Here is a 283,563-nt window from a genome sequence, read left to right as displayed (position 1 = left end):
TAGGCCCAAACAGTAGAAAATAGGAAGACGGTACAAATACACAGGTGAAAATTCAAATTCACTGCACAAAACCAACACCGTTCATTTGTACAGCTATGAATTACTCCAAGAGACTCCTGCAGGAAGACAAGGGCATGTAGCCAACAGTGAACACCCCTTAAAACTTGAGACATAAAGGTCACAGCTGTCCACTGAAGGAGGCCCACATCCTTAAGCTACCGTTCTAGATGCCTTGTGCAAGGAAGGCTGTTAGTTATGAACTAACCACAGACTGTCGTTTGCTTGAAGTAGAGAGAGGCAGGGACCTAAAGTATTACTGAAAGCCAATTTGGCAGAGAGAACTGCTGGAAAGAGGCCATGCATTATTCGACATGATATTTCCAGCATCCAATTCTAGATTCCTCATGATATGAATATAGCCCCAAATATTATTCATAACATTCTTTCTACCTTTTACCTTTACCACAGTTAGTTTAAAATCAAGCTAAGTCTGCTCGGTGAGGGAAAATCCGGTCAGTCAGAGCCAGGTTATATGCAAGGTTACAGATTCTTTGCGTTAGGCAGCTTTGTGGCTGTCCAACTTGACACTATTTCATGCCAAAGCACGAACCAGTTCACTTTTACCCAAGTGCAGATGGGCAGTGATTGCAAAGTCAAGTGCCAACAGGAACTGACTGACAGCGTGGGAACAAGCTGTGGGAGTGAGGGGCAATGCAGGGTTGCCAACTCTGCGATTTGACTCCCCATCTGTAAATCAGGTTGAAGCATCTCTTTCAAGGGTTAGTCAAACGGGTACAATGAGACCCAGAACCTGGAGGTGATCGTGCAGTAGGCATTTGACAATGGTCCTCTAGCTACTCTCTCTGCAGCTACTTAACACCTGTCCTTCATTGGCTGAAGTTGTACGGGGAAAAGTTTGCCCAAAGTAAGTTTAACACTAACTGTTCCCTAGTAATTATAATCCTGATAACAGGTCAAATTGTGAGTGCTCTCATGAGTACACCTAGCACTCAAGAGGCAGGGGGATCGCTGTGAGTTCAGGGCCAGTCTGGTCTACATACTGAGTTCTAGGCCAGGCAGGGCTACACACTAAGACTTCTGTCTCAAAAAGTTCTGTAATTCTCTTAAAATGTCTTTAAAAAGTAATACACTTGCTTCTTGAATCTCTTAAAATTAGAGGCCAAAGTACATATTCTAAACGTTTTAAAAGCTTAGAGATTTAGAGAACAGAACTGTATGTTCCCTGTAGCATTTATACCCATAAAGAATTGCTTTCTAGGGGCTGGAGAGCTGGCTCAGTGGTTAAGAGCACTTGCTGCTCTTCCAGAGGACCAAGGTTTAGTTCCAGTGCCCATATCAGGCAAGCCCCGACTCCCCATAACTCCATCTCCAGCACGTTCGGCAGTCTCTTTTGAGATATACACATAATTAAAGATAAAATATTACCAAAAAAAGCAAAAACCCAAAACAAAAAAGCTGAGTGGTGGCAGCACCATACCTTTAATCTCAGCATTAGGGAGGAGAGATGGGTGAATCTCTGAGTTCAAGGCCAGTCTGGTCTACATACAAAGAGTTCCAGGACAGTCAGAGCTTCACAGAGAAGCAACCTCCCCACCACCACCCCACCCCCCCAGCACACATACACACACAGACAAACTCTCTCACATACACTCTCTCTCAAACAGAAAGGAAAAAAATGTTTAAACACCAGAATTCCTCTACATAACCCACGAGGGCGGTTCATTACTGGTCATTGCTGCTTCCTTATTTGCCAATGGTTCTCAACCTTCCTAACCTGTGACCCTTTAACATAGATCCTCATGGTATGACCCCCCCCCCACCTTCAAGTTACTTTTGTTGCTACTTTGTAACTGTACTTTTACTACTGTTACGAGTTGTAAGGTAAACATCTGTTTTCTGATGGTCTTAGGTGATCCCTGGACGGGTTGTTTGACCCCCAAAGGGGCTGTGACTCACAGGTGGAGAATTGCTGTTCTAGTGAGCGTGGAGCTTGCCAGGAAGCCCAGGCTGACCTCAGCTACGGGTAGGTGAGCCTCCTGCCTCTGCCACCAAAGTGCTGGGATCATAAGTGTAGGATATCTTGTGCACTTCCGTTTTTTTTTTTTTTTTTTAAAATCAAGTTACTTCTTACTTAGACATTAAATGTCCTAACAGTATCTAAGAGAATGCTCTAAGCTATAGTATTCCTGAAGGGTTGTGTGCCAAAGTAAACACAAACTTTGAACCACTAAAAAAGATGGAACATGGACCGTTAGCTGACCCCTCAATACTCTAGACAGGTCTACAAATACACTCAACACAGAACAGACAAGTCATCCTTATTTGAGGCATCAGCCAACTGCTGACTGCTTAGCAGACGTTAAACTTCCATTCTTGGTTTCACCTACCATTCCCGAGCGAGCTTCTTGTATGCCTTTTTAATGTCAGCCTGGCTGGCTGTGCGACTGACCCCTAGGACTCTGTATGGGTCAAAATCCAACGCAGACAGGCTTTGCAGGATCAGAACCAGAACTACCAAGAATTGCCAGGAAACGCCCAACCTTTTCAATTCCATCTCTCTTCCTTCCCAGAGCTGAAATGATTAAGAGGTAGTTTTAAGTTCAAGAGACAGGAACCTGAAGGGTCATGTTTTTTGTTTTTTTTTTTTTTGGGGGGGGGGAATAAAGATGTTCAGATGAGAACTAAACAGATTTTTAAAAGGAGAATGTGTCAATCTAGTTGACCCCATCTTAAAAAAAATACAACCACTATTTTTGAATATCACATAGAACTATTATAAATTAAAGAACTATTATAAATTAAAAAAAGACAAGCCATAATAGATTAGAAAAAGCCCTTTTAAAATGACTGAAAACGAACGCTCTGAAATAAGCGGTGACTATGAGAATATATTTAGTATATCCAGGAGACGACATCTCAAATGCACCATTTCATCTACCATAGTAACAAACTTAAAATAATTGGCTTCAGAGTGGCTGAGAACATGTCAAACCAGCTTGCAAATTTATCATGATTTATCATGTACTAAATTACATTCTGGGATCATTGTGGCAATCCTGGGCACTAAATAGATATGAAAGTAAAACACCTTAAAAAATAACTGTGCAGTAGTATTCAGAAGCCTGCTATTATTATTAATTTTCTTTTTTTTACCACATTCATTCAAACAAGAAAATGAGAAGCAGTACTTTAATCCAGTGAGCAGTTTGGTTATTGACCACGGAAACTTCAGATATGAAGAAGTGGTTAAAAGAAAGCATTTCGTTTTCCATCTAAAGAGGACAGGAAAGACTTGGAAGAATAGGCATGGCTTTAAAATGTTTTAACTACAACTCAGCTGAGGGGCTGGATTCAGTGTGGGTTTTGGAATAATCCTGGCTGGTTGGTAAGGAGATAGCATGGACCCAGAGACACGTGCCGGCACACACAGGGTGCTAGAGCTTTTATACCACATACACCGTTTCCATGGGTCACATCTTGACCACACAGTGTTAAATAAGGTTCAGTGGCTGACACCTTACTCAGGGGGGTGGATTTTGACAAGTGCAAGACATAAACCCTGCTTGGGAGTCTGTAAAGACAGTTGACTACTGTTTAGAACAGCACACATGCTAAGAAAAAATCCACAAGCAAGCCAGTTTCTCTTTTAAGACAACCTGTTCTGAGGCTAAGCTTACCCAGATGGGGGATCAGATTGCAGGGGGAAGTGGGTTGTGCACCACCATTCTAGGACCTAAACCTGTGTTCTTGCTGACAGGTTGTGACTGAACAGCACCTAGCCGGATCTTCACGGGCAGGGGTGGGCTACAATAAAGTGGGTAAGGGGTTTACTAAGCAGAATACACAAGCAGGATGGGTGAAGTGTCTGCGGGAGTGGGTGAGGTGGGGACAATTTTTGGCTGACATTCTCCAGCTCCAGGGGGCTGACCACAGAAGAGGGGACGCGCTGGCCAACAGGTAGCCCTCGGCATCCCCGAAACGCAGGCGGCGGAGGCTCCCCAGATGCTCCGCAGGACCAAGTCCCGACTCCGCGGCCACCCGGGTCGCGACCTTCTGGGAGGCGGCCCCCTCCCCCGCCGCCCCGGTTCCTGTCGGCTCCCGGGTCCCCCCGGGCCCAGCGCGGGCTGAGGTCGCGGAGGATCTGACGGGAGATCCCCAGCCTGCAGGGCCCCGCCGTGTTCGCGCGTCACGCCGAGAAGGAGTTACCGGGAAAGGGCACCGGCCCAACCGGCCGCAGCGTCCGTGCTCCAGTGAATCCGCCGGGGCCGGCGCTTCCAGTCCACACCAGAGCACCTGGGGAGGGGAAAGAGGCGGGGCCCAGGCCCGGGGCAGTCACGTGTCACTTAAAGACACCGCGCCTGCAATGAGCGCACAGATGGGGGTTTAGGCCGCACACTCGGCGAATCTATTTTGGCCCTGACGTTCTCCGTAGGCACATCGATCGGGCGCGGTTGCTATAGGAACGGAGAGCGCTCTCTGGCTGGGTCTGAAAGCTTGATCTTGACCAGCGAGGCCAGAGCGTGCCTTCTAGCGAGGCGGAGTCGCTATGCATCACGGGATACCAGGAAGACCTCCGGGAACCGGGGAGGGGTTTCCACTGGTTGCCAGAAGATGGCCCACATCTAGCAACTGTTGCTAGGACGGGGACGCAGTCGCTGGTCCCAGTTCACTTTGACCCTATTCATAGAATCCTAAAGCGTCAGAGTTTGAGCCGACCTTAGGGATTCTACTTAGTTCAACCTCGTCATATACTGAAGTTCGGAGAGGGCCAAAGACTTGCCCAAAGCTTAGAATCCAAGACTCCAAATTCTGTATATCAACCCAAGAAAGTTCTAGACTGGGATTTAGACAAGAACTAGGGGAAGAGGGCGTGGTGAAATAAGGCTGACTTTTATTTTTTTATTTTTTTATTTTTTTGCGCCCGCGACCAAGGGCTCTTGGGGATATATTTTCTATTCCATGCCTCGTGTTGAGTGAGTTCTTACGTAATTGGTTGCTTTTTATCACTTACCTAGCATACTGTTTTTGTTGTTCGTTTTTGAGACAGGGTCTCACTGTGTAACCCTCGCTGGCCTGGAACTTGTTAGGTGAACCAGGGTGGCCTCATACTCACTAGATCTGCCTGCCTCTGTCTCCCAAAAGAGTGCTGGGATTAAAAGCCTGCACTACCATGCCCGGCTCTATTTTTTATACATTTATTCTAACTCTTTCAGGAATGTAAGCTCCTGTAGGTAGAGTCTCTTTTTTTTGTTCAGAAATTTATCACTTGGTTTGTACAAGCTGCCAGTAAGTAATTGAATAGTTGGTTGCAAAATAAATAAAAAAACGAAGCTAAAACCTGTCACTATCCTCACCGCCTCCAACCTGCGCCAGTGTGGGTAATAAAGTGAAGGACCTCATGCATGCTAGGCAAGCATTCTATCACTGAACTCTACTAGCCGTCCATGCCTAAGGCTTTGCTGCTCGAGTGACCATGGTCACTATACATGGTATATACATATATATACATATGTATATATACACATATGTATACACACATACATATTATATACATATATACAAGTGTATATATATGTATATACCATGTATAGTGACCAACCATGGTCACTATATACATATATGTGTGTGTATACACACACACACATACACATACACACACACACACACACATATATATATATATATATATATATATATATATATATATATATATATAATACATAGTTGTTTTGGATTGAGCTTCTGCACTAACACCGGCAGACTAATGTGCACTAACTCATGTTTATTTTTACCAAGCTGAAACTAGGTTATTTAACCATCTGAGAAATCCGGTGACAGAGATAACTGCCAAATTCCCAAACCAAACAGTTTTAGCCAATATGGCGACTCTCCTTTGCTTTGAGGCAACTAATCCCCTTTGAGTTTCTTGTTTCTGCTCTCCCCAGATTTCCTGTTTGTAAATTCACCTCAGCTGTTCATCCTGAAAGTTCATCCTATTTTATGGAAGGAAGTATTGCCTGATGCCAAAATCGGGAAGCAAGTGTAATATCATCTCTTGACATATTCCAAGGTGGATTCTTGGCTTAGGGTCTATTCTAGTTTGGGTTTGAATCTCAGATGCCTCTGTTGGGGGTCAAGCTGTGAGATCCCTGACACATGTCCACAGCTGTCTATATCCCAGTCAGGAATATGGGAGGAATAATAACATAAGGCTAGCAGAGAGAATAGCGTAAGTGGTTAGCACAATGCCCAATTACTTTTAATTTTTTAATTGTTTATTTAGTGTATGTATGAGTATTCTGTCTCATGCACACTAGAAAAGGAAATCAGATCCCATTATAGATGGTTGGGAGTCACCATATATGGTGGCTGGGAACTGAACTTAGGACCTCTGAAAGAGCAGCCAGTGCTTTTAACCACTGAGCCATCTCTTCAGCCCCGTTCGATTACTTTTAAGTCGTGGAAATGAATGGTACAAAATTGAGAGAACAGAGGAATAGATTCCTGGCAGTTTCTCTGAAGGAGGTGCTGAGGAGAGAAAAAGAGCGAGATGGAAATCTGTGTGTGTTTAGTCCAATGAAGCACGATAGCGCGAAACAACAGGCGGCGAAAGGTTTTACTAGCCGCAGCTGAGGGGCGTTAGAAGAAAGCCATGGCCGGCAAGGGACTTTAAAGATGTAGGACAGACGGCTAGACACGGTTTCCTTCCCTTTCCTCTCGTGATCCTTTGAGTATCTGTAGAAGGAGGGTCACTGTGAATTTTGGTAGCGGAGTCGCCGCTCGAGGGGAAAAGGTACAACCACCGCTAAGCAGAACCAGCAAACGGGTGCAAGGTAGCAAGGGGACCACAAGGCTTGAAGCCCTAAAGAGGTCCTGGGAGGAAGAGTGGGATGTGAAGGCGGCACGGAAAGTCACGTGGGTCGCATGAGGGGCGGAGCAATGTTACGTTTAGCTGTTAGAGGAGGGGCGAGGGAGCGGGGGGCGGGTCAAAGAGCTGGGCAAAGGAGGGGCTTGACGGAATAGCGCTGCAGGGAAAGGAGTGGGGGTGGGGCCTGAGTGCGGGACTAGAGGAGGAATGGAATAGCTAGATGGGGGCGGGTCCTGGAGGCGGGGACAAAGGAAAGAGCAGTGGAGTGGGAGGGCGGGTCTCGGGGCGGGGCTAAGGCCCTCGATAGGGCGGAGTGCTGGTCTATGAGGCGAGGAGGGGTCGGTATTAGGGGGAGAAGCATTCTCTTGTGAGGCGTGTCTTAGCGGGTGAGAAGTGACTGGGCGGGGCTTGAGTGCAGCGCCAGCGGGCGGGGCGAAGCCCGGACATCTTAGGGCGTGGCGAAGGGGCGGGGCCTGATAGTGCGGGGGGTGAGGGAGGTGGGGGGGCTGACGATGAGGTGAGCGGCCGTGCGAGCTGAGGTAGCTGCGGAGGTGGAGCTGAGTGAGCACGAGGGATGGCCTTGGGACGGGGCGGAGCCGAGTAGACCCGGTGACCGCTGGCCGGAGCGGGATCCCTTGAGGAGCTATGTGGGGGCGGGGCGTGGGCGCCGGGGCGGGACCCGAGGGCCGGAAGCGGACGGAACCTGGGGTCCCGCTATCGGCTTGCCATGGACGAGGCGGACCGGCAGCTCCTGCGGCGATGCCGGGTACGCCTAGTGAGTGAGCTGCAAGTCGCCGAGCTCTGGGATGCTCTGCTGAGTCGAGAGCTCTTCACGCGCGACATGATCGAGGATATTCAGGTGCGCCCCGCCCCCTTGTGTCCGCCGCTTTTCCCGCGGCGCAGGTAGGGACTGGGACGTCGCGGAGGGGTTCTCCGAAGCCACTACGGAGCTCCCGCCCTTTTCTCCCTCTTTGCATCCTGTGCACCCCACGCCCTGGGAAACCATGATGTGGGAACTCCATTTTTAAAACCTTCCATAATCCAGCTCTCTTAGTCCTCCAGAAGAATAAATAGAAGAACCCAAGCACTTCTTTTGTGGAGTGTTTGCTGAAGCGATCTGTAACCTGCACCCTGTTAGTACTTGTATTATTTTTCCTTCTCTAATATAAGGGTCCTCCTCGACACCCACTTTAGTCTTATAATGGTTCATTGCACTAGTCACTTGCCTTCTTTGAGCCTCAGTTTCCTGGGCTATGAAATGGAACAGTGGTCATCCTGTTCTAGGACGCGTGAGATAACCGATGTGAAGCACTTCTTTGCGGGGACACAGCACCAGGACCCATCTCTGGGTTTTGGCTGGGCCTTTATTAAGTGCATGCTTTATAAAGAAGTTTAGAAAAGAAGAAGGGATTTGATGTAGGTAACAGAGAAGAATAAAATCAAACATTTAATTTTCTTAAAAAATATACACATTAGCATCTCTGTTCCAGTTGATGTCTCTACACAGGTCTGAAAAGGGGATATTTCTTTTCTGAAGGATATGAGTGGCAGGCCCTGGGGCACTGTCTAGAAGGCTATCTCCAGCAGCTGTATTGGAACCTGGCCTGGTCCAGTGAAGGAGAATAGAAGAAAGTGGTATAGGGTCATGTGGTTAACTGCCAAATAATAACAAAAGTAGTCTCAGGAACACTTTCGGAGGTGTCCATACTGATCAACGAAAGTGGTTTGAAGGGAAAGTCCTAGCCTTACAGAAGGCGTATTAAGGTGGATCAGAACCTGAACTGCCCAGGGAGGCACCAGCGGCCTCTGTCTTGTTCCCTTCTCCAGCTAGGTGTGGTCAGAGCAGTGTCTGACCTAGTGTTGGCAGTGGCAGACTGTTTGAAAGGATAGGTTTGTTCCAGGGGTGCTGGACTCAGCTGGAATCCCAGGACGCAGGAGGTAGAGGCAGGAGGATCAGGTGTTCAAGGGTATCCTTGGCTACATGCAGAGTTTGAGATGGAGTCTTTAGAAACCAAAACCAAGGGCTGAGAGCTGCCTCAGTGGTTAAGACCATTGGTTTCCGTTTTCAGCACCCACTTGGTGGCTCACAACTACAACTCCAGTTTCAGGGGATCTGAGACCCTCTTCTGGCCTTAGGCACTAGGCACACACACTAGGCACATACACACCCAGATATACTCACATATACATACATACATACATACATACATACATACATACAAGTAAATATCTAAAAGTAAAACCAAAGCAAGAAGCCAGATATATAGCTTAGTTGGTACAGTGGATGTCTAGCATGCATGGATCCCGGAGACCCATCCCCAGCACCACGTAAACCAGCAGGCCTGATGACTCTGGAGGCAGGAGAGTCAGAAGTTCAAAGGTCAGCCTCAGCTCTGTAGGAAGTTGAAGGCCAGTCTTGGTTACTTGAGAACTTTTCCTCCCCGACACAAAACAAACTTTTTTTTCCCCTCAAAAACGGAGATGCTGGAGATCTTGCTTTCTATATTCAATCCTCTTATTTTAATATTAGAAACAGTATTACACAGAATGTTATATAGAATTAACATTAGGAACTTTCAAGTACCTCGTGTAAACTACTGACCACCATTTTGCTACTTTGAGGAGGGCTAATTAGCACTTAGTGCAGCACCTGACATACACACAGTGGGTGTCATACACACAGTGGGTATCATACACACAGTGGGTGTCTTGAAGTACTGCATAGACAAGCAAAGACTGCAGAGGGACATGAACTCAGCACACTGCTGGATTAGTTTCTGCCCACCTACCACAGGATCAGAACTGCCCAGGGAGGCACCAGCAGCCTCTCTTATTCCCTTCTCCAGCTAAGCGTGGTCTGAACAGTATCTGACTGAGTAGTGCTGGCAGTGGCAGACTGAGAGGCTTGTGCCAGGGGTGATAGCACACACCTGCAATCCCAGCACTCAGGAGGTAGAGGCTAAGTGAGAAATGGCAGGTTAGGGTGAGAGCCACATGGATGTCCCTAATAATGGGTGTCTGGTTTTCTATCCAAACAGCGGGCAGGCTCTGGGTCTCGGCGGGATCAGGCCAGGCAGCTGGTCACAGATCTTGAGACCCGAGGGAGGCAGGCCCTTCCTCTCTTCATCTCCTGCTTAGAGGACACAGGCCAAAGCACCCTGGCTTCATTCTTGCAAAGCAGTCGGCAAGCAGCCAAGCAGGATCCAGAGGCTGTTAAAGCCCTAGACTACCTGGTGCCTGTGGTCCTGGGACCAATGGGACTCAAATCAAAGGAGCAGAGAATAGTCAAGTTGGACCCATCGCAGCCTGCCTTGGGAAACCTCACCCCAGTGGTACTGGGACCGGAAGAGCTCTGGCCTGCTCGGCTCAGGCCAGAGGTTCTCAGACCAGAAACACCCAGGCCAGTGGACATTGGTTCAGGTGGCGCTCCCGATGTCTGTGAGTATCAAGAGAACGTTTGGTGGGTGGGTGCAGTGAGGGTATTGGGGTGTGACTTTGGGTACAGCTCTGGTTGAGATTCAGAATTTAAGTGTAGTATTTGTCTTAATGAATGCACATAGGGGATGAGTGGACTATTCCGGTCAGTCTAGGAGTGCGAGAGTGGGGGGTGGGGAAACTCGTGCGGCAGTGGAGGCACGGCGAGGCCTACCACGCCAGCTGGTCCCACAAACACGAGAAGGTCCGAGGTTCCAGAGGCTGGAAGCTTTGGCGACGGCAGGCCCCAATGACAAGTCCAAAGGGATTCCAAAGCTTTATTGTTAATGGTAAATGTGGATGGTCTGGGTGCACCCCCCCAGTTAAGCCAGAGTGGGCTTGGCTTAAATAGGGAATGGGAAGAAGGGAAGGTCTGGGAGGGAATAACTTAATTAGCTACGCCCTCTAGCCTTTAGATAACTCATGAATATGGAAATCTCTCGGGGCTGAAGCCTGTTAGTCACGCCCTCTACCCGTAGCTGTAGCTGGTGATGCAAAACCGCTCTGGGAGGGGCTACTCTGAGCCAAACTGCAAGGCGCAGGTTTATGGGGATGTAGGCCTCATGGAAGAGTCTGGAATCTGGGGATGTGGGGAGATACGTAACGTCCCTCACAGGCCATGGTCACCTGTTGGGTCTCCGGCTATCTCAAACCCAGTGCTCTACCAGGGAGACCAAATCATCCCTTCATGGCCCTACATAGGAGATGTAATTTTGGCAGCCTGTCTGAAGAGCAAGATCTGATTTGGATGCTCAGTGTTTCCAGAAGGGGCTGTTGCTCAGGGTTTGCCTTTGGCTTCTGGTAGGTGTCTGAAATTACCTACGCCAGACAGGAGGTGTGGGGAAGCTGGTAGTCAGGACTCGGCCCTGCACACATATGTATTGCACAAAGCAGACCCCTACCTCCCGAAGTTCTGCAGAGCAGATACTGTTAGACTCAACGCTGTCAGCAAGGAAGCAGAGCCCCCCCCCCCCCCAGGAAAGTGAAATGGTCTGCCTAAGATGACTAGGCAACAGAATGTAGGGAAATGCAACATGCCAGCTCTGTGCGTGTGTGCATAGGGCGCCACCACCTACACTGTCACATTATAGGACATTCTAGAGTCCTAGGAGACCTTGTCTCTGTTCAGTCTGTACCCACTCCTGCAACTGAGGGGACTGCTGTTCTCTTCTCCTTGACATCTGTCACTTTTTTTCTGTCTTTGTACATCATTAAAAATGGAACCCTACCGTAGGAGCCCTGCTGAGTTTGGTGTATTTCACCCATCATGTCTGCGTTTCATTCATGGTGTGGTACAGACCACAGGTCGCTCTTTTTCACTGGTTGCTGGTAGTTGTTCCTATTCCAAATAACCTGGAATTCCAGACTTGGCAGGGCAGAGAAACACAAGACACAAAGCTGGAGCAGCAATGTGGACAGAGGCCGTGGAGGGACGCTTGCTCTCTGTGGTTTACCCAGCCTGCTTTCTCACTCAACTCAGAACCACCTCCCTGAGTGGCACTGACCACAAGGGGCTGGGCCCTGCCCTGTCAGTCACCACAGCCTTGCCTACAGGCCAGTCTCATGGAAGTTTCTCAACTCTTGTATTAAGCTGATGTAAAACTAGCCCAGACCCTGTCACTTTTGAAGTCCATTAAAGCAGAGAATTGTGAAGTTCTGAAGGTGCAGTTGACTGAGGTAAAAGGACAAGGACTGGTTCTGGAATAGTTTCTGTGTGTAGTCACCTTGTGACAGGAAACAGACAATACAAGGGACCCATTGCCCATCTCCCTTTGGGGAATGTCAGTTGGAGACATTAGGAATAGCAGCAGTTTGGCCTGGAAACTTGCTGCTCTTTTGTAAGGTTTATTTTCTTTAAGAGTGTGTGTGTGTGTGTGTGTGTGTGTGTGTGTGTGTGTGTGTGTGTGTACTGCATGCATGCCTGGTACCCACAGAGGCTACAATAGGGTGCCATATCTCCTGGAACTGGACTTAAGGATGATTGTGAACTGTGATGTGTTTGCTGGGATTTGAACCTGGATCCTCCGCAAGAACAGCTAAGTGCTCTTACCTGCTGAGCCACTTCTCTATCCTTCACCCCACCTCCCTTACTCCTTTCTGCTGTGGAGTTTTGTATGAATGGAATCATGTGCTCTGTATTTTAGTGGCTGGCTTGTTTGCTTTAACATAGCCTCTTGCTCTCCAGGTTACCCAGGGCATTGTGGGTAGCTGGCTCCTCTTCAGGATATCCCCCAGAGTGGCTGAATCTCAGCTTGAGGCTTTTGAATAAGACCTTAGTGAATATTCTTAATGAATATATTGGAGTGAATATTACTCCTTTCAAGGGTGTAAGTGTATGTTTAACATTGTTGGCAACTCTTAAGAGACTTCTCCATACTTGTGGTGTCATGTGACTCTCCTGTTCCAAAGACCCCACTTCTCTATTATGGGAGCTGCCCTCACAGATCCTTGGCTTTTCCCAGGTGCACCTCAATACCCACATTTCTTCTCCTGTTTTCCCAGGTGCTCCAGGGACGATCAGAGGACATGCAGATATGGTGAGTCCTCACTGATTAGGGTTTGTCTCTCCCCGAAGCCTGGCCAGGGAGTGCGGTTACAGTCACCACTCTCCATGGCTCCTGACCCCAGCCAGTACACTCTGTCCTGTCCCACCCATCTGTCTCTGTAAACTCAGAGCTCGAACCTAAAGAAAGGCTTACAGCCTCTGGGGTGTCCACTCCGGGGCAAGCCACTCAGGCTGTTCTCCTTATGTATGTAGTCTGTGGCTCCCATGTGCTGCCATAGTCCTGTGCTGGGAACAAGGGGACAAGACCATTCAGCAGGCGGAGCCCTGTGCTAGGAGAAAAGTCAGGCAGAGGAATAGTTAAATAGAGTGATCAGACCCTTGGGCTGAAACAGGCTGTGGAAGAGGAAGTTCAAAGGCCCTGAGCCTGGGAGAGAGCTGCCTCAGGAGCTCAGAGGCTGGCCCTGGCCTGAGACGGCTCCAGTAGAGCCTACCCCAAGACCCTTAGCTGAGCCCTGGCCTGGTACCACCAAGTTGCATACTGTTTAAAATCCCTCTGGGCAAATGTGTCTGGGTTGGTTGGGCTTTTGTTTGTTTGTTTGTTTGCTTATTTTTCTCTTTGGGGGAAATGGGGAAGACTCGAAACAAAGTTTCTCTGTGTAGCTCTGGTTTCCCAGGAACTCACTCTGTAGACCAGGCTGTCCTCGAACTCACAGAGATTCCCCCTGCTTCTGCCTCTGGAGTGCTGGGAGCGAAGGTGTGTGTCACCATCCCCAGCTCTTTGTTTGGTATTTTAAAGGAATTATTATTTTTATGTATATGACTGTTCTGCCTACATGTGTCTGTACATCACGTGTGTGTAGTGCCCATAAGCCAGAAGAGGGTGTCGCATCTCCCAGAACTGGAGTTGCAGAAGACTGAGAGCCACCATGTGGTGCTGGAGAGTGAACTGAGGACCTCGGCGAGAGTAGCCGGTCCTCTTAATTGCTCTCCCTGCCCCCTCTCCCCTTTTTTGTATTTTTGAAACTAGAGTTTATTATTTAGCCCAAGATATTCTAGAACTCAGTATAAAGCCCCGATTTCACTTTGAACTCCTGAATCTTTTTTCCAACTTCCCTGGATTATGGGGTTTTCGGTGTTGGGGGGTCGGTTTGTTTTGTTCCTTTGAGACACAGTCTGTCTGTGTAGACTAGGCCTGAACACAGAGGTCCACCCTGTGCAATTCAAGTGTTGCCATTAACTGTACGTACATGCCGCCATGCCTGGCTGGGCTTCTCTATATGGGAGCCACCTAGCTGGGTTATGATTTTCCATCCCCAAATCCTAAGATGGCATTCAGTTCACTCAGGTAGGCGGTACACACCTGTCCCTTGTCTAACTGCTCCTGTGGGTTTTCTCACTGGAATGTTGGGTGGGGTCCACACTGCTCCCTCCATGGAAAGGAAGACCCTTGGTGTGTGCTGGCTCTCCAGACTTGACCACTTAAGTGAGCTCCAGGAGTCCTTGCCTCTCCTGAGAGGTGCACCGATGACACTGGAAACCTGCTATCACCCAGGCATACACCCTGGATTCGGATCCCTGTGGTCACTGCCTCATTATCAACAATGTGAACTTCTGCCCTTCCTCGGGGCTCAGCACACGCACCGGCTCCAGCGTGGACTGTGAGAAGCTTCAGCGCCGCTTCCGCTGGCTGCGCTTCATGGTGGAGGTGAAGAAGGACCTGACTGCCAAGGTATAATCACTGTCCCCCGAGGGACAGTCCCCAGAGAAGCCTCTGTGTCCATAGAGGTGACATGGCAACTGGTTCAAGCATCAGATTGGGGGGAGGGGGTAGAAGGATGTCTGAGGACTGGCTTTCTTAATGCCGGCCACTTGACCTCTTATGCCTCGGTTTCCCAGTTTAGGCGCAAGAGTAATTGTCCCCACAGAGTTATCGTGGGGTTTAATGGCCAGTGACTAAGCATTGTACCTTTTCCTTCAAATGGTGCCAGTATGTTGACTGTGTCTGTCCCAGCTTCAGCATTGGGAGCAGAGTGCTGTGTTGTGGTCTTTGGCTGGATCCTGCAAGGCAGCTCTCCATTGGTGCCCCTGCCTTAACTGTAGCTTTCCCTTGTAGAAAATGGTCACAGCTTTGATGGAGATGGCACACCGTGACCACCGTGCCCTGGACTGCTTTGTGGTGGTCATCCTTTCTCATGGCTGCCAGGTAGGAGGCCTCTCTCCTCCAGATTCTTGACAGGCTCTGCAGTAGCCCCGCTCCTTCTGTGTCCCTGGACCCCTTAGCTTTGGAGAGGAAGTGGTGAGGCCTTTGCCCCTCCTGTTGTGTCTTCAGGGCTCTGTGGTCTTCTGAGGAGTTGCCTTTGTGGGTGGGAGGTGGATGGGGAAGTCCTGTCCAAGATGGAGAAAGAAGCAAGCCCTGTCTACGCAGCTCTCCTCTCCAGTTCAGAAACCACATGCAGCTATCCTGGTTCTCCACGTCTGCTGTGTTCCATGGAGAATGTCTAGCTCCTTTCCTATCGGGTAGGGACACAGGACACTGGGATCCGTCTGGTGCTTGGCCACTAATGCATTGTGCCTAGGCCCCTGCTCCCATCCAGGCCTCAGATCCTTCATGTTTTAAGTTGAGGGGTTGAGGGCCAGTGAGACGGCTCAAAGGAGAAAGGTACTTGCTGCCAAGCCTGGCAACTTGGAACCCACGTGGAGTTGGGAGAGAGCTGACTCCTCCTACAGAATTGTTCTCCGACCCCCCGGCATGCACATGGGCACCCGTTTGCACAGACACACAATAACAACAACAAGAAGATAAATGCTGTGCTGTGTTTAGCTGCTTCAGAGGGTGTGGAGGACCAGAAGGCTGACTCTGGAGGGCTAGGCGAGGCCTGGGAACCATCGTTTTGTACAAGTCTGTGGGTGACGCCGACACTGGTGGTGTGGGAACAGCAGTCGAGACACAGCTGATCTTCACTCTCAAGCTTCTTGGCCCCCATAGTTAAGTGCGTCTAGGGCCCCTGGAATAGATGCTGACCAGCTTGCTCCTTCTTGGTTAATCCAGCGTCCCTGCTAGGGCCTCCTGAATGTGGGCCTCTCCACACAAAGCCTTGGCACAGGCCTCTGGATTTCTACCTAGAGTCTTCTGTAACTGACGTGTTTTTGTAACCAAGATGCCTTGTGCTCTAGGCCAGCCACCTCCAGTTCCCAGGTGCCGTCTATGGGACAGATGGATGCTCCGTGTCCATCGAGAAGATTGTGAACATCTTCAATGGCACCGGCTGCCCCAGTCTGGGAGGGAAGCCCAAGCTGTTCTTCATTCAGGCCTGCGGTGGTGGTGAGTGGACTCGCGTTTCCTGTGAGCACAGCTGGCAGGGAAGGACCCACTGCCTCTTCCCTTCCGTAGCCCCTCACTGCGTCCATGGGGTTCTCCACACACATCACTGGTATACATCCTGTAGGACTTTGTCCTTGCTGCCACAGACCTAGCACCGTCTGAGGAGTTGGGTGCTGTGACGTCACAGGTTTGTGTGTCCTTGATATCTTCAGTCCCAGACTTTCAGTAAAAACAGCAGGGCAGGGGAGATCACTCCACCTGTAAAGTGCTTGCCATGAAAGTGTGGAGCTCTTGAGTCTGAGCCAGGCACAGTGGTGCCCACCTATAATCCCAGAGCTAGGGAAGTAGAGATAATGGTGCACACACACACACACATACACACACACACACACACACACACACACACACACACAGCAAATGAGAGAGTAAAAAGACCCTTCCGTTTGCCTTGGCACCATCCTCTGACCTCTGACATCTAGTTAAGACCCCATTTCTACTGTCCCAGGAAAAGTGCACCGAGCCTCAAGGAGAAACTAAAGAATTTCACTCCTGGAACTCTCAGGAGCCCAGGGATGTGAGGGACTTTCAGGTTTTTTCTTTATGCTTGGTGTCTTACTCTATTTTCTGTCTCCATAACAGAACACTACAGGCTAGGGAATACGTAAAGGAGGGAGTTTATTACCTCATGATCTGGAAGCTGAAAATTCAGAACCATGGTGCTGGCTCTGGTGAGGGTTTGTCCAATTCTTGTCGAGTTTCAGTGTGGTGGGCAGCTTCACGTGACAAGACAGTACCTGTGCTAGCTGCTCCTCCTCCCCCACCCGCACCCATGATTTTTAAGAGACACCACCTTTGAATTTGAACTTCTGTACTTACAAGTACATGCCTGGGTAGCACCTTTATTTGATACCTCTGACTTACAAGGGTTTGGTGGTGCATACATCATCATCATCATTGTTATTAATTTTATTTATTTATATACCAAATGTTTGTGCCCCCACAAAGATTTATTTATTTATTTTGCATATAGGAGAGCTCTAGCTGCATGTAAACCTGCATACCAGAAGAGGGCAGCAGATCCCACTATGGATGGTTGTGAGCCCACATGTGGTTGCTGGGAATTGAATTCAGGACCTCTAGAAGAACAGACAGTGCTCTTAACCACTGAGCCATCTCTCCAGCCCACACCTTTAATCCTAGCACTCAGAAAGCAGAGACAAGTGGATCCCAGTGAGTTCAAGGCCAGCCTGGTCTACATAACCACAGCCTATCTCAGAAATAAATCAATAAAATAAAGTAAGCCTCTTTCTGACTTTACTATTACATGCTTTTGTTTTATTTTGTTTTCAAAGCCTGGAACCTGCTGTTCTTACAAAGTATAAATAAACAAGCAAACAAACAAATAAATCTAGGCAACTGAGAGCTGGTTCAGTGGTTAAGTACTGTTGCTGCTCTTATAGAGAAAGGACCAGAGTTTGCTGTCCAGCACCTACAACTGCTTGCACCTTTAGGCCCAGGGCATGATTCTCTTTTCTGACGCCGCTTCCCCCCAACCCCCATATGTTCACACATTCACATAAACATATCCACAGAAATAAAACTTTATATATTTTTTTCACCCTCATGCAACTGAGATTAAAGGATAAAAACGTTTTGAATTTTTTTTTTTTTTAAATCTAGAATTAGTGCAGTCAACTGTAATCACAACATTTGGGAGGTGGAGGCAGAAGAATCAGGAGTTCAAGGCCACCCTCAGCTACATGGTGAATTTAAGGCTAGTGTGGTCTATATAAGATCCTGTCTTTAAGGGGAAAAAAAGTCCTCATTCTTTACGAGGCTAAAACAGGGAGACTATTTGAGTCTAGTAGTTTGAAAAAAACCTGAGCAACAGGGAGTATGCATACGTGTACACACACACACACACACGCCTAAGAACAAAACAAATGAATATTGTTTTTAGTGTATTAGGAACTCTGGCATCCTGTCCAGGAATCTCTTCTATCCCAGACCCTGGTGTCCTGGACATCTGTAAGGCATATCACTGCTGTGTCCCTGAACCTGAGTTTGTGAAGTGGGTACTGTGAACCAGGGTGTTGTCTGGCTGGCCCGAGGGACTTGGCACACCCCATTGTCCTGTAACAGGTTCTGTGGATGCTCGGCTGCATTCTGTGTTTGGGATCATCTAGGGGATCAGGCCTTTGACATTCAAGAAGTGTTTATTAGGCACCTATTGTATATACCAGGTGCTAGAAATAGAAGAGAGAGTGTCTGACCCCTAGACTTTATATATTTAACATGAACATTGTTAAGTCACTGCAGAATTCGTGCTTTTAAGCTGGCAATGAAGGATTCAGGATGTGTCATTAAATCCTGGATTGGTCACTAACTCCTTGCATAGTCCTGGACTTCCTCTTTAGAAGTCTCAGTGAATTGGGGGGGGGGGGGTCATACTCAAACATGTGCAGTGCCTGGCTCCTTTAAATAACTGAAAGCCGCCAGGCGGTGGTGGTGCGTGCCTCTGATCTTAGTACTCTGGAGGCAGAGGCAGGCAGATCTCTCTGAGTTTGAGGCCGGTCTGGTCTACAGAAGTTCTAGGACAGCCAAGGCTACACAGAGAAACCCTGTCTTGAAAACCCAAAACAACCCTACTACCCCCAGGGCTCAGGGGTACCCCACCCTTTCCCTTCTTGTTGCCAATGTTCTTTGGTGTAATATTGAGAGCAGGGAGGAAGTAGCTGTGCCCTCTGGCCACGGAGATACCCTCTTGTTTACCCTATTTCTGCTCTAGAGTGTTCTGAGGTGATGCTCCTACCCTGATCCCTGAAAGATGTAGAGGGAACAAGGAGCAGAGCTGAGTGGGTTGCAGGTCCCAGGACAGCGGCTGTTTGTTTGTCCTCGCCTCTCCCAATCCCTACCCCAACCCTCATTTTCAGTAGGAAGTAGGATTTTGGTCCCACACATATGAATGGTGTTACTCTTAAGACTTCTTAGCAGGGTCATCAAGGCTTTTGATGACCAGAACCTGCCACTGTGCCTGCCCATGCTTTCCTCAGCACAGCCTTCCCAGAGTGCTCCAGGCTCCTGGTTGTTTATTGATTGATTTACTGATTTGTATATTTTGAGTCGTGACCCTGGCTGTCCTGGGACTATGTAGACCAGATTGCCCTCAAACTCACAGACATCTGCCTACCTCCACGATGGGATTAAAGGTGTGTAGCACACACCTGGCTGTTTGAGTTTTCAGTCTTATGTATATGGGTATTTATTTTCATGTATAGATGTTTATGGACCACATGGGTACAGGCGTCTGTGAAGCCCAGAGAGGGCACGAGATCACCTGGAACTGCAGTTAGAAATGGCTGTGAGTTGCCATATGGATGGTGGTCAGAACATGGGTTCTCTTGCAAGAGCACCCAGCGTGTTCACCTGCTGAGCCATCTCTCCAACCCCAGCTCTTCCTGTTCTTCGGATTATTGCTGCTGCCTCCAGGGAGTCTTCCCTACTGCCCGCTTCCTTGACAAGGCTACTCCCAGCACTTGAGAAGCAGAAGCAGGAGGGTCTCTGTGAGTTCCAGGCTAGGTAGTGAGTCCCAGCACAGCCAGAGCTAGAGAGGAGAGAGAGAGAGAGACAGAGACAGAGAGAGAGACAGAGACAGAGACAGACAGACACAGACAGACACAGACAGACACAGAAAGAAAGACTGAGAGAGACCAAAAAAATAGTTTCAGGCTAACCTGGGCTATATGAGATCCTTTGTACCCCTCCTAAATTGTTCCCCCTTGTGGAATTCTAGTCTCTTTGTCTAGCTCTGTCCTCAGCAGGAAGTATGACCTGCTGTTTAATGCTGTGGCCACCTGGTGGTGTCATGTCACCTACAAACAGAAACAGTGACTTCTCTGCTTTGGCCTGGCTGGGTACCCTGTTCACACACATGCAAATGCCAGCCCAGGGTTTGGGTGGCTCTACTGTTTTCAAAGTCACCACTTGTATTTAAAAGGCAACATGTTACCTACCCTTTGTTAGATGGTGGCATAGAACCAGGCTTTGAAAATATCGCCCAGAGCCAGTAACAGGTGTGGTGTTGTCAGTGTGTCATACGGTGTGACACTCTTGGCCAGAGCCCAGTGTGGCTCAGACAGGCCCCGCTGTCAGTGCTGGGAGGAAGTCCTCTTCAGAATTTCAGAGTGTATGTGGAGAAGGCAGAAAGCAGCCAGTTAGCCACAGCAGCTGAGGGCTTGCATGCTGAGGAGACATTCTGCCTCCTGCTGTATGTTGTTATGGGGGAGCAGCCTTGCTTGTAGACAGGTTTGTCCTCACCTGTGGCTTGGCTTTCACATGCAGTTTGCAGACAGAGGATGACACATGAATAGACATGCAGTTGGTGTCTCTGACTCGTTCTTCTGCTTTCCCACGTCACTTCCCCACAATGGCCGTTTGGGTGATAATCACATTTCAGCTCACACTACGCAGGGCTCTGTAGAGAGCCTTGGGCTGCAGTGCGTTATTGTCTTAGGAAATTGCGGGTTTAAGAGGTATACACATTGACACAGATTTTGTTAGCCGTGACACGTGTATGTATACACACACACATAAAACTTAGCATGTACGTTCATACTTGTGTATGTTCGTGGAGGTCAGAGAACAAATTTTAGTCAGTTCTCTTCTTCCACCCTGTTGGGATCCAGATGTGGGAGCAAGTGCTGGTGCCTACTGAGCCATTTTGTCAGGGACCCCCTATTTGGTTAGTTTGGATTCTCTGTTTTGAGGTAACATCAAATAATTAGGGTAGCTCAAAAAATACAAATGATTGGGCCTGTTAGCACAGATCCGTAGTCTCAGCTATTGAGGAAGCCAAGGCAGGGTGATCAGAGTTCAAGGCCAGGGCCTGAAGAGATATGTCTGTGGCTAAGAGTGCACACTGTTGTAGAGGACTCTGTTCAGATCCCCCGCACATGCGCTGGGCAGCTTCCTGTTCCTTGTACACACTTTGGGCAGCTTCCTGTAACTGTAGGTCCAGGAGATCCAACACCCTCTTCTGGTCACTGTGAGTAACTGTGCACATACCCCACCTCCACACGAAACTAAAAGTACATACTGTGGTTATGCTTCTAATCCCAGCACTTGGGGGAGCAGAGGCAGGTGGATCTCTTGTGAGTTCGAGGCCAGCCTGGTCTACATTGTGAGTTCCAGGACAGCCAGAGCTGCGTAAATGAGACCCTATTTCAAAACAAGCGTGTTCTGTCATATGTAGTTTCTGTTTATTTCCTGTGTGGCAGAGCTCACATGCGAAGCTTTCCAGTCCAGGCCTTTCCCTTTTCAGGAGAAGCACCCTGTGCTGCAGTGACATTAGTGATGTGGGTGACTCTTTTTCACTTCCCGCAGAGCAGAAAGACCATGGCTTTGAGGTGGCCTACACTTCCTCTCAAGGCAGGGCCTTCGACAGTGACTCTGAGACAGATGCTGTCCCATATCAGGAAGGCCCAAGGAACTTGGACCAGCTGGATGCCGTGTCCAGTCTGCCGACCCCTAGTGACATCCTCGTGTCCTACTCAACTTTCCCAGGTGAGCTCGTCCGAGCACCCACCCCAGCCCAGGGCAGCTATGCCCTGAGGTCTTGTTTCTGCCAGGCACAGCCTGCGGGGTCCTCAGCAGGTCCTTCACCTCTCCCTGGCGCCCCCTCAGGGTGAAGTAGACAAGGCCTCAGATTGGCATACAGATTAAGAACAGCAATCCTAGCTGGGCCTTTAATCCCAGCACTTGGGAGGCAGAGGCAGGCGGATTTCTGAGTTCGAGGCCAGCCTGGTCTACAGAGTGAGTTCCAGGACAGCCAGGGCTACACAGAGAAACCCTGTCTCAAAAGAAAAAAAAAAAAAAAAGAAAAGGAAAGAAGAGAAAAGAAAAAAAGAGCAGTAATCCTAATTGAAAACACACTAGGGAGGGGGCTCCCTCAGCACAGTGCCTGGCATGCAGTGGTAAGGTGCACTCTTCATCCTTCTTGAGACCCCTGACTTCTCAGAACCTTGATTTCCGTGCTGAGAAAACGAGAGCCACAGCCAGTCAAGCAGGGAGCCAGGGAGGCGGGGCCACCCTCGCCACGTGCCAGTGAGCCACAGTCTGGATCTGGCAGCAGCCTGCACACTCCACCAAGGACTATGCCCTTCTGCTCGGCGGTAGCAGAGTTCAGCCTTCCTCTTCTTGCAGGTTTTGTCTCCTGGAGGGACAAGAAGAGTGGCTCCTGGTACATCGAGACCTTGGATGGAGTCCTGGAGCAGTGGGCTCACTCTGAAGACCTGTTGTCCCTTCTTCTCAGGGTGAGCACTTCTTCCTGAGGGCAGAGAGGCCTGGAGAACGGGGGCAGCAGGCCCTAGCCAGAAGCAAAGACTAACGGGCCCTGACAGAGAACCAGGGAGTACTTTGCCTCTCAAATGAAGAACGCGACCATGGTGGTGCCGTTGGTCCTGTTTGCAAAGTGCCATCTTCCCCGTCTACTTAGAGGCAGACACCCAGACAGACACCCAGGTCCCAGATGACAGTGGTCTTAAATGCCATGTGGGGTGGGTCAGTGGCAAAAGCTTGGTTCCCTGGAGCCTGGCCATTTGCCTTTCCGTGGACCCCATGGCAGTCCCGCACACTCTCTTTTTAGATAGGGTCTTATGTAGCCCAGGCTGGCTTAGAACTTGCTATGTAGTGGGCAGTGACCTTGAACTTTTGATTCTCCTGTCTCTACTTCCTGGGTGCTGGGGATTACAGGTGTTGACCACCATACCCAATTTATGCCGTGCTGGGGGCCGGTGGAGCTACATCCCCAACCCCATGTTATCGTCTTTTGACCAGCAAGCATTGTAATTGGCCCCTACCTGCATGCCTTAGTGAGAATGAATAGGGAGGGGCATAACAGCCCCTCCCCTTTCAGGGCACAACAGCCCCTCCCCTTTCAGGGCATTTGCTCCCCATGGGGACCCTGAGAGTTTCCACTGGTTTGCTCAAAATACACATGTTGGGGCTATAGGGGGTCACTTCTGGTCCTGAGATGGGATCCTACAGGACAGTGGACAGCCAGGGCCAAGCAGGACACAGGTGGTCTCTGGGTCATCTTCTCCCATCTTTCTTGCCCCTAATCTTTCAGTCTGATTAGAACTGTGAAGTTTTGTATTAGAAAACTTGACCAGGCAGTGGTGGCACACTCCTTAATCCCAGCACTTGGGAGTCAGAGGCAGGATGATCTCTTGGGTCTGAGGCCATCCTAGTCTACAGTGTGAGTTTCAGGACAGCCAGGGCTACACAGAGAAAACCTGTCTCAAAAAATCAAAACAAAACCAAAACAAACAAACAAAAAAAAAACCCTTGAATTTTCCATTCTTTTACAGTAGCTAAGGTGTTTGATCGATAGCCCACCTCAGGAAGTTGTAGGTGGAGTCGCCTTCAGATGGCCTCTTCAGTGGCCCTCTCCTTAGGGCCCCTTCTCAGCCTTTGCCTCAGCCAAGGACACCGCACCCACAGATTACCCCTTGTGCTTCTGTTTTGCAGGTCGCTAATGCTGTTTCTGAGAAAGGGGTTTATAAGCAGATTCCTGGCTGTTTTAACTTCCTCCGGAAAAAGCTGTTTTTTAAAACTTCATGAGGCTGGGGGCTGCTCTCTGCCTCATTCTTCTCCCTCGAACCTTCATGGCCTGGAGGTGGCCAAGACCGGAAGTGTCCTGCGAAGCAAGGGTTTTGTAACTGGGGCAGGCTGCTCTTTCCCTTTTCTGGTGCAGACAGGCTCCTAGCAGCTTCCAGGTTGGAGGGAGATGTGGAACAGTTCGGGGAGAGGAACGGAGCACTGTGGATGCCCCCTGGCCGCTTCATCTGTGGTTAGGGACTGTGGCCTGGGGCTGCCAGGCCTCTCTAGAACAGGGCTTCTCTGCGTATGTACTACTGACATGTGGGGTTGCATAATCCTGTCATGGGACTGCCCGTGTGTTGTAGAGTTTTTTAAGCCATCTCTGGTCTCCACTTGCCAGCTGCCAGGAGCACCTTTCCTGAGTTCTGCCAACCAGAAATGTCTTCAGACATATGTGCCCTGGGGGACATTACAGCACCCCCTCTGGAGGGACATCACCCACAGGGGTCTGTGGCTGCAGATACGCCAGCATCTTTCCTTCCCAGACCCACAGTCCAGCTGGCCCAGTGTGAATACCTGGATCTGGGCTGCATCTCGTTGAAGTTTCCAGAAGGGTTAAATCTTCTCGAGCACATTATGTATTCTTAAACAATAAATCTCAGGCAAAAGGACTGTCTTTGCCTGTATCCTCCCCACCCCCGCTCTGTTCTTCCTACAAAGGAGACTTGCCTTTTCCTGAGCATTTCTCTGTGTCTTCCAAGGTCCCCGTCCAAGCACAGGAGGTGACTGAGGTGGGAGCCAGGAGTCCCCACAGACCAAGTTTCATGTCTGAAGGATCTTGGTTACCCTAGTGAGGACACTTGGGCAGAACTCGACTGCTGCGAGTCTCCCCCAGTCTTCCTTGCTAAGTGAGCCTGGTCCCCGGGTGGCATGGTGGCAGTGACTGGGCAGTAGTGAAGTGCTGGCCCTCTCTGGAGAAGGTCCCACCTTGTCTTTAAAGCTGTTCTGACTTTCACTTAGTTTTCTTTCTGTTTCCATCTGGTCTTTGCTTTGTGAAAATCCACTTGTGTTTAGATGGTAGGGGTGCCAAGCCTTGTTTGTTTATTTTTTGAGCTGGGGGTCTGACTTTGTAGCCCAGGCTGGCCTCAAAATCTCCATCCCACTGCCTCCCGAGGACGGGGATTATAGCTTGTCCCACCACCTCAGGCTCCTCCTGCAAGGGTGTTGCTTTCAGGGCCCTGAGGTTAGGGTGTCGGGTTAATAAGACAGACTCATCCAGGATATGATCCATAAGTCGCTTTATTACTATTTCCTTTATGTGGCATTTCCAAGGTGACAGCCGCAGAGATGTCCTTGGTTAGTTCCTTGCAATCACCTGCAGGACACACAGGAGAGTGAGGAGGTTAACCTGGCTGAGCATTGAGTTCAGTGACTCAGGGCCAAGGGGTATGGTCACAGTTTTCCCCTCCTGTCAAGAAGGGTCTTAGCCCAGAGTCCTGCTTGGGCGTCAGACCAGGAAGCCAGGAATCACTAATGATTACTTGCCAAATTTATAGATAGGTGTGTTTTTTTGGGGGGGGGGGATGTAATTTGTTTCTTTATTTTTTCTGAGACTGGGTCTCTGCGTAGCCCTGGCTGTCCCGGAACTGGCCATGTAGACAAGACTGGCCCCAAAGTGACCCGCCTGCCTTTGCCTCTGAGTACTGGTATTAAAAGTGTGTCCCACTACACAGGCCAATTTGTCTCTTACTTACTATTTGAGGCACCAACGTAGTGTATGAGGTGAGGCTATCACTTGTTTTCCAAGACCGATTAGCAGGATCAGATACTTTTTGGGGGTGTGTCATTTTGGTGCTGGGATGGAGCCCAGGCTCGCACATACTGTGCACCTGTTCTAACACAGAGCTACACAAAAACCCTTTTTTTTTTTTTTTTTTTTGTTTGTTTTGTTTTGTTTTTGTTGTTGTTGTTTTTTGACAAGGATTTTTCATAACTCAAGATGGCTTCAAAGTTGCTATGTAGCCAAGGATGGCCTTAAATTCCTGACCCTCCCACCTGCACCCGTGCTTGGGTTCCTTGGTTTCTGGCATCTGTATGCTATCTATAGCCCATCAGAGCTTCAGGTTTCTGTAGCACAGGCACGCAGATCAGCGTACAAGGATCTGTCTCCGAGGTTGCTCACTGCAGCAGCGTGGGCATTAAAAACAGAACCGAGAGCCAGGTGGCGGTAGGCACGCACTTTAATCCCAGCACTCAGGAGGCAGAGGCAGGTGGAGCTTTGTGAGTTCAAGGCTAGCCTGGTCTACAGAGGGCGTTTCAGGGCAGCCAGAGCTACCAAGAAACCCGGTTTTCAAAAATAAAAGCAAAACAAAAACCAGAACCCCCCCCACCAGAACCCGGATTACAGGTCTCTCATGATGCTTGTGAAGACCCCTCATAGTTCAAAATGACAGATGACAGCTGAGTTCATTAAACAAGTAAAATGTGATTGTGGCTTTTGGTTAGAAGACAATCTATGTATGTGGTTGTGGGATTTTCTTTGTTCTGAGGCTAGGACTTGCTATATGTAGCCTAGGCTGGGCTTCTTACCACCATGCTTGGCTACATTTGGTTGGTTGGTTGGTTAGTTTTAAGACTGGGTCTCATGTAGGCCAGGCTTGCCTTAAAACAATCCTCCTGCCTCTGGCCATTCATTACACGTCTGCACCACCTTGTCTGGCAACGCAGGGTTTTTTGTTTTGTTTTGCATTTTTGGCTGATATGCCCACAAGGCCCAGATGAGCACAGAGCATATAATTCACAGTGATTGCCTCTGTGGAGTGGGAGCAAAGGTTCCAGCCAGGGGATCTTCCTTACGTACGTGGTATGCTCCTATGTTCCTTTTATAAGCAATATTTTTAATAAAGAAATGTGTTCCTTTCTGAACAAAACAATAAAGCTGCAATCTCTGAAGGCTCCCGTGTTGGCATTTTTCAGCGGACATTTGCTGATAATGCTGGGGTTGCTTGTGCCTTTGGTTGGCCGCTTGCTGGCCTCGGCTCATCACCTAAGGCTGTCTAGGCAGGTGTGTTCTGAGGCACACCCTCAGGGTTGCAGCTGTTTGTGTCTACACACACACACACACACACATACGCACACAGAGCCTTGGGCTGGGACCATGGGAGGCTCCCATTGTCCTCTCTGCAGCTTCTCCAGGGACAGCTGGCGGCTCAGCAATCAACCCCTGCCCAGTGTTCTACCATGCTGGCTGCTCTCCCCAGAATGTAGGGGCTCTGCCCAGGTACCCAGCAAGGTTTGCTTTTCCCTTTTGGTCTTCCTGACTCCTACGCCCAGCCATCTGCCTTGCTGTGCCTGCCTGTGGCTGGGAACAGCAGGTGCTGGGACAACAGGGCACACGCTTTAGGTCCCAAGGTGCTGTCAGGCTCAGCTGTGCACTAACTAATGCAGCAGCTGGGACCACAAAAGATCGGAGGATCTGGCTGAGACAAAGCCCAGAAGCATCTTCCCACCCAGTCACCGAGGCTCCTTTGAAATGCTCTAAGCTGGCTTTCGATTTCTTTCTGTCAAAATTTAGTCATGGCTCCCGTCCCCAGTTCACAATCAAACGAAAATGGAAAACAAAAAACAACAGTAACAAAAACTTCCAAAACCCAACCCTTCTCTTGATTTTCCATTTTTCTCTAACTTACCAAAAAAAAAAAAAAAAAAAAAAAGCATTTACTTGCTGTGTGTGCATGTGTGTGCCACAGCACACCCAGGGATTAAACTCAGGTCATCAATCAGGCCTGGCGGCAAGCCCCTTTATCCCACTGATCCATTTCTGAGCTCTGACAAGCTTTCTTGGGAGCTCTAGGGCTGAGTCTAGTCGTGGGCCGAACAGACCCAGCAGACCAAGAACTGAAGCAGGCAGGTGAGCGCGGGCACACTTGGAAGCTCCCTCAGGCTGCCTCTGACAGCCGGCTCCCTCAGGCCCATGCTCATAGCTGCCAGTTCATATTTGGTTTTCCAAGTATCTAATTCAATTTAAGGTTCCCTGCACACTGAACTGGGGATAACGAGCCGCTGCCACCTGCACCACCACCCTTGCTGTTCTGTGGGACAGCTGGCAGTACCTGCTGAGGAGGCTGGCTCAGCTCAAGTCCCATTTTACAGAAAAGCAAACCAAGGAAGGTGGATTAAAATACACCCTATGGGCGGAGTCCTCCCCCTTCCTAGTATCCCCTCTCCAGACTCCCTGTTTCCTCCATCCTCACCCAGGACCCCTTGACTGCCAATTTCCTGCTGTTTCTGGCTGCCTCCCTGACCGCTGCCTGTATCATCAGCTGCTCTGGCCGGCCAGCAAGCCTGTGGGTTCTTCCTGGTTCTGCCTCTCCAGCACTAAGATCACAAGCACTGGCTACCATGCTTGGCTTTTCATGTGGGTCCTGGGGATTGAACTCCGGTCCTTGTATTTGCAAGGGCAGGCACTTTACTGCGGAACATTGCTTCTCTTATTCTTTTAATAATTTGTGATTAGCATAGTAAATGGGAAATTGAGCTTCCAGGAGAGGATTCTCTGGGGACACACATGCGCATAAGATTAACTTGGTCCCATTTGCCTGGGAGTGGCCCGACCTTTGTCCTGGGGCAGTCAGATGGCCCCTTCATCTTACGGGGTGGGGGGAGCACTCTTCAGGGGAATTAAGTGCTAAAAACTAAGATTGTAGGAGTCTCAACCTGGGCGTGGGATTTGCAGATAAATATCACCATCAGCAATGGAGAGTGGGGACTGGGCTTTTAAGATCCACTTGCTGATCCTGGGAAACACCCCCCTACCCCCGCCCCTGCTTGCCTCATGGTAGGCTGTGCTCTCAGGGATGGCGGTTTCTTACCGTGTTGATCCAGTCAATGTAGTTGGAGACCCTGGTGAAGACAGATGGCTTGCGGGGGTAGTTGCAGCCCAGAGAAGAGCCGAAGCTCACGATGCCGTGCACCTGCCACTGGCCATTAGATGCCTTGCAATTCAGTGGTCCGCCGGAGTCCCCCTGAGGAAGCCAGAGTTAGGCATGAAGGGAGGAAGAGGGTGCCCAGAGTATGACGTCACCGTCCTCTGAAGCCAGCCTTATGGTCACAGGTGGTGGTACCTTATCTATAGGAGCTGGTATTTAATTTTGGATCCAGAGCCTCTCAATGTGCCTCTCCTGCTGCAGCTTCATAAATGCTGCCATTACAGGTGTGGAGTATCATGTTGGTTTCGCTCACCATTTATTTATTTATTTAAAAAAAAAAACAAGGTCTTGCCATGTAGCGCAGGGTGTGCTAAAATGTGCAACAGTCACCCTGCCTCATCCTCCCTAGTGCTGGGGCGGTCCATATGTTCCCCAAGTTGGCAGCTATGCCCTTTCTATGCCTCTTCTTGTTTGAAAGCGTGAAGACCTGAGTTCAGATCCCCAGTGTGCATGGACAGAGCCAAATGTGGCTGTGGGGGTCGGCACGGAGACAGGAGCTTGTTAGCCATGTATACAAAACGGGGGGGGGGGGCAGGGAGGGGGCATGAGAAGGAGAAGCATCGCTGCTCTGAACCCATCAGGCCAACACGAGTTTCTCTGGCTCACCAGAGAAGGTTCAGAGGCTGGGACTTGCCCGAGAGAGACCGTGGAGTGTGTGGGTGTGTGTCTATAGTCAAGGCACTGACTGTGTCTGAAGGTGTGGGGGCTCCCTTCTCCCTCTGTCTTCCTCTGCAGAATCTGCCTGTACCAAGTCCTTCGGTTCCTGACGCTGTCTTTAAGAAGACTTCTGTAGCAGCTACCCAAGGGGCCACCTTGGGCCATTACTGTGGGATGACGGTAATGAGAGACCTGGATGAGAGCCAAGGAAGACTCAAGACTTCCTAGCACTTAGGCAAAGAGAATGCTACAGTGCAATGGTACTTGTAACATCTTTTCTGGGGACAAGGAGAAGGAAACATTCCAGAACATTCCTTCCAAGGCTCCTACCCAGGAAGGAGGGAGAAGATGGACCCTAGGCCACCTCCCTACCTCCACCTCCCCCCTACATCACATCCTCGCCGTGTTTCGCTGTAGACTGGGACACCCGATTGGGGACACTCACATTGCAGCTGGAAGTCACACCGTCGCCACCAGCGCACACCATGCTGGTTTTCACGGTGCTTCCCCACCAGGTAGCCTTGGAGCAGGTGGCAAAGTCCACAACCAGCAGGCGGCCCTGCTGCAGCACGTCAGGAGTGGCCCCGTTGGCTGAATGAGACCACAGAGAGAAGGCATGAGGGGGCAAAGAGACTCCCAAATCAATAGGAAACAAGGGGAGCACCCGGGATGTGCTTGCCAAGAAAGCGTGAAGACCTGAGTTCAGATCCCCAGTGCGCGTGGAAGAGCCAAGTGTGGCTGTGGGGGTGTGGATCGAGACGAGCTTGCTAGTCATGTATACAAAACGGGGCGGGGGGGGGGGGGTATGAGAGGGAGAAGTGTCGCAGCCGTGTCCTCTGTCCACCCCTTCCTTTCTGTTCCAGGTTACATTCTCCTACCCACAAGGTTGCTACAGGTGGCCATGCTAGTTTGCATCGTGTCCTCAGTTGATTGGTTGGTGTTCAGGCTACTGGTGATTGGTTCAGGGTGAGCATCTGACTCAACCTAAAGCCAATGAGCGAGCTCCTTCCTCCAGGATTCTGGCATAGGCAGTGGCTGCCGTTTTCTTTTGTGTGGAGAAGGATGAGGCAGAAAAGACACTCTGAAGGAGAGCTTCTGGTTTCTCACAGGCTGCAAACTCCTTGATCTAGAATGTTCCTGACATCTAGCTATGTGTCTATCCTTCACCAAAGACCTTACACTTTACAAATGAGGAAATAGGTTTTACAAAGGGCCCAACATGAGCAAAGTGTGTATATCCGAGAAGCTTGGGCTACCTCCCTGACCCTCTCTTCCAATTCCCTTGTTTGCTATTGGGCCTCATTGCTCTCTACAGAGAAGAAAATGACCGCCACTGCAAACAGCTCTTTGTCTGGGACAGCATCTTCTCTAGTCCCAATTCTCATTGGCTTAGCTTGAGTCAGGTGCTCATCCCTGAGCCAATCACCAGTTACCAGAGCTCTTTGTCTGCGACAGCATCTTCTCTAGTCCCAATTTCTATTGGTTTAGCTTGGAGTCAGGTGCTCATCCCTGAGCCAATCACCAGTTACCAGAGCTCTTTGTCTGCGACAGCATCTTCTCTAGTCCCAATTTCTATTGGTTTAGCTTGGAGTCAGGTGCTCATCCCTGAGCCAATCACCAGTGATCAGAACACTAACCAATCAAATGAGAGGACACAGTAGAGCCAAACCTGGCCCAGTTTTAGGCAGCGAGAAGAGGATCTGATGAGGGCCTTGGGGATTTCCTGGCACTCCAAAAGTCCTCGGTCACGTAGTACATGTTACTCTGAGCTCTGGCATGAAAGACACGTGGTCAACGTGCAGTGGCTACTGGGCACTGTAGTTACGAGTCATAGGTGCTTCCATAGTCTGTCTTCTCTCGCCTTCTCTGTACCTTGTCAATATAGCCGATACCCCACTCCCTCCTGCTGCTGTTCTATGCCCCATTTTACAGATAAGGAAGCCACCGTAGGGGCGCAGTAATGTGCCTGAATTACACAGCTAATAAAGCGGAGATTTGAACCCAGGCATATTTACCAGTCTCTACTAGCCTGCCCCTCTAAGGCAGCCAAACACCCTAGGGACAGAGGTCCTCCCTTCCCTGCCAGGCTGTGTGGGTCACTTGCTTGCTTTCACTTACTCTGCAGCCGGCCCCAGCCTGTGACATAGCAGGGGTAGTTGTTCGGGAGAATGGTGCCAGCGGGTGGGAGGCAAGCCGTCTGGATCTTGCTGGTCAGGGACACTGGGCTGGCCAGTTTCAGCAGGGCAATGTCATTCCTGGGTTAGGAAAAGAAGGTAGAGCAGCAAGCGTGTTGACTATTCCTGCCTACCTTTGTCATCTCCCATGAATGATCTCAGGCTGACCCCGCAGGCAAGGTCGCAGGATCTCCTATGGCCTTTTCGTCTCCCTCCTCTGATAACTCCACCGTTCCCACCTCCAGCCCAGCAGCTATGGGGGAGGGGGTGACTCACCTCTAGGAGGGGAGTCCTCCTTCCATTCCAAACAGAAGAGGCAGATGAGGAGTGGGTTGACCCTTCTGTGTGCTGCCACCAACCCTATCCCTGAGAGCATCAGACAAGACAGAACATACCCATTGGCGACATTTTGGGGGTTCCACTTCTGGTGGACCACAAGCTTGGAGACCTGAACAGCCACGGAACCAGATTCCGAGGTGGAGAGGCTGTGTCGTCCCAGCAACACACGGTAGGTCTTAGAGTTGCTGTGAGGGGCAGAGGGAGAAGTCAGTGACCTCTTCCCCACTCCACAACCCCAGTCTCTGTAAGCAAGGACACCCCAGTGCAGAGTGCTAGCAAGGAAACAATCCCTTGTTCAGAACCATCACTGGTTTTCCCAGCAAGGCAGGTGCTAGGCTGCTTCTTTCTCTACATCCTACTGGCACAGGGCTTCAGTGCCTGCCGAGTATGGACAGGGACCCGACAACCCTGAACCACTAATAGACTTGCGTCTGCGCTTCAAGCAGACATGTGCGGATTTTGTCCAGGCTTCTTTACAGTGCATGGGTCAGTCCACTTGGGGATCTGTGCTCCAGGGCTAAGTGCCACTCCATGACACCGGGAGCAGTGAGGCGAGCAGGGAATAATGGTGTTCAGTTACCTGATGCAATGGGCAGCCGTCAGAACCCAGTTGTTGGCCACCAGGGAGCCTCCACAAGTGTGACTCCACCTTCCAGCAGAAAGGATCTGCAGGGAGACCTGGGGTAGGGAAGAACAGGTGCTTGGGTGGGAGAAACTGGTTTCTCAGTTCTCCAGTGGTTTGACAACAGGCCGAGGTAGGCAAGGTGGGCAGGACACTCAAACCAGGTCCCATACTTAAGGGGATATCCTTAGACCTCAACCATCGGGATAAAAACATTTTCCTTCCTGCCTCACAGGGTCTGTTGGTAAATAGCCAAAGACGATACAGAGCCTCTGGTCCTCCTCCCTTTACCTCCTGTGTGCTGGGGCTACCGATGTGTGCCACTAAACTCAGTTCAGATAAACTTGAGTGCTTTACAGAAAACAATTAAGGCAGTGCTTGGGAGGTGGAGGCAGAGAGATAAAGGACCATTTTGGCTAAGTAGCAACCGGGTAAGGACAGCCTGGGCTATATGAAACCCTGTCTCAAAGCAACAGGGTTTGCTAACAAATCTAACATAAATCTGCGATGAACAAAATATTAAAAATTTCACGCCGGGTGGTGGTGGCGCACGCCTTTAATCCCAGCATTTGGGAGGCAGAGGCAGGCAGATTTCTGAGTTCGAGGCCAGCCTGGTCTATAGAGTGAGTTCCAGGACAGCCAGGGCTACACAGAGAAACCCTGTCTCGAAAAACCAAAAAAAAAAAAAAAAAAAAAGGAGGGCATGATATGTCTGTAATCCCAATACTCGGAACGCTGGCTGAGACAGGAGGATAAAGAATTCCAGGCCAGCCTGGGCTACCTAGTGAGCCTGCACTTAGTCCAACCCTCAACCTGTGTTTTCTTAACAGTCTTGCTATGTAGCCCAGGCTGACCTTTAACCCCGGCCCCCACACACATCTTCCTAATCCACCTCCCAGGAGCTGAGATTGCAGGTGTGAGCCACCATGGCCGCTCACCCATATTTTCTCAGTGCATGGCAGCCAGAAAAACCCTTTCTCTCTCTCTCTCTCTCTCTCTCTCTCTCTCTCTCTCTCTCTCTCTCTCTCTTTTGGTTTTTTTTTTGTTTTGTTTTTTTTCTTCGAGACAGAGTTTCTCTGTATAGCCTTGGCTGACCTGGAACTCACTTTGTAGACCAGGCTGGCCTCGAACTAAGAAATCCGCCTGCCTCTGCCTCCCAAGTGCTGGGATTAAAGGCGTGCGCCACACACAGCCCGGCAGAAAAACCCTTTCTTAAGGTAAGTCTGATGAAAACTATTCTCTGCCCAGACCATCCAGAGGTTCCTCTCCCATAACGTAATGAGGTCCTACACCCTCCCTTTGACCTTTCAGGCATTCACTTCCGCTCTGTGCCCGACACGCTGACCTCCGTCAAGCTTTATTCGGGTAGGCTGACCCTCTGCTGTCTTGGGGTCTTTGCGTTTACAGTCTATTAGCATAACCTTCCCAACTTCCGACTGGTCTCTTCCTGGATGCCACCACCTCCGTGAAGTTTCTATGACAACCCCATCCGACACAGTGCACACACAAGCACACGAATGCTGTCCTGGCAAGTTTTATGTCAACTTGATACAAGTTAGCATCATTTGGGAAGAGGGTACCTTAACTGAGAAAAGACCCCCAATAAGCAAGCTTATGGTGCGTGTTCTTGATTGATGATTGATGGCTGGTGTAGGCGGGCCCAGCTCACTTGTGGGCGGAGCTATTTTGGGGCTCATCATAAGAAAGCAGGCTATAAGGAAGCTATAAGGAACAAGACAGTAAGCAGCACTCTGGGTTCAATCCCTAGTACTGCCTGACCCCCGAAAATGTTTAAAATAGGCACAATAAAGACACTGAGAATTCAGTGAGTAGCTCTGACAACAGGAGTTCAGTCCCCAGGACCGTGTAGACCTGCACAGAAGGAGAGGACCGACTCCTTCAAGTTGTCCTCTGACATCTACATGAGAGTGGTGGCATACATGAACCCCTCTTCTGCAAATAAATGTAATAAAAGAAAGAAAACAAAGAAAGGTCCTCAAAAGGGTGCTGCTCCGGTCTAAAGCATACGAAAACCTCCCTAGATATAGAAACACTTTTTCCCGGGGCAGAAATTGGGCAGGGTTTGAGCCATTGATTTGGGTTCTGAAGGGTAACCAGGCAAGTTTATTTGGGAATGAGATGGCTCAGCGGTTAAGAGCACTGACTGCTCTTCCAGAGGTCCTGAGTTCAATTCCCAGCAACCGTATGGTGGCTCATAACCATCTGTAATGGGATCTGATGCCCTCTTCTGGTGTGGCTGAAGACAGTGACAGTGTATTCACATATATAAAATAAATAAATCTTTAGAAAAGAGCGAGAGCGAGAGAGAGAGAGAGAGAGAGAGAGAGAGAGAGAGAGAGAAGAAATAGCTCCCTACAGTATGAAGGGAACTTGAAAATCTGTTGTCTTAAAAATAAATTCCAGAACAGCTAGGACTACACAGAGAAACCCTCTCTTGAAAAAAAAAACAAAAAATAAAATAAAACAAATATTTTTGAGATGTATCATATAGTCCAAGCTGGTCTCAAATTCTTTATATAATCACAGCTGACCCCAAACTCCTGCTCGTCTTGCCTTTGCCTCCCGAGCGCTAGGATGGCATTCATGCACCACCATGTCCCAAATGCTATTCGGTGCTGCGAATCAAACCCAGGGCTTCCTGCAAATACCAACTGGGCACCTGTACTCAACCCCTGAATCAGATTTGAATCTTGACTTTTTCCAAGCTCAAGGGGGTGACTTCAGGCTGTTTTACAACCATTCAGAGTCCCAGTTCCTTTATTAGAAAAATAGGGAGCACTTGACCAGTGCTCTCGGGCATCACTGATAATTCCAATAGAACAACACTCCAAACTTCCAATACTGTATCGGTCACCATGTGGCACAGCACACATCCATTAGAGGTGGGCATGTGCGGAATTTCCCACCACTCCTGTGACCCCACAGGGCACAGTTTCTTGTTTATCATGCCCATTTTACATTCGAGCAAACAAAGACAGTCTTGTGCAGCAATCCCAACAGGACTTTTAACTAGATCTAGTGGGGCCTGTGGCCAGAGTTTATAACTATCCCACACGCACAGTCAGTGCTTAGTCTGGGAATGGTGGCACACGCCTTTAATCCCAGCACTCGGGTGGATCTCTGAGTTTGGGTCCAGCTTGCTCTATACTGTGTGTTTCAGAATAGCTAGAGCTACATAGTGAGACCCCCATCTAAATAAGTAAATAAACAAACAAACAAACAAACAAACTTCCTGGTTTATATTTTATGTGTATGTGTGTTTGGCTTCATGTATATATGTGTTCCATGTGCATCGTCTAGTGCCTGAGAAGGCCAGAAACATGGCACTGGATCTCCTGGAACTGGAGTTCTAAATTGTTGTAAACTGGTTTGTGGGTGCTGGGAACAGAATTCAGGTCCTCTGAAAGAGCAGCAAGTGTTCTTAGCTGTTGAACTTTCTCTCCAGTCCCCAGGAAAGCTAGTTTAAAACACACAAGCTTCTGACATTTAAAAAAAGTCATTTAAAAATAAGCCAATTTGGTAGTGGTTCATGTCTTTAATCCCAGCACTTGGGAGGCGGAGGAAAGGGACTCTCTGTGAGTTCGAGGCCAGCCTGGTCTACACAGAGAGTTCCAGGACAGGCAGAGCTACACAGGGAAACTCTGTACCGCCAAACCAAAAAACAGTTTTGATTGTTTTGACAGCAAGACCCTGTCTCAAAACAATCAATACAACAAAAGTCCTTTACTACAGTCAACTTTGTAACTACGAAATTCAAATTATGTCAGGTAAGAGAATTTTTTTTTCTTTTCTTTTTGTTTTTCAAGATAGGATTTTTTTTTTCTGTGCAGCCCTGGCTGTCCTGGAACTCACTCTGTAGACCAATCTTCCTGCCTCTGTCTCCCAAGGGCTGGGATTTAAGGCAACACCAGTAAGAGATTTTTAAATATATCAATTGTAAAGGTTGCCTACATCCTATGAAAGACCTAGTAATTTTGCCTGCGTTGAATTTCAGTTTTGATATGACAATGATTAGATCAATGTAAGGAACTGATTATTGTCGTTGGTAACAGTATAACTAAGAACTTGTTTGCAAGCCAGGCATCGTGGCACACCTTTAATCCCAGCACTCCAGAGATAACGGCAGGAGAATCTCTGAGTTCAAGGCCAGCTAGGTCTACCAAGTGGGTCCAGGACAACAAGGGATGGTTACACTGAGAAACTTTATCTTAAAAAACAGAAATCAAAACAAAAACCTAACTGCCCCCCCCCAACAACAGCAAAAAGATTAATTTGCATAAATAGCTCTGACTGGTCTCTTCAAGCACAGAGCATTTGCATAGTAGAGATGACTGACTTATGGAGTAACCATTGAGCATCTAACTTTAAATCAGCAGGCATCGAAAACGTGTCTCAGAGTGGTGCCCCCCCCCCACCATTTTTGAAGTCTCCTGGAGAAGTAACCTTTCCCTCAGCCCCCAAATTGGCCAAGGTTGTAGGAATGTATCCTACCAGTGAAGTTGTCTTTGCTGCCCTCTGTTTCCACCAAGCCTCACCTTTGCTTGCACAATAGACCCACCGGTGTGGCAATAGACTCACCTGCCAGGGCCAGCTGTTGGGTGTGGCCTGTTGGCCCCCAACTACCCTGCTCACATCATCCTGGACCTCATAAGTGGGGTACCCGCAGCTGAGAGCTGTGAATAGAGGATTGAGAGAGTGATGTGTTGGTTGGGAACGGTATTTGTGGACATAGCCGAACCCCAACAGGAAACCCTTGCTTTGGAATAATCTTCGAGGTCCATGAGTCCTGTCCTTCACCCCACTTCCTAGCTCGCTTTTGAATTTGTTAGGCAACTGAAGCTGGCTTTAAATTCTCCACTCTCTTTTCTTAGGCTCCTGAGGCTGACGCAAGGAGTATGTCACCATGCCCTGCTCCATGTGTCCTATAACTGAGGGACGGGAGAGGGGACAACTGATCAAGGGAAGGGCAGGAGGGTCCAGTTCCTAGCTTCACCAGACAGAGGTTACCTCCAGCCACCAAGGCAGATAGCAGCAGTGTCCTGATCATGGTGTGTCCGTGGACGTCTGTAGGTCTGGCTCTGGCTAAGCTTCATTTTTATGAGTGGCCTTATCGGCCAGAGAAGAAGAAGGAGTTTGCAAGGTGGAGATTTTCCCAAAGCCCAGTGGAATAAAAGGCTGGAGTCCAATTTTTTTTTCCATTTCCTTGTCATCTTGGAAGTACATTGAGAAACATGCCAAAGATTGGTACTAAGCTTGGCCTTGCCAGCACACACCTGGAACCCCAGCTCTGGGGAAGGAGAGGCAGGGTGATGAGGAGTTAAGATCATCCATGGCTACCTAGAGTGCTCGGGGCCAGCCTGGGCTATGCAAGATTGTTTCACCAACCCCTGCCCCAAAACAACTATAACAACAATCACCACGAAAGAAATGTAAATTTTATTTGATTTCAAGAGACTGCAATCCATGTTAGGGGAGGGAGAAAGATAACGCTTTTTCTTGGGGGTGCTTTTTCCAAAGAAAACATTAGACCAGGTTGTGAAGCATCCAGTTTGAGGCTAGCCTGGTCTACAAAGTGGGTTTTAGGATAGCCAGGACTTCACAGAGAAACCCTGTGTAGGGTTTCAAGCAAGCAAGCAAACAAACAAACAAGGAAAGAAGGAAGGAAAGAAAGAAGGAAGGAAGGAAGGAAGGAAGGAAGGAAGGAAGGAGGGAGGGAGGGAGGGAGGGAGGGAAGGAAGGAGAGAGAGGGAGGAGAGGGAGAGAGAAGCAACTTCTTAAATCTACCATAAAGGTTAAAAGCATCCATTTATGGACGCTGGTTGATGCTTGTTGTCTTGGTCAGTTGGGATCAATTGGATCCAGTGACATAATCCCTTGTAAAACCGAGCTAAAGACTTCAGCAACATGCTCCATTCCATCCTCTATGTGATGCTTTCTGTCCTGTTCAATAAAGACAATCAAAACCCTTTGTGAGGGACAGTCAGTCACCCAACAAGAGACACACAGGCACAGAACACACAGAGGAGACACACACAGGGACAGATGCAGACACAGGGACAGACAGATTACAAGACAGCCTCCAGGCAGATTACAAGACAGCCTCCAGACAAGATTACAAGACAGCCTCCAGGCAGGCACAGGTTCAGAGTTATACAGTAGACAGACGGGACAGAAGCCTCCGAGAGTGTGAAATAGAGAATTCAAATCTGGACTCTATCTTAGTGAAGTGAGGAGACACTATCTCAAAAAGAAAAAGGAGAGAGGAAAGAGGGAGAGAAGGAAGGAAGGAGGAAGGAAAGAAGGAAGGAAGGAAGGAAGGAAGGAAGGAAGGAAGGAAGGAAGGAAGGAAGGAATGAATGAATTCAGGTACAGTTCTGGGACTGCTGTGGGGTAGGGAAGCTCAGGGCAAGAGTTTCGCAGAGATGAGGGTGTTGGGGTGCAGGATCCTATTGAACTAGAAGTCAGAGGGTGTTCTTGTTCTAGCTTGACCCCTAAAAACCCTGGAATAAGTAGAACCTTTGCTTATGGTCACACAGGTCATGAAAGCAGCCATTTTGGAAGTGTCAACAAGGGTCATGAAAGCAGCCATGTTGGAAGCAGCCATGTTGGAAACAGCCATGTTGGAAGTGTCAATGTCAGTTTCCCTTAAAAGTCAAGGTGCAGGTGGCACTCTTCTCGGGGTGTTGGCTTTGCTATCAAAATAAGTTTTCTCTAGATGAAGTCACTGAGAAAACAGCAGTTTGGCACTTGCTTCTGTGACCTTGGGCAAAGCAGACAGGCTCTTTGCCTGAGGGTTGTTTACCTACAAAATGGAAGGAATATATGCGCAATCTCTCTGTCTCTCAAATCGAACCTGGGGACTTACACATGCTAGGCAGGTGCCCCATTCCTGAGCTCTGTCTCCAGCCCCCTATCCATAACCCTTGAGCCATCTCTCCAGCCGGAAATCATCATTTCATGGTTGTCAGGCAAGCACTCTGCCAACTGAACTGCATGCCCTCCCCATCAGCTGTTTTACTTGGTGTCTTATTGTAGGGGCCTTCAGAGAATCCTCGGCCCCACCCCTTAGATCCCAATCCCAGTTTCGATAGCCAAAGACAACTGTCCTGTCCTCATTGCTACAAGCACCCTGGGGAACAAGCCACCCGTCTGCGGATTTCTTCCCATTTTGTGGTTTGTAGCCTCGGATTATTTCAGGAGAACTTAAGGGAAATCTTCCCAACAAGCTGATTCGGCTTGCCACTGGTCACATGACCTCCCTGGTGGGGAAGGGGATGTAGTGTAGGGACTGGTGGGGACTGCAGTACAAGCTCCATCCTTGTCTTAACAGGGAGGCTTCATCCAGACCACTTTCCCAGGACTAAGGCTGGGCAGCACATGGATCCAATCGAGGCTTCTGTGCCAAGAGGGAACAGCACAGCAGCCCCCATCCCCCTAAGCCCCACTACTCAACTCTGGCACTTTTGGATACCGTGACTGTCTAGCAAGTTCTGAACTGGCTTGTGTGACCTTGAGCCCCTGCAGGTGGAGCAGAGCCGCAGATGTAAGCTTCTCATGACACACTCAGAGCAGTTCTTCTGAGAAGCCAGCCACCTGGCTGCAGCACCCGGGCTCAGCAAGGGCATGTCCATGTGGGCTGGTTGGGGGTCCCAGCCTGGCCTTGTGGCTGGAACCAGCAACTTTGGATCAAACTGAAAGTTGGAAAGTTAGAACTCCCGTAAGGACCTCTGGTCTCCGGATTCAGCATCTGCAGCACATAACCTCGGGTGAGATATTGTTTTGGCACTAGAGCATGTGACATCTTACATTCATTACTGACAGCACCAAAGCCAATGTTGTTGACCCTGGCAGAGACTCTGGAGTCTCAGAAGGGGAACTGGGTAAACAGTGTGTGTGCGTGTGCATGTGTGTGTGTGTGTGTGTGTGTGTGTGTGTGCTCGTACATGTGTATATGCATGTCTCTCTGTATGTGTATATGTTTGTGTTTAGGTGTATGTATATGTTTGTCAATATATGTATGTCTCTGTCTATATGTATGTTTAAGTATGTCTTTGTATATGAACATGTGTATGTGTATCAGTATATGTGTGTGTGAGTATATACATGTATATGAATGTCTATCTCTGTGTATGAGTGTGTATATATATATGCATTGAAATATATGTGAATTTAAGTATAGGTGTTTGTTTTTCTGTGTGTATGCATGTATATGTGTGTACATATGCTGTAGATGTGTATATGTATATTTGTGCATGGGTATATGAGTGTTTATGTGTGTTTGTGTTTATATGCATGTCTGCCTATATTCATGTATGTGTACATGCAGGTCTGTATCTGTGTATCTGTATGTTTGTATGTTCAAATGTGTTTGAGTATATATGTACATATATATGCATAGCATGTACACATGTGTGTGTCTATGTATGAATACATATTAGTGTGTATATGAAAGTTTGAGTGTACATAAGTATACATGTGTTTGAATATATATATATATATATATGTGTGTGTGTGTGTATGCACTTGTATATATCTGTGTGTATGTGTGCAAGTGCATGCTTATGTATCTGTATGATCTGTGTGCTAAGTGTGCATGCATTTGTCTCTGTGTGTATGCATGGATGTATTTAGTTGGGTGTGTGGCTGTGTTTAGATGTGTGTGTGTGTATATTCGCATGTGTGTGTGAGGCAGGGTCTCATGTAGCTCAGGTTAGCCTCAAACTCACTATAGGAAGGGTAAGATGGCTTAGTGTGTAAAGCATTTGCTGTGTAAAGCCGGAAGGGGGGAAAACCAGCTCCTGAAAGTTGTCCTCTTATGTCTCCATGTGGCATGTATGCACCCCCTCATGCTGTAATGCACAATAACTATTTTTTAAAATTTTATTTATTTATAAAATATATTTATTTATATGAGCACACTGTCACTGTCTTCAGACACACCAGAAGAGGGCATCAGATCTCATTACAGATGGTTGTGAGCCACCATGTGGTGGCTGGAAATTGAACTCAGGACCCCTGAAAGAACAGTCAGTGCTCTCAACTGCTGAGCCATCTCTCCAGCCCCACAATAACTATTTTTAAAATTCACTGTATAACCAAGGATCCAGTGGTTAGGTAGAGCACACACGTGTCATCCCGGCTCTTGGGAGGTGTTCATTCTTTCTCTTCCTTTTTACATAAAGGTCTCACTCTGTAGCCCAGAACCTGCCTCAGCCTCCCAATGATCACTTTTTCTCTGTGGACTTTAAGCCCATTTGTCTGTCTCTCTGCCCATGTCTGTCTATCTACCTACCTATCTATCATCTATCTGTCTCCGGGTTTCCTGCTGTTCCCTGTCACCTACACCCTTCCCTGGCTACTAGAGCACTTCTGTACATGAAAGGGTTTGTGTGACCTTAGGATCCTGTTGGAATAATGTGGCGATCTAGGGCACAGCTGTGGAGTTAGACTTTAAATCATGGTGCCCTGTTCCTCCTGGCTGTGTGGTCTGGAGGTGGTGGGGAGGGATTAAGTCTCTCAGAATCTAAGGTTCTCTTCTAGAAGGGATAGCGGCCAGGGTTCTCTGTGGCTGAGGAAAGCTGGAATTGGGTGGTTCTCGGTGGCATGTGTGAGTCAGAGTAATTGCTACTCTTACCCAGTGGCAGCACCATGGGTACTGGGCTCTCTGAAGCCAGAGCCAGTCAACCCTCAACGCAGTGAATTCCTAGAAAGAAGCTGTGTCTGGCTAACTGGTGGAGACAGCAGTGACATGGAGCTGTGGGAATGACGTAGGTCCAGAGCCTAATTAACTTTATCTTGCGTAATCGTTAGCCCACTAAATACCACTCCTGTTCCCAGCTCTGTGTCAAAACAAACTTCCTGCTGCTACCCAGACATGACAAACTGATAAAAAAACAGTTTGGAATGTATTAACTTAACAAAACCCTGCTTTTCTACCCAAAATAAAGTGTTGTTGGGTAGCCCCAGGAGCACTGTGGAGGAATCCTCCCTTCTCATAACCTGCTTACCTGATGTCACCACCATCATATTTGAATGGTAGCTTCATTTGTGGCTTTCTTTGTTATGTTACTAAAAAAAGGTCATAAAATTGCTACCTCATTGGAGTATTATTACCATATATTTCAGGAGACCGAAATCTGCATTCCTGGGTCACTGTCGCTCAAATTTGGTTCCAGAATAAACCGTGCATTTTATTCCCTTGAGGTGAGATCTGTTTCTCTCATCAACACCACGAAGAAAAAGAAAACGGGAGTGGGGGGTGGGGTGGGGGAGAAGCTGGGCATGGTAGTGCACACCTTTAACCCCTGAGAGGCAGAGGCAGGCAGATTTCTGTGAGTTCAAGGCCAGCCTGGTTCATAGTGAGGTCTAGGACAGCCAGAGGTACAGAATAGAGACTCTCTCTCTCTCTCTCTCTCTCTCTCTGTCTCTCTCTTTCACACACACACACACACACACACACACACACACACGAGCACAGGAGGAGGGATAGTTAAAGCCAGAGTTCGAATCCTCCTCCCTTCCAATCATGAGTTTGTGGTCTCTCAGATCAAGTCCCCCAATATTGCCCTCCTCCCACTGGTCCCAGAGAGTCCTTCACGACCCTCCTTTATCCCTGAGTCCTACAGGGTCCTTCTGACAGGAGTTGCTTTGGCTATGGTAAAAGGAACACCACCACGTCAATTTTTCATCTTACAGCTCTGGAGACAAGGAGTCCAATGTTTTCTGCAGGGCTGTTATTGTGTCAGCAGGGCTGGCTTCCTTTGCAAGCACCAGAAGAATCCCTCTGGATCCTTTTCAGCTCCTGGTGACTGCCTGAATCTCTTGTCTTATGGACCCTCCTCCCTGTTCCTGTCTCCCTGACTCCCTGACCCTGACCCCCCACGGCGGGGGGGGGGGGAGTCTCATCCTTCACCTTTATATCTCTCGTGTGATTCTCTTGTCTCCTCCTTCTGGGGACCCCACTGATTGCAGCCCAGTATCTCTGCCTGTGGTCCATCTTGACTGTCAACTTGACTATATTGAGGGTCACCTAAGAAATTTTGAAAGCACATCTTGCCGGGCAGTGGTGGTGCACGCCTTTAATCCCAGAACTTGGGAGGCAGAGGCAGGCGGATTTCTGAGTTCGAGGCCAGCCTGGTCTACAGAGTGAGTTCCAGGACAGCCAGGGCTACACAGAGAAACCCTGTCTCAAAACAAAAAACAAAAAACAAAAAACAAAAAACAAAAAACAAAAAACCACATCTTCGGGTGTGTTTGTGACCTTTCTGGAAAGAGTTTGGCCAGGAGGATTCTGGTCTTATTCACAGTTTCATTTTGCTATGGATTCAACATTTCAGTGAGTGATTAGGAAGAAGAGGGGGACTGGAGGGCGGAGCCTGGCTGGAGTAAGTAGGTCTTGGGGGAGGGGTGTGTTCTTAGGGTTGTGTCTTTTTTATCCCTTTCCTGTTACTGTTTTCTCTGCTTCACACCCCCATGGTATCTGCTGCCCAGCTGCCGTTCAGGCTCTGCCTCCCTGCCCATAGTGGTCCTTCGAGACCCGCAACTCCTGAGAAGGGAAGCAGAGCAGGACAGCCAGGAGCAGAAGAGATCACAAGTTGCTGTGAGCACAGCAAGCGCAGACTTCAGTGAGACAGTTCATTTAATGGGGGGAGCAAAAGCTACTTAAACCATTATGGGGTGGGTAGGGGCTTTCAAGGCGAGCCCAATCATTGGCTGGGGCCAGGTGATGGGGACACCTCATTTGCATAAGGAGGAATTCCAGTTGCTGCTGGACAGGACCTTATAAGGGGAGAGGAAGTTTGACGTGGCTACTGGTGGGCAAAGGAGGGGCTTCAGGGTTACATCCCTGGCCTCACACCCAGCCATGCCCTTCTGCCATAAAGCTCTGAAGTCATAAAGAAAGTAACCTTTTCCCCAGTTTAAGCTGTTTCCACCAGGTCAAAGTGATGCTGAAACTTAAACACAGGTGGAGCACCCCATGTCAAGACTCTAAATCAAATCTGAAAATTCCCCGTAGCCCTGCGCCGGGAAGTTCCATGCTCATAGGTTCTGGGGATCATGATGGGAACTTTTCAGGGATCATGATTCATTTAACCCAGGTCTTGTAAGCAGCACCCTCCACGGCCTCTGCATCAGCTGCTACATCCAGGTTCCTGCCCTGACTTCCTCTGATGACGAATTGTGATGTGGAAGGAAGTATGAGCCACCCTTTCCTCCCCGCATTGCTTTCTGGTCATGGTGAGTCCTCTCAGTAATAGAAACTCTAAGACAAGATGGGACCATCATAGTGGCGGCGTTGCTGTGACAGATCTGACCAGGTTTTGAGGAGAACTGAGGAAGAACTTTGGAACTTTTGGGCTGAAAAAGCTGTTGGGTGTTGAGAGCTCAGTGGGAAGTTCTGTGGGAGCTCAGAAGAAGTCAAGCAAACAATAGAGATGGCTTGTGAAGTTTCAGAAGGGAGATCAAAGGCTCTATCGGGGCCAATAGCTATTTTGAGTTAAGATTCTGTGGTTCTGGTTAGCTGGGGCTGACAAATCAGTTGTGATTAGCAAGATACTGTTATTACTAAAGTGAAAGCTTTGCTTTGCTGGCATACACGGTGCTGGTTGGCTAAAGCTGAGAAACTAGTGGTGATTAAGACAAGGCTAAGATTGTTGAGGTAAAAGTCTAACCCTTGAGAGCTACTACACAGAAGCTGTGTTCCAGGCATGGTCAAGGTTGTACCTCACATTGGCAGTCCAACTCGGTAGGGTAAGAGTCACCGTGCAGTGATGCTGGTTTTGAAGGTTTGAAGGGGTCATGGAGAACAGCTGAGGGTTGGGCACCGAGTGGCTGGGTTAGAGTCCCTTAAGGGAGTCCAGGCGAGACTATTGGAGAAAGCACAGCCTAATTGTAGCAGAAGACCCCAGCGTATTGGAGATGCCAGTACCATGGGATGATCACCAAGAATAGCAGCATCAGTGGAGTGGAGCCAGCTAGAGCCTAGAAGACAAGCTATGTGTGTTACAGAGGGCAGGGCTGGAGAAGGGATCCAAGCCCTTTGGAAGATTCCAGAAGACACTGAGTGGATCCAAGACATTGGATCCTGAGTTATTTACAATTGAAGTTTGATTTTGCTTTGATTTTATTGTTACTGTACCCTGGTTCTTCCCTCTTTTATTTTTTTTTTCAGAATATTTTTCTTTTTTATTGAATATTTTATCTTTCTCCCTCTGGATTCCCTGCCCCCAGGTGCTTAATTCTTTAAGCAAAAAAAAAAAAAAAAAAAAAAAAAAAAAAAATTTAATTTATTTTTGATGTTATAGGAGCCATCAGTTGAGAGACTGAATTTTAAAAGAGATTCAAGGATTTGAAAGAGACTTAGGATTTTTTTTTTTTTTTTTTTTAAATAGACTGAATTTCAAAGTGTTTGGATTTGTAAGGACAGTGGGACTTTTAAGACTTGGAATGTTTTTCATTGTGATGTTCGTATTAATGTGTGCTCTTGGGGACGAACAAGGAAGGAAATATGGCTTAACAAGTATGTTTGTGTGTCGAGTTGGACAAGGGGTCGGCTGGGCTGGCTAGTTGATGTCAACTTGACACAAGGTTGACATCAGAGAAGAGGAAACCTCAATTTAGAAAATTAACAATTGCCGGGAGGTGGTGGCGCACGCCTTTAATCCCAGCACTTGGGAGGCAGAGGCAGGCAGATTTCTGAGTTCGAGGCCAGCCTGGTCTACAGAGTGACTTCCAGGACAGCCAGGGCTACACAGAGAAACCCTGTCTTGAAAAACCAAAAAAAAAAAAAAAAAAAAAAAAAAAAAAAAATCACTAATTATAATTACTAATGATAAAGACACTTGCCTTAAAAGTCTCTACGGCCTGGCCTGGGGTATCTGTTTCCAGTGCTTGGAGATCCAGGAACCCCCAGAAGACATAAATTAATGGACTCAGGCATTCATGGAAAGAGATTTATTGCTGGTGGGAGATAGGCCGAGAGATTTCTGGAACCGGCTCTTCACAGTTGTATTTTCTGGAGAAGCAGAAGCCTGTGTGAGTGACCCTGGGACATGCTACCTTCTGGGGCAGCACAAAGTTCTCTGCAGGGTAATAGGTTCCCAGGAGACGCATGGCGGGGGCCTGGTGTCTGCCCAAAGGCTCTAGGGTCCCCCAGCTCTTCAGAGCATAGTGCTTGTGGACTCAGAATACACCCTATACCTCCTGCCTCTGTCCCCAGGTCCTTAAGCCTTTATGCGGCCACCCATATGCCCCCCGCTGTGAGCCGCCCCTCCCCCCATTCCTAACTCAAGACCTGCTCCGAGAAGGATTCAGCCAGGGTCTCTCCGTGAATGGAAGAGTGAACTTGAATGTGGGCCCTAGTGACCAGTGATTACATCCAGAAAGGGGCCAGTGAAGGGGAGGCTGCAGGAGGAGGTGGGCTCAGAGGCCCAGGGACAGGCGCAGGGGACACCTACCTCATCGATCCAGTCATTATAGGCAGACACTCGGGTGAAGACCACTGGTTTCTTTTGTACATTGCAGCCTTGACTGGAACCGAAGCTCACGATGCCATGCACCTGCCATGAGCCATCTTCCGCTTGGCAGTTCAGTGGGCCGCCAGAGTCTCCCTGCAGCAGAACAGTAGGCCTCAGCTCCAATCCACCCCCAGAGACTGGCTTTGGCTGCTGCGAGGATGTGAGCTGGGCCCTCTGACTCCATACCTACTATTATTCAGGCCTCAGGCTAGCTGTGAGGATTCTGACAGAGAAAGAGTAGGGATAACTTTGGCCTCATCTTGTAAAGCCCTGAGGTGTCAGCTAGCTCTTGGTTTGCTGTGATCTGGGATGATGCTAATATACTCTGCCTCAGTTTCCCTCACTGTTCAGGGATTGTGTAAGTTGCTGTGTTCTGCCCAGAGAGTCAAGGAGGCTAGGAACCCTGAAGAGGCCTGAGAAGGAAGGGAGGCTGGTGTGCTTCAGAATGGACATTTTCTGGGTGTTTTATGGTTCTGGTCTTACTCTGATCTGAGTCCCTGTCTCCTCCGACTGGAGCCTTTAGGAACATGTATGGAACATGAAGGAAGCCATTTTGTTCTGTTAGACACATTCACAATGGTTCTGTGAAGTAGTTACTATGACTTCATTTTTGATGTGTATCTGTACATGCCTGTGTGTATGTAGGCGTGCATGAATGTGTGCTTGTGGGAGTGAAGCTGTGCATGCATGTGTATGTGTAAATGAAGATATGCATGCATGTGTGTTTTTGGATGAAGGTATATGTGTATGTATGTGTGTGTGTATGGAGGTATGTGTGTATGTGTGTGTGAGGATGAAGGTATGTGTGCATGTGTGTCTGCGTGTGAGGATGAAGGTGTGTATTTGTGTGTGTGTGTGTGTGTGTGTGTGTGTGTGTGTGTGTATTCAGGTATTTGTGCAGTGTGCATGCAGATATATGTGTATATATGTAAAACCAGAAGGCACTCTCTGGCCTGCAGCTGGCCAGTTGGGCTAGACGCACTGGCCGGTGAGCCCCGGGAATTCTCTGGTCTCTACCTCCCTAGCACTGGGATTCAGGTGCACCACCGTGCTTGGCATTCCCATAACGTGGCTTCTGGGGATCGAGTTCAGCTCCTTACACTTGTAAGACAAACTCTATCAACTCAATTATCTCTCCAGCCCTAGCCTCAGGGGTTTATTGTTTTCATTTTCATTTTGTGAGTGTGTGTACACACACACACCCACATGTGCACGCATCCACGCGACAGTGCATGTATGGAGATCACAGGACAACTGTGAGAGCTGATTCTCTCCTTCCACCATGTGGGTTCTGGGGACCAAACTCAGGTCACCAGCCTTGGTGGAAAGGGCCTTTACCCCCTCTCCCCCCACCCCAATTGCTGGCACTGAGACTTGAACTTGAATCACTCATGTCCAGCCCTCTGCCTCTCCCCATGCACTGGGGGGTGAGCAGAGAGGGGTGGGCTGCACAATCCCAGGGCCCGGCTTCTGGGAGAGGAGGGGTGTGATTTGCTCCACCCTAACCCTGCTCTGCCCACCTCCCTGCTGCCCCCTGATGTGGGGTCAGGACACTCACATTACAGGCAGAGATGACACCATCACCCCCAGCGCACACCATCGTCTTCCGGACCTTGATGAACCACCAGTCCAGCCTGGAGCACGTGGCATGGCTCACTATGGGCTGCAGGCCCTGCTGGAGCACTTCGGCAATGGGACCGTTGGCTGGGGAGAGAGCAGCCATGCAGGGAGTCAGCCTGTGCCCTCCGCTCAGCCCTGGCTCTGGCCTCCAGCCAGCAGGAGACAGAGTGTATGGAAGGCCGAGGAAACCGTCAGTGTGCCCTTCATTGGGATGGCTCAAGTCTTTGGGTCACACACAGTCCCTTGGGGACTATGTGCCTTTAGTTTGGAGTCTTAATTTTTCTTCCCCTTTCTGTTTTACTGTTGGAAGGATCGAACCCAGGCCTCTGAGCAGGATAGGCAAGCACCCTACCACTGAACCTTCTTTTAACTTTTTATTTTGTGGCAGGGGCTCCCTGTGTTGCCCAGGCTGGTCTCCAATTCACTCTGTACTGAGGCAGGTTGACCTGTGACCTTTCTGCCTCAGTTGGGATCTTGGGGGCTTGTCAGCTCATTTCCTTCCCTCATTCCATCTTTAGGGGATATATCTAAAGGCTTTCCTCCTGCAGGATGTCTTGAGAGCTAACCTCTGCTATCTCCAAGCCTTCTTAATAGTTCTAACTCCCGTTCAACTATCTAGTTCAGCTGGCATCTTCTTGGGCATCTGTCTGCCATGACATGGAGCCTCCTACCCCTAAGGGGACAGCGTTAGTTAGTTGGTTAGTTAGTTTTGAGCCTCCTACCCCTAAGGGGACAACATTAGTTAGCTAGCTAGTTAGTTAGTTAATTATTTTGATACAGGTTCTCATGTAGCCCAGGTTAGCCTCAAACTCCCTATGTAGTAACCTTGAACTCCTGATTCTCCGGTTTCCACCTTCCACGCTCTGGATCACAGGCCTGCCTTTTGTTTTTAGCTTATTCCCATGGCTGGGGCAAATGAGCACATTCCTTTTCTAACCCCTGACGTGTTCTAGCCTATTTAATCCCCGTGTCAGCTGTCACATTTACTTGTGACATGCTTGTCACATGGCCTGAACTAAATAATAAATACTAGCTCTTAGGATGACAAAGCTTTAAAGTCTGTGGAAACATCAGGCGGGAGGGAGAACGTGGGAGGGAGACATGCTGATGGACAACGGCACCTCCTCCAGGAAGCCTCGGGGATTTCCCAGCGCTGGCTATACTCACTCCAGAGGCGACCCCAGCCAGTGACATAGCAGGGATAGTCCTGAGGCAGCAAGGAACCTTGCTCTGGGAGGCAGGCCAACTGGATGGTGTCACTCAGCTCCACAGGCTCAGCCAACTTGATGATGGCAATATCGTTCCTGGAATGCAAAGTGGAGGTGTGGCAAGTGGGCCATACTTTGGTGGCCAGGGATCTATTGACAGCTAGGTCGCAAAGTTGAGGGGGGACGACTCTGGAGGACAAATGGCTTGTGTGTGTCTGTGTGTGTGTCTCTGTGTGTGGTCTATCCCTCACCACCTTATTCCTGGACATCGTCTCTCATCAGGTGAAACTGCCAGCCAGCAATCCCTAGTGATCCTTACGTCTCCACCTCCCACAGCACTGGGGTTACCTCACCCAGCTTCTCATGTGGGCACTGGGGATCTGAACTTGGGACCTCTGGTTCGCACAGTGTGCTGTCTAATTTTATGTCCGTTTGACACAAGTGAGGATCATGTGGGAAGAAGGCATCATAGCTGAGAAAAAAATGCTTTGGTAGGATTGGCCTGTAGGCCAGGCTGTGGGGCGTTCCCTTGATTGATGATTGACAAGGGAGGACCCAGCCCATTGTGGGCGGGGCCGTCCCTGGGCTGGCGGTCCTGGTGAGTAGCCACGAGGAGCAAGCCAGTAAGCAGCATTTCTCCATGGCATCCACATCAGTTCCTGCCTCTGCGTTCCTGACCTGCTTGAGTTCTTGCTCCATTTCCCTCAGTGATGGGCGGTAACGTGGAAGTCTAAGATAAAACAAACCTTGCCGGGTACTGGTGGCACACACCTTTAATCCCAGCACTCTGGAGGCAGAGGCAGGTTTTGAAAAAAACAAAAATGAAAAAACAAAAGGTAAATCCTTTTCTTGCCAAGTTGTTTTTGGCATGATATTTACCATGGCTTCAGAAACCCCAAGACACACAACAAGTGCTCTTAGCCGTGCAGCCACCTTTCCAATCCTAAATGACCTTCCAGTAGGTGCACCTGTCCCCTAAGATGTGGCTTCTTCCTCACAGGCCAGCTCATGACAGCTCAACAGAGAGAAATCTTCAGAACCACTGTAGGTTATGACCCCCTGTGGGCAAGCTGCAGCTGGTCCAACGTGATGACAAAGGCATGTGCAGATTCATTTAAGTACTCTCTGTCTCTGTCTGTCTCTGTCTCTCTGTCTCTGTCTCTGTCTCTGTCTCTCTCTCTCTCTCTCTCTCTCTCTCTCTCTCTCCTCTCTTTAGCTTTGGTTTTTTGAGATAGCATTTTTTCTGTGTACCCCTGGCTGTTCTGGAGCCCACTCTATAGACCACACTGGCTTCGAACTCAGAGATCCACCTGCCTTTGCCTCCCTAGTTCTGGACTTAAAGGTGTGCACCACCACTACTATCTGGCTGTTATATTGTGTTGTGTTGTGTTGTTTTGAGACAGAATCTCTTCAACTAGCTCTGACCATTCTGGAACTTGTGCAGATCTAACTGCTGGCCTTGAATTTCCAAAGACCCTCCTGCCTCTGCAGGGATTAGAACAGTGTGCCACCAAAGTCCACATGGGGTATATTTCTTCTCGGAGCTTCAGTTCTCTGTCCAGGGCTGTTGTAACACTTAGAGGAAAGGTGGCATCTCACATGCCTGCTGCAATCTGGGCATGCGCTCAACACTCCGTATAGGTGGCTCTTGGCTCAGCCTCTGGCTGAGTGAATTTTGGAAAGTATGGTGTGGGGCCAGGGGCATAGAGATACCTGTGTACTTAACCGTTATCCTTGGTCAGTGTGAAGGACTGGGTGGTGTCATCTGTGTTCCTGCGGACTGGGCGTGCCAAGTGCTGGGGCCAGACTCTGTGGCTCCGCTGTCTTGGGGACCCTCCTCCCATGCTGCCCCAGGGCTGGCACTCACCACAACAGGAGGGGGTTCCACTTCTCATGGACGTGGATGGTGTCCACCTCAGCATACACGGAGCCTTCCTCATCCTCCACTGTCAGATTATACTTTCCCAGGGCCACACGGTAGGTAAAGGATTTGCTAGAAGTGAGAAGGGAGGGTCGTCAAATGGCCTCAGGCAGGGCCAATAGGGAATTGACAGTTTTAGAGACCTGGTCCTCTTGTGACAGTAGGGCTTTGTGGGAAAGGGGGAGTCTGTTCTCATTGACTCTGTGCAAGCTTGGAGAAGGACCACAGCTTAGAGCAAGGGACTTGGGTCAGGTCAGGCCTTGCTGCTCTAGACTGGCAGACTAAAGGAGAAGACGAGACTATTGCTACTGACTCAGGCTTCCACATGGCTGTAGGCACCTGAGTGACATCTGCTTGGCTCTGTCCTCCCTAGTACAAGATCCTCCTGCCCTAAGATGGCAGGCAAGCGCCATCATACTTGTCTTCCCCTGACTGTTGAGGTGCTAACCCACACCCCTGAAGCCCCTCCCACAGCTCTGCCTCTTTCCAGTCAAACTGTGGTCCTTGCATATACATCCGACTCCCCTCATCCCCCACGCCCACTCCCCCACCTGTCCTCACACTTTGCTCACAGTAGGCCAACCTCAGTTCTCAGAGGCTCCCCCTTCAGGCTCATCCTGGAATCCCACAGATCAGTGACAGGCCCTTTTATGTCTTTGCCCTTTTTAGAGAGATCTTCTCTTTCTTTCTGTCTCTCTCTTTCTCTTTCCTTTTTTTCCTCCCTCACTTCCTCCTTCCCTCTTTACCCTGCCGCTTTCCTTCTTGCTTCTTTTTAGCCCAGGCTGGCCTCAAATGCGTAGCCAAAGATAGCCTTCAAACCTCTGATCTCCCTTCCTCCACTTCTCAAGTGACAGGGTTACAGGTGTGTATTAGCACACCTGTTTTTATGTGGCATTAAGGTGTGTGTGTGTGTGTGTGTGTGTGTCTACCCAGGACTTTATGCATGCTAAGAAAAAACTCTACCAACCAAGCTATACCCCAAGCTTCCTTATTTTATGATTTTAGTCCCCCCCCCTCCTTCCTTTCCTCCCTCCCTGTCTCCCTCCCTCCCTCCCAGTTCTGGGCTATCTTCTTCTAATTTGAACTAGAATCACCTTGTACCCTCCTGATTCTTCCAGCCTCATTTTTATTTGATAAGTTACTTGTTCATACGCCGCTCTGCCTTCTGCTAGAATAGCCCAGGAGGCTAGTTTTTGTCTTCTTTGCCGTTTCTTGAACACACAGTAGGTGCACAAGAAAGGTTTTCTACTGAATAAACGAACAAGCGAGTTGGCAGGGAGAACAGCTAACAGAGTCCAGTGCCTGGACTGTTGGTTGGCTCCTCGCTGGTCTGCAGGTGTCACCCCCGACTCACTTGATGCAGTGGGCGGCAGTGAGGACATGGCTGGTGGTGATGAGACTACCTCCACAGGTGTGCCTCCATGTGTCATCCCTGAGGTACTGAAGAGAAACCTGCAGAAGGACCACACATCAGCCCTCCGGGGATGCCAAACCCTGCCCCTCCAACCACTGCATCTGCTTCACAGCATGCTTACCTGCCAAGGCCAGCTATGGGGGACAGCATCCTCTCCTCCTACCACCCTGGTTGACAGGTTGGGTGGGAAAGTGGGGTCTCCACAGCTGGAGGCTGGGGAGAGAGGGGAGTGCAGGTGAGCAGGCTGGCCCTCTGAGAAGGGGAAGATGAGAATGCTCCGGTTTGGTGGTTGGTATCCCACTTGGTGACTCAGGAGAGTCCACTTGGCTCTCAGGGCCTCAGTTTCCCTTTGTGTGTGTGTGTTTGTGTGTGTGTGTGCATGATGTGGGAAGAATGACCTTAACCTGGGAGTCTCCCGAGAACTGAGCCACTTGACACATTTAAAGAGACACACAGAAGAAGTGAGAGGAACAGGCAGCGATTGGTCTCCCAAGGGACTGAGGATATCTTCTGTGGGTCACAGTGCAGTGTGTGATGGAAGGATGCTCACTGTGGACCACACAGAGTCCCACACTGCCACATCTCAGATGTTGTGTGGATGGGTTAAGAGCCCATGCTCTGAGGTAGGTCTGATGGAGCCGGCATTCTGGCTGTTAGGCAGCATGTGGTCCTCTGGCAGCATCACTGGACCTCCGAGACCCGGCTGTTGACAGACCCAGCATATGTAGGGTCCAGCTTACTCCTGCTTCTAGAGAGCCTTTAGGATTCCCGATCAAGAGCTTTCACTTGTCAAAAACAAAACAAACCCCATCGCACCCTCAGTTTGTAATCTGGGAGAATGTCACCAAAATGGAAAAGTGAAAACCCCCCAGGGGTGGGGGTGGGGGACACAGGTGAGAAACACAGGCCCAGTGGCTCCCTAGAGTAAACCCAGAGTGAAGCGCCTACTGTGGGCCTTGCCCAGGGTCTCCTGTCTGAACCTCATACCCTGGAGGAAACTCTCCATCTCCTCTCTGGGACCTACCAATCTGGAAGAGGCTTAACTGACACACACATGCTCAGTGGGTGAATCCACACAGGACCCCAAAAGTGCCTTTTTGGGGGAGCAGAGGACACCCCGAGGCCAGCTTGATCTTACAGCCAGCTGGATGCAGCTGGTCCCCACACCCAAGCTTACCGCAGGCCAGGATGGCAGCGAGGACTGTAATTCCCAACATGGCTCAGGTGTTGAGGACTGGCTGATGTGGACAGGGTGGGCATTTATAGGCATCGGAGACAGGAGGTGAGGCCGCAGGGGTCAAGGCTGAGCTAAATCTGGGGACAAACCTGTCTTGACAAGGCCCTTTCCTAACCTTGGTAATTACTGTTTAATTTGGGTAGGCCATGTGGTTGGCTAGAAGCATGGGGTTTCCAAGGTGGAGTGAATTCACCCAACCTCCCTCTTCGGTCAGAGCGTGTGAAACTCAACTCCAGTAACGTGAAGAGTTCCTGATGCCCCTTCAAGAATATTGGCAAGAATGATTTATGTTGGATTTACTAGGACAAGGAAGTAGGCTCAAGATAAATACAGCTGAGGAATGTGTTCTTTGTATCTTGATCGTCTTAAGTCCCTGAATATACAGCAATCATGGGACCTTTGTTTACGCCTTGACTACTTTACCCTTAAGGTAGAACTGACCCTATTTTTTGCATGTACTGAGAATGGTGTAAAAGCAGACTGGGAAAAAAAAAAAATAAACCCATTTCAGCATTTGCTGGGGTCATAGTATAACGTTGTCTAATTGTCTTTTTTTTTTTTTTTTTTCTTTAATCCTTGCTCCCTCCCTCCCTCCCTCGAGACCCTGATGACTGACTGAGCTGCCTTGGTCAATGTAAAGATGGTTTTACGTGTATGAGTGTTTGCCAACATGTATCTCTGTATACCACATGTAAACCTGCTGCCCTGGGAGGCCAGAAGAGATCAGATCTGAACTGCAGTTACAGAGGGTTCTAAGCGGGTGTGTGGATGCTGGGGACCAAACCTGGGTCCTCTGTCAAGACAGCAAACTCTTTTAACTGCAGAGCCACCTCCATCTCCACTTCTTGATGATTTTAAAGAAGTCAAAGTATTCTCCTGGGCCTCTCAAGGTACCAGGGCTTTGGCACCAGCCTCAAGTGTATTTAACGTGACTGTGAGCGTTTCTTCAGAGCAGGGGCAAGAGCTGCCTCGGCACTTCTGTCCCTGGCTCTGGCACAGAGTGGCTAGGCAGGGGTGCCGTTAGCCTTTGCCCACACTGTGATGTTAGGTGGGTTGACTTCCTTTCTAGTCGTGATAATAAAAACTGCAAAGGCTGTCAGAGACAGTTGGTGGACATCTGTGTGGGGTGGGGTAGGGTGGGAGTGTGGATTTTCTGTGACTGACGGTCAGGGCTTGATGCTGTCTTTACTTGCTTATACATATGTGTTTTATTTGTGTGTACCACTGGCTATCTATCTATCTATATAATTCATATATATATATATATATATATATATATATATATGAATGAATTAACGACCCCATTAATTAAACACCTGCTACGTGTATGCCCTGCTGGAGCGCTGTAAGAGATGAGATCTATTCTAGGTGGGAGCTGGATAGGGTGCGGGTATGAAGGTTTCTTCTCCGCTGATTCCACGTTCAGAATAAACTGGAGGCACCGAGAATGTCACAGCCCTCCACTCAGTCCCACGGCAGGTAGCCCTCATTTCCAGGGCCCACAGTGTGACTCTCGGGACCTGAGAGCTCTCAGAGCCAGCAGCTGTAATGGAAAAGTAACCACAAAAGATGTGGGGGGGTGGTGGGATGCGACCAGCTGAGGCTCAAGGCCTCCACAGAGAAGCAATGCTACAGTTTGGGGGGAGGGAGTGGGGCAAGAGCCTGAGAAAGAAACAGGTGTTAGCCACGGGGGACTGGGTTCTGGCGGCTTTGACAAGACGTGGTGGCAGCCACTGCCTCTATTCATTAAAGCAGGGAGGGTGGAGAGCTGGCGAAGTTTTTCCTCAAATACCACAGAGAAGAATTGTAGCCTTGGAGTTTGGGGGTTCACTGAAGAGCTTCAGATCAGTGAGGTAGAGTGGTTAGTTCAGTGATGGGGTTGACTGTGGTGGTGTACACCTTTAGTACCAGCACTGGAGAGATGGAGACAGAGTTCGAGGCTAGCCTGGTCTACACAGAGATTTCAGGCCAAGCAGGGCTACATGGTGAGACCCTTTTAAGGGTCCCTGAGGGATCTGGGAGAGCAATGAAGATTTGAGTGGCTTGTATCTGGTAGAGGATTAATGGGAAGATGGAGGTCCAGGGAGGTTTTTAAATTTTTTTTAAACCTTTAAATTACATGTAGTTATTTACGTGTGTGTGTGTGTGTGTGTGTGTGTGTGTGTGTGTGTGTGTACATGCCATGGTGTACATGTGGAGGACAGAGGGCAGCTTGGTGGAGTTGGTGCTCTCCTTTCACCCTCATGTCACATCCTGATCGTCCCATCGCTGTCTCCTCAGCGTCGGCCTTACAGACACGTGCCACCAGACCATGCTCTGGGGATGGTTTCTGGAGCAGTTTCTCCTGGGAACTGGGTCACTTGAAGCCACCTCATTTCTCCGCTGGCTTTCTCGGCAGGGCTCTGAGTGGGTGGGGTCTTGGCAGGCTAAGGTTGAGGTCCCCAGTAGCTGAGGCTCTGGCACCCGAAAGTCAGCCTGTTGGTCTTGGATTCGGAGGGCTCTCTGCCCACGCTCATCGCCAGGGCAGCTGCGGCTTGAATGGAAGCTGATTCCTTTCAATCTCGTTCCCCTTCCCGAGTCTGCCCGACTAGCACGGTGGTTCTCACGGCCCTTCCACGGGGTCAAACGACTCTTTTTACAAGGGTTGCATATCAGATATCCCACATAGCAGATACTTACATTAGGATTCATAACGGTCGGAGAATAGGTACGGAGTAGCGACGAAATAATTTTCTGGTTGGGGGGGGTGTCACCACATCGTGAGGAACTGCATTAAAGAGTCGCAGCACACAGAACCACTGGAAGAGCCAGTTAAGTTAGAGAATCCCTAGTGGATGAAGGTAGAGAGAAAAGCACTAGAAAAACCACAGTTGCTAAACACGCAGGATTCCCAATCGAATCTGACACAGCAGCTTCGCCGTTGACTGTGTCGCGGTTTGGAGTGACCCTCGCAAAAAGGTACTGAAGGGAGATGCACGGCTTAAAACGTTATTAGTGGTGGGTGGCAGTATGTCAGGCATTGAGTAGCACATGAGGAGTGGTGTATCAGGATACATGCCCACAGAACATTGCCCTTCCCAGGCAGGGTTAAGGACCATCTGATGCTGCAGTTCCACTCATGGCCGCACGGGGGCAGCAGCATCCAGACTAATCAGAAACTTCCCCTACTGGGCTTAGGCTGTAACCACGAGTCTAGAAAGACCTGGAGCTCCCCCCAGTTCAGTGGAGCAGATGAAGACTGGGAAGCCATGGGCCCCATACAGGCAGCTGCCGATCCCACCATTGCAGCCGCTCCAGCACTCCAGGGACATTGAGGATGGTGCGTATCTGTGTGAGAGCTGGGGTTGGGGGTGGGGCTCACTGATGCTGAACCTCTGTGCCGGTAAAGCCGATTTGGTTACACAGATTTGGTTACAGTTTCTATAGACAGGGTCTGGGGCCAGGCCGACCTGGTTTCAACTCTCCTTCCTCTCACCTCAGCCAGGATTCAAGGCCAGGATGACAGGTGTGCATCACATCTGTTCTGGCCATCATTTGGCCGGACTCTGTGAAACCTCAAGGCAGGTGGCCTTATGATGAAAGCTCGCGTGGTGGGTTAGCAGAGTCCTGCTGCCCCGATCTGTGTGCCCGCAGACCTTTCGGTCTGCCTATTCTTATCATTAAAAGGGACTAAAAGCCAGTGCTCCTTCAGCGAGCTCCTTTAAGGATGAAATGAATTTAATATAGGTAGTGCTGAGATCAGTAGTGTTTTACAGATGCTAAAGGGCAGACCTCTCCTGCAGAAGTGCCCTCCTCCTCCCCAGGCTCTTGATGTGACGGCCCAGATCCAGAGACCTTACCCTTATCCTGTCCGCCTGTGTCTCCAGTTAGTCATCAAAAACCACACACACATAAGAATATAGAATTTTATCTCATTTTAGTTAAAAAAAATAATCGTACCACCGAATGAAGAAGTAGCCTTTTTTCTTTTTTGGGGTGTGGGGGATGGAGGACGTGTTGAGAGGGGGGAACCAAAAATAAAATGCAAACAGCCAAAAGTAAAGGGAATTTATATTCATCTGTATAGACATATCCACTAAGGCAAACTCAAGCCAGGGCCGCGGCTGCTGGGCTGGGCTGGGCTCGGTCCCTCCAATTCTCATAGGTTCTAAGACCGAAAAAATAAAACCTTTGCAAGTCCCACGGGGGTCCCGGGGACTCTTGAGGCATTGTAGTAAAATAAAGAGTTATCGAGTTTCACAAGTAGTGACACGCTGAACATTGCATAAACGGTGGCCCTGGTGGCCGTTCACTTAGACTGGGTGACGTCACAGTTTCACAGCACAGCAACGGACACGCACATACACACACACACACGTGAGCAAGCACATGGAGCTATGGAGAAACGGCACGGGTTTCACTGTGGCCTGTCTGGTGATGGGCTTGGGGGGGGGGAGTCCCCATGGGATCTACAGGTGGGCACGACAGGCTGGTGCCATCACCGGTGACAAACCCAAGGAAGGATATGTGAAAGGGGTGCCGGCCCCGTGTCCTATTGCCAGTGCACACAAACACATCAGGCACTCCTTGGGGTGGGGTGGGGGGTCAAGGCAGAGTGCTGAGGTCCACCCTGAAAAAGCCAATCCCTTAGGGACACCACCCCTCTCTCCACAACCCCTTGGGACCCTCAGCTTGCTGCGGGAGTAGGGTGTCAGAGGGTGACACTTCTGGCCCTCCCCACAGAACCCTATCACTCATATCCTCAAGGCATGCCTGGCAGAGTGTAGCCTGTGAGGTAGATTCACACAGTGGCCTTCAACCTGCCTGGCTGGGCCCCATTTAAATCAGGTTAGAGTGTTAGGGCCTGTATCTCCTCACTAACATAAGAGTCCCCGGATCTCCTCACTAATATAGGAGTCCCTCCACTTCCAGCAGAGATGAGGCCTGCTCTGAAAGGAAGAATCCTGGGGAGGGTCTCGCTCTCTGCTAGACCATAGCAGGGCAGCCTATAGTTCAGGGTAGGTGGGTGGGTGGAGAAAGTAGCTGGTACCAAAGGCAGGGGCGTGAATGGGCTGGGGTTGGCCTAGAGCAGGCAGCAGGGTGGCCAGAGAACAAGACACGTAGGGATGGCCAGAGAGGATGCTGGTGGCTGGCGTCACAGCCGCATGAAGTGCGGGAGGGAGGGAGCAGGGCCTGGACCAAACACTGAGGAGACTCCTGAACAAGAGCCGGTCACATAGAGTTTGCGTTTTAGTAGTGGTCCGGGCACAGAGACCAGGAGCTGGGAGCTAGTCTCTCACAGGTCCCCTGTACCCACCCGTGCCCCCAGACTGCACACGGGGCGGGGCCAGGGCTTGGCCTTGGTGCTGGCTACTTGAATGTGGACTGCAGCTCCTTAAAGGCCGCTTTCCGCTGCTTCACCTCCTCAGCCTGCTTCTTCCGTTCTTCTTGCTCAGCTCTAATCTCTTCCTCAAAGCGGCTGGACACGTTGATGGCCTGCACCTGAGGGTGAGGGTGACGGTGACATATCAGGGGGCGGGGTCTCCACATCAGCTCCCCGGGGAGTTGCTCTCTTTCTGGCCCTTGTGAGCCATAGTCATCTCTCTGCCTCAGTTTCTCCATAGAGAACCTGGCACACAGAAACTGACCACAGGGCTTTCTGGGGGCGACGGGGGTGGGGGGTGGGGGGAGACAGAGCCCAGCTGGTAAACTGCTTGCCTAGCATGGGCGACATCCTGGCTTCAAGTTATCCTTCAGAAAACCAGGTATGGTGCTGAACACTTGTGATTCTAGCTCTGGGGAGACAATCGGAAGGATCAGAAGTTCAAGGCCAGCCTGGGTTATAGAGACCATTTCTCTCAGAGAGTAAGAGAGAGGAGAGAGACACACAGAGATAATACGGGGGGGGAGGGGAGGGAGAGGCAGGCAGACACACAGAGACAGAGAAAATATTCACTGGGCAGTATGACGCCCTTGACATCCTGTCCTAGGTCAGACACAGGTCTGCTGATAAACTCTGTTGATCTCTACCAAAGGTTGAAAGAGAGAAGGGAAGGCGGGGCAGCCTTGGTCAGCGAAGGTCTCAGTTCCCACAGAAAGGAGAAATAAGAAAAGGAGAGACCCTGGACGGGCAGAACTCAGGACCAAATGCGTCCCCCCCACCAGCCCCAGTCTATACATGTGCTGAGGGAAGAGGTTGTACTTGCAGATGGTCCAAGGGCCCACAGTTTCCTCCAGGCTAGTGCTGGCAAGGGTGGGGCCTCCCGGGAACCTCATGGCCCTGCACACCTCACAAAATGCCACCTCCACCTCTCCTCTGCAGCCTCAGGAGGGACAGGGAGGGACTGTGCCAGTCCTGTCTCAGCTGTGCCATTGCACAGCTGGGCCGTGCAGTCCCTGGCTCCTCACCTTGGCCTCGAAGAAGCTCTTGGCACCCTTAACACCTTCTGTGGAGACATCAATCTCGGAAAGGCGGGCCAAGACGTGCAAGCCGCTGTCTTCCTGCAACTCCCCTGCTGCTGCCTTGCGGAAGATCAGAAGGAACTGCGGAGAGAGGGCACAGCGGTCAGCTAGGGATAACGGGAACAAAGTCCCAGGCCACACCCAAGCTTCAGCTCAGATCCCTCTGCAGAAAGGCTCACCTGCAGGACCGGAAGTCAAGATAGGCTGGGCTCTGGGCCCTGTCTTCCTGGTCTGTCCTGCCAGGACCCTGGGTTAAAGAGTTCCCACCCGTGGCTTCAGCCTGACTCTACTTGCCACCCTCTGTCCCTCAACACAAATATGCAGTATATTCACAAAGCCCCAGAGGGACCACGCTCCCATTCCAAAATGTGAATACACTGTTGCTATCTTCAGACACCAGAAGAGGGCATCACATTCCATTACAGATGGTTGTGAGCCACCATGTGGTTGCTGGGAATTGAACTCAGGACCTCTGGAAGAGCAGTCCGTGCTCTTAACCACTGAGCCATCTCTCCAGTCAGAACCATGGCTATTTTGCTTTGATCCTCAGTCCCTCCAGCCATCCCCTAAACGGGCTGGTCTGTAGCTTCCCCCTCAGAGAATGTGAAGCTACCTAGCACTGTGCCTGGTCCCCTCAGCAGAACCTGAGGCCTTCCTTTCCTCTCAGCCAAGTACTGTGTAATCCTGTTTCAGCCACTTCCCCTTCTAATCTCCAGGCCCTCAGATCACACGGCCTTTCTCACAACTCAGTGGAGTGCATAAGAATCATTTAAAATAGCTGATCGTGATGGCTGACACTCGTAACCCCAGCACTCGGGAGGCTGAGGCAGGAGGACACCTGCCAAGAATGCCTTGCAATCCTCACATGGCCAGCCAGTGCTGAGGTGTGGCCCGGCTGGGCGTGGCCTGGGGGTGGGCTCACCTCCCGGAAGCTGAGTTTGCTATCAAAATCCTCATCCACCTCCTGGATCATACTCTTCAGGCCCAGGTGCGTCTGCGGGGCCCCCAGTTTCTCCATCATGAGTTTCAGCTCCATTAAGTCGATGAAGCCGTCCCTGCCGGCGTCATACCTGTGGACACAGAGACACAGAGAGGCTTAAGGCTATCCCGACATAGCTTGTGTCTGACTATGCAGAGAGGCCACAAGCCTGGGGTACAGGAAGTGGTCAGCATCTTCCCATCAGAGCTGGAAGGGACCTGACCACGTGGTCTGGCTGCATCCTGTAGTTTAAACAAGACTGATTCTCACACAAACCCCAGGCGTGGGGGAGGAAAGCACAGCCTCCTGTACTGAGTGTGCGTGAACAAGCAGATGTTCTCACATCATGCCCGTGGATCCTGCTCTCTCTGGTCCAGGCACCAAGGGAGGGGGTGTCTCAGTCTCACCTCAGCCCGATCTGTGGGTTCAGTTAGGTGAGAGGGCTTGTGGGCTGGGGCTGAGACACTCTTTACTATGGGGGCTGCCCTTAGAATGTGAAATGTTCACAGAAGCAGCTCCCCTGGGCTGTGACAGCCAAATGTCTCCCAAACCCTGCTAACTGGTGTGTGTGTGAGTGTGTGAGTGAGTGTGTGCACGCACACGTGCGCACAAGATCATTCCCAGAGTCCAGAAGATAGCATAGATGTGGAAGATGGTCTCAATGGGTTTTTTGTTTGTTTGTTTGGTTTTTGTTTTGACTGTCTCACTTGGCAGCCCCAGTTGTCTTACAAGTCACTATGTAGCCCAGGTTGGCCTCAGAGCAATCCTCCTTCCTGGCTCCACACGTTGGGACGGTTGGTGTGCAGCGGTTGGTGTGCAGCTCCTCTGTTTACTTTTTGTGGTACATGCTCCAACAGAGCCATATCCCTTCATGGGGTGGGGGGCAGCACCCTTCACTCGGGGATCTTAACTTCCTGATCCAGATTCCAGGAAAGAGAGTAAAAAGCACCTACTAGGTGCTCAGACTGTTGAGTGAGTGACTTGGGAATGAATTCTGAACCAAGGGTCTCAGCAGCCTCTTTGAAGCACTGTGTCTGGGACTCAGATGCAGAGGCAGGGCCACGGTCACAGCGGGGCGGCGGACCTGGGTGTGTTCAGGGAACAGGCTGTTCTGGGAGCCAGCAGGGAGTGGAGGGGTGGGGCGGGGGGCCGTGCTGGGCAGCCTGGCACAGAACCAGTTGATAGCCAGGGCTCTGTTTCGGCCCTTCCCTTCTTTCCTCATCCACCAACAGCCTGGCAGAGACTGGGATGGGTGAGAACAGGGTCTAAATGTTCCTTTCCTATGTCACCACGCGTTGTGAGTGGCCAGAGGCCACCTCCAACCCATTTTCTAGCTGGTAAGGTGCTGACCACACCACCAAGTCTTCTTGTCAGGGAGACACACACCTGCTCTGGTTGTCTCCTGGGACACAAGCCTGGGGAAAGTGTCCTCAGGATGACACGAAGGCTTTTCTGCCTGAGGACATGCAAGGGTTCAGTTACAGACACTGGATGCCCTTCTGTCTCTTTGGCTTTCCCTTTGCCACACCTGACTCAGACATCTAACACCCCCCAGCATTGAGAATGGTCTATTCTTTAACACTCTTACTAACCAGAGGCTCAGAGAGGCTAATTGACCTACCCAAGGTCACACAGCAGTAAGGAAAGAGCTGGGCTGTCAGGCTGTGCCCTGCCTCCTTCTGGGTCCTGTGGCCACCTGCAGATCGGTGTCTGCCAGCAGTGCCAAATCGAGCATTTGTGAGATGGGTATAAATAGTTGGTGTATGAGTGACTCAGGCCTTGGAAGTAATGAAGCAGAGAAGATGGGACTTGGGACCATGTGCTCCCCCTACAGAATAAGAGGGCTGGGTGGGGACAGGCAGGCTAGTGGGCCCTGAGGACAGAGGGACTGCTGGGGTGGGGGCAAGTGTGAGAGGAAGTGGTACATACCAGTTAGCAGGCAGGGTTGTCAAGGCCCAGCCTCCATCAGCAGCAGGAAGAGCCCAAGGTGACTGACTGGGCGCTCTCCTGTGAAGGCAGTGTGTCTACAGGAGGTGAAGGGCTGGTCACCTGCTACACTCCTTTGCCAACGGGACACCTAATGAGTGGCTTGACAAGACACAAGGATGCCTCCTCTGTGTCCCTTGAGACCACAAAGTCCCTTACTTTCTGAGCACGGACCTCAGTGAAGTTCAGAGGTGGCATGTCACAGTTCTCATGTCACACTACCTGGGCTCCCCCTCAGCACAACAGAGAATGCCTAACCTTTAAGAGGCATCTGGTAACATCTGGACACATTTTTGCTTGTCTTATGTGGGAGTCATGGATACTACAGAACAGACATCAGGGGAGCTGCCTACAGCCTCCAGTACGGTCTCCTACAAGGAGAATGGTCTGATCTTAGTACCTTTTTTGAGGTTATGTTAAAATATCCTGACAACAACAACAACAACAAAAACAGGTTGGAGAGAAAGGGGTCTTTTAGCTCCCAATTCTAGGTTACAGCCATGATGGCTGGGGAAGTTCAGGCAGGAGCTTGAAGCAACTGGTCACATCACAGCCACCCACCACCAGCAGAGCGAATGAACCGAGAGCTATCGGGCCAGCTCGTCCTGGTTAGCTCTAATTGTCAACCTGATACAGTCTAGAGTCATCTGAGAAGGGAATCTCAATTGAGGGTTTGCCCAGATCAGATTGGCCTGCAGGTCTATCTGTGAAGGATTACCTGGATGGTTCACTGATGTAGGAGAGCCCAGTCCCCTGTGGGTAGCGCCATTCCCTAGGCTGTAAAGGGAAGTTAGGTGAGCATGAACCAGAAACAGCAAGCAGCATTCCTCCATTTCTACCTCTAGTTCCTAGGAGCTCCTGCCCTGACTCCTCCCACAATGACTCCTCCCATTGAAGTCTAAGCCAAATAAATCCCCTTTCTCCCCAGCTTGCTTTTGGTTCAAGGGCTTTATTACAGTACAGGAAGGAAACCAGAATAATACTCTTATATAATTAAAAACCCAACCCCAGGGAATGGTACTGCCCACTCTTAAGCTGGGCCTTTCCACAAAATTAGCATAATCCAGCCCATACAGACATGCCCACAGGCCAGCCTGAGCCAGACAATCCCTCACTGAGATTCCATCTCCAGGGATCCTAGATTGTGTCAAGTTGACACCACAACTAACCATCACGGGTCCTAACCGTCACCGGAGCGCGGTTGAGAAACGCAGAATGTCATGGTGCCTCCTGGTTGTTGGGAGACTTGCTTAGCTCACATCATAAATGCCAAGCCCACAGCAGAGGCCACACAGTAAGCAGCTCTGCCTGGCAGTTATCACCACTCTGGTGAGATTTAGTTATCTTGCCAAGTAGCCACTGCGTGCCAGGCACTTTATAAGATCGGTAACCATAGTGGGTCAGGATTGGGGAGGACCACTGAAGAGGGTACTAGCCTGGGACCCCAGCTTGAGAGCCAAATGTCCCTTGTTTTTCTGTGACCCCGGTTGGACCTACACTCAAGGATCTGTGCTTCTTTTAAAGCCAGAACAACTCTCTCATACTAAATAGAAGCACACGTCATGCCCAAACTTGGATGCCACGTTGGGTTGTGGATTCCCTGGTTTCTGGCAGCTTCAGGCTGGGCCAGGCCATGCCTCAAACCGCAGCCTATATCAATCAAAGGTCAATCAATTACCAGGACTAGGCTCCAACCCAGGCCTACTCCAGTCCCCAGGGGACGATGCAGGGGCTTGGCTACAGTTCCAAAAACTATCCATCACCATGCCAGGTGACACAGAGCCGAAAGAAGCCTGGTGCAGGGTGGGAGGTGGCCCTGGAGGAGGTGACCATTCCCCTAAAGATGTACATAGGTGACTTGGCTGCATGTTCACATTTGTATCCAAATTCCAATTCTGCCTCTGTTGGTTGGGTGGCCCCGCTTTCACCATCTCTACCATGCAGATTAAAGAACCCACTCTGAAAGTGAGGCAAAGATTGCTAGATGATTCAAATCGACACAGGGGCAGACACACAGTAGGTGCTTAATACCTTAAAACCCGCCACTTTGTCATTAAGATCATGCACCAGATGCTACACTGAGCACTTCACATCCTTGCTATGAAAACGGCAGTGATGTTGGGTTAATAAAAGCCACCCTGGAGCCACAAAGCACAGCTGCTCAATCACAAGGACCAGGTTTGGTTCTCAGCCCCCAGGCCAGCCAGCTCACAAGCCCCTGTAATTCCAGCGCCACAGGATCTGACGCCCTCTTCTGGCCTTCCTTGGTACTGCACCACATAATGCAGACGTATATAATTAGGTGCCTGCACATACACAGAGCACTAAATTATAAAAGAAAAAGAAAAAAAAAAAAAAAAAAAAAAAAGAAAAACTAAAAGAAAACAAAACAAAAATCCCTGCTATGCTGGAGCTGGGGTGTGATGACACTTACTAATAATCTCAGTACTTGGAAGACTGGGGCAGGAGGATTGCAGTGAGTTTGAGGTCAGGTAGGTTTACATAAGAGAGTTCAGGTCCAGCTAGGGCTGTCTCACAAACCAACCAACCCATGCTGGCTTCTCCAAGGGTTCTAGGCCTGATAGTTCAGAACTGGGAGGAGGGGCTTATGGCATAGTGACCCCTGAGGGGTGGGGTATCAGTCTGGATAGAGGACCAAGGAGTTCCTCAGTATTCCCCTCCTCTGAGACTTACTTACCCCCTTCTAGGCCTGACTTAAAGATCCGGCACCTCAGGGGGTCTGGCTAAGCTGAAGGAGACTGGAGCCTTAAGATGCACAGCTCCTGGTCTCCTGCTTTCCTCCCTGTAAGGAGGTAAAGTGGGGACTGTCCCCACACCTCTAAGCAGGTGACAGCTGTGTGGGAGGCTGCAGAGGCCCTCTTATCCTGCTGACTTCTTCCTGAGCTGGAACCGAGGCTCCAGGAATCTCAGAGGTTCCAGGGAAAGAAAGGTTGGAACTCAGGGTTCATCCGCCTACCCTGGCCCACCAGCTTATGGAGGAAAATAGGGGCCCTGAGTGGGGAGTGATAAGCCCAGGGTCACACAGCCGGCAGGATTCTACTATCTGGACTCTTCCCATCTCTCTGGCTCCCTCTTCCTCAGGGGCCACTGGGGTTGGGTCTGATGCTCCACTAGGGGCTCTTGGGTCTGGCTCAGGAAAGCCAATGTCACCAAGCCAATGTCACCAAGCTCTATCAACAAAACTCCCAGGCTTTGGAGCTCAGTACCTTTCCTTGGCATTGGAGGGAGGCTGCTGCGGGCTGGCACCCAGCCCACATTCCAGCCTCCCTCCCGGTGCCACAGTTCGCAGCAGGGGAGGACTCAGCAGCTGCTGCTGCCCTGGACGTGACAAAAATCCCTCCGTCACCCTCTCACCCTCGCTACAGCTGCCACCCAGGCTGACCCTGTCTTTAGGTCTGAATGTGATCCCATATAGCCGCTTCCCCCAGCTCCGTCTGTCCCCTCCCTCCGTTCCGATAACCCCGAGTCACAAGAGTGGCATTCTCCATCCAGATATCCCTTTTCAACAGACAAAGAGACCGAGACAGAAAGAAAGTGCACTGGTCAAGGTCAACATGGGTGCAAGTGGGGTCCAACTGTGATAAAAACCACACTATCTCCTGCTGCCTCCAGACGATTGCTTGGAGAGCCCCGGGGCTGGAAGGGATAGTGCAGTGGCAGTCACTTCAGCCAGCTCTCCCTCCGTAAGGACCAAACTCCCAATGTGTTTTTTCCCTATTTGGTGTCTTAAATACCTCTGAGGACAGAGGGCCCACTGTTCCCCAAGGTAGGCAGTGCTTGCTCCCCTCCAGCCCCATCCCTGCTGTGCTGGCTGAGGCGAAGTCATTACCACAGCTGTTGCCCCAGCACAGGGAAGGGGTACAGACAACCAACTACATTCTGTCCCTTCTGGCACCCAGCCAGGCCTGTGCTGCTGGTTCCAAATGGCCACAGGAGGGTAGACCGCTGAAGGGGTGCTGGGTTCAGGGGCCCCTGGTTTACATGCTCCCTTGTTACCACAGATACCTGTTTTCTAGATTATGAATAGAAAATGGTCACCACACAGTAGGTGCTTCAGACTTATTCTATTATTATCATTAAGCAGCTGTATTTTGGGGTCTCCCCCATCCTGCGTAGGGGAGGTCTCAGTGGCCTCCCGAGCCTCTATATCCTAAGACATGGGAGGGCATTTTTGAGGGTAGGTAACTTCTGGAGGGCAGGTGACTTCCAACTCTGCTAGCTGTTCTGGCCAGCCTAGGCCTGCTTGCCTGTCTTCATGGGATGTGCAAGTGGGTCCCAGTAATGACAGCTCAGCAGGGCCAGCGTGGCAGGTCCCCATCCCCCCTCCACTGCCTGACTCAGAGGAAAAACCAGGCACTCACCACTTCTCCTTTGGGCAGAATCTGACCCTGATCACCTGTCCTAAATCAGGGGTTTAGGGACGGACAGAGCAGTGTGCGGTGCTCTCGGGGGGGGCCCCCTCCCCAGTTTTCCAGAGGGCCCAACGAGAGCTACTGACTTGCTTGGGGGCTGTCAAGGCTCAGGGTTGTCTTAACTTCAAGTGTGACACCGCCCACCGGCTGAGCCACGGTGGTAATGTGGGAGCGGCTTGCCTTTGCTCTATTTCCCGCCCACCCTTAATAATCACGTATGATACCGACTATGGATATAACCCAGTGCTGTTCCCCACTCCTGACTCCATTCATAGTACTCCTTAGGCGCTCACTCAAAGTCACCTGCCTACAGTCACCAGGAAGGGAAATGGAAGTGAGAGACTGGCCTTGTACTTTCTTTGTCCCTTTCTTTCATTGGTACTGGGGATTAACCCCAGGGCCTCATGCATGCAGAGGTCTCCCCGGGGTTGTCCAAGCTGGTCTCAAACCCACTTTGCAGCACAGGCTGGCCTTGAGTTTTTCTATCCCCCTGCCTCAGCCACCTGAGCAGCTGGGATGTCAGGCCAGCGCCACCAGGCTTGGGAAGGACTTGTGTGAAGTGGGGACCTTGTGGAGATGCTTTTTCTGACGGCTCCCAGTTACAAGTGATGTGAAGACCGGAGGGCCACAAGGGGGAGGAACAGGGTAGGGAGACAGATCCCCCCCCATGAGGTGATTGTCTCTGCTTCTCACTAGCTCTGGACCTTAATCTTCTGAGACTCAGTCTCCCTACTTGTAATGAGGCTGGTGGGAATCTAGCAGGATGTTTAAAAAGTATTAGGAAGGCAGCCAGCAGGGCTGGAGAGATGGCTTGGTGCTTAAGGGCACTGGCTGCTCTTGCAGAGGACCTGGGTTCAATTCCCATCACCCATATGGAAGCTTCCACTTGGTATAACTCCAGTTCGGGGGATCCAACAGCTTCCAAAGGCAAAACACACACATTTAATAATAATAATAATAATAATAATAATAATAATAATAATAATAACAACAACTATTATTATTATTATTAGTAGAAGCTTCCTAAGAAGAGAGCAGGGTTCTGGTACCCAGTGGGTCAACAGTTGCCCCATTCATCAGCCAGATGGCTGAATCTAGGAAGGACTTCCTGCCTAGCACAGTCAGGCTGGTCCCAGCTAGCCACACCTGCCTGGCCCTGCAGCCTCCTCTGTTCCTGCAAAGCGGAAGTCCTGCTTTGCAACAAGGCTGCTGGGCAGCCAGAAGGAACTCAGCGACTGCAGGCTGTAGGGATGTCCTTGCAGGAGGCTGCAAAGTGACTAACTCCTCAGCCCAGCTGCCCTTGCAGCTGCTCCAACCTGCCTCTGGACGTCCTGATGACTCCTGGGCCAGGACTCTTCCGGCTGAAGCCAGACCTGGACCTCCGACACCTCTGGGAAGGCTTGGGAATAGGGGCAGTGGGAGGTGTAAAACACCCCCAACCAGAAAGTCCCCAGAAGGGGGAGGGGAGGTGACTCAGATGCAGAGGGGAAGTGGGTGGAAAAGAGAAGAGGCCCATTGTTGGGAACCCTCCCTCCCTGGGGTGTGAGGCACAACCCACACCAAGTTAGGCTCTGGCTTCTACCAACAAGGATCAGACTTCCACCCGATAGCCATGTAGATCTAATCATGCACGTAGGCAAGTGACTCACCTCTTTGAGCCTTGAGGACTAAATTTGACCTCTAAGTGACAGAGGTAAGTTCCCCTGGGACTCTCTAGTAAGGACACCACCCACCCAGGCTGCTGTGGGAATGTGTGGCAGTAGGTCTTTCCTAACAGTAGAAATACAGACGCCTCCCATTACTGGCCCTGTGGACCCACCAAAGACCTCCCAAAGACTGTAGGTTCTGTGAGGCCTTCAGCTGGATTTGCTAGCCGCTGGGTGGCAGGCAGCACCCTTGTCTCCTAAGACCATCTATGACCCCAGACCCCAGGCCAAACCTGGGACAGTTTTCTCACACACAATTGTCAGGTAGGGGAGACACGGAGGCTCAGAAGCCCGGCTGGGTGGCAAGGGCCTGTGTTTCAGTTTACTGTCGCTGCAAGGGGTGCTGTTAGCTCTTTTTCTTTCACCACCTGCCTGCCACGTAATTAAGCGATAATGAATTCATCTCTCTATTTTTGTTATTTATCAAAGCAATATGTAGCTGTCAATCAGAGCGTCTGTTGGGCAAGAGGAAAGTAGTGACGTGCTGAATCCCTGTCATTCTGGCCCAAAGCAAAGAAAGGGCTGTTGCCAGCCTAACAGCCTGGCAGCTCTGTTGGGGGGACGTGGAGGCAGCCAGAGGCTCCTTCTGAGCTACCTCAGGGCCAGCACTGATGGCTCCCACCAGGGCCAGGGCATACATATGTTTTACTTGGGACTATGATGACAATAACTTAGTAAGTACTGATTCTGTGCCAAGTACTAGGTTACGCACTTGACAGCACCATCAGGTGAGGAAAGAGACCCAGAAAGGGTTAAGGAATGTGCCCTAGGTCCACAGGCCTGTCAACCAGGAAGGGAAGAGAGAGGAGGCCCAGTGGCTTCAGGATCCTTCCCTGCCTGATGCAAGGGGTCATGAGATGAAGTGGGTGGGGAGGAGGCAGGGCAGAGGGGTAGGGCCAGTGCCGGGCCAGACAGGACAAGGAACTAGGGCACCTTCCTCAGATTCCACAGCTTGTTCACAATTATGTGGCTGCCTGCCTCTCAGGCAGGTGTCAGCTTACAGAACCTTCCAGAGTTCTCCCTGGGCTGTTGTCCGCTCAGCGCTAGCCATCCCTGAAATTCTGTGGATCTGTCCCATGCCTTTTTGTCTTGGAAACTTCTAGAAAACAACTCTGGCTGAGTGGGCAGAGAGAGGGGAGGAGGCTGGGTGTGTGTGAGAGGGGAGGGATATAGTTTGAGGCTACGGGGGTGGGGTGAAGAGGGTGGGGTACAGGCTCTAAGACACAGGGCCTCTATGCTTGACACCAGGTGGAACTCAGTACGTGTCCTCTCTAGGCCCCACCTTGAGAAAAACCCATGATCCCGAGCAGGTCACTTCTCCCTTCTAGGTCTCAGTTTTCCTGTCTGTAAAATGGGGGAGAGGGGCTGGAGCCAGCTGGCAGTGCAGTAGATGGCAGAGCCTGCTGTTCCCTCTAGTTCTCCCTTGAACACTGTCCTCAGGTGGTTTCCGCTTGTCCACATTGAATGGATGGACCAAAAGACTGTGCAGTAGCTCTGAAGAACATCAGTACTCAAGAATCCTTAGACACAAGGCTAGAACATACGTGTCTAAGAATCATCATACACAGCCTGTTCCTCTAGCACAGGGGTAGACTGAGGTCCAGGGACGACAAGCAGGTGAGGCAGGAAGCCTGGGCTCCTAGCTGTGGCTGCCGAGGAAAAGAAAAGCCAGCTCCACTTTCCAGAGGCACCAGTGCCACTCCTCCCTGCCCTCTGCTCTCAACAGAGCCCTGGCTGAGATCCTGGGACCTGCTGGGCCCCAGGAGGCAGCAGCCACTTGCACAGTGGAAGCAGATCTTGTATTTTGTGCTCTGAGAAGCCGTCTGGGGCTGTTCCCAGCCGGGACTCAGCTGGGCTGGGCTCATCGGGCACAGTGAGGCCTTGTTTCCCTGAATACAACATCAGCAGCTTTGTGCCCCAGCCAGGGACCCTGGCGAGTGGCACTTCCTTCTCTTGAGGTCCAGCTTTCTGGCCCCTTCCTGCCCTGTCACCCCTCCCAACACCCCAGCACGCAGTGCTAGTGCCAAGAGGTAGGTAAGTAGCTCCGAGGAGTCCAGCACCCTCTCATGTCCACAAAAGCACCTCTCAATTAAACTGCTCCCCCCAAAACAGCCTGTGTAAAACTGAGGACAAGCACAGCTTTCAGACCATTCTCCCCACGGGTTCCCCACAAATCAAACTGGTATCTCCTGAGCTTGCTCTTAGGTGGGGATCTGGGTTCCCTAAAACAACACCATGGTTTGGGGGATAAGAATACAACTCAAGGATAAGGAAGGAGGAAATGTGAAATGGGCTGGTGGTGGATGCAGGGGGGAAGGTCACACATACACACACACACACACACACACACCCCCCACACAGAGAGAACACACACACACAGAGAAAGAGGTGTCGGGATATGTTTCCAGACACTGACACAGGTATCTGTGAGAGACAGTTCTGAAGGGAAGGCCTCGGCTTTCGAGGCTACCGGTCTGAGTTCAAATCCTGATCCTATCATTTTGTAGCTGTAAATTCCTGGGTCACGGGGCTGCTGGGAGGCATGTATGGGCTTCATTGCCCCAGCCCTATCTCTGCAGAGATCTATGACACGTGAACGCCCTCTGGGACCATCCCACAGGGTGAATCAACCTGGAAGTCACAGTTGCCCTAAGGTTCAAAAGCAAGTTGTGTGGATTCCTGCTGTCCTGGCCTGGTCAGTCAGTGCAGACTGAAGCCAGAGGGTATCCTCTCGCCCGGGAACCTCTATGTAGACATTTAGGGGGTGCATTATAGTGGCACCACTAGTCATCCGTGGCTGGGAACTAAAGTCCTCTCTCCCTATGAGGACTGGCTGCGGATGTGGAAGGAAGTGGGTTGTGGGACATGGGAAAACCTTCTTTGGACCCTGGATGGAGGGAACGCCCCCTTCCCTGGCTTCCCGATTGGTGTCTGGGCACTGTCAGCTTGGTGTGGCGGGGGCTCTCAATCCTTTACCTGCCCTCTGTCTTTTGCTTTGGGATGTCCTGTGTACCCCACCCACAACTCAGCTTCAGTGGTTTGGTCCTCTCTGGGATCCACTCCAGCCTGGTACCTGGAGGACCAGTTCCTTTCCAGGAATCACAGGCGGCTCAGTAGGAAGTAGGGACACCGGTCCTATGGAGGGGAACTTGCACCTTCTCCACCCCCGTAGGTACTCTTCCCCCGCCCCCCATATTGCTTGATTTTGTGGGGTGTGGAATGGCTGAGCCCACAGGTCTAGGGGACATCCTTATCTGGTAAGGGTACAGCTTGGACTCACAGGAACTAGAGGGTAGGAGTTGGAGACCCTAGTCAGGGCACACAGCAAGGGGTTCCCTTTCTGCCCTGGGAGAGTCGGGCCACCAGGGATTGTGGGAAGGTAGAACTGTTGCTGGGAGGAGGGCTGCCTTCTGATAAAGGGCAGGCAAGGCATCACTGCAGGGCCCTTTAATGAAGGGGTTCGGGGTTGGGGGAGGGCAGGGAGGTGGACTCACAGTATATGGAGAGGGGCTCAGCCCCAGGGGACTCTGTCCTGATGATAGGGTTGTTAACGTGTTTGTAGACTGGGGGACAGGGACAGAGGAGCCCTTCCCTAGCAAGACCACAGTGTTAAGGAATTGGGGCCTGGCCAACAGAGTGGGCAGGAATGGAAAGGACTGGAGAGTTTTCACAGTACGTAAACATAGAATAACTGAGGTGTGTGTGTTGGGGTGGGGGGCGTCCGTCTCAACCTAGAACTAGAGAGACCAGGGCTAAGTAAGCAGAAGAAATTAAAGGACCCTAGTAAAAGGCATATGTTTGGCATGGGTGCCGGGAATGTCCCTTTAAGAGGCAATAGGGGTGCCTTATCTCGGTGGGGGTAGGGAGTCCAGTAGTTGGGACGATAGAGGAAGGGAAGCCAACGGCCCTTTCTCGGTGTGTGTGGGTGTAGGGTGGTAGGTGCATTAACAGTGGGAAGGGGGTCGGTACCCTGTGTGGTGGTGGTGGGGGCTCGCTGGGGACCTGCGATTATCTGGAAGGAACCTCGGGGAGGCCCCAACCCGCGTGAGGTATCCCGAGGGCAGCATCACCAGCAGGAAGGGGTCACATGCCAGGACCAGAAAAGAGGGGTTCCCCGGATCCACTTGCGTGCTGGGGTAGTGGGTTTGGAAGCCTCGTGGCTCTCTGGAGGGGGCAGCAGAGTTCCCCACCCTGGTGAGTCGAGGTCCTGGGGGAGCCTCGCTGGGGGTACTGGAGGTTCGGGCCCGAGGCCGGGTCTAGGGTGGTGGGGAAGCGGGCGCGAGGGCACTCACTGCTTGAACATCTTCTCCATGTCTTTGATCTGCTTCCTGGAGAACTCCTTGAACTCGGTGTAGGGGTTGAAGACGCGGCGGCTGGGCGACTGCGGCTCGCCGATGCCCTGGTTGAGGTCCGCGCGCCGCAGCAGCTTGGCGCTCAGCTCGTCGTCCGCGCTGCCCAACGCCTGGGCAGTCTCGTCGGGAGCCTCGGCCGCCGCCGCCGCCGCCCCGTTGAGCCCCGGCTGCTCCGTCGCCTCGCCGCCTTCTCCCTCCATCTGCAGCCTCCGGCTCAGCTTGCTGGCCAGCTCGTCCGTGGCCATGGTGGCCCGCGTACCGCTGCCTCGGCCGGGCCCCTGCTCTGCGCCGTGCTACCAGCCCCGCTCTTCCTCTTCCTGACACTCCCCGCCGCCAGGCGCCGCCCTGAAGGTGGGACTTAGGGGACCGCCCGCCCCCGGGCTGGCTCCCGCCGCCTGTGCAGCGTGCCCGGTCCCTCTCAATCCCCGGGGAGGGGGGTCAGGTGCATTCTGCCCCCTAACTCTTCATCATTATCCCCCTCCCGCCCCCCAGTGAAAAACCATCAACATCTCTCTGATGACCTCGGGGGGACCGCTGAGTCCCGCGAGCCCTCTGGAAGGAACCTGGGAAGGGGGTGTCCCAACCCTGAGGGAGGGTAGGAGGGGTCGGCTCGCAGGAGGTGGCTGTGGGTTCAGGGACTGGAGAGGGGCGCGGCTTCCAACCCCTTCTCTGAAAGGGGTTTGTGTCTCTGGCACCCTGTCGGTTGCCATGGAGACCACTGGTGGTGAACCGCTGGGCGTTCTTGATAAGGTTGCAGGAGTCTGAAGAAGGTGGACCGGAGTCTAGTTGAGATTGTCTCCAGGGCCATAGTGACTGACATCATTCAAAAGTGGAGTGGCTGCTACGAGGGAGATGGCACCCTACCAGTCCTCAAAGGTCCCCAAAGAACTGGGAAAGGGGAAGGGGCTCGTCCTCTTAGCCGATGATTCCGCACAATAGCTGCTTGATAGCTGCTTGATCCAGTTGATGCCTGGGGCTTCACCTCAGAGGGATTTCAGAGAGATCTCGATGTTGCCTCTTTGATGGGGATCCCAGAGGGGTGACCTCCTCCCCAAAGGCTCAGGAAAGGGGGCTGGAAAGAAGGACTTCAGAGAGAATTTGTGTCTGTCTTCTAGTCTGTCACTTCAAGAAACAAAGCTGGGCTGAGGAGAAGGCTCAGTTATTAAGAGTGGTTATTACTCTTGTGGAGGACTGTCATCCATGTAGGGTGGGGGAAGGGAAGGGCAAGCCGCGAAAGGCCTGTAACTCCAGCATCAGGGATCCAAGACCCTCTTCTGGCTTGCTTATGGGCCTGCACTCAAGTGCGTATACCCCTCCCCCACATTCACACAATTAAAACTAAAGTAAATCTTTGAGCAGCGCATGGTGGTGTGTGTAGCCTTTAGTCCTAACACTCAGGAGACAGAGGCTGGCCAGTCTCTATGGGTTCAGTCAGCCTGGTCTACATCAGGAGTTCCAGGCTAGCCAGGGCTGCAGAGTGAGACCCCCCTCCTCGATAGATAGATAGATAGATAGATAGATAGATGATAGATAGATAGATAGATAAGAAAACTCTTAAAACTACAACGCTATGGTGCTCGCTCCAGCGTCAACTTCAGGGGCACTAGCCACAATGCTGATTCCAAAGCCCCACCTAGACTGACAGACCTGTCCTTTGTCACTGGGGTCCAAAAAGCTGCTTTTTACAAGGGGTAAGCCTTACTCTTAGGAGTCAAGAGTCTCCAGCACAGAGGGGTGTGTATTCTCTAAGCTGTTAGGACAATGCTGGGGACCCAGATACTGCCCACTCCCAGAGGACAGGCTAAAAGGTGAAAACAGAGGGTACCCGAGAAGCTGCTGGCTGCCACAGGATGATGCTCAGAGGAAGACATCAGACCAGTATTTTGGATGTGTTCGAAACCATTGTTGGAGGAAAAGGTATTTGAAAGAGTAAAATGGATTCAGAAGAAATCCATACTTTGGAAGGTGCAACAGTTTGATTGGCTTTTGGTAAGGTTGCTGAGTCTGAAAAAGATGCAAAGTTTAGAAATTTGTGATTCCTTAGAGACCAAGGCAGTTACACGTTGTCAGTATGGGGTAGTTTAGTTCAGCTGCTTGTGAAAGGAACACAGTTTACTTATTTCATAGGGACCAAGAACAGGGGAGGGGCACACAGAGATTCCAACATTTAAATTACATCTGTACATGTCCTGGTTTGTCAAAGTGAGTAGGTGACTTTCAAAACTCTGGTGATCTTCAGTTTACCCAAACTTATGACTTTATTTTAGACAGATGCCGGTAGCCCAGGCTAGCTTCATCCTCCCTGTGTAGGTGAGGATGACGAGTTTCTGATATTTCAGTTTTCTAAGTGCTGGGAGAACAAGATCTGTGTCCTTGGATGCTGTTTGTACGACGTTAGAGACTGAACTCAGGACTTTGAGCATGCTAGCCCAAAGGCTTTTACTGTCTGACCTATATCCCCAGTCCCATTTCCTGTTTTGTTTTTGAGACAAGAGTCTCCCTTTTCAGTCTAAGGACTTGAACTTGCTATGTGGTCTAGGCAGACTTCAAACTGGAGATTCTCCTGCTTCAGCTTCTCCGGTGCTGTAATCACAGCTATGTGCTGCATTCTGGGTGAATTTATGACATCTAATAGTTCTGCGGTTTCGCATCTACCTGACTTCACCGTGATGAGAGTATCTGATGGGTGTGCTGTCTTGAGAAGTAATTCATATGAGATGATCCTGGGCTGGTCCGAAGGTAGCGAGTTAACTCAACTGATTGTTTACAGTCAGTTACAGATGGCACTCCTGTTCTACACATTCCCCCCTTCTCACTACTGCACTTGACTAGTCTAAAAAAAAAAAAAAGAGATGAATCTGGGGTTCGAGTTTGAATTCTTTGAAGGATGTGTGTGTGTGTGTGTGTGTGTGTGTGTGTTAAGCTCTAGTTAACATCCTACTTACCTTGCATAGGTAAAATCCTGGGGGCAGGAGGAGGCTGAACACCCTGATGCACAGGTAACCGGATTTCTCCCTTATCTGCTACATCGTGAGAAAAGGATCATCACTGGAGCCTTGCTGCTTCAGCTTAGGACACCCTCCAGGGTGAGCAACTCCCCAATTAATTTTAAAATTTATATTAAATTATTATTATTATTAACTTGGGGCATGTGTTAGTGATGGTCAGAAGACAACTCTTAGCAGTTGGTTCTCTCCTGGTACCTAGGGATGACACTCAGTTAAGCACTTTTACCTGCTGAAATATCTCAACAGGTGTTTGGAGGGGTTTGTTTGTTTAGAGACTAAAGTCTCACTCTGTAACCCAGGCTGGTCAAGATCTCACTAGATAGCTCAGGCTGGCCTATACCTGTCAACAATCTTCCGGTTTCAGCTCCCTGAGTATTGAGATTAAGGCATGGACCATTATACTCAGCTTGGAAGTTTCTGCAAATTACTCTTGGGTTACCTATCTGTGTGTACGCACATACATATGAAGACCAGAGGTTGTTAGCTGTCGTTTCTCAAGCACTGTTCACCTTGTGTTTTCAGATAGAATTTCTCAGGAGCCTGGAAGTTGTGGAGTAGCAGACTCTTCACAAACATGATGGGGGTTGAACTCACGTCCTTGCATGGCAAACACATTACCGATCAACCTATCTCCCAGCCCTAGGTGAACTTCCTCATACTTCCGAGGCTCTGTGACTCATGAGGCAGGTGCTCACAGCCCTGCCTGTCTCAGAGGCAGTGGGCTGTGGTCCTGCCTAGAGGGCTGGTTGCTAAAACCAGAACCAGAGATGCAGGTTGGAGACTATGTTTCATTTGATTTTTTTCTTCCTTCTTCGGAGTCATTGGATTTCAGGGAAACTTTGTTTCTCTTTTAGAAACTAAAGCAACGGTGAGGGCGATTTTATAGGCTCTTACGGAAGGCAAGACTGGAGATAACTTCCAGGAAATACCTGGAGAGTTTATTAGGAGAGTTACTTTACAATAACCGTGAGTTCTGTATGGTGAGCATGGAATCCGGCAACAGGGAAGATCTATTCTGGTGGCACATTCTAGCATTTGGTCATGAAGAAACAATGATCTTCAGGAAAAAAAAATAGTCACCCCCATAGCAAAGGATTTCTACGGAGGCTGAGGCGAGTGAGAGCCAACTCTGAAGCTCTTGCAAGTGGCGAGGGAGCTAAGCAGACTTAGTCATCCATCGTTGACGTGTCTCTTTTCTGCCTCCCACATTTACTTGTATAACTGTCTTCTAGGGAAGGGTGAAGTCTTATTAAGAAAACAACAGCAGTTTGAAAAAGAGAAGGGATGAGCTACGAGATGGCTCAGTGGGTTAGAACTGTCGCTATGTAAGCGTGAGGACCTGAGTTCGAATCCCAAGCATCCACACTTTAAAAAAAAAAATATCTAGCAAGGTGTAGTGGCGCATGCCTCTAATCTCAGCATTTGAGGGGCAGAGGCAGGCAGATCTCTGAGTTCAAGGCCAGCCTGGCTACAGAGTGAGTTGATCCAGGACAGGGCTACACACAGAAACCCTGTCTTAAAAATAGCCTGAGGTCCTAGCACTGTGGCTGGTGGAGGCAGGAGAATTACTGGAGTTTGCTTCCAGCCTAGCTCAAAGATCAGCGAGAGACCATTTCTCAAGGACATATGGTAGCATGTTAGAATGGGCCAATCAATGTCTTCTATGTGAGTGCATGGGTGCACCTCTGACACACATGCAAGCTTGTGCCCGAGTACAGGAGGAAGACAAGAAAGGGTTGGGGAGAGCTCTAGGTTGACCAGACAGGGCATGGCCACTGGGGGCACATTCCAGAGTCTGACAGAACTGGGTGGTCTCTTCAAGCCTTGAGATTCTGGGGGATCAAGAAAGGGATTAGTGAGGCCTTTAGAGATAACACTGGGTCAGAGCATTTGGCCTAGAGCATGCGCCTACACTCAGAGATGCCAGGATGCTAATTAATCATCATAAAGATCCACAGTCATCAGGAAGCCCCAGATAGATGGAGAAAGATGCAGGGTCAAGATGCAGATGTCAAGGTCCAGGGATACCATAAACACTCACTTGGGGCGACAGGGTGACTGTGGGGGAAGGGGTCATAATCTCTCTCTTCAGTCTCTTACAGCGTCTGGAGGACCATTCAGTGGGTGCAGTATCAGCTAGGAACTCCGAGGCCCTGCTGTCTGGAGCAAGAGGAGCACTTGCAAACGTTTGCAAGCCAAGTCGAGGGCTCTCTTCTGGAGTTATCTTGGAGATTTATGAGTTGACTTGAGAACCTAGGTAGCATTTCATATTACTTGCATGTGGGCTGGGGGTGTAGCTCAGTGCCTACGTCCCTGTGTTTGATCTTCAATATTCTAAGATTCAGTCGAATAGGCCCAAATGGGTTGTGGTTGTTTTTAACTATATACACATGTGTGCATGTGCATCATGTATGTATATGTGTGTATGCATGTAAGTATGTATGAGCATGTATGTGTGTTGGTGGTTGTGCTGGGTTGAATTTTTGTCAACTTGACATAAACATATCTGGAAAGAAGGAGCCTCAACTGGGAAGTTGCCTCTGTGAACCAAACTCCTGGAAAGAAGTGGTGTCTTCAGAGGCTGATTGCTTGATTAGAACTGCAGTACTGTGGCGAGATTGGAGTGTTGCAAAGTTCCAAAGACTAGTTAGTTACTTCACCTTGGGCTCGTTCTAGCCTTCAGGAACAGCCATTCCATAGGCCCACCCCCAACCTACCCCCACCCCGCCCCACTAATGTCCTGTGACTAATAAACCAAAAACTTTGGGAATCTAATAACTTAACAGACTACCAGCTTTCACCAATCCAAGTGCTAAGAATGTCATCAGACAGCATCTTGAGCCTATAGCAGAGCTTCCCCACTCTCACGGTACCCGCCTCTCTGATATACCCACCGATGTATTTTAAACTTGCCTTTATTTGTGACTTTCTTTGTTCTTCAAAGCTGTATAAACTTTATAATAACACTTCCAGGCTGGAATATAGACTTTGGGGATACCTAGATCTGGCCTCAGGAGACAGAGGCAAGTAGATCTCTGAGTTTGAGACCAGCCTGGTCTACACAGAGAATTGATGGGGGATGTGGGAGAGGCCAGCCCACTGCCTCAGATCCTGCCTCTGGGTTCCTGCCTTTAGTTTTTTCCTTGACTTCCTTCTTGAGGGCTGGTGATCAGGACAAGGAGGACAAATTCCCCCCCCCCCCCCAATAGAAAGCAGATCAGAACAGTGGCGGTGGAGGACGGGCCACGATGTGGCTTGGGACGCCAGAGGACAACTGTAGGAGTCAGTTCTCGATGTCTGCCGCATCCGTCCAACCTAGGGACAGAACTGAAGTTATGGCTTTGGCAGCAAATCCCTTTGCCAGAAGAACCACCTTACCAACCTCCAGAAGCTGTTTAAAGTCATAGGCAAGTTAACGGCTCAGAGTCTGCAGCCATTCCCTCTGAATTGACCGGTTCCATGCAGGAAGGAGGAGGAGGCAGGACCCAGAAAGTAAACAAACCTCCTGAGTCCGGGAAAGAGGTTACACAGGACTCCTCCCTGAGGGCTTGGAGGCCATAAACAACCCGCTGAGGAAAAGGGGATTCCAACCTGCACATTTGCCTCCAGGCGCCCTTGCCCTCCAGGAGTCTTTCCTGAGTCCCTACCTGTGTAGGGGTGAGTCCTCCAGGTTCCTGTAAACCACCCCTCACCCACACTCCTGTAACTCCCGTAGACTCATAAGTTCCTGGATGGACTTAGAGTAATGGCTTCTTCAGATTGTCATCGGTTCCTGTCTGGGTGAGTAGATGTTTGTTCACGCAACAGTTAGTCATTCTAAATCCATTAAGACGATGTGTGTATGTCTGTAGGGAACAGATACCTTAAGCCCAGCCCTTCTGGCACTGACATGCCCTTCTGGGCTCCTTCCAGAGATGGTACTAACATGGGCATAAGACTGTGAATTTTGTTCTGGCAGCAGATACTTTGGGAAAACAGTGTACTGCAGCTTGCAGCTAATCAAGACAGATTGGTGACGCGTGCTGGATTCTGGGTGTGGCCCGGCATCCTTTCCTGTTCTAGGCTAACCAGGAGACTGATGTCGAGCAAAAGTGGCTGTGTTGGACAGTGAGAACCACTGGGGCCCACAGAGTAAACCAGGAAGGTTACAGCTCTCCCGGCTATGCTATGCTTACCCATCATGAACTGTTGATAAAGCAGCTGATGCCCTGCCCCCAACCAGACTTCCCTGGCTGCCTCTGTAGCCCTCAGCTTAGTAGCTAGCCTAGCTAGCAGTGAATGCAGGGGACATGTTTGTTGAGCGAATCCATGATGGTCTGTGAAATCATGAGAAGGCTGGTGACACATTGGCTATTTTCTCAATGTCCCCTCCAGAGCATCCGGTGGCCCACTTTTAGGTCTGAAGGTCACAGCCAAGAAACAGAAGCCGCCGAAGTGACACCTCTGAACCCACATGACTCGACACAAAGCTCACAGGAACGCAGAACACAAGCTTCTCAAGTGTCTGTCCCCTGTTGTCTCTGAGGGAGTGACACTGGCATCAGATAGGGGTTCAGCCAGTGTGACACCCTGGCCTTTGGGTTATCGCTGTAACCTGGAGGTAATAATAGATAGAAGGTTCTGGAAGGCACTGCGTGTGGCCACAGCAGGGGATCCTGAGAATGCAGGACACTGTAGAGTTAACACACAGTGGACCAAAGCACCCACAGGTGAAGTTAGGTGAAAGGGGTGCCTGGGACAAGTTATACACCCAAGAGATTAGCGGAGGAAGCTGGTGACTCAGCAGATACCAGGAAGCCCAGGAGCTGTGGGGCTGAAGGCATCATTCCTTCAGGCTCCATTGGGGTTTTTTTTTGGGGGGGGGGCAGAGCTGCTCTTCCAGGCCACCAGGCAGAGCTTCTGGGCAGGTGACTCACCAAGAGCAAAGGCAAAATGGAAGATGGTTACAGTCCATGCTTAAGATCTCCCTGGGATGAGGTTGGAGGAATATGGTCTATGGCGTGGTCCCCATAGAGTCCCATGGCTTCTCTATACACCCCAGGCTGGCCTTGAACCTGCTATAGAGCCTAGGTTGGCCTGAACCTCTGATGAGCTTTTTGACTCAGCCTCCCCTATCCTGGGATTACAACCTCATGCCACCCATCCCTGGCTTTCCTGGAACTCTTTTTTTTTTTTTTTTTTTTTTTTTAAGGAAAGTCCCTAAGTAGTTTATTGTCTCCAAGACTGCAGTGTGAATTCCTCTCCCAGAGAAGGGTCTTTCAAAGGCAGAGGACTATCATCCAGGTGCAGGCCGCTCACTTGTCATTTTTGTACATGGCTGGATTCTTTCTTTTGGACTGCTCAAACTCTTTGTTGCCCCACGTGTACATCAAGTTGAACGTGGTGCCGCTTGTAGCGCCAAGAGAGGGTCATTGCCACACACGGCTTTTCGAAAGAACGCCCAGCAGTAGGCCCTGACGAAGCCAAAAGAGCATGTGGTCACCAAAGCAAGCAATACCCCCAAATCAATGATTCCAACTTCCTTCAGTTAAAGAATAGGTGAGAGGGCTGGAGTGATGGCTCAGCAGTTAAGAGCACTGATTGATCTTCCAGAGGACTCAAGTTCGATTCTCAGCACCCACATGGTTGCTCACGACCATCTGTAACTCCTGTACAGGGGATCTGACGCCCTCTTCTGGGCTCCACAGGCATTTGCATGCACAGATAAATGAAGCAAACACATAAACTTTAAAAGCAGTAGATTATAATGTGAAGGTCAAAGTCACAGGAGCTAGCACAATGTCACCTCCTGGCCCATAGCATGATCTGTTGCCTGACTGAAGACTAATTGTGTCCCTGAAAATGTGACTTGCCAGTCACAAGGAAAGCCACTCCTCCTGATGATGATAAGACACCCCCCCTCCCCAGTTAGACAGAAACAAAGACTTCTGCTTCGGAATCTTGGGGTCTTAGGGAGGGAAGCTGTTTATGCCGAAGGTAAAATGAAACTCAAGACAAGCAACCAGCTCATGTATCTGTCACGGGATGGAGGCATGGCTATGGATTCATGGGTACAAAGGGGTAAAGAAAAATGTTTAGGGAAAAAAAAAAAAGCAGCCACATGAAGGTCACGAGTTGGCCCAAAATAACTGGAGACACTGAGAGGACAGATGCAAACAGTACATCTTGATGGAAACCAGGCCAGCTCGATAAGCTGCAGTAGTCTTTCCTCACTGACTGGCCCCATGCAGGAGAAAGAGGACCAGGATTAGCATCTGCAGGTTTTGGGTTTCCTCCCATCTTGTCTGTTTTGCTTTCCCCTCTAAGCCCTGCCCCCCCACCCCCCCACCCCAGAAACCACAGTTCTAACTAGAAGCATGCTTTGGAATGAAGATCTGGAAGCTATTTTTTTCTCCACCCAGACAGCTCAAGACGCTGGCTTCTGCCACAGCAGGCACTGGTAACGCTGTGAAGTTGTGAGGGAAAGTCCCTTAGCTTCAGAGTCACGATTCTGAGCTTCCACGTGCGCTCGGGCCAGCATCAGCAAGGCACAAGATAATAATTGTCGGAGCTTCTTGGGGGGGGCAGGGGAGGAGGTCGGAGGGGCTCAAGGCGATTTGTTTGAGTTGGCTGCAGCCCACCCTCTCATGTATCTAAGGTCAGGTTGCTGGTGTGCCTCAGAGCCACTGTGTGCGAGAGGAAGAAAAACCACTCCTGGGCTGTCCAAGCGTCTTCTGTGCCGCTAACCTTCTATTCCACTTCCTAACTCATCAACTCCTTTAAATAACTACCTTCCAGGGTTTCTCCTGTGTGCAGCCAAGGAATCTGTCTGTGTGTGTGTGTGTGTGTGTGTGTGTGTGTGTGTGTGTACATGTGAATGTTTGTGAGTCTGTATCTGTGTGCACCTGTGTATAGAGATCTGTATTCAACCTCAGGTGTGAGTCTCTTGTTTCTTGAGACAAGGTCTCTTACTGGCTCCTAGAATTCACCGATTAGGCTATCCTGACTGGCTAGGGAACCCGAGGGCTCTGCCTTTCCCCCCCATCCCTCCAGTGCTGGGATTAGAAGTATACACCCAGCTTTTTTATGTAGGTTCTGGGGACAGAATGAAGGTCCTCATTGTTGCATAGAAAGCACTTTAGAAACGGAACCACCTACCCAACAGAACCACCAGGGCATCTTAAATAATAGGAGGGGGTCCCAGTGAGAGCCCAAGGCAGGTCGTAGGGGCAGCTGGCCTTTAGAAGGGAAAACTAGGACCCAGAGTGACCAAGAAGCAAGGTAGCAGTCCCTTGCTCTCAGCTGAGAATGTGTTCAGCCTCAAATACCAGAAGCATGGTCTGAAGGATTGTGACTAGTTGGAGGCCCTCCTCGACTGGCTCTGGGTTTGTCTACAGGACTAATGTACCAGAGGCAGGTAGAGACTAGGAAGCCACACACTGGGGCTTGCTCTTAACAGCTGTTCCTTGCACCCTGTGGCCATCACCTTGTCTGGCCTCTAAGGATGATGGGAGAGCACTCTGGGCTGCCAAAGGCTTGGCCAAGGGCCTCCCTAGAGTGAGTTTCACAATCTCACTGTTCATCAAGGGTGATATGCTTCTCTCTGCAGTGGTGGATGGTTCTTTGAGGTGTGGGTATTCAGCAGCCTCAGCCTCTGCCTCTGCCCACTCACTGCCGTGAGTGATTAGTGGTATCACTCACGGTTGAGAGCCACTACCCTGACCCACTGGTCTGTCAGGAACCAGACATGTAAACAAGGCCACCTGTAATCATCCAAGGTGGACAGGACAGACAACCTACCTTGATCTGTGCACTCATGAGACATAATATTTGTTGTTTTATGTCACCAGTTGTGGGTGGTTTGTACCACAGTAGATATACACCTGACTGTGCTGGCTTTAGTGTGTGGGGACAGGCAGTCCGGGAGGAGGCAACCCTCTGGCTTAGCGCTCATGGATACCACTGGGTCCCATCAAATGGTCTTCTGTTCTACTCTATTGTCATTGAAAGGTGGCTTTTGTCCTTTTGTTTCAGAAGTGAAGCCCTTCCAGGACTCAGGCTTCTGTGCTAGTGTCTGACTCTGTACAGTACATTCTAGCTGCAAGGGAGGAGAGAAAACCAAGACATTGAGCTTTTAGCCTACATTGCAGAGGAAGGAGATGACTACGCAGTGACTAAACAGAAACGGTATCTGCTCCCCAGTGTCTTCTATGTGTATTGTCCCCGTGCCATCTCTCTAGGCTTCTATGGCTCCTTGTATCTGTCTGTCTGCCTGTCTGCCTGCCCGCCTGCCTGCCTGCCTGCCTGCCTGTCTGTCTGTCTGTCTGCCTGCCTGTCTGTCTGCCTGCCTGCCTGCCTGCCTGCCTGTCTGCCTGTCTGCCTGTCTGCCTGTCTGCCTGTCTGCCTGTCTGCCTGTCTGCCTGTCTGCCTGTCTGCCTGTCTGCCTGTCTGCCTGTCTGCCTGTCTGCCTGTCTGCCTGTCTGCCTGTCTGCCTGTCTGCCTGTCTGCCTGTCTGCCTGTCTGCCTGTCTGCCTGTCTGCCTGTCTGCCTGTCTGCCTGCCTGCCTGCCTGCCTGTCTGCCTGTCTGTCTCGGTATCTATCTATCTATCTATCTATCTATCTATCTATCTATCTATCTATCCATCCATACACACATATGAGTGTATATAGGTATATATACATACATATACATCATACACATATGCATATGCGCACACACACACACACACACACACACACACACACACACACATATATATGACTTTCCCTTCTGGAGGACCGACCTTCCTTCCTTCCTTCCTTCCTTCCTTCCTTCCTTCCTTCCTTCCTTCCTTCCTTCTTGTTTCTCTCTGTCTGTCTGTCTGTCTCTCTCTCTGTCTCTCTCTCTCTCTCTCTCTCTCTCTGAGCACAAGTGGGAACAGGGCTGGCCCTGGGACTGCATTGTCCTCCAGCTCCAGCCCGTGAGTGAGCTGAAGGGCATCTCAGGATTCACTCCCAGATGCCAAGGCTGGAGGTGCTGGTGGGCTCAGCTTGAACTGGGAGGGAATCACATTGGTTGTAGCCAGTGTTCAAGGATGTAGCAAATCGGATGCAGGGTTGCTGCTCGGGGTACAACAGGTGTCAGGAAGTAAGGTCAGTTAGAAAGGTGAGAAAAGAAATATTAACATGTCTCTCTCCACTCCCCCTCTTCCTCCTCCCCTCCTCCCCTCCTCCCCTCCTCCCCTCCCCCTCTCCTCCTCTCTCTCTCTCTCTCTCTCTCTCTCTCTCTCTCTCTCTCTCTCTCTCCCTCTCTTTTGTGCTGGAGAAGGAACACAGAGCCTTGTATAGACAATGACTCTACTACAGAGCCACATCTCAGTGACCAAAACTTTTTTTTTTTTTTTTTGAGACAAGGTCTTCCCATACAGCTCAGTCAGCAAGCCCACCTGTCTCTGTCCCCTCCCATCACTGTGGTTGCCAGTAAGCAAACAGATACACCTGGATTTTTTATGTGGGTGCTGGGATTTGAACTCAGGTCCTCATGTTTGAGCACTGATCCATCTCCCCAGTCTCCCCCTTGTTGTGACAGAATCTCATGTAGCCCAGGCTAGCCCCAAACGTGCTATGTACTTGAGGATGACCTTGAACTCCTGCCCACCTTCCCTACCTCTGGAGTGCTGCAGTCAGACATGGCTCAGTCACGTTCTTCATGAAACAAATTTTGAGATTTTTTCAAGAGCTTTTTAAAAAAGCCTTAAAAAAAAAAAATATTGCCAGGTGGTGGTGGCATATGCCTTTAATCCCAACATTTCTGGAGGCAGAGGCAGGCAGAGTTTGAGGCCAGCCTGGTCTACATAGTGAGTTCTAGGACAGTCGGGACTACACAAAGAAACCATGTCTCAAAATAAATAAATAAATAAAGGTTTTCATTTTTTTTGTTGTTGTTCTGTGTGTGCAGTTTCCTGTGGAGGCCAACAGAGAGCGTCAGATCCCCTAGAACTGGAGTTAACTGATGGCTATGAGCTGTGTTGCGGGTGCTAGGAATTGAACCCTGATTCTCTAAAATGTGACTTCTTTTAACCACAGGGCAGTCTCTCCGGCCTCCCAGGAGCCTTCTCAAGGTCAAGTGAAGGTCACCTTTTTTACTTTGGCTATGCCTCTTGTGGAGTAACACATAACAAGGTTTTCTCCTCTGTTCCCCACATTTTAACAAGCACAAAGAATACATTTGGTTTTATAATACAGGACATTTGGCCTATTGTCAATTTGACACAACGTAGAATCACCTGGGAAGAGAGCCTCAAAGAGGGATCATCTACATAGACTCAGTCTCTGGGCATAGCTATGGGGCATTGTCTTAACTGATGTTAACTGATGTGGAAAGACTCAGCCCACTGTAGGCGGCACCATTCCCTAGGCCTGGGTACCTGAGCTGTAGGAGAGTAGAGAAGTCGAGCTGAGCACAAGCAAGTGAGTACGCACATGCTCATCTCTCTCTGTGGGTGTGATGAGACTAGCTATTTGAAGTTCCTTCTCTGACTTATGATGGGCTGTGAGCATCACACTGGTAAAATAAATGAAAAAAAAAAAAAAAAAACCTTTTTGTCCCCTAGGTTGCTCTTCATCTAGATATTTTATCACAGCAACAGAAATGAAATTAGAATAGAATACGAAAATATTTTTATTGAGGTTTTTAAAAACTAATAATAAACCAGTTTACGTTGTGCCTCCCAGCTCCTTCTTCACCTAGGTGAGGCTGGCTGCCTGGCCAGGACAGAGTGTCAGTGATGAGAGGTAGGTAAGTGGAGAGAAGGCAGGACACAAGAGGAGACTTGAGGGTCGCTGGGAACATCATGGGAATGACGTGCACGTGCTTTGGTGACTGAGTCCTTGGTCTATCCTGTAGCCAGTGGCTGGGTAGCCTAGGGTCATCTTGATCCAGCAGGATAGACAGTGTGACAGAATTAGAAACCAGGCTTTCAGCCTGGCATCATGGTACACACTCTTACCCACAGCTCTTCAGAGGCAGAGGCAGGCAGATCTCTGAGCTTGGGGACAGCCTGGTCTAGAGAGCAAGTTCCAGGATAGCCAGGCTACACAGAGAAATCGTGTCTCGAAAAAACAAACAAAATAAAAACAAAAACCAACCAACCAAACAAAATGAAACCAGCCTTCCAAGCCCAGTTTACTGAGTGACTGATGGCAGGCCAGCCAACCTCTCTGGAGTTCAGCATCCTGATCTGGGAAATAGAGCAACGCGGGGCTTGGGGAAAAGGATTGAGAAATGTTTTAAGAACTACAAAGGGCCACAGAAATGTTGGTCAGGATTACAGAAGTGACGAGATTGATTGACATTATAAATTTATTATGATAAATTCAGATATAAACTCATTATACTGTGGCCAAGTGCTTCAAACATCCCCATTGCCTGGGGCTCCAGCTTTGTGTCTTTGGAGCTCCTTGGAGGAGCCAGTGCTTGGGTACATCATAACCCACATGTGAACGACTGTATTCACAAGCCTGAGGAGTCTGGGTTGTAGACATATTCTTTATATATGTGCATATATATACATTTATAGATAATTCTTAAAAATCTTCTTCTCACACACTCCAAAATACATCTGTGGAAAATATTAATCTAGAATTCAAAGCATCCAAGCATCCATCTTCAACAGGTTACAAAATGTCCCTCAGTATCTGTTCCTGGAGAGTCATACGGACTCAGGATCACGTGAAGCCCTAGGATCGTGTGTTTTCTAGTTCTTTCCGCCAGGTTTAATGAATGAGAGGCTCTGGTTAGACTTGCATGTCTCCTTCTTTGTCTCTCTCTCTTGGCCTGTCTTCAGGGTGGCTTTCTTGGCTCCAGCCTTCAGTGAATAGAAAAGAATACACACAATTTGTTAATGCAGTCAGAGCCTCCAATGCCCTATGCAATTTAACAACAACAACAAAAAAGATTTATTTTTAATTACGTGTGCATGCGTGTCTGTATGTGTATGAGCACATGCGTGTGCAGGTGCCTGGAGAGGCCAGAGGTGTCAGGTTCCCCTGGGAGCTGGTGTCACAGGCAGCTGTGAGATGCTTGGCACGGATGCTGGGAATCAAACCCAGGCCTCTGTCAGAGTGGTGCAAGCTCTTAACCGGTGATCACCGATTCCAGCTCCCTGTACAGCTTTTGATTGTGAACTAAAATGTAATATATATATATACTAAATATATATACTAAATATACTAAATATATATACTAAAATGTAATATATATATATATATATATATATATGTGTGTGTGTGTGTGTGTGTACATACATATATGTGTGTGTGTATGTGTGTGTGTGTGTAGCTATGAGCAGAGGGTATAATGCTTAGTCATTGCCATGCTCCTCAGGGAAGAGCCTCACGCTCTGACGCACCCTTCTCAGCACATGGGATTGCTTTCCTTTTCTCCTCAGTTTACATCAGATGTTTGACACTGGGGTCTGTGTGCTAGGAGCTGCTCCCTGGAGCACAGTCTCCTACACCTCCAGTGGTGTTTCTCCCTCTGAGCTGTGACAGGTCTGGAGGAGGCGTGTCCTGTGGCTCTGATGGCTTGGCAGGAGAACATGGCAGACTCTCCAGGATGTCCCCACTCTTCTCTGAGTCCTCTTCCCTTAGATAGCAGGGGACGCCATAGTGGCCACAGGCCTGATGCTGCTCCAGATCACAGCTGGGCTTCTTGATTGATGATCTCTCCCAGGATTTGGGGTTTATGGGCTCCAAGGTTTTTCACTTGCTTCCTGTCACGACTGGGAAGAGGGGGTCTGAAGAGATGTGGTGGATGACAGTGTGCATGACGACATGCTCCCGTGTGTGCGTGTGTGTGTGTGTGTGTGTGTGTGTGCGTGTCAACAGCATCCAGTACTCTTCCTTGGTTTTTCCAAGAGGCCCATACGTCAGCCCTTGAGCTTCTGTCTAACAGGGTATATGCTTCCTTCCTACTGTCTCCTACACATATTTGATTCAAACCATCAAGATTCACGTACACCCAAGTCAAGATGGAGCCTGTTGATGAGGTGAATTTCAACTGTCATTATACAACACCCCCCCCACCACAACATACACCCCATTTTCTTCATCTGCCACATGGAGACCAAGCTGTGGGTTCTGTCTTTTTCAGAGACCGATGGAGTCATTCTGGGAAGGTTTTTGTTTGTTTTTTGTTTTAAACTATTTATTTATTTTATGTCTATGAGTACACTGCAGCTGTCTTCAGACACACCAGAAGAAGGCATCAGATCCCATTACAGATGGCTGTGAGCCACCATGTGGTTGCTGGGAATTGAACTCAGGACCTCTGGAAGAGCAGTCGGTGCTCTTAACTACTGAGACATATCTCCAGCCCTCTGGGAAGGTTTTTGAAAAATACATTTTATTTATTTATTTGGGTGTGTACGTGCATGTATGTATGTGACATGATATGCATTATGGTCAGGTGACAACTTGCAGGGATGTTATTTCTACCTTGTGAGTCCTGGGGACTAAACTCAGGACCTGAGGCTTGGTACTGAGTGCCGTAACATGCAGAACTACCTCACAGGTCTCTGGAGGTAGAGAAGCCACCTCGTAAACAGTTTGCTTTAGGACAGCTTTGAAATTGCACTTGAGAGGCCCAAACTGGTGGCAGATGGTAGCCTTAAGTGTTTGTTTTAAGTACTTTTATTATTTGATCTTATGAGTGTTTTGCTTTCGTGCATGCATGTGCACCACATGCATGTCTGATGGCGAATCTGGGGTTGCAGACGTGTGCTACCTACCATCCCCGGCCCTTGAATGTGTTCTGAGAGTCTACATTCAGAATCTGTTCAGGGGAAGAGAGCCTGAGATTAGTATGGCAGGCCACTCAGCCACTATTGACCTGACAGCCAGGGAGGAAGAAAACAGGCAGCAACCAAGATTGTCTTCCTGCTGAGAGGTCTTTCCTTCATGCTTCTTTTTCTGAAATTTTCAGTAAAATTGCCACCTTCAGATGGTTCCCAAATGTCCCCTGCCCCAACCTGTTGTGGCACCAGAGCCAGAAAGCTCTGCTCATTAAAAATAGAGTCCCAGGTCCAGGTGGTGCCACCCCCATGTCTGCCATGAGCGTGGGAAGAAGGGACTTTTTGTTATCTATTTGGCTTGACAAGGGAAGGCAGCTGTGGCCATTGATCCAGGAAGAAGAGGTAGACTTTGGACACACTAATATGAACAGGAAGGGGAGGAGCCCTGGCACAGCCCAGCCTGAGATGGCCTCCAGACAGACAGCACCCAGAGTTCAGTTTGACATCTTTGGGATTACAGAACACACCCTAAGGGACAGAAGCCAGTCTACGACAGTACAGCAAAGGTGGAAATTATATATTGGGCTGGCTTTTTCTGGCAAACCACAAGGCCCAGCCCATTCCCAAGCAGCCACGGGTGCCTTAGCTGTCTCCCCACAGACCTCTGTTGTCACAGACTGGGAGGGACCCCCTTGGAAGAGGCTCTGGAGCTCTGCCTGCTGACTTTCGCCTTTGGAGTACTTTGACCAAAGCAACTATTAGCACTGTGTTTGCTTAACAGCAAAACGGTTCCAAGGCTAAGCCAGGAAGGCGTGTTTTTATGAGTGTTCTGGTTTAGCTCCCTTGTCATTCCTTCATTCATTATTATCCCTGGTTAACATGGTGGGTGTCTTTCCCCACCCCTCTCACATATATAAAAATGTTGTGTATGGTATCCATGTACACATATATGTATTATGCATGTATACACACACACATATACACGCAAACACACACATACATACACTTGGCTGTGCTAAGGAAGTTTGCATTTTAGATCTTTAGAACAGGGATGCCTAACCTGTGCAGATACATGTGTCCATGTATGCATGTGTCTGTATATGTGTATGTGTGTGTGTGTGTGGTGTACATGCATGCATGCATGTATATTAAACTCATATGTGTGTGTGTGTGAGATTCACAAATAAAGAAGTCATGCCTGCCCCTTTGGAGGTGGCATTGTCCCTTCAGGGATGTACAATTAACCCCCATGCCTGTGTCACCTGCCATATTCTAGGCTCTCAGCTCATGTCTGTCACATGAGGTGGAACCTCGTGGCTCACGCTTCCTACCTCATGTTTAGCAGTAGGCAATCAGCAAGCCTTTAGGAGATCTTTTAGGACATAGGAAACTAGAAAAATGTTCACTTTGGCATACATCTCACAAACAATGACCAAAGACTGCTGGCACCAAGGGAAAGAAAACCGGCCTGTGGCATTTTTTTTGGAGGGCAGAAGACCAAGGCCGTGGGGCCCTGATAAGAAGAGGCACTTCCAATGAGGAACCCATGAGTGGGCAAGCCTAGAGGAGACTTCACTGCCTCTGTCCCTTTCTGGGGCATGCTGACTCTATCTCTTCCAGGATTCCAGGCATTCTAAGGAGGGGACCCAGCAACAATTTGCAAGAAGTCTGGAACAAGGCTGTCTGCGCCATGTTGTCCTAGACCCCAAACTTTGTATTGATGCCTTGATGGATGGAAATGGAACCACTGCATTCCCAGAAGAAGTGTGCTTTGCCCCCTTCTCTGAAGCCCAGAGGACACCTGACATCCCAGGATCTTCATGTCAGAGAGACTTCACGTTCCCAGCACACCCGGACCCTCTAGATATCTCTGTCCCCTTACAACCTGAGGCCGTTCTTAGACAAAACCTAGCTGCATCTCCCTCCTGTTTATGGATGAATGACAAGCCTCTTCATAGTAATACTTTAGAGCAGGGAAAGATCTCAGATCTAAGGGGCCCAAACCCAGGGTACTCTGCTTTCCCAATATCCACCTCTGTTTAGTTTAGGGGAAAAAGATGTTAAGGTAGAGACTTTTGATCTTTAAAAATATTCTTGATTGTGTCGGGCGGTGGTGGCGCACGCCTTTAATCCCAGCACTTGGGAGGCAGAGGCAGGCGGATTTCTGAGTTGGAGGCCAGCCTGTTCTACAGAGTGAGTTCCAGGACAGCCAGAGCTACACAGAGAAACCCTGTCTCAAAAAAATAACAACAAAACAATATTCTTGATTGACCAAGCGTGGTGACGCATGCCTCTCCTAGGGAGACAGAGGCAGGTGGATCTCTGTAAATTCAAGGCTAACCTGGTATACACATAGTGAGTTCTAAGCCAGCAGAGGTTATGTGGTGAGACCCTGTCTCAAAAAAAAGAAAAAGTTCCTTCTATGGAATGTCTGTTTTTTTTTTTTCCAATGATAATTGAGTTGTTTCAGAATAATGTATCTTTCATGGACCCAAGGTACAATAAGAAGATGGAAGTTCTGAGGATCTGATGGGGATGAGAAAATCTCATCCCGGGGTCTGAAGCCTCTTACCAGCTGAGATGTAAGAATTCTAGCACGTCCTTTCGTGTATAGTTCAAAGCCCGAGTGTGTTTGACCCTGCGTAGGGTCTCATGCTTGCCCCAGACACTGCCGGAGACTCTCAAAGAAAACAATTCTATTAACAGCAGAATATCCTGCCCTCCTCCTTATCCTTATCCTTTCCCCTTATCAACTGGAATCCTTCTTCTCATTGTCTCTTAGGGACCACCCCGAGATAAAACTGTCAACTCAAACCCCACCCCAAATCTTATGTATGCCTATCATAAACCATAGGGAGGAGTCATAACTCTCCTTGAGGAGATGCAGGCACTTGGCTATGTCTGATGTTCTTCTGAGCACCTGTTTCTCCCAGCCCTCGTGCTAAAGTCTGTATGAAAATATCGTGAGTAAAATCTAAAACCTCCAACTCTGCTTTATAAACTGGCCTGTCCCGAAATGCGTTTCGTCACTGATGCCATGAGTCCTGGTTTAGCCTGAGTCGTGATCCCTGAAGCCGCACGGAAGCTCCTCAGGCTACTGAGGGTGCTGGGCACTGTACCTCCTTCATCTGTGCCCCACAAATACTGACAGATTTATCTCCTTTCTCTCGTGCAGAGGAAGTGCATCTAGCCCCAGGCTTCCACAAGCTCGCCCCTGCTTTCAGAAAAGCAGAGTGTGGATTGGGGCAATTCCAGGAAGGGCTGGATCACAGCTGTGATGCTTCAGTATGTTTAAAATGTCATACATAGTCTTGATTCTCAGCTCTTAAGAAAAGAGTATTTTAGGTGATGTTCCCTCAGAATATGAGAGAAATGCTTACCGGAACTGTGGTAATTGTACATCCTGACAGACAGTGAGGAACACCCAATATCTCCTACCTGTGCTGGGCTCCATGTACGTCTCCCCATTAACTGTGGGGCTGGAGACTCACAGTCTCTGATCCCCAGGCCCCTCCTCTGGCTAGGATGACCCTTGCCCTGGAAGTGAATGAACTGTCATGCCATGCTACCAAATGCATGGTTCCCAGCAGGTGTGAGGAAGTGCTAGCACCCTGTTTCCCCTCTCTCTGGCTCACCTGGAGGCTTGAGTTCTGCATCTTGCTCTTGATCGTCTCTACAAACAAGCGTCTCTAACACAGAAAGGATAGCGACAACATTTAGTTTAGACCTGTGCTGCCTTCTGCGCCCAAGAGGGGTGGGTTCTTTTCTATGTAAGATTCACTTATTTGGAAGGTTGGGCTCTTTTGGGGGTGGGGCAGGGAGTGACATATAGGCTTGCAGTAGGAGGAGATGCTGTTTTTGGGGTTCAAAGGCTACTGCTTTGTCGGTCAGGTTTGGAGTCTAACTAGGAGACTGGCAGGCTGAAGGCTCTCTCAGAAGGCAAAATGGCTTCTGCTGGCAGGAGGGCCTTGCAGTATGGGAGGGCAGAAGGTGTAGGTGTCCCCACTGTACAGGTATAAGGAAACCACAGTTGCTACCCTGCTCCTCAGGTATTGCCTGTCAGGAAGCCACCCACACCCCAGTCTGGCATGCTGTTCTATTCAGAACTGTTGACCCCACTGTCTTCCAGACCCTACACCGTAGGGGTAGTTCCCAGAAGAAAGACCCTTCAGAAGTATAGAGGGTACCAGGGTGACAGACGGAGCTGCAGCCTACTGTTTAGAAGTCAGCAGGGAAACCGAGGGGCTGCTCTGAAAACCTATGTGTTACAGAAACTCATGCCTTCAGAGCTCTGGGTGTAAGAAAAGGAGGGTACATCCGGTGAGCTCTGAACCAGGAGCCTGAGTCCTTCCTCAGGGGTCTGGGAGGTGGTGGTTCATGGACTGTGGGTCTTGTGTTCTTGTCTCCCAAGTTTCTCACAGAAACTAGAAATCCAGCATACTGAGATGTTACTTGAAAAGTAAAACTTAAACAAAAACAAACAAACAAACACACACACACCACCACTGAGAGCTCAGACCGATGAGCCGCTTGCCAGGGCCAGTGCGGGCCCATCTGTGGGCAGCTGTTCCTGACAGCTGCTTCTGGACCTCCCCCCTTGGCACCAAAACTGGTTTTCTGTCAATACTCATTGGTGGGCTGCCAGGGAAACGGTGCCCAAGTCCATTCAAACTTCATAATGAGAGCACATCTCTATGAAAATGTATTTCCATCCAATATTTGGGACATACTTAGACTAAATTACTATGTTGTTTATCTGAAATTCAAAAGGCAGAGGGCGTGGCTCAGTAGCAGAGTGATTTCCCAGGAGGCAAGGGGCCGTAGGTTCCATCCTCCAACAAGGAGGAACAACAAACCCCCACGAAATTCAGATGTACCTGAGTGTCCGATTTCACTTTTCCCTCCTGCTGGCAACCCCACCTGGCTCTCCCTGATACCCACGAAGGGAAGGAAGGAGGGAGAGATGGGGGGAGGAAGGGAGGGATGGAGGGATGGAGGGAAGCAGTCTCCTGGGAAAAAGAGAGTGAATGTTCCCCAGTCTCTTCCAACCTCTCAAAACAACTGTCCCCGGAACTCTTTGAGGCCTGAATTTAGCTGACAGTTGCCCTCTGGGTATTTTGTACTTAGAAGGCCTGGAGCTTGCAGCTGTTCACTGTTTATCTCGGGGCTGGAGAGATGGCTGGGAGGAGGAGGAGGAGGAGGAGGAGGACTCTGCTCTTCAAAGCACTGGAGCTCAGTTCCCAGCATCCACCACACTGGAGGCTTATGACCAACAGTCTGTAACTCCAACCCCAGAATGTCCCAATATTCCATGCCCACCTTTCTCGGACTTCTGAGGGTGCGTGTACACACACACACACACACACACACACACACACACACACACACACACGTTGCAAACCTGGTTTAGAGGGACTAGGCTTGTATCATCTGGAGTCTTAGGTATTATAATGCAGAGATTAAAAACCTCCCTTAAACTTTTTTTTAAGTCCTGGGGATGGAACCCAGGGTTTTTCACATGCTAGGCAGGGGCTCTACCACTGACCTGCAGCCCCAGGCCTTTGTTTACCTTCCTCTTTCCCTGTCTCCCCCCCCCCAACCCTCCCAGCCCAGCAGCAAACTCCTTTACCCAATCCAATCCAAATCCTATGAGTATGCCGGCATAGAAGATACATGAAGTGAAGCTACTCTGGTTAACACGGGGCTGGGAGTGCCAAGTAATCTCTTTCATGGGACCCAAGGACTCTGAGGAGCGCTGCTCAGGGCTCCATTTGTGAATGAAGGCCAAGTGTGGTGGATAGCTGAGCCCTGAAGGGAGGCAGAATCAGGGAGCTGGACTCGCAGGGTGTGAGGACATGGAGATCTGCCCACAGGTGTGACTCAGTGGGCACGCTGTGCTGCTTTCCACCAAGGCTGCTCCTGGGGATGTGGCACATCCTGTCACATGAGGTCCCCCTGGGGAAATGCTCTGGATGATCCCTGTTCTGAGAACACTGGGCACAGCTCGTGCACTGTATTTGGAGGACTCGGTGAACCGGGGACCAAGTTGGATCTCTGTTTCCAACAGAGTGCCAGGGTGCCAGGCGGTCCCAAGTCAGATGAACGTCTCCCACATGTGGGGGATGAAAACTGCTATAGTCAGGAATTTTGGCCTCCATTCACTGACCCATGTACTCCATCTTTAGGAAAGAAGTCTTGGGGTTCCCCACTCCCTCCCTTTTATCTTTTCTCCAAATTCTAAACCATTTAGTGTCTGAGATGTTTCATTTCACCGGCCAAAAGTGCCCCGGGACTTCCTTCGCTCTGGAACCCTGAGTTAGAGACATATGTGCCTGTCTCCTAGGTCCTTTGTCCAAAGTGCCAGGAGGCAGCGGGCAGGGTGAGGCTGAGAGGGATGGCAGGGAGGGGTTACCAGTGTCCCTGGGCAGCATGGGGTGCTATTCATTGTCCACAGCTCTCACCCTTGCAGGAACAGGCTACTTTGCCTGATTGATCTGGCCTCTTCCTACCTGCTTCTCATTATCTTTGAAGGGGCAGCTGAAGGATGTGTTTCTCTGCTCCTGATCCTCTACTCGATCCTGAGTGAAGAAGCCAGGTGAGGGAGAGAGGGTTTAGTCCACCCTTATCTGTTCCAGTCTGGGGCATAGCTATGGGGGCTTCTGGGAGATACTACGGTTCATTGCCCCACGTTTCAGAAGCGGCCTGACGGAGGCTGGAACCCGTTTTCTCTACACTTTTCATTCATTCACTATACCACTCGCCCTGTATTTATTTCTTCAGCCTTCCGTCCCTGTGGCTCCCTGTCCATTCCCACCTGACATAGCTGGTGACTTCTTTAAAACATTGCTTATTACATTTATTTATTTATTGTCTGTGGGAACCATGAGCTCATGTGGAGGACAGAGGACAATCCATTCTCTTCTTCCTTCTTCTATATGGGTCCTGGGAATTGAACTTATGCAGCTAAAGCTTGGCAGCAAGTGCCTTTACCCAGGGAGCCAATCTCGTCTGCCCATTGTCTACTGGTTTCTGCTCTTTGGCCACAGTGGGACAGAGGTGAAGAAGAGCCAGACAGCACTGGGCCCAAGGCAATCTTAGAAAACAGCGAGTTAAACAGAATAAGGATGTCAGTGATGGCCAAAGGCATCACAGGGTGTCTGTCCATCCTTGCTCCTGTTGAACTGAACCCTATGGGCCAGGCTGTTTTTATTCTCATCCCCAAGACAAGGGATTTAAGTCAATGGCATAGGAGGGGTTGGGGGTTCCAGCCTAGCTGAGACCACTCCTGAAAGCAGCGGCCAAACCTCTGGGCAGGGATTTGACAGGCTGGAGCCTGGAAGGGGGTGAGGTTTGCTCCCCTGGCTGAAGAAGCCACTGATAACAGCTGTTCTCACACTTCCAGCCCTGATGAAGCCCCGGGAAAGGGCTCCCAGGCTTCTCCGAGGGCAGCTCCCGAGTGTTTAAAAGCTTTCTATTGGAAATTCCCATCTGAGCCATTCACGGAAAGTATCTGCTCTTTCTTGGCTGCAGCCCCAGCTGCATTCACCAACTAGAAAAGAATGCTGGACAAAAGAGCTGCCAGCTTCGTGTGAGCAGGAAACAGCCTGGGGGGGGTTTTGCTGGGCTCTTGGCTGTGTGTGTGTGTGTGTGTGGGGGAGGCACCAGTGATCTGAAAGAGACCCTCTGAAAGAGACCCAGGGCCAGCCCCGACTGCCTGGAGTTGCCTTTCTCCAATAGCACTGAGTTTTGGGAGTGCTGCCATCATTTGAAATGTACCCCTCCTCCACTATCCTGCAAAGTGGGTCCTGTTTGTCACTGACATTGTTGAGAAGCCAAGGGTGCCACCTATTAAGGGTCAGAGATGGGCACAAACCCTACTGTTTGACTCTAAAGCCGACCTCTTAATTCTTAGAGAGGTGCTTTTTCTAGGAATGTGGAAACTGGACAGGGCTGAGCACAGCACTGTCATGGTCCTTTGGTCCCATGAACAAAGAGCCCTGAAGTCCCAGGCTCTGTGTGTGTGTCCAACACTGAGAGTTTCCTTGCTTTTGACCTTGCTTTTGACCACACAACTGAAGGTGCTAGTGGTGTACCGAGAGGTAAGGCCTTGTTGGGAAGACAAATAGTGAATGTTCTCCCTCATGTGTGCTTCCTAGGTTTTCTGCAGACATAGATTATAAAATCGTGTATGTACCTATGACTTGAGAGTAGAAGCAAAAATGTCTAGGGGACCAAAGGGGTTCGAGGGGTTGACACAAGGGTGTACAGGCATGGGTGGGTGGGCGCATGATGTTAACATACACATGCATGAGGGCGTCCTCACACGACCCCGTGCTGTGTGCGTGTGAGCCCTACACACCGATGAAAAGGCAAGGAAAGAAACAAGAGTGTTAGCTTGGAGGCATGGCTTTTGATTCTGGAAAGTTCTGTATTGTGAAGAGGCACTCAAACATTAAAACTACATTAATGTGTGTGTGTGTGTGTGTGTGTGTGTGTGTGTGTGTCTGTCTGTCTGTCTGTCTGTCTGTCTGTTGTAAAGGAGAATGGTTCAAAAGTCTCAGATGGGAAACATCCCTGCCCAGGGCCTCAACCAGTCCATCTTTACAATATTACAGAGGAAACTTTGAAAAACTGTTAAGCCTCCTTGATAAAAAAAAAATAGATAAACATAAAAATTTTCCTTTAAGGTCCCTTCCTTTGAAATCAGGCTTTTACTTTTATAGACCAGGATGGCCTCAAACTCTCAGAGATGAATCTGCCTCTGGCTCCCGAGTGATGGATGAAGGGCGCGTACTGCCACATTCCACCCAACACCCCCCCACCCCACTTTTTAAAAAAATGGAAATACACTCCTAGAATAGACAGATGATTTACAATTTCCTTTTCCCTAGAAAACAGGGGTTTCTGACAGTATGGAGAGTTACAGGCCTCGTGTGAAAGCCACAGCCCTGGACCGAGACCCTCACCACCATGGTAATGGAGGTGGGAGGGGCCTAGAGTGGAGAAGTTACAGGGACTGTGGAGTGGAGGGCTTGGTGGGAGCTCCGTTGCTTCTGCTGGTGGGCTGCCAGGCATTGCGACCCTTTGTCAGTCTCAGCTCTTCTCTGAGCCTGTCGGCCCTGGATGAGCCCTGTGCAAGCCATGGAACGCAGCAGCAGGTGCAGTGTGGCGTAAGCTCACCCAGTCAGCAGACATACACGTGTGAGCCTTAGTGGAGCGTGACATCTATCAGCGCAGGGTGGCCATGCTGCGGCGCCATCTATCTCTCCATACTGTAAAGCCTGGGGATCTGCAAGGCCCCAGCCCTCGCTCTGCCAGGACCCCCTGCTGCAGGCAAACTGGGCTGTTTTGGGGTCACCCCCTCCCACACCCCCACGCCTGTGCAGGATGTCATCTGGTGCCAACAGGCTGGCCGGCTGCATTGTGTATGAATGAGGCAGCTCGTGAATAATGCATGTGACATTGATTATGCAAATCCTCAGGTCCTACACTTTTAGCCAGCACACACAATAGGCTGCTGGGGGCCCTCTGAGGTCCTGTTCTATGGTTTTGTGTCTGTTCTTGGGGACTTGGGCTGACAAATCCCAGAGGGCACCTTGGGAAAAAGTGAGTGCCCTGGCAAGTCCAATCACCTATCTGCTTAGCTGTCCTTGGTGTGATGGCTCAGTGCAAAAGTGCCCCCCCCCCTTCCCCACACCCCGTTTCTGCCTGAGGTAGCCCATGGCACACATATGTGGTGGCTTGTGATGTTTAATTCAGAGGGATGGGTGTAAGCAGCCATGTTTGAGGACTCTTTCATTGCTGAGGTTAAGATGGGCTTCTACAATGACCGACCCTCCCCCAGTGGTGCTTCCTGGATGGGGAGGGGCATCCTTTTTTTATAGCTGTGCTCCTCAGAGCTCAAACACACACACACACACACACACACACACACACACACACTCACACACTCACACACACGGAGTCACAGATGTGCCTTTGCAAACACGGACACACTGTCACAGTTATGCAAATACATATTCAAACGTGTCCCCTGTCCTGCGTATCTGAACACTCAGGCACTAAGAGTCACATACATGCAAGCACTCACGGGCACACACATACATGTGTGCATACATAAACACGAAGCCCCAAAGTCAAAAGAGATAATAATTACAAGGGGATCCTTGGGACCAGCCCAGGAATCAGGGGAGAGACACCTGGGGCTGTGATGCAGCCCGGTTCACTAGCTACTGTGTGAACCTAGGCAAACCTCTCAGCTCTGTTTCACTGGGCTCATCTCATGTGGCTCAGGGGGTCCCCAGACCTGGCTATGAACTCTTAGCCTTCCTCTTTTTACCTCCTGAGCGCTGGGCTCACAGGCATGCAGCAACACACACAGTTTATGCAGTGCTGGTGATCTCACCCAGGGCTTTGCGCATGCCAGGCACGCATTGGATCAAATGAGCTACGTCCCTAAGCCCAGGTCTCTCAACCCACTCAGGCTCCGTTTCCTCATCTGTTAAAAAAATGTCAGGATTATGGTCTGCAACAGGCAGGCCTCTTTAAGGCATTATTAGTAAATGACCACATCTGTGTAGCACAGGCCAAGCCCTGGGCCTGACCTATGGAGGGCCATGAAGAGATGGCGGTATCCATTCATTTCCTCATCAGCCTGGTCGGAGCCTGAGGTCTGTATTGTCTTGGGTGGGGCAGGGGCTGCCGAGATGGCTCAGTGGGTTACGGCGCCTACTGCCAAGCCCGACAACCTGGGTTCGATCCCCAAAACCACATGGCGGAAGAACTGATTCCTGAAAATTGTCCTCTGACCTCCACACGCATGTTGTAGAGCACATGCGTGCCCACACGTGGACAGACGAGGAAATAAGCAGATGTGATTACAAGCAATAAGATGGACACTGGGCTTCACTGACTTAAGAGCATGTTTAAGATCTCGAAGCAGGTGGTAGAGTTCTGAGCCTGACTAGGTCTGCTGGTCACAGAAGCTACTCTGCCACTGCCTGCATTTGGGGAGAGGGTTCCTCCTGGGACTCACATATCATTTTTTTTTTTTTTTTGAAACAGGGTCTCTCTACATATCTCTGGCTGGCCTGGAACTCATAGCGATCTTCCTGTCTCTGCCTCCCAAGTGCTGGGACTAAAGGCATGCGCCACCACTGCCCAGTTGTCCCACCTAAGGGGCCAAGCGGCTCACCTTCTGCTGCTTGAAGGCCCTGTTGAGTCTCTTTTCCTGGCTCAGCTGCTGCTCTGTGCGCTCCAGGGCCTCTTTCAGCAGGGCCTTTTCCTCGGCCTCTTTGTGGACATCATCCTCCAGCTTTGCTACCTGCGTCTGGTACATCTGAACGGACACTTTGCTATGCCTGGGTGCACGGAGAGACAGAGTCCCTTGCCCCCTCACCGTCCCCATTCACTTTTCAAGACCCCAACCTCTCTAGATGCTTCCCTATGGGCTTGACTTATGAGACGGTGACAGAGACTCGGGGAGCAGAGGGCAGAACACATTAAACGCGCCCAGCATTGGGTAGTTCAGAAGTGTTGCTGGCCTTTCCTGGTGCTCCAAGGGTGTGGGTGGGGCCCTGCAAGACTGGGGGAAATGATGGACCCTCAAAGTCACACAAGTGCTTGTGTGTGTGTCTGTGTCTGTGTGTGTGCCCTCGTTTGTTTGTGCGAATGTAAGCGCGCTTGTGTGGAGGCCAGAGGACACCCTCAGGGATGCGTCCTTGCCTTTCACCTTGTTTCAGGCGAGATCTCTGTTGTTTCTCTGCCTTGTGTGTCAGAACAGTGAATCCTTCTGTCTCTGCCCCCCATCTACCCATAGGAGCACTGGAATTACGGATGCACTGGAATTACGGATGCACTGTAATTACGGATGCACCTACTACTGCCTGTCTCTGGATTCAGACTCAGCTCCTAACACTTGTGAGACATGTGCTTCTATCTATCAAATCATACCCAGTCTTTTGTTATTTTGAGACAGGGCTGGATGTTGCCCAGGCTGGTTTGGAACTTACTATGAAGTCAAGGATGACCTTGAACCTGTGATCCTTCAGTGAGTGCTGGGATTATAGATATGAATGGCCTGGCCAACTCCTATGCACTGCTGGGGATGGGACCCAGGGCTTCGTGCCTGCTAGGCAAGTGCTCTACTGTCTGACCCGCGTCCCACCTCACAAGTCAAGGTCCTAATAGGTGTAGCCTGCATGTTGAGAACAGACAGGCTAGAGAGACATGGTCCTCCAGTTGGTGTTTTCTCCTGGACAGCCTCCCTCCAGGAGGCCATGTCTCCCATCAGGTGGTTTCACTTAATCTGCATCAAGCCCTCTGTCCAGTCCCAGCCCAGCAGCTGTCCAAGCTTAGCCAGGGGGTGGGGGTGGTACCTGAGCTGCTCCAGTTCCCGCTCATATCCCTTCAGAAGCTCCTCTTTCCTCTGAAGCCGGGTCTTGAGCTGAGTGATCTTATCAAACACCAGGTCCAGGTCCTTCTGTCGGAGGTGGTTGACCTTCTCCCGCTCTTTGGGTGAGAGGTGCTTCAGGGACGTGTGGCCGGACATGTCCTTTATGTTCATCAGGCTGCCGAGCGTCTTGACCATGTCCGTGTACTGCAAGGACATGGGTTTGTTGGTAAGAGCAGCGTTGGGGGCTGCACGTGGCCATCGGGATGCCGGTGTCTGAGTCTAGCTCATTCTTTGCAGCCGTGGGAAGCAAACGAGTGTGCTGGAAGTGACTGCCGTTGGGCTTTTCAGCCCCCCTCCTACCCCCACCCCCATCCCCACCCCCACAGCCATGTACGATAGGTCCTTTCCAGAATGAATGGAAAATGACAACAGAAATTAATACTCATTCCAACGAAGGAACTTCCCGGGAATTGGGCTTGTATGCTGGTTCCTGACCCGTGCTGGGTAGCAGCCGGGTCTTGCCGAGTTATTAGAACAAGTCAATATGGCTTAGAGGCTGACAGTAAAGGATCCTGTGGTTAGCGGTCAGTGCTGGGCAGAAAGGAGGGGAAGGGGAGGGGACGCCGCGTCCACACACCAGCTTCTCACTGAGGTCCAGGGCTTCTGCAGCATCTGTCTTCACGGACTTCTCCATGGCCAAGGTGGAGGCCGAGTTGAAAGGGCCGTTCTGAGGCTGAAATAAAAGAGAAATGAACAGCTAGCTCTCTCGGCCCTCTGTTGTCGGGCCACGGGGAAGCTGGGACCCTGTGTGACCATGGACGATGATGCGTTCCGTGGGTTTCTCCTCTCTGTTCCTGACCACCTAGTCTGAACTCTCCGTTGTTTATCTGCCACTCCTCCTCTGATGTCTTCCTTCTAGAACACGATCTCTCAGCTGGGCTACGTTGGCACTCCCCCCACTCCCAGGCTGTTCAGTGATGTATCTGCTCTCTGAAGAGCGCAAGTGCTATTGGCTTCTGAAGGGAGGATGCTGAGGGTGCCACTGAACAAGACAGTCCCCAATCAAAGTGGCCGGGAGTCACCTGAGCCCAAATATTCTGTGTGTGTGGAGGGGGGTGTCAAAGGCCAACCTTAGGTGCCATTGTTTAGGAGCTCTCTGTCTTCCTTCTTTTTCTTTCGGCAGTGTCTCTCACCAGGTCTTGAGACGCTTGCTGATCCCCAGAAATCCTTCTCTTTACTTCCCCAGCATGGGGCGTACAAGTGCACACTACACACACTTTCTTTCTTTCTTTCTTTCTTTCTTTCTTTCTTTCTTTCTTTCTTTTTTTTTTGAGACAGGGTTTCACTGTGTACCTCTGGCTGGTCTGGACTCACTAGGTAGACCAGGCTGGCCTGGAAATGGCAGAGATCCATCTGTCTCTGCCTCAAAAGAGCTGGGATTAGAGATGTGTGGTCATCGTCATGCTTGCTCCTCCCCCTTTTTTGAATGTGGGTTCTGGGGAATCAGTCTGAAGCCGTCATGGTTATGTGGCAATGACTTTACCAATTAAGGTATCCCAGCCGCTGACACCAAATATTAATGTGCTGATATTGAGAGGCCCTGTGCCAAGCGACGAGGTCCATGGAGACGGGGACCTTGTTGCTGCCTGTATACTCCACTCCTAGCGTGGGACTGGTCACATGGTGGCCCGAGATGTGCCCGAGGAATGAACAAATGAATGCTACACAGGAACAACATGTTCTCCTTTTGTTAGAAGAAACTCATTTTCGCACAGTAGAAATGGAGTTCTTCAGAAAATGTGGCCAGATGTTCTCTGGGTCAGGGAGGCTGCCTGGAGCATTTCCCGAGACGATGCAGGCCCAGCCTTTCAGCTGTGCACTTGTTACGTCCTGCACCAGCCAGTTGGCCTCTGACAGAAAGCCGGGAACAGCAATCAGTCGAAGCAGAAAACAGAGAAGCATGGGTGACCGTAATATACCTCGTCAGGACCCAGGTGGACTTTCGTCCTCAGTAGGTGCATTGTGGGCATCTTGGTTGGCCCTCGGCATCTTCAGGTGCTGCTCTGTGACCCCCTGAAGGCTAAAGCAGAACTAAAAACCCTGACCATAAAACCAGAAACCTTTGAGAATAACCGATTGGTAAGAGCGGACACAGTTATACATTGAGACAAGAAAAGGTATGTGTGTGTTTGTGTGTGTGTGTTTGTGTGTGTGTGTGCATGTGTGTGGTGCACATGCATGTGTTGTGTGTGTACATGTGTGTACACATGGATGATGTACATGTGTATTTACAGGTGTGTGTAACCCATGTGGTGGCCAGAGGAGGTCAGCAGTCCTATCCTGTCACATTTTGCCTCATTCCCTTGAGACAGGATCCCCCACTGAACCTGGGGCTGGGCTGGCAACCAGCAAGCCCTGGTGATTCTCCGTCTCCATCTCTTATGGGCTTAGAGGTGGGTGTGAGGCCACACCCTGCTTTTTCCATGAATACTGGAGATTTGAACTCAGGTCCTCATGTTTGAAGAGCAAGTGTTTCTACCCACTGAGCCGTCTCCCTGGTTCTGACAAAAGGGTCTCTGAAAATAACAGTAAGTTGACCAGAGTCCTCTGCCACCCTCTCCAGGATTCCCCTTTTTATCCTGGCAGGGTGCTAGAGGAAGACAGCCAGGGACGGAGTACAGGCTCACTCCTTCCTTATCTCTGTGACCTTGGATGAGGTGCTTAGCGTCTGAAGCCCTACTTCTTCATCTGTAAAACAAGGACACTGGAAATCTACAGGCCAGCTGCTGCAAGGTGAAGGCTCAGCTCAACGCCCGACTCCCCTTATAATTTTACTTGCTTCCAACTTTGAAGGATGGAGGGTTGGGAGGTTCCCTGCTGTGTGTCAGCAATGGTGGGGTGGGATGTGGTGTCGGTGATGTGGGGTGGGGTGGGGTGTGGGTGTGGGTGGGTCATCACACAAAGGGAAGACCAGTCTGGGAAGCAGAGCCAGGCCATGAGATCCAGCTGACCTCCCATCTGGAGACTGTCCGGCCACACCCAACCCTGGAGAACAGGTGTATGGTTTTAGTAAGAAAACCAGTTCATTTCAAAGACCTTCCTCTCCAAGGACGGTAAATGTCCAGAAAGATTATTAGACAGGACATTGGTTCAGATAGGATAACTTGCTTGTTCCTTCTAGAAGCTCCTGTGTGCTTTATTCCCAGCCGTGTGAACCAGCAGGTAGCCAGGGAGCCCTGTGACTGACACTGACCTCAGTCTATCAAACACTTGGTCTCACATCCATTAGGTTACAAGGTCACCTTCCATGTCACCATCAGTCAGTCCTGAGAATCTTGGCATGAAGTCCCACTTTTCCCTAGGGTAGCGTTATATAGAAGCCACAGCTACCTGTCATTCAGCCTGAACTCTGAGTCAGGCACTGGGGGAAGCATTTGTAAAGTTATCTTGGTTTCTGTTGTCTTTGTTGAGGGTCGTAAGTAGCCCCTGCAGGCCTAAAAATTGCCATGTAGTGAAGACCTGCACTCCCGATCCCCCTGCCTCCACCCCTCAGGCCTGGGATTACAGGTGTGTGTCGCCACAGCTGGCTGTCCTTTCAGGTGGGGGACACTCAGCACTCAGGCTGGGCTTCCTCACAGGGCTCGCCTCTGGCCCTCTCACCTCAGGGCTCGTACACTTGTGTGTGTTTTCATCTTTCAGTTTACAGGCTTTGGCAAACTCCTGGTATATGCTCTTTTTCTGTAGGATATAAGGTCTCACAGGAGAAGAAGGGGCCCTGTGCACTTCAGTGACCGACCTGGCCCCAACTCAAAGCGACTCAAAGCAACGGCATACTGCACTGTGCAGATGGAAGGCCGCTGTCGGTGCCAGTATCCACTGACTCGCTGGCCGGTGCGTGTGGACAGACACCTGCTTATCAGGGAGGTCCTGGCCTCGAACCTCTGGCACACTGTCTCAAGGCTCAGCTCACGCCAGCCCTAATGCCCACCCTCTCCTGTCAGTCACTTCAAAGATAAGTGATTTTTGATTACCGGTCGGATCTCTACTCTTGTGAAAGTTGTCAAATCAGGCTTTGCGTCTAATAATATTTTCTGGACATTTTTTTCCATCCGGAGGGTCTTGAGCTCTAGGAATGATTCACTCACATGGTCCTTATGATCTATAAAAGATATAACGCATTCTCAGGCAGACAGCATCTCACATCATCGCTGTAGCTACGGTTTACAGGACACTTACCATGGGACCGTTCTGATCCTCACAACCTCCCAGGGATAGTGGTGAGAAAACTAAGGCCCAGAGAGGTTAAGTGACCTGCCCAAGGCCACACAGTGAGTGTGAGGCTTTGGCCATCATTGCAGAGGCCTCCATAGTGAACATCACCAGAGGCCTTCCAGCCATAGAGGTGACAATGACACATTTACCAGGACACCCCAGCACCCAGTGTCTTTCTCAGCCATCAGCTGCCCATTTTGAGCCAGCTGCAGTCCTTTTGAATGGGGTGCTCTAAGAGGACCTCCCTACTGCATCCTCAGTGTAGTTAGACCACGACAAGGTGACAGGGAAATAAGAAGACAGTAGTGAGTCTTTATGTCCTGTTTATATACTGTCAGGGCCTGCACTTGACCCATCACTGTGTTATAATGTCCTGATTATTAGATGGTGGGGTATCTTGGCCAACCAGCCAATCTCCAATGTGCACACCAGGCTCTGGGTCCCCCCGAGCTGGGACAAGGGGGGCAGAGAACTTACTGGAGAAGTTAGCCTTTTCCAGTTCTCGGATTCGTGTTCGGAGTTCCGACAAGGCCTTTTTCTGCCGCTGGATGATTTCCTCGTGTCGAGACCCTTTGCACTTGACCCCCAGGTCACTGAAGGACTGCTCCTGGGGACAGGGTAGCATACACAGCAGCTCCATAAGGGTCCAGGTATTTCCCTTAGATTCCCAGTGACTTAAACAACTCCTGCTTAGCAGAGACCCTGTCATTCAGCACTTCTGGAAAATATCACAAGAGCTTCAGCAGAGAGGGCATTTAAATTTTTCATCGCAGATATCAAGTCCTATGTCGGAGGACCTCCGGTTCTCCTACCCACTTAGCACCGCTATAAACAAACCATCTCTGTTCTCCTCTGAAGCCTTTATTTCTTCTTCTAATAGACTTTCATGCCTGGGTCTTCATTTCCTGCCCCCTTTTAAGACAGGGTCTCTCTATACAGCCCTGGCTGTCCTGGAACTCACTGTGTAGACCAGGTTGTCTGTCTCAAACTCAGAGATTCCCTCAGCCTCTGCCTCCTGAGTGCTGGGATTCAAAGTGTGTGACACCACGCCCAGTTTTAGATCTCCATTTGTTAACAATCTCACCTTTTTTCTGAATAGTAACTTTTAGAAAAGACTTTGTTTAGTGTGTGTGTGTGTGTGTGTGTGTGTGTGTGTGTGTGCCCCGAGAGTAGGTGTCTGCGGAGGCCAGAGGAGGGCGTCGGATCCCAGGGAAGTGGAGTTAGAGGTACCTGATGCAGCTGCTCAGAGTTCTGTGCAAGAGCCACAGGTGAACTTAACTGCTGAGCCGTCTCTCCAGCACCCCCGGTTCTGCTTCTAGGGGGGCATTTTTACTTCTTTTTCTCCTCTCCCCCTTCTGTGGTGCTGAGGGTGGACCCGTGTCTCCTGTATAACTAAACTCTTGCTTTGTTGCTCAGCTCTATTCTCAGCTCCAGAAGAACATTTGAGAAGAGACCTCATGAGGTTCCTTTTACACTGGTGACGGGGATGGTTTTCTCGTGTCTGGGGGTAGTAGACACCCTGGCACTTGGTTGGTCTGGAGAGAGAGAGTCCTCTGAGACTCTAGGATCTCTAGAGTGGCAGATCCAATAGAACCTTCTGTGACATGAATGTCCCATGCCTGCCGTATATGGTAAGATGGCTGCTGGCTACATGAGGACCCCACAGGACTGTTAGAGACTAGAGTGGGGTCTGCTCAGGGCACAGACAAGGATGGTCTGGAAAGGTCATGCTCTTTTTTAAGACAAATTCAGAAGAATTTAGGATTATTTTTCTCTTTAAAAAAATTAAGGAGTAATGCAGAGTGCATGCCTAGCATGCACAAAGTTCCTGTCCCTGGGCTCCGTCCCCAGCACTGTATAACACAAGTCAAGTCCTGTGCGGTGGAAGTGGGAGGATTGGAAGTTCAAGGTCCTTCCTGGCTACATTGTGAGTTCAAGGCCAGCCTAGGTTACATGAGATCTTGTCTCAGTTCTCTAGTAAGTCATTCACTCATTCATTTATTCACTCACTCATTCCACACCTTGGGAGTGCCAACTTGCTCTAGGTTCTGGGCACTATCAATGAGTGACACTGTCAAATCCTTGCTGTCCTGGATTTCCTATCCCAATACAAGGAGATAGTGGAGAAGGTAAACTGGGAGAGACACGGTGGGCAGTGACAGATGATCAGTGGATAATTAAGAGGGGACTGGGATGGGGTACAGTGAGTGGGGATGGGGTGCAGTGAGTGGGGATGGGGTGCAGTGAGTGGGGATGGGGTACTGAGAGTGGGGATGGGGTGCAGTGAGTAGGGATGGGGTGCAGTGAGTGGGGATGGGGTGCAGTGAGTGGGGATGGGGTACTGAGAGTGGGGATGGGGTGCAGTGAGTGGGGATGGGGTACTGAGAGTAGGGATGGAGTGCAGTGAGTAGGGATGGAGTGCAGTGAGTAGGGATGGGGTACAGTGTGTAGGGATGGGGTGCAGTGAGTGGGGATGGGGTGCAGTGAGTGGGGATGGGGTACAGTGAGTGGGGGTGGGGTGCAGTGAGTGGGGATGGGGTGCAGTGAGTGGGGATGGGGTGCAGTGAGTGGGGATAGGGTGCAGTGAATGGGGATGGGGTGCAGTGTGTAGGGATGGGGTGCAGTGAGTGGGGATGGGGTGCAGTGAGTGGGGATGGGGTGCAGTGAGTGGGGATGGGGTGCAGTGAGTGGGGATGGGGTGCAGTGAGTGGGGATGGGGTGCAGTGAGTGGGGATGGGGTGCAGTGAGTGGGGATGGGGTGCAGTGAGTGGGGATGGGGTGCAGTGAGTGGGGATGCGGTGCAGTGAGTGGTTTTCAGTTGTCAGACAGTTGCTAGGGGGAGACCTCATCCAACCTGGCAAGAATGGGAAGAAACCGACAATCTGTCTCATTTATAACTACTTTTAAAATAGCAACTTTTGGATCGTTTTAGGTTGCGGATATAGATACCGGAGGCAACACACATAGCATGAGGTGAACAGAAATTATTGAAATTTTATATAGCTAAGGCATCTTGGTCTTTCTTTCTTTTCTTTTTAAATGTTTTTTCCCCTTTTCAATTATTCTTTGAGACAGGATCTCAGGCAGCCCAGGTGTCCGTCAGAGTTTCTGTGTAGCCAAAGATGACCTTGAACTTCTGGTTCTCCCGTCTCCAACTCCTGAGTGCTGGGATTTCAGGTGAGTACTGCCATGCCTAGGCTGTGTGGTGTTGCAGCATTAATACAGTGTATCACAGTGTAACAGCTTTGTGAGCGCAATAGGCTCTACCCACTGAGCTACAAACCCAGCCCTGTGTTTATCAGTCCATCACTACCTACCCATATTCTCATTCATATTCATTGACACCCCCTTCCCCTATGCTAGATGCAGGTGCCTCCATCAAGGACCCCAGGCTAAGCTCTCTCGAGGAGCTGAACTTGGCACAGCCAATGGATGATGGACAGCTTGGCATTAGAACCCTAGCTTCAGTGACTGAGAAATCCAACCACAGACAGAGCGGGGGTGGGGGAGGGGGAAGATAATCATCTGCTCTTCCTTTGCTGATGTTGGCGACTCTTTGAGGCCCATAGGATGATGAGTTCTGGGCCCTGTGCTTGTCACACTGGCTCTCCCAGGGTTCAAGGCCTACAGTCGCCTTCAAGGGGCTCAGCACCACAGGCTGAGGCCCTCTTGGGACCTGTCCCCTCCCTTTGTCATTTCGGTCACTCAGACCTTCATGACTCTGCTCCAAATCTCCCCCTGTGGAGGACTCTGACCAACAGTTCTGAGCGAACCCTCTTCCTACCAGGATGCTCTTAGCCAGTATTCTGGTCAGTATTTTGTCTCTGGACACAAGCAATGGTTAATCTAGAAAGAGCAAGCCTCAACTGATGGGGGGGGGGGAGGAATGCCTCCATCAGATTGGTCTGTGGGGTTCCTTTTTTTCCTGATTAATGATTGATATGGGAGGACTCCACCCCCTGTGGATAGGGCTAACCTGGAGCAGGTGGGTCCTGGGGCTATATAAAAAAGCAGGGCAGCTGGGTGGTGGTGGCACACGCCTTTAATCCCAGCACTTGGGAGGCAGAGGCAGGCGGATTTCTGAGTTCGAGGCCAGCCTGGTCTACAGAGTGAGTTCCAGGACAGCCAGAAACCCTGTCTCGAAAAAACAAAACAAAACAAACAAACAAACAAAACAAAAAACAAAAACAAAAACAAAAAAAAAGAAAAAAAGAAAAAAAAGAAAGAAAAAGCAGGGCAAGCAAGCCAGGAAAAGTAAGCCAGTAAGCAGCACTCTTCCATGGCCTCTGTTTCAGTCCTAGCCTAGAGGTTCTGGCCTTGAGCTCCTGCCCTGATTTCCTTCAGTGATGGACTGTAAGCTGTAAGATGAAATGAACCCTCTCCTCCTCAAGATGTTTTTGATCAGCCTGTTGATCACACTAATAGCAAGCAAGCGGGGACAGTCCTAAGTCCTGCCATGACAGCTCCACAAACCACTTGACCCCACCTCTGTCTCCTCCCTTCGTGCACACAGGCTCCATGAGGGCCAAGCATGCTCCCTGCGGAGACTGATCCTCTCAGGACAGTGTTCAAGGTGTGCAAAATCTGGAAGGAGCGAGAAGCCTGTCCCAGCTCAGGGCTGCCAGGTGAGTGAGCAGACCCAACTACTCTGGTGTATTGCCTTGAAGCCGGTCCACCTCAGGGCTTGGTTCTGTTAATCATCTGTTGGAGGACATCTGTTTGTCCTGGTAGGAGCCACCTGAACGTTCCCTCTGTCTGGACAGAAGCAGACAGGAGAAGCTGATCTGGGGCAGGACAAGCTCAGCAGCCAGGCCGGACTCTCTTAGTCTTTCGTGCACTGGGAGAGGAAGTACCACGTGACCCTTCCTCATGTCCCTCTGGGAACTCTCTTACTGAGAGAGGACTCGGATTCTTTCTCATACAACTCTTGAGCCCTCTGACCCTCTCTGGCTTTGGAAACAGGAAGTAGCCTGGATGAGGACCACTGTTCCAAGTGCCTTTTTTCTTGCACCCTCCCTCCCCCATCTGCTTCAACTGTGAGATAGAAACTAAAACTAACCATTCAAACATCCATCAGACACAGGCAGGGTACAGGGGAGGATTGGTATGTGTGGGGTCCCCGTGTGCCTTTCCCTGTCTTTAGCACAAGGCCTGGTATACAGCAAGTGCTCAATAGTGTGACCTGTGTGTCAGGTCCTGCTTTGTGGGCTTAGGATTCCAACAGGAGTGATTGGCATCTCCTACCCAGCTGAGCTTCCAGCCACCTGGGTCATTGCACTTCTCCTCCTGGTTGCCCTGAGCAACGGGGAGCACTTCATTTAAGTGCTCTGGACAGCACTCAGTGCCAGGGATGGCTGGCTGGATCTCAAGCCCTTTCATCTCGGCTGCCGGAAGCCCTGGCTCACTTGTTGTCTGGCAGGGACAGTGTCTTTGTTGACATATTTGGCTTTGTTTCTTCTGCAGATGCTTCCCAAAAGCATCTGGTTTCCCAAAGTGAAAGGAAAAGATGGTCTGAACTCTAGGAAACTGAGACCTCAAGGAACCACTACACCCCACAGTCAGCCTGCTAGGAGTGATGGCTAAGGCCCAGCACCAGGCATGGCACAGAGTAAGAGCATCGGCCTTGAGGACTACCCGACGAACCACTCGGGCTTCCCACTGGATGAGCATCTGGGACTTCCAGGCAGTCACACAGGGAGACCTTATCAAGTGACCGACATGGTATGGGGGCGATGTGGGGGTCACATTAACTGCATGGCTCTCCGGGAAGGTCATTTGGTTCTGTTCCACACAGTCTAGGAAGCCCCTCAGCCCCAGCCATTTCATAGTCAAACTCGAGAAACACGTAGAAACATGGCAGCCATACTAATCACAGCAGCAGGTTAAGGGAGACACAGCTATGTAGACAGAACATCTTGTGTCACCTGTCAGTTAAAAAGTCTATATGGCCTTTTGCTTAGGCAGGAAATAGAAGGTGGGACATCCAGGAGGCAGAAAGGATTCTGGGAAAGAGTAAGATCTGCCCAGAAAGACGTGAGGATGGACCCATGGTACCTGAGCACAGGTAACCAGCCACGTGGTGGAATGTAGGTTAAGATAATTGGGTTGTTTTAGTTATGATCTAGTCAGAGAAGAGCCTAGGTATATGGCCAAAGTATTTGTAAATACATTTTGAATCTGAGTCTTATTTCTGGGAGCATGGTGCTGAGAGGAAAAACCAAGCTTAACCTTTACACAGCTGAAATCTTCATCATGTGGGGGACCGGATGGATAACATGGACACAGACTGGAACTCTAAGCACTTATAGGAACAAAGTGGACTTTTACAGACTTAGTTGGGAAAGATGCCATTGGGTGGAGTTGGTGGACTGGGGCGACGGCTCAGTGGTTAAGAGCATTTGTTCAAGCACTTGTGCGAGCATTAGGGAATTCAGATTCCCAGCACCCATTTTAAAAAGCTAAGCATGGTTGTACCCCAGAGCTGGTGGGGAAGGAGGTCTCTAGGCTCAGGGAGGGACTCTATCTCATGGGCGATGAGACAGATATAGACAGATATCCAATGGCCTACACACACACACACACACACACACACACACACACCACACACAAGAGAGAGACAGAGACAGAAACAGAGAGATAAACAAATTAAATAATTAACAATTACCTACCAGATGAAGGCTTGTATAGGTTGTGTGTTTGTGAGTAACGCATAAATAAAATATATTTCCCAACAAGTCTTCGAAGTGGGACTGTCATTCTCAGAGTGGGGAACTGGTGCACAGTGACCTCCCTAGGGTCACAGGCTTTCTACGTGGAGGGAATTGGGATTCAAACCCAGGCCAGCTTGATCCAAGGTGGATAGCCAGCCACTGGCCATTCGTGATTGCAGGAAGACTGTTTCCATCGTTGATAGTGTGGCCCTGGACATTGATCATGGGGGCAGACCTCTGTTTTACTTTGTTATTTACCATGGACAGCAATACTCTTAGGAAAGAAAGCCCTTAGCCCCTGGGGCTGTTGGAGCTGCCTGGAGCCCCATTCACAGACACTGACCTCTTGGATGCTGGAGAAGGAATCTGGGTGGGCTGGTTCTATCTGCAATGAGATGTCACACTTCTGGCTCAGATTCCTAGGCTTCTGCTCCGTACTCAGTTGGGGTCTGGGTTTCTCTTGGGAAGCCCTGGGGCAGAGAGGGGCATCATGGGTATCAGGCAGCTCAGGGGTCAGGGACCTTTGCATCCCTCTGTAAACCTGGAAGTCAAACTATCGTTCACAGGTGTCTGAGTTCTTTCAGACTTCCTGCGTTTAAGCCGAGCCCTGGTTACCTGGGAGAGTGCGCGTTCCAGAGCAAAGAACGGCTCTGTTTTAATTAATGAATCTAGGAAGCAATGAAACATTATCCGTCCGCTTCAGCCAGCATTTACTGAGCCCTCTCTGTGCCAGATGTCACACGGACCCCTTCCCACACCTGAGCGCCTCCCTGAGGACCTTCAGTTCCCTGTCCTTCTTCTCCACCAGGCCGGTCGTCTGCGCCACCTTAGCCTTGAGCAAGCTCAGCTCACCGTTCTGCTGCCGCACCAGGGCCACCTGCCGCTCCAGCTCGGTCTTCTGCTTCTCGCTTAGCTCCCCTGGGAGCGACAGGAAGTTAGTGAGTGTTGTTCCACCTCAGATCTCTGCCGTGGGCTATCTGACAAACCTCTGGGATCCATGAGGCAGCTCTGCCCAGGGTTCTCAGGGGCTCTAGTGCTCCCCAGGGACTCTGCCAGGTCCTCTGCATGTGACAGTGAGTGGCATAGTAAGTCCCCTGCTAGTGCCTCACGACAGTGTTAATCCAGTAGACACCATCAGGGCCCCTGCCGCCTACCCACGCCCCCACTGCCTACCAACACCCTCCATCCCATCCACATCTCCCACCACCTCCCACGTACCCCACTGCCTATCACCCATGCTCCCACCGCCTACCCATACCCCCTACTGCTACCCATGCCCTCCTACCACCCCCTACCCCTATCCCCAACCGCCTACCCACACCCCCGTCTTTTAGGACATACCGGCTAATGTTCAACTACCTACTTCTGAGTCTTTTTGTTTATATTTTGTTCTCATATATCCTAGGCTGGTCTCCAACTCTTTATATAGCCAGAGATGACTTTAGACTTCTGCTCGTCCTGCCTCCACCTTCTCAGCACTGGGACTACAGGAGTGTGATGAACCCCAGGCTTACTTTCATTTAGTGCTGGGGCCTGAAGCCAGGGCCTCAGGCAGGCTAGGCAGGCTCTCCCGACTGAGCCTCATATCCAGCTGCTTCTGTATCACCCACAGCTGCAGCAGACAGCTGTCCCCGCTCCTACCTCTCTTGGCCACCCCCTATACTTCATTTGTCCTTCCTATGGCACAGGCCCCACTTCATTGCCTGATGGCATTTCCTGGGGCTGGGTTTGTTCCGGTTTTAGGGTCCACTGTTGGGATGACTCATGCTAAGACCCTTGCTTTAAAACTTCAGTTGCGGGCTACAGGGGGATTATTGTTGGCAGCCCCACTTCACAGATGTGGACACTGAGGCTGGGGGGGGGGAGGGAGGAGGGAGGGAGAGTCTTGTCTACTGTCTAGGACCTAATGGTGATCAGGTTCTGGAACTGGGTTTGACTCTTTGAAGACACCATAATTTATTACTCTTCTTCCTTCTGGAAAACCATGGGTTTAGCCTCAAGGAGCAAACAGTCCTGAGGGTTTGGGTGTGTCAGAGGCTGAAGATGGGTGAGACAGTCTCCCTCTCTCCCTTTCCTCCCTCCCTTTCTTCCTCCTCTACCTTTCTCTCTTCCCTCCCTCCCTTTCTTCCTGGATTCCCTCCCTCCCTTCCTTCCCTCATTTCCTCCTTCCCTTTCTTCTCTTTCTTCTCTTTCTTTCTCTCTCTCTCTTTCTTTCTTTCTTTCTTTCTTTCTTTCTTTCTTCCCTCCCTCCCCTCTGTTCCTCCCCCTCCCTCCCTCCCTCCCTGCCTGCCTTCCTTCCTTCCTTCCTTCCTTCCTTCCTTCCTTCCTTCCTTCTCCTGCCCCCTTCTACTTCTGGAATCTAGCTTTGTTACCTCCTAAGTCTTGGACGTTTTTGTCCTGCCAGAGGCTGGGCATGGGAAAGAGAAGAAAGCCAAAAGAAGCAAGAGGAAGGATGGGGGAAAACACAAGAAGAGGGAGACAGAAGCAAGGAGAGACTAAGCTGTGTGGCGGTACAGGAGGGTGCACTGGGCTTTCTCACCCCCACCCTGAGTGGCCATCACCAAAGAAGGTGTGTGGTCTTTTTGCATGAGGAAGAGGAAGCTTTCAGAGGCCCCTCCAAACTGCACCTAGGCTCCTGCTTCTAGCCCAGAGGGGGAGCCCCCTCCCCCCCCATGCCTCTGGGGGGGGGTGGAGATACTCAGATGACATTGACATTTAAGGTCCACCAAGTCTGTGTGATCCCCCGGGGGACAGGGGCTGCAAGCACAGAAGAAAGCAGGTCTGGGAGAGGCTTTGAGTCCAAGGCTGCTGATTCTGGGCCTTCACTTCCTGCCTGGGGGGGCGGGGTCAGGATGTCAAGTGACCCAGGAAATCACACCAACCTCTTAGGTCTGACATCCGGCTGTGAGCCTCCCCGAGGTCTGTCCTCAGTTTCATGATGATCTCCTGCTGGGACAGGATTTCCTTCTGAGCCATTAGTAAGTCATCTCTGTAAGAGAAGAAAAGAAAGGAAACCCAGTCAGCTATGCTCAACTTCATTGGTGACTCCTGAGGATCAGATAGGAAGACCCTGAGAAAAAAGCTCAAAATGCCCAGGGATGGATCCAGGGACCCCAGCCCAGGCAGGGGACAGGATGGCTGCAAACACTCAAAGACAACCTCAATTTCATGCACTTGTGCTTAGCACACTGAGGAAGAGCCACGGGGTTTGGTTGGGGGTGGGGTTTGAGGTCCACTGAGGTCTAGCATGGGTCTCAGCTGGTCCTGCATGGGACCGCTTACAGGTCACACAGCAGGGATAGAGAAGGCTAAGCAACAGGGGGAACACCGATCTGATCTGGCCGATCTGATCTGATCTGATCTGGCCGTGTTGCTGCTTCTCCAACCCCTGCGACTGGCTCGGTACTCACATCAGGTGGTCGCATGCTATTTCTTTGGCGCTGCTGTCCAGCAGGGGTTCTTCTGTGAGCTCTTGGGACACTTCCTCCTTTTGAGCTGCAGAAGGATGTGTTAACATCATCACAATTGGAATGCGGTGGACTTCCCCTTTGCCCTCCCCTGTGAACACACCTGTGTCCCTCACAGCTCCCTGAGCTTTCGAAACCCTGAGATTCCTTCCACGTGTGGCGCGATAAGCTGAGGCTGTCTCTCTGTGCAAAGCCTGGGTGTCATTTGTACTTAGCACAATTTGAGGAAGAGCCAGGGCTTTGGTTGGGCGGGGCTGAGGTCCTCTGAGGGTCTCAGTTGGTCCTGCAAGGGACCTGCCAATACCACGGCAGCGACTGATAGGTTGGCATTTGATCCGCATTGTTAGGTTTAAGATGGTGGAGACTTGATCTCATGATTACAGCAGTGAGTGGACGGGTCATCTGAGACCATGGAGATGAGGATCCAGGATGCCAGAGGCTTTATAAGAGGGACAGAGACCAGACACGTTCATGCCCCTTGTGTCTTGTCTTCTACCTTCTCCCATTAAAACAAACAAATAAGACCAAAAACAAAACAAACAAACAAACAAAAAACCAGTCCCATGTAGCCCAGGCTGACCCCACGCTCACTGTGTAGCTGAGGATGACTCTGAACTTCCAATCCTCCTGCCTCCACCTCCCACGTGCTGGGGTTCCAGGCGTGCACCACCAGATCACAGTTCCGTGGTGACAGATTGGACCCAGGGCTTCCTGCATGGAAGTCCTCTACCAACTGAGGCACATGCCTAACCTTGCACACCCATTTTCTCTTGACATGTGACACCTTGGGCTTCCTCAGGACTCTGCTGGCCATTGCCGTAAGCACCCCCACCCTTTCAACGTTCACAGGGCTGGGCGTCCACTGGGTCAGCAACAACAAAAAAATGGGCTAAATATGACTCTTCCTGGCTACTGGGTGACATTTACAGACCAGGAAGCATTGTGGGAATGAGGGACCTGGTAGCAATGGCCCAGCAGAGCTTCAAGAGGTGCAGCCTCGCCGAAGGGTCACACTACTTGCCCTTCTCTCTTTCTAGACAAACGCCTTAAGAGAATCCATGTCTCCTGGCTTCCCGGCTTCCTCGCTCCCTCCTTAGCCCATTGCTTTCCAATTCTCGCTCGCTCGCTCGCTCGCTCGCTCGTGTATTCACTCAGCAAACACTTATTTAATGCCCGCTTTATGGCAGACAATTATCTGAGGGTGGAAATGACAAAGACGTTGCCACTCTTGGGTCCCATTGAGCGCACTCACTCTTACCTGGACTCTGGGTTAGGAGACAGAGCCTGCTCTGTGCCCTTGTGGTGGGGCTCTCCTTATCCCAAGTCACTGTTAGGGCATTAACTTGGTTACACACAGGGATATTGGTGGCTTGTCTACCATGGATCTCTGGTGCCTAGGGGAGGCTGTGGCAAGAGAGGACTGAAGGAATGATGTGATGCATGAAGCAAGCCTGAGCTAACCTCCATGCCCAGTGGAGGCTAGCTCCCAGCTGGGGGATCTTCGGTGACGTCTTGGCTATGAGATGGAGGCCTGTAGTGGAGGTCAGGGAGGAGGCTAAGCCCTGGCCCCAAGCTAAGCTTACCCAGCGCCAAACATCAACAGTGCTGATGCAGAGACCTGCTCCCCACCCCTCCCCCGCCATGCAGGCCTCTGCTTCCAGAATTTTCCACCCAGAGTTTACTGCCTGTCATGAATGACCTAGGTCATTTCAGGTGAGTGAGTGGCATTGCTCTGATTGCTGATTTTAGCCGGTTTGGGCTTTGGTAGGAGGCTGATCCTGGCAGCCGGGAGAACTGTTAAGTGAGGTCACAGTGGCCAGTGGCGATTGTCATTTTTGAAGTGGAAATGACAACCTTCACTAATAGCCCCGGCAGCCGTGAGCCTCGCTGGCTCACTGGCTTGCTACAAAGGATGTCCTAACTCATTGTCGTAACTTTGGCTCTGCTGGGCCTCCAAAGATGTCTAGTGCCGTGTGCAATGAGGAGCAGAGGGGCCGACGGAGAACACGGGGGAGGGGGGGCTTTTAGACGGGGGCCAGCCTGGGGCCATGCAGGAGTGGCTAGGTTCGGAGTTTCGACCGCAACCCCAGCCTTACCTGGATCGTTGTCTTTCAGTGTTGCGATCTCCCCTTCTATTTTCTGGTAGTACTGAGTCACTTGGGAGAGCCTCTCCTCTAGGCTCACGATGGTCTGCGAGTGCTGTTTGATCTGTTCTTTGTACTCTGAGATTTCCTCCTCGAAGCCGTGCTTCTGGGATTCCCGCTCATCCTGCAGGGCCTTCATCGACTGCTGCTGCAGCTGTAGCCGATTGTCTGCCATGATCTGGGGAAACGTTGGTAGCGATCTAACCTCGGCAGCCAGAGTCGATGGCCACAGTCTGCCTCCTTGGCACACACAGGTGCGAAACGGCATCCTACCTCAGAGCCTCTGCAAGCCCTGGTCCTGCTGGCACCCTCCTCCCTCCCCACTGCATGGATGATCCATTGTCTTCCAGGTCTTGGCTCTAACTAACATCGCCTCCTTGGAAGAACCTTCTCATACACGTGTTCGTGGAAGAGTCTCAGACAACTTCTGTTGTTCGTTTTCTAGTCCCCGAGACCTTTACCCACATCTGGAGTTTTTCTGAGCTTTGCTCGCTCTTTTACTGCGAGGCCCACGGCACCGAGACCCAGATGTTTGGTGGAGGGTGGGAGTTGTGTGTGCTGGAGAGACCGCCCTGCGGTTAAGAGCAGCGGATGCTCTTCCAGAGACTTGGATTCAATTCCCAGCACCACATGGTGGCTCACAACCATCTGTAACACCAGTTCCAGGGGATCTGGTGCCCTCTTCTGGCCTCCATGGGAACCAGGCACACAGACATACGTGCAGGCAAAGCACCTACATATAAAATAAAAATAAATGTATCTTAAAAAAACTAATAAATGGACAAAGAGTTGGATGAGAAAAAAGCAAATTGATTTGTATTTGTGTGTGTGTGTGCGCACACATGCGTGCACGCACATGTGTGTCTGTGTGTATGTGCCCTGTGTGTGGAGGTCAGAGGGTGACCTTGGATGTCATTGCTCAGGGGCCATCACCTCTTTTATTGAGACAGATGTTCTTCCTGACCATGTAGGCTAGGCTGGCTGGCAGTGAGCCCCAGGGGTCGGCTAGGTTCTGATTTCCCGGTGCTGAGCAAGCACCATAATTCATATTAACTAAAAATTCCAACAAAGGCTCTCAGACAGAAAACCGGACACTACCTGTGACCACCCTCTACTTTCTGAGCTCTTTTTGACATCTCCACCCTAGGCCCCTCCAGTCCCTCCTACGTCTCCAGCCCTGCCTTCCTCCACTCCTGTTCTCTCTCCTAGCACCGTGCAGCAGTGAAGATGGTTTGCAGTCTCTCCAGATCCCCAGAGTCATTTTATGTTATTTAGAGACAGGGTCCTCATCACGTTGCCCTGCTGTTCTTGAACTCACTTTGCCGCCCAGGCAGACCCTGAATGTATGTCTCCCTTCACTCAGCCTCCAGATTAGCCAGGATGACAAGCCTGGACCACCAGGTCCTGCAAGGTGCAATTTCTCAAACAGGGGTGATTTTTGCCTCTAAGGGACATTTGATAGTGTCTGATTCACCCAGGGGTGGGTTGGGCGTGGGTGGGTGGAGACAATGCTACTTATTGTTGGCAAAGCACAGGTCAGTCCCTGAGAAGGAAGGTATCTGTCAGCAGCCCGAAGCTGGGTGGGCCTGGTCTCAGCCCTCCCCCACCCTCCTAATTCTCCTGAAACTGTTAGGTTTCCCCACAGGTCAGTCTGGCGGGGATACTTTCTCAACTGAAGTTCCTTTTTCCCAAATGTCTCTGGCTTTTGTCGACTTGACATAGCATTGGCCAGCACAGGCTGTTCTCGCCCATGGGGGCAGGGCGGGGGGAGGAGCTCACCGGTTTTTTCAGATCAACCCACCATTTTCGTCTTCGTTGTTTCTAGTTCCTCTAACGTTTCCTTTAACTTCTGGGCGAGCTTGTCCGCTCTCTGACTCTCGGTTGCCTTCATCTGCTGAGCGTCCTCCGCCATTGCCAGCGCACCCTTTAATTTACTATTTAAGGTGTCTTCTCTCTGCCCCTTTAATTCTATCTCCTGGACGAACAGCAAACACCAAATTAACAAGGTCAACATTTACTCTAAGGCCCCTTATCCCAGGTGCCTGCAGAGAGGACACCAGTTTGCTGGTGCTTCTTAAGTCTAAAGCCCGAGGATTTTCTGGAAGGTTCCAGTTACTGCAGAACTCTCCTTGGTCTTCAGTGGAGATCTGTCTCCTTGTGATTTCCGGACTCTGAGCCTCATTCTGTCACCCGGACAGAAGTTTTATTTCTATTTTATGAGACAGCCCTTTAAACACCCGAGGAGGGCTGTCGTGTTTCTCTCTGCGAATCTATTTTCCAGGATAAATGTGCTTAACTCATTCGCCCTTTAGCACCTGTCCTGTCCTGGAGACATTCTGCTCCCCTGCGCCCCAGGTCCCTGGCCAGACTGGATCCCAGTTGCCAACTCCTTGGCATAGTTCATGCCTCCCTCAAAACCCCTCCATCCATCTTTGTCGTAAATCCTACTGTCCCCTAGGAGACCCTCCTCCAAGGACTCCTGTCAGGCCCGATGCCGGGTCCCAAACTTTTTTTTTTAAACATAGATGTGTTTGTGCTTCTGGGGGTGTACATATATGAACAGGTGTGTGTGCGTGTGCGTGTGTGTCTGTCTGTCTGTCTGTCTGTCGGTCTGCATGAATAAGAGTAGGTGCCCAAAGCCAGAGTCTTTGAATCCCTCCAGGGCTAGAGTTACAGGAGGTTGTGCATAGCCCGACATGTATGTTGGTAATCGAACCTAGGTTCTCTGCAAGAACAGCATGTGCTCCTAACTGCTGAGCCATCTTTCCCGCTCCCATGCCTGGCATTTTAAATGTGGTTTCTGGGGATTGAACTCAGGTCAGGATGCTTGCCCGGCAAGCACTTTACTGACTGAGCTACAGCCGCAGCCCCATGAGATGCAGTCTTGAGGCAGTCCTGGGTGCTCCCACAAACTGCTGTTGCTGGTGAAGATCAGTCTACCTTTTCTAGAAGGCCACGGCGGAACAGAGACTGTGAGTGACGATGTTTACATCCTGGGGTCCAGCACCTGCACTTGCAGATTTATCCTAAGGATGGGTCACTGAACGCACAGTTGTTCAGCTTTTACTTGTTTGCTTATTATTTATTTATTTATTTATTTAGAGACAGGGTTTCTCTACTTAGCCCTGGCTATCCTAGAACTCACTCTGTAGACCAGGTTGGCCTTGAACTCACAGAGATCTGCCTGCCTCTGCCTCCTGAGTGCTGGGATTAAAGGCATTTGTTTGTTTTTTAATGACAAAGTCTCAATAGCCCAGGCTAGCTTTAAACTCATGAGCCTCTGCCTCTGCCTCCTGCATGTTGGGGTCACAGCACATGCTGCCAATCATCTATACTCAGAATAAGTGGGAAATGACCCCAAGCCTGACAGAGGGAAGGGCCAGCAACCCATGGTCCATCCTACACAGGGAAGACCGGGGGCATTCTTCAGTGGCAGGCTGTGGAAGAGGGTTCAGGGACACGGAGACATTTGAGAAATACATAATGTATCAAAATAGTTCTCGAAACAGTAAGCACTGTGCCACTATCTTGGTAACGAGTCGGCCTCACCCACGTTCCTAACAGCAGCACAAAGGCATCCCAGACAGAATCACATCAGAATGTCATTGGTGATGGGGCTTTTTGGCAGATATGGGGTCGATGTCAAGGCTCTTCTGAGTGATTTTCTGTGTTTGTCAAATATTCCAGAAGGAGTGGGGCTCCTTCCTTAATCAGAAAAGAAAACATAATATTTGGAAAACCAAAAATACAGGCGCTGGTGTTCCCAGGCTGTCCCTGTCCCTCACTGGGGTCTTTGTGTCCAAGGTTTTGCCTCAGATTTGACATCATCAGTGTTGAGGGACAAGTGACCTTGCCTAAGAGGATGCAGATACAGAGCCACTTGTCACACGATGCTCAGTGGACGCCTCCAGATGTCCCTGATGATTCACCACAGAGTGCACTTGTGTCTGTACTATGCCATGAAGCTGGCCTGTGTGAGGTGGCCTGCTGGCAGCCATCTTTGTTCCATACCCATAGGTCTTTGCTCCGTATCCATGGATACTGCAGAGACCCACCTTTTGGCCATCTTTGCCTCATGCTCACAGGTCTAGAGAAGACTCACTGTCAGCCATCTTTGCTCTATGCTCACAGAGCCAGAGTTATTTTTCTTCTTTATTCTCTCTCTTATCTGTTTTGCCTGTGTGGATAAACATCAACTTTTTGTTGTTATTTGTTTTTGTTTATCAAGACAGTGTTTTTCTGTGTAGTCCTGACTTGTCCTGGAACTCACTCTGTAGACAAGGCTGGTCTCGAACTTAGAGATCTATCTGCCTTTGTCTCTCAAATACTAAAGGTGTGCACCACCATGCCCAGCTTGACATCAACCTTTTGATTACTCTGTTGTGAATATGAATAAAATTGTGTGCAAATAAACCACTTAGGTCTGATGGTCCCCCCCCACCCCCCCACAATATGGTCACACGTAGTGCTCAGGATTGAGTCTTGAATCCCCACAGTGGCTGAAGACGACCTTGAAGTCCTGGTTCTCCTGCATCTAATGTCCAAGTGCTAGGATTAAAGGCATGTGCCATCGAGGCAGGTTTATGTGATACTGGGGACAGAAGTCAGGACTTCCGGTATGCTAGGCAAGATCTCTGCCAACTAACCGAGCTGAGTGTCCGCAGCCGTGGTTCTGAAACCGGCTCGTCTGGCAGCCTTGAGGTCTCTCTTTTCTGTGTATCTGCTAATTATCTTCCTTTGAAAAACATCTACTCAGGGGGCTGCAGAGATGGCTCAGTGGCTAAGAGCACTGGCTGCTCTCCCAGAGGGCCTGGGGTTGGTTCCCAGCATGCACATGGTGGCTCACAACCATCTGTACCTCCAGTGATGCGCTCTCCTGGCTTCTGCTGACACCAAACACACATGCAAGTAAAACATTCAAATATATATATATATATATATATATATATATATATATATATATATATGAAAGAAAAAAATGTGTATTCAGGTGTGGTATTCGTCTATAATTCCAGCTACTTGAAAGGCTGAGAGGCAGGATGACAAGAGTTGAAACAAGCCTGGGTTACATAGTTCAAGCTCAATTTGGACCAATGAATAAGACTTCATTTTAAAAATAAAACAAACAAACAAAACGGTTGGCTATAGCTCAGTGGAAAAGCAGCCGGCCAGCATGTGTGAGGCCCTGGGCCCCATTCTCCAGCACCATAAAGCAAAACAGGCCAGTCTGTCAGGTACCTGGTGAGTGTTTGGGCCATTGGTTGCCTTTTCATTGAGCCATTTGAATTCCTCAGATGGTTTAGAGATTAACCAGTTCTCTGGCCTGTGTCTCCAAAGTATTTCCTGCCCAGTCTAGGGGTTGCATCTGCTCACTGTTCCTCTGTCTGGAGGAAGCCTTTAACTTGTCCATTTTTGTTTTTGTTTCCTGGGGTTTGAGGGATTGCATACAGAATCCCTGCCAGAGTCACACAGGCTCTGCAGTCTGTTTTCTTTTCTGTCCCGGTGGATGGTGGATCCCCTCAGGGTGGGGTGTTACTGCTCTTTCTGATGTGTGTGGTGCCGCCAGCCAGCTCTGAGGTCTCCCAGCTACTTACTGGGTTTGGTGTCCTGATTTAAGAGTGTTTCTTGTTGCTGTAGAATTCTTTTTATGACAGCCCTTGGTGGAATGCTCTGAGGGGTTGGCACCTGGAAAGGGCTTTGTCTCTGTGAGTTGGCTTGACATCTATTTACCTGTGGACTTGAACCCGGGGCCTTGCACATGCTAGGCAAGTGATGTGTCTTTGGACTCTAGCTTCAGGTCTCATTTTACTTTTTTATTTTGAGACAGGGCTTTACCAAGTTTCTAAGCCGACCCTGCTTAGACTGGTCTTGAACTACTTCAGTCTCCTGAGTAGCTGGGATTACAGGCTTACACTGATAGACCTGCTCTGGTGGCTGTATTTTTATATACTGACTAGACAGCCAGCAGGTTTTTCCTTGCCTCTGTAACTGCTGGAATAAAACTGTAGTTTATTTATTGATTCATGATAAACTTTTAAAAAAAATTTTGTTTTGTGTGCATAGGTATTTTGCCTGCCAATATGGCTGTACACTGCTTGTGTGCCTGGTGCCTGTGATATATATGTCTTACTTCTAGTTTGTCTTCTCTAAACAATTTAAACTCTCTTCTTCTTCCCCCCTCCCAATAACTTATCCACTCACCCTTGTCACTTACTGACTTATTCCCACCCCTTGCTGATTCATTTTACGGCATTCCAAGTTGCACCCGGGAAACAGGTAAAGAGACAGCTAGCTTCCTTGCTCGGGCCTCATCTGCACTCCAGGCCCTCACACGGGAGTGTGGCAGTCCTGAGTTCCCGGGTCTTGACTTACTTTGTTGGACTCCGCCTCTTCTGGACACTCATCTGTCTGTTAAGGCCTCCCATCAAAGTGGGGTCAGAGCATCTGTGTAATGCCAAGAGCTTGGGCAACACTTTCTCATTAGGTGGTCACGTTCAAAATGCTCCAGAGTTATTTTGGGCAGCTTGTGAAAAATCCAGATTCTGGATCCACCCTATAGCCAGGGCTCTCAAAACACACGCATGTCAATGTGTGTCTGTGTCTAAAGAAAACCCCGCAAAATGGATGCGTGGAGAGTCAGACGACCTTCTTAGTCCATCAAGCCCTGAAGAGCCTTCTGACACATATTTCCATATTTAAATTTAACTCACAGTTGCAAGGTTGGGTGTTGCCCATCTACTTTGACTGAGATACTGGCCAAGGTGTATGTGCCTGTGTACGCAAATGTGTGTGTGTGTCTGTGTGTGTACATGTGTATGTGTCCCTTCCATGATGGGGTCCCAGGATGAGCAAATGGCACTGCAGTTTGTGAGACTGTGTGTAGCCACTTCCTCTTTTCCTACCATGTCAGAATCGTGGGTCTTAACAGGAACGCATATAAGTGTAATGGAAGAAGTGGGTGAAAATGAAGGGTTTAGGAGTCCTGGGTTCAGATCCTGCCACTGCACTTCTGAGCCAGGAGCTAGTAACAGCCACAGGAACAGCTGAGACACGTGTACTGTGTGTAGGTCTGTCTGTCTGTGCGCTGTGGTCAGCCGCTGTGCCTCTCTGAATGAGATCGACTGTGTTTCCTAAGTGGGAGCACCAATCTGGGAGCACCAAGCCACAGAGGTGGTAAGCAGCTTTTTAAAAGCCCCACAGCCACAAGGGAGCAGAAGGATCTGAAGCCTGGCTGCAGGGCCCGACAGGTCTGCAGGAACAACGATTCTCTCATCTCTGTGACTCATACCTCTTTTTGCTTGGTCAGGCGATTCTCCAGGTCCTGTATTTTCTTCTTCTCCTTCTCTAGAGTGTCTCTCATTTTGAGTCTCTCATACATATTGTTCTCTGAGATCTGGAAGTCAAGGAGGGGTTTGGGGGTGAGTGCAAAAGAAAACGGTGTGGTGGGTTGGTTAAGAATGGCCCCCATAGGCTCATATAGGTGTTGGCCTTATTGGAGAAACTCTGTCACTGGGGGTGGGCTTTGAGGTCTCAAAAGACCAATCTCTTGTTCTCTGCCTTTTGGTCAGGAAGTAGCTGTCAGCTACTGCTCCAGCACCATGAGTGCTGCTGTGTTTCCTCCATGCGCCTGCTGTGCTCCCACAGTCCTCCTGCTGTGCTCCAGCCATGCCCCTTTCAAGCTCCCACCATGCCCCCATCATGTTCCCACCATGTTCCCACCATGGTCCTGTCATGATTCCACCATGGTCCCGTGGTACTCCCACTATGGTCCTGCCATGCTCCCGCCATGGTCCCACCATGCCCCCACCATGCTCCCACCATGCTCCCTCAGTGCTCCTGCCATGGTCCCACCATGGTCCTGCCATTCCCCCACCATACTCTCCCAATTGAATGCTTTCTTTTATAGGAGTTGCCTTGGTCATGGTGTCTCTTCACTGCAGTAGGACAGTGACTAAGACAGAGGACAAACTAGCTGCAAGGGGAAGCCAAGGTGAGTCACCATCAAGACCAGTGACTCAGAGGTTTGGGACAAGAACTCAAGGATCAAGGTGCCTGCCAGGGTGTGGGGTGAGAGAAAGAGAGGATCTGATGAGTCCGGGGAGCAGGGAGCCACGTGTCTCAGTCGCAGGAGCATGAAGCTGGGAGGGGCTCCTTGTTCCTGGTTTCCTGGCTAGCATCAGGAAACGGCCTGGACACGGAGTGTTCAGTGCCGTCACTGGGCACTGAGCCCCTGTCTAACCTGGTAGGTGCTGGCACCAGGACAGGTTCACCCTGGGAAGTCCCTGGCTTTTTGGGGGAGGTGGGGCAGAGTGCTTAGAACGTGTTTCCTGCTCCCGCTGGCTCAACTCCTGGTAGCTTCAGAGAAGAGCTATGTATTTTACAGACAGCAACCTTTGTCCCACAATATGAGATCATTTCAAGTCCCATTGTTCAGGGGTCTGAGCTCCAGGGATTGAATGGCAAGTGTTGGCGACTTCCCGCAGAGGTGCAGCAGCATGACCTTGGACTGCAGGGCTGCTGGGCACGCCTGGCTGCAAGTCCTCCAGGAGGGACCTGGTTGCTCCTACCTCCTTCTGCTGGGTCAGCTGATTCTCCAGGTCTTGTGCCTTCCTCCTTTCCGCCTCCAGGACCTCCCGCATTTTTCTTTTCTCTTGAGCCACACTGTTCTCCAAGACCTGAAAGGCACAGTCAATAATATCAACCCCAACACTAAGGCTGACACTTAGGATGGGCAGCCGTGTCACCCCAGAATGACCTCATCCCCAGGCACCCCTATGGGGAGCTGCTGCTGAGGGCCTCTTCATTTTTTATTTGGTTTATAGACAAGGAGACCAGGAGCCAGAAAAGGTGAGGGCTCAGGGCTGTGATGTCTGTCAACAGGAAGGCTGAGGTCCTGAACAGAGCAAACATGCAGGCTGAGTAGAGAGGCTCTGGGAGGGGACCAGGGTCTAAGGGAGAAGAGTCTCATTGATGAAGGACCTTCCAACTAGTGAACAAATTTCTGAAGGAGAATTGGTTTTGGGAGGCTGGAGGGGTGGAGATGAATTAGCCGGTCACTAGAATTCTTCTAGCATCTAGAAGGTTCAGGGTGAGCCTTCTGGGGATGTCCTGGGACAAGGGAAGAGCTCTGGGTTAGCACTCTGCTGTCCCTAGCCGTGGAATTTCATCTGGTCCATCCATGTCTTGCTGCCGTTACTCAGTTAACGGACACAACGGTGGGTTCTACCCCTCCGAGGACAGAAACTGTGGTCCGGGCACAGTAGCTAAAATCCCAAGAGAAGCCACTCTAGCATTCACAGGGCCTCCCTTCTGCACCCAGCAGGGCACCAGGTATTTGGAGCTTGCAACAAGCTTTCCACTAGAGTCCATAAAGAGAGAGGATTAGCCTTCGGAAGGCAGTTAACCCACAAGAGACGGAGAGGTGCCACATCTCTCCCACTTTTGAGATAGTTTTCTGTGGTTCACATCTGTGATCCCAACACGTGGGAGGTGGAGAAGGGAGGGTCCGGAGGTCAAAGGTTATATATAATTGACTATGTAGTGATGGTGGGGCCAACCTAGGCTAACAGATCCTCTGTCAAAACAAAACAGACACCCCAAGAAACAAACAAACAAAAAAGCTCAGGGGAGGTGGCTCAATTCTTTCTGGAAAGAAACTACAGTCAGGTCCTGTGACCCTCTGAAGGACTGTGTAAGCCCGGGCCCCTCTGCATGGTGCTTCAAAAAAAAATTTTTTTTTTAAAGGCAAGGGTATTTCTGAGTAGCCCCGGCTGGCCTATAACTGCATGTAGACCATGCTGGCCTCAGACTCACAGAGATCCACCTCACCACACCCAGCCCAGACACTTACATTTTTCTGACCCACCCCCATCATCTTGCCAGTCCTTGTTGATGCCTGGATGGCACCTGACTGAAGTGACTCCATGGAGACCACACATACACACACACACACACCACATACATACACATATACATGCCACACACACACATACCACATAGACATACATACACACCACATACACACATACCACATACACACATAAACATACACACATACCACATACACACATGCCATATACACACATGCCACATACACACACATGCAAGATACACACATACCACATACAGATATATACACACCACACACACACACACACACACACACACACACACGCCACATACACACATACCACATATGCCATATACACATACCATATACACCACATACATACATATACCACATACACACACATACCACATACATACACATATACATGCTACATACACACATACCACATAGACATATATACACAGCACATACACACATACCCCATACACACATACCACATACACACACATGCCAAATATACATATACACACATACCTCATACACCATATACACATACCACATATACCACATACATACACATACCACATACACACACTTGCCAAATATACATATACACACATACCTCATACACCATATACACATACCACATACACCACATACATACACATACCACATACACACACATACCACATACACATGCACCACATACACACACTCTACACAGCACACACACACACACACACACACACCATATGCCACATTCCACATACACACACAGCACATACCATATGCACACACCATATACACATACATACCACATATACACCACATACACACATATACACAGCACACACACACACACATACCACACATACCACACACACACAAATATACATACACACCACACACACACCACATACACACACACAGAGCGCATACACACACATACCACATACACAACACACACACACACCCGCCTCCTCACCTTGCCTGGAGACATAACTCAAGGGCAAACCTTGGCAACAGTGTTGACAGAGTGCTGAGGAACAGCTAAGGAGAAGCCGCTTTAAACATCTCCCAGGCCTCATCAGATTGTGCAGGTGGAGTTGCATGTAGGGAGATACTTTCTCCCCCCACTGGGGGAGGGACAAGCACTACACTTTGAGGAGGGAGGGTAGTCAGGAAGTAAGGGCTGTGCCCAAGTTCAGGGAGACCTGGCTGTAATGGTGTTGGTGACGGCTACCACAGATCAGTGTCATTTCCAGGTCAAATGCTGGCTTGTGCATGGTGTCTGCCCTTCATGGCCTGCTCCCAAGAAGGGAGGTATGGATAGACTCGAACTTGCCTTTTGTGTGGCTATGAAGCCTGCACCCTTCAGGGATTAAGAAAGCATGTGTGCAAAGGGCCAGGCATCTGAGACTGACTGCAGCTAAATGCAAACTGATAACAGAGCTTTCCTGGGGACCAGAGTTCCAGCACATCCACAGGAACACACACAGCATCTTTAAAGAAGGGTAGGGAAACCCTTCCCCAGGCTTCCGTGGCTAGAGGGGATGGCATTTGTTTCTGGCCACTGTACTTTAGGAAGAAGGCAGGTGGTGAACCACAAACTCTCAAAACAAAAGCTGTCAAAGCTTATGAGAGTTGGACACCCACCCAAACCGACATGGGCTTGTGTGGGCCAACTCTCAAAGGACTACCCTAACTGCTGATGCTGGCATAGACTCCAGTCTCTCCCTCCCCAGGCTGCCAAAGCAGAAATGAGGGATGGAGTTTTTGACTTTCCAAGAGAGGACTGAAGTCTAGATTTACAAGTGCATTTTATGGATCCAAACTAAAACATCCTGGGTATACTATATCCGTAAGCCCTTTCATCCACTCAGCTACAGGTGACTTCTGGAACACAGAGCAGGCTCCGATCCTGCTGTGCGTGGTGGCAGGAGACTGGCTGGGAAGGGTATCAGAGCAGGTGCCTGCTTTTTATACATCTGGACTGCTATGTGGTAGAGGAAGCCCGAGACGGGCTGGTGACAGCCATCTTTTGGCCAGAAAGAGCTTGATTCACTCCAACCTAAGACAGACACTCTGCTGGGACTGAAGGTGACTTCTGGGGGTTGATCCTGAAGATGGGGTGTTCTCTCAAGATCCCATCATCCCCAGCCTCCTCACTGAGTTGACCTCAGTGTTGGGGTGATGGGCAGAAGCCACCACCCTGGCTGGTCACATGTACATTGTTTCCCCCCAACTGGTTGGCAAGGCATTCTATATCTCCATGGCTGTCTTTGAAATCCTCTGTGTTTCTCCCAATTGCAGAGTCCGGGCCAGGGCAAACAGCACAGGACAGTGCCCCCCTCACCCCACCCCACCTGCCGCTGTCTCCTGCAGTCCCTTCAAGCCAGCCTCCCCCAGCTGGACGTACCTCCTTTTGACTAGCCAAGTGGTTCTCCAGCTCACGGACTCGCGTTTGCGCCGTCTCCAGGGCCTCCTCCGATTTGTTTTTCTCCTGGGTGGTGCTCTCTTCCAAAGCCTGCAAGCCAACAGCCGTCGTTGAGTCCACCTGTTGCCATGGCAGGAAGTGGCCTCTCCCTGGGCCCTGTGTGGTTTGCTTTTCCATCTTTGGCATGCCTCACGCGGGCCAGGGCAGAGGGGCCAGTGGTTCTGCGTGCACTGAAGAAACAGATCTCTGTGACAACCTCTGCAGGATCCTGACAACTGTAGGCCTTGATTGACAGTCCAGGCCAACTCAGCTCCCCTCTCTGAACTGTTTACCTTCTTCTGGTAGGCCAAGCAACTCTCTATCTCTTGAACTTTCGTCTGTTCTCCTCTCTAAAGCCTCCTATGCTCTGTTTTTCTCTTGAGCAATAGTCGTCTCCAGGGCCTACAAGTCAAGTGGACTCAGCCTGGTGCTTCAGACCTTACCACATCCTAAAGAGAACGTGGGAATTGGTCTATGCACTGGAGTATGGGGTCTGGGGTGGGGCGGGGGATCAGGTGAGAACTCTGGATGGAGCCTTTCTAGCTATGGGGCCTGGCAGCTGAGATTCTGTACATGGAAGCCTCAGTTTCCCTATCTGTACATTGGGCTGATGTGAGGAAGAAATGATGAAATGATCTATGTGAGATTCTTGACACAGTGCCAGTGGCCAGCCTCCTCCGCTCCCCCCGACCCCCAGAGGAAGAAACAGGCTTAGTTTAGAGATACTGGGAAATCTGGGTTATTGACTCTGAAGTCTGTGTTCTAAACCAACATAACAGGGATCTCCTGCTGGCCCTGGGTTGATGGATAAAGAAGAAGGCTTCCTGGTGGCAGGGACTGAAGATGGATGACTTTAGGATCGATGTTAGCAAATGGCCCGTAGACACTGCCTGCCCTGCTGCTTTGTAAATAAAGCTTTATTGGGACACTCCATGCTCTCTGTTGATGTGTGGTCTCCGGCTGCTTTTTTACAAGAGCAGAGTCTGTGAACACAGACTGCAAAGAGAAGCCGGAAAAACATTTATCATCTGGCTCTGTGAAGCAAGTTTGCTGACATTGGTCTACAGCAGTAAGAAGCGGGTGCACAAATTAAGAAGCTGCTGTCCAGGGTCCATAATAAAAAGGAGGGAGGGTGGCGTGCCGGATCGATGAAGGAGCCTGAGTTAAGACACCTGTTATTTTTTAGAGACAGTGAGATGTGGGGTGTTAGGGTGCAGCAGGGAGGGCCACTTAAAAGCCAGGACAGTGCTGGGAAGGTGGCTCAATGGGTCGGCACAGCGTTCACCTTGCAAGCACAAGGACCTGACCTGATGCCCCAGGTGTGGGGCCAGAAAGTCGGCACAGGAAGCAAATGTGCAAGCGAGAAGACCAGAGTTCAGGTCCCCAGTGCCCCTGTGAAGCTGTGTGGGTGTGGCAGTTTGCCATAATTACAGGTCTCTAAAAGCTGAGAAGTGGGAAACCTGAGGCAAGCTGAGGAGTTAGCTGTATCTGTGAGCTCTGGGCTCCGCTGAGCAACCCTTCCTCAATCAGGTGGGGTGCAATCACGGAAGACTCTTGGACTTCAACACACAAATGCAGAAGCACACGTGCTTTTAGATTTCCATACATGTTTGCAGTGGCACACATATGTACACCTCCATTATGCATATGAACATTAATAACCATAATAGACACGCATAAAAAGAGAGCTAGGCAAGGTGGTATGTACTTTTAACCTCAGTATGGGGAGGACACGGGGTAGACTCCTGGGGTTTACTGGCCAGATAGTTTAGCCTACTTGGCAGGTTCTAAGCCAGTGAGAGATCTTGTCTCAAAAACCAAGGAGGGGTTGGTAGGATGCCTCAGTGGGCAAGATGCTTGTTTACCAAGTCCAGCAACCTGAGCTCCCTATCAGAGAGCCACAGGGTGGAAGGAGAGAACTGATTTCTGAAAGTTGTTCTATGACCTTCATGTACCACAACATGAGTGTATACACACACGTCTGCGCACACACATGCACACACACGCACACACACGTGCACTCAGACACACACAGACACACGCACACAGACACACGCACACACGCATGCATGTGCACACGCACACATGCATGCATGTGCACATGCATACACACACGCACACACAAAGACACATACAGGCACTCACACACACGCATGCACGAACACACGCACACATCATGAATGAGGCCCACAAAGTTTTTTTTTTCAAATGAATCTCAAGGGCTAAGCTGGATGGGAGTCAGGATGGCAATCTGTCTGGGCTGATTGTCCAGTTTGTCTGAGTGTGGATGTCCCTCTGTCTATCTGGTATTCTGAGGTTCCTATGTTAAACACAGGATGTTCAAACCATCACTTTAAAGGCCACCTTCCAGGAATCATTTCAGAAGGTGTAAGAGGGAGGCCTAGGCTGGTGACCCTGGGCTGGGGTTCGGCACCATGCAGGCTGAAGCATCACACCCCCCAAATGGAAACAACCAACCCCTGAGTCAAACAGCAGACACTGGAATGGGAAGGGTTGGTGTTAGGTGGGGATGTCAGTCAGGACGAGAGAGCAAGAGGTGGAGAGCTGGGGAAATTTTGAAGGTTTTAGGGTCTTTCTGGATTTGACCCTTTCTGTGGAAATAAAGGTTTGTTTGGTTGGTTTGGTTTATTCACCACCAAGTTCTCTAGCACTTACAACCGAGATTTCAGCTCCTGTGGTTTGGGACTGGAATGCAGGCTCCCTGTGATGAATGTATTTGGTCCCTACCTGTGCTGCCATCTTAGGACATGCTGGAAATTTTAGGATGCAGGTTTTAGTAGCAGAAAGTTGGTCAGCAGGGCATCCTGTCTTGGGTTACACTGGTCCCTGCACACCCATGTCTATTATTGGACTATCCTTAGACTTTCTCTCTCTCTCTCTCTCTCTCTCTCTCTCTCTCTCTCTCTCTCTCACACACACACACACACACACACACACACATAGGTGTGACAGAGATGGACTGTCCTAGTTGGGGTTCACTGAACTGGCACCAACACGAGATGGTGACACAGTACAAGGCCTTGTCCTTCACCGTGGAGACAGGGGATGCTTGGGAGAGTTGGGGTCTGGCAGGTGGGGGCAGGAAGAAGGGTATGATGTGCATGCCCCTCCATAACTGCTCTGATTGTGCCTATCAGCTATGGCTGTGCTTTGGAATGTTACAGAGCCCAGAGTCTGGGTACACTCCCACCTTCGACCCCAGAGTCTGAAAGACAAAGGGTGGCCCAGCAGCTCACAAACCACTGACTTAGGAGAAGAGCAAAGAAAGGTATGGCAGGTCCCTAAGTGTCACACAAGGCAGTGATAAGAACTGGCTTTAGAAATACATTTCCTGTCTTCTCCACAGAGTCTGGTTGGTGGGTGCTGGGTGTGGGCCCAGGCATTCTGCTTTTTACACGCCTGTTTATTAGCATATGTTAATTATGCACAACTGTTGCCATGTTTGATCTGTTGCTATGGTGGCCTCTGGGAGGAGAGAATCCTCCCATTCACAAAAGTGATACTGTGTGACCTTGCTCCTTAATTTAAACCGATTGGTCGAATAAAGATGGGCAGACAAGAAGTAGGAGAGGTAGGTGGGCTTTCAGTTCCCAGGCTCAGGGTCCGTCCGAGGCTGGACCACAAGGAGAAGAGAGAAGGTAGAAAGAGGAGAGATGCCATGGGGTAGCCATGGAAATGTGGCCGTGAAGGCTGGCCAGTTGGAGTTGAGAGCTGCCCAGATGGATCATGGGAAGTTACAACTTGGGGTTATTGATGGGGAAGTAGATTTTGGCAGTTTATGTAGGAATTAGGTTAACCTTAATTTTTAGTTAAAGTTAATTTTTAACTGCCCCAGGACACATCCTGGGAGGAGCACATTTCTTTGTCTGAGGACACCTGCTGCATTACCCTGCTGGATTAACATTCAGAGGAAGAAGGGATTAACATTCCTCAGACCACAGGGAAGGGAACCCACCTGCAGGTGAGAAAGGCACAGAGCATGTAGACAGACTAACCCTTGACACTTACAGACAAGGGAGGTCCTTGCCACCTTATTTTTCAAAGACCAATCAGTTTAAAAGTCACACTGCTCCACCAATCATATTGTGCCTAGTCACTGTTTCTCTAGTCCACCCCTTAAGCTGTATAAAAACTGCTCTTAACCTCAGCTCGGGGTTCTTCTTGCCTGCATGCGAGAGAACCCCAGTGCACTGGATTATTATTGTTATCATTAAACCTCGTGTTGTTGCAGCGAATCCCGTCCATGTGAGTTTTGGGGGAGCGCGTTCTCTGGTTTTGGATCATTAGGTCCAACACTTACATGGTAGGTATTGGTCCAGCTCCAGTGCATTAAAGGCTCATTATAAATATAAAGGTTTTGTGTCTTTTATCTGAGAATGGAATGCTCAAAGGCAGGGTAGAACACCCCGACTAAGATTAAATATTTACACCGGGCAGTGGTGGCGCATACCTTTAATCTCAGCACTTGGGAGGCGGAGGCAGGCAGATTTCTGAGTTCGAGGCCAGCCTGATCTACAAGAGTGAGTTCCAGGACAGCCAGAGAGCTACACAGAGAAACCCTGTTTTGAAAAACTAACCAAAAAAAAAAAAAAAAAAGATTAAATATTTACTACAACACACAACAATGGGTTTCGTTATGACATTAAAACACATGTATCTAGTGTATTTTGGTTGTATGCACCCCCACTACCATCTCTCCCCCAGTCTCTCTGATCCCCTTCCTCTTCTCAAGTATTCCCCACGGTGGTTCAGACTTTCCCTCTCTTCTTCTCTCTCACCACCTTTTCCTCATTCTCTTCTCTTCTGTGTCTCTCTCTTCATCTCTCATTCTTTCTGTGACTCAATCTGTTCTGTCAGGGTGGTCATTTTGCCAGTGAAGAAACACTCTCTCTCTCTCTCTCTCTCTCTCTCTCTCTCTCTCTCTCTCTCTCTCTCCCCTCTCTCTTCCCTCCCTCTCTCTTTGCCTCCCTCTCTTTCCCTCCCCCCACATCACTCATTAGCTTCTTATGGACCCTCAGGAAGGGGCAGGACCTTGTGTGCTCCCCACCGCTCCCCGACAGGATGTTTACAGGCCCAGCCTTACACTGGCCTTGGGAAGGTGATCATAGCTGTGAATTATAGCTTGTGACACCGATTATTTTTGATACAGAATCTGATCAGAGTTGCTTTCCTCGGGATATCTCTGGGAAAGCCCTGGGTACCCTAACACTGTGTCTGGGATGCAGATCTAGGGTGTCATGAGCCTCTAGTGGGGATGTCAGAACTGTGAAGCAGACTCTGCACCTCAAGCAGGCCCTCAGATCACACAGACCCCTTAGCAGGCGAGGCTCTGCGGCGGACAGAGTTTTCTACTTGGCCTGGATTCTAGGAGGGTGAGCACTGATTTGGGCTAATTTGTTCTCCCAGATTTATATCTAGAGAAAGAAAAGGGCCGATGTGACCGGAAATGAGTTTTGCTTACACTTGGCCATTGATAAACCAGGATCTGCAGGAATGGTGCCCATTTGTATAGTTAACTGCAGTATGAGACAAATAAAGTAGCACTTCCTGAAATGTCAACACGCCTGCTGTAGAGTGAAAAATTATAAAGGCCATTTTATGAAATATGTGTAGATTTCTTTGCCCTTAGACCTGGGCAGAAAAATGCAGGTCCCAGAACTCGGAACTGAAAATAAGATTTCAGGCCTTCACTACCCTGGGGCACATTCCAGGTGAAGGACATTGCCCCTGAATCAGAGGACACTTGCTGGATTACATTCCTCAAGCCTCAGGTAGCAGGCCCACCTGTGGGTGTGGGGGGGCCCCCCAAAGCAGGAAGACACATTCCTGACCATAAAAAATACAAGCCACCTAGGTGGGGCTGTGACTGGAGGAAGTGAGAAATATTTTGTAATGATGGTATAGGGGACAGTGACTTGGTAAGACTACATTTTTGAGAAAAATGATTGTACTGAGTAATTTCCATGGCTATTAACCTTTCAGGGTGGGTTTCTCTGGAATGTTTCACTATTCTTATGTTATGTATCCTTGGCAACCCCCCACTCCCTCCCCACTCCCCTGGTTTGTGGTTTTCCTCTTTAAAAGACCCCTTAACCCATCACTTGAGGCCAAACCTTGCTCTTGAGAGAGAGAGCTTGTGGTTTGACCGCCAGCCAACTTCCCTAATAAAGCCATCCAGGTATGGTTTCTTGTGATCTTTGGGTGGTCGTGATTTCCTGAGACTTGAGGAAGGGTCTCCTGAGTATGGGGGTCTTCACTGCCTTTTCTAGTTGATGGTTCTGTGTTTTCTTCTTTTTAAAGTTTTATTTATTTATTTATTGTACTTATATGTATGGGTGTTTTGCCTGCATGTACGTATGCCAATATATCATCTGTGTGCAGTGTCCGCAGAGGTCAGAAGAGGGTGTCAGATCACCTGGAACCGGAGTTACAGATGGTTCTGAGCTGCCGCACGGGTGCCAGGAGCAAACCCCAGCCAATGCTCTTAACCACTGAGCCATCTCTCCCCAGACCATTGCTGGGAATTAGAGCCAAATTATTCACCCTGTGTAATTCATTTAGAGCCAGTCCACCAATCTGGAAGCTGGGGAGGTTACTGTTCTGCCCAAACCCCCAGTGGCCCATGGAAATACCTCACTTCCCAGGCTCAAAGAGACTGTCATGGACCTACCACCTTACCGCCTTCTCTTCTGTCAGCTGCTGGATTCTGGCTTTCAGCTTCTCTTCTTCTTCCAGCTTCTCTGTCAGCTTCTCTTTCTCAGCCAGGTGCTCCTGCCGTAGAGACTGCTGAGTTTCCCGAATAGCGTTCAACTGGGCCTACATAGGTAGAAAAGCCAACTGAAGCTCACAAGGGGAGAGAGTGGGGAATTTTTTTTTTTAAAGATTTATTTATTTATTTTATATATGTGGGTACACTGTCACTGTCTCACACACACCAGAAGAGGGCATCGGATCCCATTACAGATGGTTGTGAGCCACCATGTGGTTGCTGGGAATTGAACTCAGGACCTCTGGAAGAGCAGTCAGTGCTCTTAACCGCTGAGCCATCTCTCCAGCCCAAGAGTGAGGAATTATTTAGCCACTTCCTTACGCATTGCTTATCTTCCAGGGAGCAAAGGGTTTCTATAAAAGTTCCTTGAAGCATGGCTGAACCATACTCAGTGTAGAGACGTGAGAACTGAGAAAGCAGAGGGAATTCTGAGGCATCACACTCCTGGTTCTACATAGAAATCCCTGCTCTAGCTAAGTCTTCATGTCTCCCCATCCCAAACATGACATGTAGCATGGATGCGTAGGCATGTGTGTGTCATGGCGCTCGCTCGTGTGGAGGTGAGTGGATGACTGGGCGGAGTCAGTGATATCCTTCCTCTATTTGGGTCCCAGGGACCAAACTCAGGTCGACAGGCCCATCTGCTGAGCCACCTCTTTGGGAGGTTTTGGAGGAAATCAAGCCCTGTGGTTATCCCGGGAGGTCAGGTAGGGGATGGGGCCCTGCCTGTTTTTGTCTATTCCTTTGTAGACCATCTCAGAGGCTGGGCTCAAACCCTTTGTGTAAACAGAAAATCCTGAAGCTGGCAGGAGGGTGGCCGCTGACTTACAGGGAAACAAATTCAAATTCACAGTTTGGGGGAGAAAAGAATCAAGAGAGTCACCCGAAGTTCCTGGGACTGGCTCATAATTTTCTTGTAATGTTCCAGAAGGTAAATCAGACACAGAGAGAACCCTTAAAAAGAGGGGCAGGAAGAGAGGTAAAGGTTAGTTTATCTCCTTGTGTCTTTTTCCCTCCCTCCCTCCCTTCCACTCCACCCCTCCCCTCCCTTTTCTTCCCTCCCTCTCTGCCTTTCTTTTTATTTCTTCCTTCCTTTCCTTTTGGAGAAGTGGTCTTGCTATGTAGCCCAGGCTGGCCTTGAACTTGTGATCCTTCGGCCTCAGTTTTTTAAGTGCAAATGGTACAGATGTGCACCCCCCACACCCAGCTGTGATAGGACAAATCTTATCAACACAGGACAAGCTGTCATCTAATATATTTTTCAAATGGTTGTTAGACATTTGGGCCAGGTACAGCTCCAAGGTGTGCATGGCTTTGTTTTGGTAGACACTAAAAATGTATTCATAAAGCACCACTTCCTGTATGCAAATTATGAGCCAGGAATTTTACCCTTCCCAGGTCTTAAAGTGTAGTCTGAGTGACATGTCAACCTGATTGATAAGAAACACACAGGGACCATAGGCCCCCAGGCAACAGGGTAGGACAGGGAAATGTGAGGGCCTCAGGAGAGGCCGAGGAGTCACTAGGTGTGGGCAGAGTGGCAGGGAGGGCATTCCAGAACAGAGGATGAAGCTGGCTGACTGATGACATCACTGATACGTGGGTCCTAGATCCTGGGACCTGAGGCTACACAGAGAAGGGACTTGCCAGTGTGCTTAGGTTAAAAACTCTGAGGTGGAGGTTACTCTGGGTTATCTGTGCAGTCTACACAATCACACATTATCATAAGAGGGAGACAGAGGGAGCCTTGGTGACAGACAGACAGACAGACAGACAGACAAGAAGTTAGTAGAAGTGATGAGGGGGGATTTTGACCCAGGGTTTCTCTGTGTAGCCCTGGCTGCCCTGGAACTCTCTCTGTAGACCAAGCTGGCCTCAAACTTAGGGATATACCTGCCTCTGCCTCTTGGGAGTGCTGGATTACTGGCAGGTGCCACCACTGCCTGGTTGAGAGATTTTGATTAATTTATTTCATGTGTATGGGTGTTTTACTTCTGTGTATGTCTGTGTTCCATGTATGCGCCTGGTACCCATGGAGGCCAGAAGTAGTTATCAGATTCCCTATTGCTAGAGCAGATGGCTGTGAGCAACCATGTAGGCGCTGGGGATCGATCTGGGAGAACAGACTGTGCTCTTAGCCACACAGGAAATGCAGCATTTGAAGCTTAGAGAGACTGAAGGTGTTACATTGCTGGCTTTGAAGATAGAGAAAGGGCTAGGCCTGGTGCACAGGCCTGTAGTCTAGGATCTTGGGAGGCTGAGACAGGAGGATAAAAAGTTCAAGGCCTGCCTATGCCCGGAGTCACTTCAAGGCCAACTTTGTGAAGTCTTATTTCAAAAGCAAAAATGAGCCAGGAGGTGGTGGCAGATACTTTTAATCCCAGCAGTCTGGAGGCAGGGGCAGACACATCTTGGGTTTGAGGCCAGCCTGGTCTACATAGAAGAGTTCCAGGATAGCCAGAAAGCCTTTCTTGTATAAAAAAAATCAGAAGTAAAAGTAGACCCGGGACCAGCTTAGTGGCAATGTTTATATAAGGCCTTGGTCCCAGCCCCCAAAACGAAAAAGGGAATGAAGACAGAAGAAGGGATTGTGAATGAAGGACAGATATTCCATGTTCCAGAAGCTTAAAAGGCAAGGGGTGGGGGTGGGTTCCCTCAGAACCTGCAGCAGGAAACAGCTCAGTGGCTCCCTGGCTTGGTCCCGAGAGACTGGTCTACCTTGTTGGTCTCTAGTATAGTAAGAGAGAGTCCCTTTGTTGACTTGTTGGAGCAGCACATGGCAAAAAGATGAGAGGATGAAGAACTGTGGGGCCCAGGAAGGGGCGGAGCTTCCCTGGACAGCTGGAGGGGAGAGGGGGGGCGCTCTGGTGGAGCCGAACTGGAGACTAAAGACCTGAAGATCGCTTCTGGCAGGCCTGGCAGGTGGTGGGGCGGCACTGCAAATGTCCAGTCCTGATTTAAACATCTCTGAAATGTACAGAGTCCACACACACACACACACACACACACACACACACACACACACGTGCCTGGTGCTATTGGGGATCGACAATAGTCTTACGGCATGCCGTCATCGCCCCAACTGACAGAGCTCTGAGCCCAGTGGCTGCCTTTGGCAGGTCCAGGACTCCAGTCAGTGTGACTGCAGGTCTGAGTCCTGGTTGGGCTACTGTCTGAGCAGTGAGCTGCTCAGGGAAGAGCCTATTTGCACAACAAAAGCTGGGCTGGCCAGAGAGGAAGGACCTGACAAGATGTCTCTACTACCTGTTACTGGCACCGTGGGCTGGCCCCTTCCTTGCTAAGGAGTCTGTCCTAGAGCATGGTTCTCCACCTCCCTAATGCTGCAACCCTTTAACACAGTTTCTCATGTTGTTTAACACAGTTCTTTCTTTATGTTATGGTGACCCCCAACCATAGAATTATTTCGTTACTACTTCATAACTGTAATTTTGCTACTGTTTTGAATCGGAAGGTAAGTATCTGCTATGTAGGATGATATCTGATATGTGACCCCAAAGGGGTTGTGATCTATATGTTGTGAACCCCTGCCCTATAGGATGTTTCATTGCCAGGAAGTTTGGTCAGGTAGAGCAGGTTGAGACCCAGAGACTTAGGGTGACTTCCTGATTCTTGCCAGACCCCTGGCCTGGAACACGTGCCATGCTTCTCACATAAAAGAAACATGTGTGTCTTATGGTCACGTAGGCCCAGAACAGAGTTCTCCATGCTAATGAGGTACCTAGAGGCCTGGAGGCTTAGCCAATAAGCTTCCCTTCCCAGATGTTCCTCCCTGCAAAAGGTATTTAATCTCAGGTCCACCCGGAGAAGGGGGTATGGTACACTGTGGAGCCATTTTCTGCCAATAAACTCTTTAGAACCATGGACTGTCTCTTTCATCAAGATCCCCTGTGGACCATGGAGAAGGCCTTCAACTACAGAGGCGCAGCTTAATTCTCCCGTAGAGGGCCTCTCTGTACTCCTAGCCACAACCACAACCACTGCCTGCCAAGCTAAGGACATTCACTGCTGGGACAACTCCCTCCCCAACTGCCCCTGCCCCTGTCTGCCCCGGGCTGGATGCTGAGTGCTCTCGGACCCACAAGGTATCTCTTTTGTTCAGTTCATCATAAGAACAAAAAACAGTCTAGACGTGGCCGGGTACCCTTGAGATGTTAGAGACTCCTGCTCTGACTTCGAGGTTTGCTTGTAGCCAAAGGGATGCCTAGGCAGTCAAGGTTGATGTTATGAGCCAGGCTGCAGAAGCAGGCCTGAGAGAAAGGGTGAGGGACAATGGCCAGCTCTGAGATTCCTGGAATCTGAATAACTGGAAGGACCCCAAGGGAAGCTAGCCAGAGAGGAACTGGACACCACCTGTAGACAGAGTCAGTCTAAGATCTCAGCTACCACCTGTGACCCAGGAGCCAAAGAGAAGGGCCAGATCATGGGTGGGGATCTACAGAGGACCAAAGGAAGAGGGGAGAGATGGAAGGTAAAGTGGGGAGAAGGGGGGTACCAGACTGTGTCTCAAGATCAGACAGTGTGCTGGTCTAAATAGGAATGGCCCCCATAGACTCATGTGTTTAAATGTTTGACCCATAGGGAGCGGCAGATTAGAAGGTGTGGCCTTGTTGGAGTAGGTGTGGCCTTGTTGGAGTAGGTGTGGCCTTGTTGAAGGAAGTGTGTTACAGTGGGGGTGGGCTTTGAAGTCTCCTATGCTCAAGCTATGCCCAGTGTGGCTCACAGTCTCCTGCTGCCTGTGGATCAAAGTTTAGAACTCTTGGCTCTCCCAGTCCCATGTCTGCCTGCATGCTGCTATGCTTCCCACCACAATAATGGACTAAACCTCTGAACCTGTAAGCCAGCCCCAACTCAATATTTTCCTTTCTAAGAGTTGCCGTGGTCATGGTATCTCCTCACGGCAATGGAACCCTGTCTGTGGTGAAGTGTGATCATGTTGGGATTTTGCCTTTGGGAAGAAGAGCAAGATTTCATTGTATTTTCAGTTACAAAAGCTTTGTGTTGACTGCAGAAATTCAAAGGTTACAAGCCATGGGAGTAGCTCATAGCTCTGTCTTCAATTCCGCATAGTGGGCCAGCAGGCAATAGTTGCTGAGGCTGGAGACACAGCTCAGTTGGTAGCAGGCATGAGGCCCAGGGTTTATCCAGCGCCAGTATAAACTGGTGATGCACACCTGTAATCCCAGCGTTTGAGAGGAAGAAACAAGAGGATCCAAGGTCATCCTCAGCTGCATATCATGATCGAAGCCAGCCTGAGTCACATGAGACTGTCTCAAAAAAAAAAAAAAAAAAAAAAAAAAAACCAAAACCAAGAACAGTCACAACGCTGTCAAACAGCTGAATGACAGTAAAGGTCCTCTGTGACCTACCCCGTTGCCATGACAGTCCATAATTTGTGTGTCCCTCCAGATTTTTCTTTTGGTCAGCTACTGACATTAAAAAAAGAAAGAAAGAAAAAACCAGGAACATGGTTTGCATATTGTTTTGTAACTTGGTTCTTTTATTTCTCCTTTTATTTCCCCTTTAGGCTGGGGAGGTCTCATTATGCATCCTGGCCCGCCTCTAACTCAGAGATCCACCTGCCACCTCTTTCTCCTGGCTGTGTTTATTTCTCTCCTTCCTTCCCTCCTTCCTTCTTTCCTTTTTTCTTCTCTTCCCCCACCCCCCAGGTTCTACACACTTATTGTTGAACCAACCAGCTCACTCCAATAGGATAAATGAGCAAATTACAGTTCCAGCTGAGACTGAATTTCCAGCCATGAAAACTTCAAGCTGTGGCTGATAGAACGGGTTGGACCCCCGGCGTTCGTCACCACGGGCCTTGTTGCTGTGAATCCTCCAGGCCCAGCCTGATCTCCTTCGGGTGTCTTCTCCTGGAGACCTGACCTGACTGGTTACCAGTTTGCAGTCCATATCCGTGGGGGAGTGACAGGATTTTGCTTTTGTTTCTTGGATAGGGATCCCTCAATTCTGAAAGTCTTGTGAACTAGGAGGCAGGGGAGCAACAGAGTCAGCCAACCACTCACAGTGGCAGCCATGATGGTGAAGATGGTGGAGGGAAAGGGGAGAGATTTTTTTTTCTCTTCTTTTCTTTTTTGCACCTAAAGCTACAGCACAGCTCAGCTCTTCTGGAAGTGGGGATTCCCCACAGTTGCAGAAATGGATACAGACAAGCGCGTTTGCAGACATAGCTCTAAGGGACATTTTTCCCCCTTATCAAGGGAGCCTGAGAGAGAGTTGAGGCTGCTGACTGTCAAGGGAGCTTCTGATGCTTCCTGTCTTCCCAGTACTTCCTTTGCCAATCAGATGTGACGTGGCACTGTCCAGAAGTGGAGCAGCAAGACTGCAAGGCTCCCCCATGTTAGGCAGCCTGGATTGCTCTGGGTTTATCTCAGGACTTACAAACATGCTCACTATGTAACTTTTCCCTCTTGAAACACTGTGGTAAAGGGTGACAGAGAGCATGGCGGTTAGGAGGAGGTCTCTGAGCCCAAAGAGACTCGGGGCAGGGAGGGACACAAGACTGTGTCTCTAAGAAGGCCTTGGAAAGGCTCTTTTTGTTTGGGTCCTACCAAGTGCTAATTCACTGCCTATCAGAGGTGGGGGTGGGGTGTCCAGATAAAGTCTCTCTGGTGAAAGCCAGGCTGCCCTGCCCGGGCACATGGGTTGCCACCCACATTATGTCACCAAGTATTTGAGGTTCCTGATGACAGCAGCTCTTTGTTATCAAAGGCTTGCTGTGGGCCAGGCAGGTCATGCACTCCTTATACCTACTCCTGAGGTTTCCTGACCATTTTACAGACAGGTAAACAGAGGTGCAGCACTGTCAAGGAACCTGCCCAGATGGAGTGCTGGTCTGGAGTCCCAGCCCTGGGGTCCAAAGCTCAAAAGCAGAAGAGTCAAAAGAGAGTCGGAGTGGAGCTTTGTCCTCAGCCAGACGCACTTGGAAACTCCAGAGTCACATGACGTGGCGTTTGGAGATGTAGCTCCCAGCTGGCATTGCAGCTTTGTAAGACAGTAGACACCAGTTAGCAGCTAGTTCTGTCTGGTTTGTGGTACCCTCAGCTCCTCTGATGCAGCAGGAAAGCCCCACTCAGAAATGCACCATGCTCTTGGACTTCCAGAAGCATGAGCTGTCCAGGTGTCTTCTCTTTATAAACTTCCAGACTCTCTGTTCTGTTACAGTAACAGAAATCAGGCTGAGACACCATGTCATGACTCATAGTGTGAGCACCACAAGGTTCACCTAGGGAATGACAGTGTAGGTCCATCTAAGCCTGGGTGCTCGAGGACGTGGGCATGGCCTGGTGTCCTGCTGGGCCGTGAAGGAAGTCTGACCACACAGAGTTCTGACGACAGCAGGACAGTTTTAACATTAGTGAAAACTCAGGCAGCATTAACCCCTGCCTCACTGAGCTGTTGGGAGGGTAAAAGCACCTAGCAAGCGCTTACTCCCCAGAAGTGGAGCATATCACAGTGCTAAGTACCCAGCGGTGAAACACTTAGCAAAGTGCCCAAGTACCCAGCAAAGAAACACTTATCACAGTGCTAAGTACCCAGTGGTAAAACACTTAGCACAGTGCCCAAGTATCCAGGAGAAAAACACTTAGCAAAGTGCTAAGTACTCAGCAAAGAAACACTTATCACAGTGCTAAGTACTCAGCAGTGAAACACTTAGCACAGTGGCAAGTCCCCAGAAGTGTCAGATGACCCACAATTCCTGCCGTTTCCTGAAACTGGCGATTCAGGTTTTGCATGTTAAGGGATGGCAGTGTCCCTGGTCTCAGTGCCTCCAAGAGCTGTTGTGAGGGTAAGCAGGGATAAGACAAGGACACGTTGAGAATGGGGTATCAAATCCAAGTGCTTGAAGATGACTGCTATCCTGACCACCGACACTGTCACTACCGCCATCAGCATTATCGTGATCACCACCATCACCATCATTACCACCAACACCATCATCACCACCATCATCACTGCCTTAGACACTGTTCTATTGCTGCGAAGAGACACCAGGGCCAAGGCAACTCTTATCAAAGAAAACATTTAACTGAGCCTGGCTTACAGTGTCATGGCAGGGAGTGTGGTGGTGGCACACAGGCAGGTGTTGGAGCAAAGCCCAGCCTCAGTGACACACTTCCTCTAACAAGGCCACACCTCCTAATCCTTCTAATCCTTTCAAATAGTGCCACTCCCTTGTGACCAAATGTAGGAGCCTGTGGGGGCCATTCTCATTCAAACCATCACAATCACCTTCCTCACCTTCACTCCACCATCACCATCATGTCCCTCCTCACTGTCCCTTCCACCACCACCATCACCTCCATCACCTCCTTCATCACTTTCACCACCACTATCACCATCATCTTCCTGTCCACCATCATGTCTTCCACCATCACTACCTCCTCCATCACTTCCTTCATCACCTTTACCACCTCCTCCACCACCACCATCACCTCCTCCACCACCACCATCACCTCCTCCACCACCACCATCACCTCCTCCACCACCACCATCACCTCCTCCACCACCACCACCTCCTCCACCACCACCATCACCTCCTCCACCACCACCATCACCTCCTCCACCACCACCATCACCTCCTCCACCACCACCATCACCTCCTCCACCACCACCATCACCTCCTCCATCACCACCATCACCTCCTCCACCACCACCATCACCTCCTCCACCACCACCATCACCTCCTCCACCACCACCATCACCTCCTCCACTACCACCATCACCTCCTCCATCACTTCCTTCATCACCTTCACCACCTCCTCCACCACCATCACTTCCACCATCACCCCGATCATCAGCAACACCATCCTCCCTCTTCCCCACTTTCTTCCTCCCACTTCTCTGCCTTGTACAGAAGTCTTTGTGTTGGAAACAGGCGCAGGGTGAAGAACACAGGGAAGGCACCAGACTGCCTGTTCCTTTTGGTCCTCATACTGAGAGAGATCCCTTTGCCGCCCACTTCCTCTTCCACACTGCAACTCTTTTTTTAACTCTTGGTCTGTTTCTCTCAGCTTCATAGAACCAAGGCATTGTAATCGTGGGACAGGGCCAGCAGCCCCATCTCACTCAAGACTGATTCACAGATCGTCTTTCCAAAGGCACCAAGCTGGGGATAGGAGCATGGAAGGACCTGCATGCGGAACCTCCCATCCTATCTTCCTGTAATACACACTGTGTGTGACCAGAGAGGGTTCTGTGGAGCCTGGTGTAGCACTGCTCAGAGCTCAGGAGAGAACACTGGTGGGCCTGAAGTGCTGCCTGAGGCCTGTCTGTCCCAGCCGTCTGGAACTGCCGTCTTGACAGCTTAACTGCACATCCATATTTCTTTACGGTAACAGATGGCTCCATTTACAGACACAGACAGCGATGACAGAAGTGGTCTTGGGAGTGAGGAGGGGACAGTGTACACACAGCTTGTGGAGGAAGAGACTGGGATCTGCTTCTTATTGGCTCCAGCCTGGACAAGCAAACAGAAGCCTGGGCCACTGCTCTCCTGGCAACTCTGGTGGGAGAGCTGCTGGTGGGTGGGGACGCGCCAGCTCCTTCACCCCGTGACCCTGTCCTCATCTCTCATTTCTCTGTACACACTTAGATACATTAGGCTCATTCTTATTTTTCCTTTCTTCTTTTCTTCCTTCCTTCCTTTCTTTTTTTTTTTTGGAGAACTTTATATAGCCTTATGGATCACTTTGGAGACACTCTGTCTGGGAGGCTGAAGCACTGGAAGGCAAATGTCTTTCTGGCCTCATTCCTGGCTATACGACGAAGGCATATTTATGAAGCCCTTTGAAAGAACAATTTCCCAAGGACTGGCTACAATTTCCAAAATGTTGGTGCTACTATGAGTGTGTCCCTGGGAGCTCTCTCCGCTCACCCACTCACCCTATCGTGTCTTTCTATGTAGCACCCATTCCTACAGCTTTATTCATCCACCATAAATCTACCATTCATCTATCCATCCACCCGTCCATCCATCCATCCATCCATCCATCCATCCATCCATCCATCCACTCATCCATCCATCCATCCATCCATCCATCCATCCATCCATCCACTCATCCATCCACCCATCCATCCATCCATCCATCCATCCATCCATCCATCCATCCATCCATCCACTCATCCATCCATCCATCCATCCATCCACCCACACGTTCATGGACTCACTGACCCACCAATTCATTACCTACCCATTTGCCTAATTTTATCTACCACCCATCAACCCACCTGACATTAATCCACTTACCATTCATCCATCCATCCACCCATCCACCTAGCACTATTCACATATCATTGTATATATGATATATATCACATATATGACATATATATCATCTGTTCATCTGCCCACAATGCACTTATCCACCCATTCATCCATACATCTACCATCTTTCCTATCTACCCACCATCCATCTTCCCTCCTTTTTACCTCCCGTCTCTCTGTTCTTCCTGCCCCTCCTCTTACTCAGTCCTTTCTCTCTCCCCATCTCTCTTCCACCCATCCCACGGCCATTTAGGAACCTCTCCCAGTGTGGCAGAGCTCCCTGTGGATGGGATGCATTGCTGGCCTCTTACTTCCTGAGAAGCTGACCAGGTGGAGCTGCCTCCCAAGGTCTGCATCTTGTCCTTTGAGCCTGGGCCGCGTTCAGCAATGCCCGAGACTTCACGGTCATGGAGACGTCTTTCTGCCATTTGCTGACGATGGATGTTCAATTCTACCACTTCCTAAAAACACTTGAATCTTCTTTTTTTCCAGCCCCACCCTGACCCTAGTGGAGTCCCTGTCACCCTTAATGGTAACTCACTATGTAGACCAGGCTGGCCTCTCTGACTCACAGAGATCTGCCTGTCTCTGCCTCCAAAGTGCTGGGATTAAAAATGTGGCCACCACTTAAAAAGGTTTTACTTTAAATATTGTCTGTTTATTTGGTTTTACACATATGAATGTTGTACCCGAATGCAAACCTGTGAGCCATGTGTATGCTTGGTGCTTGCAGAGGTCAGAAGGAGGCATCAGATCCCCTAGAACTGGAGTTACAGACGGCTATAAACTGCCATGTGGGTGCTGGGAATCAAACCTGGGCCCTCTGTCAGAGCAGCCAGTGTTCTTAACCACTGAGCCACCTTTCCAGTCCCTCTACTTAACATTTTAAGTTGTATTTTATGTTTATTTTGCACGAATGTTTGTGCGTATCAATCAGAAGATCACTTCCGTGAAGTTGATTCTCTCCATCCAGCATATGGGTCTTGGGAGGGATGAACTCAGCGCATGGGGCTTTACCTGCTACGCCATCTTGTCAGCCCTTATGCCGCAAAGCCTTTCTCACTAACATACCCTATGACAGGGGAATTCATGGTGATATTCCAAACACTTTATGAGAGAAGAAGGCCCAGCCAGCTACCTTTGTCAGCATCCGACACCTCGATGTTGAGGTCCCCGAGCAGCTGCTCTGTCTCCTCCAGCCAGGACAGGGACACCCTCAGGATGTTCAGTGCAGTCTTCTGAAGCCCCGACACGGGTGGGCTGACCTGCAGGTGCTGAAGCAGCTCCACTTCCTTCTTCAGGTCGACGCTGCTGCAGTTGTCCCTCATACAAGCCTGGGAACAGACAGACTGTGAGCAGTCAGACCCTGATGAGACTGGCCTGTGAGGGATGAGAAGCTAGCTCTGGCCAGGAAGCAGGACAGCAGCCCATTGCTGCCTGGCTGGGGACCTTTTTGTTTGTTTGTTTTGTTTTGTTTTTCGAGACAGGGTTTCTCTGTGTAGTCCTGGCTGTCCTGGAACTCACTCTATAGACCAGGCTGGCCTCGAACTCAGAAATCTGCCTGCCTCTGCCTCCCAAGTGCTGGGATTAAAGGCGTGCGCCACAACTGCCCGGCTTTGTGGACCACTTTCATTCTGGCCCTTTTGGCAGCCTATCTTTTCTCCCGGTTTAATTTGGCCTTGGTGAGGATGTGTGCAGGCCTGTGTGCATGTGTGTGTGCACGTGTGTGTGCACATGTGTCTGTCTGTCTGTCTGTCTGTTGCTCTCACCTTACTGCCTTGAGACACTGTGTCTCAGAAAACCAACAGCTCACTATTTAGCCTCCACTGACGAGTCAGCGAACTCTTGGGATTGCTTGCCTTTGCCCACCAGTGCCGGGTTGCAGGCCTTTGCAGCCATGCCTGGCTATCTGCCATGGGCGCTGAGGATTCGAACTCAGGTCTTCATGTTTGCACGACGAGCACTCTTACCTACTGAGCCGTCTCCCCAGCCCCTGTCTAGATGGTTGATAGACACAGGGATCTCCTTTTTAGGCTGGGTAATGCCGAGCTGCTGCTGTCAATCTGTCTGACGTGAGACCCAAATCTGGCTACTTCTAGTCCTTAGAGTTCCTGTCAAGGCGCGCACTGGACAGAAAGTGCCGTTTCCTGACTTGTTTGAAAAGGCAGCTGGCAAGTCAGCATTTGCACAAAACTCCCTAAATAGCAGCTTCTGATTGCAAGAGAAAGCAGAAGCAGCCGTGCGTTCTGACACTCAGGGTGGGGGCACCAGGGGGCACCCTGGACCTTCATCCTCCCTCTTCTACAGGGAAAGGCAATAGCTGAAAATAGTTTTCGTGGCTGGGCAAATGGAAATTTGGAGCAAAAACACTTCTCCCCGGCTTTCTCTCTGCCTTCCCCTCTGTCTCTCTCTGCCTCCGTCTCTCTCTGTCTCTCTCTGTCTCTCTCTCTCTCTCTCTCTCTCTCTCTCGTGTGTGTGTGTGTGTGTGTGTGTGTGTGTGTGTGTGTGTGTGTGTGTGTTGGGCTGTACATGCATGTGTGTGCACGTTCAGGTATGGAGGCTGGAGTCTCAGGACCCCCTTGTTTTTTTTGAGATAGAGGCTCTCACTGGGTAGTGGGCTGGCCAGTGAGCCCGATGGATCTGTCTGCCCCCATCAGTACCGGGATTACAGGCATGCGCTATCATGCTCAACATTTTAAATTCGGGATCAAATTCGGATCCTCTCGCTTGCACAGAAACCATTGTAGCGACTGAGCTGTTTCCCCAGCTGGGGTTTCTCTTTCTCACTTTGTAAGATGCAGAGCTGGGGACTTCCTGGGGTCGGTACAGTCATCTCTTTCTGTCTGCGGGGAATTAATGAGTTCCGAGACACTGAAGCCAAATTCTGATGAGGTTCAATTTCCTCAGTAAGAGGTGTGGCATTTGTACACGGCCTACACACACCCTTCTGTGTACTCTAAGTGGCCTCTAGGCAACTTACAGTACCCAGCACAACGTACATGCTAGCAGAAAAATGACAAGCAAGAAATGTCTGAAGGTGGGAGTGAAGTTTGGTGGTACGGGACTTGCCCACTGTGCACAAGGGTAAACCGTCCAATAGCAAAGAGTCCACCCCAAGCAAAATCAAACCTTATCTGGTACGTGACTGACTTTGGGGGGAGGGGTGCATGCAGACCAGAGGTCAGTGTCAGGTCTTCCTCCACCTTATTTTAAGAAACTTTTTGGCATGTTTAAGATAAGGTCTCAGGAAACCCAGGCTGGCTGCAACCTTGTTGTGTAGCTAAGGATGGCCTCGATCCTGGCGCCTCCACCTCCCAAGTCCTGGTTGGCATGGGAATGTCCAGTTTTATGTGGTAATGTGGATCCATCCAGGGCTTCATGTCTGCTTATGCCTGAGCTACACCCCACCCTTCCCCTTGCTTACTTTTTGACAGTGTCTCTCACTGATGGATGCCACAGCTAGCTTATTTGGCTGGACTGGGTGCCTCACAAGCCCCTGGGATCTTCCTGCATCTGTTTTCCCAAACGCTAGGGCAATAGGTGAATGCAGCACTCAACTTTTTATGTGGGTGCTGAGGATTCAAACTCGGGAGGATTCAAACTCGGGACCTCATGCTTGCATAGCAAGCGTGCTACTGTCCAAGCTATATTTTGACTTTAGTAGAGAAAATAAGTCTGGATGCATTCTTTCCCTAGAGGCAATTTTGAGTCAAAGGTAGGAAAATGTTTCTCCCCAACCTGTCCCAGGGGGAGGGTAATTTCTTGACCCGTTAGCACAGAAGGGGGGACGGCAAGCTGGCAGCCCGTAGAGCTCTCCCAGAGGCTACCTGGCACTTGTCCAGCAGCGTCCTCAGCCTCTCCACGCTGTGCATGGTTTCATCTTGCTTGGAGTGCAGATGCATCTCCCTTTGCAGGGTCCACTTCCGCTGCTGGAAGCTGAGGTTGTCCTCGGTGACCTGGATAATCTTCTCTATCAGCTGGCCAGAGGACAGACAGTAAGACGTCTCAGGGTAGCCTGCTCTGCGAGGCAGTGATTGCAAAGTAGGAGCACAAGTCCTGGCTCGGTGGGGAGGGATGCAGGCCCTGAGATGCTGCCTCTGAGGGGAACATGCGCTCTGTCACCAGGACCCATCGCCCAGGAACTGAGGTCTACACTGTCACTCTGAATGTTCCAGATCCTTCCACGCTTATAGCAATGACTCTCGACACTAAGTGTGCGCTCACAGGTCTCCTACACCTGGCTGCCTGTGTTTTTTCTTTCCTGTGTGTGAATACTGCATGTGTGTGTTGTACATACGGTGTCTGGGTGTGGTGTACATGTGTGAGCGTACGCATGTGTGTGCATATCTGTGTGTGTGAGTGTGCGTGCATGCGTGCATACATGTGGAGGCAGAAGATACTTTGGCTACCATTCTGCATGTGCCATCCACCTGGTTTTATTGAGACAAGGCATCTCCCTGGCCTAGAACTTGCTAAGTAGGCTAAGGCTGGCTGGGTGGAGAACCCTGCTTGTCTGTCTCTCCCTAGCACTGGGGTTACAAGTGTGTAATGGCACACTTTGTGTTTTATTTGTGTTCTGGGGATTGAACTCAGGTCCTCGTGCTTGCAAGGCAAACACTTTACTGACTGAGCCATCTCTCCATTTCCCCCACCCACTTGTAAACTTCTTACCTGTTCTTGGCCACAAAGGGCTGGAAAGATAACAAGGCCAGCATCACACTGCCTATCTACACTGCTGTGGGCTACCTTCCCCTTTGGAAGGGATCAACCCTTGGTATGTGGACCAAAGCCAGGTCACCCTTCTGCTCCCAGAGCACCAGTGTGTGTCTGGTGACCAGCCCTGAGCCTGCCCGGCTGGATTTGATTTCCACAAGAACTTTTCAAGGGATTTTTTACCCAGCTTTCACTTCAAAAGCCAGGAAATCCCCTAAAATCAAAACAAATCTTTATGGTGTAACAACAGTGTGAGAAATATGTGCCACTAACAAAAACAAGCATATGCTCTCAGGGTCTGGCATCCAGATCCCTGGAGACAGAAGCAGAGAAAGTCACATGACAAGAGAGCCAGCCACACTAACCTGCTGGTCGGTGATGGGCTTGTCTCGGAATTGCTTCGTTTTTCCGAAAGTGGCTTTGATGACCTGGTTTCTGAAGTTCTCTAGCTGTGGCACAAAGGGGGGTGACTGGTCAATGGGGGTTACGGAGATAGGGGTTAACGCTAGATGGTGTCTTCACCTCTGGGATCAGGTCACTCACGGTTATAAAGCACAGGGGCGCAGGGCCATAGACACAACAAAGCGGCAGGCTTCAAGTACTTTTTAGTGTCCAACCTAACCCAGGCACACAGTCCCTGCACATGTCAAAGGCCCTCCAAAGAGGCCACTGCGGTCAGCTATCCAGTGGGAAGTCTAGGTCCAGAAGTGCCTTTTCATAATCGCTAGGCTTCAAAATAGATATTGAGGCTGTCAGCCCAAATAAATGTTGTCAGCACTGGTGACAGGGAGAGGAGAAAGCACACACGTGTTCCCAGGCGCCTTGGACATCAGCTGTCCCCAAACTTCTGTCCATCGTGATTTATTTCTATGTCCCCGAAGACAGCACAGTGCAGGCATGGAATGGGCACTTGGGGTTGGGGTGGGGTTGCTGGGCACTCGGAGATGGAAACGTACCAGTCAGGCCTATAGCTGGTACTTGGTGCCTCCCACGGGGTTGGAGTTTTTAGCTTTTGGTGGAGGGGACGGCCCTGTGTGTAAAGCTTAGAGAGTCCCAAGTCTGAGGCACCCCAGACTCTATCAGAAAGCAGAGGCTAAGGAGCCTGGTTGAGAATTTACTCCTATAGCATCCCATGACCTGTGCCTGTGACCCTCTGGACAGATGTGGGCATTAAAGACTAACATATGTCCCCAAGGGGACCTGGAAGGTCACCAGATGACAGTCAAAGTTACAGAACTGTTCACAGAGCTCAGAATTCTGGGAAAGCAGAGATGATGACCGTACAGGAGACCTTCAAGCCAGGAACTCCAAACTGTTCCCTGGTTTCATGGCCAAAGGAGGGGTCAAGCTAGCCAAGAAGTTGGTCATGTGGGAAGCCCTGCAAGCAAGGTGACTGCTTATAGTGAGAGGGATATGGTGACGGGTCCTTAGAAGCTGTGCTGGGAGCTGGGGACAGTAGACTGGGCTGAGAATGTCAGATGGGTATGGTCTTGAAGACAGTAAGAAGAAGTAAGAAGACAGTAAGGAGACAGTAAGAAGACAGACAGTAAGAAGGTCCGAGACAGGAGGAAGGCCAACTCCCTTCCCCGGGAATCTATGCATAGAACTGTCTCATGATCCTCTAGGTGACCCAGCTTGGAGCTGAAATGAAGGCCCCTGACAAGCAGCACAGGCCATGTACTCAGTTCAAGTATATGGGGGGAGGGGGAGTGAGTGAGGGGAGGGCTGTCAGAGAGTAACGGAGATGAGGGGGCAGCCCAGGGACGGTGTGATGGGACAAGGGACTGAGGACCTATCAGAGAAATCACAGCTGTGGTGGGTTATTTGAGGACAAGCTTTAACAGCTGCCCAAGGATGAACACCGTTTCTCGGTGTCCCAGGTGCGGGGACCAAGCCTGCTCACACAACCCGGTTACAGCTTGGATTGCCAGAGAAATAGAAATTGTGTGAACTTGGTGCGGGACAATATGGAATTATGGTCCTTGGCGTTTCTGAGGTGACTCACAACCCTTCTGAGACTCTACTAAGTGGTTGTAGTAGACGCCCCTCCCAGACACAGAAGCACAAACATCTCCCACAACACAAAGTGTGTCATGAGCACCACCAGGTGGGGTGTCCGCAGAGACTCCCATGGATAACCCAAACCAGCTGTCCTGGGTAGCTTAGGCCTCTGCTCTTGACTTTTCATTGGCTTTCCCCAAGCCCTCCGTAAAGTCTTACAGCATCTTGCATCTTTCACAGCAGGGCCCTGCACAGTGGAAAGCCGGTTGGCCATTTTGGGCCAGAGCAATGGAACAAGAGCCCTCCTGCCCAGCTAGGCGAGGACTCTCTCACTACCCTGTCTAGTATGGATTTTGGACATTCAGGGTTTACTTATTCAAAAAGAGGCATTTCCTTATGGTCACTGAGAACCTACTGGGGGGTATGGGGGAGGAAAGACCAGAGTAAATGCCTACACTGAATACAACAGGGAGGCACTCTTCAGAGAGGGAGAGGGGGTGGGGTGGGGGACAGGCAGCCCCGGGGAAGGGTCAGATACCTGGCCAGGGTCTTGGGTCAGTCATAACACACTATTAGAATGTGAACGTCCCAGCAGAAGACGGATGGAACATCCAGTCTTTAGTATCCCCCCCCCCGCCCCTGACACCAGAATTGGCTGCCTGGGTGCAGGAGACCCCTGGGGTACACTCCTACCTGGCCTACTGCCCTTTCCAAATTCATTTTAATGAGGTTCTCTCTGTTCCCCATTTCTTGTAGCTGAAGCAGTTTCCTTCTGGAATCTTCCTGAAGCTTCTCTTCAACCTGAAAGGGTGATCAAAGCATGTGCTAGCTGCAGCTAATGTGGCCATGAGGTAGTCTGGGTAGGGGAGAGGCCCCTGTGAGGTCTAATGGCTGGGGGGTGGCAGGGGTCAAAAGCGAGTCTGGTTAGGAAGCCAGCTTATGAGGCTTTGTCCCCTGGGGCCAAGCACTAGGCTTTACTCCCTGGGCTCAGCTGAGTTAGTCCTACCCCAAGCCTGAGTCAGAGGGCAGTCCTTAATAGGTCATGTGACTTCAGAGGGTTGTTTTGTTGGTCTGAGGCTCGGTATCTCGCAGGGGTGGGGAGTAATGTTACTAGGATGCCTTTAGTTACTGTGAGGTTAAGAGTTTTGGAGTAGTGGTGAGATTTTTATAACGGCTCTATGTGTGTGTTTGTATTAGCTGTCACTTGTAAAACTGCAAGATAAACCACCTGCCATTATCTTTATACCCTAAGTCCAGAGGGGGCTTCGTAAATACAGTTATTAGGAATACTGTCCTGAATATGTCATCAGTGGGGACCACTCAGGGAGGTCAGCCAAGCAAGACTTTGAAAGAGAGGAACTTGCAGAAGGTATTCAAAAGGGATGGGGGCTTGGGGCGTGGCTACTCATTCCCTCCCTGTAAGCTCAAAAGTGCTCAATGCTACCCTCTGCTGGTCACTGGATGTGCTGCATCCCCATTAACAAATACGTTTTTCAAATTCGTGGATGTTGAATTAGACAGGATGGGCTTCTGGCTAGCATGTTCATACATGTTTATAATTGATTCAGAACATGCTCATTCCTTCTTACCCCTACTTCTCTGTCCCACATCGGTCCCTTCCTCTTCTTGATTTGTCTGCCCCACTTCCCTGGGACCACGGTTCTAGCCTGTATTAGAGGTAGGGCGTACGCCTTTAAAGGAAGGGGCTTCATGCTGAAACAGCTTCACAAGCCTCTTTTTTTGGGGGTCTGAAGAGGGTTGTGTACCCCAAATATACACCCCAAACCCTTCAGCACTTTCTCCAGAGCCTGGTGGGGCAGCGAAGAGCCTCTCAGACTCAGGCTGCTTTGGTCTTTATTGATCACCCTTGGAGGTCCTCCCAGCTCTGAGGAGGGTGGGACTTCAATGCCTGGCCTTGGGCCTGCTCTGGTTCCTTCAACTCAGTGTTCTCCTCCCTGATTCCCAGCCCAAAGCCCCAGAGCCAGCTTCAGCCACAGCCCAGCTTCCGCCTGGCCCTCAAGTGTCCTGCCTGCCCTGTCCCTTCATCACTGCTACAGAGAAGAAATACTTAGGAGTGGATTTAGACCTCAGAAGTTTATCAGGTCCCTATTCTGTATACGACCTCAGGCTGGGCACTGATGGCCTCTGGTCTCCCTGCCTCCAATTGATTTCCTTCTAGAATATTCTTGATGGTACTGTCAAGGCCCAGCCAGACCTGAGCAGCAGTGTCTGAATCAGCTTTCTCTCTTGAGGCCTAGATGACCAAAGTCTGGGCTGCCTGGTGACTGCCATATCTGGCTATATCTGACAAGTGCTTAGGGACATTGGGTTTTAAATTTACATCCTGGCTCAGTGGAGGGGGTGGATTTTCAATTGAATTTAAAAATACTGTTTTATTTTTAAATATGAATATGGAGGAATTGAATTTTAAAATGAATTTAATTTCAGTTTCAATAGTCACATGTGGCTAGTGACAGTGCCGTAGTGTTTTTACCCCTCACTGAGTGTATGGTTTCATAGGAACTACTTAAGATGCTCCCTCAATCCTCAGGTTCTAGTCTGTCAAATGGACACAACAGCTTCCAGATCATAGAGAACAGACAGAAATGACTGTCACAATGCCAGAAACAGCTCTGATCTCCATGTTCAGAACTGGCCACAAACCCAGTGCAGTCATTGCCTCGGTCACAGGCTTCCAGAAGCTTCTCTCTGCGTTTAGTACACAGCCCAGGCTCCGGTCTTAATGAAAAAAAAAAAAAGAAATAAAATAAAACAAAACAAATCAAGCCAAAGGTACAAGAAGCCCATAGGAATGCAAACAAAGTAAGGAAAAATGAGCCCACCTCAGGCAAAGTTGTTAAGCATTTGCTGTGAGTCAAAGGGGAAGGAAATCTCAACAAATGGCAAGGGAGACTGGTTACATAATAGCCATTGTGTAGTAATAGTAATTATGTAACAGACTTACAGTCAGAAAACAATAGAAGGTCTACAGAGTGCTAGAGGAAATCAGTCAACGGGGAAGTCAGTGCACAGTCAAAATATGTTCCAGAAAGGAGGATAACACACACACACACACACACACACACACACACACACACACACACACGTGCGCACGCACGCATACTCATGCATACGCATGCGCACACATACATGCACGCACAGATGCACCCATGCACGCACACACGCCTGAGAGACTTTGCTCTGAGTAGAGACTAAATCCTTAGGGATATATTTTAGGCAGAAGGAGGAGGAACCTGGATGGATGGATATCCAGGGGTGTAGGGAAGGCACAGCTCCTGTGGGTGTGAACACTGAATGTACAAAAGCACTTGGGATGCCTTTGGGGTGTCAGTGTGGATGGAGGTGTAGGTACTGATGATTACATTGCATAAGTCCGTGTGGTGCCAGTGATAATAAATGTTGGTGGCCATCGTGTCATCCGGGAGTAGGGTGAAATCACCCACGGACACTGGGTTTTGATAAGATGAAAGTGCATGTTTAGAATAACTGTGAAAAGAATATCAAAAGACTAAAAATTTGCCAGGCTGTGGTGGCACATGCCTTTAATTCCAGCATTTGGGAGGCAGAGGCAGCACTCTGTGAGTTCGAGGACAGCCAGGGCTACATAGAGCAATCCTGTCTCAAAAAACCAAACCAAACCAAACCAACTAAACTAAACAAAAAGAGTAAAAAATTGCTATCAGATTTTGGGAAGACATAATATAGCTTTTATGCTATTCTTACCAGATGAGGGGCTGAGGAAAAAATTTCAAAGGAATATAGGGAGGAAATATCTGATGAAAACAATCAATGAAGTGGGTGTGGCATGGTGTTGCATGCCTTTAATCCCAGCACTTTGGAACGATGGCTCAGTGGTTAAGAGCACTTGTTGCTCTTGGAAAGGACTGGGGTTCAATTCCCAGAATCCACGTGGAGGCTTGCAACCATCTCTAACTCCAGTTAGATCCATCTCCTTCTGTATTCCCTGGGTACTATACACACACAGCGCATAGATATACATGTAGGCAAGACACCCAAACACTAAAATAATAATTTAAAAGTTAACATAATACCCTGACAAAAGCAATATGGGGTAAGGAGGATGTATTTGCCTTATATTTCCAAGTTATAGTAAATTATGGGGGGGGGGAGGGGAGGAGGCCAAGACAAGAACTGAAGCAGTTATAGCCACACTGCGTTCATAGTCAGAAAGAGAAAAGTATGTATGCTGCCCACTGAGGCTCGGTATTCAGCTAGGTTTCTCTACTCTGAAAAGTTTTTTTTAAAAGTGTGTGTGTGTGTGTGTGTGTGTGTGTGTGTGTGTGTTGGGGGTGTGTACACACAAGTGCAGTTTCATTAGAGGACAGAGGTGTTGGGTATTTCTGGAGCTAGACTCACAGGTTGTTGTGAGTCACCTGATACTGATGTTAGGAATTGAACTCAGGTCCCCTGGAAGAGCGACTAGCACTCTTTACCTCTGAGCCATCTCTCTAGTCCCAGATTTCTCTCTTTTTTTCTTATACAGTTTGGGGACCAACCTAGGGAATGGTTCCACTCACAGTGGGCTGGTTCTTCTCATACCAATTAATGATCAAGGTAACCCCCACAGACCAATTAGACCTAGATAATGCCTCAAGTAAGCTCTCATCTCTGGCTATCCTTGGAGCTAGCAATCGACACTTAAAAACTAACCATCACAATGGTCAAACTTGACCAAAAAGAGATACGTAGAACACTGTGTCCTCTGAAGAATGTATGTTCTTCTTGTAGGCACATGTGAAACAGGCATGTATCACATGCACACCTCCAAGAAAACCTCAGTTGATACCAGGGACAGGACCTAAAACACCCAGAGTAAGATCTCTGTAAACAATGTAATCAAGCTAAAACCGATAACCAAAAGGCAGCCAAGAAATCCTCATACATTTAGATATTAGAAAATAACTCCAAAATATGCCATGTGTCAGAGGAGAAATAATAATGGGCATTGGGAAAGACTTGGTTCTGAGCGATAATGAAAAACATTCTAGAACTTGCAGGGTGCAGCTAAAGCCTCATTTAGAGGAAAATGTATAGCCCAGAAGGCAGCTTGGTTCTGTTACCATGACTGTGATGACTTTAATGAAGAGGTAAGTCAAAGTCAACTTATTTCTGCTGAGAGATATTCTGCAGAATGAAATACATTGGGCCAGTGGCTCAGTACTTTCCCAGATATTTCCATTTTCATTGTCTTGGGATAGCTTTTATCTAGACGCATTCTTTCCTGGGCAAATTTTGCAGATACAATTTAATATATCTCTAAGTTTTTCTGGCTGCTGCCATTTAAAAATATTCATTTTATTTTTAATGTTTATATGTGTGTATGTGAGTTTATTCAATGCTGCCAATACATGCATGGCTGTAGCCCCATTGTCTGGAGGCACGGCCAGCCTCTCAGGGACTGTATCCTTGAGGAAAACTAACTCTCTTTCCCCAACAGCCCTCAACCGCTAACCTCAGCTAGGGGTGGGACCTCGTAAGTCTCTCCTGCAGCCATATTGGAATTTTGAGTTTTTATTGTTTCCCACTAAAACAAACAAACAAACAAACAAACAACACCAGAGACTCTCACTGAACCTGGAGCCCATCCGTTCTAGATTGGCTGGTTAGAGGGCCCCTGGACCTGCTTATCTCCATCCACTCCAGTGCTGGAATTACAGCTATGTGCCACCACAGATGGACTTCACATGGGTTCTGGAGATCTAAACTCAGATTCCCATGCTTGCAAAACCCGCACTTTCCCCACGGAGCCATCTTCTCAGCCCTGAATTTTATTTCATTAGCTTTTAGTTTATTTAAAATTTAAATAGCCTTGTGTGGCTGTCATCCTCTGAAATGGATGCCACATTTCCCAGGACAGGAAAGCAACACAAGATCCCCTAGGATCTGCAGGGAGGGGCAAGTCTCACTGAGATAAAGCGGGAACCGTTTTAGTCTGGGCATCTCGCACGGGGTTACCTTCTCCCTCCCGTGAGGAGCGGCAGATGCCGGCATCGTCCACACGGGGGCGCTGTGTGGGTGGAGCAGGACGCTGTGCCGGGAGAGCTTGTCTCCCGTGGTCATGGACCCAAGCAAGCTTTCTTGAAGCACGCACCTTGTTCTGTTCTCGTAGCGTCTTGGAGACGATGTTCTGGCCCGCATAGTTCTTCCTCAGTTCCTCTCTGAGCTTCTTCACTTCTTTCTCCATGTCTTGCATTTGCTAAAAAGGGGGAAAAAAAAAAAAAAAAAAAAAAAGCAACCACAGAGAATTCAAGTTCCCTAGGCATAGCAAGTCACCTCCTAAATGGAAGGCTCCCCTTCCTCAGGTCTCCCGTATTCCTGGGGCTCATACAGATAGGATCCATGCCAGCCAGCCAAGCTCCTTCTTTCCTCTACATTTGCAGGCAAAGTAGATTTCTCCCCACCCCATCCCCAGTTAATATATTCAATGTACTTGATAAAGGAAAAGAATTAATTTCTTGGAAAAAAAAACAATCAGCAGAAGGTTTTGAAAGGTTTGGGAGAATGGCTCAGTGGCTGAGTGAGTGCTGTGCAAACGCAAGGACTGGAGTTCGAATCCCTAGAACCCAAGTAAAAGCCTGATGGGCGTGGCAACTGGCTTGTAGTCCCACAGGCCCTCTCAATCAAACCCAGAGACAGGGCCTCTCAATCAAACTCCGAGCAACCTGGTTACTAGGGACAAGAGGAACTGGGGTATTGAAATAAAGGTCATATTTGTATTGTAATTTTTAAAGGTTTATTTTTAATTGTGTGTGTGTGTGTGTGTGTGTGTGTGTGTGTGTGTGTGTGTGTGTGTATACAAACATGAATGTCCTTTAAAACCAGGAGGGGGCATCAGATACCCTGGAACTGGGATTACAGGTGGTTGTGAGTCACACAATATGGGTCACTGCACTCAGGTCTTCTACAAGAGCATTAACTGTTGAACCATCTTTGAGCCCCTTGGCAGATATTTTTCTGGCCACCTTCTCTCTAAGGCAAACAATAACCTTTCTCTTTCTTTCATTTTTACCCAGTGTTGTAAAATCCCCGTTGTTAAAAATACAGGAGATATTTGTGTTCACGATACCGCCTGTGGCCACATTTAAGATGGTAGAATTTAGATTTATGTAAACAAAGGTCCAGGGCAGGGAACCCGAGTGAACTTCTATCACAGCAGCAGGTGTGGCCTCCTGCCCTTGTCCCTGCTCGGGCCCCAGGGGCAACCTACAGGAAAAACAGAGGCAACTAGCCTGAGAATCCTGGAGGGAGCCCCATGGCCTCCTCCAAACAGCAGAGCCAGAACCTTGTGCTTTGGGGAGAGCCGCAGGTCCCACCAGGGTCAGAGCCTCGCTCTCTGAGGTGCGCTTGCTGATGCGGATATTCAACTTACACTTCTGCATAGTTTCAGCTCTTTCTCCTGAGCCTCCCTGCGGTCCTTCTGAGCCTCCTCCTTTCTTATCTCTTCTTTCATCACTGAACACTGCGAGAGAAAGGGTGGCAAAGAAGAGACCAAAGCTGGCGGTGTGGAGGTGTCTGGGGGAGGACGTTCCCAGGCCCCAGGCGGCCCCAGAGCACTTTGTGCCGTTTCCATCCCAATTGTACACCCACATTCCAGCAGGGCAGACAGCTGACCGGCACACAGATGCTTCAGGGGCTCTGGTTCCTGCCTCTCCGAGATCCCAAATCTAAATTCCTTTTAGGAAGCCAGCAACCCTAATCATGAGAAAAATTAGTCTTTGAAGAGCTGGGTGAAGGAGCATGTGTGTGTTGCCATTGGGAACCCGAGTAGCTCGGTGTTACTTCATAGGATGTGACCACCAGGCAGTGGGAAGGCAAATGCAAGCCTCATGAAGAAGTGCGTTTTGCTACCAATTAAGAACAGGTGCTGTTTAGTTGTAACTGTCAACTCCAAAAACCTATAATCACCTAGGAATAATTTGAGGAATTATCTGTATTAAGTTGGCCTGTGTGCACATCGATGGGGGGAGGGATTGTTGTGATTCTTAATCAATGTAAGAAGACAGCCCATTGTGGGTGGCACCATTCCCTAGGCAAGGGGTCTTGATCAGTGTGAGAGAGGATAAGCAAGCAGGGAACTGTGGGATTATTCTCTCTTTGCACTTGACTATGGTCATGATGCTTCAAGTTCCTCCTTTGATGCCCCTCAGAGATGGACTATAGCCAAATAAATCTATCTTTGGGGGATGAGGGGAGGGGTCAGGATATTTTATCTCAGCAACAGAAACGAAACTCAGGCAGAGTGTACTCTAATGCCCGGTGGTTGGATCCTGTCAGTGAATCTGAAGGCTTAAGGACCTCCCCCTCCATCTTCTTAGTGTGATGGTTTGACTGTGAAATGTCCCTCATTGTTTGAACACTTGGTCCCTAGCTGGTGGTGCTGTTTTGAAAGGTTCTAGAATCTTTGAAAGGAGGTGGAACCTTTCTCGTGGAAGGGCGTTACTGGGGATGGGCGTTGAGATTTGACAGCCCAGCCTCACTTTCTGTCTGCTCTCTGCTTCCTAAGGGTGCTATGTGAACACCCCCAACTCAGGTCCTCATGCTTGTACCTCCCAGCCTCCTAATATTTTTTAAAAAACAGTCTCATGCAGCACAGGCTGGCCTTGAACTCTTGATCTTCCTGCCCCAGCCTCCCAAGTGCTAGGATTATAGGCTTACATATCATATGAACATAATGGACATGTTTACTGAGTTAGACTCTGTATTGTGTTAATTCTGATCCTGATTCCCACTGTACTTTAAAAAACTGCAGAGAGGAGGGGTGGAGAGATGGCTCTGTGCTTAACACTGGCTGTTCTTCTAGAGGACCCAAGTTCAGTTCCCAGTAGCCACACGGCAGCTCACAAATACCGTTAATTTCAATTTTAGGGGATCTTGCTCCCTCTTCTGGCCTCCACAGGTGCTGCACTCACAGGCACACACTCATGCACAGACACACATAGCTCAAAAGAAAATACATCTTAAGAAAGAAAAGGGAAACTTGTATTTCTATGTTAGTCTTTCTAGGAGGACACTTCAGGATTCTCCTTATGTCCCTGGACCCCATGATGTAGAAGGAGGCTGTGTTCAAAGTCAAGGTCCAAGGAAAATGAAGAGGGACATGTCACACAACCAGGTCCCCTCCCTGAGCCCTGAGGAGACGGTGCCTCAGTTACTCACCCTGCTGCTCAGGGCTTCCAGCTGGTACTCCTTCTCCTTGTTCTGGATCCTCAGTCGGTTTACCTCCTCCTGCAGCTGCTGTACTTGCTCATTGCGCGCGGACACGTCTTTCTGTAAAGATGTCACCATCCCTGTTTTAAACAAAGCCAGGAGAGAGACCAAAGACACAGTGAGGACCGCCGCCACTGCCGTCACTGTCAGCCGCTGGGGAGACCCTGGCACCGAGGAACGTGTTGGGCCCAAGGACCCCAGGGGCTGGAATGAGGCTGGGACCATGTTGCGTGGCTGTTTCTTACACACAGACACTCTCCCTGGGGCTCAGAGATGTTCCTTCTGCAAGTTGCCAGGCTCAGGATGGATATCTGACTTTTCTTCAATCTCTCTCCACCACGGTGTTGTTGTTTGTTTGTTTTTGAGATAGGGTCTCTCACAGAGCCCAGAGCACAACGGTTATCCAGACTGGCTGGCCAATGAGCACCAGGAAGGAATCCTCCAGCCTCTGCTGGAGTGCACACCAGCATGCTGACTTTTTACATGAGTTCTGGGGATCAAACTTAGGTCTTCTTGCTTGCGTGCTAAGTACCTTATAACTGAGCCGCTTCCCTAGACCTCTGTTTCAGAATTCTCGACACTCTTCCCTTTCTCCTAATGGCTCTGTCCTCTTCTGGTCTCTAGATGCATTGTTCTCGGCTTCAAATATCCACAAATGGCTTCCTGGCACTCTTAGGAGACAATCCCCCCATGGGATCTGGCCCTGTCTTCTCCTCTGACCCTCCCATCTGTCATACAATCTTTCTTTCCCTGAGACACACTTCCCTGTTGCTCCTTCAACAGAGCTACCTGCTTTCTTCCCCAGGACCTTTGCACATGTGCTTGCTGTTAGCAGAACACTGCTCCGGCAGGATGCCTCCTGTTTGCACATATTCCTCTCCTTACTTCCAAAGCCCTCCACTACCATCTTTCCCCATTTTATTGTCTTTATAGCGTTGCTCTGTCCCTCAGACATGCATGCTTACTCACCCATCTGCCTGTCATATGGATCCAGGCTAAGTAACCTCTGTTGCTGGCAAGATGGCCCATGAGTTGACTGTCCCCCTCCCACAATCTTCAGCGTTGAACTACCTCAGTTGATCAGTTAGCAAACTGTTTTCACTCGGGGCCAAGAGCGCTTCAAGGAAATGGTTCTCAGGAATACAGGCCACTCAGCACCCTTGTTCTCCCTGCTGAGACGGGTGCTAACTGGCATTCACTCAAACATAGACTATGGAGGTAGTGCCTGTGCTAAAGCTGGCTGGTGAGCACACTTCTGGGGAAGCTCACCAATGGTGTGGCCTGAGGGTGGCTCTGTCCAAGCTCAGAGAGCAAAGTGTGGCGATCGATTGGTGATGTCTGCTTGGGCCACAGCAGTGGGTGGTGAGGTAGTGCCCCCAGGAAGAGCTCACCTGACGTGATGGCATGGTCTCTCTTTAAGTTCTCGCCCTCGCTCTTCAGGGATTCGATTTCCGTGTTGCGCTCCGCCAGGGTCTGACTTAGCACCTGGCTATAGCCTTTTTGAAGAGCGTCAATCTGTGGGAGGGGGAAGCACATAGTCAGAGGGTACCAGCCCAGCTCCAAGACACATGGGTATTTCCCAAGTCTGTGCAGAAATTCTTATCTGTCAAAAGATCCTGTCTTGCTGATGACAAAGGTACAGAGGCCCAGGTGTCCCAGGGATACCTGTCTCCTTAATGTGCCTCCTCATGCCATTGGAACTCTGAGCCATAAGTAGTCCAGCCCTGGGGTTTCCCATCAGGCGCCACTGACTAGATGTCAAGCGGAGTTCAAGAGAGTGACACAGGTTGTAACCTTTTCCTTGGATGACAACAGACATTTTTCACAGGACTCTCTAGAAGACCTGTTCAATCTACAGCCCATGACCTGTCTGTGTCCCAGACTAGCTATGGATCTAACACAAAAATCAGAGACTTGCTTGAAGCATTACGAGTTTGTAAAACAATTTTATTTGGGGATGGTGGTTGTGCATGGAACAGGGTGCACGTGGAGCTCGAAGAGTCGTCTTTAGGACTTGACGCTCTCCTTTCATCCTATGGGCCCCAGAGATCGAACTCAGGTAGTCAAGGTTTGGGGACAAGCACCTTCGCTGGCCCATGATGACATCATCATCATCATCATCATCATCATCATCATCACCACCACCACCACCATCATCACCATCTCCATCATCATCATCATCATCACCACCACCACCACCATCACCACCATCTCCAACATCATCATCATCACCACCACCACCACCATCATCACCATCTCCATCATCATCATCACCACCACCACCATCATCACCATCTCCATCATCATCATCATCATCACCACCACCACCACCACCACCATCATCACCACCACTACCACCATCATTATTATTTTGTGTTTTTTTTTAATAGTGTAATTCTTACACATGAATTTTGTTGGTGACACTGCTGAGCTGCAATGTCAAAAAGCTGGACACAACTGCCAGTGCCCCAGACATAGCCTCCGACCTGACTCCTTCTGTAGAGCCTCATAGCACTCTGAAGGATGTCCCCATACAGTTCCCACTTTGCAAGTGAGGAAATCAAGAACGGGAGAGCTGGGCTTGCCTGCTCAGGGCCTCAGGGCTGGCCTGTGGTAACTTCATTCAAGCCCTGCCCACAGGTGTCTGGCTCCCCATCACAGGGCTGAAAGGACCTGAAGTTAGACACTAGAGTCTGGGGCTGGGAGATGTCTCAGTTGGTAAAGTGCCTACTGTGCAAGCATGAGGACCCGAGTTCAGATCTCCAGCATCCATGTCACAGAGCCTAGTAGAGTGGCATGTGTCTGTAACCCCAGCCCGGGGGAATGGGGACAGTCGGTCTGTGAAGCTCACTGGCCAGCTAGTCTACCTGGACTGTGACCTTCAGGATCATTGAGAGATCCTATCAAAAAATAGAGGCGGAGAGTGACAGAAAAGACACCTGAGATGGGTGTGGTGATGCACACCTTTAAGCCTAGCACTTAGGAGGCGGATCTCTGACTGTGAGGCCACCCTGGTCTATAAAACAAGTTCCAGAATAGCCAGGGCTACACAGAGAAACCCTGTCTTGAGAAACCAGACTGGGGACAGAGAGGAGCACCTGGCTTCAACCTCTGGCCTTTATGTGTACACACCTGTATGCACACACAGATACGTGTGCACCACCACATTAATGTTACACACACAGACACACATAGACACACACAGACACACACACACACACACACACAGAGAGAGAGAGAGAGAGAGAGAGAGAGAGAGAGAGAGAGAGAGAGAGACTGAGAGAGTGCACGCTGAAATGTATACTGTATAGCCTGTACATGAGGGAGAATGTCTCCCACATCTGATCCCTGCCATGTCTAGGTTATGCTGGCATAAGAAACACCTGGGTCTTGTCTTTTTTTTTTCTTTTTTAGACAGGTTTTCTTTATTCTGTATGTAGCTCTGGCTGGCTTGGAACTCACTAGGTAGTCTGGGGTGGCCTCAAACTCACAGAGATCTGGCTGCCTCTGCCTCTGTCTCTCCCAAGTACTGGGAGCAAAAAGAGTGTATCACCATACCAGGCCTGGTCCTGCCTCAGCTTTTAATTCTGGGAGTGTGGTCATGATAGTCCTGCCTTTACAGGGCTGCAGAGAGATTTTATAAGCTGACAGACTTAGAACTGCTCAGACAATGCCTGGTGCACCACATAAAGATATTAGCTACGATTATATGATATTTTGCTTTAGCTTCTGGCTGCGTTGGGGGAGGGAAGACAGACTCTCATACTTTTGTGTGTGCCTGTGAATCTTGTCTAGACAAACTTAGTTGTTGGGTGACTGCAAACTGTCACACCCTGTCACAGGCCTGGCATTAAAAAGACAAAGGGTAGGTCCCGTCCCACCCAGATAATTCAGACACAGACACACACACATGCTTGCATGCATGCACACAGGCAGACACACACAGACACACAGACACAGACACAGACACAGACACAGTCACAGTCTCTCTCTCTCTCTCTCTCTCTCTCTCTCTCACACACACACACACACACACAGGTTTGCGCACACACACACACACACACACACACAAACACGCACTCATGCACACAGGTATGCACACACACACACATACACCACACCACTAGATGGCACCCATAGGCCTGTGTTGGGCTTCCCACTGACCCTGATTAAAAATCCTTGGTAGAATCAACAGGAGAATTTTATTCAGCCATAAAGAAAAATGAAATTTCAGGGAGATGGATGGACCTGGAAAATCTTATATTAAGTGAGGGAACCTAGACTGATCCCAGGAAGACAAACAGCATTTGCCATCTCTCAGGTGTGGAGTGCAGCTTCTAATATATATTATTCGTAATTACCAATAACGACATCTGCTTTCTTTGACCTCACACTAGCCTTTATTTCAACCCTATTGGGGACTTTCATATTTCGCCCCCACCTTAGATCTACCCTCCTTTGCCTAGAAGGTATAATACCTTCCTTATTTATCAAATCTTTATTTATCAATATCTCCTTTAAACTCTAACTCCAGAATTTCACCACCAATTCCCCTTGCGATCCTAGTGTTTGCGGCATCTGAGGCAGCAGTGGGATTAGCCCTCCTAGTCAAAGTTCTTAACACATATGGGACTGACTACGTACAAAAGCTTAATCTCCTACAATGCTAAAACCTATCTTCTCATCTCGAATACCCTTTCTACTAACTTGTCTATGGAAAACAAAAACACACAAAAAACCAAACCAAACCAAACAAAAAACAGCTGAACTAATGTAACCTCACACAGCGTTCTGGTAAGCCTTATCAGCCTCTCATTATAATGACAACATGATGAAAATAACTTTTCAATTATATTCTCCTCAGACCCTTTATCCACCCCACTAATCATTCTTACCCCTAATATTATCAGCCAGTCAAAATTGGGGGCAGGCATGGGAAGGGATGCCACTGAGAATTCAGGGCCATCAGACAGAAAACATTTCAACCAAGCACCCTGCCCGCCCTAAGGTCTCAAATTGCAAACAGTTTTCAGCCTTCTTCACAGCCTTCATTACCTAAATCAATATCCAGATTGTTTGTCGTTGGCACAAACCCCGGGATGTTTATTGCCTGGTTTGGCTGCGTAATAAAACGGGTATTGGATCCTAAGGAAGTCAGCGGTGCCTGGAAGAATGACTGCTGGGGGGGGGGGTGATAACCGCCCTACTAATTAGTGCAGGCAGGCGCTGTGGGGGGTGAGCGTGTTCTGGTGGCATGGCGGGGATGAAAGAGGATCGAGGGCAGATCTTTAGGCACCAGCTTTTAGGGGGCCTTTGATAACACATAAAGTAACCAGAGCCATTAATCATCCTGCTGCACAGATTATACTTCTGCCCGAGGGTTCAGCTGGCAATAAAATGGTTTAGAGGCTAAAACAAGAGCGTTGGATTTAAGTCTGCCGTGTCTTTGAGTTCAGACATGTTCTGACGACAAAATTCCAGACAATGGATGGCTTAAGGAAGGAAGGGAAGGCTGTTTTTTCTTTTTCTTTCTTTCTTTCTTTCTTTCTTTCTTTCTTTCTTTCTTTCTTTCTTTCTTTCTTTTTTAATTTTTTTATGGCTCACACTTTGGGGGCACAGTCCATCCTGGAAACAGGAGCTCCAGCGAGGCAGCTGGTGACATCACATCTGCCATGAGGAAGCAGAGAGCGAGGATGCTGGCTGCTGGTGCTTGGCTTGCTTATCCCTTTTTATTCAGTGCAGGATGCCAGCATAGGGGATGGTGTTGCCCACAGCGAGGGCGGAGCCCACAGCGAGGGCGGGTGTTCCCCTCTAGATAGAACCTCACAGGTATGCCTGCTGTCCCTTGACCTCCACATGTGTGCTGTATCATGAGCACGCACGTGCGCGCGCGCGCACACACACACACACATACACACACACACTCACATGCACACACAAATAAAAACTAAAACAAAACACCCCTTTCAATGATAACTGAATGTATAACAAATGAGTGTGGTTGTTTCTAAATTGTTCCCAAGTGAAAAAAATTATTTCCAGATATTACTAGTTGCTTGAATCAATACTCAAATTGTGACCTGCTGCCATGGACTCAAAGATAGGTGAACATCTGTCCTAATTTGGTTTCCCTCCCTCCCGCCCTCTCTCCCTCTCCCTCTCTCCTTTTCCTCCCCCTCTTTCTCTCCCTCTCTCTCTGAGACAGGGTTTCTCTGTGTGGTCCTAGAACTCACTCTGTAGACCAGGCTGGCTTTGAACTCAGAGATCTGCCTGCCTCTGCCTCCTGAGTGCTAGGATTAAAAGTGTGCACCACCACCACTCGGCCCTAGTTTGATCTCTTTTGCTGTGATAAACACCATGACCTAAAGCAACTAAGAGAGAAAAGGGTTTATTTCATTTTACAGTTTACAGTCCATCATGAAGTCAGGACAGGAACTCCTGGCGGGAACCTGGAGGCAGGAGCTGACGCAGAGGCCATGGAGGGTGCTACTTACTGGCTTGCTCCTCATGTGTGAGCTCCTCATGGCTTGCTCAACCTGCTTTCTTATAGAACCCAGGACCACCAGCCCAAGGATGGCATCACCACAGTGAACTGCGACCTCTCAAGTCAACCATTAATAGTTTATGTATAAAACCAAAGTGGCCATTCATCATTATTACTTTGAAATGATATGTGTGCAGGTGTGTATGCAGGTATACATGCACAGGTGTCATATTCATGTGAGGGTAGGCACACAATGTGGGGGTCAGAGGTCAACCTTGAACCTTATTTTTCAGAAGTCATCAACTATGTTTTGTTTTGTTTTTTTTGAGACACGATTTCATCCTGGGACCTGGCTTGCCTCTTTGGATAGACGACAGCCTGGCTGGCTGAGGTTCCCAGAGCCTGTCTCTACCCGACCAGTGCTGGCACCACAAGTATACACCACCATGCCTTGCCTATTTTAAATATTTTTCATGAACAAATGTTTTTGAGAATTTCATACATGAGTACTGTATCCATATCATCCCTACCCTCCCTTCCCCTTTGACTCCTCTCATGTCCCATCCCTCTCAAATTTATGACTTCTTCATTTTACACACATACACACACATATATATGATTATTGCCACATAGACACACACATATGTGTTATATATAAAATAAATTATTGTCATACATACACCCACATACACACACATACACACATACACACATACACACAGACACATATACACATATACATATACACACACATACATACAAACACACATATACACATAAACACATACATATACACATACACACATACACATATATACAAACAGATATACACACACACCCTGCCAACTCCATTTAGTGTTGCTCATGGCACATGTGTTCAGGGATGACTTGGGGTTACATAACCTATCAGGAAGTTCATCCCTGGAAGAGACTGAGTCTCTCAGCAGCCACCGACTGCCTGTAGCTCTTTATCCGGGGTGGGGCCTTGTGAGTCCCCACCCACTCTGCGTGCCTTGCTTTAGCTCGGGTCCTTGCACTTGCAAAGCATGTACTTTAACAGCTGAGCCATCTCCTGGGCCCAGCTGCTATTTTTATAAAGCAGAGGAATTTGGATCTCGTTTCCAGAGAATAGAAGCTTCTGGGAAATGAGACCTTCTGAGTGGGAGCTTACATTTGATGACACTGCCCATGACAGGGCTTGGGGAGGTGTCCGGGTTGGAGGAGCTGGGGGCTCATCCCTCCTGGGCTAGCTGCCTGTAGCTCTTTCTGGCTGGGGCAGCATGGGGTGTGGCAGGCAGTCATTAAGGCAGGAAAACCATGCTTTGGGGTAGAAATGAGAAGCCGGGGTAGGATATGGGAGCAGAGAGGCGGGGCAGATCCACGTCTGCAGCGCCCTGCTACCTCCAGTGAACTGTGCAAGATCCAGGCAGCTGCTGGGCATCTCTGACACCACCATAGTCTCTTGGTGGGGTGTCAGAGGACTGTGACAGATCTAGAGAACATTCTCCAAGGCCAGACACACGCGGCCCTGGGACACAGGGCCCCTTCTGTCTGTACGCTCCGCGATGCCCCAGATGCCTTCTTCCAGCTCCCCCGATCTGTGCCTGGGCTCCACTCTGATTGTGGCGTCTCTACGCTTTGATGGGCTTGTCCCAGAGTCCTACCTGGCTTTTCATGCTCTCAATCTCCTTCTGCCTGAGATCGTCGCCTTCATCCAGGCCCTGGAACTTGGGGTCACACCTGCCGCTCTGCCTGACTGCGGCTGCGGCTGCCTCTGACAACCTTTGGCTCAGGTCGGCCACCTCCGCCCGCAGGTTCGCGATCAGCACGTCCTTGTATTTGGACTCCATTTCTAAGTCAGACAGCCGGTTAACCTCTCTTCCCAGCAGCAGGATGATCTCGTCCTGTGTCGGGACAAGAGAGAGGCTTAGCAGCAGGGGGCGTGGGTGGCAAGCTGGGCCCGTTTCTACAATCTAGGGTGAACAGGGTGTCACTCTGGGAAAGGCGGGTGGCAGAGAGAGGGCAGGCAGAAGGGCAAGGAGACATTGCTGACTCTATCTCCTGGAAGGCCCTGGAGAGGCTAGAGTTGGGTTAGAACCATGTATCTGTACCTAGATGCTTACAATGGAGCCTCCCAGGCACAGAAACCTTTTTTACCTTTTTTACTTTCACGTGGTAAACCACAGCCCCGAGGTCAGCAGACATCCTGTGCATTCCCTTGCGAGGATCCAATCTCAATGCATTCTGTGTAGCCCAGGCTGGCCTCAAACTCGTGATTCTCCTGCCTCTGCCTCCCTCAGCAAATCCTAGCGGCATGCGCCACCACAACCCACTACATTCTGACTATAACAAGGGCGTTATTAATTTAAAAGTTTTTATGTATTCCGAAGGGGTCATTTCTCTCTTTCTTCTCTTCTGGAATCCTCTGTTTTCCCCTGGCAACCCCCAGTGAAAATGTATTTGGGGAACCAAGTCAGGAAAGAGAACCCTGAATGCGGGCAGCTTAAGAACTCTGGGTAGGTGGGGGAACTGTGGGCGGAGCTTCCCACGGGTGGCGCCAATGTGCCTCCTCACTAGGAAGACACAGTAACCAAGACATTTCTGTTTCTCCAAGGCCGGAAAAGGTGCCCCAAACCTCTCAGAAGGATAGACAGACCAGAATGACAAAATTCTAGCTGCATGCCCGGGGGAACGGATGGTGTCACGTGCATGAGGAAGCCCGCTGGCGTTGCCAAGTGTCCTTCTCTGGGTCCTTGTGAATGTGTTTATGTTACAGCTCTTCCGGCAGACTCTGTATCTGTTGTTTTGTGTCTTCAGCACATTCCCCTGCTTCATCCACAGTGAGCCACTTAGGGCCTCCACAGAATTGGTTACCTTTTTGTGCCACAAAGATTTACTGGGCACCTACTGTGTGCTGGGTTCTGCACTGGATATAAACAAACCTTCCAGTACAGTGTCCTGCAATGGCTCCTGTATCTCTGGCAACGTCCCGGGTCTCTATGCCCTCCTTAAGGGAATGAACGCCATCCTCTCCTTCCGTGTGGTTTTGGAGTGAATGCCAATCAAGTAGCTCACTTCCTGTCCTGTCCCTGTGACCCAGGCTGGTCAATGTGGGGCGGGGGTTCTGCTTCTCTTTGGATCACTGACCTTAAGTATAAAGCTTGACCATAATTATCCTGTCCAGCACAAGGAGCTAGCCTGCTGGGCAATGTCAAACTGCAGGAAAGACAAAGAGTAGAACAGGCAACAGGGATATTCCAATGGCATCACTGAAGATCCTGCATGCAGCCATCCTGAAGCTTGCCGGCCTTTCAACTGTCCAATCAGATTAGCTAACGAACCTTTTCCATCCCTACTGTCAACTGTCTCTTGTCCTTGAAGGTGCCTTGGGAAATCAGGGCATGAAAGGCTCAAAAGAGCAAAAATGATTCGGTTTTCACTTTATTCCCACCTTACTGGGTGCTACAATGGCGGTGGATCAAACATGACAAATACTCTGTGGCTTTTGTCACTGAGTGGTATCAATTTCTATGGTCCACCAAGTCTCAACCAGCCTATGGCTCCGGGGATGGACGGAAGCTAGCGACGGCAGTACCAAGTGAGCACTGAGCAAGCTGTCAAGATGCTGTGATTTCTGCCCTGGGGACCTGGGGGCTGCTCTCTGGGGAGAGGCTGCATGCAGAGGGCTTACCATTTCCCCCATCTGGCTGAAGGCCCAGACCTACGGCTGCTACCACCTGAGAGCACTGGCCCACAGCACTCTGAGTTGATTGTCGGTGTGTGTAAGCTGCAAGGCACCTGCAGGGGAATGGCGTGCAAGTCCAGTCATGGGAGACATGGGAATGGTGGAGATGCTAGAGTTTGGGGTGGCTTGCTGCAGGATGACAGAGAGGTAGCTTTTCATCGTGCCACAGCACCTCACGGTCTGGCCTCAGGATGCCAACCTTAGAACTGCCTCCTGGCCCTAGCTAACAATGCTCTAAGACAGGGATCCTGAGTGCCAAAGGACCCAGTGTTCCTGCAAGAACATCTTGGGCTCAGATCTCAGTCTATTCAGAAAGTGAGGAGTTGTTGTTGGGCTGTATGTTGGGTCTCATGTAGCCCAGGCTGGCCTTGAGCTTATTATATAGCTCAGGATGACCTCAAGCCTCTCATCTCCTGCTTCAACCTTGGAATGCTGGGATCCCAGGCGTGTGTCACCTGCCTGGTGTATGCAGTGTTGGGGACCGAAGTCAGGACCTGGCGCATGGTGGTCGAGCATGCTACCAGCTGAGCTGCACCTGCCTGCTCAAGGGTTTCCTCTCTGATTTCAAGCTGCAGCTGGATGGGGAGCGGTCAGTGTCTGAGCTGGCCTGTGCTGAGTCCCGTTAGGGTTCAGCCTCCAACTTCTCTCCTCCATGCCTCTAAGAGCATCACCGTGGCTCTCCTATCTCTTACCTTAGTTCCCCCTTCTGCCCACAGCTGGTATATTTTCCCACCACTGTGCTATCACTTGGGGTTGGCCAGGTGAGAGAGGTGCCAGACCTGGGTTCGAATTCCGGTCTACCTTTCACACTGTGCAGACTTGGGCATGTCAGCTAACCTCTCTGAGCTGAAGTTTCCTCGTCAGTAAAGTGGAGGTGACGAAATCTGCTCTGAAGCCTTCAGAGATGAAATGAGCCGATGAGTGTCAAGTTAGGGGCTCAGCCTGGCTCACAGTAAGTGCTCAACAAACTGTTTGGAGACTGTTATTATCTAGGACACAGTTGTCTATTAAATAAGTGGTTCCTTGGACATAGGACACAGAGAAGAGGTGACAAGTTTCCCATGGCCTCTGCCTGCTAGGCCCCCAAGGCTCCCCACTTACCTTGTCTTGCTGGCCTAGTTCCTGGTCCATGAAGATCTCAGTGGGAGGTACCGCCCCGGAGAGTCCGTCTATCACGCATTGCTCTGACATATCCATGGCGTTGGCCCACACTGTGTGACATCCACAGAGAACAGGGCGCTGTGGGCTTCCCAGCTTGGAGGGGCCCCACACCCCGAGCTACTCATGGTTTTTCCTTGTAGGTCATATTACATTTTGCTTTTGAGAGACGGCCTTGTTATACAGCCCTAGCTACCCAAAACTCACCATGTAGCACAGGGTGGCTTCAAATTCTCTGCGGTCTTCCCGCCTCAATCTTCTGAGTGCCGGGGTTACACACATAAGCCACTGCACCTTGCTCTGTGTTTTATATTTTCTCCGGCATCATCATCATCATCATCACCACCACCACCACCATCACCATCATCATCATTATCATCGAGTCTCACTATGTAACCCTGGCTGGCTTGGAATTCTCTTTGAAGACCAGGCTGGCCCCACACTCACAGAGATCCACCCGTCTCTCCCTCCTAAGCGCTGGGATTAAGGGCATGTGCCACCATGCCCAGTCCTTATTATATGTTTTTTCCTTGTGTTTGTATGTATGCCTCTGTGTTCCTGTGCACATGTTTGTGAGAAGGTGTGTGTGTGTGTGTGTGTGTGTGTGTGTGTGTGTGTAGGTGCTTGCCAAGGCCAGAGGCTGACATCTCATGTGTTTCTCCCTCATCGACCATCTTATTTTTTGTCAGTGTCTCACCGAACATGGAGCGTACTGTTTGGGTTTTACTGGCTGCTGGCAAGTTCCAGTCATCCTCCTGTCTCTGCCTCTCCCTTGTTGTGACTACATATGCACACTACCCTGCTTTTCACGGGATCTGGGGACCTGAACTCAGGTCTTCCTGCTTTGGTAGCAGCCATTTTATCTGCCCGGTCCTGTTCCCAGATGGTTCTCTGACTTAGAACAGCTCAGAGCCGTGTGTACGTGGAGAGGCAACGCCATCGCTGTGGAAGGACAGGCAGGACAGCAGCCAGCTCACCTTGCTTCTCCACTGCTCCGAGGCCTGCCAATCACTGATGCACCTTTCTCTGCTGCACCAAGATCTGGTGACCACGAGGGGAACATTAAGCCTCTCTCTGCCTTGGTTTCCACATAAATAATTCAGTGACGCTAACAGTCTCTATCGCAGAGAGCTATTATGAGATTAAATACATAAGATATAGATTGTGCTGGCTCTGAAATGCACTGTGTAGCCCATGCTGGCTCTGAAATGCACCATGTAGCCCAGGCTGGCCCTGAACACATGGCAATCTTCCTGCCTCAGCCTCCCGAGTGCTGGGATCACAGACACGAGTCGCCATTGTGGTTTTACGATTTTCAATTTTCAACTACGTGTAGGCGTGTGTGTCTGCCTGTGGGTAGGCGCACTTAAGTGCAGGTGCTGGAGGAGGCCTGAGGTATTGTGTCCCCAGGAGCTGGAGTTACAGATGGTCGTGAGCCTCCATGTGGGTGCTGGGAACTGAACTTCAGTCCTCTGCAAGAGCAGCCAGTACTTTTTATCTACTGAGCCATCTCCTTAGTCCCCTATCGCCTTTTTTTGTTTTAGATAAAGTTTTGGGGCTGGAGAGATGGCTCAGCGGTTAAGAGCACTGGCTGCTTTTCCAGAGGACCTGGGTTCAATTCCCAGCACCCGCATGGTGGCTCACAACCATCTCCAAGTTCCGTTCCAGGAGGTCTGACACCTTACCCTCTTCTGGTTCTATCACCACAACACTCATGAGCTGCGCAGGGACGCCTGCAGGCAAGGCATCCTTGCCCGTCAAACCAAGTAAGCAAATCTTTGAAAACCTTTGAGCCATGTGGGGTGGCACACACCTTTAACCCCAGCACTCGGAAGGCAGAGGCAGGCAGATTTCTCTGAGTCTGAAGCCAGCCTGGTCTATATAGTGAGTCCCAGGATGGCCAGGGCCACATCCTAAGACTCTGTTGCAAAAACAAACAAACCAACACACCGTTAAAAATAAAGTTTTACTGGAACCTGGCCCCAGTCATTCACTTCAGCCCTTACTTTTTGCTCCACAAGGACAGAGACCTGTAATCCAGCTACCCGAGGGACTGAGACACACAAAGGAAAATTAGTTTTCTCTAGTGGAGTCTCAGTGGGTGTGCAAAACATACTTAAGGGCAGGCCCGTGCCCAGCAGGAGACGGCTAACGCAGACCGACTCAGTGGCGGGTTTGGAGGATATGGCTTGTTTCACGGTGCTTTGTTTGGACATTTCTTTTTAACTTTATAAGTCTTTTGGTTATACTATGGTTTCTAATTTTGCTTTCATAGGGTTTTGTGTGTGTGTGTGTGTGTGTGTGTAAGGATGTGTATAGCTCACACTCTGCATGGACGTGTTTGTGACTTGGTTCTTAGCCTCTCCCCCTGTTTGTTTTGTCCTAACCTAGTTTGTTTGTTTTTTATTTCATCTTATTCTTATTAATTATTCTTGTTATTTTTGATGCCTGTTTGTATTCTGATGAGAGAGAGAAAGAGAAAGAAGAGGGTATGGATCTGGGTGGGTGGAAAAGAAGGAAGGGTCAGGGAGAAGTTGGGGGAGGGGAAATCATAATTAGAATATACTGTATGAAAAGATCTATTTTCAATAAAAAATACCAGAGAGATAAACAGATACACACACACACACACACACACACACACACACACACACACACACACACACAGAGAGAGAGAGAGAGAGAGAGAGAGAGAGAGAGAGAGAGAGAGAGAGAGATCACAGGTTCAAGATCAGCCTAATAGGTTACATAGTAAGTTCAAAGCCAGCCTAGGTAACTTAGTAAGACCTTGTCTCAAAAATTTGAGAAAGTAAAACTGGGCCGTGGTTGGGTCCATGGCTCGGGGATAGAGCACTTGACTAGGAGGAGGGAAGCCCTGGGTCTGATTCCTGGCACCTCAAAGGCCTTTGCACAGCTGTACCCGCTGCGTACCCAACGGCTGTGCCTCCCAGCCAGGACAGACGCTGTCCTTCAAGTGTAAGCCAAGTAACGCCTTCTTCCCTGAATTTCTTCTGGTCATTTGAAAACAGCAACAGAGAAGTTACTCTAATACATGTGGGAAGGAGTCTCACCCCCAACCACGGGACAGCGTCATGATGGACGTGGACCCGCCAGCTCTAGTGAAGCTTTTAGGAACCTCAGTCCTGGCCAGCTCCGTCACTTCTATCTCATGACTATCCTGAGCCACAGCATGGGGTTGAGTGACTCCATATCCCTCACTAAAGACACCATAACACTCATTGTGGTGTTTGTGTGTGTGTGTGTGTGTGTGTGTGTGTGTGTGTGTATGTGTGTGTGTGTGCGCGCCAGGCTGTTGGGCTTGGGAATAATTTGTTACACAGCAATTAACAACTGATACCCACTGTATGTGTAAACTCTACATTAAAAGACAAAAACGCTCTGGGCAGTGGTGGCACATGCCTATAATCCCAGCACTTGGGAGGCAGAGGCAGGCAGATTTCTGAGTTCGAGGCCAGCCTGGTCTACAGAGTGAGTTCCAGGACAGTCAGGCTTACACAGAGAAACCCTGTCTCGGGGGGGGGGGGGAAGAAAAAGAAAAAGAAAAGACAAAAACGCATTAAACTTTAGTTTCTGGTGTCCGTGCTAAAACATTTAGGGAGAATACTGAAGATATATACAATGTGCTTTGAAATGCATAAAATAACAAGTTGGGCATCAATGAAGGATGAAACAAATAGATTTAAAATAAATAATAAGGGGCTGGAGAGATGGCCCAGCACTCCCTAAGAGCACTGGCTGTTCTTCCATACAAACCGAGTTCAATTCCCAGCACCCACATGGCCGTTCACAACGGTCTATAACTTCAGTTCTAGGGGCTCTGACACCCTCTTCTGGCCTCCGTGGGTACTGCATGCATGAGGTGCACAGACTTATGGGCAGGCAAAACACCCAAACATATAAAATAAACTAATATAAAATAAAATAGTTTAACAGAATATTATGGATAGAATTAGGTGGAGACTCTGCAAAATCATTTCTGTTTGTCAGCAGTAAGGACAGAGCCAAGGGCCTCCTGCAGGGGGCAAGCATTCTCCCACATGCACAGGGTCTTTCTACTTTTTATTTGGAGGCAGGATCCTGTGATTACCCAGACTGGTCTCGAACTCACTCTGTAGCTCAAGCAGGCACTGAAGCTGCGATCCTCCAGCCTCATCCTTCCAAGTGGGACTCACTCTGTATGTTTGGAAATGTTTGAGTCCAAATGCTGGTGGGGTGACAGGCTGCTTCCAGAGCCTGGTGGCTCTCGTTTGATGATGGTGATGTCGGCCCTACAGGCCCATTTGCCTCCTCCCTCATCCCAACATCCCACAGTGGTAAGTATAATTTTAGTGATGGAGGAGGGTGACTAGGTGAAAGGTCATGAAAGGCCAGGGGTGGAGCAGAGCTCACCAAGAGACTCGGGGCAAGCCACCATGGAGGAAGCCTGGGGACCGAGTCCAAGGCTTGAATTGACATCTGCTCTGCTGCCAGGGCTACTGTGCTAGGCCTACAGCCATGGAGAGAGGGTCCTACCCCCAAATTCTCTGAGACTTTTGAGGATGGTTTGGGATAGGAGTTGGACACCACCCTAAAGGCTGTGTGTTCCCCGCACTACAAACCCATGAGTGGGCGCTCACATATGCAGAGTGTTGAATTATACTAGAGGGCACGGATCTACCCTCGGGGAAGGCACTTTCTCTGGTAAGCCTCACTTTCTTCTCACAGGCGCTGTGGTGACCAACCATTTTACAGCTCCCCAGGGGCCCTCGTGGGCAAACGGGGTTTCAGTTGACAACACGTCTGCTCATGAGCCAAAGAGAATCATGCAGCCCCTGCTGAACACTGTATGTTCATGGACACGGATACACGCACGCCCACACCCTGCCCAGGGAACTGCGGTGTGGACCGGGGCTCTGCTGCAGAGTCTCAGAGACAAACCCGGGAGCTCAAAGGAGGAATCCAGATGTTAGAGTTGCACAGCTGGATGTTTCCTTAAATTTATCTCTAACATTTTTTAAATCTTCCTTCCTTCTCTTTCTTTCCTTTTTATTTCTTTTTTCTTTCTTTCTTTCTTTTCTTTTTCTTTTTTTTTTTTTTTTTTGGTTTTTTGAGACAGGGTTTCTCTGTGTAGCCCTGGCTGTCCTGTCCTGGAACTCACTCTGGAGATCAGGCTGGCCTCGAACTCAGAAATTCACCTGCCTCTGCCTCCCAAGTGCTGGGATTAAAGGCGTGCGCCACCACCGCCCAGCTGTCCTTTTTATTTCTTGAGAAAGGGTTTTATTGAGTAGCCCTGGCTATCCTGGAACCCACTATGTAGACCAGCCTGGCCTGGAACTCACAGAGAACTACTTGCCTCTGCCTCCCGAGTGAGTGCTAGGATCAAAGGCATGCACTAGCATGTCCAGCCGCACCGTATCTGGTTTTATGCAAACCCAGGACTTCATGCATACCAGACAAACACTACTGACCTATGTCCCCTACTTTCCCTCTTTATTTAAGTAACCTTTTTAAAAAAATGTTTCATTGATTTTTGACTCTGTGTGCATGTGTGTGTGCTCACACGGACACGTGCTTATGGTCCATAGCATTTCTGAGGAGGACAACTTGCATAAATTAGTTCTCTCCTTCTACCTTACGGGTTCTGGGAATCAAACTCAGGTTGTCAGATTTGGTGGCAGGCCCCTTTCCCTATTCAGCCCTTTTGCCTGCCCGCCATTATACTTTTTACAACTACTTATAGTCTAGAGTCAGAGAAAAGTGAAAAACCAAGGCCAACCTATCTTCATGGCTTTAAATCCTTGCCTGAAACCACCTCCCCGCAGAGCCTGGCATGTACCTTGCTTGATGACAGGCGACTTTGGGTCCATCACAAAGGAAAACATCTTCCCACTGGCACTCATGGGCCGCTGGTGAGGGGCAGGCGGGGCCATGGTGGGTCTGGGACAGCCCTGTGACCAACTTCTCTGCATTGTTGCTGGCTGGATGCCATGGTGGAAGGGCATGTCGGGTGGCGAGACCGACAGGTGTGGTTGCTGGTGTGACTGTGGACTTGGCCAAGGTGCTGGGCCCGTCACCCATGGGCAGGAGACCTGCAGGACGGAGCAGAGGCGCAGGGGAGGTGTTGTTAGACACAGCATGGCTTGTCCTAAGACCCAGCTTGCAGTTGCTCCCTCTGAGAAACCTTCTCGCACGTTCCTCAAGTTTGGGACAATGAATGACCCTGCCACGGGACCCTAGGTCAACATCATACTCCACCGAGAGATCCCAGTCCCCATTTAATGCAGCCAATGTTGATGATGATGAGGCTGGGCAAGGTCGTGTTGTAAAGATATGACGTGAGAATCAGGCCTGAGCACTTGCAAGGCCCTTCTCACAGGCACTGACAGGCACCTAACCGACTCCTGGGGCCAAGGTCTCTCTCCTGGGGGGTGAGTTCACATCAAAGTGGGTACTGGTGGCCTCACCCTGCTCCCCATCCCCTTCCCCGCCTCCTGCCTGGGAACCGGAGAGCCTGGCTTCAGGCTGGTGCTGGGGAACCTTCCCATCCCCGGGAACGGATAACTGGGGGACCTCACTTTCACCACGGGGTTTGCAGGGTTTGAGTCCTCTCCTCAGAGCTTCTGCCATGTTGTGAATTTTGGTTCTGGGACCTGATCTCTCCTCAGAGACCCTGCCACCCTGTTGTCTCTCTGTCTGTCTGTCTGTCCGCGGTGTTAGCAAGTAACTCTAATAAGTTCTAGACCCTCAAGGATCCATCTCAGTGCCCTCCTGAATCCACCAGGACTTTTCACATGTGACATCTCCCAATCCAGGGACAGAGCGCTAGCCACTGAACTGATGGGATGCCACTGCAGGGACCAGGCCTTCCCTCCTCCTTACCCACCCCTGTGTCTGCAGCTCCTACAGTGGATGCTAGGTGCACAGACTGGGGCATGAAAGGAAGGGCGAGGCAGGTCACTGAGAGTCAGGCCAGCTCCCCTCCCCCACCCCAAGTCAATTCTTCTGTCCACACTAGTGTAGAGAGCAACTCTAGTAGTGTTTGGATGAATCACCTGTCAATCAACATGCTGTTGGCCCATTGGCTTAGGCAGGAAATAAGGAGGTGGAAATTCTAGGTCAGAGAAAGGGCTCTGGGGGAGAAACAGGCGGGATAAAGAGGATTTGGTCCCAGACACAGAGGAAGATGGTTGCACGTAACTGAGGACCAGGTAACCAGCCACACGGCCGAACTTTGAATAGAATAACGGGATGATTAAGTTATGAGCTAGTCAGAGAACGATCCAAAGCATTTGGCCAAGGCATTTGTAAATATATTTAAGACTCGGAGTTGTTATTCTGGGAGGAAAATACAAGCGTACAGAGAGCTCAACACACTATGGTCCGTCTACACGTCCCAAGGCTGAGAACTCAGGGGAGGAGTGGGACGTCCCTGCCTTCGTCCTCAGCCTCCTGAACATGTGGTGCTAAACGGGCACCTCGAATCTGAGACCCCATGAAGGTGTCTGGCTGCTTCGGTGGAGATGCTGGCAGGAGCCTTCCCCCAGGAGGAAGTCAGCATCTGTCCTCTCGGGAGAGGCAATGTGGTGTGGAGCTGACGCAGAACTTGTAATGAGGCGTCTCCCCTGTGCTTTGTCCTTCAGTGATGACGGCAACGGAGCTGTTGTCTGCTGCACTGGGCTCACCTATTCCCATGAAGCCCTTGCACGAGTCGCCCAGGTTCAGGGCACACTGGAAAGGGCCAGGCTCCAGATCTCAGCTTCCCTCTCTTTTGCCTCCCTCCCATTCTGTCTTTTACCTCCCCTCCTCTCCCCTCCTCCCTCCCCTCTCCTCCCCTCTCCTGTGTTCTCCCTCTCTCTCTATGTCTATCCCCCAGCTCCTGCCCCTGACACACCATATGCCTGTGCCCCGCCTCTGTTTCCTCTCTCTGGGAATACCCAGGATACTTCACAAGGGCCAACCTGCACTAGGAGCTTGGTGGCCCCACTATTTCCAAGTTCCTCTTTTTGAACACTAGACCCTGAAGAACAGACAGCAGGTTCTAAACTGGAGCTTGCTGGGATGTGTTCTGCAGCGTCTCCATCAAAGGAAGGCTGCCCCCTGCACAGGGGCCTGACCCGGTCTAAAACAGATCAAGGATCCTGGGCTTCCCTGAAGACTCAGCCATCGAGGAGAAAACCATCCAGGGGAACCCAGTCACCTGGGAATGCTGACCCACTGACCCACTGACCCACTTAGAATCTGTTGACAGGAAGGGAACATAGCCCAGTCCTCTTCCTGGCCGGGCCCACTGGCCTTACTTTTTTCTAGACTTATCTAACTGGATTAATGCTTGCTGAATAGGCAGGCAGAATGGATCTCAGTGAACCAACTGCCAGAGTTCTGAGCAACGAGGAAGGCCACCTCCCTGAACACTCTATGCTGCTGGGTCACGGTGGTTCTGGGCAATCTCCCTGTCCCTGTTTCGTGGGATAGGCTAAGTAACTAGCCAGTCACATCCCCTCATCCCCTTATTTGACTACAAGGATTGGTTCAAAGAACGTGTGCTCCAACCAGGACTGAGCAGACTAGGCTAGACCCTAGGGTCTCCTAGACTCTCTAGACTTGAGAATGTAGTGATGTCAAGGGAAGAGAGGTGACTCTGGGACTCTTAAAAATTGTAAATTGTAAACCCCAGAGAACATAGTGAGTGTGGGGGTGCACACTTGCAACCCAGAGCTTGTGAGGCTGAGGCCAGGAGAGCATGAGGGCTATGTGTCTCAAAGAACACCCCAAATTCACCCTCTCGGAAGCATTTTTAAAGTATGCTTATGAGTGGTGTTCAGTACATCACCCAAGCCGCTTTGGGCTGTGTCTTAAAAACTCAAGTTCTTCCCACACCCTTTCCTGCCCCCTTCTCTTTTCTTCCTCTTTGAACTTGACTGCTCTGCGGACCCCATACAAGCTGAACCCCTTTCCTGACTCAAATATGAGCTAAATGGAACAATGTTTCTTTAAAAAAGATGATGTGTCTATGTCTGTGTATGGAAGTTAGAGCCGCTGGGCTCCTGGAGTAGGGGCAGCAGTTGCGGACACTGATGTGGGTGCTGGGGACTTAATTCGGGTCCTCTGAGGGAGCAGCACATATTCTTAACTCCAGACCCGATCTGGGCCATTTTATGACTGGCTTATTTCTCTTAGGGCTTCGTCCTCGAGAGTTAAAGCACTGTCTCAGGTGTCTGTGGTAGAATCAAATGGGTGTGCTGTGTTCCCTGTTGTAAGACCCCAGGAAGGACCCCCTCACACACACACGTTCTAAACAGCCATGTGCACACTGGTAAGAGCGTGTCTGTCCTCAGTCAACTTGTAATCTAGATGAGACCTGGCTGGTGCCTCAGGAGGGGTATGCGGCTGAGTGGCCTTAGGATTACGCACCCCCTAACTTCAGAGAGGTTAGAGTGCCAGAGTGAGAAGGAGAGAGAAAGAGAGAGAAAGAGAGAGAGAGAGAGAGAGAGAGAGAGAGAGAGAGAGCCAAACACTGTGAATCTCAAAGACTTAGCTGAACACCAAACTTTGACTACGCTGTGGGATGGATGACAGCCTTTGTTCTTTTAAAAAAGTGTGTGTGCGCGCACATGCACTTGGACATGTATGTGTACATGTATGTGCATGTGTGAGTGAGAGACATGTATGTGTACATATATGTGCATGTGCGTGTGTCTGTATGTGCATTTGTGTGTTTGTGTGTGTTCGCCTGTGTGAATGTGCATGTTAGCCAGAGGTTGACATTGGGGTGTCTTCCTCAGCTGCGTCTCCATCTTAATCATTTTTTGAGACGGGGTCTCTCATTGAAGCTTGCTGTTTGGGCCATAGAGACCCCTATAGCCTTCTGGGCGATTGGTCAGGTTGAAAACAGTGAACTCCAGGTTCAGGGAACGACCGGACTAACAGGGAGAATAGTGGAGGAAGACACCAGCATCAGCCTCTGACCTCTACAGGTCAGGTGTGTGCTTTTGCACACACGTGCATATGCCACACCCACTCACGCCACCCCTGCTCCCCTGCAAAGTCAGTGATGGAAAGAACATTAACAACGCAGCCGGCACTTTGTGCCGAGCAGACGCGAAGGCTGTTAGGAGCTGGGGTCGTTGATGGACAGGTGAGGTACACTCCCCATCACGTCTTCTTTCACACACCAATAGCCTGTGTAACTCACTCCTGAGTTGTCACTGTGAGCTGCAGGAGGGATCTGAGGTTTTAGACAAAACCCGACGGCAACATTTGTTGAGACTCAGTGTGGTCTGGGAGTCACAAGAGCAAGTGTCCACGTGATTACTGTTTGTAAGGGCCGCGTCGTATGTTCTACGTAACCACACGCTATCCACACAGGCTTAGTTTTTTCTATAGAGCTACTGATTAAATGTTGACTGACAGGTTACTGGTAGTGCCAGACAGACACTCACTGACGGTGTCTGCTGACTCGACCAGCACTTGCGAGGGGTGGGGAGGGGGGGGGAGGAAGGGATTTAATTCTGGGGCTGGGGCAAGGAAAAGACACAGTGAGCCCCAGGGCATCTTGCAATAGCAGGAAACAGGGAAACTGCAAGACAAAACAAAAGCAACTGAGAAAACAGTGTGGGCGTGTTGCAGGGACCAGTACCCAGCCTGAAAGAAGTCCCCAGTAGCCAAGGCTAGACCAATTTGAGCACCGTAATAAAAGACAGGCTGAGGGGCTGGGGAGATAGTGTAGTTGGTAAAATGTTTGCTGTGTACGTGCAGAGACCTGAGTTCAATACTAACACGCACATAAAAAGCCACATGTGCCATGGAAGTGGAGACAGAAGGGCCCCTGGGACTCACTGCACAGCCAGTGAGCTCCAGGCCACTGAGAGACTGTGTCTCAAAGTAAGGAAGATGGTATTAACACAAAGGCTGTCCTCTGGCTTCCGCACACAGCTACACATGTTCTGAAGCCTCACACTCTCTCCATAAAAAATAAATAACAGACAATGTTTTCCAATGTGTAAAATAAATAGACCCAAGATTGTCCTGCTACATACAACTGAGTAAAATAAACAGTGCGGGAGAGGAGGAATCCCCCTTGCAGAAGACCTCAGGGTAAGCAGAAACCTCCGTAATGGAATACCTGTGCCTACGCTCCCCCGTGGGGGCTGAGCTATAACTAGTGACTTCCTACTTGCTCCCAGAGAACAGAAACAGTGATTCTGTCACAGAGAAGCCGGCAGGCACTGCCCTCATCCAGGGAGGTGACATCCATGGGAGTCCGTGGACATCGGGTGCCCCTGAGAGGGTGGGGCACTAAGTCTATGTCACCTTAGTTGGTCAGGGCCTTCTGAAAGCTTTGACCCAGTCTAATCAGAGGAGGCATCTGGTGTATTCAGACTAAGGGACAGTCTCCAGGATGTCTGTCCAGGGCTCCTCAGGACCATCAAGGAGAAAAAACCTTACACAGTGTGGGAGTGCAGGGGCTGAACACAGCATAGGTCCTGGCTGGGACTTGGGTCCTGGGGTGCAAATGCAGTATAGGTCCTGCCTGGGACATGGGTCCTGGGGTGCAAATGCAGCATAGGTCCTGGCTGGGACATGGGTCCTGGGGTGCGATTATAGTAACAAAACAGAGCACAGCCCCTCTCTGTTTGTGATGTTTGTTGACAATGGGGCAACTGGAAAAGGTGTCAGTGAACTATTACCATTACAGCCTTTCTGTAATTATGTCAAAGTAAGGCTAGTGTGTTCATACGTGTGTGTGTGTGTTCATATGTGTGTGAATTCATGTGTATATGTGCATGTGGGTGTGTATGTCTGTGTCTGTGTGGCAGAACTTCAGGTTTCACCTCCCTCCTTCCTTCCCTCCCTTTCTTCCTCCCTTCTTCCCTCCCTTTTCTCTTTCTCCCTCTCTCTTCTTTCTTTCTCTTGCTCTTTCTCTCTCTCTCTCTCTCTCTCTCTCTCTCTCTCTCTCTCTCTGTCTCCCCCCCCTCTCGAAACAAAGTCTCTCATGGCCCTGGATCTGGCACAGGATGCTAGACATCTGGTTTGTGAGCCCCAGAGACTGACCCGTCTCCATCTTCACCTCCTTAGGGCTGGGATTACAAATGCGCCACCCTGAGGGTCCTGAGGATCAAACTCAGTTTTTTGTTTTTGTTGTTATTTTCATTATTGTTGTTTTGTTTTATGGGATCACACCACTTTCAATGTAGCCTTAGCTGTCCTGGAACTCCCTACGTAGATCAGGCTGGTTTTGAACTAACAGGCTACCTAGCGCAGCGTCTTGAGTGCTGGGATTAAAGGCAAGAGCCACCACACAGGGATGAAATTCAGTTCTGCAAGTTTGCAAAACAAATACTTTATCAACTGAGATAGCCCTTTCAGCCCTGGGTTGTTTGTTTGATTTTTAGATCTGTAAGTTACAAGAGCAAAACAAAAAACAAACAGAGCACAAATTCTACCAAATAGGGTGCTCCTTGGATCCACTGCCAAGCCTTACTTCCTCTGATTTTGCTCTTGTCACTACACGATAGCTGGACAGACATGCAGGGAGGCAGAGGGTGGAGTACAACGTCCCCCAAAACCTCCTCCCCAACACCTCCTCCCCAGCATGTGTTCCCTGGCAATGACAAGACTGGCTGCCAGGAAGGCGGGACACAAAAGCGCAGTTCCACAGCTAGGCCAGCAGAGGACGCTGTTTGGACTCTGGGCAAACAGCCTTCAGGGGTGGGTCCATAATTTCAAATGGGGTAATATTTAAGCCCCACCCCTCGAAGTAACATTGTGGTGGGGGTTTTTTCAATCTGAGGGACCAAGATTATATTTTGTATGACCTCGAGATGCCAAGTGATGTCCTTAAGCTTTGAATCTGCCTATTCCCAAAGCCTTTTTTGTTTTGTTTTGTCCCTTGTCCCCCTGCATCTGGCTTATCTTGTTCTCTCCTCTTTGTAAATCTTCAGGTTGCAGCCTTTCCTTCCAGGTGGAAGGTGGGTTAAGCATGTGACCACAAGTAGAGATAGGAAGCCATGGAGGATGCTCAGAGTTCTGCACCCTCCCTCTGATCCCCCAACCCCAGCCCTGATGCCATCTATGTGGGCTGTAGGCAGTACCACACCCTGCCTGGGGTTGTCTGCTGTCCCAGGCCCTCCCGTTCCAGTTTCTGGAACTTTCCTTTGACGTAAAAGGCCCCTGCTGTGGATCGCATATGCATCAGCAGGTCCCTCTAGAAGCTGTGAGTTCAGCACAGAGGAAACGGCAGGAGTCAGCTGGGGGAAGACAACGCTTGTCCTGATCAAACCCGCCAGCCCTTCAGTTCCTGTCACTCCACTCTGCCGCAGACAGGGTGGCCTTCTCAAGAGCGGAGATTACTTAAAGTCAGTGAAGATAGAAATCCCTGGGCGGACGGTGCCTCTCACCAGGCACCCGCTTCCTTCCAGCGTCCTCCCCGAGGAGACTTTTCCAGTGGAGAAGCAGACTGAGCCATTTTAATCTCTGGATCCTGACAGGGATGCTCTTCTCAGGCGGTAGCAGCCCTTCCTGCTATGGCACCGTCTCTGTGACCCCGTGACCTATCTGTGTGTATCCTTTAGTCTATTTTCTGGGTGGCGCTGGGATGCACCTTAACTTTTCTGTGGAAGAGACATTTTCCCCTCTCTCAACTCAGAATGTTTGTATGAATACATACGCACATATTTGTTCTTTTATTTCTTCAAATTTTCATGTGTGTATGGATGTATGTATGTATGGGGGCACGTATGTCTGTGAGCTCACATACACGTGGAAGCCAGAGATCAACACCAGCTGTCTTTTACAATTACCTGCCACCTTAGTGTTTGAATCAGTCTCTCGATGAATCGACTGCTCGTGGCTCGGCTAGCCTGGCTGGCCTTGCCACGCAGCTCTTTTATGTGAATGCTGGGGACCAAACTCACTTCTTCAGAGCTGGGGAGGCGACAGCTCAGTAGCTAAAGCATGTGCCACACAGGGTGTGAGGACTGGAGTTTGAATTCCCAGAACCCACGTAAATGCTTGGTGGCCATGGTGGCCCCACCTGTAACTCCAGCCTTAGAAGGCAGGGCAGGCTGGCTACTGAGACTATCCATATCTGTTAGCTCTGGGTTCGATTGAGAGATCCTGCCTTGATGAATAAGGTCAAAGTGCCAATGAGGATGATTTCTGACATAAACTTTATTTTATTATTATTATTATTATTATTATTATTATTATTATTATTATTATTTTGGTTTTTCGAGACAGGGTTTCTCTGTATAGCCCTAGCTGTCCTGGAACTCACTCTGTAGACCAGACTGGCCTCGAACTCAGAAATCCGCCTGCCTCTGCCTCCCAAGTGCTGGGATTAAAGGCATGCACCACCACTGCCCAGCTGACATAAACTTTAGACTTCCACATTTTCTTAGGGTTTACTGCTGTGAACAGACACCATGACTACGGCAACTCTTATAAAGGAGATTTAATTGGGGCCGGCTTACAGGTTCAGAGGTTCAGTCCATTATCATCAAGGCAGGAGCATGGCAGCATCCAGGCAGGCATCGTGCAGGAGGAGCTGAGAGTTCTACCTCTTGTTCCAAAGGCAGCTAGGAGAAGACTGACTCCCATGTGGCTAGGAGGAAGGTCTCAAAGCCCACTCCCACAGTGACACACTTCCTCCAACAAGGACACACCAAATCCAACAAGGCCACACCTCCTAATAGTGCCACTCCCTGGTGCAAGTATATTCAAACCACCATACACATGCACATGAACACTGTTAAACACATCCATGTGCCCACAAATATGCACACTCACATGAAAAATCTAGAGAAATCCAAGACCAAATTCATGCTTGCCAGCCAGCACTTTATCCACGGGACCGTCATCCTGTTCAGTCCTGAATCCATATAATCCAAGAGAGCTGATCCCCTCAGACCCAGGAAAATGCCTATGAAATGGTGTGGCCAATCAGAGCCTCTGGTATCAGTGAGAAGTTCCAGATAGTCACATGACCGCCTAAGCCAAATCAATGGGAAAACAAAACAACAAAAATTGGTGCTGGGGCTGCTGGCAAGACCTTGCTCCCAGTTTGCAGGGTACAGAATCTGCTGAGACAGTGACCTAAGGAAGCCAGAAGACATGGATTCCTGAGCATCCTTGGAACACCTGGATCAAGCCAGACCTGAAGCAAATGCTTTCCAGTTACATGGTTTTGTTGGGGTTTTTGCTCAGTTTGATCTGGGTTTCTGACACCTGACAACAGTAAAATTTCCTGGACAATCAGCTCCCTGAGACTTTAAGCAAGTGCCACTGTGTGCCCACACACCTTGTGCCCACAGGCAAGGTGCTCTATAGGTTCCCACAGGCTTATTGCACAGGAAACTTAAAAGTAGAACAGTGGCCCAGGGAGGGAGAGATTTAGAGTAAGACAGCGAGGGACAACTTAGAGAAAGGGGCAGTAAATAAAAAGCCATTCAGCTACAGCCACAAACCCGGGTTCCAGCTGCAGCAGTGGCTCTCAGCCTTCCTGTCACTGCTTTAACACAGTTCCTCATGCTGCGGTGCTGTCAACCATACAGTTATTTATTATTATTATTATTATTATTATTATTATTATTATTATTATTATTTTTGGTTTTTCGAGACAGGGTTTCTCTGTATAGCCTTGGCTGTTCTGAACTCACTCTGTAGACCAGGCTGGCCTCGAACTCAGAAATCTGCCTGCCTCTGCCTCCCAAGTACTGGGATTAAAGGCGTGCGCCACCACTGCCTGGCAATACAGTTATTTTAGTTACTACTTTGTAACTGTAACTTTGTTACTGTTGTGATCTGTAATGTAGATATTGGTGTTTTTCGGATGGTCTTTTAGGGTTGCAACCTGCAGTTGAGAACCACTGAGTTACAGCCTGCTTCAGAGCACAAACAAACCCACTCAGCTCCCACCTTCAAAAGTTACGTTTCTGAAACATTCTAAAGTTCTCAAAGACAAAGGCCCAGGTTCCTTTCGGAACACTTGTGAACAGTTGTATATTAATGACCTAGCACATTTTACTGGTTACCTGGAAGTGGTTATGTTGCCTTGTATGCAAATGTACATATTTGCATGTGCATCTCCACCGGTGCTGTTTTAAAGAGACAGCGGACTGTTTAAAGTCTAATTTTTTTCCCCTTACGTCTCAGTTAGCTGAGTAAACTATTAACTGGCACAGCCCTAGGCAAACAGGGGAGGGCTCAGTCCCTTCTCTCTCTGCCTCTGTTTTAAAATTCTTCTTTGCGGGGTTGAGTAAAGCAAGAGCGAGCGCTGCAGTGTTCCCAGGGAAGGTTGGTGAACTCATAGCAGGGCTGGTGGTAAGGATTTCTGACTTTGCCAGTGGATCAGGAAGGTACGAAGGCAGCACCCACATGAACAGGCAAGGCTGTGTCCCTATAAAACTTCATTTACAAGCACAGATACTGGACTCCGCTTTGCTTAGTGCAAGAAATAAAATAATAGTTCATTTTTAAAAGTGCCTTGAGCCAGCTTAGGTCCAAATACAGACAAACAGAAAACACTGGGCCCTCACCCAGACTCTGCTAGTCCAAGTGCCTGTCAACATGAACTCAAAACAGAGGAAGGGCTGGGCATGGTGGCGCACGTCTTTAATCCCAGCACTAGGGAAGCCGAGGCAGGCGGATCTCTGAGATCCAGGCCAGCCTGGTCTACATAGTAAGTTCAGGTTAGCCAGAGCTACATAGAGAGACCCTGTCACAAAACAAAACAAAAACAAAACAGCAACAAAATGAGAGTATAATGTTATCAAGATGATTATATCATTATATATTATATATTATTCTATATACCATATATAATATAGTATATAATAATGCATATACAATATACTATATAATATATTATATATAATATGTTATATATAAGTATATATAATATATAGTATTTTATATTATATATTATTGATATCAAAATTGTGCTTGATAAGCTTTAAAATAAACAGGCTGTAAAACATGTGCACACACACAAATGAAAATAAGATAAAAATCTTTTAAACAAATGAAATAGAGACAAATGTAAGCAGGAAAGGAAAAGACAGGGTTCAGGTCACGTGTAGGATTGTACCCTCCTGGTCACTCAGCCAGTGAGGAAAGGGCTTGCTGGGGTCACAGTAACTGTTCTCTCTGCTCAGTCGTGTGTCAGCCACGCTGGTCTAGCATTGAGGCTTGCAAGGTTGTAAAGTAGCCTCCCCCGAGTTCACTAGTCTGAATCTCAGCAATGTTATGTGTGTGTGTGGGGGGGGGAGCATGTCCCACACTCAGGGACTAGAGCTTGCTCACCTGCTCACCTGTCCCCTCTGGGTAAGGGGACAGGATCACCTGTCCCCTCTGGGTAAGGGGACAGGATCACCTGTCCCCTCTGGGTAAGGGGACAGGATCACCTGTCCCCTCTGGGTAAGGGGACAGGATTTATCTTAAGCAAATCTAGCTCCACTTGGTTCTCTGCCTCTTCCCACTTGACAGGAGATGAGTGTGTGCTCTCTGGGCCTCCACTATGAATGGTGACTACCTGCATTTCGAGGAACTGAAGTAGATGTCCCTGGAGTGCCTGGTGCCCTCCCTGACTCCTTAGCACTGTCTACCAGGCGTCACTGTCATTATCAACCCCGGAAGAGAGAGGGAGCGACCAGGCTTGCCAGGAAGCGCAGCTGTGCTCGGGGCAGAAGCTGAGGTGGAAAAGGAAGCCTGTGACCTAAGTGTGTTTTCTTCCACCTAAGGCTCTCCTTTCCATGGCAGGCTGTGTCAGCCCTGTCAGCACAGGGAGCAGCAGGCTGGGGGGATGTGGTGAGGGATGTGACTTGAGCTTTCACGTCACCAGCACATACTCGGTTCTGGTAAAGTCCTCCTAGATTAGAGCCCAGGAGATCTGGCCACTAATGAGAGGAAACCTGGGGGCTGGGGACGTGGCTTGCTAGGTAACCAGCTTGACACATGCAAGCGTAAGGACCCAAGTTCGTGTCCCCAGAACCCATGTGAAGCTTGACGTGGTAAGTGTACCTCTGTAATCCCAGCACTTGTAAAGTGAGACGGGGCATGGAGATAGGAGATTTCTCCAAAGCTCATGGGTCAGCTGGTCTGCTATACACAGTGACAACTAAGGCAACCTGTCTCAAACACGAGGAAGATGAGGAACAACGCCTGAGGTTGTCCTCTGTCCTCTACACATGTGCCATGGTGCGCACACACGCACACAGAGACAGAGAGACAGAGAGAGACAGAGAGAATCTTTAAGAAGATAGAAAGCAGAGAAAACTGAATCCTTGTGGGTTATCCTCATACATTTACAGGATCTCAAAAGGAGAAGAGGAGCCCATGACTCTCGTGGATCTGCTGGGCAGAAGTTGGAAACACAAGCCCTGAAGGACTGGGGATGGGGCTCCGTTAGTGGCATGCTTCTCTGGCATGGGTTATGCCCTGGGTTCCATCCTCAGCACTACAGAACCCACTTGCCGTGGCGCACTCCTCTGATCCCAGCACTTTTGAGGAGGAGGAAGAAAGATGAGGAGTTTAAAGACATCCTTGACTACATAGTGAGTTCAAGGCCAGCTTACGCATCAAATGCAAGACAGAGGAAAATGTCCCCCAAACGTTGGACGAGATTCATGAGATGCTCTCTCTCTATCCCTCTGCCATTTTGTTTGTTTTTGTAGCACAGAGGTCCAGGTCATGAGACCAACAGAAAGTGAGTTCACGGGAAAGCAGCTGAGCCCACCCGGCCGGCCCATCACACATCCTGTGGAAGGGAACCTAGGAGATGCATCTCTAGGCAAGCCGGTGACGGGCTATCTAGAGTGTTACCTGAGGTGGGGAGTGTAACATAGCCTGAATGTACCTGATGTGGGTACCATCCCACAGGGGAGACACAGCCTGAATGTACCTGGTGTGGGTACCATCCCACAGGGGAGACCACAGCCTGAATGTACCTGGTGTGGGTACCATCCCACAGGGGAGACGCAGCCTGAATGTACCTGGTGTGGGTACCATCCCACAGGCTTCGAAGTCTTCATGAAAAGGAGAGAGTGAGCAGAGCAGGGCACTCATGGCTCTCCGCTTCCTGACCGTGGGTGTCATGTGACCAGCTACTCACACTCCTGTCACCATAATGGGCTGTGCTACCCTCGGCCTGTGAGGCAAAACCATCCTTCCTCCCTTGAGTGGCTTGTGTCATGGCTTTTGGTACAAGTAACTGATACACACCAGGCAGCTGCTTTTACAGACTCAGAAGGCATAATGGTGGTCTGAGCTACTGGGGGGCAGGGGAGGGATGGGAGATGAAAGGTGAGGGGTGAGGGGTGGGATGGGGTGGGGGTGTAGGGTGAGTTGTGAGTTGGAAGGTGAGGGGTGAGGTGGGGGTGAGGACAGGGGTGGAGGTGAGGGGTGGTGGGGTTAGTATTTGAGGGGCTGGAGGTTTAACTTTCATAAGCTGGTTCTATGAATGGCTGCATAAAGGAAAGAACGAACTTAAAGCAAACAAACTTATCTCCATGGATGTGGGGAAGATGCTAAGTTCCATGACAAGTGTATTTTTGCCATAGTTTAAAAACAAAAAAGGAAGGAAGGAAGGAGGAAAGGAAGGAAGGAAGGAAGAAAGAAAAAGAAAGAAAGAAAGAAAGAAAGAGAGAAAGATAGAAAAGAAGCAGGTGATCAAAGGAGTTGGTACCACCACAGGCTTCTTATGGAGGGTGGGTTTCAAAAGCACTTTGTAAAGGCTCCAGGACTCTTCAGGACTTACTTAAATTTACTGAGAATTCACTTGATTTACCATGCAATAGACAGGTGAAGTTCATGCTGAGTGACTCACCCTTGGGTGACGCTCCTGACGGCAGCTGGCAAGCAAATGACCTCCACACTCAGGAGGCGGTCAGGGGTGGCGGGGGTCGGGGATAGTGACGTTCGCTCCCTGTTGTAGCTGTGGCCATATTTTCTCAGGGGTACACACACCTCAAAACCACCAACCCCGCCCTTAAAAACCAAGTAGTTCATTGTAGAACCGTTTCACTTTGATCAAGTGTAATTTTTAAACAGCAGTACTGGACCAGGGGGCTAGTTCCGTGGATGAAGATGCCTCCAAGCCTGATAACCATGGCTTCCTTAAGCCTGAGGCATCCTGAGTTTTCAGTTCTCTTTAACTTAAATCGAGATTATAATTTAGACTGTGACCTCAGACCTATTTCTGATCTGGGCCAAAATAACAACTGGCATGTGTCCGTCACCTACTTGGCCATGGACGTTCATGGTTTATAGATATTTACTGTTGATGTCAGGTACCATGGAGAAGACTCTATCCTACAGAGGACCCATGTGCAACCAGAGAGAAGCAGCAGAGCTGAGCAGCCCGTAAGGGAGGCGCCATCCGGCTGCTTCCAGCCTCTCTGAAACCACTGAACTGGTCACTTTGAGGCAGTTGCATGTAATTCAGGAAGTGCCCATCAGGGGGCGCTGACACGCCTCCCTCCCCAATCCCCCTAGGGGGCACCAGAACTGGGATTGGGTGGAGTCTTGTTGCTGTGCCATGTGTGGGCAGTGTGGGATTGCGCAATACTTCCGGTGGCTGTTATCTGAGAACCGGACTGCACGCACAAGCCAGCATAGTCCCACCCCCACACCACGCAGAGGCTGGGCTCACCGGGGATGGGTTCTCAATGACAAGCTCGTAGGTCAGCCCCATAGACCCGAACCGCAGAATGTCCCCAGGGATCAGCTTCACAGCCACATTCTGAATGTGGCACTCGTTGACAAATGTGCCGTTTCGGGAGTTAAAGTCCTGGAGGACGAAGGTGCCATCCGTCTCGTTGAATTCGATGAGCGCATGGTGGTTGTCAATGTCTGTGGACTGAGATGGGGGAAGTGATGGTCAGAAAAATGATAACAGCAACATCCCTGATACCCTGATACTTGCTGCTCACGGGTTTCCAGAAGAGGACGACACTGAGCCTCCTTGCTTGGTCCTCAACAGTCCTCATTTGTGTGCGTGTGCATCTGCGTGTGTGCACACGCATGTGTGGAGGCCAGAGACCAACACTAGGTAGTGTGCTTAAGTTTACACCAAGATACAACTGTCCATCTTGGAGGGAAGATACTTAAGACACCAGATGTTAAAAGGAAGATAAAAACAACAGAATGTTCTAAGGGAGAGGAAACCGTCCATCCTGCTGGGCTTTTTAAACTCAAGAAGTAAACAACTCAAAGGCCTTGTTCAGGAAGTTCCTGGAACTGATCAGATATACTAGGTCCCCGCCCTCATTCCCTCCCCAAGCTTATATAAGCAGTAAGGCTTGCAGGGACTGACACTCAGACAAGTTGAGCTGCCTGGAAGAAGCAGATACCTGGAAAGGACAACTCCAATCTCTTGAGCTGCCTGCAGAATGTACAGTGAGCTCCAGGTTCCCAGCTTTGTGAGCTGTCACTCATATTGGGGTAGGCTCTTGTAAGTGGCCCCTCACCTATATTCCTGTAGGTAACCCCAATAAAACTCATAAGTTCACCACGTTGGAGTTTGGTGGTGCTGTAGTTTGGTCTGTCTCTGTTCTCTGTCTGGGATGAGTAGACATTCAAGTCTCCCCAGGAACAGTGCCACACAACAGATAAGGTCATTATTCTTTCTTTGCCTTAACTTTTGAGACCAGACCTTACTGAGTCTTTTCTTTGGACAGCCTGGCTCCTCCCGTCTGCACGTCCCAAGTCCTGCCTTAATGATGTGTGTGTGTGCGCGCGCACGTGTGTGTGTGTGTGTGCGTGTGTGTGTGTGTGTGTGTGTGTGTGTGCGCGCGCGCACGTGTGTGTGTGTGTGTGTGTGCGCGCACGTGTGTGTGTGTGTGTGTGTGTGTGTGTGCGCGCGCACGTGTGTGTGTGTGTGTGTGTGTGTGTGTGTGTGTGTATGTGCTGCTGCACCTGGCTTTTCCTATGGGCAATGAGAATCTAAGCTCAGGTCCTAGCCTAGTTTTTGTCTCTGTTGCCGAGATAAACACTGACCGTTTTAAAAACATCTTGGGGGAAGAAAGGTTTATACCTCTTACAGTTACAGTTGGTCACCGACAGAAGTCAGGGCAGGAACCTGGGGGCAGGGACTGAAGCAGAAGCCATGGAGGAGTGCTGCTTACTGGCTTGCTCCCAGGCTTACATTCAGCTATCATTTTTTTTTTTTTTTTTATAGCCCAGGCCTACCTTCTAAGGGATGATACCACCCAGAGAGGGCTAGGCCTTCACACATAAGTCAGCAATCAGGAAAATACCCCACAGACATGCCCATGGGCCAATCTGATGGAGGAGTTCTTCAGTTGAGCTTCCCTCTGTGAAGCTCAGGTACGTGAAGTTGACAACCAAGATCAGCCAGAACAAGTTTCTGGACAGACTGACGTTTTCAGAGTAGAGGGGACCCACAGATCTGTTGCTACCACTGCTGTCTGCCAAATGATACCATGCACATATGATGGAGACTGTTAATCTGTGGGCCGTCCTGGTTTATCCAACTGGGACTACCTGAATCAGAGGCTTCAGGGGTGGGGGGTGGAGGGTAGGGGGGAAGAGGACTTTCAAAGACTGAGGAGGTGTCTCTATCGGTAAACTGCTTGCTTGCCTTGTAAGCATGGAGGCCTGAGTTTATCCTCATGTTAAAAGCCAGGTGTGGTGGCACATCCCAGCCTTGGATCCCTGAGGCTCACTGGCCGGCCAGCCTAGCCTACTTGGTGAGCTTTGGGTCACTGAGAGACAGTTAAAAGAAATGTGTGTGTGTGTGTGTGTGTGTGTGTGTGTGTGTGTATGCACTCGTGTGCTGTGGGGAGGTGGTACCTGAAAATTAACACAGGAAGTTGTCACCTGATCTCCACATACATCATGTGCACACAAACTCCCACATGCATACAAACTTGTAAGCACACACGTATACAGTCAACACACACACACACACGCACACACACACACACACACACACCCTAAAACCAGACTGGCCTTTCAGTAGCTGGATCTAGAGAGGAGTCTGAAGGGGAATCCACAGGCACCCAGACACTGTTGCTGGTTTTAAAGATGAAGGTGCCAGAAGCCATGGAATGTGGGCAGCTTCCAGAACCTGAGGATGCTCTGAACTGACAGCAAGCAGGGAAAAACGGTCTCATCTTGGCTACAGCAAGGAATCGAATTCTTCCAAAAGCTGGAATGGGCAAGGAGGGACACCCTCCCCAAGATGTCGGAGGGGCTTCCAGGTAGACCAACATTTTGATCTTGGCTTTGAGTGACCCAGAGTAGAGACTGGATCCACCCAGATTTCTGAGCAGATAGCTGTGAGATGATGGATGTGTTGTTTGGAGCAGAAAGTTAACACTTGAAATGTTCTATTCTGACTTAGCTGTCAGAGGCGGGCCTACCACTTCCCAGCAATGCAGTCTCATGAAACAACCACTGCAATGGTTACCCACTGCACATGCTCAGAAATGGTGACAGGAGGGGACTCTACAACTTGCCTGCACGCTGAACCCCACTGGGGCACAGCCGTGTTCACCTACTTGACCACCAGAAACCAATCAACCCGTTTCCCGTTGTTCATTCTGCTTGCTCAAGGTTCTCTCTCAGAGCAACAGAGATAGCTCAGCTGCAAAGCCCTCTGGGAGAAGGCTCCATCTTCCAGATAAGTCCTGAACTGACTGCTTGCTTAGCCTTGCTTGGCCACTTTACCAAGGCTCTCTGGTTATTGTTTTGCCAAGCATTGGATCCAGACTCTTGCACTAGCTGCCTTGACAGTTGGATGTCCCTTCTAGCCCCACGCTGACAGGCTTCTGTTTAAAGAAGCAACCAGGTTTCATATACTCTGAGGACCTGTCCTTACCCCAGATAGGACCTAATGGGTATCCCCAGTACAGCCTCAAGACACTTGTAGGAAAGCATGTTGTTACACTGGATACCCAACAGGTGGCGCCAGCCCAACATGTTGTCTCAAAGGAAGAAGCACTTCCCTGGCTTACTGGGAACGCTCATTGAGCAGCTTTAGACGGCTGCCCTATTGTCTCTGTGAGCTCACAGGATTTTTTTAGGTGTTCCCAACACCATGTGGAAAAGCTTGGAGTCAGAGTCTCATGTATGAAACTGCTTTGCCCCTCCCGTCTGGCTGTGTGGTTTTAACCTTTTAAGACCTGTTTACACACACAAGGGAGGGTAAAAATAAAGGTGGTTTGTATGCCATAGGCATTGTGTGTGTGTGTTTTCATATGTGGCAGTGTGCGTGTATGTGTGTTCAGGTGTGTGCATTCATGTGCGTGTGTGTGTGTGTGTGTGTGTGTGCGCGCGCGCGTGCCTATCTCAGGAGTCTCTCCTTAGGTGCTGTCCACCTTATTTTATGGCACAGGGTCTCTTATTGGTCAGGGACGTTCCAGTATGCTAGGCTGGTTGGCCAGGGATCCCCTCAGTTATCCCTCTATGGAAGCAGCCTCATAGACACACCTTCAAAAGGTATGCCACCTGCGGGATTCTAAAACCTGTCAAGTTGGCAATGAGATTAGTCATCACAGAAATCAGGGAGTAGGAAGAGAGAATGTTCCCCAGAACGGAAGAGGCTAGCTGGGATGTGGTGAGCGGTGGAGCCTGCTTTTATTTTTAACCAGCATAATCGGAAGCCTGTGAAAAGCCCACAGGCCACTGGATGGGGACATTTCTTCATTCAAAAAAAAGTGAAGTCCTTTCTCAGCAAAGTTTAAGTAACAATCACCAGGCACAGTGATGTGCACCTGCCATGTAAACTATTTAGTGTGTGTGTGTGTGTGTGTGTGTGTGTGTGTGTGTGTGTGTGAAAGAGAGAGAGAGAGAGAGGCAGAGAGACAGAGAGACAGAGAGACACAGAGGCAGGGGGATTGCTTGAGTGAGCACGTTCATCTGATAAAGAAAGAAGGGTTGGGGAGATGGCCCAGTTTGTACCATACTCACAAGCAAGCAGGAGGACCTGACTTTTGATCCCCACTGTAAATGCCGGACGTAGCAGGGGCTAGTGTAACCCTAGCCCTGGGGGCTGTGGGAGGGTGAAGACAGGTGGATTCAAGGAACCCAGTCTTTGAGCTCCAGGTTCAATGAGAAGGTGTCTCTAAAATTAAAGTTGGGACTGAAGAGATGGCTCAGTGGTTAGGGTGTTTGCTGCTCTTTTGAAGAGCTCTGAACTTCATTAGCTGAGCTCCGAGGGATCCAGAGCCCTCACCTGGCCTCTGCAGGTGCACGCGCACACACACACACACACACACACACACACACACACACACACACACACAGAGAGAGAGAGAGAGAGAGAGAGAGAGAGAGAGAGAGAGAGAGACAGAGGGGGAGAGAGAGAGAAACAGAGACAGAGAGACAGAGAGATAGAAAGACACACACAGAGACAGAGAGACAGAAAGAGATAACAGACAGACAGACAGACAGACAGACAGACAGACAGACACAGAGAAACAGAGAGACATACAGAGAGAAATAGAGAGAAAGAGTGTCAGTCAGTAGCCACCTCCAATATGAAATTGTACAATATGCTTCAGGAGGGTCTAGCACTGAGCTGAGCTGGGTTAAGTTGGGAGAGGATTGCTGAGTCGGCACCGCAGGCAGAGTGGCCCTTTTGCTGAAAGTCCTGCTGTTTCTTTCTCCCCTTGCTATCCCAGGCTAGACCAGAACCCTCATAGTCACATGAGAAGTCCCACCTGCCTCTCAACCACCTTCCCCGTTTTATTTATGAGGCCACTGCTCTTCTGTCAGTACTTTGGGCTCACCATGGCTCCCAGCACCCCAGAGCCTTCGCACATGAAATCCCCTTGCTCCCGTGGGTAGTGCTCCTTGACCTATTCTGGCCTTTCCTTTAGAGCTGTGATCTGGCCATGTGCCGCCCTGCGACCATTAGCACCTGTCAGTCAGGCCAGGTAACCATCTGTGAAGTGGACCTGTGATGACAAAAGCTTTATCACTGAGCCACTCTGGCCTGTACAAACCTCGTGTGTTTGCTAAGTGTAGCCGCTGTGTGATTTCAAAGCCTTTTTTTTTTTTTTTTTTTGGTTTTGGTTTGTTTGTGTTTTCTTTTTTCCCCCTCACTCTCTTTCCTTAAGTTTCTGAACTTTATCCAGTGGCATGACTTTTAAAATTTTTATTTTTATATGTGTGCATGTGTGTGTTGTGAGTGTATGTGTATGCATATGTTTGTGTGTGTGTGTGTGTGTGTAGGGATAGGGGTTAAGGAAGTACCCTTGGAGGCCAGAAAAAGTTGTCAGATCCCTCTGGAACTGGAGGTACAGGTGTTTGTGAGTCTCACGTGGGTGCTCAGAACCGAACCTGGGTCCTCTGAGAAATCAGCTAGTGCCCTTAAACTCTAAGCTCTCTCTCTACAGCTGCTGCTGCTTCTTGTTCTTCTTGTTCTCTTGTTCTCATTGTTCTTCCTCTTCCTCTTCTTCCTCTTCCCCTTCTCCTTCTTCTTCGTGTACGTGGGTCTGTGCACATGCGTACATTACTCATTGTTCTTCCTAGGTGTCGGATCCTCTGGAGCTGGAGTTACGGGGGCTCTGAGCCTCCTGTGGGTGTTGGGTTCTCTATTAGCAGCCGGCTCTCTTAACTGCTGCGCCTTCTCTCCACTCTGGTGACTTCCACTTGAGCGAGGCCAAGGACACTCTGACCAATTATTTTTATATCAACCACCACTCAGTTTCTGCCTGTGCAGTAACTCTTCTCATTAACCGCCTTTTCCAAGCAGCTTCTGGGCTCCATAGGTGCCCCCCTCGTACCCCTGACCCCTGAGAATTTCTCTCGGCCTCATTTTATGAGATCATCATAATGATCGCGGTGCTATTTACTTAGCATTGTGTGCCAGGCGCCTGGTTGCCTTTTCTCATTCAGTCAACACACGAACCCAGAAAAGTACACAGCTTACAGATAGGAATACAGGCACGCATACAGCCACGCAGTCAGGAAACGGCCCACAGAGGTTCAGGCCCAGATCTCTGTTCTCAAAGCCTGTGCCTTTTCAAATCTTTATGATTCTCTAGTCTCTGAGTTGGTTCAAAAAGAAAAATACCTGGGGCCCAGCAGGTAAAAGCGCTTGTGATGCCAGACTGCACAGATGCGTCCAATTTCTGCCACCCATGTAAAGGTGCAAGGACGGACCCCATCCCACCAACTCCACAAAGCTGTCCTCTGATTTTCACACCTTACCTCCTCCCTCTCCCCCTCACCCTCCTCTCGTTTTTTTTTTTTTTTTTTTTTTTTTGAGATGGGGTTTCTCTGTGTAGCCCTGGCTGTCCTGGAACTTCCTCTGCAGACCAGTCTGGCCTTCAAATCAGAGATCTACCTGTCTCTGCATCGAAAGTGCTAGGATTAAAAGTGTGTGCCACCACCAAGCCTGGCTTAAAGTTCTTCAGTATGCTACAAGGAAATACTGATTCTTTCTCTTGGTTTTTCCACTGTGGGCACTGAACAGGCTTTCTGTGCTCTTGCACGGAGACTGTCGTGTAGGAGACCATGTGGAAGGGGGATGTGACAGCTGATTTTGATGGTCCACTTGACTACATCCAGAGCGCTGGCCCTGGGCCTTGGTGAAGCACACCTCTGGAGTGTCTGGGATGGTGGTTTCCATGGAGATGCCGAGGACTGCAATCAAGTACGATGGAATGATTGGGGTGGTGGTGGGAAGTGTGTGTGGGGTGAGACCTAAAAGGAGGAATTGGGTCACTGGGTCATGTGCTTGAGTTGTGTCTGCCCTGGTGTCTTATACATTCCTGTTGTTACCTATCTGTTCTGAGGTCTGCCGGTCCTCTACCACACATCCCTGCCACCGAGATGCTCTGACCACACACCGGGGCCAAGTTCCCATGGAGTGAACCCTCCTGGATGCTGTGTGCTCAGACAAGGTTCTCTGTTGTTTCTGTTGGCTATTTGGTCTCAGCCGTGAGAGAAGTAACACGGGAGATACGGCGAGCTGTTGTTAAATTGGTTAAATTTGTTTTAAGATTAGGCGAACTTTCCAGAAATGCTAACTAACCTGTTATATAACGGCAGGATGCTGAATGCCCTCTCTCTAGAATCAGAAATGAGGCAAATATGGAGGTTTATAGGTTTATGCGGCCTTTGTCACCCTCAGTACCTAAAACGGAACATCTGCGGACGGCATTCGCCGCTGGTGAGGCGTGTCAGACCGTCTCCTACACTGCTGATGGAGATGAAAGCCACTGGACAAGTTTGACAGTTTCCCTAGGTACCAAACAGACATTCCATGTGGCACTACTGTCACATTCCTAGGCTTTCACGCCTACTCAAAAACCGTATACAGTGCACAGTGCCGTGCTGGGTGGATGCTTTGTAAACTCGGTGCAGTCTAGAATCATCTCGGAGAAGAGACCTCAATTAAGAAAATGCCTCAGCATCAGATTGGCCTTTGCACAAGCCTGGGGGGCATTCTCTTGATTAATGATTGACGTGGAGGGCCCGGGCCACTGTGGATGTTGCTGACCCTGGGCAAAGGAGGTCCTGGAAGTGTTTAAGAAAGCAAACCGAGCAATCCAGTAAGCAGTAAGCAGTAAATAAGTGGCCTCTGCTTCAGGTTCTGCCCCCAGGTTCCTGCCCTGCTTGAGTTCCTGGCCTGACCTCCTTCAGTGATGGACTGGGCTGTGGAAGTGTGAGCCAGATTAACCCTTTCCTCCTCGAGGTGCTTTTGGTTGTAGTGTTTATCAGAGCTACAGACAGAAAACTAAAATGAGCAGCTATTGATGACGACCCCAAACTAGAGATAATCACCATGTCCAGTATATGAACGGCTAAGCAAACAGCAGTATGTCCGAACCATGGAATGCTACTCAACAAAAAAAGAAGAAACAAGCTAGCAACCTGAGCACATCTCTAGGCCTGAAGGAAAAGGAAACCAACTCAAATCAAACCCTGAATCACACACGCTATGATTTTACTGATGTAGCCTTCCTCAAACAACAGAATTATCGACGTGGAGGAGACAGTACTGGTTTCAGGGCTTCAGGGTGGTGGTGGGAGGGGCTGCTGTAACTAGGAAGTCGTATCTACGTCTCCAGTGGTGAGGTGCTGGTGCATCTTGGCTTCTGCATATGACTCTGCACTCATAATAAAATCACGGGCTCCTACCCTCCACAGACAACCCCTGCCTACACACACATGGACAGCACGGTGGCCCGAGCTCTGCACTGCTTTGACACTGATATAAGTCACACTAGCATCAACATTGAGGAAACAGTGTGAGGGGCCGCACTCAGTCTCCCTCTACTATCTTTGGAACCTTCTGTGAATCTTCACCTGTTTCAACATAAAGCTTATTAAAGGCATGTGGTGAAGGTCTCGGGAATGCCTGCTCCTCTGCTCTGGGAGGCTCCATCCCATGTCTCTCTAAAATATTTTAGTCCGTTTGAATATTTAAAGAGCCTCCGAGTCTCTGTTTTCATTATTCATCTCTTTCTTCCACTTCCTCTGCTGTCAGTGAATTGAGGCTTTGGACCAAACCACAGCTCATCAGAAAATAAAACTCAATTAAAGGAGACGATGGTTAAGCCCAAGGCTTCACCTCAGAGCTTCCTGGGCTCCGGAGGCCCCTCAGAGCCAAGCTATGGAAAGGGAAAGCCTTGGAGGGGCATTGGAAAAAGAGACATTTCCCTGGGCACAGGTTGGGGAAGGGCACTTCAATGTTCTTGTCCTGTGCACACCTTCCAAGCTCCCCCAGAAAGCTGCTTCTGGACAGGGGACAGCTTGGGACATGTGAGGATATGGATTGAGTAACTGACAGAAGGCCCATCAGCTTCAGATAACAAACGCCAGTTCCTCTCTGCCACCAGGAAGATTCCTGCATGGATCTTGACCATACAAGGATTGAGGTGGGTGCTTGCCACATGTGGCATTTGGGCTTAGGGAGACCTGAGTCCTCTCCACACTGAGGGGAGCCGGGGCACGTGGGACAGGCACGCACCGTATATCTTACCTGTAAGACGAGGTCTGAATCTTCATGCTTTCCGATTGTGGTGCTTTTATTCAGCATAAAAAAGCCATCGGCACTCTTCAGGTATGCTTTCATCCTTTCTGGTTTCCCTATAGGAGGGTCCAGAAGGGGTTTGGTTAGAGGAACACATTGGAAGTCTGTGTGGATGAATATTCCTAGTGTCACAGAGTCCCATGGGAGAGGGAGACAGGGAGTGGCCAGGTGGTGAGCCAGCTCCATCTTTTGAAGGCCATGTCTCCTAACAGAGATCACTAACAGGGAAGTATTGAAATGTGATAATCAAACCCAAGGCATCTCTTTCTTTTTTTTTTTTTTTTTAAAATGTATTTATTTATCTTATGTGAACACGTGTGTGCTTGAGGGTATGTATATGCACCAGGAGCATGCAGGAACATGCAGAGGTCAGAAGAGGGCACCAGATCCTCTGGGACTGGAGTTACAAGTGGTTGTGAGCTGCCTTGTGGGTGCTGGGATCTGAGCCTGGGCCCTCTGCAAGAGCAGGAAGAACCTGTAACCCCTGGTTCTCTCCAGATCCCTGATGGGGGATTTCTTAACCAGAGAAACAAAACAGAGCTCTAACTACCCCAGCCACAGCCTGAATGCCACCGATGACAGCTGTCCCCTCCGTCAGCCACTGTTCATTTCGTTTGGTTATATGACGCAGTGCTTACTAGTTCAGACACTGTGGATGAGTTACTCTCTCCCAGGTTGCCTGGCAACAGCAAACTCTGCTATTACTGATGCTAAGTTGGGCCTCTCAAACTTCAGTTCAGAGACTCACAAGCTCCCAGTGAGTTAAAAACACCAAGAGTCAGCCACCGAAAAAACGGGCTTTAACCGATTCCTTCTTTGTGGATCAATTTCCACAAAGGGAGTGATTTCGATTTTTATTTTAAAACTCTCTCTCTCTCTCTCTCTCTCTCTCTCTCTCTCTCTCTCTCTCTCTCTCTCTGTGTGTGTGTGTGTGTGTGTGTGTGGTACTTGTACACCTCAGTAAGCATATGGAGATCATAGGACAACTTGCAGCCATCTGTTTCCTGTTCAGCTGTGGGTGGTGATGGGGATCAAACACAGCTCCTCAGGCTTGTCTGTCAAGTATGTTTACATGCTGAGCCATCTCACTGGCCCAGGGACTGACTTCTAAAGGCAAAGTAGGAAGATGAAGGAGTCTATGTGATCAGGACTCTGCCCCAACTCCCTCCATCACCTCATGATGGAGATGTCAAATGGACAGAGGTCTTTAAAGTGGACAGTGAGCCAGGTGTGGTGCTGCATGTCACTAACACATCACTAGGGAAGCTGAGACAGGAGGATTGTGAGTTTGAGGGTAGGTGAAAGGAGCCAGAAAGATGGCTCAGAGGCTAAAAGCACTGGCTTCTCGGGTTTGTAAAGGACTCAGGTTTGATTCCCAGCATCCACATGGTGGCTCACGGTCATTCATCATCCAAATTCCCAAGGATCTGATCCCCTCTTCTGACCTTTGTGGGTACTGAGTGTGAAGAGTGCACAGACGTACATGCAGGCACCTCCCCAGACAGTGCACAAGTGTACATGCAGCCACCTCCCCAGTCAGTGCACAGACGTACATGCAGGCACCTCCCCAGACACACTAAAAGAAAAAAAAAAAAAAAAAAAAAAAGGAGAGATAGAAATTGAATTCCTCTGAGCTCAACACCTGGATTGTATAATAGTTTGCTATTATTTTTATTATCATTCTTGGGTTTGGGGTTTTGAGACATGTTCTCAAGGTAGCCCAGGCTGGCCTCAAACTCACTGTATGGCTGAGAATGAATGAACTCATTTTCTAGTCTCCTCCCAGGTGCTAGGATTACAGGTGTGTACCACTGTGCCCAGAATGCCCTGTTTTCCGTCCCCCGTACCCATCCATTCATACTTCTGTCTTACATCCCACTCCAAAATAAGTTCTGCACAGTTAAAAAAAATCAGCAAGCACTTCAGTGATGTCCGACATTCCTAAACGTTGATGATAATGTGTCTTTCTGTTTGAATCCTAACGGAGCTACATCCAGGTGCCTAGGAGATGTGTCAATATCAAGTCTAAGGACAACAGTCCTCATTTTTCATTTCTTCTGAGAAACTTCTGGAAAGTAGAGTTACAGAGACTGGGGATAGAAACAACCCCCCCTCCAGCTGTGATGTGAGGACACCCAGGGTCTCTGCCCTCCACCACCACCCTGTACTGAGCCTAATCAGGGACAGGCATTCAGGGACCACCTTGAACGCCTGACTCTTCTGCCTTCATCTTCTGGGAACTGTGTTCATAGGCATGTACTAGACACCCACCCACATGACCACCAGGGTGGATGCAGGACAGCCAAGGCAGGGGGAGGGGGTCTTCTGCCTGCATTCCCTCCCTCGTTAGCTTAGCTTCTCGCTTTAGGGTGAAATCTGAGGGCCTTCTGCCATCCTGACAGTTCTGGCCACTATTTCATCTCCCGTGCCCAGAGCTGCCGTGCCAAGCAGACAGAAGTGCTCTGTAAATACTGAAACGCAGCTCAGCTCTGGCCAGGGAAGATGTGACCTTTCCTTCCCTCCCCCTCCGGGATCAATCCTAGACAGAATTTTGGAAGCTCAGCCTCCAAAATTTCTCTCTCTGCCTTGGGTAGGTAGTGTTTCTCCACCTTAGTCTAGCCCTGTATAGTCTCCCATCTGCCTGAAAATACTGTAGTCATTTGAGGGTGTTAAACTGTGGGTTGGTTCTGTCTTGATAGCATGCTTCGAGCCAAACAGCTTCCATCATACATGGGTTAGAGATGGGTTAGAGGCAGGCTTTGGAAGATAGATTCTGTTGACGACTTCTCAACAGATATACATTTTCCTTCGAGTTATAGCTGGGCATATGAAGTCAGGCAAGGGGATCTCTCTGCCCCCTGGCAGATGTCCTCCTAAGGAAGAGAGTCCCCTCCTAATCCCAGCTGCACCAGGTGGACATCCTGGGGCCTAAGGTCTCCATTGGGATGCCTCTGGGGACAGGGTGTGACTGCACTGTAAGAAGGATGGGTTGGCGTCTGAACAGCTGCCCTGGAACAGGAGCCTGTATTGGAGAACTCCGGGCGGGGACACGCCTCCTCTCATCGCCACCGCTTTCTGCCAGTCATCCTGGAACCTCACTCACCTGGCAGGAAGAGGAAGCTGGGGCTCTGTTCTCCTCCGACAGCCCCGCGGACTGGGAGCTGCTTGCCAGACCCAGGGAGAAGCGGCCCGCCGCCCTCTGCCGAGTCTCCAGCTTGGCCCGCGCCCCGCGCGCCTGCCCGGCCTGTGTACGCACGTCGCCATGACAACGTGGCGGGCGAGGTCAGCAGGTGAGGGGCGTGGCTTGTGCGGAGGCGTGGCTGCGTGCACAGTTCTCTCTCTCTCTCTCTCTCTCTCTCTCTCTCTCTCTCTCTCTCTCTCTCTCTCTCTCTCTCTCTCTCTCTCGTGTGTGCAGGGTGGGAGTCGGGTTTGATTATGTATTCCAGGCAACACGAAAACGCCTCATTTCTCAGAAGAAGAAACTGAGGCTCAGAGGCTAGGCTCAAAAGCTTTTATAACAGTGATCAAGACGCTGTGGAGAGGGTGTGGTGACAGGTGGGTTGGGAGGTTGGATAATCTTAGAGGTCAGCACCCAGTCTTACCAAGACCCACTCCCTCTGTGGTGTTGGGTGTGAAGTGAGCTAGCCAGACAGAACTGGGATTCTTTCTCTGTGCTAGGGACCAGCTATTTCCAACCCCACAGCCCCTCCCTCCCACCACTGTCTCTCCATGCATTGCCAGGAGCCCTATACACAAGCAGACTGTGACTCCAAACCTGACTTGCCTACCCAGTGGGCACAGGACAGGGATGTCCTGGGAAGACGTGCCTCTATTCATACCTGTATGCAAACATCACCAGTAAAGAAAGACCTGTTCATTCTACTGGACTCAGTGAAACCTGGGAACACTGTGAGGGGGAACTGCCCATTGTCAACTTTCTGCATCCTATGTGGCTGCCAGCCCGTCCCCAGTGAAGGAATGCTAAGCCGTCAGCTGAACTGACTTTCAGATTGTATGGGGCTTTATAGCGATGCTTCTGGGGGGTGGAGCGGAGAGGTGAGGACCTTCCCCTTAAACAGTGGCAGGGTATTAAAAATACTGCCCTTGAAAAAAAATAGTCAAGATTTCAGTGTCTAAAACCAACCTGTTTGATTGAGTTCTGAGTGACTTCGAGACGGGGGTCTGGTGGGGTGGGGTGGGGACCCACAGACACACTTAAGGGAGTGACTGCAGCAGTGAGGTACTGGAAATGTCAGTGACATTCATAATTCCTGTGAAACCACTGTTCTCTTGACAGAGAAATGAAGCTTGGAGCCACAGAACAGGGCCCAGGGCCACACCCACTCAAGTCAAGCAGGATCTGAGATGGCTAACTTATGGTTTATGATGATGCAACAGAGTTATTATGTGTTTAGCAGGAGTCAAAATTTGCATTTCGCATTTTGTTCTTTCCTGGATTAGAGGCCGTACCATGGAACACAATGATCCCCTTTCTCCATACTTGGCAGTAGCCGTGGGCTACAGCTGTCTGTCACACCCTCACTGAGGAAAGTAGCCTGTTCCTTGCAACAGGCTGTACTGTCAGGTGTTCCACAGGTTAAGTGTATCCAAGGCATTCTCTCTCTCTCTCTCTCTCTCTCTCTCTCTCTCTCTCTCTCTCTCTCTCCCCTCCCCCCCACCCCCATGCATATGTTTATTCGTGTGCAGGTTTTCCTATGGGTGTCTGTGCAGGCATGCATGTATGTCTGTGTGCATTTGAAAGCCAGAGGACAACCTTGACTGTCATTCTGTCATTCATCAGGATCCGTTCTTTTTTTTTTTTAGACAAGGTCGCTCATGTCCTGAAGTTTGCCGTAACACTAAGCCAACTGGCCAGTCAGGCCAGGGGCCTATCTGTCTACACCGCCCGCCACCCTACCCAAGAAATGGGATTAGAAGCACATGTCCCTGGGGTTACAAGCTGGGGTTACAAGCTCACGATCCTTTGCTCGCTCAGCACATTGCTGACCTATCTCCTGAGTTGGACATTTTCAATTTATGATAAGCAGATTGAGTCGTACCCTGTTTGTAAAGCAGGGGACATCTGCAGAGGAAAGTGGCAGCTCTCAGGCACCATAACTGACAGCTGTCAAAAGAATGGCACCTGCTTGCTACCTGCTTCCCGAACTTCTGGGCAGAGACAAAGTCTAAGTAGAAGGGGCCATCTCAGGTCTACCCCACGCCCTGTCCTTCTCACTGTATCCTGAGGGTTCGACTTCTCTCCTGCAACTGCGGCCCCCACAAAATCGCATTGCTCCCTGTCACCTCCCCTGGCTGCCCTTGTCCCCTCCCTGGACACCTCTGGATGTTCCTCCTTCAGTCTTTGCTTTCCAGCGGCAGGTGAATCCTGGCTTCAGTTCCAGCGAAGACAGCTACGAGGCTCTGTGGCTGGCTCAAAGGAAGTTACAGGATGTGTACGTTAGTCTCCAACCACCCTCACAGGCCTGCAATGAAGATGGTCCTCTTGATGCTCCCAGAGCCTGTCGAGTCAATAATCCACATTAACTGTCACATGTCAGCTTCTGTAGGCAGCAGATCCTGACACACAGATTGTGTGAACCAGATGATAAACCATGCAAAGGTCTTTCTGTTGACCCAGTGTCGCAGGTACTCAGGGCTGCATTCACTATCCCCCCCGCCTTTTTTTTTTTTTTTTTTTTTTTTTTTTTTTTTTTTTTGGTTTTTCGAGACAGGGTTTCTCTGTATAGCCCTGGCTGTCCTGGAACTCACTCTGTAGACCAGGCTGGCCTCGAACTCAGAAATCCGCCTGCCTCTGCCTCCCAAGTGCTGGGATTAAAGGCGTGCGCCACCACGCCCGGCCCCCACCTTTTTTTTTTAAGTGAGTTATTTGAGTGGACTGAGAGGTGTACCCTGGAGAAGGTGGAAGCCACTGGGATGGGGAGGAGAGTGACACCCCAAGCAGGGGTGTACAGTACTGTGGCTCCCAGAGCTTTTTGAGTGAGGAATATGTCATGAAGGTGCTCTTGTCTCTACAGTAAATTCTAGAAGAGCTTGGTGGGTGGGTGTCTGTCAGTGGCAGAGCCACATCATGTGAGAAAGCTCATTCTGGGCAGCAGCTTGAGGTGACCTCACCCTTTGTCACCCATCACCTCCTGGAGGGTTTATGGCTTTTCACAGGATGCTTCGTCATCTCAGAGGTGCATATGTGGGGCATGAGGTGGATGTTTTGTGGCATTCCTGGCTCTAACTTTTCCCTTCCTTCCCGGACAGGTTGGCTGGGGCCTCTCTGGTCATTTTTTTCTCCTCAGGTTTCCTCTGAATCATTCCATTTGGACTGATGGCATCCGGAGCCCTCCCCACACTCAACATAGACTCTCTTTCTCTCTGAGAACAATCGCTCTTTTCTTTCCAAGCCCTGGTCCACCCTCATCTTTTGCCCTGTCTTCTCATCTCTCCTGGGAACTAAGTGTTGTTCAGAAACTTAAGCCTCAGAGATAGTCCGTTCTAACCCAGGTCTGAATGTGGACCAGTCGACAGCTGAGAGACAGGAATGGTCCCCAGTCACTGGGATCCAGAAGAAGCACTGTGGGACTTGGAACTGTAGTAGAGAAGGGGGCTGTGGCCTTGTTCTTAAATGACCCCCAACACTCATGTAGAAGGTGTCATCTCCAGTTCATGGTGCTACTGAGACGAGGTGGAAACCTCTGGAGGAGGTGGACCACTGAGAGCGTGCTCTTAAAGAGAACCTCTCTCCTTCCCTCTCTCCCTCTCTCTTTTTCTTCCTCTCCTTTTCCTTCTGCACATCCCCTTCCTTCCTCTCCCTCCACCCCAGCCACCATAAGCTGTTCAAACTGACTTTGACACGTATTTCACACCTGATGCTCTGCCGCTTAACAAGCCCAAAATTTGGGGCCCGAAACATGTCGGCCGAAACCAGTAAAACTGCAACCCCAAACAAACCTTTCCGGTTTTGTAAGTTGATGATTTCAGTTGTTTTCTAACACTGAGGAAAAGATGAGGCACACAGGAGAGACAGCCTTCTTCCCCCAGGGTCTGATGGGTCAGAAGAGGAGAATTCCACCCGAGTCTTGAAGAACTTACTGGATTTCAGGATGCAGAAAGAGAGAGAACAGGAAGGTGGCAGAAGAAGCTGGGGAGGCAAAGGGTGGGACACAGGCTGGGTGTGGCAGGGGCGGAGAGGCAGGTACTGAGACTCAAAGATGGCCCCCGGTCAGCTCTCAAGTCTGCTGGTCTTCATGTTGTATAAAAAACTTCTTGCAGCATGACAGAACCCAACACCAGCATGAACGGGGCCAGCATGAGAACAGACTCACTGGTCACCATAAACGGATGTCATGAGGTCTTGCTGCTCTTTAGCTCTCAGCAACTGTCCTGACCACAGATGGAATCTCTGGAGAGTAGTCACAACGGGGCAGCCATAGCTCCAGCCCTTGCATCCTCTCAGCTTTGAATCCCAGAGGGAACCCTGAGGTTCCCCTGCCACCTTGCCCTACCGAGAGGATTCATCCAGAGATCTCGATGCTTCTCAGTGTTTCTGATTGGCTCACACCATCCCTAGAGCTAGAGATGGAGTCTCATCTGCCACAAAGAGACTGAGAGACTGGCCTGAGGCTGGCAAGAGCATGAGGACCCAAGTTCGAATCCCCCACACCTGTGTAAAAAAAACTGAGCATAGTGAAAGAGGTACCCTCTAAGGAAGAGTTTTAACCTTGTGGCATTTACACAAAGGCTAGTGTGGGTAAACTATTTTCATTCACTTTGAGAATCTGGATTTATAGATTTTTAAATTTGTATTTGTGTGTATGTGGGGGGGGGAGTCACGGGTCAGAGAATATTCTGGTGTCCTCATCCATCTCTTTCTGCCTATTATTATTATTATTATTTTTGAGATGGAGGTAGGTCTCTCTCTCTTTGAGTCTGGAGTTCCCTGAAGACTAGTCTGGAGGCCAGTGAGTTCCAGCTACCCCCTTGCCTTCACCCCACTCCCGAGCACTGTAATTATAGGGGGCACTCAGACACACTGGACTATTTTTTTATTTTAACATGGGCACTGGGGACTGAAACTCAGGTCCTCATGCTTGGACAGCAAGTGCTCTGACCCACTGAGCACCTCCCCAGTCTTGGTGCATAGATTCTCCTTTCCTTGGAGAACCAGATCATCTATTGGACTTCCCTCCCCCCTCCCCCATGTACTGGTGTTTCTTTGGGTTCTGCAGGCTCTTGCAGTTTTACCTCTCAATTACCTTGATTTCGTAGAGTGACCTGTTTCTCCCCACAGAGGGGCCATGTTCAAAGCACAAGTGTCCCATGGAGTTCTCTGTCAGGACCCACAAGCCCCTGGGGTCAAATGCTCAGGGACCCACAAGCCCCTGGGGTCAAATGCCTGGGGACCCATAAGCCTCTGGGGTCAAATGCCTGGAGACCCACAAGCCTCTGAGGTCAAATACCCAGGAACCCACAAGTTCCTGGGGTCAAATGGCTGGCCTAATTTTTTATTTTTTTTTGGTTTTTGTGTTTTCATCCTTATTTTAGTGTGAGAATGGTGACTGAGCTCAGGATGGAAGGATGGACAGTGTTAGTCTCTCCCTCGTGTCATTCTGATCTTTTACCATCATTATTGTGTGACCATTAGTGGTGTTTTCCCTACAGGGCCTTTGGGTTCTGCTTCCAGAAGATGAAAAAACTTATTTAAAGCCCCCCTCATCCCCAGTGGGTAGAGCTCTGTGAAGAATATTGGTATAATATGGTCATTTATTTTAAATTTTAATTAATTTTGTGTTGTGAGTATGAATGTGTAGTGTGTATGAATGTGTGTGTTATGTGTAAGAGTGTGTGTGTGTATAGTGTATATGTATGTAGGACATGTATGAATGCCTGTGGAATGTGTGCATATGTGTGAATGTGTGTGGTATGTATGTGTGTGAGAGTGTATGTAGTGTGTGTAGTGTATGTGTATATGTGTGTGAGTGGTTGTATATAGAGTATGTGTGTGTGGTGTGACTATGTGGTATGTTTGTACATATGTTTGTTGGGACTGTTTACCAGGAATTTGGTTTTTATTGCAAAACTTTTGAGGCTTAATGAAAACAGAGAAAGTGTTTAGCCCTGCTCTGCCCTTTATTGGTCTTCCACGTTTTCCCAGCATCCCCTTTTTATTTTTAATTTTTATTTTTCTAGGGTAATTTAAAGCCAGCCGGGCCACTTGTCACAGACCCTTCCTCACCAAGAGAATCTCTCTATTCTTTCACTCTGTTCTCCTGTGAAATCTTCACATCTAACCAAGCTAATGAGGATTAGTGAGTGCCTGACTTCTGGCTTAAGCTAGTTCCGTTCTCTACTTCCGGTTTTCTTCGCCATCCTCTTCCTGCAGGTCTGTTAGTATCAGGCTCTCCAGATCCTTCCTCCTGCCTCTGCCTCCTTCAGTAAATCCTACCAGCCTGAGCTGAGCCACCAGAACCCACGGTGCCACGCTCTCAAGGCTACATTTGGTTGCTGTATCTCCGAAACCTCTTTATTCTACAGCAGTATTCTCACATTAAACACTTGGTCACCCAAGGGTAGCTTGGGGAAAGTGATGGAACACTTAGGAGGCGGAGCCTTGCTGGAGGAAGTACGACACGGGGGCGGGGCTTGATTCTCAGGCCAGCCTGCAGCCATGATGGGCTGTCTGGTTCTGGAACAGCAAGTCAGCACCAACAATTTCTTCTCTAAATTGCCTTTTGTCGGCGCATTCCATCCATCACAACAGAAAAAGGAATAACACAGTCTAGCAGAGTCTCCCAGCCTGGATTCCGCTGCCCCTGAAGGCTGGTTCTGTCTTGCGTAGATGTTAGATCCAGAAGCCTAGACTCAGCCATCCTATTGCTCCGAGTTCTTTCCAGCCAGGCTGTAGACCAGGCTGGCCTCGAACTCAGAAATCTGCCTGCCTCTGTCTCCCAAGTGCTGGGATTAAAGGCATGCGCCACCACCGCCCGGCCAGCTTTGTTCTTTTAAAACTATATTTATCTGCCTTGTTTGTTTATTTATTTATTTACTTAGGTGTGTGTGTGTGTGTGTGTGTGTGTGTGTGCGTGCGCGCGCGCGCATGGGTGTACTCGCAGGTACATGCATTCCACAGCACACATAGGATTAGAAGACAACTTTTGGGACTTGGTTCTCTCTTTCCACTATGTGGGCCCTGGGTAACAAACATGGGCAGGTGGTCAGGCTTGGCAGCAAGCCTTTGCTCTCTGAGCCAGCTCGCCAGGCCTACAGTTTGGATTTGTTAATAAAGAATGTGCTCCAAGAAGCAGTTCTAGCACAGAAGTTCAGGAGTTGTCCATATGTGTTAAACAGTGTGTGTGAATGTGTGTGTGCGTGAATGTATATGCATATGTGTGTATGCATGCCTGTGTATGCATGTGCATGTATGTTTCTGTTTCTGTGAAAAATGCCACTAAGGTTTCTGTAAAAACTGTATTGTCTGTAGATAGCTGGAGTAGTCTGGACATTTTAAAGTGTTGATGTTTCCCATCCATGGACCTGGGGCGGGGGGAGTCTGTCCACTGCCTGTGTTCTCTCATCTTGTTCCATCGGCATTTTGCAATATTTGCCACGGGAGTTGTTCACTTCCTGGGTGACCTTGCCTTCTAGGTGTTTTATCTTGCTCTTTTTGAATGGAATTCTTTTCTTGATTTCTCTATCAGTATTTTGTTGTTGGTATTCTGACTTGCATGCTGAAATTTCCATCACCACCATCATCATCGTCACTTGAGATAACGTCTCCCAGTGTGCTCTGCACAGCTTTTGCTAGGCTGACAAGAAACAAGGGACACACAGACACACAGACACACGTACAGAAAAGCTGGGATCTAGTGGGCCATGCCCTCTGGTGGAGGTGAACCATCAACAGCCACAGAAACTCAGAGGGTTTACTGTACTCATCTAAATCAAGGAGGTGGGCTTCCTGGCTGCAGGTGAGTGAGGGGCTGACTCAGTAGGAGGACTCTGTAAGGAAGTAACTCGAGCTGTAACCTTCCCAGAGGAGGAAGCTCTGGTTGACAGTTTCAGCTGAAGGTCAATTGTTTGTAACATCCATGCGAGGAAGGTTTTGCTATGCCCCGGACCTCAACTGAGGAAATGGATCTGAGGCATGGAGTCCTTAACTTGGCATGGTTGTATCAACAACACCCATCCACTCAGCCTTCCATCTGCTCCCTACACGTTTTCTCAGGGCTTCCTCCACTTGCTATAGTCTCATGTAGCCCAGGCTAGCTTCAAACTCACCAGGTAGCCGAGGATAGCCTTGAATTTCTGGTTCTCCCTGTGTCTGCCTCCTGAGTGTGGAGATTACAGACATCCACTACCTTGTCTAGTTTATGAGATGCTAGGACTGAGCCCAGGCTTCGTGTGTGTTAGACAAGCACTGTATGCACTGAACTACCCCTCAATCCTAGTGAGTCTACTTCAAAAATTCTTCTTCACATTTATTTATAGTGTGGTGGGGTAGGGTGGGCAGAGAACAGTGTACAGAGGCCAACTTGTAGGGGTTACTTCTTTATTGCCACTACACAGGTTCCAGGGATCGAACTCAGGTTATCAGGCAGCAAGCACCACTCCCTGCTGAGCCATCTTGCCCACCCAGCTATTCTATTGTTAACGAGGCCACAGTTGCTATGTGGGATCAATGATAACAGACTGGTGTATCTATGCTAAAGCCCTCATCAACGGGTTCTTTTTTGTTTGTTTTGCAACCTTGTCTTCATTTTAAATTGCGGTGTAATACAATGCAACATTTCCTGCTTCGTGGGTTTTAAGAATTTATTTTGGGCTGGAGAGATGGCTTGCCATCTATTGTTCTTCCAGAGGTCCTGAGTTCAATTCCCAGCAACCACATGGTGGCTCACAATCATCTGTAATGAGTGATGTGCCCTCTTCTGGAATGTAGGTGTGCATGCAAATAGAGCACTCATATACATAAAATAAATAAATAATAAATAAATAGGTCTTAAAAAAGAATTTATTTTTTATAACTTTTAATCACTTGTGTGCATATGCATGTGCATGCATGCTTGTACACATGTGTGTATGCACGTGTGAGTGTGTGTGTGTGTGTGTGTAGGTGCATACAGATGAGTGCAGGTTCCCATGGAGACAAGAGGGTGTTGGATGCTGTGCAGCTGAAGTTACAGGCAGGTTGGGGGTCACCCAACATGGGTGCTGAGAGCTGAACGTGGGTCCTTCGGGAGAGCAGCAAGTGTTCTTAACCACTAAGCCATCTCTCCAGCCTCTGCTTTACCCACTAAAGCATACGTTTTACAAGTGTTATGTGTCCTTATATGCTGTGGGAGCCCGTCACCTTGCAGAGCTGAAACCATATTTCTTAGATTCTGTCCCCTTCTCCCAGGCTCAGCACAGGTTTTCATTTCTGTTTCTATGAGTTCAGCTCCTGTTTGTTCCTCATATAAAAATATGTCTCTGTGCCCGTCTTTAAGCCTTATTTATTTGTGTGGAATGTGTCAGGGCATATGTGTGTGCTGAGTGTGTATAAGTATTCAAGAGGCCAGAATAGGGCACTGAGTGTCTTCCATTGCTTGCCAACATATCGCCTTGAGACAGTATTTCTCCGTGAACAGGAAACTGTTTTAGTTATGGTGTCTGGCCAGTGAGCTCTGGTGATCAGCTGTCTCTACCGCCCCACGCTGTGGTTACAGGCGCGTGAAGCTTGCCTGGCTTTTTACATGGGTGATGAGGGTTTGAACTCAGATCCTCGGGCTTACAGATCAAGCTCGAACTGAGCACAGGCAAGCAAGCCATCAAGCACACATTTGCCTCTCTCTGGTCCTGATTGTGAAGTGCCCATCAGTTTGAATATCTGTTCCTTGTATATCAAGCACCACTGAGCCATCTATCTCCGAGCCCTTTTTCACTTGGCACAAGAGTCCTCAAGTTCATCATGGCATAGAAACTGTCAGAATTTCCTCTTGTTTTAAGGTAGGTAACACTCCGTGGTACCCTTTGCTTATTCATTCACCCCTCCATTTTCTGTAATGTTGATTCCTTTGTTGAGTGTTAACTAAAGCTTTTCTAGGAAGAGTTTTTCTTCCACTGTTTATCACAAAATACAATTTGTAACCCAACCAAAAATTACCTGGTAGCAGTCTTAATGAAGGATTGCGTATACTAGGTTAGCCTGTAGGCAAGCTCATGGGGATGTCTTATTGATGTGGAAAGACCCCGCCCATTGTGGGCAGCACCATTCCCTAGGCAAGGGACCTAAGTTACATGAGCGTGAAGAAATTGAGTGAAGCACAAGCAAGCAAGCTAGCCAGCATGAACACATTTGTTCTCTTTTGTCTTGATTGTGAGTGTGATGTACTATATGTTTGAACATCTATTCCCCCTTGACTTTCCCAAGACAATAGACAGCAACTTGACGTTGTAAGCGGAAATAAACCTGTTCTCCCTAAGCTGCTTTCTTTTCTAGGTATTTTATTTCAGCCACAGAAACAAAACAGGAACAACTATGTAGCTTTGCTTCACCCATGGAAGCCACGATGAGATCTTATGCCCATAGGGTGCCCCTTGCAGGGTTCCATGGGGACCCCGTGGTGGCGGCATTTCCTGTGTCCTTTGTTTGCCCAGGTGGAAGCCACTGAATATTTATCCATTACTGCTAACATTTACATAGTGTACCGTGCCCTTCTGAATAGATCTTTATCTCTGTTCTACTTTCCTGCACAAGGAAGTTGGGCAAGATGAACTCTAGAACCGTCCTACTCCAGGCCCTGCCCTCAGAAACGCCTTTACACTTGTCTCACTCCTTTGATTTTCTGTCCTGTGACCCAGAGTTGGTTACAAAACTGCATGGTATAAGCGTGGAAATTACCACTCAGTTAGAGTCATCCCCCTACTCCCTAATTTTTCCATGTGTGTTTTCAATCCAGGGGTATTTTCCTCAATCCAGGTGACATTTGACAATAGCTGGAAACATTTTTAACTGGCACACGATTTAGTCGTGTTTCCGATGCTGTGATTAAATGCCTGAGACAATCAACTTATATGGGGGAAAAAGTTTACTTCAGCTCATCCAGAGGTGTTGGTCTATGACTGTTGATCTGGTTGCTTTGGAGCCTGTAGTAACACAGGTCACCATGTGGTAGGAACATGTGGTAGGGGAGAGCTGCTCATATCAGGTGACCAGGAAGCACAGAGAGAGGGGAGAGGGCCAGGGTCTCAATCCCTGTTGAAAGCACACCCTCCTGTATTAATTTTTTTCCTCGCTATGGCAAAATACCTGATAGAGACCACTTGAAGAAGGAAGGAAGGGTTTATTCTGACTCATATTTTGAGGGTGAAGTCAATCCATCATGCTGGGGACAGCACCATGTGACCTGGCTGGTCACATGGTATTCGTGGCCAGGAAGCAGAGTGAGAGATCAATGCTGGTCACTCAGCTCACTTTTTCTTTTTTATTCAATCAAGCATCCCAGCCTAGGGGATGGTGCCACCTATATTCAGGGTGGATCTTCCCACCTTGATTAGCTTACTCTGACTTGCCCCTAGATAGTTTTAGATTCTGTCTAGTTGGCCATCAATATTAACCATCCTGGTAGATATAACTTCAAAGGACCTATTACCAGTGACTCACTTCTACCAGCCAAGTTCCTCTTTCAAAGGCTCCACAGCCTTCAGATGACGGCATAGCCAAGGATCTAGTATTTAAAACATAAACCTAAGGGAGATATTTTAGATTCAAACCATGATGCCCTAGTGACTTGAAGTTCTCCAGCTAGGCCCCAACTTTTTAAAGGATCTACCGTCTTCTGGTGGTACCACAGGCTGGTGACCAAGCCTTCTCATAAGCCTTTGGGGACAACTCTGATCCAAATAATAACGGTCCACTTTGGAGGTGCTCTTGGCAACTCATGAGGACAAGTTGAGGTTGCTGCCTTTTGGTCAGCGTCATCCACCCTCAACTGTGACAAGGTCAATGAGAGACAAACAGTGGAGATTAAATTGTATGGATTCAGGTCAATGTGTACTCAATGAAAGGGTGTGTGAAAATGGGCTCATCTGTGGTATAGTGTGGGGGTGACTCAATGGGAAGATCGCTCTCCTGGCACGCACCAAACAGTGGGTCGGATCCCTGGCATAGCATAAACTGGGTAAGGTGGCATTCTTATGTCTGTAACCTCAGTAGTCATGAGGTGGAGGCAGGTAGATCAGAAGTTCAAGGTCACCCTAAGCTACTTAGCAAGTTCAAGGCCAGCCTGGGATATATGAGACCCTATCTTAGAGGGAAAAAATGTGCATATCTAAGTATTCCAGTCTCCATAAAGTAGACCCGTGGGACAGCCTGCCCTCATGGGACAGCCTGCCCTCAGCATATTTATGGAACACAGCCGTTGCCGTTCCTCCACAGACTCTACTTTGGTCTTATTTCTGGCCCCGACTTAGCCTCTCGAGACCTTTCTATTATTGGCTTAAGGAAAAGAGTAATGGACAGATTTTATTGCTTTCAGCAAATGGAAACATTTTAAGTCAGAATTTTTTTTTAACTTGGAAAACAAACATAAAAATCAAGTCTTAAAATTTGTCGTTGCAGTTGTGGCTTGCTTTGTGGCATTTTGATGGATGAAATGAATGTTTTTAATTGACCTAGAATTATCTTAAAATTATCTGTTAGTGTGTGTGCGTGTGTATGTGTGTGTGTGTGTGTGTGTGTGTGTGACGTACATGGGTGAGGGAACATGCCACAGCTTGTATAGAGAGGTCAGAGGTCAGAGGACAACCTTTGAGGATGCTGGGTTTGCTGTCGACTTGGTATATATATGCTAGATTTATCAAACAGGAAGAAGCTTCAATTACAAAAACGCCTCCATATGATCAGGTAATAGACAAGCCAGTAGGGCATTCTCTTAATTAGTGCTAGATATGGGAGGGCCCAGCCCATTATGGTTGGTGCCATCCCTGGACAGGTAGTCCTGAGTTGTATGAGAAAGCAAGCTGAGCTGGCCATGGGGAGCAAGCCAGTAAGCAGTATTCCTCCATGGCCTCTGTATCAGGTTCTTGCCCTGTTTGAGTTCCTGTCCTGACCTCTCTCAGTGATGGACTATGATGTGGAAGTGTGAGCCAGATTAACCCTTTCCTCCCCAACTTAGCTCTCGGTCACAATGTTTCATCACAGCAATAGAAACCCTAACAAAGACACTGGGAATTGAACTCAGGTAACCTTTACGATCTGAGCCATCTCCCCAACACTGCATTACTGTTAAACCTTTTTTTTTTTTAATAGTACTTTTATTCATTTATTTAATGTGTGTGTGTGATGCTTGCTACGGCCCATGTGTGGAGGTCAGAGGACAATGTGCGAGAGTCAGAGACGGAAATCAGGGCATCATCAGGTTTGTGCTACATTACCTTTACCTGCTGGGCCATCTTGTCTACCTTGGCACTACCTTTATAGTCACTAAGACGATTCTCTTCCTCCCACAGCATCTCCTGTAAGGTGTGTCTTTCTGTAACCCTTTCTCTGCTGCCTTTGTGCAGACTCTGATGCTAAACTGAGTTTACTCCCTGCAAAGGCTCACATGGTGTGCTTGTACCGAAAAAAAGAAAAAAAAAAAAACCCTACCAACAAAATAACTTGTGGATCTGACTTTTAAAACAAGCAAGAAATTTATCACAAATAAGTTGATTTCTGTTCTCAGTCTCTATCATTTAATTTTGAAGGGAGCAGAAAATTTGATGTGGTGGGTACGTTTACGAGCTAGCTTATAACAAATCCTCCCTCATTTCCATGCAAACACTATTCTCATGGCTTTTGGGATTTTATTCAAGACGTAAGTTTGCTGTCTCTGCAGTGTATTATTTTCCTCACCGATGCTGGTGACTGTTTTCGGCTGGGCACCGTCCTCAAGGGTAAGTTCAGATATGACAGTGCAGGGACAGGAACCGAGAACTTTTGCCTGCTTCTGAAGCTCCACACAGCTCCTGAATTCTCCACAGCGCCGAGGCTTATCTCCGGGCACCACTCGGTCTTATCTGACGTTTCCTTTCTTCTTCCTGAGAAGATTTATTATAACCCTGAAAAGCCACGCCATGATTTCTGCTTCCAAAATTGTATTCTGGTCGTTTTATTTTGCTACATGCCCTCGGTTGGCTTCGAGTATGCTGTTAAACAATCTACAGATTCCCAGAGTGTCTTTGACTTCACAGGCACCGTTGATCGTTATCTTTGCTGTATCTTTCATAGAATGTTAATAAATTCCAGGTTATTCCAACTTTGTAAAGTTCTCTCAAAGGCAAGCTGGGAGATAGGAGAAAGGGGCCAGAGGTGTACCCCTATAATGCCACAGAGAATTAAACTCTAAGTCTAGGCTGGGGAAGGAATAGGAAAATAGGCTTTCTAAAAGTTACCTTTTTTTTTTTTTTTTGGACACACTTGTTCCAAGACTTAAGCCACACACTGAGGCTGATGACTAAGGGTGAGAGTTTATTTCCTTTAAAAAGAATTCTTCTCTTTGTTTATTATTTTGCTTGTGTTGTGTGCAGACACACATATGCCATGGTGTGTATGTGGCGAACCAGAGAATGGGTGATGGGACCTCAGAAATCAGGCTCCCCAGGGGAGCTGCCGCTGGTGAGCTGAGGGTCCTTGGTTCTTGTCCCTGGCACGGACAAGATGTTGTGGCTTCCCACAGCATGCCTGACAATCTGAGTTTAATCCCTGTGACACAGCGTGGAAGCAGAGAACTGACTTTTTACAAGGTATCCTTTTACTTCCACAGATTCACTGTGGCACACGCACGCACGCATAGACTCTGTTTCTACACATTCTGGTTTTGGAGATGAGGGTCTCACATAGCTCAGGCTAGCCCTGAACTCACAGATGATGGAGTGGCCATGAACTTCTGATCCTCTGGCCTCCAACTCCTGAGTTCTGGGATTACTACCAACCTGGTTTATGTGGTTCTGGAGACATAACTCAGGGCTTCCTGCACGTGAGAGAAACCCTCTACCAACTGAGCCACCTCTCCAGCCTTTCCACGTTGACTTGTACCTTTCACTGTCAGCCCATCTCGCTTGGGGCTAAGCCTGTAATTTACCGTCTAGCTTCCTGGAGCTAATTGTGAGACATTCAGAGCCCAGAACACTTTCTCTTTCTCAGAAACCAAGGAGCAGCAGGACTCCCAGCAGGCTGCTCCATACAGGATTCTTTGGACTCAGGTCTCTGTCCCAGGCTTTTCTGCAGGGCCAAGGTGTGCATGCAGAGGTCTCTGTTCCCTTCCTTAATAATCTGTGGTCACTGGGGTATTTCACAGTGGCATGTATTGTACAGTAGACACTGTCCCCAGCCCCATTGGGAACATATCTATCTCCAGTCAGTTCTTAGGGCAGTTGACAGCTTTAGCTTCTTGGGATGCTTGGGGAAGGGGATTGGGGCACTTCTCGAAGTCTCCAGTGCCTTCTATGTGGCCTGTGAGTTGATGAGGGCAGCCTCCAGTCTCCTTACAAGTGGTCAGTGTTCTTTTACCAAGTTTCTTGGCAGAGAGAGAAAGTAAGGACTGAGGTTCTGGAGGCAGAGGGTCTGAGCTCAGAGCTACTTGTTAGTGGTGCAATACGGGGTGCTTTAGCTAACCCAAGCCTGTGAGCTAACCCGCAGAATAACAAGGGAACCAGGCTTGGGTACAGGTGGCATGGGGTAACACGGTTGGTGCTTAGAACACAGCACCCCTCCCCCCATGAATTATGTGTCCATGTTCACTAGTTGTTATTATTGATATTGCCGCTAAAATGACTCAATGCTCAGGTGTGCTACATATAAAACATTTTATTATAAAATGCCCAGTTTCATGGCGTTTGAGAAGGCATGGAGTAACTACTTCCTCTCTTGCCTTTCATTGCCCACAGGAGACCAGTGTACCGAATCAGACAACCATCTGTGTCCCACACTGAAAGTAATCAGGCCTTAGACCCTCAAAGAACCAGCAGCACAAGGGGCCCCTAGGGACCTCCCCCAAAACTCACCCACACACGGCCATCATTTTATTCACAAGACAGTCCCAGGTCCTTTTGGCCAAGGCTGAGCTATGTTCGCCACTGGTTCAAGGCTCCAGTGAGGACAGCAAGCAGAAAACTCAGTTTCCTTTTGAAACACAGCGACTGTGGTCGAAGCGAAAGGAGACAACCTCAGCCTAAACGAGTCACTAGGGATCCTGTCCCCAGCTCAGGAGAGGGGTGTGTGGGCTGTGATCCCGAGTGGGAGAGGAAGATGCAGGGATGCCAAGGCCACACGTCTTGCTATGGTTTAGAGCATCACAAACTCTCAGCATCCTTCTGATGCCTCCACTCTGGGCTCTGTGAACCGTTCGTAGTAACTCCCTCTACCCAAAATCCTCATCACAGTGGCTAAGTGTGCCTTGACCCCTCGGCTGGGGCTGAAGTGGCTTTGGCTGAAGTCTGTTGGTGTGGAGGGTGAGACAGGAGGGAGTGTAGATAGACAGTCTTTCAATCAGGCGGCCGGGCATCGGGGGCCTTTGCCTGGACCTCATCATACTGCGGTGGAGGCGTCAAAGGCTCAATAGAGGGAGGAGGGATGTTCTTGTCTGGGAGCGTGATCCTGAAGTCTTTGAGATGAAGCTTTTCGGATTTAATCCTTCGAACTTTGAGTGGCTTCAGGCGTTTGGCCAGCTTGGAGTTTTGCCTGTCGGGAGCATGCCCGGGGCTGGTCTCTGTCTCTGCCCTGGTGCTGGTGGGGGTTGCCTCGTCCAGCCCGGTTAGCGACTCATAGGAGGGGAGAGAGATGCTCAGTCTTGGGTTCTGCTCCTGTCCCCTGGTTTCCTGGTAGCCTGTGTTCATCACTTCCTCATAGCTCGGTACGTAGTATCGTGAGTCGGCCTCCTCCTCCTCCTCCTCCTGGCTGCGGGATAATAAACACAGAGTGTCAGCACACACTCAAGTCCCTGAAAGCCTACAAGAAGTGGACTTGGTATTGTATTTGAATGCTAGGTTCACACATACCAACTCTGCAAACCACATGAGGCTCTAGAAATAATCAGTATTTTAGCATAGAGAAACCAAAAGAATATAGAAGAACCATTCTTCTATTGCCAACTACACCATTAGTAAAGGCTTTCATTATGCCCATTTTACAGATGAGAAAACAAATACATCAAGGTTGTAATGGTTAATGCGATTGTCAACTTGACAGGATCTAGAAGCGCCTAAGAGAGAAGCCCTTGGGTCTCTCCCTGAGGGGTTTCCACACTGGGTTAACTGACGTGGAAAGATCTAAATGTGGGCAGCACCATCCCATGGGCTGGGGGCCAGGACTGATTAAAAAGGAGACAGTGAACTGAGCCCCAGTGTCCGTCTCTGCTCCCACCACATCTCTTCCCAGGTAGCATAGGCTGGGCCATCAACTTTGAGCCCAAACCAACCTTCCTTCTTTAAGTGGTCTTTGTCAGGTATCGACAAACAAAACTAATACGAAGATGAAGCCACTTGGTCACAGATTTAGGGACTGGAAGGGCAGAAGGCGAAGACCTCACTGAACTATGACTACACAGGTGTTTGGATGTGAACTTGGCTGTAATCCTTTCACACTTCATAACATACGAGGCGGAGTATTTATCTCAACACCCAGCTGGGTCCTTTGGCCAAAGGTGTGGTACTTGAAACGGCTGTGATTGTTAAATGAGATAAGTGTTCCCACGTAGAGAAGGAACATCCAGGCGATAACGCTAACATCTCCCTCACCTAAGTCTTTACTTCTTAACCACCCCACTATCAAGGAACCCACCTGATCACCTGGCAGCAGGGGTGGGAAATTATGGGTAACCGATTCACCTCTTTTTTGTTATTTCCAGTGTATCCTACACTAAATGTATGTGTGCTGGTTAATTCTGCGTGATGACCACAGAATGGCCGAAGACCTTTCCGGAGAAGACTCTCACCTGAATCCCAAAAGATGCTCTCTCCCCCAGGTCTCAGGGTCATCCTGCTCATGGCAGGCTCAACAGAACAAAGGTGTCTGGGAGGAGTTTTGCCCTTGTTCTGACTCACTGTGGGACTGAGGACGTTCACATTTTCACATGCCCTGGACCAGCTGTGGTCCCCAAGGGTTCCCCTGGATCTTGGGTTCTTGAGCTAAGGCTGAAGGGCACCTGTGGGAAGCTTCCCTGGCTTCCAACTTACAGACAGGGGATGAGGAGACTCCCTGACATCCATAAACTCATGGTCTAAGCCTCATACTAGGTCGCTCTCGCTCTCTTCTGGAGACAAAGTTTCAAGCGGCCTAAGTTAGCTTTGAACTCTCAATGTAGTAGATTATGACTGTGAACTTTGCCTCTGTGTCCAGAGTCCTGGCGTTACAGGTGTGCACTACCTGTGTATGTGGTGCTGGGGTTGAACCCAGGGCCTATGGCTTGTTAGTTAAACACTCTACCAACTGAGCCACATTTCCAAGATTCTCCTCTTCTTAATCACAGATACAGTCATGTGTCCCTTACGCTATCACAGGTGGCTCAATAGGGGACAGCACACAGGGTGCTGGCTATGTGACCTGGTGACTGCAGATGTCTCAGTTCACGCAAAGTCACTGGCCCCATGTGTCTCAGAATGTATCCCTGTCATTCAGCAGCAGGTAGCTGGCTCTGCTTCTTTGGACTAACAGTAATATAGCAAATATTGTCTTTTTTTCTTCTTCTTATTTCTATGGTATGGATGGGACCCAGGGCCTCAACCAAAGACAAGTGTTCTACCACTGTGGTACGTCCCTAGTCTGCATGTGTGTTTTCATGGTCAGAAAATGAGACCAAGGTTTGGTTTAATCCTAGTATTGGGGAGGAAGAGGCAGGTGGATCTCTGTGAGTTTGAGGCCATCCTGGTCTGCATAGCATGTTCCAGGCTAGTCATGGCTACACTGTGTTTCAGAGAGAGGGAAAGAGAGAGGGAGAAGAAGGAGAAGAAAGAGGAAGAAGAGGAGGAAGAGGAGGAAGAGGAGGAGGAGGAGGAGGAGGAGAAGGAGAAGAAGAGATGAAAGAAAAAATGGGACCAATATTTATGACATAAAACACCCTCCCTCATTCATATATATATATATATACACACATATGTATGTATGTATGTATATATATATATATATATATATATATATATATATATTCTAAAGAAATATAAATACAAACTTTGCAAATCCCTCCACCTGCATTCCCTAAAATAAAACCAAAACCCTAATCTTTCCTTCCAGAGGCATTCATGCTGAGTACCGTGGCCCCCTGTCTGTCTGCCACTGTCCCTCTCTAGCCCACCCAGTGTCTCGCATGCTGGGGCCTTCCTAAAGGCTATGCCACTATCATGTCTCATTCTCGGTGTTGTGGGGGTTGCTGCTCCACAAAGAACACTGGCCAGCCGTGGCTGAGGGAGTCATCTTTCTATGTACCTGTCATTTATTTGCACATGCCCAACCCAGGTGCTTGTGTCATGATACACATACGGAGGTGAGAGGCAAGCTTCATGTGGGCTCCTGAGATCAAACTTAGGTCGTCAGGCTTGGCAGCAGACTCTTTTTACCCACTGAACCATTTTGCTGGCCCCGTAATGTCCATGGCTCACAGTCCTTGTAATTCTCTGATGCTAGAGCCTGCCTGTCTTGGCTAATGTAGGTGAGAGAGGGACTCAGAGGGCAAAGTGTCTTTTTGTTTGTATCCCAGGATCAATGAGGTGGAGCAGCTATGAAAACATTGTTTATAACCTCTGTCTGTTTTCTGACCAGTATGTTCATCTTTTCTGCTGTTTCACGGGGGAGGGGGGGTTTCTTTTATGATGGAGGGAGAGGTTCATCCCCATTGTTATCTTGAGATTAGGTCACCTAGGAGACACATTCCTGGGATGTCTGTGAGGGTCGCTGGGAGTAGACGAAGCCCCGAATCAATGTGCATTGTTTATATGAATAGGGCCATGTCAAGAATGCCAATGTCCCAGACTCAGGGATGGCAAGGCCTCCTTCCTGGTCTTGGGTCGACCAGTAGGAGCAGAAAGTACCAGCTGAAGTCTCCTCCCCGTGACTGCAGCCTAAGGCTACTCCCCACATAGACCCCCTAACATGGTGGTGTCTCTTCATCAGAGTGTGCATGACCCACTCAGTAGTCCCAGATTTACTTGTGGTTGTCATGTGTTCATTCCCTGTAGCCCCATCAAGTCCAAAGCCATGCAGGCGGAGGCCAGGGGTGTTTCCAGAGAGGTTTAACTGAGTAGGGCAGATCCACCCTGACTTAGATGTGGGCAGCACCACTCATGGGTGAGGTCTGGATGAAGCGGAGAAAGAAGACAGAAACCTGAACACCAGCATTCATCTCTCTCTGCTTCCTGAGTTCCCACGTGATGTAACCAGCCACCCCAGGCTCCCGTGGCCACACCTTCCCGTCCATAATGACCCTAGCGTCAAACTGAGGGACAGAATAAACCCTTCCATCCTTATGCCGACTCTGTGTATTTAGTCAGAGCAATGAGAAGAATGTCTAGTACGGATGCCGTGCTGACTGACTGCCTGTGCTTGTCAGCTTGACACTAGCTAGTGCAGTGGTTCTCAACCTTCCTAATGCTGCGACCCTTTAATGTGGTTCCTCACACTGTGGTGACCCCCACCCATACAATTATTCCTGTCGCTACTTCATAACTAATTTTGCTGCTGTTATGAATTGTAATATAAATATTTCTGAAGGTGGAGATTTGCCGAAGGGGTAGTGACCCACAAGTTGAGAATCACTGATCTAGAATCACTTGGGAGAGAGGCCTCTGAGAACACCTGTGTGTGCAGGGCGTGGTTTTGACTACGTCAATGGAAGTGGGAAGGTACACCCTGAGTATGGGCGGTAGCGTTTAGTGACTGGATAGAAAGGAGCTAAGTGCAGGACTGTCTGTATACATTAACTTATCGTTCTCAGTTCTTGACAGTGGGGGTCCTGCCTTCTTGACTCCCCCAGAGTGATAGATAGACTGTGACTTGCAATTGTGAGCTAAATAAATGCTTTCTCCCTTAAGTTGCAGTTGGCAGAGGGCTTTGATCACAGCAACAGAAACGAACCTTCAGAGAGAAGCCAACTTCCGTGACCTATCCCCCATCTATTGTCTATCATTTAAATGTGATATTTTGGGCCAAGCGAAATATTGTCCCTTGACCTTTTAAAATCAAAGTAGACACACACACAGCACCTGGGACAGAAAGATGAACAAGCAACCTAGAGCCCCGGGACCCTAGGCCCCACCAGTTTCTGTTCCACACTTTATAATCCGCCTGAGCCATGGATTTGGGAAGCCTGCATCTAGTAAGTACAAGGGTATTTGTAAAATGACATGAGATGCCTTCCTGGAGGAGAGTGGAAATACAGACTTGTGGAGTAAAGCACTCTCTCGGTGACCCTGTGTGCAAGTGTGTCCCTCCCCTAGGCTGGAGGGAGCGGTCACTTGGGTCTCACCTGTCTTCCTCTTGGGAGGGGGGCACGGTTCCTGCCTGCTGCTGAATTCGGGCCAGCTCCTCAGTCTCCTGCCTCAGCTTCCTCTTGTCCCGGATGCTCAGGCAGATGGATAGTAGCAGCAGCATCACACCAGCCCCGACCAGCACGTAGGCCACCGAAAAAGTCTTACTCTTGAGGATGCCACCACCCCCCTCTGTCTTGTTGCCCTGAGCCGTTGGTTTATCTGCAGGGCTGAAACCGGGAACCAGATTCCACATGGCCATGATGACCCCGAGGACCAACATCCCCAGGCCGATGGCCGTCAGTGCGTAGTGTGAGCCGTTGGCCTTGGACTGGGCCATCATGGCAGCGGAACGGGGCAAGACCAGGCTCAAAGAGAGAAAAACAAATTAAAAAGCAGTAGTGCCAACAGACACTACGTCCACGCAGCCAAGAAACTCCTGTGTCACAGTGAAAAAAAAAATCACCCATAGACTCTCAATCGGTGCCTCTCTTCAAATGCCCGGCAGCCGGGGTGGATGGAGCAGGCGAGAGATCTGAAGAGGAGAGGAAATGAGAGATTATCAACTCTGTCTTGGGGAGGTTCTCTGTGAAGGAGGTACCGGGCAGGGTTGAGCCACCAGCCTCCACCCTGGCCTTACCTCTAATACACTCCAGATGTTCCAGCCACCACCCCTGTGCTAGAAGGGAAAACCAGATCTGTCCCTGCAGGAGGCCAGTGAGGTCAGTGATCAGAGCAGCTACAACATGCTGTGAGGTTTAACGAAGTGTGGTCTCCTCTCAGCCCTCATGGGAGAGATGCGGGAGAGCAAGAGATGGCATTGCTGGGCCAGGGTCAGTCATATCCCAGTCACCTGAGGGTGGGGGGCTGGGGTGCAACAGTAACAATGAATCCCATCCAGTTGGCCTCCTGGGGTCAGTATACTACCCTCGCTGGCTCCCTATTTATTGTCTTGGGGGGGAAACATCCCTTTTCTTAGAACAATAAGTATGCCCTCCTTGGCCATGTGGCCTTACACCACCTGGGTCTGCACACCCCCTCTAAGTACCCCTGCAGTTACCAGGTCACCCCCTTTTGGGTATTCAAATATGCTCCACACTAGCTACTGGGGTAATCCTGCCTTCCAGTGGTCCCTTGCTTGTCTCTCAGCCCTCCACACAGCAAGAGTCTCAACTGAGTGTGTGTGCTCACATCCAGTGAAATGAATGGAGACTGTAAGATAGATCTGAAAGAAAACGTTGCCCCAGCCCCATCTCCCCTACTTCCTAAAGGAGGCAGAAGTCTTCACATCTTCACGTTCCTCATCTCCTGTGTCCTGGAGAACCCCAAACCAACCCAAACCAACCCAAACCAACCCAAACCAACCCAAACCAAACAACCAAAGCCGGTCAAAGACCCATGGGCGCTGGGATTCCAGAACACTCGGTGACCGAGAGAGTCTAGAGGCAAGGCATTGACGCTGTAGTTTAGGACAGATTTGGAGATCATGAAGGAGGGGAGGGTACGACCCCAGTCTGCCCAGCTTTCAGTCAGGGGTGGGCAGGAAATGTTGCTGAGCAGGATCGCCCAGTCAACACTTAGATGGACAGGCCTTGTTTTCACTGCATTCTTTCCGAACTTTTTGAAAGCCCAGCTGATCGGGGAGCTTGAAACGCGATGCCTCGGAGATGTTTTCTTGTTAAACTTTCACCTTCATCTGAAACTCTCCGCTTTGTTAAAAATGACTCTAAAAATATCTGGGACAACATCCTCTCTCAGCTTGAAGTCCTGGCCTTCCTTCTCTTCCACCCAGTCAGTGTTGCTGGTGCCTCTGGCTACCTGCAAGTTGCACAGGAGACCCTGCAGAGGCTTGGGTGAAGGAAGGAAAGGGACTCTCAGGAAGCAGAGGCCAAGGAATGATGGGAAATGAGGGAAAAACGTGCAAGCTCTGGAGCGGGGGCAGTGTGTGTGTGTGTGTGTGTGTGTGTGTGTGTGTCTTAGTGCAGGCTTCTGGAAGCTTCAGAGAAGAGAAGTTTCATTGGTGTGAAAGGGCCACATGCAGAATTCACAGTTGTATGCAAGGGCATAGGTGTGTGTGTGTGTGTGTGTGTGTGTGTGTGTGTGTGTGTGTGTGTGCATGGCTAGGTACATACAGATACACATGCATGTGTGTGAATGCATGATTAGGGGTGTGTGTGAACACATGTGCCATGTTTACATGTACAGATGGCATATGAACTTGCATATAGAAGCTGTGTGTTCGTGGTATACAGAATACAGACAGCTACAGCAGGCCCAGGGGGACCACCTTGTCATACATACAGGCTGCTTGTTTTGCTTTTTCAAGACAAGGTGTCACGTAGCCCACACTGGCTTTGTACTTATTATATGGCCCAGGATGACCTTGAACTTCTGACCCTTCTGTATCTACCTCCTGAGTGCTGGGATCGCAAGCATATAGCACCACGTTTGGTTTATGTGGTGCTGGGGCTGGAACCCAGGGCCTTTGGACATTTGGACAAGCACTGAGCCATCTAAGAACACCCTGGGAGGACTGTGACTCCAGTAGCAGCATTCTTCAGAAGCCATGGTCTCCAACCCATGAGCCCCTGGGTCTGGGAAAATCAGGTTCCCACTGGCCTGCTGTTTGTGTACTATCTGTCTTGTTGACCGCTCATGGCCCTGTGGTATATTTAGCCCGGTTTGCTTTCCCTTGCCGAATATACACAGAAGCTAATTTTATGCTTAGACAATTTGGGCTACACAGCCTTCAGCATGTCCTTAAGAAGTAGCAACCTGGAGTGGGGGGCAGATAAGGGTATCTGGCTCTGACAAGCTGCTCTCTAGAACCCAGAGCTGGACCTGCCCATCACTGTTCACGGATGAGACAGCCTCGTGACCCAGGAATGACAAAGCTGTGTCTTGGGTTTTAAAATGCACCTTTAGCACAGGGAAGTGGGGTTACCTCCCTGGGGCTACGGGGGAGGCTCTGGGCAGATTCCTGCAAAGCTGCCATGCTCAAACCTTCAGTTACAAGAGACAAGGTTCTAAGGCAGCCATGGGCATTTTGATTCATGAGGTATTCATAGTGAGACACCTTTTGGGTGGCTGGGAGCTTGAGGTGGGCCTCTATAAAAAGGGGTAGCACAAAAGTCAAGGGGAGCCATGGAGATGGCTCGTTCCATAAAGTGCTTGCTGTATACGCATGAGGTCCTGAGTTCAAATCCCCAGGACTCAGGTAAACAGCCAGGCACAGCTGTGTGCTCCTGTAACTCTAAGACTGTAGAAAGAGACGGTAGTATTGCTGGGGCTTGTTCACTGCAAGCCTAGCTCCAGGTCCAGCAGGAGAGACCCTGTCTCAAGGGCGTAAGGTGGAGAGTGACAGATCAGGACATATGACATCCTCCTTTGCTGTCATACCATATACATATTTACATAGGCATGCCCGATGGCACACATGTGCACATACCACATAGATACACACACACACAGACACACAGACACACAGAGAGAGGGAGAGAGGGAGGGAGAGAGAGAGAGAGAGAGAGAGAGAGAGAGAGAGAGAGAGCTACCCTGAGCTGCAGAATGAAGAAAGACAGTCTGGTCCCCAACCCTCCCATGGTCTTCTCCATGCTAAACACAACTCCAAAGAAGAAAATGGAAACACCTCTAGGTCGCTGTTTGATGGACGGATGAGCACCCCAGCAAAACCATGAGACATAAAGATCATGCCCAAGAGGAAGATAACAGGCCACTCTGGCGTGACAGCCCCAGTCACAACCTCTACTCAGTTCCCAGGTGACATTCCTCCCCACGGATGGATGCCACCATCTGTCTGTGATAATCTCATTTTGGCTCTCCTTGGCCCCTGGATCCAAGTGTCAACTTCTAGAAAGGCGACTTCTGTCTGCCTGACTCCCAGCACACCGCACACCGTGGTGGCAGGAACACAAGAGGCCCTTAGTAAATATCCGTAGAGTGGGCAAATGAATACCTAGCAGGTTTAAATGTTGAGCTCATACCTCCATCAAGGAGGGAAACTCCAGGCCCAGGTGGACACTGACAGGAAAGGATTCCTAAGGTCTAACTCGGGAGTCACGGGGTACCTGTATCTTGTTCTCAGATGCTAATGAGAATGCAGGTGATTGTCACTGGGGCCTGGGAAGGTGATCTTGTCACACAGCCTAAAAGGTCTGAGGTTGCAGATGCCCAGCTCTCTGACCCTCCCCAGGAGAGATCAGCCTCCCCCAGCTGGAGAGGGGAGGAAATCTCTGCTCCAATATCAGAGCGCTCCCTCTGCCTGCTTGAGGCCAGAGTGAGTCATGGCTACTCATTCTCAGCCGGACCCAGTTTCCATGGACTGTAACTTCAAGACCAACAGTGAAATGAAACCAGACAGTAAGGACTGGGGACTGGCTCAGTGGTAAGGCCCCTGCCTCCCTGAATCCCAGCGGTTCTCCATCTCCCTAGTGCTGCATGCAACACTTTAACATAGTTCCTCGTGTTGTGGTGACCTCCCGACCATAAAATTATTTCGTTGCTACTTCACAAACGTAATCTTGCTGTCATGAGTCGTAAATGTGAATATCCGATATGCAGGAAGGATACCTACTATGCGACACCTAAGGGGGTCACGACGCACAGGTTTGGGAGCCACTGCTATAACCCATTTCCCAGCACTGTGAATTCAAAACAACAAACCCCGAAAATAGACTTCTGCAGGACAGACAGTCCAAGCTGCTCTCCTGAGCCTGTCTGGGCTGCTCTGCAGTTTAGAAACTGGGAGGTGAGCTCAATCCTCATGGGGCTCCCTGGTGCCACCATCAGCTTTACTGAGAAAGGGAACTTGCCAGACCAATGTGAGGGCTTGCTGTACCTCATAGGCTGCTGGCCACTGCCTCGTCACTACCCACTTACCCACTGCCTGCCTGGCTACATGACTGGGAAACAGATTTTGCTCTGGGGACACGGGCTGTGCTGCAATTGATACCACTGAAGAGTTCCAGCCGGACCTGCCAAGTTCAGCCCATAGTTGCTTTTGTCACCAAGGCCCAGTGTCACCTGGTGTGTGTGTGGGGGGGTGGGGTGGGGACAGGAAACCTCTGATTTGCCTCTGCTTTTGGGGTCCTGCCCTTCAGGGAATTTCGGACCACCATCCCTGAGGACTGAGGGCCAAAGGCATCCGGTGCCTATTTCAACAGCCCAGGAGATCTCTGTGATTAGGCTCCTGGGAAAACGGGAGACAGGGTAGGAAGGCTGTGGTGCCAGAGGGCGGCTAAGCGGGCACAACAAAACCGGGGAGTTGTCTGTGAGGAAGACACAGGCCGTCTTAGAAATACTCATGGCATTGCCAGCTCTGTGCGAGTCAGTCACCCGTGGGCACTCACCCAGTAATTCCGGCCACCTGGAGGTGCAGTACGTCCCTCCACCCCAGAGTCTCTGTCCTGGGTCACACAACAAGTAAACAGCTGGGTCAAGATTCCCAATCAAATCTGGCTGACCCTGAAGCCACACTCTGTGTCCCAAGCCAGTGGCTCTCTCTCATAAGACTAAGTCCCCGAGGCCACTCCCTGGGCTAGGCAGACAGGTCGCAAAAGCACGGAGACTGACAGGCGAAGAAATGGCTTTGTGATTTTGAAGAGTTTGCTTTAAATAATTCCTGGGCCCATTGCTGTGTGATGTGGTTTAGGAGACGGACAGGCGAGTGACATTCACTCACAGCCGGTCTGAAAAAGCAGAGAATCCCTAATGGGGGAAAGCTCATTGAGTAATAGCAAGATGCTTGCCTGGCACCCAAGCACCTGGGAAGCTGAGCCACAAAGATCACTGTAAGTTCTAGACCAGCCTGGACTACAGCGTAAAACCCTGACCTCTCCTTGTCCCCACCCCCACACTCCCCCAACTAACTGAGCTAAGAGTCCTTTCCCAGTGACTTGCTTAGAAACCTTAGGTGTCTCTAGAGACCCAGTGGCCTCAAGGCCTGCCATATTGGGAAACCAACTTCTAACAACAAGGACTTTCAAAAAACACCATAGCAACCATTTGATAGCTTCTAGTTTGGCTTTATAAAGAAAGACATTCAGGTTCAGAGAGGCAAAGCAACTTTTCCAAAGTCACACAGCCAGTACAGGGCTGGGGGTGAAGTATACTTCCTTCAACAGCTTGTGATTTTTCACCCCAGGGAGCACCTCTAGTGTCTTGAGATGTTGAAGTTCCTGTGATGGAGTCTGAGTTAGGAGATGGGGCAGTCCAGGGGAGAAACAACCGGTGTGATTCCATAGAACAGAAAAGTAGGTATCTCCCAGAACGCACCAGCCTTGCTGGGAAGAGAGGCGGCTCCTCTCCCAGGCTCCTGGAACAAGGCGCTGCTGAACTTAATAAGCCGACATCACCAGGTCCCTCACTAATTCACTTAAGTGTCTGATAAGTTAAAGACATCAAGTCTGCCCTAGAGTCCCCAGGATGCAGGCCGCAGGAGGCAGGTTCCGAAACCCATGTCTCCCATGGGAGTTTGTCTCAAGCTTTTCTCTTAGCAAGTGGCTAATGTATAGCCCCATGGACCAGACTGGCCCCAGGGACCCAGCACATAAGTGCTAGGAGCATTCAGTGTTCCCTGGACAGCATTACACTGGTGGCCTGTCTTTCTCTAGGGAGACAGAGTCCATGAACACAGAGCAGCTGCCGGATCTCTGCACTGTCCACTCCCACCGGTCTCTCCAAGACCGGCCACAATTATCCTTGCCGCCCTGGCAAAAGTGGGTGAATGCCATGGCCAGGCTGGCTCTGAGCTCCTGCCCCTGGCTGTACTAAACACCTCATGCTTTGTGCGGCTGAGCCCGCTACCCCATTGTGAGGCTAAAGGAGGTGCAGTCCCAACGCTGCTCATTTATGGAGGAGGGGCATGTGGTGGTACACAGAGGCTGAGAAGCTTGTCTGCGGCCTCCCCACTGAAGAGCTGCAACCTTGTCCACTGGCCTCCTCTCATGGGCTTTCCTCACTCCTGGGGGCAAAAGCCCAGGCTTCTGTTCATGGGAAGAAACAGAACACCTCTTCTTCCTCTTCTTCCTCCTCTTTTTCTTCTTCTTCCTCTTCCTCCTCTTCTTCCTCCTCTTTTTCTTCTTCTTCCTCTTCCTCCTCTTCTTCCTCCTCTTTTTCTTCTTCTTCCTCTTCCTCCTCCTCTTTTTATTTTTTGTCTTTCTTATGCAGCCCAAACTGGCCCCCAACTCGCTATGCAACCAAGGATGACTTTGAACTCCCAGTCTTCCTCTCTCTACCTACAAAGTGCTAGGGTTTCAGACACGCAACACAGTGCCCAGTTTATGTGGTGCTGGGGATCGAACCTAGAGCTTCACACATGGCTAGTCAAGCATTCTACCAACCGAGTCACGTCTCCAGCAATCCCTGCAACCTCAGACTGGAACCTTACGGGGCCAAATCACTTTTCAGCTCTGATTGAGCCAGACAGATTTCTCTGGGCAGGCCAGGTGAGTCCAACCGAGTGACACGCTTTGATATGACAGGGGTGAAGAGGCCAAAGGAGGAAGTGGCAGCTAAGAGGGTGGTGGCGCGTGGGACAGGCACATTGAGGGGTGTGGGAAGCTTCTAGAAGCAAGAAAAATGGAAGAAACTGGTTTTACCCCGAGCCTGAGAAAAGAGCCCACCGTACTGGTTAACATCAGCAGACACTGACTTAGACGTCTGAGCTCTGAGAACTCTGAGAATGTGTGGTCATCCAGCACCTTTGGGGAATTCCTTCTGGCAGCCACAGGATGTGGATATGGGCAGCTTTCCTACACCTGTCACCACAAGGCCATCCATTCCACAGTAGTCGGTGTCACCGGGCACCACACAATGCCTTCCTCCAGATACACAACCTCTTGCAGTTCCTCCTCCCGGAGCCTGTGCATCAGGCCCAGCAAGTTGCCTTCGCTCTGGGTTTGCACTTTAACCGGCGGGGCCCTGGCATGACCCATGCAAACATGCGTTCTGACTCCCACATGGGGCAAGGCTTGAGGGAGAAAAGCTCTCTGGTACCTCATTTACAGCCACCCTGGTTTCTCAGAACTGTACTTTCAGAGTCCCAGGTACAAACCTGGGACTGTGGCTCAGTTGGTACAGGGCTTGCCCAGCATGCACGAAACTCTGGGTTCAAACCCCCCCGTTTCGTATAAACCAGGCATGATGATCCATGTCTGTAATTAGGTACTAGGGAGATGGAAGCAAGACAGATCAGAATTCAAGGTCATTTCTCAACTAAGTAGTAAGTTCAAGGCTAGCCTGGGCTACGTGAGATCGAACAAGACAAAGAGCCCAGCACACAGGAGTGTGACCCTAACCAAGGCACATGGGAGAAGGGCTGGCAGAGGCTTTCCATGAGAAACAACCCTCTGTGGTTCCTTTGGTTATTTCTGTCCATGAGGACACACTTGGGGGACATTTGTCTTTCAGTATCTGGACTTTGTTTATTATTTATTTATTTATTTATTTATTTAAGGAGGCAGTTTGAAAAACCTTCAAAAAACATTCTTGTGCAAGATGGAACCAGTAAGAGCCTCCCGTAACTCTCTGCCTCTGGAGCCTCGCCTGCCTCTCTCCCTGGAGCAGTGGACCGCAGCGACTTCCCCCAATGCAGTCTCTTCCTGCCCAGACGCTCACGTAGCCAGTTGGTGAGCCGGTTTCTTCTCTAACCACCTCAGAATCTGACCGGGCCCACTCAGGTGTCTGACAAGCTTATGCAGGATCAGGCACTGCGTGGGTGTTTCATAAGTGTTCTTTATTATTTACAACCCACTCATTATCGTTTGAATATCAGTATTTTGTTCTTTTTATTCCTTCTACTCATTTTTTTACTTATTATGCATGTGCCTTTATCAACAACCTGTCATTTCTCCAATATCACCAAACTTTGAGTTATGAGTCACAATTGTGATGTTCAAATTTTCCAAACCTCCAATGATGAATTTTCAAGAATAATTTCAAAGAAAACTTGAAGTTCAGAGATGCACAGACATCAAGTGAATGCTCAAAGCCCCACAGTGAATGGCACCGAAGATGTGAAGCCTACACCCCATCCATTGAAGGCCTCCTGACACCCATCACAACTCCTTCCCAGAAGCCTTTGCCAGGTCAGGAGGTAAAATTCCTTTGTCCTTGAATTGTGTCCAGGTGTGAGTCACTGTGGCCACCATGCTCTGGTCCTTTCTGGCTGTGGTTTAAGTAACCAGTGTTGGGTTGTTTAATTATAAACCTGGTAGCAGGCTGAGGTGAGAGGCCGAAGGAGCTGGGAGAGTCCTAGCCCGGACTAGTCTGCTTGGTCACCATGGCCAGGTACACACACGGGGACTTCCCCAAAGCCAGGGTGCTGACTGGGTTGGTTTCTCTCAGGCTACTTTTCTTGGTCACCCCTCTATGTGTGTCTGTGTCCTCTGCTCCTGGTTTGTTTTGTTTGTGACAGGGTCTCAAGGAGTGCAGGCTAGCTTCAAACTCACCATATAGCTGAAGATGACTTTGAATTCCTGATCCTCCTGCCTCCACCTCCCAGGTACTGGGATGGTGGACTTGTGCCACCATGCCTGGCTTGGTCTCTCTTCTCACCAGTTGCATTGAAAGGAGAGGGATAGCCACATGATTCTATGGCAGCTTAGTCACCATTTTAAAGGTCCTGTTCCCAAACACAGTTTCATTCTGATGTCCCGGAGGAATTCAAAACACACATCCAGTCAGCTAGAACCCAACCCTGCATCCCTTGACTCAAGCCCCTCTCCCATTGGCTGACAACTGCTAAGACCAAAACCTTTCCCATCTTACCTCCTGTCCTTGGAAGGTACCTCCTACATCCGCCCACTTTTACAGAGAATGAAACCCCGGCTCTGTCTTCAAATGAGCAACTGTTTTGCACAGTAAATACCAAGACGCAGACCTGCAGGGGAGACAGTGCCTGTAGCCTCTCCTAGCCTGTGGAAGTCCCATGCTCCGGGTTCCTGTGGTTACTTAGTTTTGTGTTCTCTGCAGCCTACCTCATAGCACAGGGAGGCTGCCTTATCTCCTCAGGTGCCCGGAAGAACTCCTGAGCTGGAAACAAGAGGAGAGGGGTGCAGAGGCCTTGCTGGGTGCCTGCCCCTCCTCAGCCAGAAGGACCCAGCAGGACCCGAGAGGCCTGTGCAGCCCAGCTCACCTTGAAGCAGGGAAGCTGGGCTAATTTTACCCCCTTTCCTACCTGAGTTGGAGGGGGCTGGAGAAGAGATGGTGGTGTTGCTTGCTAGCTGGGATTCTCATGTGGAGAGTGAGCAAGGCCATCCCTGAAGTCTACTCTTTCCTTCCTCCACGGTAAGGAAACTGATACTCAGCTCCCCAGGGCTTCCCAGAACCCAGACAGCATTACTCAGCCTCCCAGGCAAGCTGCTTCATATGACTGAGTTCTGGCCAATGAGGTCCCAGCAGCAGAGGGCTGGGGGCGCTCACTCAGGAAGCGTTCTTCAATGAAAATGATATCTCTCTTTCCTCCTGGTTCTAGTATGGATGTGACGGCTGGAGCTCAGTCACGGCAAGGGTGATGAATGACGGAGCAAAAAGATAAGAAGAACCAGGGTTCCTGCTGACCACAGAGCTGCCATTTCAACCCCAGACACCTGACCTGTGGACTCTGTTTACATGCAAAGGAGAGCATTTAAAAAAAAAATCTTGTTGAAGCCTTTTTCCCCCCTTGGGAGTTGCTCAATTTACCTCCACCTGATATATATGATACATAAAGATATATATTGTATATATGATAATATAGTACTGTTATCATCTATGAGAATTTTTATATCAAAGACATTAAGAGATTTAACCACATGAGTTTATTTGATCATCTAAAGAGGCATGTGGGATTGTCCCCCTTTTAGGGTCTTTCTCCAAACAGATTCTAAAGGTGGCTCAATATCCCTGCCACCTGGTATTCATGTTGGGTTTCCAATTTTGATTTTATGTTATTTCATGTTGTACGGGTGTTTTGCCTGCAGACATGTCTGGGCACCACCTGTGTGTCTGACACCTGAGGAGGTCAGAGTAGGGTGTTGCATCTTTTAGAACTGGAGTTACAGGGGTCTGTAAACCACCATGTGGTGTTCGGAATGAAACCCAGGTCTTCTGTAAGAGTAGCAAATGCTCTTAACCACTAAGTCATCTCCCCAGCCCCTGGTGTTCTTGTTTTTGCTCTTGAGTGTAGGAAGGTCACACAGCTTGCTTCTGGTCAGTTAAGATATGGCCGAGGGGACGAGATAAAGGAGGTTGCGTGGGCGGTGCTATGACCAAAGGGACGAGGTCTGCTGCTTCTGCTTTGATGAAACAGGCGGCTCATTTGGGGAAGAAATTCACTTAGCAAAGGATCAGAGGAAGAAAGTCCCAAAGACCACAGCCTTCATCCCACCCCCATGTCTGAGGTCAATTCCAATACCCCAGTGAGCCTGGAAGTCGATTGCTTCCCAAGCTGCACTGTCAGATAAGCAGACAAGCTTGGTCTCCAGGACCCTAGTCACAGAATGGCAGAGGATGGACCAGCCCATGCATCCCTGGACTTAAACCCCTCAGATTAAGATAAAGCATTAAATGTTAGCTAATCAACCTCAGACATGTGCTCACCTGCAGAAGTGCTAAGGGGCCCCGGGACTGGGCAATGACTGTCCGTGGGCTGTGTAGGGCTGGAGAGGCCAGCAAACTGGAGTGAGGTGGGTCAAAGGAATTGATCATGTGGGAACTGAGGCTGGAGGTGGCTGGGGACAGAAGCCAGAGAAGGCATGTAGTCTTATAGGTGGCCTCAGGGACGTGAACATCCAGTAGAGAGGACCAAGGCAGTTAGTGCCACCAACACAGGACAACACTTGGTTTTTGGCTTACCACCAGGTGTTCTCTGTGCCTCCAAAGTTTCCACTTCCTCATCTTTAAACTGATAATAACAGTGCTTCCCAGGGCTGGAGAGATGGCTCAGCAGTTAAGACATGTACCACTCTACCAGAAAACCTCGGTTGGGTTTCTAGCACCCTACATTAGCAAGCTCACAAACTCCTGTATAGCTCCACCTCCAGGAGATGATGCCCCCTTCTGGCCTCTGAGAGTACTGCACACACATCCAGACAGACATAAACACACACATACACACACACACACACACACACACACACACACACACACAGACATAGACACACAGACATAGACACACAGAGACAGCGACAAACATAGACACACACATCCAGACACAGACATATAGACATAGACACCTACAGACACACACATACATGTGCACACACACATAGAGTCAGAGACAGACACAGACAGGCAGAGGCACACACACACACACACACACACACACACACACACACCACACCTTCCAGGAGTAAGAAGGCAGGCAGCCCTCTAGAGCCTCCCTTCCAAATCTGGGGATTGAGTGAACTGTAAATGAAGAGCGTTGCAGGGGCTGGAGAGAGGAGTGTCTGAACAGGGCCTGGTGATGCAGGCCTATAATCAGAGGTACTGGGTAAGGCTGAGGCAGGCAAGTTCAAAGACAGTCCTCATCTACAGAGTGAGTTCAAACCCGGCCTTGGGAACTTAGTGAGTCACAAAATAAAAGTAAGAAGAGGACTGAGGATGTAGCTCAGTGGTAGAGTGCTTGCCTAGTGTGCTCAAGGCTCCAAGTTCAATCCCCAGGACTGCAGAGTTGGGGGTAGGTGGCACTGCACCTGTGCAGTGGGCTTTTCCTTGTTCACGTTCCCCGAGCAAGGTTCAGCCACTATCTACACAGTCTTTACAGTCGGTCAGTCATTACAAGTCATCCCGAGGGGACATAATGTACCCGGGAAGGCCTTTTAGGCTCAGTGCAAACAAGACGGGGGAGGGGTTGGGGAGAGGAGAGCATCCTTGGTTTTGGATCTGGTACCAGTCCCCTCTGCATACTATGGATGGTGGTATACAGAAAGTGTGTCCTCTGACCTCCTTTCCAAATCTCACCATGACTACGACCGTAGCCTTGGCCAATGACTATGGTGTAAACCTTCCCATCATAGCCAGCTCCAGCCAACAAGATCCCTCTGCTCAGGGTGGGCAGAAGCATGCACAGTGGCTGTGCTCTGAGAACGGTATCCCTGCTGAAATCCACTGTGCAGAATCCTGTTCCTCTTGACTTGGCTACTATGTTTCAAGGCTCCGAGGTTCCCTCCAGAATCAACAGGCGACATCTCTTAGGAGAAGTGCAATAGGAGCATCCAGGTCTCTCCTGCAAGCCACACCTCCAACAGGACCTTGAGAGCAGTTGAGGCTCAACACAGGAGTAGCTTCCAGCTGGGGGCCAGGAGAGGAAGGGTACTATGGTGACACCTGGCAGGGTCTCCAGGGGCCAGGAGGGATGTTCTGCACCAGGAACAGTCCTGTCCGTGCTCACAGTGCAAACAGGACAATCACAGAATTCTCCCACTGAGAAGGTCTTATGTGCCCTATGGCTTCTCGATGTCACCAGTATCCCCTGGCTTTGGCTCTTTCTTCTATATTCCAGACATGCTCCTAGCACCCTGGCCCTCCCTGGCTTCGTGATGTCACCAGCATCTCTGACTTTGGCTCTCTGTTTTCCAGACATGCTCCTAGCACCCTGGCCCTCCCTGCTTGCCTACTTCTTCAGACTCGTGGACTGTCGAAGCCAACTGGATGAGCCAAGGGTACGTTTTCTTGTCAAGTTCTATGACGCAGTCACACGCGCAAAGACCCCATCACCATGCAGGCGCGTCTAGCCGTGCCTGAAAGCTTCACTCTCCCCTGGGTGGCTATGAATTTGGGCCAACCCAAAATTGTAAACTTACTTTAAACATGATATGATGATGCTTTTAAGACTTTTTTTTTTTCTTTTTAGTAACTCAACGGCACAGGTCTCAAGAGTGAACTTTGGAGATGAATCACCCTGTCACCAGCCTGAAGGTTAACAGAGACCTGATTCTGGGAAGATGGTGTGACCATCCAGGGAGAGGTAGGGGTGTTACTCAGCCAGCCCAAATGGCCACAGATACCCCATGTCTGGTTGTCTTCTAGCTAAGTATCATGAGGCTGACTTCTGTAGTTCTCGGGGCTCCTGAGGCTGACTCCTGTAGTTCTCGGGGCTCCTGGTGAGTCACATGCAGTGGGCTTCGGGTTACAAATAAAGGGTCATACACTTTACTGGGTAAGGGGCTTCTTCTTCTTACTGGGTAAGATACTCCTACAAGGAGTATCTTCAAAGTCTTCGGAATGGCCAGCATGCCCTGATGCTGTCACCAGCCCCGTGTGATCACCCTCATCCTCAGGATTAAATGACGGCACTGTGGCCATTACCCCCACACCCCGGGGGTGGGGGAAGGTGAACTCTGAGGCCCCAAGAGCTATCTCACTCTGCCCAAAGAAGCTTGTTAATGAGTAACAGAGCTTTGGCTGCAAACCAGAGAGTCAGAGTCCAGAATCCGCTCTCCTCCCGCTGCCCCGCCCCGCCCCTCACGTGACCCACGCCCATGCCCTGCGAGTTTGTTTTCTTTCCCCCCAAAACCTTCTATCCACAGCTCCCATGAAAAATGAACCTCACTGGTCAATGTCAGAAGCAGACGTTTGCCGATGACAGAGGCAGAGAGGGATGAAGGCTTGCAATAATGAGATTGAGTGTCAGAGCCTTAGATCAGCTACCCTGAGCCAGGGGTCCAAACTGAAGGCTGACAGGGCCTCTTTACCACCGGGCTCATGATCCCTCAACTTGAGGCTCATGCCCACTCACGAGACTGCCTGAAGCCTGTCTCAGGACTCTGCCCTTACAGAGCTACATCAGCACAGGGCCAGGGGTTGAGATTAACCACAGGCTCAGGGCTCCTGCCCATATCTCTACAGAGTCTGGAGCTGTCCAAGCTTGTCACATAAATGATGCCCGTTGCTCGGGGGGGGGGGGGGCTGCTTCCTGAAGGCTGGGGTACTACCACACCAGACTGGGGGAGCAGGTTGACCTCTGAGTACTCAGCTGATCCTGTGAACATCTGGTATCCCTGTCTACTTCAGGTTCTAAGACTGGGTGTGGTCAGCTTGGCCAATCAGTTTCTCTGGTCCCCCACTCCCTGAGGGTGTGGTCTCTGCCCTGTCAGAACCCAAAAGATTCACCTGATTCTCTCTTCTGGAAACTGTCTGTGTTCACAGGAAGACAGAACTGGGTCTGGAGCTGCTGGGCCCTAGAATGTCATTCTAAGAAGAGAGACTGCCAGTCCTTTAGGGGTTCCCTGTGGACACGGTGACAGCTGAGGCAGGGTAAGGGTGAGCCAGAGAGGACCTGGACCCAGGAATCCCCTGAGACCTCCAGCTGCTTCTACTAGGTGACCCTAAGGACAAGAGAGCAAAGCCAAGTCAACACAGCCCAGCTGCTCGGAGCTGGACTCTCTGGCACCCAAAACCACTGTCCCCACAATGTCCTTTCTGCTTGCACAAGTGACTGTTCATTAAGGTCGCTGTGGGGGTGACTAAAGAAGGACACCACTCAGGGCTGGAAGCAGGCATACATTCTGGTCCCTGTCTGGTCCCAGTCACCCCATAGGCATTGCTGTGGGTCACCCAGATGTGAGGCCTGGAGCTTGTCTGTCGGAGACAGCAGAGGTAGGCGTGTCCATCCACAACATTGCCAAGACTCTTAACACAGCTAGTGGCAGAGAGGCACACAGGAGAAAGGAAAGGGGATGCGCTCAGGCTGTGGGTGTAGCTCAGTTGGTAGCATGTTCACCTAGCCTATGAAGCCCAGAGTTCAATCGCTAGAACCTCATACACTCAGAGTGGCACTGCCTGCCTGTAATCGAAGCAGGAAGTGGAAAGACCACAAGTTCAAGGTCAGCCTTAGCTACACAGCCAGTATGGGGCCAGCCTAAGCTACACAAGACTCTCTCTAAAAATGAATGAGTGGGTGCATGGATACGTAAATAAGATAATTTGATGGGAGCTGGAGAGATGGCTTAGCGGTTAAGAGCACTGACTCCTCTTCCAGAGGTTCTGAGTTCAATTCCCAGCAACTGCGTGGTGGCTTACGACCATCTGTAATGGGATCTGATGTTCTCTTCTGGTGTGTGTGAAGACAGTATACTCATATACATAAAATAAAAATAAAAATAATAATTTAAATAGGGCATGGGGGTATGGTATGGAGGGGAGCTGGTGGGTGGGAAACGTGGGTCAGCCTGGGCCTACAGGAAGCATCCTGCCTTTCCAGAAGTAGGCACCTTGGGAGTGTGAGGCACCACTCTACCCTTGCAGCACACCATGTTGGCTCCCACTGACCTGTCACTCAAATGTCACTCCTGGGTCTGGAGAGATGACTCAGCAATCACACTCACTGCTCCTTCAGAGGTCCCAGGTTCATCTCCCACCACCCACACTGGGCAGCTCACAACCGAGCATAACTCCAGCCCCAGGGGATCCAGTGCCCTCTTCCAGTCTCTGCAGGCATCTGATCATAGGCGAGGACGCGAGCGCGCGCACACGTGTATACACACACACACACACACACACACACACACACACACACACACATACACACACACACGAGGGACAGAAATATAAAAATAAGTCTTGAAATGCCACCCCTTTACACTGGGGTTTTACAAGCCAAATATCTGCAGTTGCTGTTGTTGTTGTTATTATTATTATTATCATTATTATTATATGATTCTTCAAGGCTGGAGACGAAACTCAGGGCCCTGTGCATCCCTGACCAGCACTGTCTCATACTGAGCCTCACCCCCGGCTCATGCTGTGTCATCCTTTAAGATTTTCTAATTGACTTGCACTTTTTCTTGAGTAGGTGATGCATGTGTGCACAGAGGTGAGTGTGCTGTGTGTGCTCTGTGTGTGTGCCATGTGGGTATATGTGTGTGTGTATGTGTGTGTCTGTGTGTGTCATGTGTGTGTGTGTGTTTGTATGTATGTGTGTGCATGCATGTGTGTGTGCGTGCATACATGTGTATGTATGTGTGTATGTGTGTGCCATGTGTGTGCATGTGCGTGTGTGTATGTGTGTGTGTGTGTGTGTGTGTGTGTGTGTGTGTGCAGGCCCGAGGACAACTTACAGGAGTCAGTTTTCTCCTTCCACCAGTAGGTCTCTGGGTTTGAACTCAGGATGTCAGGCTTGGCGGGAAGCACATTCATCCACTGACCCCTCATTACTTTAGCCCTTCCTGTCCTCCAGGGTCAGCTCTAGGGAGGCGCGAGACCCGTGCAGACTGCAGCAGACACTCGGAAAGCACTAGGCAGATGGTATTACCACGAAGGCCAGGCACATCTGTTGCTACTGTGCTGGGTGGTGGCCAGTGATCTCCGCAGAGACGCTCATTGTCTTCACAGCTCTGAGCTCAGACAGGAACTGGGCTTAAGGATGTCTATTTTGCAGATGACGTAATGGAGGTGTGGTCAGAGCCTGTGAGAAGCAGAGGAGCGGGAGGCAGGGTGTGCTGTTTTTGTGACTGTCCTGCCCCACACTGCATTGCCTAGCGAATTCACCCAGTGTATTACACAGCTGAGGGAGCTCGCCAAAAGGAGCTCAGGCAAGAGCTTCTACAAAGAGATACTTGCTTTTATTTAGTGTGTATGTGTGTGCGTGCGAGTGTGTGTGTGTGTGTGTGTGCACATACACTCATGGGTGTGCCACAGTGCACATGGGGAGGTCAGAGCACAGCTTTAAGGAGTTGGTTCTCTCCTTTCCTTATGTGGACACTGGGGATTGAACTCATGTCCTCAGACTTGATTGCAAGCCTCCTTACCCACTGAACCATCTCTCTGGTCCCAAGAGAAGAATTTTTCTGAGAGACCAACTAGCTTTTCATGTGTGTTTAGGGAAATGACATCTCTGTTTTCTGGGTACATATAACAGGATCTGTTCCCTATACTCTCCCCAGGACTACTGACAGAAATGAGTTCACTGCCAAACACGGAACAAATCTAACATGGAGGATGCTGATGTTCATAGACACTGGGTAGTTCTGTGCCCTTTGGGGGAACCATTACACCATCGCTCTCCAGCCACACAGCTGGTCAGCAAGCCACCCAGAGCTTGGTTTACTGGGTGCAAAAGTCTAATGACCAGAGGGCCTCGATAGCTTAGTCTCAAGGTGGGTGATGAAACAGTGCCCATTTTACAGAGGAGGAAACTGAGGTTCAGGGAGGTCATCCCAGCCAAGACTAAGCAGGGAACTGACTCCAGAAGGGACGCTCTGCAGGGTGTTCCAATCTGCCTCCAGCTAGGTGGCTGAATGTTTTTAATTAATGAAACCAAACGTGTAGGTGGCGTGGTGATGGGTCATCTTGTATTTTTGTTTTCCACCCAGAGGAACCAGAGCAGTTTGAGGGACTCCCTAAAAAGCAGGGGGTTGGGGCGGGAGTGGGGGGGAAGAAGGAAGAAGGAAAGAGGATGTTAGGGAGGGAGGAGAGACAGAAGGAGGGAGGGAGGGAGGGGGGAGGGGAAGAAGGAAGAAGGAAGAGAGGAGAGAAAAAGGCGCATATACAATAATGGAAAAGCTCTTTGTCCTTGTGGTGACTTATCATTATTGTCAACTTGACAAGGATTCAAATCATTTTGGTGGATATAATAAGCATAATAAGAACATCTTGCCTTTAGTTAACACTTCCTAAGCTAAAGGTTCTCTCTCTCTCTCTCTCTCTCTCTCTCTCTCTCTCTCTCTCTGTGTGTGTGTGTGTGTGTGTGTGTGTGTGTGTGTGTGTGGGCCCGTGCATGCGCGTGCCATGGGTATTGTGACCTTTGTCATACAGATGAGGAGCCCATACTCAGAGAGGTTAAGCAGCTGTACAAAGGCGCACCGCTGCCTATGGAGATGGGGTGCAGGGCTCAGAGCTCCTAAGAGCCTCCTTAGGCAGCGCTCCTGAGTTGAAGCTCTCCCACCAAATAACCAGCACCGAATGTGTAACCCTGGCTCCTGCACACCCAGCCCCTGACATTGCTGTCTTTATCATTTGACCTGCGGCCAGGCAGACAGGACCCAGAGAGGGCCTGTCTAGTCCTGCCTGATATCTTGTGCCTGGAGGATATCCTGGCCGTGTGTCGGTCCCACCCTCTGCCCGCCTGGCACGCAGGCCCTGTGATGCAGGGCACACGGCCAGAGCCGCCCAGTAACTGAGGGTGCTTTGTCTGAGGCTTAGAGCAGGGCTCTCTGAAGACCAGGAGACAGCCCTGGGGTCGACGTTGACCTAATTAGACTAAGGCTTAAAAATAGACTCAGTGAGTGTTTGATATCCTCAGACCCTCAGCGGTGTGACTTGGCCTGGAGCCTGGTGACGCCCGCTTCAGGCTGGGCCTAGGACTATCTGTGGTGTGTGTCGGAGGCTGGAGAGCCTGTCCCAGACCTGTTGACTGTGAGATCCAGGACTGAGGGGAGGGCTCTGCTTATCCCATTTGTACAAAGTGCAATGCTCCCTGCAGGGGCTGAGGGTTCTAAGCTTGGTTGGGGTCTTTGGGTGGTGTCTGATTATTTGCTTTTGCAGTGGTACGAATGGAGCAGGGGTAGGCAACGCCTCTACCTCAGAGCCACATTCACAGCCCCTACACACAGACACACACACACACACACAGACACACACACACACACACAAATGTGCACTCTACAAAGATCCCTCTGGAGCTTAAATTATAGGCAGCTGCGGGGAACCACACCCCCGAGAACAGTAAGCAGTCTTAACCACTGAGCTATCTCCCTTGTCTCCTGGGACAAGTTCTGGGGTGACAGATGGGGGCCACACAGTTTAGATGAGTGTTAAGGTTCTCTTTTCTTTTTTCTTTTTAAAAAATGGGGCCTTGTGTAGACCAGGCCCTTGGCCGTCTGATCCTCCTGCCTCCACTTCCTGAGTGCTGGGATTGCAGGCATATATCCACACACCTGTTCTGTGTGTGCAGGGGATGGAAGCCAGGGCCTTGTGCACGCCAGGCAAGCCTTCTGACAGCTGAGCCATAAGCACAGCCCTTAGATGAGTTTTGAGAACATTCTCTGTCTGTCTGTCTGTTTGTCTGTCTGTCTGTCTGTCTGTCTCTCTCTCTCTCTCTCTCTGTGTATGAGAGAAATGGACAATTCTCTGACCCTCAAGAGCCCCCTTCCTGCCCCTTCCAGTCGCACTAAAAGTCACATACACAGGATGAGACACCACATCACCACATGTTCCTATGGGGACCCTCTTCTCCTGCCCACGGGGTGCCATGCACTACAGTAAGGACCACTTGGTCCTGATGAGCTGTGTCCCATCCTCTGGCTGCCCCCACAGCCTGTGCACCTGCTTACAGCTGTTGGCACTGGCTGCTTCTCCCTAGTCAGCCGCTTTACAGTGAGCATGGCACTGGCATGCCTGCACAGCAGGTATTTGTCTTTTTCGTGACAAACACCCAGGACCGGCTTACTGGGTCATAAAGAAAAGCATGTCTTTAGAGGTCTCTCCAGGAGCTGCAGCCGTCCCCATGGGCGGGGACCCTCCAGTCTGCTGTCTGTACATTCTCGGTCACAGCGGTATCGGTTTTGCTGCCGACTGGTCCTGGGTCCTGTCACGTTACTTTCTGCTTCCTTCGGCTGTGAAAGCTGAGTGGTTTGTTCTGACTAATGGTGAGCTGTTCACACTAGGGCTAAAAGCCATCAAGATGATGGAGATGGGAACATTCCAGATGCCAGGGCTCCCCAGGGTTTAGGCCTCTCTCTCTGACAGCCTAGACATCAAATGCACTGTTAAAATGGATAGCTTTCCATCCTCCTCTACACACAGCAGTGGCCACGGGGTGGGGGTGGGGGGGAGGGACCAGTGCTAGCAGCAGAGACAGTAGCGCTCAGAATCAACCTTGACTGAATCCGAGTGTGCCCTCTGGCTACTCTCCACTGTCAACCTGAAGTCACATTTGGAATCACCTAGGAGACACACCTTTGTGAGTGTCTGTCGGGGAGATTCCAGAGCGATTCAACTGAGGAAAGAAGACCCACCCTGAATGTTAGCAGCATCATCCCTGAGCTGGGGTCCAGGACTGAATAAAAGAATCAAAGTGAGCTGAGCAGTGTTTACCCCTCTCTCTGCCTCATGACTGCAGAGGCAACGAGACCAGCCACCTGGCAGCAACAATCGACAGTGTCCCCTCCAACCGTGAGCCTGAGTAACCTTCCTTCCTTAAGTGGTTTCTGTCAAGCATTTTGTCACAGCAATGTGAGAAGTTAACACATCGCATCACCTCGCTGACCCTCAGTTTGCTTGTCCAAAGAATGGGTGCATCACCGATGCTAGCTCATACCACTGCGGTGAACAGGATGGGTATAGAAAGGCTTTAGTAGCTAGGTCAGCAGATGAGGGTGAGGGAGCAGTAATTCGAGCCTCTGTTATTATCTGAGGATGTCTTTATGAGAGGCAGGGAAATTGGGCTGCACGCCAGCCTCCTGATGCTCACCAAGCCTTGGAACATGGCCCCCACCAGTGTGGGTTCATGAGGAGACTCGTGAGTTGGCTGAGTGTGGACTTCAGACACAGATGGTGCAGGAAGGACCAGAAGGAAGTTAGGACCAAGCCAGAGAAATCCAGGGTCAAATAAAAGGGACCAGTGTATTTTTACTCTTGACATTTGTCTCTGCTCTGTAGTGTCCTTTCCTACAGCTGCCTAGCTAGCAGGGCTTCAGCTGGATCGTGGTGGTCTCAGGCCACAAGACATCACAGGGTCTGATGATTACCTCAGCTGAGTCCCAACACCACCCTTGGTGAGGGAGGTGTTCAGGCCAGGCAAATATCTCAGCTTCTGCACATGAAAGGAATCTCTGGGAGCATATCTCTCTCTCTCTCTCTCTCTCTCTCTCTCTCTCTCTCTCTCTCTCTCTCTCTCTCTCTCTCCTCTTTGGCCTCCACTTCTTTCCTGAATCTTCTCCCAACTCTCAGCTGTCACCCTCCTCTCCTAAGCAGCTCTGAATGGCCTGTGTATTTAGGGCTCCACCACGACATGATGCCTCTGCTCAAGAGCCAGGGCAGCTCAGCTTCCAGACCAGAGGAGGTCTGTATTCCTTACTTTTCCAGCTGCTGGGATAAATACTTCACAAAAGCATCTTCAGGAGTGAAATGGCTTATTTCACAGCATCGTTCAAGAGTCTATTGTGATGGGGAAGGAACGACAGAAAGCACGTGAAGCAGTGGGTCACATGGCATCCACAGGCAGAAAGCAGGGAGGGATGGATGCTGGTCCACAGGTCACATGGCGTCCACAGTCAGGAAGCAGGGAGGGATGGATGCTGGCCCTCAGCTCACTGTCTCCTTTTTAGTCAGCCCTGGGAGTGGACCGACATTTAGGGTGGTTCTTCTGGCCTCAATTAACCCAGTCTAGAAAGTCCCTCAGACATCTCCTAGTGATTCTACATCCTGACAAACGCACAATACTGACTGTCATAAGGGCTCCTACGAACATAAACAGTACCCACAGCAGTGTGGGGGCCCTGGATGCCATGACTGCACGGAGCAGGGAGACAGCAGACACAGGCTCTGCAGGGATGCTGCCCTGAGACGTCCAGATGTCTTGTCACAAGTGATGGTTGAGCAACAGCAGCCTTCCATTTAGGTGAGAGATGGCTCCTCTGCCTCCTCCCCTCTGGCCCAAGGTCACCTTTGTAAACAGGTCACCAGACACCAGTGTGGTGGTGGCTGTTCAGTGTTCAGGGGCTACACTTTTTTTTTTTTGTATAGAACTTTATTTTTAATGTTTACATTGTAAATATTTAGTGTGTATGCATTCACCAAGACATGCATGTGGACGTCAGAGGACAGGAGTGGGTTCTCTCCTTCAGCATGTGGCTCCTGGAGGGGTTATGTCAGGCTACTAGACCGAGGCAAGAGACTTAACCCACTGAAAGTGATCTTGTTTCATCACCCGCTGGCGATGCCAGCAAAGACACTCATCCTGAAAAACCTGCTCCATCCAAGTTCCAAACAATTGCTGCCACTGGGCTGGCAGAGGTAGTGAATGTCCCTGAATGTAACTCAAAGATCTAACCACGTGCACACGAGCTGCTAGCCTGCTCCTGACCCCTTAGCCATGCAGCTTTGCACACAGTCCCTCCTCAGAGTTGCGGGGCATGGTGAAACTTCCACCCCATGGTGGAGCTAAACACCCCAACAGACCTGGCCATAGTGGCTGTCTGTGGTGCGGAAACTGAATGGAGGCAGCCACCCTGGGAGTTTGTGTTGTTAAACTGACGCTAGACATGCTTGACACGTGCCAGTATTTCAGAGGTGGAAGCAAGGAGATCAGTATTTAATTCAGACAAACTGGGCTACATCACACACACACACCACCACCACCACCACCACCACCACCACCACCACCACCACCACCACAACTACCACCACTACCACCAACAACAACCTCAAAAAGTCGAAAGCAAGCACATCCCATCAGAGTGTGCTCCACATAGCCATTTATTTCATGATCAGACAGAATGGTTTTGTCCCATAAAGGACAGAGTACAGAGGCTCAGTTGTCCCTAGGTCTTGGGTGTCCTAGGGACTCTGGACTCCCTTGTGTCCTGCACAATGTTGAGCAGGGCTGAGTGGAATGGTTAGGATGCTGGTTCCTTTCACCTGAGCCCCTGGGTTCCAGATGAGGAAGCTGGGACCTGAGGCGATCATGTGTCTCAACAAAGCAAAAACCTGAGACTCAAGGCTGAGGCTACCATGAAGGGAGGGACTGTGGGATCGATATTTCCGTCTGAGTGTGAACAAGGCCCAGCCAAGGGGGACTAGCAAGGACTCTTCGGCTCAAGATCATGCCCAGCTAGGGTGTGAGGCCCAGGCATGTAAGGTACCAGCTCTAGTGTGCCTTAGGGCACCCCTCACCGAGTGTAACCAACCAACTAGCCAACCAACCAACTAGCCATCCATCCATCCATCCATCCATCCATCCATCCATCCATCCAACCAACCATCCAAGGAAAACAGCTCCTCTCCCATCCCAGACATAGCCAAACGTTTACCAGAAGCACAGATGAGAGCTAAAGAAGCCACTCCATACCTATCCCCATGAGGTACAGCCCAGGCTCCACCCTCTCGTGAAGCAATCACCTTTGGCAAGCAGTGCTTCCCATTTGTGTGTGACAAAAGCTAGTGACCCTCCATGTCCCTCCCACAGCTACCTCTACTCCCTGCCTGCTCCTCCTCTCCTCCAGACCCTCCTCCTGGAGGGCCAGGACTCAGCATGGTCTGGTGACTTGCACTTGCATGCTGAGTGACTCTGGGCCTCCTTGTTCCTTCCTCAGTACATACATACACCCTCACCTCAGACCAGCAGCCCCAGGACGGCACACTCCTCCCCAAGGCTTATTTGGCCTGGGAGGTGTTGCGTGTTTATCTTATGTGCTGTGGGTTAGCTACACATGGGAACACAGTGATGTTGAGTGCAAACATGACTGGTCCTACCTGTCCCAGCACCTGGGGTGAGTCACAGCTCTGCCCGAAGAAGGGGTCTAGCCTCCACTTTGCCATAGTCACTGCCACTCCCTGTTGCCACACGTCTGGTCTGACTTCTTCATCTTCCTGGCAGAGTCCTTCTGGACGTGTGAACTTGTCACTCCGGCACTATTCTTGCCCTCTGCACACTCCACTGTCTTCCAAACTCACTGCTTCTCCACAAAGCTCGTCTTTCCTGGGGCCCTCCTTGCCCCAACTGGGTCCTCCCGGCATCATAACCAGATTCACCCAGCCTTCATTAGCTACCATGACTGATCATGCCAACCCTCCAGCTCGTGCCATCAGTGCATCAGAGAGGCTCCTCACAGGCTCCACAGAGACTCCTCACTTTGGGAGAGTCTGGACCACCCAGCTCACCTCAGCCCTACATCACACCCCCTTCAGATGCTCACTTTGAACACAGCACTGGACCTAGCCCAAGCAGCACCAGTGTGGGTAGACATGAGCTCCCTCTTGGGAAAATCAGGGCACATTCAAGGTACAGGGCAGCCCCACCTATATACTCGGCCTTCCCCTCTCCCCTGCTCACCATGAAGGCCTCCTAGTCTCCTTCTCCCCTCTCTGAGTGCTTCAGGCCACTAAGACAGCTCATTATGGGAGGGAGGAGCACATGGCAGAGGTAACAGACAGCTTAGTTCAGAAGACAGGAAGCAAAGCCAGGAGGAAGAGGAAGAGGAGGAGGAAGAGGAGGAGGAGGAGGAAGAGGGGGAAGAGGGGGGAGAGGAGGAGGAAGAGGAAGAAGAGGGGGAAGAGGGGGAAGAGGGGGAAGAGGAGGAAGAAGAGGAAGAGGAGGAAGAGGAGGCTAAAGCCCAATATCCTCTCCAAGGGCATGTTACCAATGACTTAACTTCCTCACACAAGACCCCAGCATCTTAAAGGTTTCCACCACCTCCCAACAATTGGGACAGGCCAGAGACTAAGCCTCAAATATAAGGATCTTGAAGAGCTGTGTGTGTGTCTGTCTGTGTGTGTGTGTGTGCACATGTGTGATGTATGTGCGCATGTGTGATCAGTCTTGGGTTGATCTCATTTCTTGGGAACTGTCTACCTTTTTCTTTTTTGAGACAGGTCTCTCACCAGGATCTAGGGCTCTCCAAGTAGACAACACTGGCTGGCCTAGGTCTGTCTGTCTCTGCCTCCCCAGCACGGGAGCTTTGCAAGCTTAAACCACCATATCTGGCCTTTGACACTTGTGCTGGGGCTCACCCTCAGGTCCCCGTGGTTGTTTGCTTGCACTGTCCCCACTGAGCCATCTCCCCAGCCTCCTCCTCGATCACTGATCACTGACAACCGGGTTCCCCTTCCCTTCCCCACCTCCACGCTGCTGAACTGCAGCCTTTTTCCTCAAAGCTGCTATGTGCATCTTGGGATTGACAGCTTCCTTGGTAGCCATGGCAAAGCCAAGTCTCTCCGTATGCCCTCAGATGGCCCGGGACACAGCTTTTGATCCAATGTGGGAACAAGCCTGAGGAAACTGTCAGCTCCTTCGGCCAACACAGATGCAGCAATGTCAAAGAACATCAAACAGCAGGTGCAAAAAAAAAACGTCAGAGACTCGCCAGCATGGGGTTAGATCATTCATTGGCATGGTGGGACACACCTATCTTCCCAGTGCTGGGGAGGTAGAGGCAGGAGGAGCAGGAGTTCAAGGTCATCCATCGCTACCTAGTGAGTTCATGGCCAGCCTGGGCTACCTCATTCAAACAAATAAATAATACAAACCCGCTAAGAAAGAAAATAAACTGATTTCAAATACAGTGGGCTGAGTGTTGGGTCTGGACAGGAAATATTTTTTAAGACGGAGTTTGTGGGGTTTGCCTAAAGAAGAAACAAGCAAAAGATATTTATATGAAACAATGCCTGGAATGTGAAGGGGGGAGGTGGGAGTGGGCAAGAAAAGCAAGTCTGGCTTTTATGATGTAAACACGGGGTCAAGGCCAAGTCTGGCTCCCAGGAGGACAGCAAAGACCGGTTGGTCTGACATTAACCTGGGACACTTGTAAGTCCAGGTGTCCACTGTTGACTACACAGTATTTCACACACCAGAAGTGTAACACGTGTGGCAGCCTTCGTTGGCACTGGTTCAGTGAGGAAGGCCGCTGCCACACCCATTTTACAGATAAGGAGAAAGCATCCGATCGGAAAGAGTGAGTCATTTCCCCAAGACCACAAAACTAGCAAGTATCAAAATCAGAACTGGAATTCATATCCTCGTGGCTCCACAGACCTCTGTTTTCCGTGGCGTCAGATTTCTCAAGCTTGGGGCAGGTGGGGCAAAGTTTAACTCAGATGGTAGAGGCACATCTAATGTCCATCAAGTCCTGGCTGCAATCTCCAGCATCGTGTAAACCTGGCACGGTGGTGGATGCCTGTTATTCCAGCATTCCAGCATTCGGTTACATAATGGGTTTGGGGTCAGCAGGGCTATAGACCTTGTCAGAAAAAGGGGGCGGGGGGGGCATTAAGTTAAAATGGGTGGAGTCAGCTAGAGAGTAACAATTCTGATGCTCCAGCTTCCTGCTGATAGCTGACTGCAAAGACTGGGCCAAACCTGTTTCTACAAAGTTCCTTAAAGAATGCTGGTCCAACCATGGACCTTGGCAGGAAGTTACAGGGATGAATCACATCTGGACCAGACAGCCAGTCTTACTGTGAGATCCGGGACCCGTGCACGGCAGAGCCCTTCAAACTGTGCTTGGGCTCAAGTAAGTGGTTTCTACCTGATTCCCTTCCTGTCTGGTTCTTGTTGAGAACTGACCCGAGAATAACTGTGTGGCCACATGGGAAGGTGACTGGAGCAGTGGCTTTCTAGCTCTCCGGGGTGTCTGAGCCTAGCTGTGGACAGATAGGCCATGGGGTCCAGCAGACCCAGGCCCGCCATGGAACTGGGTACGTGTAGGGGGACAATGGACAATGGCTGGACCAGGCTGCTCTGTTAGACTCCCTGAATTACATGTCTGCAAGTAGATGCCCTGGCTTCTCCAACGTGAGACTCCACCCTCATCAGCCCCGTCCTCTGCCTCCCACATATTTGGATACATCCTTGCTCCTAACCCTGGTCCCAGCTTCCCTGAACAACCCTCAGTGACCTCATCTCTGACCTTTCCATCTAAGGCTGTGGAGACTTTGGGGGAAAGGGCGGCTTGCTTCAGCAGGCCCCTTGGCAGTGGAACACACACTGAAATCTAAGAGACACGTGTGGGCATCGGAAAAGCCAGCACGTGTGTGTAGCTGTGTGATTTAACGGGAAGAGCGAGGTTTGTGACGCAAATGAGTTAAAATAAATACACTGGCCAGTGAGATGGCCCATTGGCCTGCAGAGCCCCAGGACCTGAGTTTATCCCGGGAAGAGAGCCGAGTCCTGCAAATCAGCCTCTAAACACTATGTGAGCAACAAACACACAAACAAACAAACAAATAAAAATGTAATAAAACTTAAAAAAAAAGAAGCTGCCTGTACCAGGTCCTATGGTAAGTGAGATGTCCAGACAGACAGTGGGTTAATGGTTGCCCGCAGCCACCAACACTGATGGGGTGGGGTACTTTGAATACTTGCTTAAGGGAGTCGGGGGGGGGGGTGTTTCTTTTCAGTGGAGGGGAGACTGGGGGTTGAACATGGGGTCTCACACCTGCTGGGCAAGCACTCTACCCTGTGATATAGCTTTGACCGCTTCACGTTTTGGCTTTTGTTTGAGATAGACTCTCACTATATAGCCCCGGCTGGCTTAAAATTCCATATGTAGACCAGGCTAGCCTCAAATGAACAGAGGCCTTGTCTTCCTCAACTTTGGGAATGCAGGGGTTGAAGGTGGGTGCCACTATACCTTGCTGGCCCTTTTCAGCTTGAAGTTCGGGATGGGTTCTCGGTGAGCTGGTCAGGCTGCTCCTTGGGCTTGAGATATGCTCAGCCCCAGCCTCCTGAGCAGCTATGATCACAGGCCTTTGCTGCCCTGCCCAGCACTGGAAACAGGTTCATCAAAGAGGGTGGGGTAAGGAAAAGACTTTGGGGTGACAAAGAGGAGAGGACACGGGTTTATGAATATACTAACTGGTTGAATCAGCTACTTTAAAGTGATTTCTAACGTCACGTGAATTTCTGAGCTGTGGTACATCACCTGGGTCGGTACTGGCTGAGCTCTCCTGAGCAGGTACCCTGCAGCCTCAGCCCCACCCTGGGCAGGTGGCAATATCCTTCTCCCTGGGTAACAGATGAGGGCTCAGACTGTCTGACTCTGTCCGTTCTTATTTGTCACTATGTCAGAACACCGAACAGTTTCTTTGTGCAGGAGACAGAAACCAGATGTCAGTTAGAAGGGTCCTTGGTGACAAGGCAAAGCAGGAGCCCAGCCTCTTCACGCCACTGTGTCCAGAGGCAAAGCAGAGAGTGAACACCATGGGGTAGCCGGATTGCTCTTGGGACCACAACACTGGTCCTTCTGAGATGAAACGCCATGGGCCAAATGCTGTGGCTGGCTTGGATTAGAAACAGACTCATCATAGGGAAAAGGTATTCAAAAGCTTGTGGGGTCTGGAGATGTAGCTCATCTGCCGCTTGCCTGGCTTAGACGAGGCCCTAAGTTCAATCCTCAGCACCGAGAGAACAGCACATGGCTGTGCACTCATATCCTCTCAGCCTCTCAATTGGGGAGGTTGACACCAGAGAAGCAGCCATTCAAGGACATCCTCGGCTACATAGTGGATTAGAGTCTAGCCTGGTCTCTCAAGTCTAGCCTGGTCTGTGAGAGACCAGGCTAGACTCTTAAAAATGCAACAACACATGTCTACATATGTGTAGACCTACATATGTGTAGGCACCCACCTCCAACCCCTGCATTCCCAAAGTTGAGGAAGACAGGCCTCTGTTCATTTGAGGCTAGCCTGGTCTACATATGGAATTTTAAGCCATATGTAGACATATGTGTCTCTTAAAAATGCAACAATAACAACAACAACAAACACAACTAACACTCAGTTCATTTCATCTTCACAAAATCCCCCTCCTCCCTCCACACGCTTGGTCCAGGCTGGCCTCAAATTCTCTATCCTCCTGCCTAAGTATCTCGAGCGCTGGGATTACAGGCTTGCAGGCCATCGTACCCAGACTTCAGAAATCTTAAAATTATTCTCTCTTTTGAGAGGAGCTGATCAGTCTCCTTAGGACAAAAGTTTGAATTTTAATGTTGCTTCAACCCAAGGTAATACATATTTCCTGGTGAGAAATTTAGTACAGCTGAGAACAGAGGGTATATAAACCTCACATGGTTTAATAGCCATTACTGTCAGAACCCTACTTTTCCCCCTCCAAGATGTCTCAGCAGGTACAAGAGTTTACCTTGCAAGCCTAACCTGAGTTCCATCCCCAGAAGAGAACGGACTCCACAAAGTTGTCCTCTGATCTGCCTTTCTAAGCTGTGTCATATTTAAAGTTGTATCATATTTAAGCTGTGTCACACACACACAGTCAATGATACAAAGTTTTAAAAATATAAGATTTATTATTCATGTTGTTTTTGAAATAAAAAAAAAATAGCCGGGGCAGTTTTGTAACCCGCTGGTTTACAACTGGATTCCTCTTCTATGTTTTGTTAGGTCTCTCCCATAATGAGTGCACGGTGTGTGTGGGGGGGAGAGGGGGGGTTAGCCTTATCGGTGGTGTCTAGCCAAGCCTCCTTCCCACAGAGAGCAGCATGGCCTTGGGGAAGAATTGGGGACCCAGCAGCAACAGCAACTTTGCATGTGCTAACCTGAGCATTCGCACCTACAAGACACACATTTCACATAATTTCACCTTTTGCTCCGGCTCAGCCACACAAATGCAGATATCCCGCTGGCTCAGTGGGTAAAGGCACTTGCCTCCAAGCCTGACCTAGAGTTCCATCCCTGGGCCCCTCATGGTTTGGAAGAGAGAAGCAACTCCTCCAAGTTGTCCTCTGACCTCCACATGCTGCTGTGGCACATGTACACGTCCCTGCACACACACATTCACACAATGAAGAAAGGTAATAAAAACCAATTTAGCAAACAGACAAAGTGCACAGTCTGGAAGTTGGCTGACTTAGCTGAGTTCTAGCTGGTGGCCCTGTTACCAGCAGTGGAGCAAAACCGGAGTCACCTCCATGGCCTCACAGGTTTTCAGATGAATTGAAAACCTCAGGTTCAGAAGCCTCAGGCTGCTGAGCCTCTCTGGGCCCGCTGTACTCCGATGCCACCTCTGACCGGTGAGTTGTGAGGACAACAATGACCTAGGCTTTTTTTTTTTTATAGAAATCTGCAAGTTGCTTCTGTTGAAACCACTGGCCTGCACTGGTGTCCGGCATATGACCTTTTTGTTGGGTTTTGGACCCTGGGACAAGGGACTGACCTTGTCAAAGCAGACCTGGCCTCCAGATTCTCCCAGCATCCCTCAGTCCCTATCTGGTATACCCTACCCCCAACACTGAACTTTCCAGCCCAGGGGTTGGGCTGCTCTTCTAAAAGGCTCTCCTCTATGTAATCCAGACATTTTGTGCTATCTCTGTCTCTCTCTCTCTCCCCTGCTTCCCCTCCCTCTCCCCTTCAGCTCCCTCTCTCTCTTTCACCCCCCCCCACCCCCATGGCGACTCCCCTGGCCTTAATCCTTGGGAGCAGTGAGCTCACAGTGTAGCTTCCCAATAAACCTGCGTTTAATATAATCTCATCTGGCTTGAATTGGCTCATTTCAATGTCAGAGAAATAACCTATCAATTTTGAGGCCAGAAAGCAAAAACCAGCACCCTTGGTTCATGCTGACCTTGCCGTGTAAACACACGAGCACCCCGAGGAGCCTGGATGTGCAGAACCTCTCCCATGCTATGAATCACCCATTTCTTTACCCCAGAAGTCTCCTCGAACTCCATCCATACTCCCTATGTAGCCCAGGCTGGCCATACTTAGCTCCCTTAAGAAGTGGCCCACCACAGGGCAGGCAAATGGCCTGGCTGGGAATATTATTAATCAATCCCTTAGAAATGAAAAGTACTGAAGGTGAGGGAACAGGGTCCCTAAACGACTGTAGAGCCAAGACCCCCCATCTCTATTTAAATTAAGACTATTTGAGTTATGATGTTGTTGCACAGTGGGTAGTGGCCCCCTGCCTCAGTTTCCCCATTAGTCATAAGATTGCCCGGCACATTCAATAGCTCCCCATCCACAAGGATGATTGGAAGGACATTTCTCCCTCTGCTCCAGATGTCAATCCTGTTAAGGACGGTCCCCAAACATCTTTGGCTTTCATCACCATGCAGATGTGACTCTGTCCCTCAGGAATTTCCTTAACTACTTCTTGTATAGTGTTCAGCCAGTTTACAGGAAGCCTCTTCAAGTTCCCGGTAACCAGCTCATCCCGGGAGAGAGAAGAGAGCACTGCGTGCTCTTTCTTGGCTGCCAGCGTGATTCTCCACACTTGTGAGTCAGGGGAGGATGGCTGGGCAAGCCTGGGAACTTCATCTCTAAGGCAGCAGCCACAGTCTCTCTCACCTATGACAAAGCTATGGCCTCTGCCAGGCAATCAGAGAAATACAAACCACCGGTAAAAAGTCCAGAGGCCACCGCAGCACAAAGGCCACCTACTTCCCTGTTCCTCAGACCTCCCTGCCTGGTTCTGACTTTTCTTTGGGTGCACACACCTCTTGGAAGATCTGAGGAAAGCTACTGACCTGTCTTTCTAAAATTCAGACGTGGAGGGCTATGCATAAAACTCCCAGGTGGTTAATTCCGGGTTTTTAATGGCGCTATGACCCGGATATGAGTTAGTGCACGTTTAAAATGACTCAGCGGTTTTGAGGAGCTCCTGACAACTGCGATAGTTTATTGCTCTGATCACCATGAGCTCAGGTGCGATCAGGTAAACGCAGCATTTAAAAGTGTCGCTGAGTGCAGAGATGATTTCAGGAAGCCCGTGTGAGGAGTCGGGAACTTTGAGTACCTCCGGTTGACGCCCCAAAATTAAAAGGGATTTCAGTATTAGTGTTAGATAGCCTCCGACACTGATTGTTTCATGTGTACACACAACTTCTGTAATTAAACAAGAGTTAATAAAGCATTGTTTAGGAACTATATACAAGCCATTGTTACTTCCAAGCCTGTGATGGGAAGGGAGGGTTTAGCAATGAGGAGGAGGCCAGATTCCTGCCCAGCGGGGAGTTGGGCAACCTTATCAGTTGGTGGGGGGCAGGTAGAAGACTAGAGATGGTTCCAGATGGTTGCTGCTGGCTCTTCTCAGTGGACCCTTAAATTTCCAAGCAGGGTATCAAGCTGGCCGTATTTCATCTGCAATATTACTGGCTGGAAGAACTGGCCAAACTCATACAAGTTTGTACATTTTATCTAAAGACAAACACACAGTCGCCTGCAGAGGCAGGAGATTTTAGGAGAGCCTTTATCTCTACCTAGCTTTCTAAGCCTCTGAAAGGGGACTGAAGTTTGAATTTAAAAGGAGCCATGGGAATACTCACCAAGCCACACAAGGCCACCTTCCCTAGTAGTAACCTGTGCAGATGCACAAGAAAACAGAGACTTTTTTTTAAAGGGGAAGACAGTTTCTCTAGCCACAAAAACTATGCTTGTTTATTAAGTACCACTTAGTAAATCCAGCCCGGCAGGAAGAAAATGAAAACTAATTACACCGCAGTCCTTAATTACTGATTAGATCTGTGAGGGCTCCCCGACTTTCTTGTATACAGTGAAAACACGCATCCTTTTTGTTTTCTCCCATAATACAATCTTATTACCACATGGTTTGAGACCTAATATTTATATTGGGGTATTTTTAGGCCTTGGGGGAGGGGGTGGGGCTTTTCAAATGTTTGCCCAACCCTCTACCACTGAGCCATAACCCCAGTGCTTGGGGATCTAATTTTTCAACCTTTGATACCGAATAATTTACATTCCCACATTGAACACATGAAAGTACCACTTTCTATATCTTCCTCTCTTCCTGAATTTGAGTGAGGGTCTCATGTAGCCCAGGCTGGCCTCAAACTCACTATGTATCTAAGGATGACCTTAAATTTCTGATCCTTAGCAGTGGGATAACCTGCATACTCTGCCACACTTGCTTCATGTAGCACAGGCTATGGAAGCCAGGGCTTACTTAGTACATGCTAGAGGAAGGCTCTTTCAATAGCGCCCCACGCCAAGTGCTCACACTCTTTTTAACTTAAGGTTTTTAATTACTCTTATGTATTTACTGTGTGTGTATATTTGTGCATGTGTATATGTCATAATGCACGTGGAGGTCAGAGAAACAACAGAGTTGTTTTTTTTTTTTTTTTTTTTTCTCTCAACCCTGTGAGTCTCTGGGACTAAACTCGGGTCATCAGCCTTGGAGGCAAATGCCTTTATCCACTGAGCCATGTTGCCTGCCCATTAACTTAAGATTTTACAACACTTTCTGTTCTTATGTGATGAGAATATGGTCTGAATTGGCATGGCCTTGGATACAATCAGGTGGAATGCGGTTCCACATCTCCCTGTACCCACAGTGACAACTCATCTTTATTCCATGCCTGGGCAGGGGCATTCAGCTTTTCCCTGCTGACCCAGAGAGCTCCTGTGAATGTTTAGAGAACAAATCCTTCCAGGTGTGTGGTAAGAACACTGCCTCAGTTTACCAACTGGCTTGTCAAACGCTTTAATTTTAGAAACCTAATCTAGCAACCATTTCCTGTATAACTTTACCTTTGCCACAATGTTAAAAGCTCCTTGCCAAGGAGGGTTGCAATAACTTGGTAGATACCCACTTACCCAGTGTTCCAGGCCATCATGGCTGAAAAATGTCACATGGGTAACCTACAGATCCTGATACAGTGCAGAGAGAGAGCACCCCTTCCGTGCAGGAACTAGAAAGGCCCTGACTAGTTTCGAGAAAACATCAGACAAACCCAGGTTGAGTGACGGCTGCCTGGCCAGCACAGGGTCAAGCTTTCAAGGTCAGGGAATTCGAGGACAATCTGAAAACTCTGAAGGATCTAAAGAGACTTAGAAATTATAACAATCAAATACATTGTACTGTTTTGGTTAGTCAGAGCTGAAAGATGGCACTGGGAAGGCCAGAGACATCTAAATATATCCCATAGTTTCAGTGGTAATAGTGTCCATGACGTGTATCTGGTCAGAGCAGATGCCCTCTGTATCCATGGGAACTGCATTCTAGGATTCGGCCAACTACATAGAGCTGGGGCTGCACTGAACGTGTAAATGGTCTTTTCCTTCTTTTCATTATTCCCTAAACCATTCAGTTTAAGAATTCTACAGTGTTTACATTGTGGTTGGTATAAATCAGGTTGAGAGTCGGCCATGGGAGCACAGACCTCTAATCCCAACTCTCAGGAGGCAGAGGCAGGAGGATCACAAGTTTCAGACCAGCCTGAGCTATACAAAAAGACCCTGTTTCTTTTCCATTTGCTGTGATAAACTATGCTAACTAAGGCAATGGAAAGAAGGGTTGATTCCAACCACCAGTTCCAGGATACAATCCATTGTGGCCGGCAGGTCATGACAGAAGCGCAAAGCAGCTATGGCTTCACATCCAAATCAGGAAGCAGTGTGCATGACTTTACGTATCCCTTCTCCATTGAGAGAGAGGGAGGGAGACAGAGAGACACAGAGGGAGGGGGGAAGAGGAGGGAGAGAAGGAGGGGTGGGAGGAGGAGGGAGACAAGGGCAGGCGGGTGGGAGGAGGAGGGAGGGAAGGGAGAGAGGGGAAGAGGGAGGGAGAAGGAGAGTGGGGGGGAAGATTGGACAATCTGGGCAAAAAAGCAGAGAAAACAGGAAGTGAAAACTCATCAGACTTCCCTGACCAGGGTGAGCAGGAAGAAGGGTGAAGGAAGTAGAAAGTGGCTTCTTGAGGCCTGGGGTTGAGTGGAGGGTTGAGCAGTGGCCATTAGCTGGGAGGATGGAGAGCGAGGGTCTCTGAAGAGGCCAGTTCTGGCAACTGGGCCTGTCTGCAGGCAGCGAGAAAGCCCTGAAGATGTTAGTCCAGCTCTGTCTGTGGGACTTGCTTACTGATTTCAACTGTTTGCTGCTCCCTAGTTCACTCCCTAGACCCCTCGGGGCTCCCCAATAAGGCATAAGCTCCATGAAGGCAGGAATTGCCTCTCCTGTGTGCCCTGAGCCCCAAAACCAAGAGCCACGCCTGATCTGTAGGAAAACTCAAAGAGTACAGAGCCATGTTTCCAAAATGATTCTGCCCCTCAATGTTTTATTGTGATAAAATTCTACTGGGCAAATTTGTTCCTTATGATATAAACTTTATTATCCTGACCTGCAGAGGTCAGACACCACCATTGTGGCTTCCACCTGTTCATGGGTTCTGGAGATAGAATTTGGGGGTGGGGGAGAGAGAGGGTCAGGATTTCGAGGTAAGCTCATTACCCACTAAGCCATCTCAGCAGCCTCAATACCAAGTTTTGAGAGTACAGTTTGGTGGCATTAAGGACACTCATGTCATAGGCCAACCATCACAGATAGACAGCACATTGATTCATTCAGCAATTCTTAGCAATTCACACTGTAAAAAAACTGAACCCCTCCCCAGCACAGGGTAGCTCACGGTCTCTCTCCCTTTGCCCCCGGAAAGCAGCAATCCACTCCTCTTCTGCCTTGAGGATCTGAACTTAGGCCCTCAAGTTTGCAAGGCACGCTCTGCCCACTAAGAACCAACCCCCTCCCTGTCTGTCTTCTCACAGGCTTTTGTCTCTTGGCATGAAGTCCTCAGGCAGCCTGTGCCAGAGGTCCTCCCATTTGAAGGCTGAAGGATATGCATGGGCCACGTTCTGTGTATTTACCCATCTGCCAGTGAATGCCTCTCCCACATTTTAGCTCTCACAGACAGCCATGAGCACAACATACAAATGTCTCTTCTCAGACATACTCTTTTGGGGGATATACCCCGAAGTGGAGCTTCTGGATTGTATGGCAGCTCTGTTTTAATTTTGGGGAGGAACTGCCACCACTATAATAACTTGTGGAAGGAAATTCTGTAGGTTTTCCCACCCCACCCTGGCAGCTCTATGGGCCCTTGTGAACTTAACCCTACTACTTCCGGAGCTTTGCACGGGTTGCTGTATCCACTGGGTTGTTTGCAGACACCCGAACTTTGGTCCCCTTCCCAGTTCAACTCAGACTCCACTTCTTTAAGCCTCCTTTCCCTGGGGAGTCTAGCACTGTAGACATCATGTTTGCTTATCGAGCATGAGGTCCTGGGATTCAATTCCCAGCATTCCCTCAAGCAGGTGTGCCGCGGGATATCTCAGCGCTCTTCAAGGTCATCATCAGCTATGTGGTTCTAGGCTAGCCTGTGCCACATGAGGTGCTGTCTCTAAAATAAAATAAAGCTCTTTCCTGCACTTTGGGTTTGAGCTAACCCCTCCTCCCTCCTGGTCTTGGGTCCTCTGATCAGATTCCAATCACATGGTTCATTCCCCACTGTCTACCTCAGGACCATAGGCTGCATCCCTGGGGGCAGGGACTGCATCCCTGTTGACAGCAGACTCAGTCACTAAAGACTGTAACCGTGCATTTGTTTATCAATTTGTTTATGCAAATATCCTTACATATGCTTAGGCATGGAACCCAGACAACCATTTGCACGGCTGATCGTTTGAAAATAAGAGTTGCCCAGAGGCCATTCCTACCCAACCGCAAACTGCAGTTCATGGCACAAATGACCTGAAGACTCTTCAGATTGCTTTTCAAGTTCGAGAAAAGCTTTTTATAAATAATGTTCCCAAGACTACTCAAAGAAACCCCCTCTCAACAAAACAAAACAAAACAAAACAACCAAACATCATGTTCCTTCCACCAATACCAACAGTCCAGGTCTACACCCTACTCAAGCCAGAGTGTAGAGGCAGGGAAAGCTCATGAAAAGAGGGTAAGTCAGTTCTCAGCCTCTGTCTAGACCTAATGAAAAGAGGAAGCTGGCCAAAATGTGAGATTTCACCGAAAGTACTGAGGCCTGTACCTTAGTGGCTTACCATATACAAGGCCCAGGGTTTAGCCCCACCAATCACCCCAAGTCTCCTGCAGATAACACACCAGAACCTTCTGGAGACTTTCAGAACTGTATTTTACATGAGACCATGATCTCAAAGGTACTGGCCCACGATGGGAAGTTTGGGTTCTGGTTCCACCACTATATGTTGGGTGAAGTTAGGCTGGTCCTGGTCCTCTTAGGCCAGAAAGACAGTCTTGGGAAGTTGTCTGTCATCTACAAAATTCTACACACACACACACACACACACACACACACACATACACACACACACACACACACACACACACACACGAGAGGGAAAAAGAGAGAGAGAGACAGACAGACAGACAGACAGGCAGGCAGAGAGATGACAGACAAACAGACAGACAGAAAAGGACTGGAATACCGTTTACTGGAGGAGAGCTTACCCAGCTTGTACAAAGCTCTGTGTTTGAGCCCCAGCACCACCTAAACTGGGTGTGGAGGGTATGTCTGTAATCCCACACAGCAGATGGTTCAGAAGTTCAAGGTCGTGCTGGGTAACTTGGCAAGTTTGAGGCCAGCCTGGGATATATAAGACCTTGTCTCAAAAAAGAAAAGAGAATATTAAAAAGGAGGAGGAGGAAGAGGAGGGGAGGAAGTAGAAACGAAACAGGAAGTAGGGTTATTATGCCTGGGTGCTGGGTAACTGCTACTATTGAACCAAGTGTGCTTTTAGAAACAGATTTATTTTTAAATGACTTGTATGGGAGTGCTTCATGTATGTGTGTGTCACGTGTGTGTAGGTACCCAAAGAAGCCAGAAGAGGACATCAGATCCTCTGGAAGTGGAGTTGCAGACTGTTATGAGCTGCCATGTGGGTTCTGGGGACCAAACCAAACCCAGGTCCTTTGCAGGAGCAGTCAGGACCCTTAACATTAAACCATCTCTCCAGCCCTGACAAAGTGACGCTTTCTGTCAGCATTATAAGCCGGGTTGCTGCCAGATAGCAGCGGGCTTTCCTAAAGAGTGTTCTTAGTGCATGCTCAGTGTAGCCTTCAGCCAGTAGAGTCTGTGCTGCCGATGTGAGTTCCAGGCCAGCTCTCTGCCTCACACTGCCTCCCTAGCCTCCTCTGGAACGCCACCACTTGGAAACCCTCATCAGAGTGAGGCCTGGCACCTACCCATCCCTGCCTCTGTTTCTTTTAAGAAGAACTGAAGAGGCTGCATCAAGACTGGTTCTCCACCTTGTGATACGTTTGACTTTTAAGGTCTCTGAAAGTCTTCAACAGGAACCTTCAGCAGCCAAGGTAGATGTGGAACATTTGCAGGCAGTTCCTCCTTCCTGCTGGCCCTGCCTCCCACCCCTGAACTCTGTCCTGGAGCAGGGCTGCTCAAAGCTCTCACTGCAGAGACCAACATGGCTCAGACCACACTCACAGACAGACTTTTCCTGGGCCTGAGATGGATCAGCGGGCCAAAGTAGGTGCAGTGAGACCAAACCTGATGGTGTTCTACTTGGTGACACATTTTACTTTGAAGGTCTCTGAATTCTTTAAAAGGGAACTTCTGAACCCAGGGCATGTATACTGTGAAGTCAGGCTTTGCGTTTCATGAGACCCATATGGCAAAGGAGAGAGAGAAGCCGCTCCTGCAAAGTTGTCCTTGGATCTCAGTAACAAGAATGAGTGTACCCCATCTCTCTCTCTCCCTCTCTCCCTCTCTCCCTCTCTTCTTCTCTCCCTTTCTCCCTCTCTCCTGTTCTCTCTCAACACAATAATAATAATAATAATAATAATAATAATAATAATAATAATGATGATAATAGTGATAAATGTATTTTTTAATTGATAAAAATATTCTGGGAGTGGTGGCACTTGCCTTTAATCCTAGGACCAGGGAAGTAGGAGGATCTCTGTGAGTTTGAGGCCAGCCTGGTCTACATAGGGTTCCAGGTAAGCCAGGGCTACATAGTGAAAATATGTCTCAAAATACTACTACTACTACTGATAATAATAATACTGATAATAATAATAAATGAAATTTAATAAAAAGTACTTTCCATGGGCCACTGAATTGGCTCAGAAGGTAAAGGCGCTTGTCACCGAGCCCACTGACCTGAGTTTGATCCTTGGGGCCCACATGGGTGGAAGGAGAGAGCCAACTCCTGTAAGTTATCCCCTGACCTCCATAAACTAAACATGGCAGCTATAGACCCTCCCCACAACTCCTCCAAGATTGACAAAAGATAAATAAAATGTTTTTTTAAAAAATTTGTGCATATAGCTTTCTAGTCTTTCTTCTCATTCATTTTTAAAAAGATAGGGCAAGAACACTTCATTGACCATCCAACCCACTGATCAGATGCTATATAAACCGGTGGCACATGAGTGTCACCCTAGAACTGGAGAAGTAGAGGCAGGAGGATCGGGGATTCAAGGTCGTCTTTGTCTATAGAGCTAATGAAAGCCAGCCTGGGATACAAGGCCCCCAGTCTCAAAATATAAAATAAACCCAAACAAATAAAAGATGTTACCCACAGTGTATAAGCATCAGGCTGGAAAACACCCACTGTCTGTTCAGGACTTTCAGTGTATAACCGTGTCCCATCCCAGAAGTCTGTCCCCTGGAGGAGGACCTCCCTGCGTCACTTGCCCAGGAAGCAACTTCTCTGCATATTTTATCTTGCCTTTGATTCTTTAAAAAAACTTTTTTTTTAAAAAAAAAATCTTTAAAGTGTGTGCGTGTCCATGTAAGTGCTATGTGCCTCTGTGTGTGTGTGTGTGTGTGTGTGTGTGTGTGTGTGCCAGTGCACATGTGGAGAGAGCAGAAGAGGGCTCCGTGTGTCACTTTCTACCTTATTCTTTTTTTTTTTTTTGGTTTTTAGAGACAGGGTTTCTCTGTGTATCCCTGGCTGTACTGGACCTCACTCTGTAGACCAGGCTGGCCTCGAACTCAGAAATCCACCTGCCTCTGCCTCCCACGTGCTGGGATTAAAGGCGTGCGCCACCACCACCCGGCCATTCTACCTTATTCTTTTAGTCAAGGTCTCTCTCTGAACCTCGGGCTCCTTTTTTTTTTTTTTCCTCAGCTAAACTAGAAGCCAGTAAAGCCCAGGGATCATCCAGTCTTAGTCACTGAAGTCTTAGTCACTTCAGGCTCCACTTTTGCCACCTGCTTCTGAGAAGGACTGAAATGAGGAAGCCCAAATCAGACAGGCTAAGGATCTCCTTTAGACACCCCAGGGATGCCTAGTTTGGGGAAAGCCATGGGATCAGGGGTGGTACCACTGGCTGGCTTAAAATGAACACAGCTAAAATTAGACTCTTCCTTTGTGTGACCCTGGCTCCCACCAGTTCCATCCAGATGCCACCCTCCTCTTTCTAAAGACCTCGTGAGGATCAGATGTCTCCTTAACACTCACAGAAGATTGGACCCTGAAACCCTGTGCACCTTGATTGTGTTAGAGAATTTGAGTCAAGTCAGTGTCCTGACTGAACTGACCCTAAAAGCCTGAGGAGCTTTGTACAGACTCCTGAATTGCTGACGGCCACCATGTAGAAGGACATGAGTCCAGCATGTCAGGTGTGTAGGAGAAAACTTGTCCCTTCAGAACATAATACTTCGGAATGCAAAACCAGTTGTAGCACTGCAGAGTAAGGTCAATCGGCTTTACAGCCAGTGTCGCTGGGTCTATGACACTGTCCTTTCCTGTCCTTACAAGTCAATGTGTGCTTGCCATCTGGAGAAGCAGTGGTTTCCTTAGTCTGCAGATGCAGAGACACCTGTATGGCTCAGTGGATGAGGGAGTGTCAGACACGTGTCACCAGTAGCTCCCTCCCAGATGACAGTGAGCAGAGGAATCTGAAAGTGGCAAACCCAAGGGGCCCCAGCTCTAGCCCCACATAACCTGGGCCTGGTGTTGGATGTCTGTGGTCCTTGTACTCAGGAGGCGAGGCAGGAGGACCAGAAGCCACCCTCAGCATACAGAGTTCAAAGCCAGCTTGGGCTATAGGCGATTGTCTCACAACAGACAAACAAACATAAGGTTCCTGAGAAACATCCAAGACAGCCTGGTGAGATGGCTCAGCAGGTCAAGGTGCTGGCTGCCAAGGCTGGTGACCTGAGTTCTCATCCCCAGAAACCATGGAAGGAGAGACAACTGAGTCCTAAAAGTTTTCCTCTGGCCCGAACACACATGCTTTGGCATGCTCACACCTGCACATACACACTAATAGTAAATAAATAGTAACATAAAATATAACAATAAATCATCCAAGATAGAAGTGGCAAAATCAAGGTGTGGTCCTGGCTTTAATCTCAGGCATGCCCTTCCCTTTTCTCAGGCCTCAGTTTCCCCATCTGTAAGATTAGGAGATTGGACTTCTGAAGCTAAGGCCCCCCCCAGCCCCCGTTGGTTCCAACATCCTGGGTCCTAAAGTGACCAGCATGCAAATGTGAGGACGGCTGAGCCTGTAAATCTAGGCCAGGGGACACAGGAGCCAGAGGGAACAGCTGAACGGCAACAGGCAGTGTGCCAGGGCCAAGCATTCTGAGACAGGACTAGGGCTTGAGAGAGGGGATTTAGGAACCAACCCAAGGTGTGCTAGCTGGAACAGCTTAGCATAGACCCATCTGTCAGATTTCTGGCCCCTGTCTGGGACCATCTGGAAATGGTCAAGGCAGCCTGGCCTGTGGCAGGGAAAGAAAACCAAACAAGAGCTCCCAAGAGAGGAGGCCTGGTGCCAAGGGCTAGGGAAAAAAAAAAAGATACTGTCAGGCCAGGCTAGGCTACGCCACCTGTCCAAGCTGGGGAGGTGCAGGACTCGATGGAATGCCCAAAAAGACCCAGAAACTATGAAATCACTCAGTTTGTCCTCCATGTGGCCACTCCCCCTAGGATCGCATGAAGGACCCCAGAAGGGAATCTAGGCTTTGGTGCACAACCACCTGCTGCACAGGTCTCTGGTCCTTCTGAGTTACATGGGTCCCATGAATGTGATGTCTGGACAGCTGGAAGCTCCTCTCCGCCTGCTACAGGACAGGACCCTCCTGTTGCCTCTAGGCAATGTGAAGCTTTCACACACTTAGTTCCTGAGGCTGCTAAGTGCAGGATGTCTCCCTGAGTGCCAGGGCGCTGACCATAAAAGTGAAAGCAAGCAGCAGGCCAGATACAGATTCCTCACACCCCGTGGAGAGAAGCAACTGGAACTTTCCCAGCGCCTCTGACTCCCTAGAATCCCGCCCTGGGATCTCTTTTTGATCTGCAACTGCAACAAGATATGGGAAAGGCTCCCTGCAGACCTCAGAACTGGGAAGGGCAAAAAAATTGCAGAAATATGTTGGTGTACATCTGGAGCCCCACCCCAAAAAAACCCAAAAGGCCAAGCTGCTCCTAGAGGAGCTGCCTCTCCTGTTCCCCCTGTAGCCAGAGAAGGCCCTGAACCTGTGACGTCAGGAACTCAAGCAACTGCTGGAGGGTCCGGGATCCAGGGCCCTGCCAACATCCTGGGAGCCCATGGAGCTTTCTATCTCTGGTGGGAAAGAGAGCAGCCATTTGGGCCTCCCATGGAGTCCAGGAATCTTGCCCTGGATCATCAGTCACATGTGAAAGTCACAAGTTAATCCTTGCCTCCTGTATGGTCTCCTACCCAGTGCCCCTCAGTGTCTCTACTGTCCAGAGCCAGCTTTCTTGCTCCTGTTTGTCTTTTTGAATTAAGTTTAAGAATGTCTAGTTGCAGCTGCTGTGACTTGTTCGATGCCTGAGATGGAACCCAGGGCCTCACATGACAAGCAAGTACTCTACCATGTGACCCCCCCTACACACACACCAGAATTATCAGACGACTCCCCTGCCTTAAGACCTAGGATAGAACGTGTGTCCATGCTATCCACCTTCCGTAGCTCCTGGCTTACACAATATGCTTGGTCTACCTCTGCTCACCTCTCTGGGATGCTCCCACCCACTTCCTGTCCAGTCCATCTCATCGTAAACACCTAGACCTCTAACTTTCTCCTCAACCCACTCACAAGCCCACGCACACTACCCTAATGGTACCCTGCCTGGCACATTCACACACCTATAGACCTCCATGTTATTGTTCCTGTCATCTCCTGTCCCCCAGGGATCCAACGTCCTGATGACTACACCAGTACCCACTTTCTTCTCTCTCTAAGCCCCCAATATATTAACTACAGAATCTGTGCCACCAAAGCCTTATTGCAGTCTGGGAGGTCGGCGCTCTCATCTTGGAGGAGGAGACAGGCTCAGAGGGGGTGAAGTGACTGTTCACTGTCCCTCACACAGCCCTTGTCATATTTACCAATGACTTCCTGATTGGGCAGGCTTGGCCTTGGGTGATACCCAATGGCCGACAGTATTGCCACGAGTCTTTCTCTCTGGCCACCCTTTTCTTTCCGTCTGGGTTGGGGGAACCCGTGATCTGGTTCTGAGGGAGATACTTGGAAAGGAGTAATTCCCCCAAGGACCCTGGAGTGACAGGTCTCAGTGGGGGAAGCTGTGTGAGCCTTCTCTTAAGAAGCCAACCTTCAAGTTAGCCTTCAAAACAACAGCCAGAGGAGGCCCTGGAAAGGACAGGTGGGGATCCCTGCCCCTGCAAGCCTGCTTAGCTTACCCGGGTCCTGCCCCTTCACTCGGCTCCCGACTTCCATCTCTAAGTTCCCATATTGGCCAAGGACCTGGCTCAGGGCCGCCTGCGTCTTCAGAGGAGCAACCCACCACCTTGCAGGGTCCCCATCGCAGCTTCCGAGACAGGTCTCCTGCTCCTTCCCTCTCTTAAAGTGGCCAACGTGATCATCAGACTTGATGTTCCCTTGAGGAGGTGTTTCCTCCTCAAATGCACCCCCAATACTCACAAAAATTACTAGGTCATAGGTGTTTTGCTCTCCCCTAGTTTACAGGAGAAGAAACCGAGGATCCTGGAGGACCCCTGGCTCTCCACACCTCGACTGCTTCTTAATCCGGTAACAGTCAGGAGGAAATAAGGGTACGTAGTGTCCACTCCCACATTACAAGGACAAGGGTTTGTGCGGCCGGCTCAGTGCTCTATCCAAGTTCGTTTCTCTCAAAAAGTGCCCAGGTGCCTCTGTCCAGGCACAACGGATGCCACCTGTCCCCGCCAACAGGGGGCCCCCGAGGCCGAAGCCAGAGCGACGCGGGGAGGCGGGAGCACCCCACATGGGCCGGGTGCGGCTGCGGAGGGTGCGGGGCTTCGGAGTTCCCTGGGGAACGTGTCCGACACGATGCTCCGGGACGCGCGGATACCTAGCCGGGGCCCTACCATACACTTTACGGCGCGAGGACGCAGACTCACCCCGAAGGCAGAGGGCCACGCTAGGTCTCTGTCCGGAGGCCCGGGGCTGGGGGTTCCGCGACACCCCCACCCCAGGCAATCGCGGGCCTCGGAGCAGGAGCTGGTAGCACGGCGTGGAGAGGGCACGCAGCCCGGGGACCTCTGTGGTGCTCAGCCAGCACAGCCCAAAGCGCCGAGAGCGGGAGGGAGGGACCGAGGGCGCCCGCAGGAGGCGCCGCCCACCTGCCCACCCTGCGCCCTACGCCACCAGGCGGGGACCCGGACCCTGGGGCGGAGCAGGCTGGAGGGCCTGGCACTGGGCACAGCAGTGCAGGGTCCCGGACCTCCCACTCTGCGGCTGGGGGATGACTGTCTAGGGGGGCACTTGCGGGATAATGGGAGCTGGGAGTCCCTGTTCGGCGACCTCACCTGGCTGTAAACTCACCTTCCTGTGCGCTCAGGCCGCGTTGCGGGGACTCCCGGCCGCCCAGCCCAGTGATGGGCGGAGGAGGGAAGGAGGAAGGAAGCAAAGTTTTCCCAGCCTCTCAGCTCATGCTCTAGGCCAGCTCCCCATTGTCTGGTGTCCTGGAGGGATCGCCGCTTCGAGTCTTAGCCTATCTCGGGAGTGTCCCCGTAAGGGCGCGTTCCCAGCTTGGCAGAAAACTTTCCAGCGAATCACAGGCTGGCTTCTCCCTCCGCCTGGAGCCGGGGAGGGTGTGTGAATTGAGCGGTGCCTCACCTGCCTGGAAGTTTGCCTGGGAACCCCACGACTCCAGGCACGGATCTGTGTTCCCTGCCAGCTCTGAATTCCGACCTGGGTGGCTTCGTGGGTGCGCGCCCAGCTGTTTGAAGTTCAAGGACTGAGAAGTCCCTGGGCAGCCGGGTGTCAGAGAATTCGTCTGGGGTCAAAAAGCGCCTCCTACTGGGGGGTGACCGCTCTCTGGATAAGCCGCACAGCTTGGCTGCAGCCAAGTTCACTTGGAATTCCTGGGTACTCCTGATCGGCAAATTCACCGAGCCGTATACTTCCGGAGTTCAATCACGCTCTGTACATTGCTACTTCTTATTTGCACTAATAGGTAGCAAGGGATTATTTGGGAATAACTTGTGGTTTGGGAGGTGCAAAAGGCTTTTTTTTTTTTTTTTTTTTTTTTTTTTTTTTTTTTTTTTTTTTGGAAACAGGGTCAGAGCACAAGAGTAACTGCTGACATGTCACGTCTTAACTCTGAACCCTGACTGGGTTCCTACCCATCACCCCTGAACAGTCTCCCATAAGCCCCCTCAACCCTTCACAGCCCAGGCCTATAGTTTGCATTTCACCCTGACTGACTGGAAGCCGGTCATTCAGACAGTCCCAACGGTGGAAGCAAGGAATACTGGTACTTTTCCATGCCGGGATCCAACCCCGGACCCGCCCCTACTCCGCATCTAATCTAGCTGGGCAGGTCCGTCGCTTCTAAGTGGGGAGAGACCAAGGACTTAACAGCTAAAGCTGAGCTAAAAGAAAAACCAGAGTAGCAAAGGAAGTGTGCTCTGTGCATCCTGTCCAACCCTCTGCCTTAATGTGCTTTCTTTCTTTCTTTCTTTCTTTCTTTCTTTCTTTCTTTCTTTCTTTCTTTCTTTCTTTCTTTCTTTCTTTCTTTTTTTCTCTTGCATCTCCCACACAGGAGCTGCCTGTCTTCTTATCCCAGCACATTCCCAGTTCACCAGGGCCCACGGCTTGTGTCCTTAGGGGAAAAATCCAAAGATGTGAATCCCAAACAGTGACTTTCTATTACCTGTTGTGCTGTCTAGTTTTATGTGAACTTGTCACGAGCTATAGTCATCTTTGTCTCGGGAACCTCAACTGAGAAAATGCCCCCATAAGATTGGGCCGTGGGCACGTCTGTAGGGCGTGTTCTTAATTAGTGATCAATAGGGGAGTGTGTGGTCCATTGTGGGGACTCCTGAACTGGTGGTCCTGAGTGCTGTAGAAAGCAGTCAGAACAACCATGAGGAACAAGCCAGTAAGCTGCACTTCTCCATGGCCTCTGCATCAGCTCCTGCCTCTAGGTTCCTGCCCTGCTTGAGTTCCTGCCTGATTTCTTTCAAGGATGAACAGTGATGTAGAAGCATGAGCCAAATACCCCCTACACACAGACACACACACACACACACACACACACACACACACACACACACACAGAGAGAGAGAGAGAGAGAGAGAGAGAGAGAGAGAGAGAGAGAGAGTGAGTCATGGTGTTTCATTGCAGCGGCAGTAACCCTAACTAGAGCATCTATTACCACAGGACGTTGGGGTTGGATAATGGTCACCATCTACTGAATCTGGTGCAGCAAACATCCGACATTCACAGAGCACTAAGAGAAAGAGCCTTCTGGCCTTTCAGGGGAGGCCTCATAAAATGAGGAGAGTTGTATTCTTGGATCTGCCAGCACTGAGGAAGTTGGGATTTAAGCCGAGGGTCTCTGCAGGAGCCTGGCTTTGAATATCCATGTCAGGAGTGTCCAAGAGCTGGCAGAAGAATGGCCACCCAAAGGTGTTCACATCTCAGTCTCTGGAACCTAGGACCTTAGAGGGTAGACTGCAGGTGTGATCAAGCCGTGAATGTGGAGACCGGGGTCATCTAAAGTGGTCCCAGGGGCTTTTATTAGTGGAAGGTAGGAGGGTCGGTCGTATCTGAGATGTTACAGTAGGAGAAGGAATCAGGTAAAGCTTCTGAAAAGGGCCCCGTGTCAGCCAAGGGATGTTAGTGGTCTAGAAGAGCTAGAAATGGTAGGAATAGATTACGTGGTAGAAAGCCCAGAAGGGTCTTCACACTTGCTAAGGGTCTTCACACTTGTTACTGATTTTAGCCTGGGAGAAGCTGGTACCTGACCTCCAAAGCTGTAACCTTCTTACTCTAAGCCCTGCAGCAGCTCCTGGCAATTTGTTACAGTAGCCAAGGGGAATTGGAGACATCTAGCACTCTCAGCTGTATAGGCCAATGCTGATTTCACCAGCCCTTCTGCTGACTGTCCACTGGAAAGCTCTTTTCTCAAGAGACACCAGGAGATAGCGATATAGCCTGAACCACTGATTTAGAAAGAGGGTAAGATTTCATTAGATCGGTATTTATTTATTTATTTATTTATTTGCTTCTCTGCTACTTTGAACTGTGTGACCTTGGGAAAATGTCTTATCCTCTCTGGGCCTCAGTTTCTCTCTTTAAATGTAAAAACAGTGATGCTGGCTGGGTACACATGGGGCATATGTCTATGGCCCCAGATACTTCAGATACTGAGGCAGGAGGATTGCACATTTGAGGTCACCTTGGGCAACCTTCTTTTGTTATCGGTGAGGATAGAGGCTTGGGAACTGGGTACTTTTCCATTACACTACATCTCCAGACTTAGCTTGAGTAACTCAATGGAACTCTCTCCAAAACAATAAACTAATTAAATTAAATAATTCTTAAAACAGGAACTGAAGATGTAGACCCTACCTGTGTTTCCCAGCAGGGCATAAACCCCAGTGGAGTGGCACACTCTTGTAATCCTAGCACTAAGGAGGTGGAGGCAGGAAGATCAGAACTGCAAGTCATCCTTGTGTATATAGCTAAGTTTGAGGCCAGCCAGGGCTATGTGATAGCCTGTCTCATAGTGACGATTACAATAATGAAAACGCAGTGCCCGTGTGTGGCCCTGGATCTCATCCTCAGCATATCAAGAAGAAAAACAGAATAAAAATAGTGGTGCTAAAAATACCCCCCTTGCAGAATCAATATGAGTATCGGAGGCAGCAGGATTCGACACTCCGTGTGAGTCCCTGTGGCATCTGAACTGCAGTCTCTGAGGACTGGCCTGCCCACTCAGGAACACAGGACTCTTTAGAGCAGGTCTACCTGCTGGGCCACTTCTGACCTCTGGCTGAGTGGGCACATGATGCTTAAAATGAAAGTCTAGCTGGGCTTGGTGATGTACACTGTAATCCCGGTGCCTTTGGGAGCAGAGGCAGGGGGATCAGAAGATCAGGGTCACCCTTCTTGAGGATAGCTTTGTGTGGTTCTATCTCAACACACACAGAGACACACAGACACAGACACACACACACACACACACTCCAACAACCAAAAGCTAAAAATCCAACCAATTCAACCTCCCCAAACCCACTAATTAAAAAAAAAAGGGGGGGGGACCATCTGTTGTTACTGGTCAGTGACTGACCCTCTTCTGATTATGTGCCCAAAAGAAAAAATATCTACTCAATAAGAAAATGTGCTTATGGGCCAGCAAGATGTCACAATGGGTAAAATACACAGTGCGCAAGCTTGACGACGTGAGTTCAATTCCCAGACCCAGGGCATGGACAGGTCCCCCACGTTGCTCTCTGACCAGCACGTGAACACTGTAGCATGGGTTCGCCCCCATCGTACACACATAAAACAACACCTGGTCTACGTGCTCATGGGCCAGCAGGGATGGTGACTTGAATTTGATCCTAGGGACCCACTTGGCAGGAGAGACAGATCCCCTCCCCCCAGTTTCCCTCTGACCTCCACATGTGCGGGTGCAAACATACACACATAAGTAAGTAAATTTAATTTAAATTTTTGAATATGTTTATAAATATTTAGAAGCTGGTCAGGCGCCAGCTGTCAGTCCTGTGCCTTCCATTGCTGGCTGTGGCTTCTGCCATCTGTCACTATTTTCCTCCCTAGGTTTCTGTTTTACCCATTTTCTTTTTTTATTTTTTTAACAGAAATCATTATGTACTCAGGCCAATCTCAGATCCTTTGTGTAGATTCCCACTTATTCTTCCCGGGGTTCATTGCTGTACCTAGGAAGAGCTGAGCTCAACCATCTTTGGCACCGACTCTCCCACAGTCAGTAGTAAGTCATCTACGTGTGCAACCTGGCCCTGGGCTAAATCACCCCTATTGGTCACCAGGAAGTGACATGTCTTGTGTGCGGGGCTTCAGGAGTGACATACTGGCCCAGCCTCTCTCGGCTGAGTCAGCTCCTTGTAGCAGACAAACTGGACTCACGTGATGCCGTGCAAAATCAGAGCGTGTTTAAAGGAAACCGGTTCTGTCTCATTTCCTGAAAAAAAATTAATTTCAGAAATATGTTCTCTGCCTACTCTCCCAGAGTCAATGGGCCAGTGGGGACAAGCCAGAAAGCTGGGAACAGAGCTTACAGGGATATCCCAACACTTGGCACAGCTTCTCTTGTCCTGTCCTGTGTTGTTTTTGGTTGGTTTGTTGTTGTTTTTGTTGTTGTTGTTGCTTTTTTGAGGCAAGGTCTTATATAGCCCTGACTGGCCTGGAGCTCATTATGTAGCCTAGGTTAGCTTGGAACTCACTATGTAGACCAGGCTGGCTTGGAACTCACTGTATAGACCAGGATGGCCTGGACTCACTATGTAGAGCAGGCTGGCCCAGAGCTCACTATGTAGACCAGGTTAGCCTGGGAATGTGTGGAGAGCCTCCTGCTTCTGCCTCTAAATCCTGGGATCCCAGGCATGTACCTCCATGCCTGGCAGGCAGTGGTTCTGGAGACCCCGATTGTACAGTCAGTGGCTCCATCTTTTACTATCAGATGTGTGTGCAGGGATGCCTCATCTGTCCCTTTAAATCTGTGCCCCACGATGCCAAGTTGAGGATGTCTGGTGCAGATCTAAGGCTCCTCCCACTGCTCTCAGCATCAAGTGCAGCCTCCCCAGCAAGAACACACTAGACCCTCAACCTGGTGTGATGCTCAGCCTTGCAGCTTGTCACCTTAGAGCACAAGCCGGTCCATCCTCTCTTTCAGTGGCTCTTTCTGCACTAGCGATACAGTCCTTGGACCTTCCTGTCTAGTTCCTTGGCATGCTATATTGGCAGGGCTCCCTTCTGTGGCTGTGATTCTTGGGGTCACCCAGAGGCACTGGGGTCACACGGAAGCCTCACCAACACATGGAGGCTCTGCAGCAGGAAGGTGGTTAGAGCAGTGGTTGCTGATGTCAGGCCACTGCTACCACATCTAGGTTCGATTCCCAGCATCAGAAGGAGTGAAACTGAGTAACCTCACGCTGGCTGTGGCTTGCCAGCCTCCAAGGGCATAGCAGAATGTTTGCTGTTTTGTTTTTGTTTTTCCCTGACTTTCCTCTGGTTTAAAGCTTAAGTTAGTCTGAGGACATTCTGGTTTTTATCAACTTGTCTCTAGCTAGAATCCTCTGAAAAGAGAGAAACTCAATTTAGAAACTGCCCCCTTCAAATTGGCCTGTGGGTGTGTCTATGGGGGCATTTCTTTCTCCCTTCCTTCCTTCCTTCCTTCCTTCCTTCCTTCCTTCCTTTCTTCTTTCCTTCCTTCCCTCCTTCCCTCCTTCCTTCCTTCCTTCCTTCCTTCCTTCCTTCCTTCCTTTTCTTCTTTCTTTAGGAAGCTTTCCTCTTTTTAAAAGAATATTTATCTTTATTTTATGTGCATTAATGTTTTGCCTGTATGTATGTCTGTGTAAAAGTGTCAGATCTTGAGGTGACAGACAGTTGTGAGCTACCATGTGGTGTTGGGATTTGAACCGGGGTCCTTTGGAAGAGTAGTCAGTGCTCTGAACCTCTCAGCCATCTCTCCAGCCCTGGGGCATCTTTGTGATTCACGATTAATGTGGGAGAGCCTAGACCACTATGGGCAGTGGCATCCCTGGGCAGGTGGTTCTGGGTGCTAGAAGAGCAGGGTGAGCCAGGCGTGGAGAGCAGGTCAGTAAGCAGAGTTCCTCCACTGCCTCGGCTAACAGAAGGCTTCCCATTTCTTTCACCAAAAGGACATGAAAAGCATCCTGTTGAAGCCTAGACCGGCAGCGGGAGGGACCGGCAGTGTGAAGGCTCACTGGAGGTCAGGCTGCTGTACAGGCTCCGCTGCCAGTTTGTAAGTGCCTTGGAATCACTGGGGCAACTCTAGGATCCCCTGTGACATAGACACAGAAGAAATAAACCCAACACTTAAGCGGAGAAATGGCAATCAACATCCTCTCTAGGGCTGAATGGTGGCTTGCTGCCAAATCATGAGGATCTGTGTTCAATCCCCCAGAACCCATGTGAAGAAGAAGGAGGAGGAGAAGGAGAAGGAGAAGGAGGAGGAAGAGGAGGAGGAGGAGGAGGAGGAGGAGGAAGAGGAGGAGAAGGAGGAGAAAGAGGAGGAGGAGGAGGAGGAGGAGGAGGAGGAGGAGGAGGAAGAGGAGGAGGAGGAGGAGGAGGAGAAGGAGAAGGAGAAGAAGGAGAAGAAGGAGAAGAAGGAGAAGGAGAAGAAGGAGAAGAAGGAGAAGAAGGAGAAGAAGGAGAAGAAGGAGAAGAAGGAGAAGAAGGAGAAGAAGGAGAAGAAGGAGAAGAAGGAAGGAGAAGAAGAAGAGGCATTGTGGTGGTGGTTACTTATAAAAACAAGGCTGTGGA

At 49.8% G+C, this 283,563-nt stretch overlaps 7 protein-coding genes and 6 long non-coding RNA genes across 27 annotated transcripts in view; 7 read left to right on the top strand and 6 right to left on the bottom strand.

Annotated features, from left to right (window-relative positions):
* Dnajc16 (DnaJ heat shock protein family (Hsp40) member C16) overlaps positions 1–4,364 on the bottom strand; it is a 32,220-nt gene extending 27,856 nt beyond the window's left edge. Inside the window, exons 1-2 of one of the 2 annotated variants that reach the window (XM_034502503.2) lie at positions 4,228–4,364; positions 2,409–2,593 (exon numbers count right to left, since the gene is read on the bottom strand). In XM_034502503.2, coding sequence (XP_034358394.1) covers positions 2,409–2,575 — 167 coding nt within the window. In that variant the 5' untranslated portion in view covers positions 2,576–2,593; positions 4,228–4,364. Of the gene's footprint in view, positions 1–2,408; positions 2,594–3,698; positions 3,812–4,227 lie in introns of those variants that run through there. The other variant, XM_076933813.1, reaches the window with a different exon arrangement.
* Positions 4,365–7,404: 3,040 nt separating this feature from the next.
* On the top strand, positions 7,405–26,742 carry Casp9 (caspase 9). Of its 2 annotated transcripts, XM_034502910.2 has the most exons (9): positions 7,407–7,748; positions 9,928–10,327; positions 12,866–12,900; positions 14,422–14,598; positions 14,983–15,072; positions 16,044–16,191; positions 21,574–21,753; positions 22,393–22,502; positions 23,719–26,742. In XM_034502910.2, the coding sequence occupies exons 1-9, from the start codon at positions 7,617–7,619 to the stop codon at positions 23,809–23,811; spliced, it is 1,365 nt and encodes a 454-aa protein (XP_034358801.1). In that variant the 5' UTR covers positions 7,407–7,616; the 3' UTR covers positions 23,812–26,742. The 2 variants fall into 2 exon arrangements, with proteins under 2 accessions (XP_076789927.1, XP_034358801.1); XM_076933812.1 differs by lacking the exons at positions 14,422–14,598; positions 14,983–15,072; positions 16,044–16,191 and having other exon boundaries at positions 7,405–7,748.
* LOC143442300 (uncharacterized) lies at positions 16,198–17,509 on the top strand. Its single transcript, XR_013110344.1, has 2 exons — positions 16,198–16,919; positions 17,222–17,509. It is a non-coding gene; the product is annotated as an uncharacterized LOC143442300 (long non-coding RNA).
* On the bottom strand, positions 25,072–37,725 carry LOC117708917 (chymotrypsin-like elastase family member 2A). The gene is made up of 8 exons (XM_034502913.2): positions 37,599–37,725; positions 37,170–37,264; positions 32,529–32,626; positions 32,005–32,133; positions 31,554–31,690; positions 29,881–30,026; positions 28,662–28,814; positions 25,072–25,165 (listed from the first exon to the last, which is right to left on the bottom strand). The coding sequence occupies exons 1-8, from the start codon at positions 37,636–37,638 to the stop codon at positions 25,148–25,150; spliced, it is 816 nt and encodes a 271-aa protein (XP_034358804.1). The 5' UTR covers positions 37,639–37,725; the 3' UTR covers positions 25,072–25,147.
* Positions 37,726–46,529: 8,804 nt separating this feature from the next.
* Positions 46,530–54,605, bottom strand: Ctrc (chymotrypsin C). The gene is made up of 8 exons (XM_034503361.2): positions 54,448–54,605; positions 53,392–53,483; positions 53,211–53,308; positions 51,803–51,928; positions 49,895–50,031; positions 48,666–48,811; positions 47,048–47,200; positions 46,530–46,605 (listed from the first exon to the last, which is right to left on the bottom strand). Exons 1-8 carry the CDS (start codon positions 54,485–54,487, stop codon positions 46,591–46,593), a joined length of 807 nt encoding a protein of 268 aa, XP_034359252.1. The 5' UTR covers positions 54,488–54,605; the 3' UTR covers positions 46,530–46,590.
* A 3,801-nt stretch (positions 54,606–58,406) lies between these two features.
* On the bottom strand, positions 58,407–75,088 carry Efhd2 (EF-hand domain family member D2). The gene is made up of 4 exons (XM_034503330.2): positions 74,345–75,088; positions 61,871–62,018; positions 60,895–61,029; positions 58,407–59,988 (listed from the first exon to the last, which is right to left on the bottom strand). Exons 1-4 carry the CDS (start codon positions 74,647–74,649, stop codon positions 59,857–59,859), a joined length of 720 nt encoding a protein of 239 aa, XP_034359221.1. The 5' UTR covers positions 74,650–75,088; the 3' UTR covers positions 58,407–59,856.
* A 2,154-nt stretch (positions 75,089–77,242) lies between these two features.
* On the top strand, positions 77,243–85,720 carry LOC143442299 (uncharacterized). Its single transcript, XR_013110343.1, has 3 exons — positions 77,243–77,490; positions 79,505–79,669; positions 85,426–85,720. It is a non-coding gene; the product is annotated as an uncharacterized LOC143442299 (long non-coding RNA).
* A 2,998-nt stretch (positions 85,721–88,718) lies between these two features.
* On the bottom strand, positions 88,719–210,190 carry Fhad1 (forkhead associated phosphopeptide binding domain 1). Of its 12 annotated transcripts, none has more exons than XR_013110340.1 (33): positions 210,033–210,180; positions 206,879–206,985; positions 197,570–197,776; positions 182,759–183,011; positions 176,866–176,975; positions 173,684–173,923; positions 166,927–167,050; positions 165,485–165,615; positions 163,698–163,787; positions 162,420–162,524; positions 156,980–157,087; positions 154,651–154,734; positions 153,400–153,669; positions 150,711–150,906; positions 140,150–140,220; positions 139,176–139,313; positions 132,420–132,527; positions 128,718–128,825; positions 127,439–127,543; positions 121,952–122,125; positions 120,103–120,328; positions 117,950–118,034; positions 117,422–117,528; positions 115,298–115,457; positions 114,883–115,009; positions 108,307–108,547; positions 107,589–107,716; positions 104,195–104,290; positions 103,541–103,761; positions 102,358–102,523; positions 97,673–97,741; positions 94,799–94,852; positions 88,719–89,237 (listed from the first exon to the last, which is right to left on the bottom strand). XR_013110340.1 is itself a non-coding variant. In XM_034503046.2 (33 exons), exons 2-33 carry the CDS (start codon positions 206,969–206,971, stop codon positions 89,127–89,129), a joined length of 4,275 nt encoding a protein of 1,424 aa, XP_034358937.1. In that variant the 5' UTR covers positions 206,972–206,985; positions 210,033–210,190; the 3' UTR covers positions 88,719–89,126. The 12 variants fall into 12 exon arrangements, 11 of the variants coding, with proteins under 11 accessions (XP_034358937.1, XP_076789916.1, XP_076789917.1 ...); XM_034503046.2 differs by having other exon boundaries at positions 108,307–108,436; positions 153,400–153,549; positions 210,033–210,190; XM_076933801.1 differs by having other exon boundaries at positions 108,307–108,436.
* On the top strand, positions 105,609–107,436 carry LOC143442298 (uncharacterized). The gene is made up of 3 exons (XR_013110342.1): positions 105,609–105,734; positions 106,204–106,350; positions 107,302–107,436. It is a non-coding gene; the product is annotated as an uncharacterized LOC143442298 (long non-coding RNA).
* On the top strand, positions 110,718–113,433 carry LOC143442297 (uncharacterized). The gene is made up of 4 exons (XR_013110341.1): positions 110,718–110,802; positions 110,905–111,006; positions 112,343–112,454; positions 113,293–113,433. It is a non-coding gene; the product is annotated as an uncharacterized LOC143442297 (long non-coding RNA).
* Positions 210,191–225,746: 15,556 nt separating the features above from the next.
* On the bottom strand, positions 225,747–276,966 carry Tmem51 (transmembrane protein 51). 2 transcript variants are annotated; one of them, XM_076933800.1, is made up of 3 exons: positions 276,606–276,966; positions 231,412–231,947; positions 225,747–226,853 (listed from the first exon to the last, which is right to left on the bottom strand). In XM_076933800.1, exons 2-3 carry the CDS (start codon positions 231,753–231,755, stop codon positions 226,442–226,444), a joined length of 756 nt encoding a protein of 251 aa, XP_076789915.1. In that variant the 5' UTR covers positions 231,756–231,947; positions 276,606–276,966; the 3' UTR covers positions 225,747–226,441. The 2 variants fall into 2 exon arrangements, with proteins under 2 accessions (XP_076789915.1, XP_034360028.1); XM_034504137.2 differs by lacking the exon at positions 276,606–276,966 and adding an exon at positions 276,182–276,382.
* LOC143442296 (uncharacterized) lies at positions 240,662–244,079 on the top strand. The gene is made up of 3 exons (XR_013110339.1): positions 240,662–240,718; positions 241,442–241,717; positions 241,905–244,079. It is a non-coding gene; the product is annotated as an uncharacterized LOC143442296 (long non-coding RNA).
* On the top strand, positions 275,160–283,228 carry LOC143442295 (uncharacterized). Its single transcript, XR_013110338.1, has 3 exons — positions 275,160–275,445; positions 275,762–275,854; positions 282,939–283,228. It is a non-coding gene; the product is annotated as an uncharacterized LOC143442295 (long non-coding RNA).
* The last annotated feature ends 335 nt before the right edge of the window (positions 283,229–283,563 follow it).

Source organism: Arvicanthis niloticus, chromosome 5 (genome assembly GCF_011762505.2).
Source record: "Arvicanthis niloticus isolate mArvNil1 chromosome 5, mArvNil1.pat.X, whole genome shotgun sequence".
Classification (NCBI taxonomy): Eukaryota; Metazoa; Chordata; class Mammalia; order Rodentia; family Muridae; genus Arvicanthis; species Arvicanthis niloticus.
The sequence above is the reverse complement of the archived record's forward strand: the minus strand, read 5'-3'. Positions and strand labels throughout refer to the sequence as shown.

Coding starts and splice junctions, on each gene's coding strand:
- Casp9 (XM_034502910.2), top strand. CDS start 7,617: ATGGACGAGGCGGACCGGCAGCTCCTGCGGCGATGCCGGGTACGCCTA. Junction 21,754..22,392: donor GTCCTACTCAACTTTCCCAG/GTGAGCTCGTCC, acceptor CTCTTCTTGCAG/GTTTTGTCTCCTGGAGGGAC. Junction 22,503..23,718: donor TGTTGTCCCTTCTTCTCAGG/GTGAGCACTTCT, acceptor TCTGTTTTGCAG/GTCGCTAATGCTGTTTCTGA.
- Efhd2 (XM_034503330.2), bottom strand. CDS start 74,649: ATGGCCACGGACGAGCTGGCCAGCAAGCTGAGCCGGAGGCTGCAGATG. Junction 62,019..74,344: donor ATGGAGAAGATGTTCAAGCA/GTGAGTGCCCTC, acceptor CTGTGTCCACAG/GTATGACGCCGGCAGGGACG. Junction 61,030..61,870: donor GCAAACTCAGCTTCCGGGAG/GTGAGCCCACCC, acceptor CTCTCTCCGCAG/TTCCTTCTGATCTTCCGCAA.
- LOC117708917 (XM_034502913.2), bottom strand. CDS start 37,638: ATGATCAGGACACTGCTGCTATCTGCCTTGGTGGCTGGAG. Junction 31,691..32,004: donor CCCCAAAATGTCGCCAATGG/GTATGTTCTGTC, acceptor TTCCTAACCCAG/GAATGACATTGCCCTGCTGA. Junction 30,027..31,553: donor AGGCTGGGGCCGGCTGCAGA/GTAAGTGAAAGC, acceptor GGTCTCATTCAG/CCAACGGGGCCACTCCTGAC.
- Fhad1 (XM_076933801.1), bottom strand. CDS start 206,971: ATGAAAGCATACCTGAAGAGTGCCGATGGCTTTTTTATGCTGAATAAA. Junction 122,126..127,438: donor GCCTGACCAAGCAAAAAGAG/GTATGAGTCACA, acceptor CTGTTCGTCCAG/GAGATAGAATTAAAGGGGCA. Junction 102,524..103,540: donor CGGGAACTGGAGCAGCTCAG/GTACCACCCCCA, acceptor CCGTGCACCCAG/GCATAGCAAAGTGTCCGTTC.
- Tmem51 (XM_076933800.1), bottom strand. CDS start 231,755: ATGATGGCCCAGTCCAAGGCCAACGGCTCACACTACGCACTGACGGCC. Junction 226,854..231,411: donor CCCTCCCAAGAGGAAGACAG/GTGAGACCCAAG, acceptor ATTATCCCGCAG/CCAGGAGGAGGAGGAGGAGG.
- Ctrc (XM_034503361.2), bottom strand. CDS start 54,487: ATGTTGGGAATTACAGTCCTCGCTGCCATCCTGGCCTGCG. Junction 50,032..51,802: donor TGGAACCCCCTCCTGTTGTG/GTGAGTGCCAGC, acceptor TTTGCATTCCAG/GAACGATATTGCCATCATCA. Junction 48,812..49,894: donor TGGCTGGGGTCGCCTCTGGA/GTGAGTATAGCC, acceptor CTCTCTCCCCAG/CCAACGGTCCCATTGCCGAA.